This window comes from Balaenoptera acutorostrata, chromosome 1 (genome assembly GCF_949987535.1).
Source record: "Balaenoptera acutorostrata chromosome 1, mBalAcu1.1, whole genome shotgun sequence".
NCBI classification, from domain to species: Eukaryota; Metazoa; Chordata; class Mammalia; order Artiodactyla; family Balaenopteridae; genus Balaenoptera; species Balaenoptera acutorostrata.
Window position 1 is genome coordinate 22897059 of NC_080064.1, and position 228253 is coordinate 23125311.

At 40.1% G+C, this 228253-nt stretch overlaps 2 protein-coding genes across 20 annotated transcripts; one reads left to right on the forward strand and one right to left on the reverse strand.

The window, feature by feature from the left end:
• Window positions 1-3420: 3420 nt before the first annotated feature.
• Window positions 3421-199888, forward strand: EPB41 (erythrocyte membrane protein band 4.1). Of its 19 annotated transcripts, XM_057540406.1 has the most exons (22): window positions 18005-18224; window positions 80362-80836; window positions 85446-85658; window positions 88442-88546; window positions 95906-95948; window positions 103019-103094; window positions 104928-105146; window positions 115024-115111; window positions 118772-118924; window positions 121306-121403; window positions 123816-123988; window positions 142466-142674; window positions 146009-146065; window positions 146231-146272; window positions 147269-147331; window positions 151735-151911; window positions 153689-153739; window positions 174323-174772; window positions 175991-176119; window positions 189205-189306; window positions 197137-197217; window positions 199784-199888. In XM_057540406.1, exons 2-22 carry the CDS (start codon window positions 80369-80371, stop codon window positions 199880-199882), a joined length of 3096 nt encoding a protein of 1031 aa, XP_057396389.1. In that variant the 5' UTR covers window positions 18005-18224; window positions 80362-80368; the 3' UTR covers window positions 199883-199888. The 19 variants fall into 19 exon arrangements, with proteins under 19 accessions (XP_057396443.1, XP_057396449.1, XP_057396461.1 ...); XM_057540414.1 differs by lacking the exons at window positions 18005-18224; window positions 153689-153739 and adding an exon at window positions 3424-3559; XM_007170546.3 differs by lacking the exons at window positions 18005-18224; window positions 146231-146272 and adding an exon at window positions 3424-3559.
• Window positions 199889-203526: 3638 nt separating this feature from the next.
• TMEM200B (transmembrane protein 200B) lies at window positions 203527-207855 on the reverse strand. The gene is made up of 2 exons (XM_057540483.1): window positions 207352-207855; window positions 203527-205379 (listed from the first exon to the last, which is right to left on the reverse strand). Exon 2 carries the CDS (start codon window positions 205357-205359, stop codon window positions 204436-204438), a length of 924 nt encoding a protein of 307 aa, XP_057396466.1. The 5' UTR covers window positions 205360-205379; window positions 207352-207855; the 3' UTR covers window positions 203527-204435.
• Window positions 207856-228253: the final 20398 nt, after the last annotated feature.

Genomic DNA, 228253 nt, shown 5'->3' on the forward strand with positions numbered 1-228253 from the left:
TACTGCATGCTCCCAACTTCACCCCAGTTACAGGCCTGGGGACTGGTGTGGGCAGGCGATCAACAGGAGGAGGCCAGAGGACTTTTGCATGGAGGGCGGGGGAGGGTGGAGATAGAAGTGACAGACTCTCAGGTCTAAGGAGCACTTACTGGGATCACTCCCTGCCTTCAGGTACCTGCTGCTGTCGGGTGCATGTAAACAAGGTGTTAATAGCAGCTATGAGGTGGTAATTGTTAATTCTGACTAGGAATGGGGGAGGAGAGACTTTGCAGAGGGGGTGGAAGTTTTGGGAAGAAGGGCATCCAGAAGCTGTAGGGAGCACAGAGGAGGGACAGAAGGGGACTTCTGGTACCCTGTAGGCTTTACATGCAGCAGAACTGGGTTTGAATCCTGCTCCTGCCACTTCCTTGCTATGTGACCTTGCATGAATCACTTCACCTCTCTGAGGCCCAGGTTCCTCCTTAGTCAGTAATCCAGATCTTACAGGCATTAGCAGAATCAAATGAGGCAAAGCGTGTGCAGTGACCAGAATGATAACTGTTCTGGGAACAGGCCAACGGGGGTGTTTTAAGAAAGGAATAGAGTGAGGAAAAGCCCTGAGGTTTCCTCTGGGTATACAGGAGAGACAGGCAGAGCCTGCCAGGTCCTAGCAATGTGGGATGCAGGTGGAATGCCTGGGTGTGTGGCTGACATGCATGTGTTTCCTGCTCAGCCCATCCCTGAACTGCCTAGACCAGGCTGGCCTCCCTCCTGAAGGCCCCAGGTGCCAATAGAAGCTCCCAGGCTGCCCCACTCCCTAGGTCAGTGGGGGTGGGGCCCCTGGCAGGGCAAGGCCAGCACCTCCTTTGCAGAGAGGACCCTGACAGGGAGCCTGGCTGACTCTGCTGGGCAGGAACCTCCCAGCCTGGCTGGGAAGATGCTGATGCAGTACAGGCCTCTGGAGGCCCAGAGCTCTGCTGGCTGGAGTTGGGTACAGCTGATAGGACCTGAGACAGAAGCTGGCTGTGGTGGAAGTGAGGAAGGGAGGTGCAGGGAGAGACCTCTGGAGGGGGAGCCTGAGCAGAGCTGTGGAGCCAAAGAGTAATTTCATGTGGTTTTTCCCTAAGCCTTTCCTGAGCACCTACTGTGTGACATATATGGGTCAGCTGGCCAAAGAGCTGAATAGGATACCCATGAAAGACTCACCATAGAGGTCATGGTGGCCTGAGATTTGTTGGGGATTTGCAGAGTGGACCTTTATGATAGTCCCCTGGGGGATGGGGCATTCAGAATTTCCCCAGGGCCTAAGATTCTGATGTTTATTAATGGGGCAGGATTCCACTCCCTGACAGTCTGTGGGCAGTCACTTTTCTCCCTGGGTCTCAGTTTCTCTTTCTGTGAAATGAGAAGGGCAGATGAGCCTAGAGTCTCTAAGGATCTTCCGGTGCCTGTTACTACAGCCTCCGGGACCTGGTTTGGGACTACCCTCACCCCACATGAGGGGAGGGGGAGAGAATGGGGCAAGGGCAAGGTTGAGTGTGATGGGCCTCCAAGTCCTGTTCTTGGCCTGTGTTCTCGAATCACAGTTGGAACTGCAGCCTCTCGAGCACTTACTGTGCATGGCGCTCTGTGCCTAGCCTTTAATATGCAACATTACGTATTCCTCATAATTCTTACATCCCCGTGAGGGAATAGGTATTATCCCTATTTCACAGGAGTTCAGGGAGTGAATTGACTTGACCAAAGTCACACAGCTAAGAAGTGGCTGGGCTGGGATTCTAAGCCAGGTCTGTCTGCCTCCAAAGCCTAGACTCAGCTTAAACGGGGAGACTCCACCCCGTAGGTACTGAGGTGCCCACATTGCTTCGCCCTTACCTGCAGAACCTGCCTGACCCCTGCTGGGTGAGCTCAGAGCTCTGGGATATTCAGGCTGGGGAGGTGGGGGACAGGCTCTGTGGGTGCCCACTGGTTCTAGTGAGGGGGGAAAGGAGCAGGAGCAACTTGGGGGTCAGGGCCTCACAGGGAGTTTCTCCAGAGGGCCAGCCCCACCTGCCTATGCTCAGTGCAAGAGCTCGGCACTGAAAGGCAACCCTGGGTATGTGGCCAATTTGGACCTCAGTTTCTCCATCTGTAAAGCATGGGTTTAGAGTAGCTGAGTACAGACATTCCTTGGCCTGTGGGTGAGAGGCTGAGGTTGGCAATGCGGTCAAGGGTTAGAGGAGGGGTCGGGTAGTAGTGGCTGAGCCTGCGGAGGGAGAGTTTGGGTCAGGAACAGCTTGGATCCTGGGCTGGCTGTTTGACAACAACTATTTTAGATGAAGGGACTGAGGTTGGAGAGGTTCAAAGGCTTGTCTGGGGCTGGACAGCTAGTATGGCAGAGACTGAAGGGCAAAATGGAAGGGAAGACCTGGAGAACAAAATCCAGGCAGATGCCAGTTGGAATCCTGGCTTGACCACTTAACTAGTCTTGGAGATGTGAAGTGAGCGGCCAAGAACACACAGAGAGGAGTCCCTTCACCTCACTGTCCTCATCTGTAAAATGGGAATAGTAATAATTTTGCCTTTGTCCACTTCCTGGGTTATTGTGAAGGTCAAAGGAGATGAGGCATTTGTGGAATCAGGTGAGAATGTGGGTGCTGGTTATTTTTCAGTCCAAAGCTGCACTTCTGGGTGTGTGTTTGTGGGGAGGGAGCATTTCTGACAGCAACTCTGCTGAGATGCTTTACCCTGGGGTGATGCACTGGAGAACAACCCTAAGAATGTCACCACTATTTATTGAGTAATTTGTTACCATGCACCAGGCACTGGGCTCAGAGCTTCACCTCTCATTGTCTCCTTTAGTCTCTACCTTCTCAGGTAGATGGTGGCCTGACCCACACCAGATCTCTCTGAAACCCATGCCTACAGCTCCCTGTGATAACAGTAGCTAACATTTATGAAGTTTGCTGTGTTACTGTGTGCCAAGCATTGTTCAAAATTTTTTACATATATTAATTTACTTAATCTTCACAACAACCCTGGACGTGGGTACTAATACTTTCCGCATTTTACAGATGAAAATCTGAGACACAGAGAAGTTAAGAAATAGGCCCAATGTCACCAAGCTAGTACATGGTAGAGCCAGGGTATGAACCCAAGTTCTTAAGTCTCCTCCTTGAAGCACTCATCACAGTTGTAATTCGGTTATTATTTATAAGATTGCTTCCTCACTGACTGTAGGTTCCATGAGGGCAGGGACCAACACCTGGCACACAGTAGGTACTCAGCTAATGTTTGTCCGCAGGGATCCTGCTGCCTCCAGTGGGCTGGGCCCATGGAGACCCGATGAGCTCAGGGTAGATTATCAGACTATCAGACTGCTGACTAAGAGGGTATCTGCCCCAAAGAGCCCCGGAGGCAGAGAGAAGGGCAGGGTTCCCCCCCCCTCGCCGGGCCCAGGCTCAGGCCAAAGAGGGGCCCCAAAGACTTGTTTGTTGACTGTGCTTGTATCTCACTGCTGTCTTTTGCTTCCATGTGCCACTGCGGCGATGACTCCACGGCTTCTCCCCTGACGGCTGCGTGACCCCATGGCTGCTTCTGGGTGAGTACTGGTTTGGCTAAGTAACTGCCACATGGGCTTTATTCTAATGCGCGTCCTGTGGCTCTGAGGCCACTGGGAGGTGTAAAGGGAGGCCCGGGGTGGGGGAGGAAGAGCTGAGGGAAGATCCTAACTCTGAAGTTAGGATCCTATCACAACCAGCTGACTTCTTTCCAGACTCCTGACACACTGATGCAGTGATTTTTGCGTCTGGTTTTAGCCACTGATGGGTGGCTCTTTGCGTCTCCGTTTGCATCTGTAAAGTGGGAATGTTAACACCTACCTGACACAAGTATGTTTATTCTTTTATTCTCGTAAGCCCCACGAGGGCCAGGGCCCGGATGTTTGTTCACCTGTGCACTGCTGTATCCCAGCACTGAGGATAGAGTGGCTCGTAGTAGGTATGCAATGAATATTTCCGAATGAAAGAAAATATTAATTCAGCATCACTATGCACCCATCATTGTGCTTTGTATTGGATTAAATGGCTAATGCATATGAAGTGCCCAGCCTTACAGGGGCTCAGTGAGCATGAGTCCCCTCTTTGCTCCCAAGATTGTGCATTCCTTGGGGGCCAGGTCTCTGTTAAGTGAGCTCTGGGTCCTCTGAACTGAGTGTAGGGTCAAGTACCAAGCAGGCATCAGTCAGCAGAGAGAGGGGCCTAGGCAGCGAGACTCAGGGCCTCTGCTTAGGCCTGGGGAAGGAGTGGCAGAGCCTCTGGATTTCATCAGAAGGGTGGGGTGGCTGGGGAGGTCTGGGGCTGAAGGAGGGAGGGATGAGGAGGGACTCTGCCTCCTAGGACTGCTACTTTCCTAGCTGTGTGATCTTGGATAAGTCACTAACCTCTCTGAGTCTTGGAGACCTCATCTGCGACATGCATATCACAGCACTTGCCCCACACGGGCGTGGGAAGGAGCCAGTGAGAAGTGAGGGGCACAGGGCCCTGCTTGGTAACTGTTGGTTTTCTCCCAGGCCTGGGCTCATTCTGGGAGAGGACTAAGTAAAGTGTTCCTCTTTTTGGTTCCTTTCTCCTACTTTTAACTTCCCACCTGGGTGGAACTAGAATCTAGGAGTCAGGAACCCCAGACTCCCCAGTAGGCTAGGGCCAGGGATAAGGGCTGGCTTCTGCCCAGTGTGGAAGTAGCTGAGTGGAGGTCCCAGCTCTGCCATTTTTTGCTGTGTGACTTGGTTCAGTAAACCACCTTCTCTGGGCCTCAGTTACCTCACCTGTAAAATAGGGTTAATAAAGCATATTTCCCTTGAAGGATTATTCAGTGAGCAAATGGGTGGAGTAGGAATCATCATCACTATTACTATTGGGCCCTGGCTGAGGAGGCTCCAGGGAGGGCCCTGGAGAATTGCATCCCACCTTGGCCGGGGGATCCTGAGACTCTCTAATCATCATATGTACTATTGCCACTTATTGGATATTTTTCATATGCTGGGCTGGTTGTTATATGTTATTTTAGACACATTATCTCATCTAGTCCTCCCAGTGACCCTATGAGGTAGGCATTATGGCCTCAACTTTATGGATGAGGGAATTGGTGCAGAGTAAATCAAGTGAGTTACCCAGAGTCACATAGTTATTTAGGGGTGGAGCTGGGGTTCAGACCCAAGTCTGCTCACCCCAAGGCCACAATTATTAGTGTGAAATCCTCTTACTTCCCCAAAGGAGGCAGAGGCTGGGTCTGAGTCTTCTCTGTCCATCTCCATTGCCCAGCACAGTATTGGTGGGGGCTGCTGGGCTGTTTGCTGAATATATAGATACACACACACACTCACACACGTGTGCGCACACACACACACACACATGCACATGCACACGCACAGTACCCCCACCCAGCTTGGTGCTCCAAGAGTTTTGAAGAAAGGAGAGAACAGAAAGCAGGAGAAGGCCTGCCAGTGTAGTTGTTGAGAGTCAGACAGACCTGGCTTTGAATTCTGCGTCTATCGCTTACTAGTTGTGTGACCTTGGGCAAGACATTTAACCTCGTAGAGACTTAGTTTGCTTATCTGTAAAATGGGGATAAAAAAAGAAACTACCTACCTCTTAAGAGTTCTTATGAGGATTAAATAATGCACGTAAGGCACACGGTGAGTACTCAATGATAGTAATTATTGTTATTACAGTTATAATTATAAGTATTATTTTGGGATTACAAAGATATCCCTCTTGAGACAGTGGAGACCAGGCCTGGGAGGAACCCGCTGGGGACAGGCAGGTAGTAACCAATCTAACAGGTTCTGAAAGTCACCTGCATGTAGGGAGGGAGGAGGCCTCTTGGAAGTAGGAATGTACCTCCCTTTCCTAGCCATCTGCTTTCATTCATACCCAGTCTGTGCCAGGCCCTGTGCTGGGCATGAGGCACAGAGGTGAATCTGTGTCATCTCTGCCCCCACTGCCTCCTCGCCTGGGAGCTCAGAGTCTGGTTGGGGAGGAGGACACAGAAACTACCAAGTCCACCTTTGATTGAAGCACTAAAGTGTGAACTGTGAACATCTCCTCAGGCAAAGACCAGGAGAAAGGGCATTCCTAGTGGAAGGAACTGCTTTGCCAAGGTACTGAGCCGTGACCTGCACTTGGTGGGATGCGGCTGGAGAGACAGGCTCAGGGGAGTTAGGGGACTTGGCCCAGAGGCCATGGGGGACCATTGGCTATGAAGCAGGGGAATGGCGTGGCCAGGCTTGTATTTCGGGAGGATCACCTTGTGCGGAGGACAGACAGGAGGGAAGGGGCAGGGGCAACTCTCCAGGTGAGTGATGCTGAGGTATGGGGCCTGGGACTGAGCCACGGGATGGGGAGCAGCGGGGGGTTGTGAGCTCTGTCCAGGAGGCAGAGCCAGCAAGGCGAGCTAGACTGCAGTGGGCAGGCAGGAGGGGGAAGAGGTGAGAGTGAGGTCTTAGGTCTGGGGGTGATGGGGCCCGCTGGGGTCTCTGGCTGAGGGACACAGCTGGGTCGGGGGGTAAAAGCCACTTGTCTGCTCCTTGCCACCTTCTGCCTCAGGTCCCCCAGGGCCCATGCCCGCTACTTCTGCCTTGGGGGTCCCTCGTGGTGAACCTGGCAGGTCTAGCAGGGAAGAGAGCTCTTTGGGGTGGAGGCCGGACAGGGGCTGTGAGGTGCAGACAAGCCTTGGGTTCTAGCCCTGCCAGTGTCACTGAATGTCTGTGTGGCCCCTGGAAGTCACTCCTTCTCTTGCCCTGTGGTCCTCGCCTTGAGAGAGAGGATAAGAAAACCTGTTTTGCCTGCCTCAAAGGCTCAGTGATAAAATACAAGTATAGACAACATACATCTATTGAGCATGGACTGTGTACTAGGTTCTGGGGGCACAAAGGTAACTCAGAGGGGGTTCTTACCCTTCAGGAAGCATGAAGCACTTCGGAGCGAGCCCAGCCCAGCAGGTGCTTAACTCTAGTCCTCAGGGGAAGAGATAGCTAAGCTGGGACTTGAAGGATGAATAAGAGCTCTCTAGGTGGGCAGTGGAGGGAACAGATTTCTAGGCATAGGCAACAGCGTGTGTGAAGGCTTGAACCTACACAATGTGCTTGGGTCCTAAGTACGTAGTTTGGTATGGCCGGAGCAAAAAGGGAGAGGTAGGTGGTGATGGGAGGTGAGGCTGGACAGGGAAGCAGACCTAGATCACGCAGGGCTTTGGAGATGGTCACTTTGGAGATGATCGCTTGCTACTCTCTCCTTCCTGCATCTTCATAACTGCCTGCTCCCCTCATAGAGACTGCCAGGGCCCTTTCCACCCTCCTCTTCTCCCATCCCCCCTCCTTCCCTCCTTGTCCCTTCTTACCCCCACTCTAGTCACACCCAGTGGCTGCCTCTCTCAGGAGTTAACAACCTGGGTTCCCTGCTGGCTCTGCCACTTATAAGTTGTGTGGCCTTCGGTCATTTGCCCTCTCTGAACCTCAGTTTCCACCTCAGTAAAATGGGGACAGCAGCCTTCCTCACAGGAAAGGGCGGAGGCTTCAATGAGGTAATCCCCACAAATGGCCTTGTACAGTGTCTGAATGTAATGGGCACCCATCAAAAGAAACTCTACTTAAATCATCATGTTTTGGACTTCTCCGTCTCTCTGGTCCCACCCACTGCTTCCCCTGCCTCTCCTGGCAGTGAGCTCTGGCCAACAAAGGAAGGAAAGGATTAAGAAACAAGCCCAAATCTCCAGAGGGGTCCTGGCCCACTGCCGAGCTTGCTCCCTCCTACCCCTTGCCCCCCCTTGGCCTCAGGCCCAAGGACGCTCAGTCTTGAGGGCAGGGCTCTCCCCAACTCCCCACCCTAGAGGCCCCTCCTGGGCTGGAGGCCAAAGCCAGCAGCAGAGTGATGTCCCGTATCTGTGGGAGGCCCCGTAGTCTGGGCAGAACTGGATCCCTGAGCCTCTTGGATTTTACGGCAAAGGCTGGTGACCAAGTCCCTTTTGGCACAGATGCAGGAACCTCAGATCAGAGCAGGTGGCTGATGGCGCAAGGTCATGCAGCAGGAACCTAGGTCTCCGGACCCTTTTTGTACTATCCTGTGAACGGTTGTGATGATGGCTATCATTTCACCTCCCTGAGCCTCAGTTTCCTCTGCTGTAGAATGGGGCTGATTTTACTGTGAGGATTGGCAATAATGTAGATAAAGCACTTAGTCCAGGGTCCAGCACTGTGAGGCCTCAGTGGTAGGTAGCAACTGTTACCGCTGTTATAACTGCTGCCTCTGAGAACCTTCTTCTGCCCTACCTCTTCCCAGTCTAGGAACCTGGAGTATTTGATACAGTTTCTTGTTGAACAGATGACACCCAATAAACTGGTTTTAAAGCCAGAGGCTCAGCATCTTTTGCCCCCTCTCCCCCACCTCCCCCTTCCTAGTTGGCTAGAACACTCTATCCTCACCCTTGGCCTGATTTTGGCCTCTGCCCCTTGCCCATCTCTGCCCTCCTGGCACCAAGCCTGCATGATCTCTCTTCCAGGAGCCACATGATGACAGAGTTTCCCCTCCGCAGCCTCCTCTGATCAAATGCCACTGCAAGTGCTTTGAAAAGCAGAGTCAGAAGGGTCTTGCATTACCCAGGCCTCAGCTGATTTTACTGTGGAGACAGTTGAGGGCTGAGGGGACAGAGGTGGACTCTTGAGTTCCCTGGAACTGCCCTCAGGCAGCTAAGACGACACTAAGACTTTTGCAGAAGCCGTGAAATAGGCCTAGAAGGGCAAACCTGGTCCACAGCCCCAAATGTGGAAGAGTAGAAGGACCACCAGACTGGGGGCTGGAGGGCTGCAGCCCTCACCCTGCTCTTCCTGACCTCTCTGAGCCTCTGTTTTCTGTTTTCTAAAAGGATGGGGATGGATTGATGTCAGAGGTTTCTACTAACATTACAGGATTAAAAGAAGGGCCAACAGAGCTCAGTTTAAATCGCAGTTTCATCACTGACCAGCTGTGGGACCTCTAGCAAGTTGTTCTACCTCAGTGAGCTTTACTTTTCTCACTTACAAAATGGGAAAAATATTAGCACCTTCTCATAGGTACTTAAGGGATAAATTAGATAATTCAGGTGGAGTACTCCATCCATAGCTGGCACACTGGAATTATTGTTGTTGTTATTCTTAGATTAGCAGAGACAAGAAGAAATCAGCCAAGGCCAGTTAGGAAGCAGTTCACGGAGAAGGCAGGGCTTGAGAATGTGCAGGATTCATCTGTTCATTCATTCACTCAACACATACTTATTTAGGATTTGCACAGACAGGGCATAGAGAAGAGGAGCAGGGAGGCCAGAGAAAGCTGGAGGCAAGCAGACCTGCCTATTCTAGATGTGTGATGTGGGATCATTACTTCTCTTCTGTGGGTCTCATTCCCTCAACTGTAAAGTGGTGAGAAAAGTGAGCATAATCCTTACCTCCAGAATTGTCCTAAGATGTAAGAGAGTTCAGGTACACAGTGGGTGATCAGTCTGTCTGATGCCTTTTCTCTCCCAGCTCTGTTAATGACTAGAGGTATGATCTCAGGCAGCAAGTCCTTGAATCCACCAGCCACACTTCCACCCCAGGGCCTTTGCACTTGCTGGTCCTTCGACCTGGAACACTTACCCCCAGATCCTTTCATGACTTGTTCTCTCATCTCCTTAATTTTTTTTGGTTACATGTCACCTGCTCAGTAAGGCCTTTCCTGACTACTCTATTTAACAGTGTGGCACTACAACACCAACACTCCCTATCCTCCCTCCTGGCTTATTTTTCTCCACAGCACTTATCACTTTTTGACATACAATATTTTCTAGAATATTTGCTTATTGTGTGACTCCCCCCACTGGAATGTAAGCTCAGTGACGATGGTAATATTTGTCTTTCTTGTTCAATGTTATATCCCTTGTACCTAGAAGAGTGTGTGGTTCATAGTAGGTGCTCAGTAAATATTTGTGGAGTGAATTAATGAATAAATGAAGCCTCTTCTCTCTGGGTCTAGCACTATTGAGCGCGTACACACACACACACACACACACACACACACACACACACACACACACACACACTAGATTCTCAATAAATAATTGTATGAGTGGTCATCATCTCCATCTGCCAGATAATACCTTGGTTGGGTCAACCCTGAAGCCCTTTAGCTTCTGACATTTTCTGCCAGAGCATCAGTTTCAGCTGGAGTGCCCAAATCTTTTGTTCCTGAGTCTGAGCTATGCAGAATTTCTAGTTGGGACTCTTTGGCTGTTGGGCCCACATGGTTATTATGTCATTATTGGTAATTAGCACTTAGGCCCAGAGGATTGAGCTTTTTGTTTTTCAGCAGAAATCACAGCAAAGAGCTGTGCTAGCCAGCAGGGGCCCAGGCCTGGAGTGGCTTCCTGTATAACTACCCCCTTCCCAGCTATGGGTCCATGGCTTAGGAAGACCAAGACAGAGGTGCCCAAAGCTAGGGGCACCTGCATACCAGCTCAATCGCTGTCTTCCCCAGGCAGTATTCTGCAAAGTTTCTTCTCCCCCACATGCTTGGCTCTCCATGCCTAGCCTGGTTTAGAGGGGGGTCCCCATGCCTCTGGGGGAGGTATAGTTCCCAAAGGTCCAGCTCACAGGGCCATTTTCTGGTGCCCAGGATTCAGGTATTATGGGTGGAGGAAATAACCCTATGTTTAAGGCTCAGGAGCTTGGGTTCAAGTCCCTGCTTAGCTGCTGAGTTGTTGGGTCCCCTTAGGCACATCAGTACCTTTTGCTGGGCCTCAGCTTTCTCATTTGTCAAACAGAGATAAAGAGATAGACACCTGCTTGGCTTCACCAGGGAAGAAAGGCAGGATAGTGTAGTGGGCAAGGATAGGGTTCTGGAGTCAGACACACTTGGTTTCCCCACTATACCCCTTCTTAGCTGTGTGACATTGGGCAAATTGCTTCACCTCTCTGACTTCAGGTCCCAAAGCTAAAGAATGGGGTTAAAATAGTACCCACTCCATAGGGTTGTTGTGACAACTAAATAAGGGAATGCAGGTAAAGAATCTAGGCACATAGAGAGTACTCTTTATGCTGGTATTATTATAATGACCATTACCCGAATGCAGGCAATCTGTAAACTGTAAGACGGTACTAGCAATAAAGCCAGGCAGATGTGGGTTTGAATCCTAACTCTGACTCTTACTAGCTGGGTGATCTTGGGTAAGTTTTTCACTTCTCTGAGATTCTATTTCCTCATCTGTAAAATGGGAATTAGAGTCATACCGTGTTCAAGGGGCTGTTGTAAAGGTTCAGTGACGTGTTGCGTGAAGAGTACTTGGTACAATGGCTAGCAGATGTCATCCCCATTTTATAGATAAGGAAGAGAGAAGTAGTGACTCGCCTGAACTCACATAGCATCTCAGTGGTGGAGCTTTGATTTGAACCTCGGTCTGCTTACCTTAAAAGCCCCCAATCCTTTTATCTCTGCTTGCCATCACCTGAATATGGGATGATGATGAAGGTGTTTGTTCTTGGTGCTACTGGTCTCATCTCATTCATCCCGTGATCCCCAGTGCCTACACATAAGAGGTGCTCAATAATGTCTGCTGGATGAAGAAAGGGGGGACCAGCATGTCCTCAGTTCCAGGGAGGCTTTTGCCTTGGGATTGAGGATTTTTTTCTGCTTGGTTGACAGCAGAATAAAAATAAACAATAAAAATCATACTTAGCACAGGTGTGGGCTTGTAATCTGAAGAACCCTTTGCACCTCCCACATAATTGATCCTTCTTGCTACCCCGTGTGATATCCTGGGTGGGTACCTCTATTTGATTGGTGTGGAAATGGGAGCCCAGAGAGGGTGTAATGGATGAAAATTTGTGTCCTGCCCAAAATTCACATTGAAGCCTTAATCCCAATGTGGTGGTATTTGGAGATGGGGCCTTTGGGAGGTGATTAGAATTAGATGAGGTCATGAGGGAGGGGCCCTCATGATGGGATTAGTGTCCTTATGAGAAGGGATATCAGTGAGCTCCCCCTCTCTCTGCCATGTGAGGACATGAGAAGAGGTGGCTGTCTGCAAGCCAGGAAGAGAGCCCTCACCAGAATCTGACCAGGGTGTCACCCTGATCTTGGACTTCCAGCCTCCAGAACTGTGAGAATATAAGTTTCTGTTGCTTAAGCCACCCAGTCTATGGCATTTTGTTAAGCAGACCGAGCTGACTAAGAGAGAGGGTAAGTGACTTGCCCACAGTCACACAGTGAACTTACTGCAGAGCTGAGGCTGGACTTATTTGTAGTCATTTCTCTCTTTTTTCCCCATGGAAAAACCCCCAGTCACTGGAAGGCTTAGAAATGGAGACTAGCTAAATGCTAGACAGACAGCTCAGGAACTGTCCTGCCACAGCAGCTTTGGAGGATCTTAGGGCAAGTCAAACCTGGCCATTTCTGGGTACCCAGTCTCCTCCTGCTTCCCCATAGCTCCTCCTCTACCCTCTCCCAGGGGAGGGTTGGGCCAGGCTGACTTTAGCAGGTTTAGAAGGGGCTCAGCTAGCTGGTGGCACTGAGCCTGTTCCCATGTTTCTTGGGAAACCCTCTGGGCCTAGAGGGTTCCCTGCCTGAGGGATAGAGAATTAGTGGGTTAAGCTTGAGTGAGCTGGAGGCTTGGCTGGATCAGGGACATTAGGTATACTCCAGCTGGTGAGAGAAGGGGGTTGGGGAGGGTCATGGGAGGTCAGATTCTTGGGTCCCTCCTTGAATGTCCCAGGGCTCCAATCAGAAGCAGCCACAACAGCCTTTCCCTGGGGTCTTGGGACAGATGTTGATGTTGTTCTTTCATCTCATTTCCAAAGTGCTTTCCTGAGAGTGATATGAAAGCAGTGTGGAGCCGAGGACAGTGGTAGCAGATGGACTTTGTTTAAACTGTGTGACATTGGGCAAATCACCTAATGTTTCTAGACTGTAGTTTCTTCAACTGCAATTGAGGCTGATAACACTTTGCAGGGTTGCTATGCGGCTAAGTGCACTAATGCATATAAAGTACTCAGTACGTGCCTGGCACGTAGTAAATATCTAATAAATGTAGTGGTCATTATTTTTTATTTATTTATTTTTATTTATTTATGGCTGTGTTGGGTCTTCGTTTCTGTGCGAGGGCTTTCTCTAGTTGCGGCAAGTGGGGGCCACTCTTCATCACGGTGGGTCATTATTTTTAATAATAACTTATCTCTAAGGTCCCTCCCGGCTCAGACAGTCCTAGGTTATATGGCTGTACAATTTAGCTTGGCCTCCAGCTTTGGACGAGAAATGTAGCTGCACTTAGAAGAAGGCAGTGAACAGAATCTGGAGTAGGGGTCAGAAAACTTGGGTTCAAGTTTGGGCTCTGCCGCCCCCGTGCTATGTGACCTCAGGCAAGTCTCTTCCAGTTTCTGGACCCATTTCCCAATATGTTTAAAACCAGCTTGGGCTTGATGATCTCTAAGGGCCTATCCAGTTCTAACATTTTGTGAATCTAGAGGCCTAAAGCAATACCTTACTAAACGGTCCACTGGGTCCTCTTTTACAATTTCGACTTCCTTCCCTTCTGCCCCTTGTTTCTTGGAGTGTCTTCACAGCAGAAAGGACATAACTTGCCAAATCCAATATATGGATTTTAATCATACTTAGCTGTTTTTGCTTTTACTGTGCACAGGGAACTCTTTAAAACAGAGCTTAATGCAATTTTTGTAAGCAAAGTGCATTCTATCAAAGAGGTCAAAACATGCTCTTGTGTTTTCAAATGTGAAAGAGTATTCATTCATGGTATTGTCTTTCATTGCATCTGCTGATTTCTTTTGCTTTTACCTCAAAAAATGACCAGCACAGGCAGCTGTGTATGTTATAATTAAAAAATATATGCTGCAGTCAGTGTGTTCTAAAAAATAATCATGGGTATGATTTAGATAAAAGGATATTTGTCAAGTATATGAGAGAGAAAAATGGGGAAAAAAAGGGAAAGAAAAAGAAAAAAGAAATAAAAAGAGAGAAAAATGGGAAATAACCTAAATGTCTAATAACATTTAGGTTTAATTAAATTATGGTACATCCACTTGAGGGCACTGTGGATGCCATAATATATTGTTAGGAGAAAAAAGTTGGTTCTGAAACAATATGATCTAAAATTTAAAAAAGCATTAGGCTGAACCATATGCAATTGCTGATACTTGACCATTTTAACCTATAAAATCAGCAATTTCATATGACTTAATATATATAAACAAAAAAGTATATCTGTCAGGAGAGGTACTAGAAGGGAAGTCTCCCACCAAAATATTGATGGTAGTTATTTCTGATTGATGGCTTTATGTTGATTAAAATATTTTTTCTTACTTAACTGTATTTTCTGTTAACAATGCAAACACTACTACTAAAAATAATCCCCTAGAAAGGTATACCACTGTATAAACAGCAAATTTTCCACCTTGTTATAGCTTGTTTGATTTGTCATTTGTGTTAAAAAGGTCTAAAATGACTGCAATTTTATTACCATGGGCTGGATGGAAAGCTCTACTCTTCATGTACTTTTGGTACCAGGATTGGTTTTTATTCAGTAGTGACTGTTCAGAACACTTTGCTGGTGGGCCCAGCTTTTCAAAGCCCTCTTCATCTCTTGCCACTCCCCACAACCGACAAATGTTTTCCACGAGCCCTACCACTGGGGCTTCAGGCCAGCTGTGTCCCTAATCTGCCTACATCCCGGATTTGGGAATGGTTCAGACTCCAACTGTTCCCCCACCCCACCCCCGCCTTCTTCCAATCTCATCTTTTCCAGGTCATCGGAGGCCCCATCTACTCTCCCTGGCCTTCCCCCCTGGTCACCACCTAATTTCACCGTCTAATTTCACCCTCTTCTGTGCAGCTGGTGTTTGCTTTTTGCTGGAGCTCAGTTTGCAATGGGGACGGATTAGGACCCTTTCATGTTGTCTTTTTTCTTTTTTTCCCTTAGTGCCCTTGACCGCTCCAGGGGCTGAGAGGCAGCTTGCAGGGCCTGTATTCCCTAGGAAGGAAAAGGAGGGGTGGTGGGGGAGGCAGAGGTGGGCTCAGCTGGCAGGCGGGATAGAGATGGCCCCTAGAGACCCCATCCTGGGGCTTGGAGCACGCATGGCACAGCCGCCACCCAGATGTGAGCATGGAGCAGCAGGCAGGGAGGGAGCTGAGTTTCTTCCTAGGAAATTAGCTGCAGAGATGGTGCTTGGGACCTTTACCCTGTACTCAGTGGCAGCCTCTGCAGGGCGAGCTGGGACCGGATGCCTGGTTTGCAGAGGCCTCTTCTGAGAGGGCAGATGGGCACAGGAGTAAGGGTAGTTTCTCTGCCTTTGGATTGGGCATTACTTTTCCTCTCACCCCCTGCTATGTGTTGGGCCCTGCTATACTCAAGGATCTGGCACTTAGCTTAACAGGTGATGGTGTGTACCTAACTAATAACAAAAATCCCTCATGTGTGGATAGTACTTTACAGTTTACAAAGCCCTTTCATCTCCAGCCTAAGAATTAAAAGCCAGGACTGGATTTGAAACCTTTAAGATTCTAAAGCCTGTGTCAACAGTTTTGGTGTGGTGTTGCACGGCACTCGGCATTTGAATGGTTTACATCTGCCTTATGTCTGGCTGTTTTCTGCTAGCCTAAGATCCCCACTTTTTTTTCAGGGTGATGATTATTAAATACTACACACTCCAGTGAAGCCTCTTTAAGTACAGTGTGTCATTGCCTAGCACTTCATGGCATAGAGAATATTGGTTTTCATGAACCTGTATTTGCTGGATAACACAGTGGTGGTAGTGGTGAGCTGTCTTGTGATTGATCTTCAGGATTTATCCTTCATGGCACCAGATTTCCAGGTCTGATAGGTGAAGGAAGCCTCTGAGGCACAGAGGTGGTAGAGCTAGAGCTCCTGAACCTGAGGACCTGAGGCAGGGGACCAGAATATTCAAGAACAGGTGCTTCACCCCTAGTACACAGAACGACCTTGGCCAAGTCACCTGACCTAACTAAGCCTCAGCTTCCTTATATATAACATGGGGATAACTCATTCACTCGTTCAGCAAATACTTATTTAGTGTGCACTGTTCTGGGAGATGAGCAAGAGGACAAAGTCCCTGCCCTCCTGGAGCTTGCAGTCTAGTGAGTCTAAACTGCAGCAATTTATTGAGAGGGACAAATAAGTAAATATATAGTAGAAAGTCAGGTAAAAGTGCCATGAAACAAAATTAAAGCAGGGCAAGGGTGTGTAAGTGGAGGCTGTTTTAGATAGGGTAGTCAGGTGGTCCTCAAGGGTCTCTTATGATGTTTCAAACAGATAACCATGTAATGTGCTCAGCTCGGTGCCGGCAATTGAGTGCTTACCAAATATATTATTATGTCTGCGAGCCCCACAGCTCTCAGTCCATATTTTAGTCTCCAGATAGCAGTAATAATGAACACTTAGGTAGATCTTACTGTGAGCTAGGCACTGTTCTAAGCCCTTTACATATATATATTTTTAAATTAATTAATTAATTTTTGGCTGCATTGGGTCTTCGTTGCTGCCGTGGGCTTTTCTCTAGTTGTGGCGAGCGGGGGCTACTCTTCGTTGTGGTGTGCGGGTTTCTCATTGCGGTGGCTTCTCATTGCGGAGCAAGGGCTCTAGGTGCGCGGGCTTCAGTAGTTGTGGCTCATGGGCTCAGTAGTTGTGGCTCATGGGCTCTAGAGAGCAAGCTCAGTAGTTGCGGCACACGGGCTTAGTTGCTCCGCGGCACGTGGGATCTTCCTGGACCAGGGCTCGAACTCGTGTCCCCTGCATTGCCAGGCAGATTCTTAACCACTGCGCCACCAGGGAAGTCCCAGCCCTTTACCTATTTTAACTTATTTAATTTTCACAATAACTCTTATGAGGTAGGAATTGTTATTATCCCCTTTTATGGGTCGGAAACAAGCACAGAGTAGGGCAAACAATTAGGGAGACTGAGAATTGAACTCAGGTAGTCTGTTTCTAGAGGCTGAGCTGAGTTGTGAGGGGGCTGTGATTAGATACGAGGAGATGGTCTAGCTGTCATATACAGGCTCCGATGTCAGATTGCCTGGCTTCTTATCGTGGCAGGTCTAAGCCTCTCTGCTTGGGTTTCTTCATCTCAAAAATGGGAATACCAGAATTATCTTACCTTATAGGGACCATGCTTAAAACAGAGCCTTCTTTCTGCTCGCCTGTTCAGACACCAGCCTGGCAGGGAGTATGAAGGTCCAAGGGGCCTCTGAAACTAATGAAAGGAAATAACAGCACATCAGGCAATTGTCAGAGCAACCCTAGGTTCATCTGGAGACCAGGCTTCCGAAGCTAAGTTTTCATGATTTTGAGGCAGCCAGGGCAGAATTAGGAGACCCGTAAATGCAGAAGACAGCTGAAATCTTGGCGTGCCCACAACACTCAGCATCCATTTCAGGCCTTACACAGCTGCCCGGAGAGGTGAAGTCTCATCGAATGTCAGGGTTGGAATGGCGCCTAGAGACGTCAAGTTAGTAGATGGGGAAACTGAGGCCCAGAAAAGCTGAATGACTTACCCAAGGTCACTAGGTCCATTTGGGGGACAGTCAGCGTGGGTAGCTCGGGAGCAACTTCCAAATCTCAGACCCTTACCTGGCCCTCCTTGGGGTGGGTGGGGTGGGAAAGGGCGTCACCTTCGTCCAGGGCACTGGCTACGTTCCCCACGTGTGTACCTCAGGGGCCGAGAACGCACGGACCCGAGAGCGGGTTCGACCTGCGCCTGCGCACACGCGCCAGCCCCTAGCCTTTTCCCCTCTTTTTCCTTCCCCTCCCTGCTACTTACCGGCCTAGGGGAGGGGGGGAAATGAGAGGAGCCAGAACTTGGCCTCAGCCAATGGGCTGGCGGGCCGCGGGCCCGGCCCACTACTTCCCTGCGGCGCCATCCAGTAGAAATTTACTACAATGTTGTGGCGAATAGAGGGGGAGGGGCGCGCGGGGCGGGCTGGCTAAGGGCCGGGCGGGCCTCGCTTCGCTGAGTGAAGGCGGGAGGGCGCGCGCTGGGGCCGCCTGCTCGCTCCCTCACTCGCTCGCTCCCTCCCTCCCTCCGCCGGTGGGTTAGTCAGTCAGTCAGTCCGCCCGCCAGCAGCCCGCGGGCCAGCGAGCCGCAGAGGGCCGAGCCTCGGACGCCGGCGCCTCCTTCTGCCATTGTTCGTCTGGCGGCTGCAGAGGCGGGCGCGGGAGCCCGGGCCCCGGAGCCAGCGGTGAGGCTAGGCGGCGGCGGCGCGCGAGCGGAGCTGGGGTGGGGGGCGCGGAGCTGTCCCCGAGGGGACGGTCCTGGAGGCCGCAGCGGCGCCGAAGCCTCTTTGTCTCCAGCCCCCCGCAGGCCCGGGCCGGGGGAGCGCGCTCCACAGCCTCCGCACGCCCTCGGCACGCCGGTGGCCGAGGGGCTGGAGCCGGGACGCGGCCGGCCTGAGGGGAAAGAGGCGGGGGTGGCGCTGGGGGAGCGTTTAAAAGTTAGGCTCGGGGTGCATTTTTGACGAGGGGAAATCGGTACCGTCTGGTCTGTCAGTCATTGTACAGTGGGCAGGAGCACTGTAAGGAAACCAGATGGGGGCGGGTTGCAGGTTTCGGGCGGCGAAGGTGTGGGGTGCAGCCGCAGAGAGGTTTCTCGGTGAAGAGGTAGCTGGGCGGTCTGGAGAAGTCAGGCGCAATGTGAGGGGTGGAGGGAGCCCTGCAAGGACTTTAAGGCCTTCCCGCCATAGACACCCACATCATTAAAAAAAATTCCCCAAACCCGAGGGCTCTATGCTCTCCCGCTGAGTCTTCCCGCGTCCCAGGGACCAAAGGGTTAAATCGATTCTCTCAGCGTCGTGACCTCCTTTTTCAGTTCGCGCATCTGTCGGCTTGGACGTATTTCCTCCTGCTTGCTGGGCTGCCTTTACCTGTGGAGAGGCTGGATCTAGGCTCGCCCTCCGAGATGCATCCCCAGGCTGTTAGTCCTGGTGGGGGTTTGCCAAAAGAGGTTTTTTCTTCCCAGAAACGGGCATTCTCTTGAGAGAGAAAGTGATCTCACGTGAAACAAATTGCTGACGGATAGGTTTCTGGCCACATGATAGCGACTGTCATCCTGTTGTTTCTCTAACTGTACCCAACCATAAATGCCTAGTCTGTGGAGACGTCGTTTTTTTGGCATGTATTGCTGATAAGGAGTTAGTTTTTTTAAAAAGAGATGCCGAGCTTTTTTTAGTAGTCTGGGTGATCTCACAGCTGCTATTCTGTTCTTTCTGTTTTTAGGGAAGATTGCAAGAAATGGTTATGTCTCTGTCTTGGATATTATTATAGTGGATTTATACTCTCTTGAGGATATATACTGTACCCAGTGCTGTTGCTCATTATTGTTTTCTATATCTCAGTCTTGGCAGTATTTTTTACCGTTTAAATCAAATATATTTATATATATGCTATATATAGTATAAATATCTTTATATAATTCTTATCATCCCAATTTTGTTGTGGAGCAATTAACTCTTACTTTTTATGGAAACTTGATGTACTCTTCATTTTCCTTTTCTGTAATTTGGAAACATAATAAGTTCTTTGCCAGCTGACCAATTTTGGTTTCATAAAATAGTTTCTTGAGGTGTTATTAATATAATCCATATGGAGTACATAGCAGAATATATGACACACAATAAGCACTCAATAAATGACAGATTTAAAAAAAATGGATATAATGCCTGAACATCAGATTGCCTTGGTATCAAGGTGCTAATTCAGAGTGCCTTCTACAGGAAGGTTCTAATTAAGGTAAAGAGAGGCGTTATTCATATCCCTGGGGAAACCGAAGTGCGGTATATCTTTGCCACTATTAAAAGTGAACTTACCTGCAGCAGCATGCTAACCTTCTGATTCCTCTTTCTTCTAGTAACAAAACTACACTTATTTTCCTTGTATAATTGAATTCAGGCTTACAAATAAATGATTTTGATCTTTAGGCCTCACCGAAGTTCTTCCAACATTTATACCAGTGTTTTATAACCAAATATCTTTTAGGTAAGTCCTTGCACAATGTGGTCCCAATCTACCTTTCTACCTTTATTCTCTTTATTACTTGTATTTTCCAACCAAAAAGAACTGCTCAGTAATAACCCATGCTTTCCCATCTCCGTACCTTTGGCCATGAGGTTCCATCTATGCTTGTCATATATATTCCTTCTGACAGTTTTCATTTCTCTTAAAAATGTCCCATATTAGTAATTTGAAGTGTGGGGAAAATTTCCCTATGTGAAAGGAACTTGATGGAATTTTTTGTTTTGTTTTTAGTTTTCTTTGAGCTTCATTAATATGGCCAGCCAGTTGAATTTTAACTGGTGTTTGTTAAAAGGATTTAGGTCCTAAGTGCCCCATCAATGTGTGTAGCCCTTAGTGGTAGATGATGGCTGATGGTAGATTAAGAAAATCGCTTAGGCTTCCATTCTACTCAGAGCTAAGAACTCTACCAGTTGACAAGTTTAACACTTGGCAACTCTGGCTGTCAACAAATAGACTAAACTAATAGAAGAAAGTTTTACATTTTAGGTGGATTTCTCCTTGCTTTCTACATCTCTTCTCTTTCTTGGTGGTCTAAGGGTCAACATGTCCTTAATGTTGGTTAAACATTCAAATCATATTTATTTTATCCAAGTATTAGATATGGTAAACAAGCCTATGTTTTATTTAATTTTATTTTTTGGCTGCGCCTCAAGGCATGTGTGATCTTAGTTCCCTGACCAGGGATTGAACCGGCGCCCCCTGCATTGGAAGCTCAGCGGCTTAACTACTGGACCACCGGGGAACCCCCAAGCCTATGTTTTAAAGTAGGCTCATCCTCAATATAATATATAAAATAACATGATGTGATACTTTATATAATAGTGAGAGAATAGTACACAAAACTTTCTCTTTTCATTTTAAAAGTACTTGTATCCTTTCTTTTTCTCTTAAGAAACATTTCTAAGCTAATATCTAAATTAACAAATGATTTTAAATGATTTCTGTCTCCTCTGAAAAAAAATGATTGTGGCATTTTGTTGAGATATGACCTATGTATTTTTCCTGTTATTCTCTTTTGTCAGGTTTGTGCCTCACATTTAAAATTCACCAGTGTGATGTTTTCTTGTATGCAGATTGAGTTTAAAATTTTTGGAAACTGCAAAGCCAGCTTTCCATTTTATTCCTTAGTTTATGGTCTTAATTTTAAACAGATTCATTTTATGGGAGATAGTGTGTGTACAATGCTATTTGGTTTCCTTCCTCCTGCTCCTAAGAAGGCTTCAGAGTTAAGCTTGTCAGAAGCGATGCCTAAAAGTCACAGGATTCTTGAATTCTCTGCAGGTGCTTTGGTATGCTTATCAGTAGATTGTGATTTAAAATGTGCAGTCTGTGATTTGTGATGTGAGTTATAGGGCTTGCTTATATTGTTTTCTGAATGTCCAAATCTAATTTAATATTGGTGATCTGATTTTATAACTTTAGAATATCAGTGGCTATCAGGGGCTAAATGTGGTTCTGAAATCAATAGGAGCATATGTTTAGATCACAGTCTGTTTCCTTGTTATCTAAGAAGCAGGTCAGTGCAAGTGCTGCCAGTGTACTTTTCCAAGAGTCTCATCAAATTCGTGATTGGTCACATGTATATTCAAATGCAGATTCATTGCTACCTCTAAAGGACTTGTTTTTTCCCCAACTGCTTGAGCGTAGAATCACCTTATTTTATTTGTGAGCTAAACAATAATAATTCTAACATCTTTTTTCTTATGAACAACCTTGCTTTTTTTCTGTGAATAAAGGCCCCAAAGATTAAACTTTTAAAAACTATTAAAAGAGGCCTCTGAATTGATCAGTTACAGGTCTTATTTATGCAGAGAATCTAGAATTATTGGAAGGTAGTTGATTCATTGCATTTGTAATAGCTTTTAGTTAGAGAAGAGCCAGATTCCAAATATATATGTCAATTTTTGTTGTTTATTTAAGTTTGTTGGTATGCCACTGGTAGCTTACTTTGTGTCCTTTTTATGAGTGGGTTCATGGTGTGCTCAGTAAAATGTGGTGTAACAAATACTCTGGTGTATGCACTGGGTTAGATTAGGATTTATTTATTTATTTAATAAATTTATTTAATTAATTTATTTTTTGGCTGCATTGGGCCTTCGTTGCTGCGCCTTCTCTAGTTGCGGCGAGCGGGGGCTACTCTTCGTTGTGGTGCACGGGCTTCTCATTGCGGTGGCTTCTCTTATTGCAGAGCACGGGCTCTAGGTGCACGGGTTAATTCTAGATTATAGTTGACCCTTAATGCAGGAGTTAGGGGTGCTGACCCTCCGTGCAGTTGAAAATCCATGTGTAACTTATAGCTGGCCCTTCATATGTGTGGTTCTTCCATGTATGTGGTTCTGCCTCTGAGGATTCAACCAACCTTGGATGGTGTAGTACGGTAGTGTTTACTATTGAAAAAAGTCTGTGTATAAGTGAACCTGTGCAGTTCAAGCCCCTGTTATTCAAGGGTCAACTGTATTATCTAATAATATTATCTATTAATAGGGACAGGAATACATCAATTTCTTTTTGGAAATAGGTGGAAATAATAAGATAAAATAAAATAGAGTATAATATATACTCCTGTAGTTAATTGTGATTTATAAATGCAATCTGCCTGCTCCTTGTGTCTACCATCCTCTATAAAAATCCAGATAAACTTTTTGGTAGGCCCTTTATATGGCTGAATTGTAACACTGGACCCAACATAGACTGAGGTTTAGTTACTTTCTATGTTAATATTCACTCAGACACTTTAATATTATATTTTGATAGCATTAAACCATTATAAAGTTACTGAGTGAACAACTCTGTGATTTAACAACATTAAAGCATGGGATTATTTTGAATGGGTTAAATTTCAGCCTGTGACCCACAACAAGTGTAACAGAAATGTATACTTTTGGTAATTTATGAATATGTAGTACTATGCCAAGGTTCAGTTGTGATTGCTATTTAACTATTAGTTAATGCTTACATAAATTCAGTAACCCTGTTAGAATCATTTTAACACAATGGGATCTTAACAGTATGTCTTTGAGTACATCATCTTATAAAGAAATGCTATTTTGATTTATATGTCAGGCATTTTTTTTTAAAGAGTTTTTATCTTTAAAAAAATTTTTTTTTCGAATTTATTTATTTTATTTATTTATTTTTGGCTGCGCCGGGCCTTCGTCGCTGCACGCGGGCCCTCCCTAGTTGCGGCAAGCGGGGGCCACTCTTCATTGCAGCGAGCGGGAGCTACTCTTTGTTGCGATGTGTGGACCTCTCACCGCCGCGGCCTCTCTTGTTGCGGAGCACAGGCTCTAGGCACGCGGGCCCCAGCAGCTGTGGTGTGCGCGCTCAGCAGTTGCGGCTCCTGGGCTCCAGAGTGCAGGCTCAGCAGTTGTGGCACACGGGCTTATTTGCTCCATGGCATGTGGGATCTTCCCAGACGAGGGATCGAACCTGTGTCCCCTACATTGGCAGGCGGACTCCCAACCACTGTGCCACCAGGGAAGCCCAGGCATGTATTTCAATTAACCAGTTTGAAATTCTACATATATTCAAGTGAAAAGTGTTTCACCTTGATAATACACTTGGTACAGATTTTTGAAATTCATTTACCCTGCTGGTTTTGACCATATGGACACAGGCAGACCTGTCAAGAGCTTCAAGGATTTAAGCCCTCAAATTTTACCTGCCAGCCATTTCATCATGCAGTAGGGACACATGGAAGACAGTTTAAAGTGAAGGCTCTTTTTTTTATTGCTGCCACCCACTTGCACTTTCTTGCCCTTTTATCGTTTTTAATGATTCAGAAAATCGACACTGTTGCTAACTTACTACCTGCAGTGTTCTGCGAATCTTGATGGTATTATATAATTATATAAGCCGTTTGCGCGGTGTCATATGATGTTGTATATATGTCCTCCCACACATGTGTCTTTAGAGTAATTTCTTTCCATCTGGTGTTGGAAATGAGCTCTTTGTGAGGTTATTTTTAAATCTTCAAGCTTTCTGGCATCCTCAACACTTGAAATAACACAATTGCTTTTGAAGGCAAGAAAACCCACATAGTATATTTAGTGGGGTTTTTTTTCCAGTGAAAATGTGAATAGTATTTTATTTTAAAAATCATATCCTGTGTTCCAAATAGGCAAAACATGTGCTTTATGTTTAGATTGTTTCCAGATAATTTTGTTAGTAGGAAATAATCAGTCAGTTGTTGCCAAGTAGATAAAGTAAAGGAGAAATAGTTAAGGGAAAGGATGCCAAGAATAAGAGAACTGTTGGAAGAAAGATGTTTCAGAGATATTTTATTCTCTGAAGGTTTATTGGAATCCTCTTCTGAACTCTTGCAGCATTTATTTGTTTCATACCAAATTTGTCAAGTGTTGCTTTATATTGCACATGAAACTGGTGTTTCCCAATGAGGTTGTCAGCTTCTGGAGGGCAGAGGGTCAATATTGTGTCTTTCATTGTCCTCCCCATCCCCCCAAACACAGATATTGCTTAGTACAGTAGCTAGATACGTAACATAGACATGTAGAATTGTAGTGAGAATGTGAGTTACAGGATAATTAAGATTAAAACCTGGTTATAATTTTGACTGCTTCTGATTGCCTCTGTGTGTATCATATTTTCTTGCAAAGTAAGTTGCAGATATCATGACAATCTACTCCTAAAATACTTCAGTATCTCCTAAGAATAAAGAGATTATTCTACGTTAGTCACAATACCATTATCATACATAAGAAAATTAACAATATTTACATAATAACAACGAATATCCAGTCTATATTTTAAAAAGATTGATGTCATTTACTCAGAAAGATTCATCCAATAATTTCCTTTCTCCAGATGCTATTTTTGTTGACTTCTCTTTGCTAGTTGTATTATCTCTAACATGACTGTTAGTGAACACTGGTTAACAAGAAATGTTTAATAGTTAATGTACTCCCTTTGGTGTTTCATAAGATTGAAAAGACTAGCGTTGGGGTGAATGATTGCATAATGATCAGAGCATCATATTTAAATAAATATCTTAAAGAATATATCAGGTTTCCAAAGGGCATCGTGTTTTTGTTTTGTTTTTAGATTTTTATTAGGTGTACTGTGGTAGGCAGCCTTTAAGATGGCTCCAGTGATTCCTGCCTCATGGTTTTCATGCCTTTGTGTAATCCCTTCCCTTTGAGTGTGCCCTGGACCCAGTGACTTCTTTTTTTTTTAAAATAAATTTATTTATTTATTTATTTTTGGCTGCCTTGGGTCTTCGTTGCCGCGCACAGGCTTTCTCTAGTTGCGGCGAGTGGGGGCTACTCTTCGTTGCGGTGCGTAGTCTTCTCATTGCAATGGCTTCTCTTGTTGCGGAGCACAGGCTCTAGGCTCATGGGCTTCAGTAGTTGTGGCACGTGGGCTCAGTAGTTGTGGCTCGCGGGCTCTAGAGCGCAGGCTCAGTAGTTGTGGTGCATGGGCTTAGCTGCTCCGCGGCATGTGGGATCTTCCCGGACCAGGGATTTGAACCCATGTCCCCTGCATTGGCAGGCGGATTCTTAACCACTGCGCCACCAGAGAGGTCCACCAGTGACTTAACTTCTAATGAATAGAATACAGCACAAGTGGTGGGATGTCACTTCCAAGATTGGGTTACAAAAGGCTGTGGTTTCTGTCTTGGGCACTCTCATCTTAGGTACTCTCTGGCCCTCTTCCTGTCACTCATATCACCAGCTGCTATAACCTAGGAACACTCAGGCAGTCTATGGAGAGGCCCACGTGGTGAGAAACCAAGTCTGTTAGTAACTACTATGAAAGTGAGCTTGGAAGCAGGTTCTTCAGGCAGAGTTGAGCTTTGAGAGGAGTGTAAACCTGGTTGACAACTTGACTGCAACTTCATGAGAGACCTTGAGCTAAAGGCACCGAGCTAAGCCATGCTTGAATTCTTGACCCACAGAAACTGAGATAATAAATGTTTGTTGTTTTAAGCCACCAAGTTTTGGAGGTAATTTGTTGTATGACAATAGACAACTAATATACCTACCATTTATTAATTTAATAAATATTTATTGATCATCTACTATTCACCAGGCCCTGTCCTAAGTGCTTTGGGACATAACAGTGAAAAAAGTAGATTAGAAATGTCTGTTCTTGTGGAGTTTACATTTTAGTGGGAGAGGACAAATAATAAAGTATACAAATCAGGGGTAAAATATATAAGATTTTAGTGAGGATCAGGGAAAGCAGGATAAGGGGACAAAGAGTGAGGGAAGTGGGGTGGATATTTTCAGTAGAGTGGTCAGAAACAACCTCTCTGGTAAGGTGACTTTTGAGCAGAGTCCTGAATGGTATCTGGAGAAGAGCATTCCAGGCGGAACAACATGTGCAAAGGTTAAGCGTGTTTGGTGTGTTTGAGAAACATTGAGTAAGCCAGCATGGCAGGGTCAAGATGATCTAGGGGGAAATGTTAGGAGTTGAGTTCAGAGAAGTTACAGGTGGGAGGAGCAGTTCATGTGGTGCCTTGTTGGCTATGCTACAGTCTTTGCATTTTTTTTCTGAGATGGGAATTCTTTTTTAAAAATTAATTAATTAATTAATTAATTAATTAATTTATTTTTGGCTGTGTTGGGTCTTCGTTTCTGTGCGAGGGCCCTCTCTAGTTGCGGCAAGCGGGGGCCACTCTTCATCGCGGTGCGCGGGCCTCTCACTATCGCGGCCTCTCTTGTTGCGGAGCACAGGCTCCAGACGCGCAGGCTCAGTAGTTGTGGCTCACAGGCCTAGTTGTTCCGTGGCATGTGGGATCTTCCCAGACCAGGGCTCGAACCCGTGTCCCCTGCACTGGCAGGCAGATTCTCAACCACTGTGCCACCGGGGAAGCCCCAAGAGATGGGAATTCTTGAGAGGATTTTAACAGAGGTGTGGCATGATCATTTAATTAATACATACTAATTGATTATCCACAATGAGCAGGACCTTGTGTGTATATGTGGTCACTAAAGTGTAGAAGACATGACCCCTGTCCTAAGGAAGTTTAGTGATCTAGTATTAGAAATCACTGGGCATGCACCAAAAACTTAGGAATAGAGGCGCCGTGTTGGAAAGGCACATAGTTATAGGAAGAGCACAGAGTATGACCTGGGTTAAAATTCTGGCTCTTCTACTTGGTTTAACACATTTCAACCACAGTTTACTGGGTGGTATTATATACCTGGTAAAATAGTAATGCTACTGTTTATTGATGACTTACTATGAGCCACAGTCTGGGCTGTGTGCTTTGCAGGGATGACATAGGTGTTGAAGAGTGTGAGCTCCAGGGCTAGAATGCCTGGTTTAAAATTCTCGTTATGTCACTCTTTAGTTGGTGGTGACCTTGGGCAAATTACTTCTGTACCTCAAGTTACTCATTGTGTAACATGTGGATGATAAAAAATACTTACCTTTTAAGGTTGTTATGATGAAAAATGAGTTAATATATGCAAGGTATTTAGAACAGTGTCTGGCACCAGATAAATGTTAGCCATTATTTTTACATTTAAGCCTCACCACAACCCTATGAAGTAGGTGTGAGTCATCCCATTTTACATTTTAAGTAGCAGGTTAAAAATTAAGTAACTTGTCCAAAGTTGTACAACTAGCAAGTGAAAATTGGCCTCAAAGCCGAATTCTTTACTGCTGTACCTTTACTTAGTACAACCATGAACATGTTAGGAAGGAGAGAAGCAGGCCTTCTGTCAGAGATAATGATTTCTTAATGATTGTGATCTTGTGAAAGTACTCTTTCTATGCCTCAGTTTTCTGTAAAATCAGGATAATACCCACATTACACAGAATACATAATAATAACAAACAAAAACAAACCTTGCAGTGTGCCCGCCATCCACAGATAATCAGCAAATGTCAGTTCCCTTTTACGTATGATAAAATATGACCTCGTGAAAATGGGGCAAATAATCTTTGGTTAAGGAGAAGAATTTTTATATCTTGACCCATACCGTTTTTCTACTTAAATTGGGCATCTATGTTTCTATATTATTATTATATATAAATAAATATAGCTCTATAGAAATGTATATGGTTTTGTCTGCCTTTGGATTTGATTCAGACTTACACTGTAACATTTTTAAGCCTGAGTGTTAGTATTCTAAAGACCCGTTTCACAGCAGCTCTGGCTTCAGAGCTTCATTTCCGGGTTGGTAGGACACGATCATGTGGTTGATGTCCCGATTGTTGCTTTTATCTTTTTCGGCAGATGTGAAAGTAAACATACAAGGTTGAAAAACAGGAAGGGGTTTGGCTGCTGTTCGTTGGGAGGGTATTTTTGCAGGGGAATTTGTACATAGCCACCTGAAATCTGAAGTGCCTTGACTCTTCCTTTTAGCAGATACAAAAAGATACTATACCTTATTGTCATAGAGTAAATAAAAAAGCAAATGATTTTGCAGTTTAATGAATTTGTGAATTTGCATATATTTCTGTGTTGAAACATGTTGGAGAAGTGAGATAGTGTGTTCCTTTTTTTGTTTGAAACAGAGAACTGATGTGTGACTTCATAGTCACCCCCATTCTGGGTTCTTTTTACCTGGGGAATACTTTTTCAATAAGGAAATGTAGAGCTTTTTGTTATTGTTGGGTATCTGTATCATTACACTTGAACTTCAGAAGCCAAAACTTAAGACAGCATTTTTCTACTTGGCTCTTGTCTTTGTTTCTGAGGAAAGGGATGAACACATATGAAATGTTAGCTATATAGCAGGTACTGCTCTTCGTATATGCTAAGTGCATATATTAAATTTAAATATTTCCATCTTTGACATTCAATCCACAATGAGTTGTTTTTATTGATTTGGAGAAATCCCTTCCTCTCTCCCTTCTCCTTCTCCTTCCCTTTCCTTCCCTCCCTCCCTTTCTTCCTTCCTCCTCCTTCTCTTAAATGATTCTCTCCCATACTTTTGCTGAACAGTTTTCTATTAATAGTATTTGGAGGCAGTGTGATGTAGCAGCGAGTAACGGTATGGATTTTGGAATCAGATAGACCTGGTTTTACAGTAAGGTTGTTTTTGGTAGGAAGAAACTGCTTTCTATCTTAATAAATAAAAGCCAGTATCCTCCAGAGTTGGCTTTAGGAGGAGATTCTGCACATGGAGTAGGATAATTGGAACTCCCAGCAAGGACTTTTGTTCCCAAAGATTCAGCTTTCCCTGGGGGAATCCCTTGCTGACCTCAGGGAGTGTTGCCTTCCTTTAATTTTCTGTCCCAGAGGTGAGTCTTCTCTTAATACTCCTGTAGTACACAGCTGAGACCAGGCTGGAACATTTAGTACTTTACTAAAGGCTGGGAGATACAAAAGGGAAATAAGCTGAGAGTTACTAGGATGCTTCTATATAATCTGGCTCACAAGATAAAACTCCTCTTTTATTGGTGGTCTTCTTTTGGGATGGCTCCCCTCTTAACTGCAACACACATGTCTGCCTTCCAGTGGCAGAAGCCATTTCCACTAACGCTTCTACCTGGGAGTGCCTACAGCATATACAGATTGCCCTAAACCCAAAGGAGAAGGCCAAGAAAAAAAAGAGGTTCTCTGTTTTGCCAGCCTTTGGATATATTTGAGAGAGGAGCCACTTCTTGCTTGTGATCAACACCAGGTCTATACAACCTTTAAGGGAAACCACCGTTACTCATAGAATATCTAATTAGCATTCACAGAAAAAAACAGAGGGGTTTGGGGGTAGAGGTGGGGGGGCCTTCCTTTTAACCATTTACCCCAGATTATATAATCTCTGATTATAACTCAGTAATTTGGCACAAAATAGCTCTCAATAAATATTCCCTCCCCATTTTTTGATTCTTAACCCCATTTATACCTAAGGAGCTATCCTTTAAGTTTGTTGTAATTTTATCTCAGAGTTTTGCTTGAAGAGATCCTAGTCCTTAATCAGGTCCAAAGCTGGGCTGAGGGCAGTGGTGATAAACATCACTTGGTGTTATCAAGATGGAACACCTGGTTCTCTGAGCAGTCTAAGTTTAAATGTTAAAAGAAGTGTCCTTTGTATCACAGACTATTAATTCCAGAAGGGGATATAGAACTTGGCTATTGCTACAAGGTTCCTGGCTTGTTTTAAGATAGAAAAAGTATAATAGAGTCAAAGACCTTTGGAGTCACAGACCTGGTTTAGAATCCTGGCTCTGATACTGTTTAGCTGTATGTATTTGGGCAAGTTACTTATCCTCCTTGTTTCTCAGTTTCTTTATTTGTTAAATTTATGTAACATTTGACATGACATTACTACCTTTTAGAACTGCTGAAAAGACTGGAAATAATATGTAATATGTTTAATGTAGTGCCAGCACACAGTGGACAATTAATGAATAGGAAATAATAATAATTATTATTTTAAATGACATTTCTTTAAAATCCATCTTCTCGGGGCTTCCCTGGTGGCGCAGTGGTTGGGAATCTGCCTGCTAATGCAGGGGACACGGGTTCGAGCCCTGGTCTGGGAGGATCCCACATGCCGCGGAGCAACTGGGCCCGTGAGCCACGATTGCTGAGCCTGCGCGTCTGGAGCCTGTGCTCCGCAACAAGAGGCCGCGACAGTGAGAGGCCCGCGCACAGCGATGAGGAGTGGCCCCCGCTTGCCGCAACTGGAGAAAGCCCTCGCACAGAAACGAAGACCCAACACAGCCAAAAATAAATAAATTAATTAATTAAAAAAAAAATCTATCTTCTCTGATTTATACATATTCTGACCTTGGGTTTTTTTTTTTTGTGACAGCTTTATTGAGATATAATTAATTAACAATTTTCTCATTTAAAGTATACAATTCAGTGTTTTCTAGTATGTGCAGGCATTATCTCAATCTAATTTTAGAATATTTTTGTCCCCCCAGAAAGAACCTCCGTACCCATTAGCAGTCAATCCCCATTCCCCACCCTGCAATCCCAGCACTAGGCAACCACTAACTATCAATACTTCGTGTCTCTATAGATTTGCCTGTTCTGGATATTTCATATAAATGGAATCATTCAATATGTGGCCTTTTGTGATTGGCATCTTTCAATTAGCATTTTCAGGGTTTGTCCATGTGGTGGTGTATCAATAGCTCATACCTTTTTATTGCTGAGTAAGATTTCATTATATGGCTATACTACATTTTATTTATCCATTCATCAGCTGATGGACATTTGGGTTGCTTTCACTTTTTGACTATTATGAATAATGCTGCTGTGAACATTCACGCACAAGTTTTTGTGTGAACATATGTTTTCATTTTTCCTGAGTATGTACATAGGATTGGAATTGCCAGGTCATATGGTAACTCTGTGTTAACATTTTGAGGAACTGTCATTGGCTGGTTTTAATCATGTTTTTCCTCTTTGATTGCATGATCTTCTGTTTTCTGTCAGCCATCTTCACTGTTAGTTACCAACAGCTTACTAAATTATTTATTTATTTGGCTGTGTTGGGTCTTTGTTGCTGCGCGTGGGCTTTTCTCTAATTGTGGCGAGTGGGGGCTACTCTTCATGTGGTGCTCGGACTTCTCATTGCGGTGGCCTCTCTTGTTGCAGAACACTGGCTCCAGGCACGCGGGCTTCCGTAGTTGCAGCACATGGGCTCAGTAGTTGTGGCTCATGGGCTTCGGAGCACAGGCTCAGTAGTTGTGGCGCATGGGCCCAGTTGCTCCGCGGCATGTGGGATCTTCCCGGACCAGGGCTCGAACCCGTGTCCCCTGCATTGGCAGGCAGATTCTTAACCACTGCCCCACCAGGGAAGTCCGTGAATTATTATTATTTTTAAAAATTATTTATTTATTTATTTATTTTTGGCTGTGTTGGGTCTTCGTTGCTGTGCGCGGGCTTTCTCTAGTTGCGGCAGGCGGGGGCTACTCTTCCTTGCGGTGCGCGGGCTTCTCATTGCGGTGGCTTCTCTTGTTGTGGAGCACGGGCTCTAGGCACACGGGCTTCAGTAGTTGTGGCACATGGGCTCAGTAGTTGTGGCTCACGGGCTCTAGAGCACAGGCTCACTAGCTGTGGTGCACGGGCTTAGTTGCTCCGTGGCATGTGGGATCTTCCCAGACCAGGGCTTGAACCCGTGTCCCCTGCATTGGCAGGTGGATTCTTAACCATTTTGCCACCAGGGAAGCCCCCATGAATTATTTTTGATTATGTTCTTACTGTTTAGCTGTATCCCATCTTGCTTAAATAATGTCATTGCAAATGAATCTGTTTTTTTATAGATTATACCACCTATCCATGAAATGTTCTTTTCTATTTCATCACCTTTTTTTACCTGTTATCTTTCTCTCTGGCTGAATATAGTTTTACAAATAAAAGTTCTAAATAAAATTCTACTGAAATTTGATCCGTACTTGGTTTACTGTACCTGATTATGAATAGTACACAAGATCTGTGATAGGAGGAGAGATCTTTTTTTTTTTTAATTTTACTTATTTTATTTACTTTATTTTTGGCCGTGTTGGGTCTTTATTGTTGCGCACGGGCTTTCTCTAGTTGCAGCGAGTGGGGGTTACTCTTCGTTGCGGTGCGCGGGCTTCTCACTGCGGTGGCTTCTCTTGTTGCGGAGCATGGGCTCTAGGTGCGAGGTCTTCAGTAGTTGTGGCATGCGGGCTCAGTAGTTGTGGCTCGTGGGGTCTAGAGCACAGGCTTAGTAGTTGTGGTGCACGGGCTTAGTTGCTCTGCGGCTTGTGGGGTCTTCCCGGACCAGGGCTCCAACCCATGTCCCCTATATTGGCAGGCGGATTCTTAACCACTGTGCCACCTGGGAAGTCCTGCTAAACTTTAAAATAACCAAATGATTTCTCATTTAGATATCTCTTCTACTTTATTTTAAATTATCTAGAAAAGCAGGTATAACAAATGATAGGTTATTGATTCTCATTAGAGACAATTTTCTATGTGAAAATTGTGACCAAGATAGACTGGTTTTACTTTAGTGTATAAAAAGTAACCCTTTACACATTGAGAAACTCTTTGCCTTTTTGTCTGTATTTCGTCTTCTATTTTTCTAAGATTTTATCTATTTTTAGAAATTCTATTACTACCTGAAGCAGTTGACTCTAAGATCTACATTTTCCAATCTTGACACCCATACTCCATTTCTGTCTTTTCACTATCTATGGATAACTCCTTTTGGATATTTTATGTCATCACCTCTTCACCATTTATCTATCCAGTATTTTATTCTTTGCTAGTCACTGTACTAGAAATCAGGATTTCAGAGATGAACAAGGCACAATTCCTACCCTCAAAGAAACTACCAGTATAAGTGGGAATAACTCTGTAAGGAGATATGCACAGGATATTATGGGATTACAGAGAAGGAAAACCAAGGAAGAAAAGAAAATTCTACCAGGGACAAGGGAGTAGCCAAGGGAAAGCCTTCCAAGAAGTGACTCTGAGTAAATTCTTGAAGGACACATGAGAATTAGCCAGTCCAATTGGAAAGGAGTGTGTGTGAACAGTTTTTCAGATAGAAGGAACTGTAAATGCAAAGGCTTAAAAAGGAGAAACAAGTTAGGAGAACTTTGAGTAATTTTCTGCCTTAGAGTACATCATGTGGAGAGAGATGTAGTGAGAAATCAGATCATGAAGAATCATGGATGCCATTATTAAGGGATTTAAACTTTGTTCTGAAGCATATGGTGAGCCATGAGCTGATTATATTACTGAAAGATTATTCTGGTGGCTCTGTGGAGGATGAATGGGAGAGGACTGAAACTGGAGGCAGGAAGAAGAAATAAAAGGCTGCTATGTTAAACCAGAACAAAGATTACTGGGGCCTGAACCTAGACAGTGACAGTGGAAAAGATAAAATAAGTTAAGAGATATTTAGGAGTTAGGTTAAATTTCATTTGAAGATGCATTGACTGTGTGAAGCAAGGCCGACACCCAGGTTTTTTGTTTGTAGGACAGGGCTTATGATTAGGTTTGCTTGTTACGTAACCTTAGTGTTCTGCACTTCTCTGTAATACTCAGTACCTTTGTAATTTCTTGTTTAATTTCTACCTTCCCTGCTAGACTATAAGACTCTGAAGGCAAGAACCATATCTGTGTTACTGATTTTCAAATACTTAGTGACCAGTTTACTGCCTGCCATACTGTGTGAATGGATGAATGAGGAAGTAAATGGTGCTGCCATTGACCAGTACAGGTTAAATGTACGATGAGGAATATGTTTAAGGGAGGAATGGGTAAGGGAGATATTCAGCAGGCATTTCTAAGGCCAGCCTCATTTTTCCAGTCCTGTCCTTGCTGTTTCATTGTTTTTTTGTTGTTGTTTTTTTATACTAGCAACAGTAACTTTCCCTTCCCCAGACTTGAAACCGTGGTTTAATATTTTTCTTCTTTATATCCTTCACCCATCATATTCTCTTTGTCATCAAGTTCTCTTATGTGTTTCATTTTATTTTATTTTATTTATTTTTTATTTTTTAAATTTATATTTGGTTGTGTTGGGTCCTCGTTGCTATGCATGGGCTTTCTTTAGTTGAGGGTTGTGGTGCGCGGACCTCTCATTGTGGTGGCTTCTCTTGTTGTGGAGCATGGGCTCTAGGGCACACGGGCTTCAGTAGTTGCGGCACACGGGCCCAGCAGCTGTGGCTCGTAGGCTCCAGAGCACAGGCTCAGTAGCTCCACGGCATGCGGGATCTTCCCCGACCAGGGCTCGAACCTGTGTCTCCTGCATTGGCAGGCGGATTCTTAACCACTGCACCACCAGGGAAGCCTATGTCTTTCATTTTAATATGTCTTGGATTTGTCCTTTCATTTGCATTCTTGCTGACAAAGCACTAACTCAGACCAAGGCTAAATTGTGTTAACCTTTTTTTATATGTAAACTTTTATTTTGAAAGTTTTATTTTATTTTATTTTAAATTTTATTTATTTATTTTTTGGCTGCATTGGGTCTTCGTTGCTGCGCGTAGGCTTTCTCTAGTTGCCTCGAGCGGGAGCTACTCTTCGTTGTGGTGCACGGGCTTCTCATTGTGGTGGCTTCTCTTGTTGTGGACCATGGGCTCTAGGCGCATGGGCTTCAGTAGTTGTGGCTCACAGGCTCTAGAGTGCAGGCTCAGTAGTTGTGGTGCACGGGCTTTGTTGCTCCGAAGCATGTGGGATCTTCCTGGACCAGGGATCAAACCTGTGTCCTCTGCATTGGCAGGCGGATTCTTAACCACTGTGCCACCAGGGAAGTTCCTATTTTGGAACAGTTTTAGATTTATAAGATTACTGCGAAGATTGTACAGATTGTTCCTGTATACCCCACACCCAGTTTCCCCTAGTATTAATATCTTATGTTAGTATGGTACGTATGTTAAAATTATTTAACCATATTGATACATTATTATTAAAGTCCATACTTTTTTTTTTAAAGCAAATTTTTATTTATTTTTTATTTTTGGCCATGCTGAGAGGCTTGTGGGATCTTAGTTCCCTGAACAGGGATTGAACCCGGGCCCTTGGCAGTGAGAGCACAGAGTCCTAACCACTGGACCGCCAGGGAATTCCCAAGTCCATACTTTATACATTCAGATTTCCTCAGTTTTTTCTATGTCCTTCTTCCTGTTCTAGAATCTCATCCAGGATACACATTACCTTTAGGAGCAGTGTCTCCTTAGGCTTCTCTTGGTTGTGGCAGTTTCTCCAGCTTTCCTTATTTTTGATGGTCTTGACTGTTCTGAGGATTACTGGTCAGCTATTTCGTAGAATGTACCTCAAATGGGATTTGTTAGATGTTTTTCCCATGATTTGGATAACAGGGTTTTGGGAGGAAACCACAAAGGTAAAGTGCTATTCTCATTATACCCTGACAAGGGTACATACTATCAATATGATTTATCACTGTTGATATTGACCTTGCTCTTGACTTGAGGTAGTTTGTTGTCTTTCTCCACTGTAAAATTTCTCTTTTTCCCTCTTCCTTTCCATACTGTACTCTTTGAAAGGAAGTCACTATGCACAGCCCTCACTTAAGGAGTGGGGCGTTATGCTCCACTTCCCTGGGGGCAAAGTATCTACCTCAATTATTTGGAATTCTGCACCAGGGATTTATCTGTTCTCCATTTATTTATTCAACCATTTATTTATGGGTATTTATATATATTTTAGATTATAATTCAATGCTACTTTATTTTGTTGTTCAAATTGTTCCAGCTTTGGCCATTGGGAGCTCTTTTAATTGGCCTCTAGGTTCCTTAGACATACCCTCATCAGTGTACGTGTGTGTGTGTGTGTGTGTGTGTGTGTGTGTTTTAACACTTTCTTACTTTCTGGCACTACAGGATGCTCCATGCTTATTTTGTATAATTACTGTCCCAGTCCTGGAATCAGTTATTTCTCTCAGGAACCCTGTTCCTTTTATAGGAGAATGGTATTAGAAACCAAGACCTGTGCATTAACTACCTAGTTGATCTTCTTGCACTTGGTCTTTTTCCTTTCCAGTTCATCCTGCCATATTTATCTTCCTTAAATAGAACTTCCATTGAGTAGGCGATTTATCTCCTTAAGAGTTATTATAGCTCTCTACTGCTGATCTGATCAAACACTATCTTTAGCTTAGCTTTCTTGGCCTCACCTAATTTACTTTTCTCATTTGTTTAAGGGTTTATCTCTCATTTCCTTCTTGTGCTGTTCTGACCTTGGCATGATTTTCCCTTTCTTTTTTCTTTTTTTTTTAATTAATTAATTTATTTATTTATTTTTGGCTGTGTTGGGTCTTCGTTTCTGTGCGAGGGCTTTCTCTAGTTGCGGCAAGAGGGCGCCACTCTTCATCGCGGTGTGCGGGCCTTTCACTGTCGCGGCCTCTCTTGTTGCGAGGCACAGGCTCCAGATGCGCAGGCTCAGTAGTTGTGGCTCACGGGCCTAGTTGCTCTGTGGCATGTGGGATCTTCCCAGACCAGGACTCGAACCCGTGTCCCCTGCATTGGCAGGCAGATTCTCAACCACTGTGCCACCAGAGAAGCCCGATTTGCCCTTTCTTCTCTAACATTCCAAGTGTAATTCCCACTTTCCTTATTCTTATCTTTGTGTGCTTTGGGTTTTTGAATTATTAGACTTGCATGTTTATTGTACTTGGTAATTAATAGTCAAAATTAGAAATCAAATACAGAAGAGACTCCAGAAATCATTTGGCCCATCTTCTCATTTAGAGATAAGGAAATCTGGCCCCAGAATATGGAGTGAGTGACTTGACCAATTCATGGCAGAGACAGAATTTGATTCTTGGCTTTCTCTCACTTTGTACAGCATTCTTTTCCTCATATGCAAATACTCCCCCAATATCCCTTTTAAAAAATTTGAGATATAATTTATATACCATAAAATTTACCATTTAAAAATGTGCAATTCAGTGGGTTTTCATATATTTACCATCATTATTATTTAATTCCAGAACATTTTCATTACCCTAATAAGAAACCTCTTACACATTAGCAGTCACTCCCTGTTTCTCCCTCCCCCTGGACTTTGGCAACCAATATACTTCTGTAGATTTGCATATTATGGACATTTCATGTAAATGGAATCCTATAATATGTGGTCATTTGTGTTAGGCTTCTTTTACTTAGCATAATGTTTTCAAAGTTCACCCATGTGGTAGCATGTGTCAGCATCTTTTTAATTTTTACCCTTTTTATTGATGAATAATATTCCACCATATGGGTGTACCACATTTTGTTTATCCATTCATTAGTTGATGGATACTGTATTGTTTGTACTTTTGGACTATTATGAATAATGCTGCTATGAACATTGATGTACAAGTTTTTGTTTGAATATCTGTTTTCAATTCTCTTGTGTATATACCTAGGAATGGAATTGCTGGGTCATATGATAATTCTGTGTTTAACTTTTTGAGGAATTGCCACACTGTTTTCCATAGTGGAAAACTATGTGTACCATTTTATATTTCTACCAGCACTGTATGAGGTTACTGACTTCTCAACACATTCACCAACACTTGTTATTTTTCCTTTTGTTAAAAAAAAATTAAAGCTATTCTAGTGAGTGTGAAATGGTATCTTATTGTAGTTTTGAGTTGCAGTTCCCTCATGACTAATGATGTTGAGTATTCTATTGAGTATTGAGTGTTGAGTATTTATTGACTATCTGTATATCCTCTCTGGTGAAATGTCTACTCAAGTCCTTTGACTATTTTTTTAAAATTAATTAATTAATTATTTATTTTTGGTTGCATTGGGTCTTTGTTGCTGTGCGTGGGCTTTCTCTAGTTGCGGCGAGTGGGGCTGCTCTTTGTTGCGCTGCACGGGCTTCTCATTGCGGTGGCTTCTCTTGTTGCAGAGCACAGGCTCTAGGCACGTGGGCTTCCGTAGTTGTGGCATGCGGGCTCAGTAGTTGTGGCTCGCAGGCTCTAGAGCGCAGGCTCAGTAATTGTGGCGCACGGGCTTCGTTCCTCCGCGGCATGTGGGATCTTCCTGGACCAGGGCTTGAACCTGTGTCCCCTGCACTGGCAGGTGGATTCTTAACCACTGTGCCAGCAGGGAAGCCCCTCCTTTGACTATTTTTAAATTGAGTTATTTGTCTTTTTATTGTTGAGCTGTAAGAGTTCTTTATATAGTCTTAAGACTAAACTCTCATCAAATATATGATTTGCAAGTATTTTCTCCCCTTCTGGGGTTATCGTTTCTCTTTCTTGATGATGTCCTTGGAAGCGCAAACATTTAAGATTTTGATTAAGTCCAGTTTCTCAAAATTTTTTGGTTGCTCATGCTCTTCATGTCCTATCTAAGAAATCATTGCCTAATCCAAGACTATGAATATTTACACTTACGTTTTCTTCTAAGAGCTTTATAGTTTTAGCTCTTACATTCATATATTTGATCCATCTTGAGTTAATTTTTTATAGGGTCTGAGGCAAGGGCCCAAATTCATCTTTTGCATGTGTCTATCCAGTTGTCCCAGGAATGCATTTGCTTCCTGCATTGAATTGTCTTGGCACCCTGTTGAAAACCAGCTGGGCATAAATGTATGGTTTTGTTTTTGGACTCTCAATTCTGTTCCATTGATCTACATGTCTATCCTTATGCCAGTACCACAGTGTTTTGATTACTATAGCTTTGTAGTAAGCTTTGAAATCAGTAAGTGTGAGTCCTCCAACTGTGGTCTTATTTTTCAAGATTGTTCTGGCTGTTCTGGTTATTCCTTGCATTTCCATATGAACTTTAAGATCATTTCTACAAAAAAAGGCAGTTGGGATTTTGGTAGTGACTGCATTGAATTTGTAGTTCAATTTGGGGAATATCGCTATCTTAACACTATTAAGTCTTCCAATCCATGAACATGGGATGCTATTCTGTTATTCCATAAGATGTTACGGAAAAACCTGAATGAACTTTTGGGCCAACCCAATAGGTCTTTAATTTTTTCATTGATATGTTGTAGTTTTTTGTACAAGTCTTATTATTATTATTATTTTTGGTTAAATTCATTCCGAAGTATTTTATTCATTTTGATGCTCTTATAAATGGAATTGTTTTCCTAATTTCATTTTTGGATTGTTTATTGCTAATGTATAGAAATATAATTGCTTTTTTTTTTACTATTTTTAAAAATTGAAGTATAGTTGATTTACAATGTTGTGCTAATCTCTGCTGTACAGCAGAAATACAATTGATTTTTGAATGTTGATCTTGTATCCTGCAACCTTGCTGAACTTGCTAATTAGTTGTAGTAGGTTTTGTGTATGTGTGTGTGTGAATTCCATAGAATTTTCTATGTACAAGATTATGTCATCTGTAAATTGAGGTAATTTTACTTCTCCCTTTCTCATCTGTATGTTTTTTATTTCTTCTTCTTGCTTAATTACCCTGGCTAGAACCTTCAGTACAGTGTCAAATAGAAGTGGTAAGAGCAGACATCCTCATTTTGTTCCTGATATTAGGGAGAAAGCTTTCTCCTTATGTATGGGATGTATTGATGTTAGCTGGAGGTTTTTCATACTCTTCATCAGATTGAGGAAGTTTCTATCTATTTCTTGTCTGTTGAGTGTTTTTTTTTTTATCATGAAAGGGTGTTGGGTTTTGTCAGATGCTTTTTCTGCATCCATTGAGATGATCATGAAGAATTTGTCTTTTATTTTATTGATATGGTGTATTACATTGATTGACTTGTAAGGCTGATCCAACCTTATATTCCTTGGATAAATTTCACTTTGTAATGGTGTATAATCCAGTCTATATTTATAAGGGATATGATCCTGTAGTTTTCTTCTTTTTTTTCTTGTGAAGTCTGTCTGGTTTTGGTATCAGAGTAATACTGGACTCATAGAATAAGTTAGGAAATGATTCTTCTCTTAGATTTTTTTGGGAAGAGTTTGTGAAGGGTTGGTGTCAATTCTTTTTTAAACATTTGGTAGAACTCACAAGTGAAGGCATGTGAACCTCTTTGGTGGGAAGGTTTTTGAATACTAACTTAATCTCTTTACTTATTATAGATCTATTCAGAGTTTCTATTTCTTGGTAGTTTGTTTTCAGGAATATTCCATTTTATTTAGATTATCTGATTTGTTGGCATAGAGTTGTTCACTTGTTTATAGTGTTCCCATATAACCCCTTTCCCCCCCGTAAAGTTGGTTGTAATGTCCCCTCTTTCACTCCTGATTTCTTTAATTTGAGTTTTCTCTCTTTTTTACTTTGTCAGCCTAGCCAAAGGCTTATCAATTTTGTTTATCTTTTCAAAGAAAAAAAATTAAAAAAAAATTTTTGGCTGCATTGGGTCTTCGTTGCTGTGCATGGGCTTTCTCTAGTTGCAGCGAGTGGGGGCTACTCTTCATTGCGGTGCGCGGGCTTCTCATTGTGGTAGCTTCTCTTGTTGCGGATCACAGGCTCCAGGTGCACGGGCTTCAGTAGTTGCAGCACGCGGGCTCAGTAGTTGTGGCTCACGGATTCTAGAGCACAGGCTCAGCAGTTGTAGCACACGGGCTTAGTTGCTCCGCGGCATGTGGGATCTTCCTGGACCAGGGCTCGAACCCATGTCCCCTGCATTGGCAGGCGGATTCTTAACCACTGAACCACCAGGGAAACCCTGTAAGTGCTTTTAAGAGCTTGATTTTTTCTTATATTTTTAATTCAGAAGGCCTAGTATCAGGTTATCTATTGCTACACGTTAATCACCTCAAAGCTTAGTGAGTTCAAATAATAACTATTTTATTGTCATGATTCTCTGGACCAAGGTTTTGGGCGGGGCTTTGTGAAAATGGTTAATTTCTGTTCCATGTGGTATGGGCTAGGGCAGCCTGTCTCTACTTCATGTGCTGTAAGTACCAGTGGCTGGGCTGGAGCTAGAGGATACAAGATGGCCTTAGGTTCATGTCTGATGCCTCAACTGGGGTGGTTCATCATCTGGAGGCTCGCTGGGAAGACTGGGCCTTATATTGTGACTCTAATACTTGATAGGAAGAGTTTGTGGCTATCTTTGTAGCCAAACTACCATAGTTCTTAAAGAAATGTTAAATTGGGTGGAGAGCTTAAATCTTGAATTTAAACTGTTCTTTCCTGTTTTGGACATTACTTTCAGAATAATTTTTGGAAACGCCCTAATGAAACTTAGGTAACTAACATTAAAATATATCACCTGAAATCAGAGAGCAAAATATTTCTTGTGAAATAATTGAAATAACCAGTTTTGATGTTATGTTCGGTTGGTTCAAAGATTAGTGTTTTTTTTGGGAGTCAAGTTTGTTGGGGAAACTGTTCTAGTCTGGTTCCAATTATGTTTAATTATGAGATGAGTTATTCTAGTCCTAAGTAGGGAAACCAAAATATCCAGAGATTGGTTGTATGTTGTGTAACTAAAAGAAAATGTTTACAACTGTCTAACATGTGATATGCCAAGAAATATGTATTTGGATATTCAATGTGTTGCTTGATAAGAAAATGGAAGCATGACATTTACTTTTCTTCCTGGGGACTTTTCATATCTGAAGGTCTTAATGAATTACCCATTACCCAGAGGTATGGGATATGAAAAGCACATAAGAAAATCACTAGATGGTGATTTTGGCTTTTAGAAATATTTCATAGTATATGAATACCAGATTATAATAACTTTTATTGTGGAGACAAATGATGAGGAAGAATGAGTTGAAAGTGGTTATAGGCAGGTTTTATTAGATGAGTGTTCTTTGGAGGAAAAACTCTTTTTTAATGAGTCTATACTTAGTTATAAGAGATACTTGTCAAAAGTTACCTAAGCCGTGGTAATTTTTTTTTAAAGTTATATACTTCTGTTTATTGTTACTATAGTTTCTATCAGGGAAATCAATATGTTTATGCAAAAATAGAGTTAACAGCACTGTCACTCCTTGGTAAATAACCCTACATTTTATCTAATTACCTTTACATTTCAGCTAATTACTTATCTTCTGGGACCTGAAGTATCAATAGCTTGTTTATTCATTTATTTTTAAGCCGTGGTATTAATTTATCAGCAGAGATAGTTTTCTGCAAAGATCCATACAAATAAATGACTTAAAATGCCTTATCTTTCTAAATTTTAAAAGTAATAACTGTGGAGTTTTAGACAATTTGGGCAATATACAAAACTAAAAATTACCCATAATCTTATCAAACATTGGTAACACTATAAACATTTTGATGGTATTTCTCTCTGGCCTTTTATATTTTCATTTGTTGAGATAATATGGAGCTTTTTGGATTTCATCCCCCCAACCCCTCTCATACTGATTTCATTGGGAAGTCTTACTTTGTTCTTTAAATTATAATAAGAATAATAATAGGAGACTCAGTTTATTGGAAGAAAAGAGAAAAGAGAAATTCCTTCCCTACTTACATGCTAAGAGTATAGCTTTCAACCCTGGTCAATGGAACAAACAAAGAAAGTCTGATGTTAGCTTGGTAAAAGCTTTTGAGGATAACAGTTCGCTTGATTCTAAGGAAGAAAATCAAGATTTCAAAATGAATTTGTAGAACCAGAATATAATTCTATTTATAAATCTGTAAATTTTGGGGTAATAAAAATAGTTCTTAGTAGTTATGATATGAACTAAATTGTCTCTGATTATGCTGTAATTGGCTTTATGTCCATGCAATCCCTATTGTTACTTGGTTAGTTATCAGGTGATAATCACATGGAGACAATTCTTTGTATAATATGTGTTCCTGAGAACTGCATCTGGAACATAAGTCGTCTTCTTCTTCTCTTTCTTCTCCTTCTCCCTCCCCCTCCTTTTCCCCCTCCCCCTCTCCTTCTTTTTCTTCATATTGATAAAGATGGTGTATATATCTTTAAGGGTGTACCTGTTACATAATATGAGTTTAGTTAATGTTTGTTTATGATAATGACTACTTGTAGGCAGTTTTTAAACTGATGGTTTTTTTTTTTTTTTTAATTAATTAATTTATTTATTTATTTTTGACTGTGTTGGGTCTTTGTTTCTGTGCGAGGGCTTTCTCTAGTTGCAGCGAGTGGGGGCCACTCTTAATCGCGGTGCGCGGGCCTCTCACTGTCGCGGCCTCTCTTGTTGTGGAGCACAGGCTCCAGACGCGCAGGCTCAGTAGTTGTGGCTCACGGGCCCAGTTGCTCCGTGGCATGTGGGATCTTCCCAGACCAGGGCTCGAACCCGTGTCCCCTGCATTGGCAGGCAGATTCTCAACCACTGCACCACCGGGGAAGCCCTAAACTGATGGTTTTTAAAGGAGCTATTTCTCTGACCCAAAATATTGTAAATGAGAATAGATGGAAGAAGGTATCTTTTACATTGTAACATAGCAGCACTCTAAAGGAAAAAAGGGAGTTTCATAACTCTAAAGGAAGAAAGGTGTTGTGGACCAGTGGAATGTATTAGGTATAGGTATTTAATGTTCTGTTTTTCTTTAAGTTAAAAAATGAGCTATAGTTATTGTATTGATGTGCATTATGGGGTTAGCATTAGAATACTATCTGTTGGGCTTCCCTGGTGGCGCAGTGGTTAAGAATCCGCCTGCCATTGCAGGAGACACAGGTTCGAGCCCTGGTCTGGGAAGATTCCACATGCCGTGGAGCAGCTAAGCCCATGCACCACAACTGCTGAGCCTGTGCTCTAGAGCTCGCGAGCTACAACTACTGAAGTGCCTAGAGCCTGTGTTCCGCAACAAGAGAAGCCACCACAATGAGAAGCACGCAGACCGCAACGAAGAGTAGCTCCCGCTCGCTGCAACTAGAGAAAGCCTGTGTGCAGAAACAAAAACCCAATGCAGCCAAAATTAAAACAAACAACCCAAAAACCTTTTTTTTTTTTTTAAAAGAATACTATCTGTTAACAGCTGAATGTTACCCATATTAATTATTGTCTGTTTTAGTAGGGTTCCTTAATAGATTTGGTAGTAAAAATTAGAAGATAAATTTGCTTTCAGTGATACAAATCTTGTTGGGTTGGCTGAATTAGATTGACATCTAAAATTAGTCAAGATTTGCCAGAGATGTTGTGGTAGAGCTGATAAATATAATCGTGTTTTGCAAGATGGCCTCAGGCTGCCGTTATATTGTTACTTGTGACTCAGTCAGAATGACCCAACTGTGACAAAGGAATGGACATGGTATGATGTATGGAAAATCTGTCTTTAAAGAAGTTGAGTTTCTGTTTCTCAAATAGATATTGTGAATGAATGTAAGAATAAAAATGGTGCTGACACTGATTTGGGTTTTTGATAATGTTTAGTAAGCATTTTTAGTAAATGTTTGTTGCTTTTTTACTAATAGAAATAATATTTTTATGATTGAAATTTAAACCTTGAAGTTTATATATTTCAACTTCTTATTCAAAACAGGAATGTCTCTTCTATCTTACCTATCCATAGACAGTTGGATTGGACCTTGTAAAAATGTGGACGATAAGCAATTTCGTGTAACTGGGCATGTTGTGAAAATTTTGGATATTTGATATTTTAGAACCCACTTTTTATTTTGGTCTGTTGATTTCCACTAGATGAAATTTTTGGGATTTGTGTAATCTATAAGTAATTGCAGCTTGAATAATACTTGATTAGACTTTCACTTGCAGTAGTGACTCCACTTTTCATTTCATTATGGTAGCAACTGTGTTTTGTTTCATGCCTGTACTCCCGCCTCTCCCCAGTATTCGGCATATAACTTTGATCAATAAAAATCGAGTAATGGGGCTTCCCTGGTGGCGCAGTGGTTGAGAATCTGCCTGCCAATGTAGGGAACACCGGTTTGAGCCCCGGTCTGGGAAGATCCCACATGCCGCGGAGCGACTAGGCCCGTGAGCCACGGCTGCTGAGCCTGCGTGTCTGGAGCCTGTGCTCCGCAACAAGAGAGGCCGCGATAGTGAGAGGCCCGCGCACCACGATGAAGAGTGGCCCCTGCTCGCCGCAACTAGAGAAAGCCCTCGCACAGAAACGAAGACCCAGCACAGCCAAAAATAAAAATTAATTAATTAATTAATTTTTAAAAAAATCAAATAATGAAGAAGATGGCTAGCTGGTTCAAATCTCAAAGGGCTCTCCAAGGGTTCACTGGCCTCATTTGTGCTCTTGACATATTAAAGACATTTGTAAGGGCACACTGAGTGTTAGTGAATACTTCAGGTGTTTTATGTTTTTTTAAAATAAATTTATTTATTTATGGCTGCGTTGGGTCTTCATTGCTGCATGCGGGCTTTCTCCAGTTGTGGCAAGTGGGGCCACTCTTCTTGTGGTGCACAGGCTTCTCTTGTTGCGGAGTGCAGGCTCCAGGTGTGTGGGCTTCAGCAGCTGTGGCACGTGGCTCAGTAGTTGTGGCTCGTGGGCTCCAGAGTGCAGGCTCAGTAGTTGTGGCGTGTGGGCTTAGTTGCTCCGCGGCATGTGGGATCTTCCCGGGCCAGGGCTCGAACCCGTGTCCCCTGCATTGGCAGGCAGATTCTTTTTTTTTTTTTTTAAATAAATTTATTTATTAATTGATTGATTTTTGGGTGTGTTGGGTCTTCGTTTCTGTGCGAGGGCTTTCTCCAGTTGTGGCGAGCGGGGGCCACTCTTCATCGCGGTGCGCGGGCCTCTCACTATCGCGGCCTCTCTTGTTGCAGAGCACAGGCTCCAGACGCGCAGGCTCAGTAATTATGGCTCACGGGCCTAGTTGCTCCGCGGCATGTGGGATCTTCCCGGACCAGGGCTCGAACCCGTGTCCCCTGCATCAGCAGGCAGATTCTCAACCACTGCGCCACCAGGGAAGCCCGCAGGCAGATTCTTAACTACTGCGTCACCAGGGAAGCCCTGTTTTATATTTTTAATGTGCAGTGAAGTAAACCCACACAAAAGGAGAGAGGTGGAAAAGCCTACATCATGGCTGAAAGGAAAGTTGCTGGGTATGGAGAGAATATGCAGAGTGAGATGGAACAACAAAAAGTGAGACAAGGGAGGATGCATGATTATTCAGGAGTGGGCACAGAGCAGCTGTGGATATGTGCAAAAGGGGAGGCCAAATTAATGGATGAGTGTAACTTTAAATTCTTTGCTTAATTATGAATCTTAAATAGGCCTCTTAATCCCTGGAGGATGAATGGCTTTCTTTTTGTAAGATGCAACTAGAGACTCTTCCAGTGTTTAGATGCTGTTAAAAATAGTTAATTTTAGATTCCACAGAATAGGTTGGAGATCTTAATATTTAATTTTAGGATATTTTGTATTTATTCTGGATAACTAAATTGTTTAAATTAGTATACTGACTAGAAGGCATTTTGGTTTGCTACAAGTTGAAGTTATTTAATAATTACAAATGTGTTTTTTTCATGTTCTCTTTAAACATTCCCCTGATTCCTTATAAAACATACTTGTGGAGATTGTCACATCTTAGCTTTTATACTATTCATACTGTAGAAATTGTATTTTGTATGCCTCAGATAATGTGGAAATTTTGTTTCTTCGAGAGAAATTTGACATGTACTTTTGAGAGAAAGCAAAGCAAATCAACAGTTCTTGGAAAGCTGGAAAGGACAGTACTATATTTACTTGTGCTAAGTGGTGAAAATTAGTTATTGAAACTCTGAAACAGCAACTATTTGAGTGGAGCAAGAATGGGATGTCTTTTTTTAATGATTTAAATCAGCACTTAGTATCCTTTCACACTATTTTTATGTGCTTATCATGTGACATTTGATACATTAAAAGAATATATGAAACATAAAATGTAATTTAGGGAGTATAATAATAAAAGGAATGCCTGTGAACCTACTATCCGACTTAAGAGCTAGAACATTACCAGTACTATTCCTCTCCCCATGCGTTCCCCTGCCTTCCCCTCAGAGATAACTGCTGCTATGCATTTTGTATTTTACATTAATTAAAAAGAATAATTTCACTATATATATCCTTAAAAATATAACATTAGTTTTGCTTGTTTTGAGCTTTATGTAAATGGTGTATTTTGAATTCTTCTGCTATTTGCTTTTTTCACTCTACATTGTTTCTAAGAAATTCATTTATGTCACTGCATGTGATTGTAGTTGATTCACTTTTACCACGGTATAATATTCCATTGTGTAACTACCACACAATCAATGTGTTCATTTTCCTGATGATAGACATTGCAATGCTGCAGTGAACATTCTTCTACATATCCGCTTGTATTCGTGTGTGTGTTGGATGTGTAGCTGTATATGAGCACCTCAAAGTTTCTCTAGGGTAGATGCTTAGGATTGCTGGGTCATAGAGCATACATGTTCAGTCTTACAAGATAATGCCAGGTATGGTACTAAGAACTAGTATTTAATAGTCAGAATAATGCATGACTATCAACAGTTTAATAAAGAAATGGTGGCTTAGAGATGTTATGTGTCCAAGAAGCCACATAGGTAGCAAGTTGGCTGAACAGGTTCAGACTCATGTTTGTCTGATTTAGAACCAGACTCTTAAATGAAACATTGTTTTGTCTTTCTGTGGTAAGTGTCCATAATCAGGTTTTAGATATGGTATAACGGGATGCTTTTTAGTGTGAATGTTTAAGTCATGGATTTATTTTAGAGAGTAAAACCTATGTGTATATTAAAAAAAAAAATTTCTTGGACCCATGAAGTGAGGGACCTAGTCTTCTAAATTTATGCTCTACCAGCCTTAACATATGGCTTCTATTCTGAAGGTCATAAGATGATTACTTATACCCTAGCCAGCCATCTGTGTTCTAGGCAAGAAGGCAGTGGGGAGAAGGGGAGAAGGCCAAAGGGCAATGACTTCCATTTATATCCTACTGGCTGCCTCTATCTGTAAGGAGAGCTGGGAAATGTAGCCTTTTAGTTGGGCACATTCTGCCCTTAATTATATGGGGATTTTGTTAATAAGAAAAAGAGAGAGACATCTAGGGTAGGCACCTAGCGGTTTTTGCACATGTATATCAAGACCAAGTGAAGAAATACAGCCCTCTTCCATTTACTAAGGATGGTATTATAGATGTTGCTTTTTAATTATTGAGAAAAATGTGTTTATAAAAACCTACTTCTATACATCTAATTAGTAATCAGGTTGAACCTGACATCAGGTTGAACATTAGGTTGACTCATGAAATTTTAATTTATTTTTACATTATCCCAATGTATTAGTGCTTAGAAGTAGCGCAGGTATTAAGCAAAAAAGATACCAAAAAATGAAGTGATTTGAATTACTTGGAGGAATTGAAGCAAGAGACTGAAAGGAGTACAATAATAGAGCAGAAACAAATCAGTTAGAAAAGACTTGAAATGAGAGGATAGCTATATGGCCCAGGCAGACAGAAGTGGTCTAGAAAAAAAGACACTAGTTTCTGAATATTTCTTGAAATCAGGAGATTTCAAACTTGGAAGTGATTTGAAGATTAATGTTACCTACCCTTTGAAGTCAACCTATGGAGAAACAGAGATGACTTTGTCTCCTTACTCATGAGGAGAACAAAGAAAAAGATGTCCAGTTCATATTGGGGATATGAGCAAGGGTAGGACTAGAAGAAAAACAAAATTGTAGCCTGTATTAAACTGGGCCAAACTGAATTGTGTAATGGGACTTATAATCCACTACATAATGTGGTAATAGAAATTTTCGTCTGTTCCTGGACTATAGGGACACTTTTTTTCCCCAGTTATCAAAGTGATACATGCTCATGATGATAAATCTGGAAAATACAAGAAAGGGGAAAGGAAAACATCCCTTCACAGAAAGATAACCACCATTTCTTCAATAGTATATTTAAACCTACTATATCCATAATGTTGGTGTTAGGTTATCAATTATGTGTGTTATGTACATTTCAGAAGGAAGTATTTACAGATAATGGCTGCTCTCTGGAAGTTTTTTTCTTCTTTTGCCCATTTTTTCTTTTTAATAAATTTCTTGTATAAATTAGGATGAAGATAAAGATATAACTTGTCTTTTCCTGGAAACAATGTGACAGATTTCATGCAGGACCTCAGCTGTGGTTTCTGTATCACCCCATTTAGGAAGAAGTTGATAGAGTGGCTCAAGGGAAGAAGGAGCATATGTATATACACTATAACCACTTAATAACGCCTTGGGCAGCTGAGGTCATCTACGTAATTATCTGTATGGACCTAGATACTGGCATGGTAAAATACTGGTCATATCATTGTTTTCTTAGAGAATTACAAAGACCTAGGAAGGCTGAGCTATGTACTTTAGCCATTCCTTTCCTTAAATTGCAAAGTACAGTATTTAGATTTGTGTTTTTAAGCTCTAAAAATCCTAAATATACTTATTTTGAGTCTTTTCCTGATTTCAGTATTTCAGGTAATATCAATACTTGGAACAAATGTTACTGTCACAGCTTTGCCAGTCTCTTTTAACTTCATTTAGTTAAAAACTTATAAAATTTTTGGATAACTTTAAACATATATAATAGAATAGTTAACAGTATACATATATAATAGAATAATTAACAGTATAGTATAATGAACCCCAGGTACTCATCACCCAGCTTTGACAGTTACCAACTCATGGACAATTTTGTTTCATCTCTATCATCCACCTGCTTTTCTTCCCCCTGTGTTAATTATGCAGCAAATCCAAGACATGTAATTTTATCTGTAAGAGTTTGGTATTTCTTTAAAGATAAGTACACTTTAAAAAGCATTAGATTCTGAACTTTCCATTAACCTGTGTGTGTGTGTGTGTGTGTGTGTGTGTGCCAGTGGTGAGTGATGTCATTTCAATCACATTTGCAGTAGACTCTTACAGATTAGACATGCTGGTTAGTGTGTTAAGATATTTTTAGTTCTTGAGTAACATTTTCTAAAGAAAGGCTCTGATTTCATACAATATACTAATATTTCTATTTTACACTTCACAAATCTCCCGCTTTTAGAGCTTAAAAATCTTTCACTAACTTGAAAAAACATACAGAAGTGTGATTCAGAGTCCCCATGTTTAAGGCCATGTTCAATTTAGTTCGAAAGTGCATTTATTAAATAACTCCTATGTGTCACCGGCAACAAAAATGAGTTACGCACAGCTCCAGTTCAAGGAGCCCAGCCTCATGAAGTGATTTTTTTCTTTTTTTTAATTTATTTTTTGGCTGTGTTGGGTCTTCGTTGCTGCACTCGGGCTTTCTCTAGTTGTGGCAAGCGGGGGCTACTCTTACCTGCGGTGCATGGGCTTCTCATTGCAGTGACTTCTCTTGTTGTGGAGCACGGGCTCTAGGCGCACGGGCTTCAGTAGTTGCAGCACGCGGGCTCAGTAGTTGTGGCTCGCGGGCTCTAGAGCGCAGGCTCAGTAGTTGTGGTGCATGGGCTTAGTTGCCCCGCGGCATGTGGGATCCTCCCGGACCAGGGCTTGAACCCCTGTCCCCTGCATTGGCAGGCGGATTCTTAACCACTGTGCCACCAGGGAAGAGCCTCATGAAGTGATTTTCAATCTTAAGGTTAAGATTTTTAACCCTTATTTTCAACCTTAATTTTCAACCTCAATTAATAACCATTAATTATGTAGACTCCTTTTAGGTGAAACATTTTAGCAGATCTTCATGTGATACTAACCATAATTTTAGTAATTCTTGATTAACAAAAATACATGACAAAACTTTACAAATTAGTAAATCTTTTAAGTATATTTTGAGTTTATTAATCATAGCAGTATCTATATACATTTGAAAAACAGTAGTATATATCAGAGCCATTATTTAGTCTACAGTCAGTAGTGGTGCATATGGCTTTTTGAACTCCTCATTATAAACTCCAAAACCTCCGAGGGCCCTTGGGGCCTTTACTTTCAATGAAGTAAGTTGGTTATTATTGTTACTAGTAATAACACTTGCTAATGCAGGCACAGTTACAATGGGTATTTGTACAAGAATGAAGGAATTTTCCTTCCTATTGCCATAATGGAGAAGGGGCAAATCTTTTCTTCCTACTTATATTGTAAATTAAGTGTTTAAGGAGTGAGTTGTATTTTCTTTACAGTCTGATGATTTATTCTTGTACTTGGTTCTCCTCAATTTTCTGCATGGGTATGGGTGGGAACTTGACAAGGTTAGTGACAAGCTGTGGAGATTGAGTGAAAAGTGATGCTGGGTGGGAGTCAGAGGAGACTGGATGGGAATGGGAATGTAGAACAGGATCCAGAGATCCTGCGTATATATGTTGTCTGCTTAACTGTCTTAAGAAGCACCGGTTAATCAGTTTGACTGAAAACGATGACTTTATAGAAAAATCACTGTAAACTGTTATGTAACAAACACTACAACTTTTGTAGTAACTTGAGAAGAAATTTCCTTGACAAATGTAGTTTACTAAGGATTGCTTTAGGACCTGTATTCATAATTTTACTTAGTCTCAAATAGATTGTCTCACTCCTTGAAATTAGATGTGTATGGAGTAAGAGAAAGGGATGAATCAATCTGCCTTAAGTGTTGTGAGTCAGTTGCAGCTGCTGTGTAAAGTGCTCCAATTTAGCTATTGAAGACTTGCACGTGCAAAATATTTCTCATTTGTTAGGAACACACATGGCTGTGTGTGTATACATGTCATTGTGCTGTAGGCTGTTCTTTATTAGAAAAATATGGATTCCTGTGGGGTACTAATTACAGCTTTGGCTAGCAAGCTGCAGAAAGGCAAATAACAAAGGCGAGGGAAAATATAAAGAGAAAAGAGGGAGAGATCTGGGCTTTGCTGTTTTACACCTCTTGCATAAATGAGCCATGGTGTGAGTAAACACAGCTGTATGGAAAAATTAGTTTTGAGGAATTGAAAGTAAATAACCGCCGGCTCATTCAGCAGATCTAAGAACAAGAACTTTTTCTTGAAACTATAGAACTGTCACAGATTGATCTGTTTGTCTCTTGAAAAGTTGCTTGACAGATTAATCTTTGTGTTGGGTTGCAATCAGAATTACTAATATTGCCTTTATACAACACATAACCACAAAAAAACTTTAGGAATTCCACAATTAGAGAATTATGTGTAAAGGTTTAATATTTATATTACTATAAGATAATTCACAGTAAGAATCATCAAAAAATATTGAGCACCTACTGTGCAGTTCCTCTGATTAGGTACTGTGGGATATATAGACATTTAGGATACAAACTCTGCCATCATGGAGTTTGCAGTCTAGTTATATACATGAAATAATAGAGGACAAAGCAGAATTTAATGAAATGCTGGATAATGTGATATAAACAAGCTCTCTAAATTCCAAAAAGAGGAAGAGAGATTACTGAGGGCTAGAGTTTAGGGAAAACTTCCTGGAAGAGCTGCAACTTGAGTTTGGCCTTGAAATAGCAGTGAGGATTCTATAGGCAAGACATGAAGAAAACATTGCTTAAGAAAGATTAGATTGTGTGTAGTGTGAAGAATGGATAGGAGTGTGGTTGAATCTGGAATAAGTCAGCCCTATTAGGAGGCTTTTGCATTAAAGCTTGAGTTGGTGTGGGCAGTGTATCCTGTAGGTACAGCTTAGGTCTGTCAGATCTGGTTTTGGCAGGATAGAACCACACTATGCAGTAAAAGCCTTTTCCATGAGGCATGCTATGCAGGGGAAGTTAGAGAACATTTGAAATAGTTTCTAGACATCTTCATGGGTATGCACATTGATTTTGCTAATGACTGATTGCTTCTGGATAATCCATTTTCCCTCTCCTATATGGAGAGACTGTCAAAATTAAAAAAAAAGAAGAAAGGAATGTTCAATCTGCCTGACAGAAACATAACAAGAACATTTTTATAACAGGCCATTGGTTTTAAGAATGAGTCTTTAAAAATAGCCCATTTCGGGCTTCCCTGGTGGCGCAGTGGTTGAGAATCTGCCTGCTAATGCAGGGGACACGGGTTCGAGCCCTGGTCTGGGAAGATCCCACATGCCACGGAGCAGCTGGGCCCGTGAGCCACAATTGCTGAGCCTGCGCGTCTGGAGCCTGTGCCCCGCGACGGGAGGGGCCGCGATAGAGAAAGGCCCGCGCACCGCGATGAAGAGTGGTCCCCGCACCGCGATGAAGAGTGGCCCCCGCTTGCCGCAACTGGAGAAAGCCCTCGCACGAACCGAAGACCCAACACAGCCAAAAAAAATAAAAAAAAAAATAAATAAAATAAATAAAATCAAGTAAAACTTAAAAAAAAAAAAAAAATAGCCCATTTCACTATGGGGAAAAAGAATCAATTTCAGTGAACATTTACAGTTAGTGAACCTGTGCTGTTCCTTCAATTCTTCATACCCTCTTCATACTCCTCTAGTTTGATTACCTTAACCTTTTACATAGTGGAAGTTACCATTATAATTCTAGCAAATATCTTTCTGTGCTGTTTTCTAACCATGAGCACGTATTGCTTTTATTTATTTATTTTTAAAGTCAACAGGTATTATCCAGTCAGTGGGATTACAGGATTATTTTTATTTTCTTCATATTAAAAAAACTAATGCTTTAAAAAAAATGTATGTCACCTTGGAGTAAAAGCTGTGACATGTATACAGTGGAATACTGTGAAACTATTAAAAATAATGAGCTGGATATTTATGAAAAATGTCCAATATATCTTAAGTAAATAAAGGCATTTAGGTGAAGGGATTAATTATGACTGGACAGATTAGAGAAATTCTGATGGAAAACATGGCATTTGGGCTGGACCTTGAAGGAGGATTAGAATTTCAGTAGGTGGAGATGCAGGTATAGGGTATTACAGAGACAGAAGCAAGGAAGGGCAGGTTCTTTTAGGAAATAGCAAGTAGTTGCAGGTGGGACCTGTGGGTCACTCTAGTAGGGTGAGGGCAAATCACAGCCAGGCTGAGGTGCTGTGGGGAAGGAGTTTGGATTTTATAGTGTAGCAACCATGGAGCCTTTAAAAGTTTGATCTTTCAACTAAATGAAATAAATGAATAAAAGAATGGCATGATTAAATCTTTCTTTTAGGAAGATAACTTTTGTAGCAGGAGGGGCTGGAGATAGTAGCGGGCTATTTGTAATATTCTTGAGTGAATTAGAGCCAGGACAGTAAAAATGGAAACAAATAGTTGTGGAGATAGAATCAATAGGATTTGTCAACTGATTGGATTTAACTAATTGGGAACAAAAAGGGGAATAGAAGAATCCAAGGTTTTGAGTTTGAGAAAATAGAACTACATTCTTCCCTGCCTTCTTGAAGAAAGTACAGATGGCCCTCCATATTCTCAAATATGGAACCTGCAGATAGGGAGGATCGACTGTACTTTCATATAAGAGACTTGAGCACCTGTGGATTTTGGTATCCATGGGATACCCATACTCCGCAGATACTGAGGGACAACTGTATATGGAACTGAGTCATCCTTTTATTGGCGACTGTGGATTATTATGAACAATAATAAAGACCTTGATCTGTGTAGGATTTATTACCCCTACAAATGGTCAGGATTGCTATACCTTTGAATTTTTTGTGTGTCTCCTTCCTCGTTATACACTGTTATTTACTTTCAGTATGTACATCTAGTAGAATCATAACTTCTACCTTTAATTATACAAATAAGCTTATTACAATTAGGCTTAAAAGAAAGGTAATGGACTCTGAATAAGGGCCAAGAGAAGCTTTCCTATATGATAGAGTAGTGTTTATTTTTTATTTATTTATTTTCTTTTTTCCTTTAACATCTTTTTTTAAAAATTTTTAAAAAAACTTTTAAATTTTATTTATTTATTTTTGGCTGAGTTGGGTGTTTTGTTGCTGTGAACGGGATTTCTCTAGTTGCGGCGAGTGGGGGCTACTCTTTGTTGCGGTGCACGGGCTTCTCACTGCGGTGGCTTCTCTTGTTGCGGAGCACAGGCTCTAGGCGCGTGGGCTTCAATAGTTGTGGCCCATGGGCTTAGCTGCTCCACGGCATGTGGGATCTTTCCAGAGCAGGGCTCGAACCCGTGTCCCCTGCATTGGCAGGCGGATTCTTAACCACTGTGCCCCCAGGGAAGCCCTCCTTTAACATCTTTATTAGAGTATAATTGCTTTACAATGTTGCATTAGTTTCTGCTGTATAACAAAGTGAATCAGCTATATGCATACGTCTATCCCCATATCCCCTCCCTTTTGCGTCTCCCTCCCACTCCTCTAGATGGTCGCATAGCACTGAACTGATCTCCCTGTGCTATGCAGCTGCTTCCCACTAGCTAGCTATTACATTTGGTAGTGTATATATGTCGATGTTACTCTCTCACTTCGTCCCAGCTTACCCTTCCCCCTCCCCGTGTCCTCAAGTCCATTCTCTACATCTGTGTCTTTATTCCTGTCCTGCCCCTAGGTTCATCAGAACCATTTTTTTTTTTTAGATTCACTATATATGTGTTAGCATACGGTATTTGTTTTTCTCTTTCTGACTGACTTTGCTCTGTATGACCAACTCTAGATCCATCTACCTCACTACAAATAACTCAATTTCGTTTCTTTTTATGGCTGAGTAATATTCCTTTGTATATATGTGCCACATCTTCTTTATCCATTCATCTGTCGACGGACACTTAGGTTGCTTCCATGTCCTGGCTATTGTAAATAGTGCTGCAATGAACATTGTGGTACATGACTGTTTTTGAATTATGGTTTTCTCAGGGTATATGCCCAGTAGTGGGATTGCTGGGTCATATGGTAGTTCTATTTTTAGTTTGTTAAGGAACCTCCATACTGTTCTCCATAGTGTCTGTATCAATTTACATTCCCACCAACAGTGCAAGAGGGTTCCCTTTTCTCCACACCCTCTCCAGCATTTATTGTTTGTAGATTTTTTGATGATGGCCATTCTGACTGGTGTGAGGTGATACCTCATTGTAGTTTTGATTTGCATTTCTCTAATGGTTAGTGATGTTGAGCATCTTTTCAAGTATTTGCTGGCAATCTGTATATCTTCTTTGGAGAAATGTCTATTTAGGTCTTCTGCCCATTTTTGGATTGGGTTGTTTGTTTTTGTGATATTGAGCTGCATGAGCTGCTTGTATATTTTGGAGATTAATCCTTTGTCAGTTGCTTCATTTGCAAATATTTTCTCCCATTCTGAGGGTTGGTTTTTCATCTTGTTTATGGTTTCCTTTGCTGTGCAAAAGCTTTTAAGTTTCATTAGGTCCCATTTGTTTATTTTTGTTTTTATTTCCGTTTCTCTTGGAGGTGGGTCAAAAAGGATCTTGCTGTGATTTATGTCATAGAGTGTTCTACCTATGTTTTCCTCTAAGAGTTTTATAGTGTCTAACCTTACATTTAGGTCTTTAATCCATTTTGAGTTTTTTTGTGTGTATGGTGTTAGGGAGTGTTCTAATTTCATTCTTTTACGTGTAGCTGTCCAGTTTTCCCAGCACCACTTATTGAAGAGGCAGTCTTTCCTCCATTGTATACTCTTGCCTCCTTTATCAAAGATAAGGTGGCCATATGTGCGTGGGTTTAGTGCTGTTTGTTTTAACTCCTATGGTGTCTGAGGTTTTAAGATGAAGACCTTAGGTTAATAAGGTGTTAAGTGTGCTTGAAGTATTTTCTATATTTACAGAATATCCTGGTTTATAAATAGGTTATACCTTAATAAATAATTAATAAAACCATAATTTGGAGATTAGTTCTCTTTTCCCATAAACAATGTGTTAAATTGGTTGAGTGACAGACTTGTTGAATGAAGGAGATAGTAGCACACTAAAGCTAGAGAACACTGATTTAATGAATTTAAACCAGGCTAGGAATCAGAGCACCTGGTTTATGGTCCCAGCTCTACCATCCTAGGATCTTGAATAGGTCATGTTACTCCTCTGAGATTATCTTTTTAGATAAAATGGGGATAATATCTGTTCTATCTACTTCATAGGATGAAGTGATGTAACACCGTTGACTGCTGAAGTTGTGTCCTTCCCTGTGTGTTAATGTGTAATACATTTCTCAAGAATATGTATATTAATGTTTACATCATGACATATTTTCATGAAGGAAAAATAAAAAATTCAACTTTATACTAGTGTAAATTACTAAATACTCAAGTTCGAGTCTCCCTTTCCAGATCCAGATCCAGATCCAGATCCAGGAGTTCAATATATCTTGAGAGTGCTTTTAAATCTTTAGAGGAAACTCTCATCAGTTTGCTCTTCTTTTGTGAGGAGAGCAGACTGGTTCCACCTCTGTATAAATCACAGAATGTGTTGCCTTTGTGTCTGGCTTCTTTCACTTAGCATAATGTTTTCAAGGTTCACCTATGTGGTAGCATGTATCAGTACTTCATTTCTTTGTACTGTTGAATAATATTCCACTGTATAGATATATACATACAACGTTTTGTTTATCCATTCCTCAGTTGATGGACATTTGGATTGCTTCTACTTTTTGGCTATTATGAGTAATGCTGCTGTGAACATTCATGTACAAGTTTTTTTTTTTTTTTTTAAATATTTATTTATTTATTTATTTATTTATGGCTGTGTTGGGTCTTCGTTTCTGTGCGAGGGCTTTCTCTAGTTGTGGCAAGCGGGGGCCACTCTTCATCGTGGTGCGCGGGCCTCTCACTATCGTGGCCTCTCTTGTTGCGGAGCACAGGCTCCAGATGCGCAGGCTCAGTAATTGTGGCTCACGGGCCTAGTTGCTCCGTGGCATGTGGGATCCTCCCAGACCAGGGCTCGAACCCGTGTCCCCTGCATTGGCAGGCGGATTCTCAACCACTGCGCCACCAGGGAAGCCCCATGTACAAGTTTTTGTGTGAACATGTTTTCAATTCTCTTGGGTATATACCTAGAAGTGCTGAGTCATGGTAACTGTGTTTAACTTTTTGAGGAACTTCCACACTGTTTTCCACAGTGGCTGCACCATTTTACATTCCTACCAGCAAAGTATGAGGGCACCAGTTTCTCTACATCCTCAACAACACTTGGTGTTTTCTGTTTACTTATTTATTTTATTATTTTTATAATAGCCATCCTAGTAGGTATGAAGTGGTATTTCATTGTAGTTTTGAGTTGCATTTCCTTAATGACTGGTGACGTTGAGCATCTTTTCATGTACTTGTTGGCCATTTGTATATCTTCTTTGGAGACTTGTCTATTCAAATCCTTTGCCCATGTTAAAATTGGTTTATTTTTCTTTTCATTGTTGAGTTGTAAGAGTTCTTTATATATTCTGGAGACTAGACCCTTATTAGATATATATTTGTAAATATTTTCTCCCATTGTGTGGGTTGTCTTTTCACTTTCTTGATGTTGTCCTTGAAAGCACAAAAGTAAAACTTTTGAGGAAGTCTAATTTATTTTCTCCTTGGTTACTTGTGCTTTAGGTGTCATATCTAAGAAACCCTTGCCCAATCCAAGGTCATGAATATTTACACCAAGTTTTCTTCTAAGAGTTTTATAGTTTTGGTTTCTATATTAGGATTTGATGCATTTTGAGTTAATTTTTGTGTATGGTGTGAGATAGGGGTCCAGATCCATTCTTTTGCATGTGGATATCCTGATATTATTGTTGGGGCAGTTATTCTATCACTAAACATATAGGAATCACATATTTAAAAAATTCTAAGGTACTACCAGAAATGTGTTATAAGAGAAATGGCTATTTACTTTTGCACGCCATTAACTTCTGTTCAGCTTTTCTCTCTGTTAATAATACCAAGATATTTAAAAATCTAGGTTTTTATTTGACATAAATCATCAGCTAAAGGCAAGTCATGTTTCTATTTTGTATTCTCATGAAAAGGAAAGAATGACATGTTACTGATACATAATAAAGTATATTGACTGGTCCTGAGAGAGTTACGCCCACACTGTTCCACTGGCCTGTCATTGTTGGACTCCAAGTACAAATATTATGCTATGTTTGTCAGTAACTAGAATTGATAATCTTTTGAAATCCTATCTCTTTTTATTTGGTATTAAATGTTTTTATGTTATTTTGATATTTGCTTAATCTGTTCATGTAGACTGTATTAAAATATACTGAATTCTGAAGCAGTATATTTTTAAGAGAAAGTATGCTTATGACAATACCATGAAACCTACTTACTATAGATATATTAAGATGTATACATATAAAATAGATAACGTAGTATAGATATAAAACCATATTCCACTTTAATGTAGCAGAATGAATTTACTAGCTAATACACCTGTCATTTTTATAAGTTACAAATGTAATATGTAAAACTTTAATTTTTCTGTCGGAATGATAGCTGACATTTATATGTATTTCTTATTTAATCCTAACAACAGTCCTCTGAGTTCATTACTATTTTTCAAATGAGATGACAGAGGTTTAGAGAAATTAAGTAATTTGCTCAAGTTCCCAGTTTAGAGGAAGCAGAGCTGGGATTAGAACTCAGGTCCATCAGAATTCAAAGCCCATTGCTCCTCAGTTGAGGTCCTCATGACTTTTGTTTGTGTAACTGCTAGAGCATTTATTGCTCACAGTCTATGTTGAACTGTCAATAGTCGGGTATGGGTTTCTCTTTTGCCACAGATTCCTATTTTTTTTTTAATTAGGTAAAATTAAATAAGTGTTGGCCCAAATAAAGGTGTTTTCTATTCCTTTGTTTAAAGTTTTAGGCATTTATTTGTTTTACTTTTAATAGATGACCTTGGGAGTCTTAGATATCTTTGTGTTCTTTGTACCTTGTACTTGGTAGGTGGCAGTAGCATTTATTGAATTAAATCGTAATAGGATTCTTGACATTTAAATAAATCAGTTTTCATTAGGTAGAAAAGTTTCAAAAGTAAAACAGCTTTTTAAAAGGAAGTAACAAAAACAACCCACAACCAATACTCCTCCGTCTTTCGAAGTGCTGATGCCTATTCTGTTAGCACAAATGGGAAACAGTTGACTATTGGGAAATGCCATTGGATCTAGAAAGCCTGATGAGGGCTACTAGCTGCAGTCAGTAAAATCTGAATTGTGTGTGTGTGTGTGTGATTTTAACTTTGCGTGACTGACTAAATAAAATGCAAATATGAAAGAATCATGTCAACTTGCTGGGAATAATGGAGAAAAAACATGGAACTGAGAGCCTGGGTTTGGGTTTGGGCTTTGCCTCTAATTAGCAGTAACAGCCTAATTGTATGTCTGTGCTCCTTGAGGAGAATGGATCAGGAGGTTCTTAACCAATTGTTGGGAAGTTTTGTTTTTGAAGATTTCTGAGGAGAAGGTCAGATTCTTTCATCAGATTCTCATGACAACAAAAAGATTAAGAATCACTCAACTAGATGATTTATGAGTTCTGATTGAGGTTTAACATTCTCTGATGCTTCATTATAATCCTGGTTAGATCAGTTTACATATCCAAGGTTAAGTATATACATTTGTTGTGTTTACACTCAAGATTGTTTTTGAAAACTCAGAATGACTTTAGCAGCTTTATACTATTTTGGTTGTCCTGTAGACTCCTTAACATGTCTAAAAACAGAATAACCATCTTTCACTTTAAACGTATTTCTTCTTTTAAACTTGTACTTTTTCCATCTATTGCTTTGGTAAAAACCTGTGCGTCAACCCTGATTTCCTTTCTCTCATGACTTACAGTCAGTCACCAAGGCCTGGCCACATTACTTTATGAATAATAATTGCTACCATAAAGTTAGTATTTACCAAGAGCAATTACTGTACTAAGTGATTTACATTTTCTCATTTAATCCTTGCAAAACACTGTGAAGTAGGGAAGATTTTACATACGGAGAAACTGAGGCTTAGATAAGTTAATTTGCCAAAGGTCATATTGCCAGTGAGTAGATTTTCTGACCCTAAGCTGGTTGTAACCCACTCTGTCAAACTGTCTTTCCTCAGTAGTTTTAGAATCCATTTACCTTTTCTGTTTCAACAATCTTGTCTCAGGCTATAATGATCTTTCATCAAGGCTGTTATGAGAGTTTTTCCTACTAGTCTCTTTGTTTCTGTTTCCTCCTATCTTCTGTACTCACTCACCAAAGAAAATTCTCTTAAAGCAGTTTTTACTGTGGTACTTCCATGTTTAAAATTTTTTAATGGCTCTCTGTGTTACAGAGAGTAAGGTATAAATTCTTGAAGTTGTAAAGGAAGGTCTTCCATAATCTATCCCTACCTAGTTGCAAGCCTGTCTCATCCTCTATGGTAGTCTTCCCTTATCCACCATTTGCTTTCTGCGGTTTCAGTTACTTGCGGTCAACTGCAGTGAGAAAATACCTGCAGTAAGATATTTTGAGAGAGAGATCGATCACATTCACATAACTTTTATTTTATGATTGTCTATTTTATTATTAGTTATTGTTGTTCATCTCTTACATTGCCTAATTTATAAATTAGTCTTTATCATAGGTAGGTATGTACAGGAAAAAACATAGTGTATATATATATATATATATATGGGTTTTGGTACTATCTACAGTTTCAGGCATCCATCTGGGGTCTTGGAACGTATCCCTGAGGATAAGGGGGGGCTATTGTATTATTTTCTGTCACCCTATATTTTATACTCACTTGTAGGAAACTGCTTATTGTTGTCCATTCAGGTGTTCATGCTCTCTCTTGGTTCTCATCCAGGTGATCGTGCTTGTTCCTCCTTTCTTTACCTGCTACTACTCATCCTTTAAGACTTGGCACAGGGTGTCTCCAAAAGGACTTTCCTGATAGCTGGTTTAAAGGACTTTTATCTGCTCTGCTTACTTTCTGCATATGTTACTAAATACATTAGTGTTTATTCTTGCCTGTCTTTTTAAAATAGATTGTGGACTCTTTAAGGATAGGAGCCACATCTAGGTTTTCAGCATGGTTCCTAGAATATTAGTTACTTAATTCTGGGAAAAAACCCCATTTTCGATATTGTAAATCTCATTGGCCTCCAATGAGAATTTTCTAATACTGTTTAAAAATTTTCATATAAATAATACAGAGAAGCACTTTATAATTACTTTTACTTTTAAAAGAATTTTTTGGAAAGTGATTTCCTGATAGGGTTTCTTATAGGGTAATATTACTTAAAAGAATAGGTCTTAGTCCAGAGACTGTATCAAAGGGAAGAAGATGAATGAATCAGATGTAGAGATAGAGTGAGTTAACAGTGTTTCTGGGTATCTGATTTGGTTCATGATCCTCTTGGCAGCACTGACACACAACCTCAGTTTTTTTAGAACACATATGAATGAAGAATGACCTAGAGGTTAGGTAGGAATGGCTAGGTCTGCTTCTCTCTGGACTCAGACTCCTGGGAGCTGACCCAGAACTATATACCCTTAGGGAATCTGAGGTCATTGCCATTTGCCATCGATCCCCATCACTCTGATTTCCTTAGAGTGTTACCTTTGTTAGAGACTATCTGGACTACACAAGAAAATATTTGGAATAAACGAGCATTTTCAAGGTTTTGGCATATTAATTTCCTTTTGCTGCTAGGCAACACAGTAATTTTTTTTTAAAGTTAGTTGTTATTGTTATTCTTTTTTAAAAAATAAATAAATTTATTTATTTATTTATTGGCTGCATTTGGTCTTCGTTGCTGTGGGGGCTTTCTCTAGTTTCGAGCGGGGGCTACTCTTTGTTGCGGTGCGTGGGCTTCTCATTGCAGCGGCTTCTCTTGTTGAGGAGCACGGGCTCTAGGCGCGCAGGCTTCAGTAGTTGTGGCTCGTGGACTCTAGAGCACAGGCTCAGTAGTTGTGGCGCACGGGCTTAGTTGCTCCGTGGCATGTGGGATATTCCCGGACCAGGGCTCGAACCCCTGTCCCCTGAATTGGCAGGTGGATTCTTAACCACTGCGCCACCAGGGAAATCCCAGCAACACAGTAATTTAGCTGATTGTTTTGTAATTAAATTACAAAAACATTTTCCTATGAGCAAATGTTTTTCTTTAAAATAGTATTTGTAAGTAAAAAAAACTTTAGCAGAGTAATACAGGGCCTTCCCTGGTGGCACAGTGGTTAAGAATCCGCCTGCCACAGGAACAAAGACGCAGACGTAGAGAACGGACTTGAGGACATGGGGTTGGGGGGGAGCTGGGACGAAGTGAGAAAGTAGCATGGACATATATACACTACCAAATGTAAAATGGATGGCTAGTGGGAAGCAGCCGCATAGCACAGGGAGATCAGCTCGGTGCTTTGTGACCACCTAGAGGGGTGGGATAGGGAGGGTGGGAGGGAGGCTCAAGAGGGAGGGGATATGGGGATATATGTATACTTATAGCTGATTTTGGTGTACAGCAGAAACTAACACAACATTGTAAAGCAATTATACTCCAATAAAGATTAAAATAAAAAAGAAAGGTTAAAAAAAAAAGAAAAGAATCCGCCTGCCAATGCAGGGGACACAGGTTCCATCCCTGGTCCGGGAAGATCCCACATGCTGAGCCTGTGCTCTAGAGCCTGCATGCTGCAACTACTGAAGCCCACGGCCTAGAGCCCGTGCTCCGCAACAAGAGAAGCCACCGCAATGAGAAGCCTGCGCACCGCAACAGAGTAGCCCTCGCCCGCCGCAACTAGAGAAAGCCCGCGCGCAGCAGTGAAGACCCAGAGCAGACAAAAATAAATAAGTATATGTAAATAAGCCTTTTGTATTCTTCTTGAGTGTGTCTGGAGTCTGTTAATTTCTTTATCCTTCACCAAATGATGTGCGTACATCTTTTATCATGAGGAAAGTAGTTTCTGGCCTTTGAGCATATCAATATCAAATTTCTTTCATTTGCTCATTTATTTCTTCAACTGATATTTATTGGCGCAGCATTCTAGGTGCCAGGGATGCAGCAATGAACAAAACAGGCAAGATTCTTTGCTCCAGTGGAGTTTATATTCTAGTGGGGTAGATGGCCAAAAAGCAAATTAGTAAAAACTATATAGTATGTCCTTAAGGAGTAGTAATTACCACAGAGAAAACTAAAGTAGAAAAAGGAAAAGTCAGGTGCAGTGGGGGCTCCAGTTTTAGGTAGGGTGGTCGAGTAGAGCCTCACTGAGAAAGTGGTATTTGAGTAAAGACCCAAAGGAAGCAAGCCTGGTGGCTACCTGGGAAGCAGCTTTGCAGGCAGAGGGAACAGCAAAAACAAAGGCCGCAGTCAGAGTGTGCCAGCACGTTTAAGGAACAGTGGGAAGACCCGTGTGGCTGGAGCAGGGGAGGTGGTGGGAAAGATTCTGGCTTTTTTTCCTGAACGATATGAAATGTCACTGGAGGGTTTTGGGGGCAGTGGCTGGGATTTCCCATTCCATTTGGGTAGACCGTGGTATTTGAATTAAAAGCGTCTTTCAGGATATTCGGTGTTAGCTTGAGGTCACTGTAGCTGAGATCATGTGCATTGTTATCCCCAGCTCCAGAGGAACTCTGATTTAGTTCATAGGGATTAGGCCTTATGACGGAAGTAGCATTGGCCTGAAGGTTTTAATGCCTGTGTTCCTACCTCCCAGGCTTAGTTATTAGCCGAGTTAATAGTTATTAAGTTGTTTGTTATTAAAGTCACTATTAGCTGAGTGACCTTAGGTAAATGACTTTGCTTATCTTTTTTGAACCTCAGTGACCTCATATTTCAATGAAAGATAGTTGATAAGTAAGGTATTTTTCAGTTGTAGATTTACATGATTTTTTTTAAAATAATTAATTAATTAATTAATTAATTTTTGGCTGTGTTGGGTCTTCGTTTCTGCGCGAGGGCTTTCTCTAGTTGCGGCAAGCGGGGGTCACTCTTCATTGCGGTGCGCGGGCCTCTCACTATCGCGGCCTCTCTTGTTGCGGAGCACAGGCTCCAGATGCGCAGGCTCAGTAGTTGTGGCTCTCGGGCCCAGTTGCTCCGCGGCATGTGGGATCCTCCCAGACCAGGGCTCGAACCCGTGTCCCCTGCATTGGCAGGCAGATTTTCAACCACTGCGCCACCAGGGGAGCACGACATGATTTTAATAGTGATACCAAACTAACTAAAATGAAGGGATAGCCATTTTAACACTGGGTTATCAGTCAGAAAACAAAAAATATATTCCTCTGTTGGATCATAAACTCGTTAAAGGCATGAATGAACTATGTCTTATTCATTTTTGTATCCCCTGAAGTATCTAGAAAGTGCTTTTATTTATTCAAAAATTACTTGAGTATCAATCGTGATAAACGCAAAGGATGTAAAGATTAGCAAGACAGATATAGTTGCTGCCTTTGTAAAACATTTTAAGCAAGCAATTACAATATAGCACAGTGTAATATATATGAAAATATTAGAACCACAAGGGTACACAAGAGGGATACTTAGCAAGGATTTGAAAAGTCAGAGAAAATGTACTCTTCTCCTTTTTTAAAACTGTGGTAAAATATACATAACATAAAATTTACCATCTTAACCATTTTTAGGTGTACAGTTCAGTGTCATTAAGTATATTGATGTTGCACAGCCATTACCACTATCCATTTCCAGAGCTTCTTTATCCCAAATGGAAACTCTACCCATTAAACAGTAACTTTCTATTCCTCCCTTCCCCGAGCCCCTGGTAACCACTGTTCTACTTGTTCTCTCCATGAATTTGACTACTATAGGTACCTAATATAAGTGGAATCATATAATACTCATCCTTTTGTGTCTGCCTTATTTTACTTAGATTAATGTTTTCAAGGTTCATCCATGTCATACTAGTATATATCAGAATTTCATTCTTTTTTAAGGCTGAATAATACTCCATTGCATATATACACCACATTTTATCCCTTCATCTTACTCTTGCCTTTATATTTAGATAACTATATAGTTTCTCCCTTCAGTCTCATTATCCTCCTGAAAAAAAAAATCCTCACTTCTTTTGGTGGATTATCTAAAGTTATGGTTTCTACAGAATGGCCATCATCAAAAAATCTACAAACAATAAATGCTGGAGAGGGTGTGGAGAAAGGGGAACCCTCTTGCACTGTTGGTGGGAATGTAAATTGGTACAGCCACTATGGAGAACAGTATGGAGGTTCCTTAAAAAACTAAAAATAGAACTACCATATGACCCAGCAATCCCACTCCGGGCATATACCCTGAGAAAACTATAATTCAAAAAGAGTCATGTACCTGCACTTTCTTTGCAAGGGTCAGAGCAAAGAGCCAGAGGTACTTACTATTCCTCCTGGTATTTGTCCCCAAGTGGCTTGCATATTCCCAGAGATTTCTGGAAAACACTGTAATTTTAGAATATATATTTTTTAATATTAGTAATATACTCTTTTTTTTTTAATTAAAAAAAAAAAAAAGAGTCATGTACTACAGTGTTCATTGCAGCTCTATTTACAATAGCCAGGACATGGAAGCAACCTAAGTGTCCATCGACAGATGAATGGATAAAGAAGATGTGGCACATATATACAATGAAATATTACTCAACCATAAAAAGAAACAAAATTGAGTTATTTGTAGTGAGGTGGATGGACCTAGAGTCGGTCATACAGAGCAAAGTAAGTCAGAAAGAGAAAAACAAATACCGTATGCTAACACATATATATGGAATCTAAAAAAAAAAAAAAATGGTTCTGAAGAATCTAGGGGCAGGACAGGAATAAAGACGCAGACATAGAGAATGGACTTGAGGACACAGGGAGGGGGAAGGGTAAGCTGGGACGAAGTGAGAGAGTGGCATGGACATATATACACTACCAAATGTAAAATAGATAGCTAGTGGGAAGCAGCCGCATAGCACAGGGAGATCAGCTCAGTGCTTTGTGACCACCTAGAGGGGTGGGATAGGGAGGATGGGAGGAAGACGCAAGAGGGAGGAGTTATGGGGGTATGTGTATATGTATAGCTGATTCACTTTGTTATAAAGCAGAAACTAACACACCATTGTAAATCAATTATACTCGGATAAAGATGTTAAAAAAAAAATAAAGTTATGGTTTCTAGACTCCTCATCATTCTGGTCATTGGATACACTCGGTTTGGTTAATGTCCTGCTTAAATTGCAGTGCTCAGAATGAAACAGTATTCTGTGGTTAACTATAAGGAATGCGGTGGCTCAATTATTTCCATAATCTGGATACCACACTTTTATCAAAATATGTTAATCTTTTTAGAAACCACATTGCATTTTTGGCTCATAAGAAATTTAAAAAAAATGCTACCAAGTTAAGTTGCCCTCATAATATAATTATGTAATTCTTTTAAAATTTATTGTAAAATATTTAAGAACTAGAAAGAGATAAACATTACCCAATTTACAAAGTAGAGCATAACTGATACAGCTGAGAGTTCCTGTGGTACCTCTCTCCAGTCTCATTGCTCTCCCTGTCTCTGGAGGTAACCGCTCTTCTATATTTTGTGATTGTGCATTTCTTTATACTTTTGTTACCTGTGTGTTTCTAAGCAGTTTATATGATATTGTATGTTTTTCAATTTTATGTAAATAGTTTTACACAAAATATATTCTTTAATATGCTTTTTTCATCAAACATGACATTCATCTATGTTCATACGTGTAGTTCTAGTCCATTTTCACTGCTGTAGTTTCCATCCTATGAATTTATTATTAATGACTTCATCTGTTCTCTGATTCATGGCTGTTTATTTCCACATTTTTTTCTTTGTAATTATTTTTCAAGCTTCAGTGTAGAAACCTTACCTTGCTTTTAAATTTCACCTTGTTGGTTTTGGTCCGTCTTTCTACCTTGAGATATTTTTGAACTCTGATTCAATCATACTAGCTGTGAATTTCATGAGGACCCATGGTTTATTAGTGAATCTTAGATCCAATTCGGCAAGTTACTTCTGAACTTTGAAATAAGATTTTTCTGGGACTGAAGAAATAAACACATTTTAACATGTGAGGTTACTAGCCTGAATTATCTTTGATTATAAACCCTTCCTTATATTGTTTGGTTTGAAAGAGCACAGTTAATTTTGTCTCTGACACATGTTAACAATATTCTGTTTTTCTCTCAAGCTGTAGTCTGAATTTGACCTTCTTTTTTTTCTCTCTTTCCTCCCCCCTCCTTTCTTTTTTGCCATTTTTAGAAGTTTTGTTTTGTTTTGCTTTGGGTTTTTTTTTTTCTCCATCCTTTGGTGGGGTTCAGCCTTTTGATCATTTTTGTAAGTAGTCCTTTGGAATGCTATTTTTTAAACTTCATCATATATTCCTGTAATCTCCCTGCTGTTCATGACTGTGTCTTTAATACTTTCCTCATGTTTTCTAAAAATTTCTGATTGTGTAGAGAAAATTTCACTGCAATATCCCCAGGACCTAGAAAAGAATCTGGCACTTGATATATATATGTGAAATGTAATGAATGAACTTCACTTTCTAGAATTGCCTTATCCTTACAAGTTCTATATGCTTGTAGAATCCTTGACCATGCAATCATGCCTTACTTTTGTTTAAGTGTTTAAAAAATTTGTTTATTATAAGCTTACATATTTGACTATGACCTACCTCTTTTCTCAGTATAAAAACTTTGTGGGGAATTCCCTGGCAGTCCAGTGGTTAGGACTCCGCAGTTTCACTACAAGGGGCCGAGGTTCCATCCCTGGTTGGGGAACTAGGATCCCACCAGCCACCCGCATGGCGCGGCCAAAAAAAAACACACAAAAAAACCCCACCAGGGCTTCCCTGGTGGCGCGGTGGTTGACAGTCTGCCTGCTAATGCAGGGGACACCGGTTCGAGTCCTGGTCTGGGAAGATCCCACATGCCGTGGAGCGGCTGGGCCCGTGAGCCACAATTATTGAGCCTGCGCGTCTGGAGCCTGTGCTCCGCAACAAGAGAGGCCGCGATAATGAGAGGCCCGCGCACTGCAATGAGGAGTGGCCCCCACTTGCCACAGCTAGAGAAAGCCCTCGCACAGAAACGAAGACCCAACACAGCCATAAATAAATAAATTAGTTAATTTAAAAAAAAAAAAAGAAATCTTTAAAAAAAAAAAAAAAAAACCCCACCAACTTTGTGAAATTATTACTTTCTGCCAAGTTTCCTGATACATTCATGTCACCAATAAATTACTCTTTATTGCTTAGAATTAAGTACACAATAATAGGGCACGTCCTTTTTGAGAGAGAAAAATGTCATCAAGCATAGTCAATAATTTTCTTGAATGCTTTTAGCAAATAGTGGGTCATTTGAAATAGTCCGTCATTACTGAATCTTGTTTCTGTGCCAAACAGTGTGAGAAAGCATTTTATCTTCTGGTAGACTGTAGTATATTTTTCACATTTAACAATAGTGGGAGACAACCACAGCCTATTTTCCAGTCTTCACAATGTCTGCTAATGCAACCCATGATCCAATGTTAATTTCTATTCATACTTATACTCTAATCAGATGTTAATTATTATACCCTAGTTTTCTGGTTAAAGTGAAATTTACTAGTATAATAAATCTTAGGGAATTTCTTGAGTTTAAAATTAGTAAGTATTGTTAGATTGAATTGGCTCTAAGATAATAAAATAAGAACAAGAGTGTAAGAAAAGTTCCATAGGCTTAGCTAAACGCCCTGGGTAGCTAGAAATTTTCAGGTTTTATTTGTACTTACCTTGAGATTTTTGATGCTGTTAAATAGTTCTCCTCCTTTTCTGTTACATTTTCAGACTAAACTGTTACTTCGTTTTTGGTTTTCCAAAAGAGTTTATATGAATACAACACTTTATATGAATAACAGTATTAAAGCTTTTGATCTCTACTTGTAAAGAAAGAGAATGGTCATTATATTGGTGTGATTTATCTGAAGGTCACTTATCTAACAGTCTCAACTAGTTACAATGTAATGGGAACCTCAAAGTAGGCTTATATTTGAAGGGCTAAAATAGATTTCACAAAATCCATGTGTTAAATTATTCCAGTGAATAATGTGAAGCATTAGTCTTACTCTTTCTTTGCACTTCTTTTATTTTAGACACAATTGTAACACACTTGGCAATTTGTCTTCCTAGTCAATGGTAGATTAACAAACAGCAGATTAGAAAAGGAGATGTTGGAAGCTACTCATTGGCAGACCATCTTGACATCAGCAAGAAATATAAGCTAATTCTGCAAATGAACAAACAAGAAAACTATTAAAGGCAGATATATACACACACACACACACACAAAACCCCCACAGTACTCAGGTATCCATGTGGCAGAGCTCACCATCCTTATAGACTTTAAAATAGCCCTTGAGAACATTAGCGCTGCATAGTAATTGAGGTTCATAATGATGACTAAGTCAATAAAGGTTTAATATGTTCTATAGGTTTTTAAAATGAATCAAGGAAGCACATTATCCATTTAATAAAGGTTTCCATTCAGAATGGCTAAACTAACACATTTTGACAATTAAAGAGAGTAAAACTCAGTTCTGTGGGAAATGAATGATTTGGTCTCACATCTTCCTCAGTGATGCATAGTAATCACGGGGATAGTGCATTCTTCTGGGAGGGCCCAGGTGGTATACTTTCAGAGTATGTCTAGACATCATCTAAGTACAAGCTTGAATTCTATAGGGAAGTAGAGAGCATACAGTATTTGGTCTTCTTAGAAGGAGATGAGTAAGAGTTTGTTTATTTAAAAATATCTTTGAATGAGTTGATTCAATGGTGTTAGTCACCATGGAAATGACTTAAATTAAAAATCAAGTTGTTGAAAACAGCATGTTCATACTGAGGGACATTCCTGATTCACTCAGTATGGCAAGTATTCTTTAACAGTCCACATAAGGAGTAGTTTAAGGTCCAAATAATTTTGGGAGGATGAAGGGAGAATCACAAAGAAGCTCTTTTGTATATTTTAAACTACCATTTATATATTTTACATAGATGGTTATCCTGTTTTTCTAGAAGTGCTAATTAGCATACTTAAATTGAGTTACAATGGAAAGACACTTTCCTGCATTTTGAGGAGATTGATTTTATTGGGAAACAAACTATTTTCTAGCTAATTTTCTGAGACTTCAATACTTGAACATTTGTTTCTTTCTGTATGAAGGAATGTTACTGGATTCTGTTTTCTGATTAGAGAAGTAAAATGGCCTTTTATCCTTTTTTTTCCCCCTTATTCTTCTAACCCAAATGGTAACTGACTTTATACTACAGCCTTTTAAAAAATAACCCAGTTGCATCACTATTCTAATGTCCCTTTTATTTTCTTCCTTACCTTCCTTTCTATCTGTAAAATCTTAGCATTGCATGGAACCTTAGAGGTCACTTAATGCAAGGACCCACTTAATGGAAGAACCCTTTCTCTGGCATCCATGACAGATGGTCATTCAGCTTCTGACTGAATATTTCCAGTGATGATAAGCTCACCATTCCCAAGCAGATCATTAAATTATTAGATATCTCAAATTATTAGGAATTTCTTCCTTTTATTTTGAAATGAAAACTGTGTCTTTGTAATTTCCACTGACTAATCTGAGTTTTGCTCTTAGGAATCACATAGAATGTGGCAGCTCTTGAAATTTGTGAGGGCAGCAATCACTTCCCTGTTCCCTGTTTTCTTTTTCTAGGTTAAGTATCCCAATACCTTTCAGTTATTTACCTTATGACATGGTTTCAAATTCCATCATTATGTTCTATCTCTTCTTTGGACAGATTCTTTAAAACAGGTTTCTTTAAAACAGGAGTCCCCAAACTGCCAGACTGGACCGATCGCAGTCCCCGTCCTGTTAGGAACCGGGCTGCACAGCAGGAGGTGAGTGGTGGGCAAGAGAGGGAAGCTTCATCTGCCGCTCCCCATCGCTCCCCATCACTCGCATTACTGCCTGAACCATATCCTCCCGCCCTCCACCACCCCCACACCCCCGCCCCGTCTGTGGAAAAATTGTCTTCCACGAAACTGGCCCCTGGTGCCAAAAAGGTTGGGGACTGCTGCTTTAAAATAAACTGCCCAGAGCTGAATGTAAGATTTAAGATGTAATATAACTAATGAGAACTGAGCAATTGTAACTTTCCATGATCTTCTGGATGGAGAGTGTAGCCCAGGAGGTCAGGGACTATGTTTGTCTTTCTCACTGTTGTAGCCCTACTGCTTACCATATTGCCTAGAACACTGTAACATTCTCAGAAAATACATGTTGAAGAGTCAAATGAGTGCTTTGGTCATTGTAAGTCTAGAAATGAAGCTAAAGATTGTTAGCTGTTTTAGAATTTTATCTCTGTTGGAGTGTGTTCACTCAAGACCTTAACATTCTTTTCTTATGAACTGTTGTCAAATTGAATAACATCCATCCTGTATATGTATAATTGATATGGTTAAACCTAAGTTATTCTTTTTCCTTATATTTATCCATTTACTGAACAAATACTTATTGAATATCTACAGTGTTCTGTGCTAGGTACTAGGTTCTGTGCTAGGTAGCAGCACAAGTTCAGTTCTAAGTACTAGGTATACCATGGAAGGGAAAACAGTCCTTCTGTCATGGATATTTCAGTGTGGTTGGAGGTGGTGGATTGGGGAAGACAGACACTGACAGATAAACAACAAGTATGTTCATATACATTGAGAGAAGTACTGTGAAGGAAATAAATAGGTACTGGCTAGAGAAATGGGGAAGGGACTTATGGGGAGACTTATGTAGATATTAGGGCAGTCAAGGAAGGTTGTTTTGAGGAGGAATTATTCAAGCTGAATCTTGAAGCATAAGAAGAAACCAGCCTTATTGAAGGGGTGGGGGTGTATTCCAGTCCAAGGAAATGGCATGTACAAATGACTTAAGCCAGGAGAGCACTTGGCTAGTATGACTATAGGATAGAGGCTAGGAGGAAAGTGGAACAAGGTGAGGGTGTTGAGATCACACAAGGAGAAGTGAAAGAGGCTTGCACAAACATGGTAGTGGTATAGAAGGTGAAAAGTAGACTGATTCTAATTCTGTTTTGGAGGTTATGGGATTAACAGATGGATTTGATCGGGAAGCGAAATGGAGAAGGCTGAGCCAAGGATGACACTTAGGTTTCTGGTTAGTGCTACTAGATGGTATGATTAAGCCAGTTACTGGGATAGGAAAAAGAGAATCAAGAGTTTAATTTTGGACATGTACTGAGATGCCTGTGAGATATCCGTCTCTTTTCCCTTCTCTTTTCTACTTTGGTTCTATTGCTAGACCTCTTTTACTAAGCCATTTATCAGAGTGGGTCAAGGAAGTATGTTATAAAAATACCTTCGGGCTCAGACATGAAATTGCCTGTGTTATTGAGAAACATGCTAATGAGAATAAGCTAGAGAAACTAAGGGCAACCAGTAGCTCTTAAACCTTGGTTGCAAGGCTTTTCAAGTTTCTCTGCCCAGTATTGGTTTCAGCTTCCCTAGGGATTCCCATTGTGAATTTATTCACTGATAACCTGAATTTACCCAGTCATTTGTTGAGTTTCTCTCTGCTTCTAGTCTGTCCTGCCTCCACTTTGTTTATCCATTTCCCTGTTTAAAAACCTTCAGTGGTTCTCCTCTGCCTTCAGGATAAAGTCTGAACTATTTAGCATGATATTCAAGTCCTTTCATAATCTGTTTTCTTTGCCTGTCTTTCCCTGTCTCCCCATTCCATCTTCACATACACTCCATGGGAAGAGAAATATATGTACATGAATTGGGGACTTGAAATTGGTGGGAATAGAGGTGGTCTTGGCCAGATTGAAAGCCTGTCCATAAATTCTTAACAGATAGGAGTTTCCTCTCCCCCTCCCCCTCCCCCTCCTCCTTTTGGAAGTGTAGTTAATTTACAATATTGTGTTAGTTTCAGGTGTACAGCAAAGTGATTCAGTTATATATATATATATTTTTTTTTCTTTGGCTTATTTTCCAAGATAGGTTATTAAAAGATATTGAATATAGTTCCCTGTGTTATACAGTAAATCCTTCTTGCTTATCTATTTTTTTTGTATAGTAGTTTGTATCTGTTAATCCAGTACTCCTAATTTATCCCTCCCTCACTTCCCTTTTCCCCCTTTGGTAACCATAAATTTGTTTTCTTTGTCCGTGAGTCTGTTTCTGTTTTGTATATAGGCTTATTTGTATTATTTTTTAGATTCCATATATAAGTGATATAATATTTGTCTTTCTCTGTCTGACTTACTTCCCTTAGTATGATATTCTCTAGGGCCATCCATGTTGCTGCAATATTTCATTCTTTTAATGGCTGAGTAATATTCCATTGTATATTTATACCACATCTTCTTAAACCAATTGTCTGTTGATGGGCACTTGTGTTGTTTCCATGTCTTGGCTACTGTAAATAGTGCTGCTGTGAACATTAGGGTACATGTATCTTTTCAAATTAGAGTTTTTGTCTTTTCTGGATAGATGCCCAGGAGTGGAATTGCTGGATCATATGGTAGCTCTATTTTTAGTTTTTTAAGGAACATCTATACTGTTTTCCATAGTGGCTGCACCAATTTACATTCCCACCAACAGTGTAGGAGGGTTCCAGATAGGGTTTTCTTTAGCAGAGAACAGTGGGGTAGAAATACCAAGATTTGGAAAGACAGACACTATACTGGGAATTTATAATAGAATCACCAGCTTGTAGTATATTAATAGTTTCATTAAAACATGGGCTTACTTCTATGATCTGAGGCAAAACTTTTAACCTCCCAGAATGTGTTTATTGATATTTATCTGGGAAGTGAAAACACCTGCCTTATAGAATGGTTCTAAGATAACATGGTAAAGTGTGTAGAATAATGTATGGTGTTTAGTAGGTACTCAATAAAAGTAGCTACTATTATTATTATTTCAGTTAGAATTAATTTTAAATGGCAACTAATCTAAACTTATCTCCTTCTACTTCCCTTTTGTAGCCCTATATCACCCAGTCTGGACTACTTGCTAATTCTTGAATAGCTACAGTATTCTACTAATGCTAGTTCAGTCCCGTATCTGGAATTTCATTTGTCCTTTGCACTTTAGGTTGTTTTGTATTGACATCTTACACTCATCCTTCAAAGCGTAACTTAAAAAGCGCCCTTTCCACATGGCCTTTTGTGATCACTCTAGTTGAAAGTACTTACTTTGTACTTCTCTAGTGCTTAATTGGTTCCACTCATGAGGCCTTGTCTGATTAAGCACCGGGTACTGCCTTGTGTTTTAGTAATTTGTATATATGTCTTATCTCCTTAAGAATTGTATATTATCTTTTTTGGGTCCCTCTCAAATAGCTGAGCCAAAACCTTATACATGATTAGCACCCAGTAAACACTGACAGATGTTCAGTGAGCTAATTTGAGGAGTATTACCAATAATTAAATTATTAAATTTTATCCCTAATTGGTGATTGTAAGGGAAATTTTCTTAATGGTGCCAAACTGTAGTTTTTTTTTTTTACCAAGTTTTCCACTTAAACATTAGTGGAGCACTGACCATACTAATGTTAGAAAGAGATACAAAAAAGTTGAAAGATATCATCTGGCCCTTGCAATCTGCTCAGTATCAGGTTTTTAAAGATCTGATTTGCCTGAAGTCAACAGATGTACACTGTTAAAACAAGTGTATCTTTGATACCAGATGGGGTATAATTCCTGGGGTTTGGAGGATTAGGATTGAAATGGAATGGGAACTCATCACTTTGTCTTCATGGCTGTGCTGATTTTTTTTTTTTTTTTAATCAGAAGACCTCTTTCTGACATTAAGTAAATAGATACCTCCTTTTGGAATTTGGGTCCAGAATGAAAAATAGTATCATTTACAAAGGAAGGGCCTGTTTGTAGAGCATTTATCCTGTCTTTGCTGCTTGATTTTTTTGTGCCTTTTTTTCTGGTTACCCATTCTATCTTCTGTAAGGTGGAGAACTTGGCTGCATGTGTAACAGATTTGTCAGGATGAGTTTATTTGAGCTTTTAGTAAATGGCCCATAGGATTTTTTTCTTTTTGCTATTTATTTTTTATTTCTGATCAGTCTCAGAGTTAACTGGAGATACTTGCCTGATTTATCGGTTTCATTTTTTATATCCCCCATCCACCCCACCTCCTTTTGCTCTTGTGGCTCTTACTAAATGCATTGCTACCCATGTGTACGTGGCTGGAAAGGAACGTGAAAACTGCCCTTAATAATTCATTTTTATCTGTTTTTCCTTGCATAGACTGAATTGTAGCATCTCTGCTGAATCTGCATTGTCTCATTTCCTGGTTGTTTTCTTGCATTTATGATATTATCTGAGGTTGGTTTCTATAAGTTCTAAGAATTCGTTTGCCCTTCTGCTTGTTCCTTATATTGTGTTCTCATCTCTTTTTTACTTGTATTCAGCTTGTTTTTTACATATGTCCAGTTATGTGGCAAAATGTATTGGTTTTGCACTGATAGATGTTGTTCTTTAATTCTTAATTCATATGACTGGATCATTCCTTCCTAAATGTGGCAAAGAGAGCATATCAATAGAGATACACAGAAACTGACTCTAGGCAAGTGTCATGGCTGCATAGACAACTTGAAATTGCCACAGATCTGCGGTTAAAAATTTCAATTAACTTTTGATTAAGCACCAAATGAGTTCTAAAAAAAATGTTAATCGTCAGCTTCTACATTTAATAATATGTTGCATTCTTTGCTTCATTCATTTTTTAAAAATTTATTTTATTTATTATTTAAAAAATTTTTTTGGCTGTGTTGGGTCTTTGTTGCTGTGCGCCGGCTTTCTCTAGCTGTGGTGAGCAGGGGCTACTCTTTGTTGCAGTGCGTGGGCTTCTCACTGCAGTGGCTTCTCTTGTTGAGGAGTATGGGATCTAGGTGCACGGGCTTCAGTAGTTGTGGCACGCAGGCTCAGTAGTTGTGGCTCTTTGGGCTCTAGAGCGCAGGCTCAGTAGTTGTGGCCCATGGGCTTAGTTGCTCCGCAGCACGTGGGATCTTCCCAGACCAGGGCTCAAACCCGTGTCCCCTGAATTGGCAGGCGGATTCTTAACCACTGAGCCACCAGGGAAGCCCATGCTTCATTCATTAATTCAGCAAACATTTGTTGAGCATTTAGTGTGTCAAGTATTTCTCACTGTTCATATTCCACTTTCTGAAAGTAGCTTTTTGCCATCTTTGTTTCTCAGGCATTTCGAGTATGTTTCCAAAGAAATAATGGTTTTCTCTGCCTTGCTACTCAAAGTGTGGTCAGTGGGCCGGCAGCACTGGCAACATCTGGGAACTTGTTAGAAATGCAGAGTCTCAGGCCCCATTCCAGACTTGCTGAATAAGAATCTATATTTTAACAAGATTACTGGGTGATTCAATGCACATTAAAATTTAACAAGCATTCATATAGCACACAGATTGTTACCATCTGTGTGTGTGTGTGTGTTTTTAAACAACTGAGTACTCATTCAGCTATTTTCTTAGAGATGACACCCTTTCATGTGAAAGCAATTATAGGAATATCCTTAGAAGATCTTTTTTCTTTTTTTAATGATAAGAAAATATTGAAAACACAAGAAAAATACTCTTTATTTACTGAAAGATACAAGAACAAGATTGTTAGAAGTGAGGTTTGAGTGATTTTCATATCTGCTAAAATGTTCCCAAATGATTTGTAATTTTTTTATGGATCTTTATGAGACCTTGTTGTAAAGTCTGTTGTATAGGAAAATTTTAATATAGAAGTGGTTTCTGTGTCTTTTCAGTAAGATGAATGATAAAGTCATATCTGAAATCCATGGAAAATAGTGCTCAATTCTCAGCCTGTCCTCTGTTTATTTTTGCAAAGGAAGTATGAAGTAAATTGGTGCTCTGAAATCAAATCATTACTCTTTTAGAATAGCTGGTGGTTTGATATCCAAGTTTTCTTTCTGGGTCAAGTTTGATTACTTAGAGATTAAAGAAAAAGAATTTTGGAAAAATCAATTGCCTACTCCTAATATAAGGAGGAATTGAAAAGAAGCTTATTTCTTTTAAGTACAAGCGTACCTCACTCAAGGGTAGCAAATTCAGAATGTGTATTGGTTGGTAAATGTTTAAGTGATGTTATAAAGACTGAATTTTATATTTTATTAGTGCAGAATAATTTTGATGACTTAATAGATGAGACTAGAAAATATGCTTTTGTAAATATTTTTATTGCTTAAAATATTTTTAATGCTCAAAATAAAATAATTTAAGTAGATCAGCAGTAAGAGCTCACATAAAGGCTTTTCCTTTTATTAATATACCTTTATTTATTTCAATACCACTTATAGTGGTTTGTCACCTACTAGCAGTGTGACCTTGGGCCAATTACTTTCTGAGTTTCAGTTTCCTCAACTATGAGGTTAAGCAATTCCATTTTCCCTTTCAGGGTTGTTGAAAGGCTTAATTTAAATAATGTAGATAATATCCCTTACCCGGGACCTGACACAGAAATAGCTCTCAGTACCATTAGCTTCCTTCCGTTGTTTTCACTGTTTTGTTCCATTTACACACAAATATTTAGATTTCACTCATATTGTAAATGAGTTCTCTTAAGTTTTCTTTCATTATACTGGTTAAAGTTGAATCAAGAATATAAACTCCATGATGACATAGACCTTATTTGTTTTGTTTTGTTTACTGTTGTATCCCAGGCACCTAGCATAGGACCTATGCATTTGAAGTAAATTTACTTGAATAATTTAGAGAACACCTTTGCAGTTTTTATTTGTCAGGTATAGTCAATTGAAATTAATTTATTCAACAGACTTTTATTGATATGTATAACGTGCCAGGGACCATTCTGTCCTCATGGAACTTACATTTTAGCTGGGGGGAGAGAAGACAATAAACCAGTAAGCAAATAAGTTAACATATTCGTAAATAATAATAAGTACAGTAGGTGCTGTGAGGCCATCTGGAGGAGTAAGGGCCATTATTTTAGATAGGGTGTGTATGGGAGGGCTTTCTAAAGAGGTGACGTCTGAGCAGAGGCAGTAATGAGGAGAGGACCATCTTTCAAATATCTAGGAGAAGAACATCATAGGCAGAGAGAACAGCAAGTGTAGAGGTCCTGAGGAGGGAATGAGCTAAATATGGTTCATTAATTCGGATTGTTAACATCCAAATGAAATTACTTCATCTAAATAGTATGGAGCAGGTGCAGAGACAATGTAAATGCTGCTTTTTGAGTGGAGTACTTTTAGGTATAGCAGTGAATCAAAGTGTAAGGCCATCAGTAGTCAAATTGCTCAAAAGTTCCCTTGTGTGTTGGTTATCCTTTAGTAAACTAGATGTGACATTGCTCTTTGGCATTATTATGTGGCTTAACTAATAATACTGCGATTTTTGAGATCAAGAGGCTAGAAACCAACAAGTTTGAAATATGTGAGGTCTACAGCCTGCCTTCTCCTCTCTTATACTTGAATCAACATTTGCTTTCTAAATTTTTCTTCTCTATTTTGTTTCTTTTTCTCTATTATTTCTCTAGTTTCCTCTGTTGTAATAGTTCACTGCTACTCTTAAAAATGTTGAGCATTCAAAATCATATTTGTCAGAAGGAAGAAAGGTCTTAAAGAACTTAAAGTCGTATTCTTCTGCAAGAGGTTGTAATTTACTGTTGTAACATGAAAACCTAAGGAATTCTTTTGTGATTATTTTAACTGTATACTTGTCATTGCTGTTGTCAAGTCTGATAACAAATGAACAGAATTCTACATTTCTGTTCTTAATATGAAGTCTATGCATTCTGAGAAATATAAAGAAAAAGAATAATAAAGAGTTGGGGAACCTTTTAATCCCATTATCTCTTGGGGTGTAGAGACTTTTGCATATAATTCCTGCAAATCCAGCACCTGAAGATTGATACCCTCAAAGGACAGTGTATAAATAACATCTTTTTTTTTTTAGGAAGGATAAAACTGTATTTGCTATGTCCAGTTCTGAGCTTTGAATTTAAAATATGATACATTTCACTAAGGTGGCTTCAGAGGGTACTATTTTAAGCTAATTTCTCTATGTCATAACTTTAGCAAGTCAAGGCATTAATAATTTATCCAGGATGTATAGGTAAGATATTTTTGTGCTTTAACGGAAAGTCTTATGTTTAATGGACTGGAGTACTGTCTATTGGTGATTAAATACCTAAAAATATTAATTCTGGTACACTTGACCCAAGTGAGGGTTTTGCCTTCAGTAATGTGTTTTGCTTCTAAGAGCTCCCCTTTTCCGTCTTCTTTTTAATAGCAACGTCATGACAACAGAGAAGAGTTTAGTGGCTGAGGCTGAAAATCCACAGCAGCAACAACAGAAAGAAGAGGGTGAGGGAGCCACAAACTCGGGTCAACAGGAAACTCAGCTGGAAGAGGCTTCTCAAGCAGCAGCCGAGGGAGATAATCAGTGTGAGCAGAAGCTGAAAACATCTAATGGAGACACTCCAACACATGAAGATTTGACCAAGAACAAGGAGCGGACATCAGAAAACAGGGGCCTGTCACGGCTGTTCTCCTCATTTCTCAAAAGGCCTAAATCTCAGGTCTCTGAGGAAGAAGGCAAAGAAGTAGAGTCAGCGAAAGAGAAAGGTGAAGGTCATAAAGAGATAGAATTTGGAGCCAGTCTTGACGAAGAGATCATTTTAAAGGCCCCAATTGCAGCTCCTGAGCCTGAGCTCAAAACAGACCCATCCTTGGATCTTCATTCATTAAGCAGTGCAGAAACACAGGTAAGGGTGTGCGAATGTGTGGGAGGTGAAGGGAGGTTATACACTTTACTTTTCATTTAAGAACATTTGGTTTTATTTCTTACTAGCCAGTTGTTAGTAATAAGTAACATGATGCTTTGGAGTTTCTGCTCTAAAGAAATTCATGTAGTCAATGGTAACTTGATTTTTTTTTTTTAAACATCTTTATTGCAGTATAATTGCTTTACAATGGTGTGTTAGTTTCTGCTTTATAACAAAGTGAATCAGTTATACATATACATATGTTCCCATATCTCCTCCCTCTTGCGTCTCCCTCCCATCCTCCCTATCCCACCCCTCTAGGTGGTCACAAAGCACCGAGCTGATCTCCCTGTGCTATGCGGTTGCTTCCCACTAGCTATCTATTTTACATTTGGTAGTGTGTATATGTCCAGCCACTCTCTCACTTTGTCCCAGCTTACCCTTCCCCCTCCCCATATCCTCAAGTCCATTCTCTAGTAGGTCTGTGTCTTTGTTCCCGTCTTGCCACTAGGTTCTTCATGACCTTTTTTTTTTTTTCCCCTTAGATTCCATATATATGTGTTAGCATACTGTATTTGTTTTTCTTTTTTTTTTTTTTTTTTTTTTAATTGAGGATCTTGAATCAGATGCGTATGTTTGATTGATTGATTGATTGATTGATTTTGGCTGTGTTGGGTCTTCGTTTCTGTGCGAGGGCTTTCTCCAGTTGTGGCAAGCGGGGGCCACTCTTCATCGCGATGCGCGGGCCTCTCACCGTCGCGGCCTCTCTCGTTGCGGAGCACAGGCTCCAGACGCGCAGGCTCAGCAGTTGTGGCTCACGGGCCCAGCCGCTCTGCGGCATGTGGGATCTTCCCAGGCCAGGGCTCGAACCCGTGTCCCCTGCATTAGCAGGCAGATTTTCAACCACTGCGCCACCTGGGAAGCCCTGTATTTGTTTTTCTCTTTCTGACTTACTTCACTCTGTATGACAGACTCTAACTCCATCCACCTCACTACAAATAACTCCATTTCGTTTCTTTTTATGGCTGAGTAATATTCCATTGTATATATGTGCCACATCTTCTTTATCCATTCATCCGATGATGGACACTTAGGTTGCTTCCATGTCCTGGCTATTGTAAATAGAGCTGCAATGAACATTTTGGTACATGACTCTTTTTGAATTATGGTTTTCTCAGGGTATATGCCCAGTAGTGGGATTGCTGGGTCGTATGGTAACTTGATTTTTAAAAAGATACTTATACTGCATAAATCAAAGAAAAGAAAATGAAAGAAAAGAAATGTATCAAATGAGTTTACATTTTGCTATTATAATGCAAAAAGTCCAGGATTTTTAATGAGGCGGGGGGATGGAAAGAAAGTGAAGTGGTTTAGAGTTTATTTTGGTGGAATTATTAGAAATGGGGTAATTTATCAGCAAACATGGTCCTTTTATGGATATCTTTATAAAAGTCATGAGATAGATTCAGACCACCCAGAGGTGTGTGATAAGTTTGAACCATGTCTGCCTTATCTTTGTCATTTTCTCCAACTAGGTCATATTCCTACAGAGTGTAGGATATAGATGAGGAAAGTTAGCTCTTTATATCACCTTTGTAACATACAGTAGTTGGGTGGAGCCTTAATTGTGTCACAGTGTAAACTAAATATGAGTTGTGAATTTGGTCATCTGTCCAAAAATCATGAGAAAATATTAGTACTGTAACTCAAACTATTTTCTAGGAATCCCATTTATTTTCAGGCCTATTGAACTACAAATTAAGAGTTATTTTCAAAGTCTTTTTTTTTCTGAAGCATGTGGGCATTATCTGCATTGTAAAAAATGAAAGTCCTATATGTTTCTATTATAGGTCTCAGGTTTGGGCTATACAGTTTCATTAGACTTAAAAAAATATATGTATTTCTAGAATGATTACTTATACATCAAAAGTGCTAAGATAAAATCGAATGTTTTTAGTGAAAGTGCTAAGAGTAAAGTTTAGGAAAAAGTTGTTATTGTGTACTTGCTATAGTGAAACAAGGTTGAAAACAAAATTTTATTTATAATATAATAGTTAAGAATGCAGGCTATGGAATCAGACTAGAGGGTTCAGGCGCAGAGAAGTGACACTTTTGCTTTATCAGTTTTCTCCTCTGTACGATGAGGATAATAATGTTCACCTTATTTGGCCATTATGAGGATTAAAAGAGATAAACATGTAAAGCTCTTAAGACATTGCCTGACATATTATAAGCACTCAGTAAATGTTAGTTATTATTACTTAGTTAATAAACATGAACAGTAAAGGCAGAGAAGCTACATATCTTTTTTTTTTTTTTTTTTTTTTTATAGCTACTTTATTTATTTATTTCTCTATTTTTTTTTTGGCTGTGTTGGGTCTTCGGTTCGTGCGAGGGCTTTCTCCAGTTACGGCAAGTGGGGGCCACTCTTCATCGCGGTGCAGAGACCGCTCTTCATCGCGGTGCGCGGGCCCCTCACCATCGCGGCCCCTCCCGTTGCGGGGCACAGGCTCCAGACGCGCAGGCTCAGTAGTTGTGGCTCACGGGCCCAGCTGCTCCGCGGCACGTGGGATCCTCCCAGACCAGGGCTCGAACCCGCGTCCCCTGCATTAGCAGGCAGATTCTCAACCACTGCGCCACCAGGGAAGCCCAGAAGCTACATATCTTAATGTCATTAATTTAATTTAATTTTAGGAGTACCAAAAGAGTTAAATTACATTATCTTTCAGGAAGCCTGGTACTTTCAAGAGGTTCTTAATTGCTTTTTTTCTCCTTTGCTTTATGTATGCAAAAATCCATATCTTGTTTTAGTTAGCATTTGAATCAGGGCTCGTCTGTTTTGTCTAAAGATCATAGCATTTGTACTGAAGTTGAAACAGATGACAAAGTTAATTTTAGATTTAACTAAAATCTCATTCATTGATTTCATAGTAGAATTTCATTTGAGTGGTCCTTTTCTATACCAGATTTTTTAAAAGTGAGTTTGCATCGTAGGACTGCACCAACCTTCATCTAGGGTACCTTGGATTTTTTGGAAGCCATGTGTCATTTTTTAATATTTATTTACTCAACAAATTTACTGAAAACCTGCTGTGTGTGCCAGGCCCTAAGCTGGACATACATTGGTAAATAAAAACTGTAATATGGCAAAGAGGTTTAAGATCATGAATTCTGGAGTCAAAGTGGTATGTAACTTACTGACTGTATGATCCTAGGCAAATTAACTTCTCTGGTCTCAGTTTCTTATTTGTCAAGGGGGGATAATAATAGTACCCTCCCCATAGGGTTAAATGAGTTCATGTAAGTAATGCTTTTAGAACAGTAAATGACCCATTGTAATTTCTATATAAATGTTTGTTATTATTCTCATGATTATTATTAAATATTATTATTATTGAACAAACATGATCCCTACTCTTGGTAACTTTATAGTCTAATGGAAGAGACAAAAAAAGTAGTAAATACAAATTAATTATTTATTGTAATAAATGTTATGAAGGCAATAAACAGGGTACTAACATGAAGAATACTAGTAGAGTGGGGATAGGCCAGAGAGGATAGCCAGTGAAGGCCTTAATGAAGAGGTAACATTTAAGAGGGTCATGAAGGATGGGAAGGAGACTTGTAGACCACCTCCAATATCTAATGCAGGAGGAGCAGGAGCCAAATAATTAAATCCTTTTTCCTAAATGTCAACTACGTATTTTTTCTGAAAGAAAAGAATTAGTGAGGTTTAGTTAAGAACCTTTCAGCAATTTTATTGTGAAGAAAGTGAGTAAGTGTATGCCAAAATGTTGTCTCACTTACCTGTATTACTTTGGGATGAGTTAATGATTGCCCTAGGAGATCTAGATTTCAATCTGTCTCTTGCTTCTTTGAATCTTCTTTGCAATTTATCATGGTTGATACCTGGTAAAAATGAGTTAATTGGTATTTACAGTTGTTAGCCTACTATACATATGTTGCCTTATGCTCTGAAATGGTCCCAAGAATCCCTCTTAGCCATTCAAAAAATTTTATGGGGTTTTTTTTGTTTGTTTGTTTGTTTGTTTTTGGGCCACGCCTCGAGGCCTTTGGGATCTTAGCTCCCAGACCAGGGACTGAACCTGGGCCCTTGGCAGTGAGAGCGTGGAGTCTTAACCACCGGACCACCAGGGAATTCCCCATTCATAAAATTTAGACTACATGACAAATCACAACTCGTTTTGCAATTCATAAGGCTACCTCACTAAAATTGAGGAGCATAGGACAAAGATGTTTCAGTTTTAATAGGTTTTAATAATAGGCAATGGCATAGTCAGGGAGAAAATATAGTGCTGAGAACAACAGATTGCTGTCCTCTGGTTTACCTGAAACCTTCATTTATTGATTTGAAAGATGGGATTCTACCTTCTATCATAAAGTTTTGAGAATAGCAGAGTCTGTAGATCTTTTGGGAGATCATAATATCTCTTACAGAAAAATAATCTTAATATCACTTGTATTTGTTTTAACAGTTTTCCTTCTTCAGTTAGTGTTTTTATTGGTAGCAGTATTATAGGCAAACGTGTATACGGCATGTTTTGTGAAATGTCTTCGTTACTGACTTGGTGATGTCATGGGTATGTAGCCTGCTCAGGAAGAACACAGAGAAGATCCCGATTTTCAGACTGAGGAAGGAGGAGGACTTGAAGACTGCTCTAAAATAGAAGTAAAAGAAGAAAGTCCTGAATCAATAGCAGAAAGAGAATTAAAAGCTTCCCAGAAATCGATCAGAAGACACAGAAACATGCATTGCAAGGTTTCTTTGTTGGATGACACAGTTTATGAATGTGTTGTGGAGGTGAGCACATGTCAATTTCAAGTAGTTAGAACTCTTACAAATTGTTTCATGTGGGGCTGGGTAAGTGGTGCCATGGCCTGAGATAAGACCCAGTATAATGAATATTTCTATGGGCTGAAATGTTAATAGTGATTTTCTGGAGGTGGAGGTGTGGAAGGATTATGAGTGAGTCTTATTTTCTTCTCCAGTTTTTTCTATATCTGCCAAATCTTGTGAATTGAGCACGTGTTACTTTTATAATCCAAAATCATTTTCTTTAAGAAAAAAATTGGTTTGTTATTTGTAGAGTGCTCTTCCATGACTAGATTTCCCAGGATAGCTTCAATTTCTAGGTCTAGGAGTCCCCATAATTGTATTTATCAAAAAAAAAAAAATTACTATCTGTTCATTTCTGCTCTCCCAGATCTAAACCTTAGTGAGCTTTATTTAATGTATTTCTTTAGCTCCATGAGATAGGATATAAAAAACTTAAATCAAGTAACCCCATTTATTAAAATTCTCTATTATTTCCAGAAAGAATAAATAATTGAATCAAGATGGAATAAAAATGTCAGAGTTGTTTCAGTTATTCTTTTGCTTCTTCAAGACAAGTTAAAAGTCCTTAAAAATCTATCAGCTATTTTTTTAACTAGAGCAGTAATTGTCAATTATGATATGCTTGATGAAAAGCAATTGTTGTGATTATTACTAATAATAGCCTTTTGATAAAACATATAATTCATATATGCTTGTATCTTAGGTGTGTAAAAAATTATTTTGAAATTGAATTATTTATATGCAAATATATCAAAACACAAATAAGTAGTCTAAAATATTACACTGTATTTACTAATAGGAATTCCCTCTCCAAGTTTTGAAAGAGAAATCAAGAAAAACACACTGTTGCATTTTTAAAATAGTTACTACACCTGGTAACTGGAGAAGACCTAGGGTCTGCTCTTTCTGCTTCTCGCCACTAGCTAGTCTAGAGATGGGGAAAGCTATTCCACACTCATTCTTCCCATTCAGACCAAAATCTAGATATGGGTCCCTTATATCTGAAACATTTGGGGGCAGATGTGTTTCAGAATTCAGAATATTTTGGGTTTTAGAATTCAGAATATTTTGGGTTTTAGAAAAGCAACAAGTACATATTCTGCAAATTTCATAATATTCCCAGCAGAGTGTGTAGCAGTAGGTACATTATCAAACACATTATTTCTATGGTAAAATATATGAAGATTCACTCTAAGTTGGATAAATAAGGATAAAAAATAGCCCATAACAGTTCAGGTCAGAATTTGCCTTCAGATGAGCTTTGAACAAAAACAAAATAAACAAGCCCAACCTTTTACTTTTTAGAACTTCTGAATTTTGGAATTATAAATAAGGGAGTAGGGACCTGTATGTGAAGAATTCCCTAATCATCTCTGTCATATAGAGTGAAAACATAGAAGGGAGAAAATGAAGAAAATGATGTAATATAGACGGGATAAGTCTAAAAATGAATTAACATCTATGTGAATTACTAATAGTCATTAAAAATAGCTCAGCTCATTGAGAGAAGGACATGTCATGTATAAGTGCCAAAAATAGGTTTCTAATTTTTTGGAAGTTTTAAAAAATGTATTTCTCAGAAGACATTAGCACGTTTAATTTTTTTTATTATTTAAAAAAGTTATTATTATTATTTTTTTAAAAATAAATTTATTTATTTTTGGCTGCGTTGGGTCTTCATTGCTGCGCGCGGGCTTTGTCTAGTTGCAGCGAGCGGGGGCTATTTTCGTTGCAGTGCGCAGGCTTCTTATTGCCGCACCTTCTCTTGTTGTGCAGCATGGGCTCTAGGCGCGCGGGCTTCAGTAGTTGTGGGGTGCAGGCTCAGTAGTTGTGGCTCACGGGCTTAGTTGCTCCACGGCATGTGGGATCTCCCCGGACCAGGGCTCGAACCCGTGTCCCCTGCATTGGCAGGTGGATTCTTAACCACTGTGCCACCAGGGAAGTCCAGCATGTTTAATTTTTTTCAACAATTCCAGTAGTTAGGTAGGACAGGTATACATATTCTTATCACTTTACAGATGAGAAAGCTAATGTTCAGGAATTGACTCAGGTTGTTTAGCTAGTAAATGAAAAAGCAGGGACTTTTTCACTCTAAATCTCAGTCCCTAAGTTATGGCATTTCCTCCCTATAAACAGGAATACAAGTACCCCAAATTGGTAATGGTTTGATTTTCTGGGTAGAGAAACATTAAGAAATGATTTGTAGCACCACTGTAAGAGCCACTGCAACGGGTAATGTCTGGAGGGTATCTAAAATCTTATACTTTATGCATTTTTCTGAAAGAGATTGCAGGGAGTTGAGACATAGCTCATTGTCTTGGGACATTTCGTCTGGGAATGATAGAGAGTCTAATGATTTCCATAGTCACTGTTAATTGTCAGTGTCGACAGCTGATTCAGTTAGGTCAGGTGCTCATGCTGACTGACAGCGACCCATAGCAGGCTTCAGGAAATACACCAAAAATAAAGAATGTAATGTTTAGGATGGAGGTGGGGGATGCTTGACGGAATTTTGCTTTGAATTGTAGCAGCATTTCCAAGCAACTATAAATGTGTTGCATATTTAAACTGACAAATTAAGAAACAGGATTTTTGTTACTCACTTTGTTCTACTTGCACTGTGCAGCCATCTGAAAGTGTTAGTAACCAAGGATAAAAGAGAAAATTGGAAAGTGACATTTTATGTTATTTCGTGATAAATGCAGGAATAAGAGGAAACCTCAACTAAAGTATGTGTATCTTTGCAGAAACATGCTAAGGGACAAGATTTACTTAAACGAGTATGTGAACACCTCAATCTTTTGGAAGAAGACTACTTTGGTCTAGCCATTTGGGATAATGCAACCTCTAAGGTGAGAAGACTGCTTGTAAGATAAGAAACTGACCCCCCAAAATTGTTTTAATTCATTTACTGTTGTTAAGAATGTATTTATTCCTGCCTCTCCAAGATACAGTGTACTTAGTAAGGAAAGATTGAACGTAATTGAAAAACAAAACAATACCTCTAATACTACAGTGAAAAACTTTATGCAGCTGTGAGTTAGAAAGTTCTCCCATGAATCGAGGAAAATACTTTGAAAAGTATTTTATGTTATACAAGCTCAGTGAGATAAAATCGAATGTTTTTATATTGTGTGTGTGTACCCCACTCAGGTTTATGTTAGAATATTTGAGAATACTTGAATTTGGCATATAAATGAAGTCACTGAGTACCAGTACCTACTTGTTTAATGTAACTGTTGTAATTTTTCTATGAACCAAATATACTTAAATTGCTGGGAGCTGGCTCATCTAAAGGCATTCAGCAGAGGAAATTCTTTCATCTTGCAGTTGAGCTTCCAGTGCTCACATTGGTACAAAACCTTCCAATTGCATTGAAAACTTTTTGCCATTGTTGGTGTCATCCATACTCTATCCTATCAGCAAGTTTTATTTCCTTATAGTAGTTTTCACTATCCTATTTATTTTTTAATGAGAAAATAGTAAATTGCTTTATTTATATTCATTGATATATTTCTGTATAAAGTGATGTTAAAAGTGCCCAATGTAAAAGCTGAATTTGATTGTACAGCAAACAACAAATCTGGCTGTGTAAAAAAAGGCTTTATTGTCCCCCTTAGATAAAATATTTCTGGGAAAAAAAGTTGATGTCTCTGAATCATAATCTAGTTTCAACTTCTCTGATTGTTTATAAGAACCCCTTCTGGGGAAGTCAGTGGACAAGTGAATCCTGGGAAACATAGAGCTTATCATATTTGGGGCATCTGGCAGGTCTGATGGGCCAGGTTCTTACAGGATATGGTTGGGGTAATGGGCTGTTCTATATTTTCTGCTTCTAAATTCATCATGGCTAACTTCCAGCTCTTGGAAATAGGTCAAAGCAGAGTTTTCCTTTGGGTTAAAATGAAGGTCTTTAGCTGATCCAGGAAGTAGAACATAGAAAGGAAAGCAGGAACTTCATTTGCACATGGCCCAAGTAAATCCTGTACAAAAATGAATTTGGAGAAGACTTCCTTAGCATTGTCAGGTTAAAGGGACAATACAGTAGCAAAAGCCATCGTGGTGGTGACAGTCCTTCTTCAATATGCTATCTCTTTGAGTCATACTTCTCCAGTCTGGATGAGTTGCTCTCTCTGTCTTGTATATAGTTGACCCAGGTATTTCCCATCACCATTATCCTGGGGATTTGTTGTACTTCTCTCCTGTGATGTTTCTCTTGTTTCCCCTTTATCTTAGCATTTCCTTGTATTTGATAGAGCACTCCTTCTGAGAAATTACATATGGGATGTAATCTTTTTGAGACATTGCATGTCTGAAAATGTCTTTATTGTACTGTCGTATTTGGTTGTTATTTTGGTTGGGTATAGAATTTTAGGCTTGAAATTATTTGCCTTCATAATTTTGAAGGCATTGCTCCACTGTCTTCTAGCTTTTAATGTTGGCTATTGAGAAGGTCAAAGCCATTCTGATTTGTGATGCTTTGTATGATCTCCCCTCTCTCTTGCCCTGTGTAGAATTAGGCTAGTAGAATCTTTTACCCTCCTTCCTTCCCTTCCTCCCTCCCTCCCTCCCCCCCTTCTTCTCTTCTTTTTCTCTCTTTCTTTCTACCTTTCTTTAGTGTTCTGAGATTCACAGTGATGCATCTTTTTTAAAAAAATTATTTATTTATTCATTTATTTAATTTTTTGGCTGCATTTGGTCTTCACTGCTGCACGTGGGTTTTCTCTAGTCGCTGAGAGCGGGGGCTACTCTTTGTTGTGGTGCGCAGGCCTCTCATTGTGGTGGCTTCTCTTGTTGCAGAGCATGGGCTCTAGGCGTGCGGGCTTCAGTAGTTGCAGCACGTGGACTCAGTAGTTGCAGCTCGCAGGCTCTAGAGCACAGGCTCAGTAGTTGTGGCTCACGGGCTTAGCTGCTCCACAGCACGTGGGATCTTCCTGGACCAGGGCTTGAACCCCTGTCCCCTGCATTGGCAGGCGGATTCTTAACCACTGTGCCACTAGGGAAGTCCCCCAAAACTTTTAATCTTTTTGAGCAAAGAACTGTTCCAGGTGCCTTTTATAGTCTTCCAGGGAATTGAAATTTTTTCCACTAAGAGAATTTTGTAAAGGCCTAAATAAATGGAAATCCGAAGGTGCAATGTCTGGTGAATATGGTGATGAATCACAACTTCCCAGCCAAGCTGTAACAGTTTTTGCCTGGTCATCAAAGAAACATGCGGTCTTGCATTATCCTGATGTAAGATTATGCATTTTCTGTTGACTAATTCTGGGTGCTTTTTGTCGAGTGCTGCTTTCAGTTGGTCTAATTGGGAGCAGTACTTGTTGGAATTAATTGTTTGGTTTTCTGGAAGGAGCTCATAATAGAGGACTCCCTTCCAATCCCGCCATATACACAACATCCCCTTCTTTGGGTGAAGACCAGCCTTTGGTGTGGTTGGTGGTGGTTCATTTCACTTGCTCCATGATCTCTTCTGTTCCATATTATTGTACAGTGTCCACTTTTCATCGCCCATCACAATTTGTTTTAAAAACAGAACGTTTTCATTACACTTAAGTAGAGAATTGCATGTGGAAATACGGTCAAGAGGGTTTTTTTGGCTTAACTTATGTGGAACCCAAACGTCAAAGTGATTAACATAACCAAGCTGGTGCAAATGATTTTCAATGCTTGATTTGAATATTTTGAGTATGTCAGCTGTCTCCCTCGTGGTATAACGTTGATTGTTCTCAGTTAATATCTCAATTTGATCGCTATCAACTTCAACTGGTCTACCAGACCATGGAGCATCGTCCAGCAAGAAATCTCTAGCATGAAACTTCGCAAGCTACTTTTGACACATTCGGTCAGTCACAGCACCTTCTCCATACACTGCACAAATCTTTTTTTGCGTTTCAGTTGCATTTTTACCTTTCTTGAAATAATAAAGCATAATATGCCGAAAATGTTGCTTTTTTCCTTCCATTTTCAATATTAAAAATTCACCAATTTTGATAAGTCTTTTTTTAAATGCACGCTGATATGACACCTGTCACATATAATCCAACAAAATTGTTTCAAATGAAGTTGAAGACAACTAAGTGCTACTAGAGCCATCTTACGGAAAAAACAAAATGAACATTTTGGCCAACCCAATAGTTGCTTCCTAGATTTTATTCCTGCTTGGAATAAGTTATTTATGAATGAATCAAGGATTTTTTTCTGGAGGATTCCAGAATCCCACTTTGTTTCCCCTTCCAGTCACTACCGCTAGCCCCTAACAATCAGTACTCCTACCTCAGGCTCTGTCAAAAGTAACAGATGTCTTCCTAACATCTATCACCATCAATTAGTTTTGCCTGTTTTTAAACTTTACATAAGTGAAACCATACAGTTTGTGCTCTTAGGTCTGGCTTCTTTTGTTTTGTTCAATATCATGTTTTTGAGTTTCATCCGTGTTGTGGCGAGTAGCAGTAGTTCATCCATTCTTGCTGCTGTATAATAGTTCATTGTTTGACTATACCACACTTTATTTATGCATTCTACTGTTGATGGACATTTGGCTTGTTTAAAGTTTGCTGCTTTTATGAATGCTGCTCCTGGGAACATTCTCATACATGTCTTTTAGTGCATATCTTGTCATATTCATTTCTGTTGGATTCCTAGAAGTGGAATTGCTGGGTTGTGGATGACACATATATGTTCAGCTTTAGTAGATACTATCAGTTTTCCAAAGTGGTGTTACCAGTTCACACTCCCACCAGCACTAAGAGTTCCAGCTGTGCCACATTCTCACCAGCACTTGGTATAACTCACTGCATTTTGATTTCTGCTCTTACCACTCTGCTGAACTGCCCTTGCCAAGATAAATCTGACAATTTTTCATCTTCATGTTCCTTGTCCATTTTGCAGCATTGATGAGCTTGCCTATCCATCCTTGAACTGTTCTATTCCTTTGGATTCTGTGATACCAGTCTCTCCTGTTTTCCTCCTACCACCTGGTCACTTCTTCTCAGTTTACTTCTCAGCTCTTTATCCTCTCTTCATCCCTTAACTGTAAATGTTCCCCAAGGTTTATCTTTAGTTTCTTTCTTTTAACTCTATTATATGCTCCCTGGGTGATTTTTATCTACTTTCATGGCTTCATTTGCCACCTATATGGGGAAAGTGCCCAAATTTATATCTCTGGTTCAAATCACTCTTCTGAGTGCCAGACATGCTTATCCAGCTATCTACTGAAATATTCCACTTGGATTTCCAAAGATACCTTGAACGTGTATCTATATAAATATACCATAATTTATTTATTCTATTGTTGATGGACATTTGGGTTGTTTTCAGTTTTTTGCTATTTCTTTCTTCTTCATGAAAATTTATTCCTTTTCCTACATTTTCTGTTTCAGTGAATAGTACCACATCTACCCAGTTGCCCAAGCCAGCAACTTAGGAATTTTTGTTTACTACTATACTTTACCAACTCTCATCATCAGCCCACCCTATTTACTCAGTCACAAATCCTGACTATTATCATTCTCAACAACAGCTTCTTATTTGGTCTCTCTGTCTACCTCAAATTTGTGTCACTCTTATTTTAAATCCTTCAGTGATTCTCCCTTGCCTGTAACTTGATGAAGTCCAAGTCTCTTAGCATGGAATACTATGGCCTCTATGATCTGGCCCTTACTGTTCTTTTTCATTTTACATCTCTCCTCTTCACTTCTGTGCTCCAGCTTTGATGAAGTACATTCAGCAACTCAGATGTATCATGTTCTCTTTATATACCCTGTGCCTTTCTAATTGCTTCCACTTCTTTTTTTGCCTGGCTAACTCTTATTTGTTCTTCAACCCTAAATTAGATCTCCCAAACATTCTTTTTTTTTTTTTTTTTTTTACCTTTTTTTCCCCCAAAACATTCTTTTGAGCAACATTTCCTAACTGCCTCTAAGAAAAGACAAATCGCTCACTACTCAGCTCTTCCATTAGACTGACAGCTCCTTGAGGACAAGCACTATTTTTAAATCCTTTTTTGTAACTTTGGTGCCTAGCACGTGGAGGCATTCCTAAATACTTGTTGGCTAAATAAAATGCTCTGAATTGAATAATTTAAATTGAACATAAAGTACCTATTGTTATGCACACTGATTTTTTATTGTCTTGTACACACTTTTTGATTTTGATTTTGATTCGGAGGTCTAGATACTGAAGAAATAATACTTTGTTCTGTAAGGTACCTTATACCTTGGAGTCCCATGTGATTGGCACAAATCTGGATTTGCCCTCTCTATGTCAGATTGATGGGAATTCTAGCCTTAGAGTCATAGAATGGCTCATGGAATCTCTGTAAGAAACTTGGCAGCTTCAGGCTACTTTGGGAGATTTCTCTTAAAAATAGGGAAAATATGGAGTCACCTCACTCTGTAGGGGAAATGTTCCTTCCACAGTGGTAGAAAGTAGTCTTTGTTAAGAGTTCTGGATTGCAAGGTTCTCAGAGGTTCCACAAAACTTATCAGTTGGCGCTTTTAAAGTCTTCTTTTGCCTTTGGACCTATAACAGCTTAAAGTTCTTTAGTCTTTTTTTTTTTATTTATTTATTTTTTTTAAATTTTATTTATTTATTTATTTTTGGCTGTGCTGGGTCTTCGGTTCGTGCGAGGGCTTTCTCTAGTTGCGGCAAGTGGGGGCCACTCTTCATCGCGGTGCGGGGACCGCTCTTCATCGCGGTGCGCGGGCCTTTCACTATCGCGGCCCCTCCCGTTGCGGGGCACAGGCTCCAGACGCGCAGGCTCAGCAGCTGTGGCTCACGGGCCCAGCTGCTCCATGGCATGTGGGATCTTCCCAGACCAGGGCTCGAACCCGTGTCTCCTGCATTAGCAGGCAGATTCTCAACCACTGCGCCACCAGGGAAGCCCCAAAGTTCTTTAGTCTTAATGAGAGAGGAAGGAGAAACACCCAGGTTACCCCCTGCCCTTTCTGATGGGACTTAAACAAGTATGTACTTAGTTTTTATACTTTAGAATAATTTTATATTAAGTGGCATTTTAAAAAACATATATTTCTTAATCATCTGTGTTAATTGCAGGGGCAGGGGAGAGAAAAGGAAACTCATCCTCACTCTTTACTTATTATCTGTTGTGGTGACTATATATAATGGTTAGTGTAATACATAATCAAATGTAAGATTGTGGTGTTCAAGCCCACTCCTTGGGTAGGGCAAATGGGATGGTCATCTTGGACTTTGCCCTTGTTGGTACAGGGTGAGGAGTAATCCCCCCTTACTCTTCTTTTCTAAATACGACTAAAATTCAATTCTAAACGTTTTGAAAGGGGGAATGGGGTGGGGGGATTGGGAGTAGGCATGAAAGGGGCTCCTGGGGTGCTGGTAATGTTATACTTATATGTTCACTTTGATAATTTATTGATCTATACATATGTTTTATGTACTTTTCTGTATATGTCTTATGTCAATAAAAATCTTTTAGACAATTCAATTTAGAAATTTTTGTCTTTAAACATTTCTCAAGGAGCCTATGAAAGATGTTAATGGTGAGGCTCTTTTTAAGTGCCATTAGTTTTGCATGGTCCACTATGGGTTGAGGAACCTTGCCCTTGTGGTGTGCAGATTTTAAGTGGGGTGGGAGAATGGTGAAGGGAGAAATTAGTGTGGGCAAGAGTAGTCAGGAAAAACAAAATAGTTATTCATTCAGTAAACATTAACTGAGCACGAACCATGTACCAGGTGCTGTGCTGACATAGAAAACTTGAATGAGACTGGAGGTCAGAGTTGGAGGGAAAAATAAGATCTAGGTTATAGATCAATAATCCTGGTTATAGATCTCTATTTGTCTTTACAGAATAATAAAAATAGCAAGTGCTTATTTAGCATTTCTTGTTTACTAAGAGCTTTACATATATTAACTTTTAATCTTCACAATAACTCTGAGATAGGCCCTACTGCTAATATCTCATTTTATTTCCTCTAATAGATGAGGAAACTGAAGTACAAAGATGCTTAAAGTCACTCACCTAGGAAGTAGTAGAGCTAGGATTCAAGCCCAACTGTCTGGCTCCCTGTTTCTCTGTTCAAAATTACTGTGCTATGTGAAACTAATGCAAAAAATATTGGAAATGTAGGTTGACCTGGAGACACTATTGGAGATGGTCAGTAATCCTGCTTCTGGTACTCTGTGGTTTATGTATTTTGGAGCTCTGTGTGAATGCCTTTTCTTCTTTTTACAGACATGGCTGGATTCTGCCAAAGAAATAAAAAAGCAGGTTCGTGGTAAGTGAATATAGCCCTTTTTCTAGCTCTTTCTTTTTTTTAGTAGGTCAGAGGATTTCCAACCTTTTTCTGGCTGTGAGTCACTTTAGAATTCTGACTATGGCAGATGGCTTTGAAATTAAGATAAAGCCTTCCTTTGGAAGGTAGAGATTCCATAATAGAAAGATACGGCAGAGGTAGACACTATTGAGATGTAGGTCAGATCTTGATGATTTTTTTTTACAACTAGGCAAAGTGGGGGAAGATAGGAATGATTGAGAGAAACAGAAGGTGGAAACAAACAAAGAATAGAAGAGAAAAGGATATGGGAGTCAGTTCTCAAAATGGTAGTGATTGAAACTGTAGTAGCTTACGATTGGGAGTTTGCTGCCTGATCCTGTTCCATTTAAATTGTTCTGGACTATTGAGTTCTAACCTTCTCCATGTTTTCTTCTCTATAGTTCTTTTTTGTCCCTTTTCAACCGTCTTCTTCCAAGTTGAAGTACGTAAGGAACTGTGGAAGGAAAAAAAAGAATAGAAGAAATTCCTTGCCAGTGACCCTTCTGTCATTGTGGCTTTCTCTTAGCTCCAAGCCCTCTGGCATATATTACTGCTGAACACCCTGCTCAGACTGGTGTCCTGGGATAGATTTTTCTAGGTTGAAAAAAGTCTAGATTAGTATTTTATAGCCTCAGGCCCAATGGGCTAAAGGGTAGAGACTTTACCCACCCCCCCTCCCCCACCCCCCCCAGTTATGACTAGATGTCCTTTTAGTTTAGTTTATTATTTTTTTTTTTTTAAAGGATTTTCTTATTTATTTATTTATTTATTTATTTTTTTGGCTGTGTTGGGTCTTCGGTTCGTGCGAGGGCTTTCTCCAGTTGCGGCAAGCGGGGGCCACTCTTCATCGCGGTGCGGGGACCGCTCTTCATCGCGGTGCGCGGGCCTTTCTCTATCGCGGCCCCTCCCGTCGCGGGGCACAGGCTCCAGACGCGCAGGCTCAGCAATTGTGGCTCACGGGCCCAGCTGCTCCGTGGCATGTGGGATCTTCCCAGACCAGGGCTCGAACCCGTGTCCCCTGCATTGGCAGGCAGATTCTCAACCACTGCGCCACCAGGGAAGCCCTAGTTTAGTTTATTTTTGAGGAAACTTGTAGGAACTGCAATAGATGTTATTCATCATGATTAGTAAGTTTTAACTGTATCACCTGAAAACAAGTTTTATTTTTCATTTGTTTCTTAAAAGAAAACACTTTTGTTATGGTGAAATGTTTTCTTTTAGACCCTATTTATTTATATTTCTTAAGATAGAGAAACAAAATACTACTTTGGCCTGACAACTCTCCATATTTGCTCTCTGCCTATAAAATCTTTGCTCTCTGCCTATATAAAATGGAAGTCAGAGTAAAAAATATTCAGAATATTTGAGGCATGACAACAAAAAACATGATTCCAAGACCCTTTCAATGAAGATACTTTTAATATTCAATATTACTCAGGAATAAATGATTGTACAAGAAGACTCTTTAGGAAGAAAAGTTAAAACAGAGTTTATGATGAGTGGAGAAGACTGTCTAGTAGATTATCTTCCAGGCTATTGAAAAAAAAAAGAAAAAAAAACTCTCGCTAAGAAAAATAACCTAAGTGTTTGTCATTTTTTAAAAATTTACAAAATAATAAAACCTCTTCCTTCAACATGGGAAAGAAAAACCGTGTCTGTAACACAAACTTTAACATCAAAATGTAAATATTTCATTGAGCCAAAGAGAAGGCTGACATTTATCTATTGCAAAGATTTTGGGTTTTTAAAAAATAGTTTTCACGGGCTTCCCTGGTGGTGCAGTGGTTAAGAAGCCGCCTGCCAATGCAGGGGACACAGGTTCGAGCCCTGGTCTGGGAAGATCCCACATGCTGTGGAGCAACTAAGCCCGTGCGCCACAACTACTGAGCCTGCACTCTAGAGTCCACGAGCCACAACTGCTGAGCCCGTGTGCTGCAACTACTAAAGCCCGCGCACCTAGAGCCCATGCTCCACAACGAGAAGCCACTGCAATGAGAAGCCCATGCACCGCAACTAGAGAAAGCCTGCACACAGCAACGAAGACCCAACAGAGCCAAAATTAAAAATAAATAAAATAAATAAATTTTTTAAAAAAAGCCCTTGAGTTTAAAAAAAAATAGTTTTCATCATACAAGTAAAATATACCCATTGTGAAAAATTTAAGCATTATGAAAATATATCATGAAGCAAGTAAAAAGCCTGTAAATCCTATCCTCCAGATATAATCACTGTTAAATTGGTATGATCTGTAAGATTTTTTCTAGGCATATATAAATTTTGCTTTTCAAAAATACAATTATGTTATACATTGTTATATATTGTATTTTCTGTGTATTATGTCATACATAGTTTTAAAATTTTTAAAATAGGTGATATAAATATGAGGTATAAAATTAAAAGATACAGATGAATATAATACAAGGTAAATCTTCCTTCTTCCCCTGTCCTTTAACTAATTTCTTGTGTTCTGTCCAGAGATGTTCTGAGTGTATATAGACATACATTTTAATATAAATATGTATTTAATGCATACATTATATTTTATATATAATATACTTTGTAAATATATTTTAATATAAATATGTATGTTCTGTATGTATTTAATATACATATCAATCTTTAACATAATTTGTATACTCTTTATATTAACATATATCAATTTATTTCATTTGTTAAAATTTTTTTTTAATGATTATAAAGTTGTAGCACTGTATATATATAGAGAGAGAGAGAGTGAGAGAGAGAGAGAGAGAGAGCCAATCTTACTGATGGATATTTTGGGTTGCAGTAAACATGTATTGAATATATATGTATATGTACACTTAGATGTATCTGTAGTAAATTGCTAGAAGTAGAATAAAAAAGTATGAATGCTTAAATTTGTAATAGATATTCACCAGCAAGATTTTTTCCATATTTCAAAAAATATAGAAAAGAATGGAGGCTAATATAACAAATACCCATGTACCCATCACCCAGAATTAACATGTGTTAACTTTTACATTTAAAATAGAACAGTACAGGTAAGGTTTATCTCTTTTGTTTTCCTCCTAGTCCCATCCCCTTCTCTCCCTATCCGTAGAAATCTGTTTTCATGAATTTGAGGTGACTCAGTCCATGTTTTTATATTTTTCCTTCATATATCCATACCCATGTACAATAGATAGTATTGCTTCGCCTGTTTTTTTGAAATTTCCCTCGGACCTAACAATCCCTTTGAACCTTCTTCTAAGGTTTATCAGTCTCTCTCCCTTCTCCCAGCTTAATATTTAGCTTTGTTTAACTTCCTTGGTTCTGAATAAGAGAGATCGCCCCGGCTGAGTCAGGCTAGCAACTTCCACCTCCTTCTGGAATAGTACAGAGCAAAAGCAAGAAATCCTTATACCTTCTGAAAAATACTGATATATAAAATAACACAAACTGTGTTTCAGAAATTCTATAACCCAGGATATGCCCCTTCTAAATGTATCCTCCTCTCCTTCCCCTGCAGAAGTCACCACTGTCCTGAATTTTGTGTTAATGATTCAATTGTATTTTTTAATGTTTTTTAAAAATTACCTAATGTATGAATGTATACCTAAAAATATTGTTTTACCTTTTTGAACATCATACAAATTGAATTATATAACAGTTAATCATCCATGACTAGCTTTTCTTATAAACATGATTTTGGAATTCATCTCAGTTGAAAAGAAAATTTCACAGTGATATTCTCTGAATTTTTTCTTTTCTTTTTTTCTTTTTCTTTTATTTTTGGCTGCACTGTGCGGCTTGTGGGATCCTAGTTTCCCCACCAGGGACTGAAGCCGGGCCCTGGCAGTGAAAGTGCCAAGTCCTAACCACTGGACTGCCAGGGAATTCCTCCTCTGACTTTTTTCTCTTGTATTCTGTTTCATTTTTAAAAATGCTGATTTTGACCCATTAAACTGATTTCACAATGGATCATGATCCACAGTTTAAAAAACCCCACCAGGACTTCCCTGATGGCGCAGTGGTTAAGAATCCGCCTGCCAATGCAGGGGACACGGGTTCGAGCCCTGGTCCAGGAATATTCCACATGCCGTGGAACAATTAAGCCTGTGTGCCACAGCTCTAGAGCCCGTGAGCCACAACTACTGAGCCCGAGTGCCACAACTACCGAAGCCCGGGTGCCTAGAGCCTGTGCTCTGCAACAAGAGAAGCCCCTGCTTGCCGCAACTAGAGAAAGCCCGTGCACAGCAACGAAGACCCAACGCAGTCAAAAATAAATTAATTAATTAAAAAAAAACCAACCCACTGATTTAGGCTTAAAGTGGAATTGCTAGATTATAGAGTATGTTTATTTTTAGTTTTACCAGGTATAGCCAAATTGCTCTCCTTTAAATTGATTGTAATAGTTTACATCCCCACCAATAGTGTATGAGATAGTTCCTGTTTTCCTGTGTACCCAGAAGGCAGGAATTTTTTTTCAATTATTAATTTTAAAAATGTTTGGACACAATTTCAGACTTAGAAGTTGAAAGAATGGTACAAAGAATTCCTGGGTACCCTTCTCCCAGATTCCTCAGATGTTAATATTTTACTATTTTATCTTTTCTCTTTATCTACACACACACACAACACACACACACACACAACCTTTTTTCTGAACCATTTAATAGTAAGTTGCATCGTAGCAGCACCGTTCACAATAGCCACTTTTTTCTACCCCCAACTTTCACAGTTGCTTTCTATATGCACTGTTCTTTGCCTTGGTATATAGTGGCGGTGTATCTTTTCTTGCCAAATAAATACATTTCGGTTGTTTCCAGACATTTGCTATTACAAACAATATCTTATACCTGTATCATTTGACCACGTTTAAGTGTATGTTTAGATACATTTATGAAAATAGAATTGCTAGGTGAAAGAGTATATACATTTTATGTTTTGATAGATATTCTCAATTGTTCTCCGTAGTGTTGTACCAGTTTACACTCACATCAGCAATAGAAAGTGCTTATTTTCCCCACCAATCGTGGGTGTTATCAAGCTTTTTGTATCAGTTAGCTCAAAGAGAAAAAAAAATCACACTTTGTAAACTATTGCTGATTTGCTTTCTTTAATGCTAGTCTTCCTGTACTATTAAAAAATTGCCATTTATATGTTATGAAATAACTGAATTTGTGTTTAAAGTTCTTAAATGCTGAATTCACATTTATTGAACATTCTTTTAGCTGTCTTGTTTCCCATATTGATTTGCTCTAGTCAGTACATTTTTAAAAATAAATTTATTTATTTATAGCTGTGTTGGGTCTTCATGCTGCACATGAGCTTTCTCTAGCTGCAGTGAGCAGGGGCTACTTTTCGTTGCAGTGCACGAGCTTCTCATTGCGGTGGCTTCTCTTGTTGCAGAGCATGGGCTCTAGGCGCGTGGGCTTCAGTAGTTGTGGCTCGTGGGCTCTAGAGCACAGGCTCAGTAGTTGTGGCGCACGGGCTTCATTCCTCCGCGGCATGTGGGATCTTCCTGGACCAGGGCTTGAACCTGTGTCCCCTGCACTGGCAGGTGGATTCTTAACCACTGTGCCACCAGGGAAGCCCTCTAGCCAATACATTTTTTATAGGTAGCATAGAAGTCACCTTTTTTTAATGTCTATATGGGAATTATAAGTTAACAATGATTAGATTATTAACATATCATAATAATAACAACAGATGGTATTTTACAGTATTTGAACTGTAAATATTGCCTCCCCATCCCCTTACCCTTTTTATGAGAAACAATTATGGGTTGCTTTTCTAAGTTCCATTTAAAGTTTTTGGGATGTGAAACATTAGAAGTGAGTTAATGGTAAACATTAGGATTGAGTAGATTTGAGGCAAGTTTGTTTTATTGTCTGGAATTTGCCTTTTAGTTCAGATTTTGAAGGAAAATATCAACCATTTCCAAGAGACTCCTGTATTAAATATTTTAGCATGCTTAAAAGTGCATATTCATTAAGACATTCAAACTATTTCAAATTTTAATTTGCATATGGTCATTGCCAGCCGATAGCAATAAAAATGATATTTGGAGATGAAATGCTGTGAATGCAAAACAGAACAATGTTTGAAACACAGATGTTTGTTATAGGGTAGTAGAGTCCAATGGTTAAAAGCATGGAATTTGGAGTAAGAGAAGCCTGGATTCACTAGCTATGTATTTTCTTAAGCCTCTGTTTCTTCATAAATAAAATGAACTAATAGTAGCACCTACCTGTATATAAGAGGGCTAGCTTAGTACCTGGCATGCAATAAGTACTGAACAAAATGTAGCTCTTAGCATCATAACCAATCATACTTATTTCTGACTGAGACCAGGCCCTACTCTTTGGGAAACTAACAGTCATGTTAGAAAAACCTTGAAGGGGTAGCACTTAGCTGGAAAAATTGAAATGCATTCTCCACTTAACTTTTACTCACAATCTCTGATTTTCATTGTAGATTAAAAATATGAAACACTTGTATGAGTCTTAGGATTGAATTCTTGTAGTTTTCATACCTAAAATATTTTCATTAGAGCTATAGTTTCTAAGAGCCACCTATACTGCCTCTTCCTTCTTATTTCTAAAATAATCTCCTAATCTCACCCATATTAATGGGAAGAATGCTTTTGTTTATTTGAGATAATGTTGAGAGATGTCACAAATAAATAATGCCAACACCAAAAGTAAACATCCATGGATCACTTTGAATGACCTCTGAGGACCCAGAGTGGTATATAGATCACATTTTGAAAACCATTGCTACAAACATGTTCACCTATAGGATGGTTTCCTTTATGTTATTTTGCTTATATTGTTTTATAAACAAAGCTATTATATTAAGTCGGGTAAAAAAATGAGATACTCTTAGATGGTGTCTAAACAACTTTCTTCTTTTTCTTTTTTAAATAAAAATAATATTTCATCCACAAAGCATGAAAGTATTAGGACACCTCAAGAAAAAAAAGAGTTTTTTGAATATTTTTAGGTATTTCTAACAACCAGAAACTTAGGCACAAGCATAAAATTCTTTTGTGTTTATTTTTACAGGTGTCCCTTGGAATTTCACATTTAATGTAAAGTTTTATCCACCTGACCCAGCACAGTTAACAGAAGATATAACAAGGTAAATAATTTATTAATAGTTAAATATGTAATAAGTAATCTCATTATCATAAGCTCTGGGAATTTCTTCATTCAGAATTGAAGAAAAATGATGAGCTATTAAACCTAAGATAAAAAGTTTCTGGTCACTTCAAGGCAGGCTTGCAAATAAGTGATCCTAAAAGCCTCAAATATCTGTGACTCGCCTGGAGAAAATTGGTAGGGAATTAACCTTGCTTATCATGGGTATTATGCCATGCTGTGGACAGGGAAGCTATAAACCATACTATCGTCCAAAGGAGAAGACACAAATATAGTGGCAAAACAGCTCTGCTGTTTTTTTGTTTGTTTTAAATATTCCTCTCCCACCATGCTGTTTCTTAAGGGATCAAAAAAGCTAAAGTCTCAGTGTTATTATTTTTTCTTCCTATTCCCCTTTTAAATTGTATGATTAGGTACATGAACTGAACCTTCCTCAGTAATTTTTGAGCCCACTTAATTTATGAAATAAATCTTGTACTCTTTAAAAATAGCTTACTGATTCCTTTTTAAGAAAGTGGCCTTTATTGGATTCTATATAAATACTGAATATTAGCAAAAAAGGAAAAAGGAAAAACAGTATATAGTAAAGAATACTACTCTACATATGTATATCCATAGCATCTTGCATAGAGCCTTATACATAGTAGGTATTTGGGAAATGTTTGTTCAATTGAATTGTTGGTTGTTGAGAAACTGCTTTCTAATTCTGATTTTGCTGTCAACTATCTGATTTCAGACAAATATACACTTTCTAGGCTTCAGTTTTCATCTCTCTCAAATAAGAATAGCCTAAGACTATTAAAAGGTCTGCTTGTTAAGTACTGTGAAATGTCTATGCCATTTGAAAAAATTCTTTGTCCAGTTATCCTTAGTACATTCTTGAAGTTGAGATTGCCTGAAAAAATTGTCTTGGTTATTGCTTTTTCACAGGTAATATTTGTCTCTTAGAGTTGCTACTTATCTTTCTTCATTAAGGTTTATTATATATACAACAAAACAAATCCCTAAAATTCTGTACTAATTACCTACATTTTAGAGGAGTTTAAGATTCTTATGATTTGATTGGTATTGCTCTGACTTTTTAAAAAAGATGTATGTAGTGACTAATCATAGATAGCAAAAATGATTGCTGGTGCATATGTTGTTCAGCATCTAATTATGGTCAAATCAAAGATATGATTCTAATTAATATAGGAGTTTTCAATTTAATCATACCTCCCAGCTTTCCTGTTTGGTAAAAGAGTCTGAACTGGTTAACCCAGTCAGAACAAGGGCTAAGGAGGTCAGGGCCATGGGTGTGAATACCATATGGTGTGTCTGACATATGTAGGGTCACTCAGTTTGTTGCACTTAACTGTTTCAACCACCATCTGAATTCCCTATAGTTTAGCATACAGGTGGAATCGGTCTTACAAGATGATAGTGTGTGGAAGGCTGCATGCAATTTAAGCCCATCTTGGAGGAAAAACATACCAAAGAACGTTCATATCCTAGTGAAAATGTATCAGTAATGTCATCTTTGTATATGAAAGGCAGTATCTACGCATTTGGCAAAGCAACGTGATAGAAAAGAAAGGACCCAATTTGGGGGCCAAGCAGCCTTTATTACTATCTGACATTGAAATAGTACAATGAACAACCATATACCCTCTACCTACACTGAACAATTATTAATATTATCTCATATTTACTTAATCATTCTTTTTCTTTCTCCCTCCCTACCTCTCTCTCCCGTTTTCTTCCTTTTTCTCTCTCTGTATTTTGTTATTGTTTTTGTTGCTGACATGGTAACATCTTTTCTCTTTGGCTGTAGGTACTATTTATGTCTTCAACTTCGGCAGGACATAGTTGCAGGACGTCTGCCCTGTTCATTTGCAACCTTAGCATTATTAGGTTCTTATACCATCCAGTCTGAGCTGGGAGACTATGACCCAGAAGTCCATGGTGCAGATTATGTTAGTGATTTTAAACTGGCCCCAAATCAGACCAAGGAACTTGAAGAGAAGGTCATGGAACTGCATAAGTCATACAGGTAAATATGTCTCCAGGATTTGTCCTGTGTTTACTTTGACAGTAAGTTTAAACCCTTGACCTGGGATTGATTCAGTGTTTGCCTTAGTGGGAACTGGTGCCATAGAAAGAGTCAGCTTGAGCTCAGTTCCCTCCCACTTCTTTGGGAAAGTCATTTAAACCCTCTGAACCTCAGTTTTCTCATCAGAGTAATAGGTGTTGCATTGTTGGATGAAAACTAAATGAGGTAATATATGTAAAGCACTAAGCACAGTATCTGGCACATAGTAGGTGCTCAATAAATGGTAGCTATTATTATTATTATTGCCTTACCTTTTTTTTTTTCCAGATTTTAAATGTATTATGCTGTATTAGATGCCTTGAGATCTTTAGAGCAGAGGTTCTTAACTTGGGGTTTATGTACGTGGATAGCCTTCAGAGGGCCCATGAAACCCCTGAAGGTATTTTTAAAAGTCTTTATTGAATTCACTAATTTTTTTTTCATGGAAATAATTTGTTAATGTTGGGAGGTATAACACAGTGATCAAGAACAAGTTCAGACTGAGCAGGGTTGAATTCTTGGCTCTGCTTGGTCCTGGCCTGTGACCTTGGGTAATTCACTTAATCTCTCTGAGCCTCAGTTTCCTTATATGTCTGATAGAGATCATTACCTCAGAGGAAATAGGGTGATCCATAGGATTAGAAAAGGTAATATGTGTAAAAACTTAATACAACGTCTTACATAGTAAAAATTCAATAAATGTTAGCTAATATTAAAGTCCCAGAAAAATTTGTGTTTCTTCCTACCATACACCCCATTGTTATTTGAGTGACTTGTTATAGCTAAATTTTACAAGCTGCCTTAGCATATTAAGGAGACTGTCTGATCCTGGCCTTGAGTTGATACCCTGAATTATGTTAGCATGAGTTAGGCTAGGATGCCCCAAAGGGTCATACTGCTGAGAAGTCCAGAGTGGTCTTAGTAGGCTTTTCATGGTAGGAACAGGTATTCTATTTGGCCGTTGAGCCATTTTATTTTCCTTAGAGTGGTTCCAATAGGATTGCATGGATTGAGATGCCTCAAATGAGAGAGTTTGAACTCAAGGTGCCCCAATTCTGGTTGCCTTATTCTCCCTGTAGGTTCCAGTCCCGCAGTTATGAGAACCATAATGAGGACTTTAAAGTCTACAACCTACATAACAATAGTCTTATAACTATCACCTTACTCTCCTGAGGTCACGCTGTTTCTACAGAGAACTGCTGAGGTTTGCTTTTCAAGTGTGAGCGTATACATTACAGTGCTCTGATACCTAAGACCACTAATATATGACTTTCAACTAGTTGATGATTGTAAGTTAAGCATGTTGTATTGTTCTTAAATATGTTTTTAATATACTTATTTATATTCTTATGATTCTAGAAATTTATATATATATATACATAAAATATATAATTACAGACACATATATATACAAAAGCAAGTAGTGGAAAGAAGCAATCAATTAAAATAATTTGATTTGTTAAAATGTCAGGATTGTAGGGAAATGTTCTTTTTTTCTAATAATTTAAAAATAATTTTTACTGGTAGTGTAATCTTTGAGCAATCAATAAAATGGTAAAAGAAAATATTTTACTGCTGATGTGGAGCAAAACAGCAGAAAATAGTGGTATCAGATTATGATTGATACCTAACTTCTGTCTCTGATGATTTTTTTTTTTTAAGGAGTCCCAGTTTATCTATCACTCAGCTTCAACAGTTATTACCCCTGTAGCTTTCTTGAGTCATTTATTCCCCTCCATATTTTTCCCCGACAGTATTTTAAAGCAAATCATATAATTTCACCCATAAAAACTTAAGTATATACCAGAATACAGACTTTAAGAACACAATACAACTATCACACCTAATAAAATTAACACTAATTCTTTAATATCTGATGATTATTTTAATGGTTATTTGATCATAGTAGAATTTCAGGTTTGGGAGGACTTTATAGTCTAAATCTCATGCAATGCTTGATTCTCCTTTATAGCATTGTTACATAATCATCATAACATTATAAGCAGCTAATTATTGTGTGTCTGTTATTATGTGCCAGATACTATGCTAGGCACTTTATGTATAATATCATATTTAACGTTTATAATCACCCTTTGAATTAAGCCAGCTCTTTTCTTTCTTTCTTTTTTTTTAATATAAATTTATTTATTTATTTTTGGCTGTGTTGGGTCTTCGATGCTGCACGCCGGCTTTCTCTAGTTGCCGCACGCTGGCTTTCTCTAGTTGCCGCGAGCGGGGGCTACTCTTCGTTGCAGCACGCGGGCTTCTCATTGCAGTGGCTTCTCTTGTTGCGGAGCACGGGCTCTAGGTGCATGGGCTTCAGTAGTTGTGGCTCGCAGGCTCTAGAGCGCAGGCTAAGTAGTTGTGGCGCACGGGCTTAGTTGCTCCGTGGCATGTGGGATCTTCCCGGACCAGGCCGCGAACTCATGTCCCCCGCATTGTCAGGCAGATTCTTAGCCACTGTGCCACCAGGGAAGTCCCACACTTTTACTTTTTAACTTGCAGTTAAAAATTAAAAAATAAAATAAAATATTTTTAAACCTGCCAGTTCACTTAAAAATTTTCATGATGAAGCAGTAAAGAGTATTGATTTTATTAAATCTGAAATACATCCTGTTTAATATTCTGTGTGATTTAATGGGAAGTACACAGAAAGCACTTCTGCTGCATACTGAGGAACTTGTCTTGAAGAAAAGCACATGTGTAATTGTTTTGAGTTCTCAGCTGCATTAGCCAGTTTTTTAATGCAACACCTTTTTTACTTGAAAAAGTGACTATGATTATTCAGACTTGGTTATTTGGCATACATTTCCTCAAAAATGAAATGAGCCAGTCCTTTAAGGATTGCTAAATGACTGATAGTATTTGTTGTTAATGACAAAATTCAAGCTTTCAAATGAAAATTAGAATTTTGGAAAATTTGTATTTGCCGTCATGATCTTGACAGGTTCCAAATACTTAAACGACTTTTCTGATGAAGTTGGTGATTATTTTAATGAATGTGATTCTTTTCTTGTAATATCGTACAATGAAATGTGTCAACATTTGGAAAACTTGCATTACTCAGCCAACCAGTATTTTTCAGATATGAAATGCATGATGTTACAAAATCATGCATCTGTATAAAAGGCCCATTCAAAATGCAAGATAGACCAATGGATTTTAATGTAATATGGTACAAAAAGTTCACTGATATGTTTTTGGATTTCACATTGCAACTAACCTTTAGGAAACTGCCATTGTTAAGTTTTGGTGTAGTATCAAAGAAGAATATTTTTAATCATTAATTCTTCCTTTTCCAACTACATATCTGTGTGAGATCAGGTTTCTTCATATATTACAACCATACAAAATATTGCAACAGATTGAATACAGAAGCAGGTAGGAAAATCTAGCTGTCTTCTAAGCCGCACATTAAAAAAAATCTGTAAATATGTAAAGCAATGTCACTCCTTAACTACATTTGGGGAAAATACTGTTATTTTTCACACAAAAAATTTTTCATGTTAAAATATGAGTCGTTTATTGTTATTCAGTAAGTCCCCTACATACAAACGAGTTCCGTTCGGAGAGCGTATTCGTAAGTCCAATTTGTTCGTAAGTCCAACAAAGTTAGCCTAGGTACCCAACTAACACAATCGGCTATATACTGTTGCTTTTACGCTTGCTTCTGGACATCCTGGGCTTGAAATAAAGATACTGTACTGCTGTACTCTACAGTACTGTACAAAGTACACAAAAGCACAACCACTTGTAGAGAATGCAAGCACGTGACAATGTATGCCAGACACGTGAACTAACTTATGTGATTGGACATGCAAACGCACATTCACATCTTTGAAAGTTCACAACTTGAAGGTTCATAAGTAGGGGACTTACTGTTCTTTAAAGATTTAATCAATAGTTTTCAATTTTATTAGTTTTAATTTCTAATATAGTAAATATTGATAGAAATAACTCACATTAAAAAAAACTCTTTAGTCAATATTATGACATAGCATGAGTGTGTTTCATGTTTGGTAATTGCAATCATTGTTGCTTTTGTTGTGGTCATCCATTTACAATGCTTGGTGTCAGTCTATTTATCTCTTGTAAAAATAAAATACAGTGTGTGTGTGTGTGGAAAAAAAAAAGAAAAAAAAAACTCTTTAGAGTCCTCAGTAATTATTGAGAGTGAAGGGATCCTGAGGTCAAAAAGTTTGAGAACCCCTGAGTTAGGCAATAAGACAAAAACCTGGGCTGTGGAGTCCGCCTGTCTTGCTTTGAGTTCAGGCTCCACTCCTTATTAGCTTTATGACTCAGCAAGTTATTTAAACTCTCTAAGTTTCAGTTTTTTCATCTGAAAAATAAGGGTGATAATGTGAATTTTGTGATTGTTAAATTAGAAATTCATGTAAAGTGCTTTGCACAATGATTCTTATTCCATTTTACAAGTAATGAATGTGAGTCTGGGTTTAGAGAACTGCTCTTTGGAACTAACTGAGTTTAAACCCAATAGGTGAAACGATCTCAGAGGACAGGTGGATATGGTCCACTTGATGTCCTGTGAGGTATACAGATAGAAATTGAGCAATAATTGATTTCCATGATTAGAAAATTTAGAGGTCTGTCATCTTGGAATTTACTTGCTCCTGTTTGTAAAGATTGGCAATCCTCACAAACAGAAAGCAAAATGGAAATTTTAATTATGTCCAACAACGTGACATTTTAACAGTCCAAAGAGACTTCTGCTTAGGCAGAAGCATTTACTATGCATTGAAAAATACAAGTAAATACTACCCTGCTCCTCAGATAAATAGAAGATAGCCTACGTACATGGAATTCTTAGTAGTGGCCCTTTGCCTAGACAGAGACCGTGAAGCTATAATTAACACTAAATTTACAGTAGCAAATCAAGCTTTAAAACAAATTGTCCTCCATTTATGGGGACTAAGATGGTATGTAAAGTTGTCAGTTGTCCCCCACTTAATTATTTGAAACCACAGTCCTTAATTAGAAGATGCAACAACATTATTAAAAGGCTGTCACAACCCCGCCAGATGAAAACTGCTGACCACAAGCATGTAGACCCCAAATCAGCTGAAACCAGAAGATGGGTGATGCTTGAAACTTCACCTTGATGCCAACCAATCAGAGAATTGTCCATGAGCTGATCATGCACCCTATAACCCCCTCCCTCACACTGCCTTTAAAACCTTTGTCTCCTAACCAGCAACTTGGGGATGGTTTTAGAACATTAATCCACCGTCTTCCCAGGTTGCTGGCCTCCTGAATAAAGCAACTTTTCCCATTAAAAAAAAAAAAAAAAAAAGGCTGTCACATAACATTGGAACTCACTGAATGGCTCTATATCCTGACTCCACTTGCTCAAAATAAATACAGGGAAATTTTGTTATAACTTCTCTTTTTAATGAGCGAAAGTTAACCAGTGCCAAAGCTCCCTGGTTAGGTACTTCTGTAAGCTGCAGTAGTTTCAAGTAGTAAATTATTAGGTGGTACTGAATAAATTCAGGACAGTACTCCTAATGGCTTAGAGCTGTCTAATCTCTTCCCAGATAGTTTGTTACTACTTTCAAGAGTCTTCAAACATTTAGGAAAAACCATAGTCTTTAAAATGTTAAGTTGAAAATAATTTAAGTTTAATTTGTGATTTAAATTTGTAAAATACATGTTTGTATTTATGCACAGGTATCTGTGGTTGGTGGGATTATGGGAGATTTTCTTCTTTTTTTTTTTCTATGCTCTTAAAGATATTTTCCAAATTTTATACAATGAATGAATGATTTTTATAATCAGAAAAAGCTTCCTGAAACAATTGTGTTCTAAAGCCGTTAGATGGGATAGAGCAAGGTAGTCATCCATGCTGAGAGGCAGTCTGGCTGGGGATATTGGGGCCTAAGCAGGGTGGGGAGCATGTTCATTGTGGGGGCCAGCCTGGCAGGAGAAGTCAGAGCTCAAATAAGATGAAAAGGGAGTCGTGTGGACACGTGGTTGTGGTTATCACAGGCAGAGCAGAGTGAGAAGGGCATCCATGTGAGGGTAAGGCCTGCAGAGGGCATCCCTATGGGATGGTACCTGATACAAGTGTTGAAGCCTGAGCCGGGTGAAGAAGATGTCTATGGAAGGGGTAGCCTAACACCAGGAGTCAGAACCTGAGTGAGGTAAGGAGGACTTGTGTGGGGAGCAGCCTAGCATGGAGAATTCAGAGTCTAAGCCAGTGAAGAGGGCACCCACGTGGAGGAGGGGTCAGTGGCAGCAAAGAGAGATTGGTTATGTACAGGGGGTTGATCAAATGAGTCAACGTATTGTATTAAGGATAATGGGAGCCAGGTTTCTGACTGTCAGTAAAGGGAGATACAAATTAGAGTGAGAGAGAAATTAAAATGAACCCTGTGGTATTGCATTAAAACTGGAGGGTTCAATGTAAGCTCATTGTTTCCAATAGATGGATGGATAGATAGATGATAGATAGATAAGTAGATAGATAGATAGAGATGTAAATAGGTATGCACACACACACACACACGCATACTCACATACTCTGACTCTACATTGTGCCAGAAGGAGGTGCTCAAAAAATGATGGGAAATGGTCAGAGGGACACAGAATCCAGCTTAGAAAGGCTCCCACTAACCAAATCTGGGACGATTTAAGCACTAAAATAAATAAGGAAAATAATTGATTATATTACATTGAATAAGCTGAGAATCCCTGAGTCCATACTGATATAAATGAGTGAATAGATTAAAAGTTTGACAAGGAATAGACTATTTCCAAATACATTCCCACAGAATATTTATTAATTACAAAGAGGTAAAGAGGAATTTCATGGAAGAGAAGCCCGGCAGACATCGCTGATCAAAACGAACATCTCCTGGAAGAGACAAATTGAAATCATGTTCCCCCTGATAGGATGCAGTGAGAACACAGGGTCACTTCTGTGATATTCCTGTGAAAGATGCATAACTTATGGGGTCAGTTTATGGAGAAACATCAGACAGGCCCAAATTGAGGGGCATTCTATAGAATAACTGGCCTATAATCTTTAGAAGTTTAAGATTAGGAAAGTCAAAGAAAGACTAAGAAACTTTTCCAGACTGAAGAGGGACGAAAGAGAGATGAACTAAATGAAACTCCATGAGGCTAAACTGGATTCTTCTGCCATATGGAACATTTTGGAAACAACTGGGTAAACTTGAATGGGGTCTGAGGATTAGATGGAAGTAATGTATTACTGTTTATTTCCTTGTTTTCAGAGTCCTGTGGAGGTTATGTAGGAGAATGTCCTTGTTTGTAGGAATTACACTCCAGAGTACTTGGGAGTGATTGGTCATCAGGTTGACAGTTTGCTCTCAAATGGTTCAGGAAAAATTGTTTGTATTGTAGGTAACTTTTAAGTGTGTTTCAAAATTTTTTTAGTTACATAAAAAAATGTTAAATGCAAAGCATCATCCAAACCTCAAATATAAATATTATTTTCAACTAACAAGGAAAGTCATAGTTTTAAAGATCTCTTCTTACCACCTGCCCTTAATACAATTTTTTTTTAAATTTAATTAATTAATTAATTAATTTTTGGCTGTGTTGGGTCTTCGTTTCTGTGCGAGGGCTTTCTCTAGTTGCGGCAAGCAGGGGCCACTCTTCATCGCGGTGCGCGGGCCTCTCACTATCGTGGCCTCTCTTGCTGCGGATCACAGGCTCCAGACGCGCAGGCTCAGTAGTTGTGGTGCACAGGCCTAGTTGCTCCGTGGCATGTGGGATCTTCCCAGATCAGGGCTCGAACCTGTGTCCCCTGCATTGGCAGGCAGATTCTCAACCACTGCGCCACCAGGGAAGCCCAATACAATTTTAAAGCATGCTTACTTATTAGAAAAGCATTTAACTACATAGTTTGAAATTTAAATCTGTATTCAAATTGATTGACCCCTTTAATGTCCCTTAGAGTTGGAGGAGTATGGGGAAGATTTCATCATGATTGCTTCATTTAATGTCTTAAAACTTGTCTTCAAATTCAAGTGATTAAAATTATTTCTCTTTTATGAGTTGCTTATGATGTACCACTGTACCATCAGAAACCTAAGCGTGCAATAATAATAAACATTTATATTTTACAAAGCAGTTTCACAAGCATTATCTCATTTTATCCTACTAGTCACATTCATTCATTCAGCAAAGATTAAAAAAAAAATCATTGCCTATACTAGTCTCAGGAAGTAGGTATTATTACGCTTCTTACTTTATAGTTAGGAGACTGAGGTCACCACTCTTAAGTTCAGGAGCCAGGATTCCAGCTGCAGTGATGTGACTGGGGTCCTGGCTAAAGCCTGCTGCCCTAAACTGAGTCATAACTTGCCTATGACCATGTAATCCCTCCACACTTGTTTCTTCGTCAGCAAAGTGAAAGTGTTGGACTCTATAATCTTCAAGCTCCATTCCAGCTTCGAATCCTAAAATTCAAGCCATCAATAATACTAACACTAACAATAACAAAGAAAAAAAACCCAAAAACCCATAGAATGGGAGTAACCTTAACTAGAAAAGTACATAATTTATATGAGGAAAAAAAAACTACAAAAATTTCCTGAGATGTTTTTAATGACTTGAATATACAGACTTGTATATGTGTTTATTTTCCCATTCTCCTTTTTTGTGTTCAATTTCAGAGTCATTAATAAAGAGCATTCAGGTATGATGGTTTAGCGCTTGTGGAAGGAAGTTTTTATTCTGAGATGCAGAGTCATTAACAAATCTGCAGTTTCTTTCCTGAGACTTTTTTTTATTGGGGTGGGGTGTTATTCCAGGGAACCCTTTGTTCTTTTTAATGAGGATAAAGACAGATGGGTTTGGAAGAGACTTTCTCATGTTAAATGAATAGGTCACTGCTGCTTTATATAGCTTGAGGCTGGCAGTCTTATGGGAAATAGACATTTACATGGTTTTTCCTTGGGGGTATGGCTGCTTTATTGTTACTATGAAGTTCTGTTTGATTGGTCTGAATTGCACAGCACTAGGAGTAATATTTTTTTCTTCAAAGCTCAGCATAACAGCTCATGAGCACTTTTCAAAAGAGAAGAAAGTTATAAAGGAGAAGGAAAGACTGTCACAGTGAGTGTTTAGACAGTGAGGCTGATTGTTTTCAAACAAATTTAATTCATTATATGCCTAGTAATGAAGACATCTTAATAACAGAGAAAGCAGCCCCATTATCTACATGCCTCTATTAACCAATTTATTTTGTTTAGGTTAGTGGGCAGGACACCATCTGTTACCAGAAATTTTCTTTTCATCAAGCCTGCCCCCATTAAGAATACCCAGTTAAGCAACTTCAGCTGCCCTCCTGTTTAATTTCCATATTAACTCAATTCAGGGATAGGGAGAGAAAAAGGCAGCTAAGAGGATATTGTAAGTTGTACCATGCCCTCAGAGGATTTAATTTGGTCACCTCCTTGGCAAGATAAATTAGTGGGAGGAGTTTATGTGTGTGGGAGAAAAGGGCTAAGGAGAGGGAGGGGCAGAACTGATGGTGGATGAGGTAGCTTTAAAGAAATTTAGTAGGTTTTTATTTTTTAACTTTTTTTTTCTGATAGCTTTTTGGTGACTTTTTGTTTCTCCAAGGTCTCTTTTTCCAAGGCATATTTCAATTATTTAGACACAGGTAGTGATAAGAGTCCTTTTCCATACATAATAGTCTACTTTTAGGACTACGAAATGTATCTACATACATATTGGTATGTATATGTTTATATGTTTATGTAAAGTACAAGTAATATACAAATGTTATTATTGTAAATGTTGACACTGTGACACTGAAAATCTTTTTGTTTTTCTTCTATCAAAGGTCCATGACTCCAGCTCAGGCTGACCTGGAATTTCTTGAGAATGCCAAAAAGTTGTCTATGTATGGTGTTGACCTTCATAAAGCAAAGGTAATGGTAACTTTGGCCTTTATTAATATGCATGTATCAGACCTGTGTCATATAATATTTCTTACCAACCTTTATCTGGAGTATTACAAAACGTTCAGAGGAGATAGTAATTCTTGTTGGAATTTTGAGTCTATCAGTTGAACCAGTCAAGTGTATTAAGTGTATCAACTGAATTGCCCTTTTACAATTCCACCATTAGAATGAAGTTTCACACCTAAGCAACTGTAAGGATCAAAAGATATAGCACCGAGAGCAAAAGAAATGATAATTTCCTAAAATGCAGATACATTTGAAAATATAGAGTGACAGTGAGGCATGTTTCACAGAAAACATCACCTATATCAGAATCACCTGGGGTGTTTATTAAATATGCAGATTCCTGAGCTCCTCCCAGATTTACTGAATTACTTTGGAGGAGAGGCTAAGTCTCCAGATTTAATGAATATCCCAAATGATCCTCCTTCATGCTTGAATCTGAGAATCATTGGCATAAGGTAGTGGTTCTCAAAGTGTGGTCTCTGAACCAGCATTTAGCATCGTCTAGGAACTTGTTAGAAATGCTCATGTCAGGTCCCATCCCAGTCTCACTGAATCAGAAACTATGTGGGTGGAGCCCAGCAGTCTGTTTTAACAAGCTCTCCAGGTGATTCTAATGCACACGGGAGGAACCACAGTGGCTCATTTGAGAACCACTGGGTTAGGGATTTGGAAACTGAGCTTTCATCCTAGTTCTACCTAATACAGCCTAACACAATGAATACTTAAGGGATGTCGCTTGACTTCTCTCATCTTCAGCTACTGAAATGGCTGGGGAGGTTGAGGAGTTTGTGAGAGAAAGGAAGGGCTCAAGGGATGATCTGAGGTTCATTTAGAGAAATTTAACTAGGATGCGTGATGGGGAATCAAAACCATGTCCAGTGAGAAACAGGCAAAGGAATAGGGATACTTAACCCATAGAAGGGAAAGTTTAGGAAAGATATAATGTCAGTCTTCATGGATTTCAAGGATTAACTTGTGAAGTAAAGATTTTACTATGGCTCCAAGATATAACACTAGAGCCGGTAAAATGAAAACTGCAGGGAAATACTTTTCAGCCCAGTTGGACAAATTGTCTCACAGAGCTATTTCAAAGATGGGATGGGCTACCTCAGAAGGGATTGAGTTATCTATCACTGGAGATATTCCAGGTTAGGCAGAATAATCACTTGGTAGGAATTTAGAAAAGGACATTCAAACATTTTGTGGGTAATTGGACTAAAATGACCTTTCGGGCTTCTCCCAGCCTGAATATCTGTATCTGAAGTTTCTTCCTTATTTACATTCTAATAACTAATAAAATTTCATTGCATGTTAGTGAGTTTTCTTAAGATGTTGCTCTGGATTGTTTTGGGCTGGGTACTGCAACTTCTGTGAATCTCAAAAGTAGATGGTAAGAAGATCAGATCAGGTCCAGAACTGAAATTGTTAGGTTTTACTTCTCAATTTCTGTTGGAGGCTGGTGTCAATTCAGTAATTATCAGGATTACATGAGGAGTCAGGCAGCATATTTCTACAGCAAATGTTGTAAAGCAAATTGTTTCTCCAAAACATATAGTTAAAAGAGAGATGTAGTTGTACCCACAGCCTTTAAAAACTTAAGGGGCCATCTTCTGGGAAATTCTGTTATGTAGTCATCGAATTGAAGCTGAATATAATTTCTTCTTCTCTCTGTTGTGCTTGTACATAACACACATAGGCACTAATATGTTTCTTTATACTCATTTTGGGAAAAGGAGCAGTCTAGAAGCATATAACCGGTTTTTCATTACTTATCTAAATAAATGGTTATCTGTAGATATTAACTCAGGTGAAATTTATTTTCCTTGAATTACAGACATAGATGATTAATATTATATATTTAATTAAAATCTTTTCTTTAATAAAGAGGTGTGCAAATACGGCTTTATTGGTAACTTACTGTTCCTTTTTGACCTGAGGATAATATTTATAACTTACTATACTTAAAAAAAAACTTACTATACTTAACATCAGTAATTATAAAAATCTGAGTTCTCTCATACTGAGTTTATAAGGAATAGTCAACTCCTATACTTATCATGGTTTTTGGAGGGATGACCACTTTATCACAGAAAAACAAGAATTATAGTTGTGCATGTATATTTGGTAGTATGCATAGCCCTATGCCCTGGCCTCCAGGAAGTCCTGTGGTCTGCTGACTTAAACATACATGTATAGGACATGCAGCTACCATAGCTACCATAGTAATTATTTGCTGACTATGATAATGATAGGTTTGAGTACTTCAGAACTGGGAGACCAAAATGCCTGCCCTAGGATTTTCATATACAGACAGGCATGGTAAAAATAAATTAGTGTCTCTTTTTGAATTATTAAGGGAAGCCTTTTTGGAGGCTGCATAGGCTCAGTTTTATGAGAGGAGTATTGTGAAGGTAGATGAGGTGCAAGCCGAGTGACATTTCACAGTGGCTTTGAGGGGTGGTGATGGTGGCTGTATTACTCCTCATAGCAGTCGATTCCTTCAGTGGGTAAGATGTGTGTATGTCCGTGTTTCTTGGACAAAAGAAAAGCAGATGTTCCCTCAGTCACTAATAATGAGTGAAATAATTGATAGTAGTGGTTGAAGGGCAGGTAACAAACTCAGTGTAAACACTTACTGAGCATGTTGTCAATAACAGTATTTGGAGTGATACAGCAATAATTTAGATACAGTTTCCACCCTCAAGGACTGAATTTTAATTTTTTTCTAGTTGTTTTCCTTATTATAAAGGTGATATATTAATTATATATATATATATTATCCATACATAATTGTATGTGCCTAGAAAATAGGATAATCCTGGAAATTATCAAATCAGTACTGGTTACTGTTAAAGAGTGTGGGAAGAGGAGGGTAGATTTTTTAAAAATTTTACACATTTCTGTATTGTTTGAATTTCTTACATACATGTGTTAGTTTTTTCATATTTGAATGCTTTTTAAAAGATAATACATGTTTATTGTAATTGGAAAGTATAGAAAACTGAAATGAAAAGTTGTTCATAATTGTACCACCTAAAGAATGCCATTATTAACATTTTGGTGTATTCATCTTCCTTAGATGTATATTTTTTATATTGTTGGAATCAAATTATGTATGTAATTTTATCCTGCTTTATTTTGCTTAATGTTACAGCATAATTATTTTCCCATTTATCTCCCAAATTCTATTTAACTGTTTTAATGGCCACATTGTATTTCACTATATGGATGAACAATAATTTAACCCTAATGCTAGGATACTTAGGTTATATCCAGTTTTTCACTCTTATAACATTCTGAACATTATCATGTGTAAAGCTTTTTCTGTGATTTGAATGATTTCCTTAGAACAGATTATAGAAATAGAATTACTGAGTCTGATTTGGACATTTTAAAGATATTTGTGGTAGGTAATAACATTGATTTTTAAATGTAGTATAGTAACAACATTTTTACATAGACCAAATAGTCCCATGGGTTATGGTTGTTAGGTTAAACTTCATTTTTCATTGTATTCTTTGTAACTGTATTTGGTTGTTGATATCTTCAGATTGTCTAATAATAGTCGACTATGTTGAGCACTTTGCTCAAGACTGAAACACTAACGCTTTTTTTCCTCAGGACTTGGAGGGAGTGGATATCATCCTAGGTGTCTGCTCTAGTGGCCTTCTGGTTTACAAAGATAAGCTGAGAATTAACCGCTTTCCCTGGCCCAAAGTGCTGAAGATTTCTTACAAACGTAGCAGCTTTTTCATTAAGATTCGGCCTGGAGAGGTACAGAATTCGTGTTTCCCTTTCCTCCTGAATCAAACACAGACCATGTCTAAAACATCTCTTCATTCCTGTTTTCCTTGTTGTGTCATCTATGAGGTCTCTCTATAGCTAACTATTTAGGTGCTGATATTTTGTTTCCTAATCAGTCCTGTGATGCTTCTTCTCTTCCTTCCTATTTGTTTTCTGGACAGTTCTCTTCATGTAGGTAAATGTACCATGGCCAAAAGTGAAATTTGGATTAATAAACTTGTTCCTTGTTTACTCCAGGTAAAAGCTTGATGGAAAATATTTTTAAATTAAGTAGCATGAGATTTTTAAATTGTGGGGTTAAATTACTTACGTTTCGTACCACCTTACCTTATATAATTATTTGTATATGTAGGTTCTAGTAGTTACTGGGAATGTGTCCTAGGGTCAAGTTCTAGATTTTTAGTAGAGTTGGATGTTCAACTTTGTACCAGATAACTCAGTTACTAGTTGGTGGTCAATTTTCGGAATATACTAATGCTGGCCAAATTTAACTTTTATATTAAAGAGCCATCATGGTATAGCAGAAAATTGTTCAAGTAGGAATTAAATTAAAAAAAAAAAGTTCTAGTGCCTACTCTGCCACCTACTAAGTAAAAGACCCTGGATAAATCTAAAGTGTTCCTTACCATTCAAGGGGGATAATACCTGCTCTGTCAAGGTTGATTTGAAGATCAAATGAGATGACAGAGGCAAAAGCTCTGAACAGGAAAGCATCGTACTAATGTAAAGAGGCTTTTTTGTGTATATATCACCATCTGCTGGTGAAAAATGGCTCATTATTTGAACATGGAAATACTGAATGTGCAGCCTTAAAATTTCAGATAAGGATTATCACTGAAGCATTTATTTATACCATAGTTATTTACCTGTGCCTAGCAAAAGTCAAAGAGTTTCAAATCCAAGAGTCATTCAGTCAACAAATATTTATTGATGGCTTTCTTTGTGTCAGACACTATTCTAGGGCCTAGGAACAGTAAATATCAATAGAAGAGTCCATCCCTCAACAATCTTTTTTTTTTTTAACATCTTTATTGGAGTATAATTGCTTTACAATGGTGTGTTAGTTTCTGCTTTATAACAAAGTGAATCAGTTATACATATACATATATCCCCATATCTCCTCCCTCTTGCATCTCCCTCCCACCCTCCCTATCCCACCCCTCTACGTGGTCACAAAGCACTGAGCCTATCTCCCTATGCTATGCGGCTGCTTCCCACTAGCTATTTTACATTTGGTAGTATATATAAGTCCATGCCACTCTCTCACTTCGTCCCAGCTTCCCCTTCCCCTTCCCTGTGTCCTCAAGTCCATTCCTCAACAATCTTACATTTTAATGTGGGAAGGCAGGAAAAAAAAAAAAAAAAAAATATATATATATATATATGATAATGGAAGTCCTTGGTTTCTTTAAATGTTAACTATATAATATATACTAAAAATGCAAAATTCTTACTTAAGAAAGCAATAAAGAACAACAGTAGGATTTTGAGAAGTGTAGTATAGTATTGTGACTACAATAGATGATTCAGAAGTAGCGTGGTGTAGTGGCAACCATGAAATTCTGGTTCTGCCACTTAATAGCTGTGAGACTAAGCAGGTGACTTCTCTGATCTCAGTTTCTTCATGTGTAAAAATATAGATGATACTGTCTGATCATAGTGTTATTGGTAGTAATAGGCACTAGAAGTAAATGCCAGTGTCCTTTCCATCTTATAAAGTGTGCTTAAGGCAGAAAAAAAGAGGCAAGAGACTAGCAGGACAGTGTTTCCAGTAGCCCTGGCAGGATGTGGTTTACTTCAGTCAAAGAAGTATCTAGATAAACTAATGATCAATCAAAGAAAAAAAAAGCATTTAATAATTCAATAATCTGGTTTGAGCCACAATCTTTAGTTCCTATTACTAAAAACGATTGCATAATAATATTAGTTGATTGGAGGAATCGCCTGCTATCCTATTCCCTGATTATTGAGTAGTCTAGTATCCTAAATGCAGACAGTAACTAAGGAAGAGCAGTGTCTGGACAATCAAAATGTGACTTAATTGTGTCTCAGAATAATATACAGTGTGTGTGTGTGTGTGTGTGTGTGTGTGTGTGTGTGTTCTGAACAAAATAAGATGTGTAAATGATATAAGATGCATTCCCTGGCTTCCTTGCTGTAGAAAAAACCACTCTCAGTGAGTAAATTTCTTTTGGTAAGTAGGAAAAAGTTTCAAATGATATTTTATGTCCTTAGACTAGTAACTTTCTTTTTATTCACAATGATCTCTTCTGCAGCACCATATTTCTCTGGTCCTGTATCACTGTAGCTGAATAATACTCTATGTTCCATGTTTATTTGTGTATTTATAGCAAGAACAGTATGAAAGTACCATCGGATTCAAACTTCCCAGTTACCGAGCAGCTAAGAAATTATGGAAAGTCTGTGTAGAGCATCACACATTTTTCAGGTATTGTTCTCACTTAAGTATTTTTCAAGGATAAATTATTTATGCATGTTTCTATTTTAAACCTGCTATTGAAATTTCTTTCTTTGCATGGCTGGCCGTCTTTTATTTAGCTCAGGTGAGATCATCTTAAGCAAGATAAAATGAGTCTAGTTCTCCTCCTTTGGGTTGAAAAACACTGTCTTAACATTCCCAGAGCACCTTTCTGTGTATGGTAGAAGGAGGAGGGAAATGAGAAATAGGAACCTGTGTTTACTAGAGGCTCTGTGATTGCCCTAACTGGAGCTAAAACCAGTCCTGTCAGGAAGAGGTACCCTGACTTACCTCCACATGGAATTTCTCTAAGGAGTGCTTAACTACCTTCTGTGGGGCTCTTATACTAGAAGGTTAAAGATGTGAAGCTGATCGTTATCTTGGTTCTAATCAACCCCAGAAAGGCAGCACAGAGAACCATCTTTGAAGCACAGGTGTATCAGATAAACAGAAGACAGAAGAAAGTTTCATCTCCTTTGCTTTTCACCAGGACATATAATTAACCCCTTGTGTTCATTTACTGAGCATTTTCTGTGTGCTTACCCTTTGTGTAGGCACTGTACTAGGCATTGGGAAGATATCACTAGATAGTTCTAGTCCCTGTCCTGATGGAACATAAAATCTAGCAGACAAATAATTACTTCTGTTGAAAGGAGAGCCAGCTAGTTGTCAGTTTGCCTTTTTAAGAAAATATCTTTATTCTAGAAAATTGCACGTATAGCACAATGAAGAGAATAGTATAATGAACTCCTCTGGTCCCAAACTCCACCTTCAACAGTTAAAACCCCAAGGTCAATCTTGCTTCATCTATATCCCCACTCACTCCTTCTTACTACTTCTCAGATTATTTTGAAGCAAATCCCAGACTTTATGCCATGTCTTTCATAAATAAACTTGACTCTTTAGGAATGGTTCTCAAGAGAGAGAACGACGATAACTTTTTCTTCTATTTGTAATTTCATATCATACTTAGCACTAAAGAACACTGTACAGAAAGACAAGTCAGGGAAAATAATATTTCAATTCTCATTTCAAATAAAACATGAGGCTACACCTTATATTCAATTAAAGAATTTTAATTATTGTCATTAAGATATTTGTTTATGTTTTCATCATCGTCTTTAAAACCAAGAAAACAGAGTTTTAAAAGAGGGTGAGGAAGAGTAAAAAGAGGTTTTTTTCCCTTTTCTTTTAATTGAAGTATAGTTGATTTACAATGTTGTGTTTGTTTCAGGTGTACACCAAACTGATTCAGTTATACATATATATATTTTCAGATTCTTTTCCCTTATAAGTGATTACAAAATATTGAGTATAGTTCCCTGTGCTATATAATAGGTCCTTGTTGGTTATCTGTTTTATATATAGTAGTGTGTATATGTTAATCTCAAACTCCTAATTTTCCCCTCCCCTCCAAAAAAGAGTTATTTTGAATGTTTAATATCTATGGTATAGGTTTCAGCTGCAGCCAATGCATTTACTTGTAGGATAGCATATTTAAATCCATTGCATCAAAATAAGAGGATATATTAAAATGTAATTCTTCATTACATAAAAGAAAGCATTTGCTGAATTAAACTACCCCAAAGAGAAAAAAATACTCTCTTTTTGGTAGTATTTGATGTAGCAATTTATACATTTATTCAGCAAATATTTATTGAATGCCAGATTCATGCCAGGCACTATGCCAGAAGTGAAAACACAAAATGAATAAGTCATAGTTTTTATTCTTTACCCAAAGAGAGCTCACAGTCTCGTAGTGGAGACCAGCACATAAACAGATTGTTTCAATTCAGTGTAGTAAATGCCATGACAAAAGAGAGCACAGGGTACTGCTTAGAAAGAAGATGGGGTTCCTAACTGAGTTGAAAATACACCAAATATCCTATTAAATAGGACTTAATAGGCATTGAATACCAGGCATTGAGTTTGGAGTGCATTTGACAAAATTATTATTCTACGAGAGGGGAAAAAGAGCTCTGGGCTTGAATTCCGTGACTGCCCAACTTCTTAACAGCTATGACCTTAAGCAAGTAACCTTTTTTGAGGTTCAGTTTCTTTTATCTATAAAATGATGAAAATATTACAGGGGTATAGTGAAAATGGTACAGTGCTATAAAAGCATTTTGAAAACCATAAGACCCTACCTATAGAGATATAAGATTATATCATTAATATAAGCCAGAAATAAATTATACATGTTGCTTCGAGAAATGACAGAATTAAAATAATGATTGCTTGATTGGAAATTTGTCTTAGTAACTATAAGGAAGCTGTGAGAATTGTGAAACTTTTTAATACTTGATTTTGTCTTTAATCTCACAACCTCATTAGAGTGAGATGATATACATAATATATGATTATCATGTTTTTTCCCCCCAGACTGACATCTACAGACACCATTCCTAAAAGCAAATTTCTTGCCCTGGGATCCAAATTTCGATACAGTGGCCGAACTCAGGCTCAGACCAGGCAAGCTAGTGCTCTGATTGACAGGCCTGCCCCACACTTTGAGCGTACAGCAAGCAAACGGGCATCCCGAAGCCTTGATGGAGGTTTGTATTGAATATTAATGATTTCTTGTTATCCTAACTCTTTAGAGAGAGATAAAGGAAGAATGGTTATCAGATGTGATCGGGCACATTCAAACTAAGTACAGTTATCTATAAGAGAATCAAATTAAAGAATCTCAGTGATAAAATGAAATGGATCTCACTAATTGTCGAATTTAGTGGAATCATCTTAAGAAAAGGAGAACAGAGGTTCAGAGAGAGTAGTAACTAGATCAAGGTCCCACTGCTGGGAAGTGGTGGATTGAACACCACTAGAATTGGAATTAGAATTCAGAATCTCTACCACAGGGTGAAACCTAATGTAGTATACTGAGCTAAACCCCTCTTGAACATTTTTAAATAGTTATTTTTCAAGTAGAAAAGAGGGAAGGGGTCTGCCTCACTAGTGCAATCACTGAAAAAGTTTAGATCATTTGTCATGTGTCAATTATAGACCAAAAAAACAATCCTATTACTGGAGTGTCCAAATTTTGTTTAAATAAAAGAGGGAGGAAATAAATAAGTTTCATAATTGTATATACTGACAGAAGATCTGTTTCAGTTTTTCTAAGTTTAGTCTCAAGGATTTGAGAGCATTAGCATTACTGAAATGAAGCAATAAGCCACATTCAGTTCATTTTTTTTTTTTGGCCCTGCCACGTGGCATGCAGGATCTTAGTTCCTCTACCGGGGATTGAACCCAGGCCCCGGCAGTGAAAGCACCGAGTCCTAACCACTGGACCACCAGGGGATTCCCAAGCCATATTCAGTTCTTTATGCAGCTAGAAAGAGGTGGCAAATAAATAAAAGTTCAGAAGGCAGTAACCAAAATAGAGTATTGCTGATTGCACCTCTATGCTATCTATTATAAAAGCAAGGTGCATGTTACAGTAGTTACAGGCTTCGGTTCTGGAATCGGACCTGGTTCCAATCTCAACCACTGCATTTATGATCTATCTTCTTGGGCGAGTTACTTACTCTATCTGTGTCTCAGTTTTCTCATTCGTAAAATGGGTATGATGATAATATAATATTACCTCAAAGAATTTTCATGAGAAAATAAATGAGATGATATGCTTGGCACAATGGCTGGCACTTAATGTGACCCCAAAATATTAGCTGTCATTATAATATTGTTAATATTCTGGCCGCAGCATTATTATTTTGTTTTGTATCATCCAGAACTATGCTGCCGTATTCTGGTTTGTTGCATTATGGGAGCATATATCAGAAATACCTAGCTCACTTTAAAGGAATCAGGAATGGGTCAGCCACACTTGGAAAAGAAATCACCTAAGCGGTAGAACTTTTGTGCTTCCGTACCACGAGTCATGCTTCTTTCTTTCTGACGTTTCTCTACAAGGCAGATTGTAGGCTTTGTTTATTTACTCTTCATCACAACACTAGGAATTAAGCTCAGAGATTAAATAACTTTTCTTAAGATATGATAGCTGGTAAGTGGATTGGAGTATAGGTTGGTTTAACTCCAAAACCCATGTTCTACCAGATACTTACTTACTTACTGCTTTGTTCAACAATTTATTTTAAACTTCTGTGTGTCAGGTATTGTTCTAGTTATTGGGGATACAGCTGTCAACATACAGACATGGTTCTGCCCTCATGGGGCTTACATTCTATGGGTAGAAACAGAAACAAAATGAAACAAGTTCAGATAGTGATAAGTGCTATAAAGAAAATAAAGTAGAGTAGTGGGATGGAGAGTGTCTGTGGATGGGGAGATTGGGAAGCTGTTTCAAATTGAGTGGTCCGCTCTAAATTTAGAAGGTTCCTCTGAGGAGCTTCATTTGAACTGAAACCTGAATTATGAGAAGGAGCCAGCCATCCCCAAATCTGGGGAGATAAACATTCTTGAAGAGGGAGTAGCAAGTACAAAGACCTGTAGGTAGATGTGAGCTTGGCATGTGTCTAGATCAGTGCTGTCCCATAGAACTTGCCATGCTGATGAAAATCTTCTATTTTGTGACGTCCAGTTTGGTAGCCAGTAGCCACATGTGGTCATATGAACTTGAAATGTGACTGTGAAACTGAGGAACTCAATTTTAACTAAACCTAAATAGTCACACATGACTAGTACAAAGATCTACTCCCACTACAGGGGTAGTAAAGCAGAATCTTGGTGAAGTCTGTTGCAGGATCTGGGTGAGAGCTGACAACAGTTTGGACTTGAGTATTGGCGTTAAAGACAGTGAAAACTGGTCAGGGATACAATTCAGAAGTAGGGCTGACAGACTTACTGGTAAATTAATTGTTGGAGATGGTAAGAAAAAGAAAATCAAGGTTTATTCCTAGGCTTGATCATTTAGTACAATGGGAAAGTCTGAGAGAGGAGCAGAGTTTGGGGATGTAGGAAATCAAGACTTCTCTTTTGGACATGTTAAGTTTGAGGTATGATCACTCAATCCTCATATCTGCCGTATTCATATAACAGCCTCAGGCATCTCTTTCTTGTCTGGTAAATCATCCTACCTCCAGTTTATCTTAGTTTTGGGGAGTTATTATTCTTATTATTTTATCCCCATTTTTCAGTGAGAAAATTAAGGCTGGAAAGTTTAAGCAACCTGTTCAAGATCTCACAGCTAGTAAGTTCCAAAGCTTGAACAAAAACTCATGTCTGTCTGATACCATATGGCTTCTTCCACTAAATGAAATTTCATTGTTATATAGATACTATGCCTGATGTATCTTTTCTTTCTAATAGCAAAAATAACCAACAATTCAAGGATTAGTGAGCTTTGGTACTTTGAACAAATTAGAAAGCTTTACTTTTTTTTTTTTTTAACATTTTATTTATTTATTTTTTAACATCTTTATTGGAGTATAACTGCTTTACAATGGTGTGTTAGTTTCTGCTTTATAACAAAGTGAATCAGCTATACATATACACATACCCCCATATCTCCTCCCTCTTGCGTCTCCCTCCCACCCTCCCTATCGCACACCTCTAGGTGGTCACAAAGCACTGAGCTGATCTCCCTGTGCTATGCGGCTGCTTCCCACTAGCTATCTATTTTACATCTGGTAGTGTATATATGTCCATGCCTCTCTCTCACTTCCTCCCAGCTTACCCTTCCCCCTCCCCGTGTCCTCAAGTCCATTCTTTACGTCTGTGTCTTTATTCCTGTCCTGCCCCTATGTTCTTCAGAACCTTTTTTTTTTTTTTAGATTCCATATATATGTGTTAGCATACGGTATTTGTTTTTCTCTTTCTGACTTACTTCACTCTGTATGACAGACTCTAGGTCCATCCACCTCACTACAAATAACTCAATTTTGTTTATTTTTATGGCTGAGGAAAGCTTTACTTATAAAGATGCCTCTGTTCCTTGTAGAAATAACATGTTGACTGTCTCTATTTTTCTAGCTGTAGAAACCTCACAGTTCAATTCAAGATTTTAAAAAACCTTGATGTCTCTGTCTATTGATTAATATTGGCCAGTTCTTATTAAATTATACGCTATGTTCCTGGGAGGAAATCTCCACAAATTTGTCTTCAAATGTTGTAGCAATGTTTGAGTTTCCAAAACTAAAGCATGTAAAACAATTCTAAAGGAAAAGAGTCAGAGCTTTGGTGGCTTTAACATTAGTATCACAGAGTTTTGGGAGCTTAGAAAAAGTTTTTTTTTTTTTTTTTTTTTAAAGTTCATGGCAACCCTGCATGGAGCTAGTCTATTGGCGCCATTTTCCCAACAGCATTTCCTTACTTAGTGTCTGTGTCACATTTTTTTTTTAATTTTTTAATTTAATTTAATTTATTTTTTTATACAGCAGGTCCTTATTAGTCATCAATTTTATACACATCAGTGTATACATGTCAATCCCAATCGCCCAATTCAGCACACCACCACCCCCACCACCCTGTTGCTTTCCCCTCTTGGTGTCCATAGATTTGTTCTCTACATCTGTGTCTCTATTTCTGCCCTGCAAACTGGTTCATCTGTACCATTTTTCTAGGTTCCACATATATGCGTTAATATACGATATTTGTTTTTCTCCTTCTGACTTACTTCACTCGGTATGACAGTCTCTAGATCCATCCACGTCTCTACAAATGACCCAATTTCGTTCCTTTTTGTGGCTGAGTAATATTCCATTGTATATATGTACCACATCTTCTTTATCCATTCGTCTGTCAGTGGGCATTTAGGTTGCTTCCATGACCTGCCTATTGTAAATAGTGCTGCAATGAACATTGGGGTACATGTGTCTTTTTGAATTATGGTTTTCTCTGGGTATATGCCCAGTAGTGGGATTGCTGGATCATATGGTAATTCTATTTTTAGTTCTTTAAGGAACCTCCATACCGTTCTCCATAGTGGCTGTTATCAATTTACATTCCCACGAACAGTGCAAGAGGGTTCCCTTTTCTCCACACCCTCTCCAGCATTTGTTGTTTATAGATTTTCTGATGATGCCTATTCTAACTGGTGTGAGGTGATACCTCATTGTAGTTTTGATTTGCATTTCTCTAATAATTAGTGATGTTGAGCATCTTTTCATGTGCTTCTTGGCCATCTGTATGTCTTCTTTGGAGAAATGTCTATTTAGGTCTTCTGCCCAGTTTTGGATTGGGTTGTTTGGTTTTTTTCGATATTGAGCTGCATGAGCTGTTTATATATTTTGGAGATTAATCCTTTGTCTATTGATTCGTTTGCAAATATTTTCTCCCATTCTGAGGGTTGTCTTTTCGTCTTGTTTATGGTTTCCTTTGCTGTGCAAAAGTTTTTAAGTTTCATTAGGTCCCATTTTTTTATTTTTGTTTTTATTTCCATTACCCTAGGTGGTGGATCAAAAAAGATCTTGCTGTGATTTATGTCAAAGAGTATTCTTCCTATGTTTTCCTCTAAGAGTTTTATAGTGTCTGGTCTTACATTCAGGTCTCTAATCCATTTTGAGTTTATTTTTGTGTATGGTGTTAGAGAGTGTTCTAATTTCATTCTTTTACATGTAGCTGTCCAGTTTCCCAGCACCACTTATTGAAGAGACTGTCTTTTCTCCATTGTATATCCTTGCCTCCTTTGTCATAGATTAGTTGTCCATAGGTGCGTGGGTTTATCTCTGGGCTTTCTATCCTGTTCCATTGATCTATGTTTCTGTTTTTGTGCCAGTACCATATTGTCTTGATTACTGTAGCTTTATAGTATAGTCTGAAGTCAGGGAGTCTGATTCCTCCAGCTCCATTTTTTTCCCTCAAGACTGCTTGGGGTATTCAGGGTCTTTTGTGTCTCCATACAAATTTTAAGATATTTTGTTCTAGTTCTGTAAAAAATGCCATTGGTACTTTGATAGGGATTGCATTGAATCTGTAGATTGCTTTGGGTAGTATAGTCATTTTCACAATATTGATTCTTCCAATCCAAGAACATGGTATATCTCTCCATCTGTTGGTATCATGTTTAATTTCTTTCATCAGTGTCTTATAGTTTTCTGCATACAGGTCTTTTGTCTCCCTAGGTAGGTTTATTCCTAGGTATTTTATTTTTTTTGTTGCAATGGTAAATGGGAGTGTTTCCTTAATTTCTCTTTCAGCTTTTTCATCATTAGTGTACAGGAATGCAAGAGATTTCTGTGCATTAATTTTGTACCTGCAACTTTACCAAATTCATTGATTATCTCTAGTAGTTTTCTGGTGGCATCTTTAGGATTCTCTATGTATAGTATCATGTCATCTGCAAACAGTGACAGTTTCACTTCTTCTTTTCCAATTTGTATTCCTTTTATTTCTTTTTCTTCTCTGACTGCCGTGGCTAGGACTTCCAAAACTATGTTGAATAATAGTGGTGAGAGTGGACATCCTTGTCTTCTTCCTGATCTTAGAGGAAATGCTTTCAGTTTTTCACCATTGAGAATGATATTTGCTGTGGGTTTGTCGTATATGGCCTTTATTATGTTGAAGTAGGTTCCCCCTATGCCCACTTTCTGGAGAGATTTTATCATAAATTGGTGTTGAATTTTGTCAAAAGCTTTTTCTGCATCTATTGAGATGATCATATGGTTTTTATTCTTCAGTTTGTTACTATGGTGTATCACATTGATTGATTTGCGTATATTGAAGAATCCTTGCATCCCTGGGGTAAATCCCACTTGATCAAGGTGTGTGATACTTTTAATGTGTTGTTGGATTCTGTTTGCTAGTATTTTGTTGAGGATTTTTGCATCTATATTCATCAGTGATATTGGTCTATAATTTTCTTTTTTGTAGTATCTTTGTCTGGTTTTGGTATCAGGGTGATGGTGGCCTCATAGAATGAGTTTGGGAGTGTTCCTTCCTCTGCAATTTTTTGGAAGAGTTTGAGAAGGATGGGTGTTAGCTCTTATCTAAATGTTTGATAGAATTCACCTGTGAAGCTGTCTGGTCCTGGACTTTTGTTTGTTGGAAGATGTTTAATCACAGTTTCAATTTCATTACTTGTGATTGGTCTGTTCATATTTTCTATTTCTTCCCGTTCAGTCTTGGAAGGTTATACCTTTCTAAGAATTTGTCCATTTCTTCCAGGTTGTCCATTTTATTGACATCGAGTAGCTTGTGGTAGTCTCTTCGGATGCTTTGTATTTCTGCGGTGTCTGTTGTAACTTCTCCTTTTTCATTTCTAACTTTACTGATTTGAGTCCTGTCGCTCTTTTTCTTGATGAGTCTGGCTAATGGTTTATCAATTTTGTTTATCTTCTCCAAGAACCAGCTTTTAGTTTTATTGATCTTTGCTATTGTTTTCTTTGTTTCTATTTCATTTGCTTCTGCTCTGATCTTTATGATTTCTTTCCTTCTGCTAACTTTGGGTTTTGTTTATTCTTCTTTCTCTAGTTCCTTCAGGTGTAAGGTTAGATTGTTTATTCGAGATTTTTCTTGTTTCTTGAGGTAGGCTTGTATGGCTATAAACTTCCCTCTTAGAACTACTTTTGCTGCATCCCATAGGTTTTGGATCATCGTGTTTTCATTGTCATTTGTCTCTAGGTATTTTTTGATTTCCTCTTTGATTTCTTCAGTGATCTCTTGGTTATTTAGTAACGTATTGTTTAGCCTCCATGTGTTTGTGTTTTTTATGTTTTTTCCCCTGTAATTGATTTCTAATCTCATAGTGTTGTGGTCAGAAAAGATGCTTGATATGATTTCAATTTTCTTAAATTTACTGAGGCTTGATTTGTGACCCAAGATATGATCTATCCTGGAGAATGTTCCGTGCGTGCTTGAGAAGAAAGTGTAATCTGCTGTTCTGGGATGGAATGTCCTATAAATATCAATTAAATCTATCTGGTCTATTGTGTCATTTAAAGCTTCTGTTTCCTTAGTTATTTTCATTTTGGATGATCTGTCCATTGGTGTAAGTGAGGTGTTAAAGTCCCCCACTATTATTGTGTTACTGTCGATTTCCTCTTTTATAGCTGTTAGCAGTTGCCTTATGTATTGAGGTGCTCCTATGTTTGGTGCATATATATTTATAATTGTTATATCTTCTTCTTGGATTGATCCCCTGATCAATATGTAGTGTCCTTCCTTGTCTCTTGTAACATTCTTTATTTTAAAGTCTCTTTTATCTGATATGAGTATTGCTACTCCAGCTTTCTTTTGATTTCCATTTGCATGGAATATCTTTTTCCATCCCCTCACTTTCAGTCTGAATGTGTCCCTAGGTCTGAAGTGGGTCTCCTGTAGACAGCATATATACGGGTCTTGTTTTTATATCCATTCAGCAAGCCTGTGTCTTTTGGTTGGAGCCTTTAATCCATTCACGTTTAAGGTAATTATCGATATGTATTTTCCTATGACCACTTTCTTAATTGTTTTGGGTTTGTTTTTGTAGGTCCTTTTCTTCTCTTGTGTTTCCCACTTAGAGAAGTTACTTTAGCATTTGTTGTAGAGCTGGTTTGGTGGTGCTGAATTCTCTTAGCTTTTGCTTGTGTGTAAAGCTTTTGATTTCTCCATAGAATCTGAATGAGATCCTTGCCGGGTAGAGTAATCTTGGTTGTAGGTTCTTCCCTTTCATCACTTTAAGTATATCATGCCACTCCCTTCTGGCTTGTAGAGTTTCTGCTGAGAAATCACCTGTTAACCTTATGGGAGTTCCCTTGTATGTTATTTGTTGTTTTTCCCTTGCTGCTTTTAATAATTTTTCTTTGTCTTTAATTTTTGCGAATTTGATTACTATGTGTCTTGGTGTGTTTCTCCTTGGGTTTATCCTGTATGGGACTCTGCACTTCCTGGACTTGGGTGGCTATTTCCTTTCCCAAGTTAGGGAAGTTTTCAACTATAATCTCTTCAAATATTTTCTTGGGTCCTTTCTCTCTCTGTTCTCCTTCTGGGACCCCTATAATGCGAATGTTGTTGCGTTTAATGTTGTCCCAGAGGTCTCTTAGGCTGTCTTCATTCCTTTTCATTCTTTTTTCTTTAGTCTGTTCTGCAGCAGTGAATTCCACCATTCTGTCTTCCAGGTCACTTATCTGTTCTTCTGCCTCAGTTATTCTGCTATTGATTCCTTCTTGTTTAGTGTTCATTTCAGTTATTGTATTGTTCGTCTCTGTTTGTTTGTTCTTTAATTCTTCTAGGTCTTTGTTAAACATTTCTTGCATCTTCTCGATCTTTGCCTCCATTCTTTTTCTGAGGTCCTGGATCATCTTCACTATCATTATTCTGAATTCTTTTTCTGGAAGGTTGCCTATGTCCACTTCATTTAGTTGTTTTTCTGGGGTTTTATCTTGTTCCTTCATGTGGTACATAGCCCTCTGCCTTTTGATCTTGTCTATCTTTCTGTGAATGTGGTTTTTGTTCCACAGGCTGCAGGATTGTAGTTCTTCTTGCTTCTGCTGTCTGCCCTCTCAGAAAAAGAGTTTTGAAATCATTTATTCCAGCCATCTTATTTTGTAGAAGTAGAGTCTGAAGCTTAAAAAAGTAATTTGTCCAAAGTTAACCTAGTTTGGTACTGCAAATTTAAGACAGAATTCACATTTTCTGGTATCCAGATCAATCCCTTTTTCCTTGGTTTATTCCATGATGCCTTCTTCCTATCTTTACAGTTTGAAAACTTTTTAAAGATACATGATCTTAACTGGTGTTGGTCTTGATAATTACCACAGTACTTGCTGCATTGTAAGTGCTTAACAAATAAAATTTGAAAATAAGATGATTATTTTTCTTATTTAGTTGAATGTGAGCACAATTTTTATGTTCCACACTTTCTGTGTGATATTTTAAGTGCATTAGAATTTCCTGTTACAACTCTTGTCCCTCTGTTTAATTTCTCTGCTCGGGAGAAAAGTGCTTAAAAAAAAAAAATCTTTACTCAAATCCTGATGAAGCTGAGTACCTTTCCATAGTTTATAGGCTATTTGCATATCATTATTTCTGAAGTGCCTGTTCAAATCTTTTGCTCATATTTTTATTGAGTTGTCTGTCTTATTAATTTGTAGGGGTTCTTTATATATTCTTGTCTCACTCCCAGTCTTAGGGAGAAAGCATCAGTATTTCATCATTAAGTGTGATGTTTGCTCTGGGTTTTATGTAGCTACCTCTTATCAGATAAGGAAATATCTAAGAGTTTTTATCATGAATGAATGATGACTTTTATCAAATGCTTTTCGCTTCATTGGTTGATATAATATGATTTTCTCCTTTTTTAAAAAAATTTATCTATTATTTTTGGCCGTGTTGGGTCTTTGTTGCTTCACGTAGGCTTTCTCTAGTTGCCGCAAGTGGGAGCTACTCTTCATTGTGGTGCGTGGGCTTCTCATTGTGGTTGCTTCTCTTGTTGCAGAGCTTGGGCTCTAGGCACGCGGGCTTCAGTAGTTGTGGCACATGGGCTCAGTAGTTGTGGCTCGCGGGCTGTAGAGTGCAGGCTCAGTAGTTGTGGCGCACGGGCTTAGTTGGTCCGCAGCATGTGGGATCTTCCCGGACCATGACTCGAACCTGTGGCCCCTGCATTGGCAGGCGGATTCTCAACCACTGTGCCACCAGGGAAGTCCTATTTTTCTCCTTTCTTATGTTATGTGGTGGATTACATTGATTGAGTTCCATTGTTAAGCCTTCTTGGCATTCATGAAGTAGACTCAGTTTGATCATAATATACTTTTCTTATGTCATTTTAGGCTTTTTGCAATGATTTTCATGAGAGAGATAGACCTGTAATTTTCCTTTCTTGTAATGTTGTCAGGTTTTAGTATCAAGTTTATGCTGGCCTCATTAAATAAATTGAGAAGGATTCTCTCTTTTTCTGTTCTCTGGAAGAGTTTTATGTAAGATTGGTATTATTTCTTCCTTAATGTTTGGAAGAATTCACCTATAAAGCCAGCTGGTTCTAAAGCTCCCTTTGTGAGAGGCTTCTTTACTTACAGAGTCAACGTCTTTATTAGAAAGGACTATTAAGATGTTCTAGTTCTTGGTAATTGCGTTTTTCTAGGAAATGTCCATTCCATCTAAAATTTCAAATTTATTGCCATAAAGTTGTGTATCTTTTTAATATCTATAAGGTCTCTAGCACTTTTGTGTTCCTGATATTGGTAATTTGTGAACCCACCACCCTTTTTTTTTAAAGAATCTTGCTACAGATCTATTAATTTTATTACTCTTTCCAAAGAACCAACTTTTACTTTTGTTTTCTTCTGATATATTTTTAATTTAGTTTATGCCAGCTAGTATCTTTATTATTTTCCTTTTACTTTTATTGAACTGTTCTTTTTCCAATTTCTTAAAAGGATACCCATTGATGTTTCTTATTCCTTAGCAACCTAACCTTAGAATTCAAGTGATTTGCCTAAGGTCACATAGTTAGTGACAGAGCTAGAAGTAGAATCTAGAACTGTTCTCCCAGTGCTGCATTTTTTATTCTTCACCATGATGACTTCTTTTTTTGTAGAAGAAGGAGAATGAAGGATGTCAATAGTCAGTATTCATTGAGCACTTAGTATGTTCCAGACACTGTTCTAAACATTTTACATATATTATCTTTTAATCATCTGAATTGCATATAAACTGAGTAGGACAAATCTTTTGTAGTTCTGTTTTTAAGTGTCTTTTTTTTTTTCCCCCTCTGTGTGCTGTCTTCTCAGTATAAGAACTGGAAACATGTCTCTGGAAGCTGTTTTCCCCTCCTTTTCCTAGATCCTTTTCCATTCCTCTTAATAGAGAGACTTTCCCCTATTAGGCCTCCCTCTTTTTTTTTTTTTTTTAAATTAATATAAGCCTCTAAGCTAGAGATGGTGTATTAGGGAAACTTTAATAAGAATTGCTTTATAAGGGGCCTCATTTTAATGAACATTCCCTTTCTCTTCTGATATATCTGGTGCTCAAAGCATCTGCTTCACCAGCTGAAGAAGTAAAACTGGTTCTGATCCTAGTTCATACGATAAGAGGGTGAAGTCACAAGGATAAGCTAATAATGATGACAAGGATTTTTCAGTTTATATTTTTGTTGCACTTTTTGCTTTTCAAACCATTTCCATATGTTCCTCTTTGGTACCAGCAACCTAGCAGACAAGAAGCATTTAGGAATTCTTGTTTTACTCATGAGGAAACCGGGGCACAGGAAAAGTTATATAACTTCCTAGGATCACACAACCAAGCTGTTCATCCGTCCAGTGAGTAGTGGTTGCAGTGATTCTTGCCAGGGGAATACATCCATATCATCTTTGGAGCTTTAAAACAAAACAAATACCTAGGCCTCACTTTTAGATACCACATCTGTCTGTTGTGGAACTGAGCATCAGCTAAGTTTTTTGTTTGTTTGTTTTTCGAGATCCGTAGATGATTCATGTGGACCCTCTGATAATGGGATCACTGATCCACTGCATACCCATTGTACCTATACCGTACTAGCAGAAATTGTGCTAGTAAGTAACAGAGCTAGAACTAGAATTTAAGACTCCTTTTACACAATGTGATGGTTTTGAGTTTTACGCTTCTCTGCTCTAATAAATAACTAAGTTTCTGTTGTTGTCAGATAAGAGCAACATAATACTGGAGTTAATGGGTCCACAAGATTATCACAACCAGCATTCTTCTTTGCCTAGACCTTCAATAATGGGAAATAATTGAATTTTTAAAGTTAAGTGTTCTCTATGTATCAAAATCTTTTAATAGTTAACAAATGAATTTATAAAACTGAAAAACCAAAACATCTTAAAAAGTAACCATTACCTCCAACACTGAATATACTAAAAAGCATTGAATTATACAGTCTAAATGGGTGAGTTTTATGGCTCAATAGAGCTGTTTAAAAAGACAAGAACCACAGTCAACTACCATGATTCTCTGGGGTGATCCATAGTTTTCATAGCCTTCTTATGGAGAAAAGGAAAGAAATTTGCCTCTCTCCAGAGCTCCTAGGTGATGTTTCACTTGAATTGCATTTCAATGTGTGCATAATTAGTTTTTGCCCAAAATACTCTTGAAATAATATTAACCCATAAAAAAAATACAAAGACTTAAGTATGACATTAAAAGTTATTATATGTAGGATTTATAAAGTAATTTTATATCCACTGAGTATACCAACCATCCTGTAGAGTTCATATCTTTCACATTTTACAAATGATGCAACTTTCTGCCTCTGTTTCTAACTGCCGGTTTCTACACCTATACCTACTTTCCCACATATAGTACAGATTGCCAGGGCTAGAAATGCTGAAGACTTAAATTATTTGGCTCTGCAGTATTAGTACTGGATTAAAACCAAATGCAAGTGGCAAAATAACACATGGTGAAAGTATGGGCTATGTTTCTCTGATGCCAGGCAGATGCGAATTAATTCTTTGAGAAGAGGTGTGAATACACATGTATAATGATACTTTAATACAACTGTGAGCAAAATATTTTGTCACATTCCCCTGTGTTGTTAGATTTGGTCTGCCATCTGCCATTCTTGCATTGACTGGCTTAGAGCACTCATGAGTAGCAGGGACTTGCAAGAGGCTACAGAGTTTTCATTGAAAGATAAGGTAGATCCTCGAGGGAGATGGGGGACAGAAGGATTGGGAGTTTGGGATTAGCAGATACAATCTAGTATATATAGGATGGATAAACAACAAAGTCCTACTGTATAGCACAGGGAACTATATTCAATATCCTGTGATAAACCATAATGGAAAAGAATATGAAAAAGAATATATATATGGCTGACTCGCTTTGCTGTACAGCAGAAATTAACACAACATTGTAAATCAACTATACTTCAATAAAATATTTTAAAAAAGAAAGAAAAGGAAAGATAAAGTAGATCCTTGTGTTTCTGTTGCTTTTCCTGTGTATCCTCTGAGGAGTTATTTCTTTCAATGGACATCATTACAGAACATCAAGCATTTTTTTTCTTGGTGTTGTGTATATGAAGTAGTTGTGAATTTCAATTTTTAATCTGTTCTGATTCATGGAGTTCCTTTGTATGACCTAATTTTTACTGCTTATACATCTAAATTTATCAGGAAAAGTTAAGTTCAAAATACTCAGTTTAAGAAGGCAGGAAAAGAATCAACATTGTGAAAATGACTATACTACCCAAAGCAATCTACAGATTCAATGCAATCCCTATCAAACTACCACTGGCATTTTTCACAGAACTAGAACAAAAAATTTCACAATTTGTATGGAAACACAAAAGACCCTGAATAGCCAAAGCAATCTTGAGAACGAAAAATGGAGCTGGAGGAATCAGGCGCCCTGACTTCAGACTATATTACAAAGCTACAGTAATCAAGACAGTTTGGTACTGGCACAAAAACAGAAACATAGATCAATGGAACAGGATAGAAAGCCCAGAGATAAACCCACGCACATATGGTCACCTTATCTTTGATAAAGGAGGCAAGCATATACAGTGGAGAAAAGACAGCCTCTTCAATAAGTGGTTCTGGGAAAACTGGACAGGTACATGTAAAAGTATGAAATTAGAACACTCCCTAACACCATACACAAAAATAAACTCAAAATGGATTAAAGACCTAAATGTAAGGCCAGACACTATAAAACTCTTAGAGGAAAACATAGGCAGAACACTCTATGACATAAATCACAGCAAGATCCTTTTTGACCCACCTCCTAGAGAAATGGAAATAAAAACAAAAATAAAAAAATGGGACGTAATGAAACTAAAAAGCTTTTGCACAGCAAAGGAAACCATAAACAAGACAAAAAGACAACCCTCAGAATGGGAGAAAATATTTGCAAATGAAGCAAGTGACAGAGGATTAATCTCCAAGATTTACAAGCAGCTCATGCAGCTCAATAACAAAAAAACGAACAACCCAATCCAAAAATGGGCAGAAGACCTAAATAGACATTTCTCCAAAGAAGATATACAGATTGCCAACAGACACATGAAAGAATGCTCAACATCATTAATCATTAGAGAAATGCAAATCAAAACTACAATGAGATATCATCTCACACCAGTCAGAATGGCCATCATCAAAAAATCTAGAAACAATAAATGCTGGAGAGGGTGTGGAGGAAAGGGAACCCTCTTGCACTGTTGGTGAGAATGTAAATTGATACAGCCACTATGGAGAACAGTATGGAGGTTCCTTAAAAAACTAAAAATAGAACTACCAAAAGACCCAGCAATCCCACTACTGGGCGTATACCCTGAGAAAACCATAATTCAAAAAGAGTCATGTACCAAAATGTTCATTGCAGCTCTATTTACAATAGCCAGGACATGGAAGCAACCTAAGTGTCCATCGACAGATGAATGGATAAAGAAGATGTGGCACATATATACAATGGAATATTATTCAGCCATAAAAAGAAACGAAATTGAGTTATTTGTAGTGAGGTGGATGGACCTAGAGTCTGTCATACAGAGTGAAGTAAGTCAGAAAGAGAAAAACAAATACCGTATGCTAACACATATATATGGAATCTAAAAAAAAAAAAAAAAGGTCGTGAAGAACCTAGGGGCAAGGTGGGATTAAAGACACAGACCTACTAGAGAATGGACTTGAGGATACGGGGAGGGAGGGGGAAGGGTAAGCTGGGACAAAGTGAGAGAGTGGCATGGACATATATACACTACCAAATGTAAAATAGATAGCTAGTGGGAAGCAGCCGCATAGCACAGGGAGATCAGCTCGGTGCTTTGTGACCACCTAGAGGGGTGGGATAGGGAGGGTGGGAGGGAGGGAGACACAAGAGAGAAGAGATATAGGGATATATGTATATGTATAACTGATTCACTTTGTTATCAAGCAGAAACTAACACACCATTGTAAAGCAATTATGCTCCAATAAAGATGTTAAAAAAAAAAAGGCAGGAAAGTGTGTAATAAAAATTATAAAGATTTCCATGTAAAATAATTAAAATTTAAAAGTCTCAGCACATGAAGGATAATGATCTGTTATCAGAAATATTAAATCATGTGGAAACAGACTGCATTCCTAGACATTGCCAGGTAAGTGAGGTCTTACTACGAAGTATATGGATGTTTTCTTTTAGTTCCTGAAAGAATGAAGATAAAAATCATAAAAAGGGTATGAGTGATTGTTTTTAAGTGAGTAATCTGAAACTTAGATGCCCAGTAATCCAAACCAAAACAACTCTTAACTCTGTGAAAAGATAAAGCTTTTGTCATAAGCTTATATTGTATATTCCCTCTAAAACAGTCTGTATAGTCTATATACAATCTTTGCCCTAAATCAGGGCTTCTTAACCTAGCAACCTTGTCCTGTACACATTAGAGCCAGTACCACTTTCTACTTCACTCCTCAGTTGTGACAAACAAAAATGTCTCCAGACATTGCCAAATGTTCTCTGAGGTGTCAAAATCACCCCTGGTTTAGAACTGCTGCCCTAAATATATTAGAGAACAGGAGCAATAATAAAAATTGATAAGACTCTGGAAGAGGATAGGGTAGAACTCAAAGTGTTGTTTTGGTTTTTTTAAGGACTAAAGGCCAAAGGTTTTGAATTTTATTTCATTTTTTTAATTAATATTTTTGGAGTATAGTTGATTTACAATGTTGTGTTAGTTTCTTCTGTGCAGCAAAGTGAATCAATTATACATAATCATATATCCACTCTTTTGTAGATTCTTTTCCCATATAGGTCATTATAGAGTATTGAGTAGAGTTCCCTGTGCTATACAGTAGGTTCTTATTAGTTATCTGTTTTATATATAGTAGTGTGTATATGCCAATCCCAATCTCCCAATTTATCCCTCCCTGCCCCTTTCCTCCTTGGTAACCATAAATTTGTTTTCTACATCTGTGACTCGATTTCTGTTTTGTAAATAAGTTCATTTGTACCATTTTTTTAGATTCTACATAGAAGTGATATCCTATGATATTTGTCCTTCTCTGTCTGACTTACTTCAATCAGTACAACAATCTCTAGGTCCATCGATGTTGCTGCAAACGGCATTATTTTGTTCTTTTTTATGGCTGAGTAATATTCCACTGTATATATGTACCACATCTTCTTTATCTGTTCATCCATCAATGGACACTTAGGTTGCCTCCATGTCCTGGCTATTGTAAATAGTGCTGCAGTGAACACTGGGGTGCATGTGTCTTTTCAAATTATGGTTTTCTCCAGATATATGCCCAAGAGTGGGATTGTTGGATCATATGGTAGCTCTATTTTCAGTTTTTAAAGGAATCTCCATACTGTTCTGTATGGTAGTGGCTGGACCAATTTACATTGCCACCAACAGTGTAAGAGGGTTCCCTTTTCTCTACATCCTCTCCAGCATTTATTGTTTGTAGATTTTTTTGATGATGGCCATTCTGACCAGTGTGAGGTAATACCTCATTGTAGTTTTGATTTGCCTTTCTCTAATAATAAGTGATGTTGAGCATCTTTTCATGTGCCTCTTGGACATCTGCATGTCTTCTTTGGAGACATGCCTATTTAGATCTTCCACCCATTTTTTGATTGGGTTGTTTGGGTTTTTTTGATATTGAGCTGCATGAACTGTTTATATATTTTGGAGATTAATCCCTTGTCCGTCACTTCGTTTGCAAATATTTTCTCCCATTCTTTGGGTTGTCTTTTCATTTTGTTTATAGTTTCCTTTGCTGTGCAAAAGCTTTTTTAAAAAAATATTTATTTATTTATTTATTTATTTAATTTTTGGCTGTGTTGGGTCTTCGTTTCTGTGCGAGGGCTTTCTCTAGTTGCGGCAAGCGGGGGCCACTCTTCATCGCGGTGCGTGGGCCTCTCACTATCGCGGCCTCTCTTGTTGCGGGGCCCAGGCTCCAGACGCGCAAGCTCAGTAGTTGTGGCTCACGGGCCTAGTTGCTCCGCGGCACGTGGGATCTTCCCAGACCAGGGCTCGAACCCGTGTCCCCTGCATCAGCAGGCAGATTCTCAACCACTGCGCCACCAGGGAAGCCCTGCTGCAGAATTCTTTATGAAAATAATCGCAATTCTCTAAATACCCCTCTGAGTCAGTGTACAATACCAGTACCAGGTATTTTATCTGAAAAGCATGTAGCTGTAGGCAGCCTCCAGCCTCCTCATCTCATTTGTTTCCATCTTGGTCAGAGGTTGTCAGCAGCTCTGAGTCTGCTAATGGCCCAAATGGTTGCTGATAACTGTTCATCAGGCTGAGTTTGGCTCCTGCCAACCATCTCTCTTCCTTTTTTGAACCCGTGTCTCCTGCATTGGCAGGCAGATTCTCAACCACTGCGCCACTAGGGAAGCCCTGTGCAAAAGCTTTTACGTTTAATTAGGTCCCATTTGTTTATTTTTGTTTTTATTTTCATTACTCTAGGAGGTGGATCAAAAAAGATCTTGTTGCAGAGAGTGTTCTGCAAATGGATTAAGTGCCCCAACCAAATGACATAGACTGGCTGAATGGATTGAATTTTATTTTTTAATCAAATAATTAAAAAGGAAAGTGTCTGGTTCAAAGATTTGCCTTTCAACAAGCTTAAAGAAGCATCAAAATGTGTACATGTCTTATAAGAAGATTCCTTTATCAAGCTATTTTGTAATCATTCCGAGGAGGCTTAGCAGACGAAATCAGACTGAATCCTTTTTCCTAGAACATATTTTTAGGTTCCTGAAATCACCTATAAATAAATGGATCTTTATTTCTAAAAGCCTTCATAGAAGAAATCAGACTTAATTAACCCATTTTTTCCTTCGTAGACTACCTTGCAGGTTCTTGAAACTAATAGATTACAAGGTTAAACAATTTTGCCAACTTTTTAATAAAATGAGTTTTCCTTTTTTTTTTTTTTTCGTATTTTACTGTCCACATCCAGCCCCCTCCCGCCTCCTGTCCCACCCTTTATGGAACATTATCGTTAGGACATTTTAGCTTTTCTGTTAGGGTACTTTTAGCTTTCTTATTGCCATTATTGCCATCAGTTACCTGCCAGAGCACTAATAATTTATTTTTTACCTTCTGTATGATAGCCCACTGGACACTGTAACACTCGTATGTGTCCTGGAGTCACAATTATTTCACCTGGTGGCTGTGAAGTAGTACAGTGACTCTTGCCTTCACTTATCCTTCACTTGTGCCTTTTTCACGTAGCAGCAGCCGTTGATTCAGCAGACCGAAGTCCTCGGCCCACCTCTGCACCAGCCATTGCTCAGAGTCAGGCCGCAGAAGACAGCGTCCCAGGTGCACCTGTTAAAAAAGCAGTGGTTTCTGAAGCACCGAAGGAAACAGTGCAGGTTGAAGTGAAAAAGGAAGAAGTGCCACCTGAGCAGCCTGAGCCAGAGCTCACAGAAGTGTGGAAGGTATGTATGTCATAAGCCCAAATGTCTAGCTAATGCTCTTTTTGGTTCAGAGGTGTTGACTCCTTGACCAGGAAGATTCTCAAAGCACTGGTTTTTGTCGAATCCTAACAAAGTTATTTCTTCCTGACTCTTTCTGAAAGAAGGTATCTCCCATTAACCTGTAAAATATTTTCATAGAATTATGTCATGAAGTACTGTAAGCTATCCCAGTTTTCTGGTGACCCATAACTTTACCCAACTTAAATCTTAAAAAATGAGTCTGTAAAACACACCAGCACTGTGATCATCTGTTTTTAAAAATAATTTTTACTCATCCAGAAGGAATCTCCACATTCCTTTTTCAGAGTAAGCTCTGCTAGTATGAGTAAAATATAATTTGATTTCCTAAAATGGATATATGTGTAACATACCCAAAGAATATCCAGATATTATATAAAGCACATCTATATGGTTGTTCAAATCTTAAGAAACTTTACAAAAATAGGAAGATCCATTATGTAGAGGAGGTTATGCTACTGGGTTGTTTACAGTTCTGAGTTGATTGCACCCACAGTCACGGAACTTTGTTGAAAAATCACCAATTTAATTAGTAGATTTCCCAGGAGTAACAGTATCCGGACTGATCTTTTCTGTGTTGATAAGCTTTTTAAAATACATTTTAGCAGTGATGGAGTTGAGCTGTCAGTTCAGATTTATTGAAGTAAATACGAGTCTCACTGTTGACAACAGGAATTAATAGAAGCAGACTTTATAAGAAAAATTACACTTTTATATGTCTGTTAAGAAATTTAAAACCATGTAAGACCTTGGTAAGTGCTCTCCCCTTGACAGATGGATTAATCCTGTTCTTTTGGAGCCAGTTCAATATCTACCTATAGAGCAGTGGCCAATCTGGCTCTGTTTTGATTGTACTAAAAAAAAACCAAAACTATTCAATATGACATATAGTTTTTACAGTCCTTTGAGACCAACTTGAGTCCAGAGTGAATGGTAGGTGGTTGCATTTTTGTATCTAGCTAAATGTGCATGACATTGACCACCAGGTTCAGTATCAACAGTGCCTTTTTAATGTTAGACTACTTCAGTTTTTAATGTTAGGGTAGCTCACCTGGCACTTTTGACTGTCCTTCCTTTTGTGATACTAACTGAAAAGTGTTAGATTACTGGAATTGGCAAGGGAATCTTTTTGGTGGCTAAGATTCCTTTGGCTTTCTGCTAACTTATTTGTTCTTTTGCCTATCTGACAGACATAAGTATCTTCAAGAATAGGTTCCCTTTGCTCTTGGGACCTCAGCAGAGTGGAGAGATCACTTCCTGTTATATGCTCACCATTTAAGTGCCAGTTGGGGGTCTTCTTGCCAGTTAATTCTATATAAATAAATTTTGAGATACTTGTATTGAGATCAGACTGAAAGCCACCTCTGATAACCTTCTGTTACCGTAATAGTAGTGACAGAGTTAAGGGTGACTCTGAGTTGATTTTATTTGTAGCAGTTAGAAAATAATTATGGAATTTGCCTGAAGCCGTATTTACTATATAAAGCAGCAGTCGTAATAAAGTAGCCTTGTAATTGTGGAAATCTCATTGCCTAACACTAAGTTGGTGCCAGATAGAGATAGCTTTTTGGCATCTTGAGTCATTTGACAAGACCTACTTTGCAGGTGTGGAGATAGTACCTTTCCTCATGTGCATCTTTATCTCCATTGATATTCTGTGTAGGAGCATAAATAGAACTACTGTTGCTACTTGGTCTCCATTCTTAGATTGAAGTAGAGGCTCTCAATTTCTTGCTGTTGGATTGCTAAGGACCCAAAGCAAGAAGTCATTATTCATTTAAACAAGTAATTTAAGCTTTACAAAATAATTGAAAACTTCCATTTGCTAAGCATTCACAACTCTATGAAGATATTATCTCCATTTTATCAATAAAAGACTTAAAACTCAGGTGAAATAACTTGTTAAGGGCCACACAGCAATAATCCCAGAATAATCCCAGTTATTTCTACTGGGATTCAGAGTAGAAATAACCCAAATTGTTAATTACCCCAGTAGTTAAAAGGACTGTAGCCAGATGTGCTTATGATTTGACAGTGTCACAAAGGTTGGTATCATCTTATGTTCTTTACATTCAGTCCTAGAGAAAACAGCACAATGACATTATATTCTGAGGTAGTGCTGCCAAGTGTGATTAAAAAGAATGTGTCAAGGGAATTCCCTGGAGGTCCAGTGGTTATGACTCTGTGCTTTCACAGCTGAGGGCCCAGGTTTGATCCCTGGTTGGGGACCTAGGATCCCGCAAGCTGCACAGCGGCCAGAAAAAGAAAAAAAAAAAAAGAAAGAGTACATCAAAACCACAGATTAATGAGGTTCTGTAAAGAACGTAATGATACAGGGTGACTGACCCTTAATAAAAACATTTTTCTCATTTTGATATATCCAGTGCTTTAGGCATTGCTCACTCTATTATGCTTTCTCTTAACAGCCTTGGTTTTTAAATTTATGCTTACTCCATTTTGGGTATATAAAATGACTGCTGCTAAAGGTATTTCAAAGCCAGGCAGGAGGCCTTAGTTATTCTCTTCCTGTTCTTAAGGATGAATCTTTTCCATCCACCGAACACATGGGCTCCAACTCCCTGGAGAGGAGATTACAGTGTGTTGAATGTTGCAGCTGAGCCCTGTGTGTGCTTATTTATAAATCAGCCTTGGAAGTAATTGCATGCATCAGTAACAATTTGGATTGAGTCTATTTTGGTGTGTTGTTGTCTAATAAACTCAAGGGTTAAACTTGCCTCCTTAAATATATTGATCAACTAACAAAATTTTTTGTATTTACCTGCTTGGTGTCATATGTGGTTTATTTTATGTGTGCTTTAAACTGTAAAGATTTTGTTTCTGTCATGTATGTCATACATTGGTATCTTCATTTGTAAGTTTGTTTTTATGTTATTTAAAATACCTCTACATCACTTTTAAAAAGCAAAACAAAAACATATGACTTTTTAAAGTCTAGATTATTATTTTTAATAAGTACTTTTTAATAAATAAGTATAAAAATGTTCTCTTCATCAATAGAATAATTACCTTAATTTTCTTTTTTGATCCTTTGGTTGTCCATATTACCTCTTCAGCTTTGAGAATGTGATGGTGAACTAACAGATTGCTCTTGAGAGCAGTGTCCTTCCCTGTAATACCCCCTGTAAGACTGCATCATGATGATTACGTATCAGCTTATTTCACAAGCAGCCTAAAGATGCAGCTGATTTGGAAATGATGCTATTCATAGAAACCTACTAACCTGAAATGTTTTTACCACTTTATTTCTTAAATGTAGGTGGAAAAAACCCACATCGAGGTCACAGTACCCACCTCAAATGGTGACCAAACACAGGTTTGTGCCAATAGGCCACTTATTCCTTTTCCCCTCCCTCCCCAATTTTTTCTTCCCTCCCACTCCTTGCTCCTTAAAAAAAAATTATAAGCTGAAGGTTCAAAAAAACTTCAATGAGCCAATATTTTATCATTTTTCTTTCTTTTTTTAATAATGGCAAAACAGAAGCTTGCAGAAAAAACTGAAGATCTGATAAGAATGAGGAAGGTTAGCCATTTTTCACTTTCACAAAATCACTTTACCATCACCCATGCTGACTTTCAAAGTGCATTAAAAAGACAGTGATCCATTCTTTTCATTGATTTCTCTTAATCCGAAATTACTTTTAAATAGCAGGTATACATATACACATGTTATGTATATATATATGCATATACATACACACATATGTATACCAAAGAAATTATAATCCTATACTATATATTGAAAAATTTCATTAAAATAAATTTTCCAGTAGGAAAATATCTTTTTAAACACAATGAAATATAATTAGTGAAGGCCAAATCTATCCTTTATATTTAAACTTTATAAGAAATATTTCACAGTGGTACCATATGCTTGGAATCGTTGACAATATTTTATGCATATTTATTATGGAAACCATCATAGCAGCAACTCCCAGTATTGCTAATAATTATGGGTTTGGCTGTTCTGTGTCTCATTCTTCCCAACCATAGAGTAGGATGAATCAATTCTTACTGAATAGAGTATTGATTGACCATGTATAAAATGCCCTTAGATCTTTCTTATGGAAGATATTAGAGCTGTATGTACCTGCAGTATTACTAAGTTTGAAATAATGTCCAAAACGCTAAATAATGTTTTAAAGCATTTCCCTACTCCATGGAACACGGAGAGTCAAGGCTTCTTAAAGTCATGCATTTTAAGATAACCCTCAAACAGCTCAAAGAGGAACGTAAAGCAGCTTGTTATGTAAGAAGCCAATGAAGCCAGGAGCACTGTCTATTTAAATAACATCGTCGCATTCTTCCATCATTCATGAAGAATGTCATCCATTTTCTAGTGGTAATCATGTCCTCTGTGTGTCCTTGTGGTTCTGTGACCATTTCATGTTGGCATATGCTGCGCTATGGACATTTAATTTTAAATATTTTTTTGGTTTGCCAATTTGCAGTTTTTTCGCGCAAGAACAACATTTTAATTTTTTATGCTTTTCTGTTTTTCCCTCTTTCATTTTCACAGAAAAAGAGAGAGAGACTAGATGGTGAAAACATTTATATCAGACATAGCAATTTAATGTTGGAGGTTTGTATGAACTTGAAGCTTATTTCAGTTGGTTGCCTGTAACCTTCTGCGTTCTTTGCTGATCCCCTTTCTTCTTTCTATGCTGCGTTTGGTTTTGCATGCCATTGCATGAGAGAATTTTAGGTTTAAAATGCTTTTGCATGTTGGTAAACATGAAGATATGCAACCATCTCTACTTCTGACTCTTTAGTTTCCATCTCTCATACATATCTAAAAAATATATGATTGGGACTACCTCAGCATCCCATGGTTCCATTGTTTTACCCACTTTTAGAAAGAACTACATCACTGTTTAAAAGTTCCTTGAATTGTCCAAGAGTATAAACTCCTGTATGTTTCAAGCATCAAATTTATACAATTTTTTCATCTTCTGAATCAGGAGAATGTGGAAAAATAGGAGAAATGATCACAATTCAAAATGGACTTAAATTTTTGAGGATACCAAAAAATGACAGAAGAATAGTCAGGGGAAAAAAAAGTAAGATACAGGAAGGAAAGAAGGGAGGCTAGCATTTAATGAGTAGTTAGTATGATATAAGATAGTTTAATTATAAAACAAGCCTACGGGTATGGGATTTTTATTTTAAAGAGAAAGTTGAGGCTAAGAGAAATTAATTTCCTTGTGGTTATAGAGCTGATAAATCAGTAAAGCTAGGATTTGTGTTAGGGTCCATCTAACTCTATTAAACTATACTTTTTTTTTTTCCCATTCAGAAATAGCAACATACTATGTGCTGTAGGAATTGTAAGGTCATTTTCCCATTGTATTCAATATTGGTCAGATTTTCACCAAGCCTATATTAGTATACTTTATCTAGTTTCAGGCTCCACACGGGATAAGGAAATATAAAACTAACTAGAAGATTAGAGGAACTCTGTGAGGAAAAATTAAGGAAACTGGAGTTATTCTGTGAAAAAAAAGGCCATGTTTACACATCAGAAACTCTTACCTGGAAGCTAATGACCTAATTATCTTACAACTCCACTCAAGACAGAACCAGAAGAAATGGGTATAAATTCTGACATCAGGGATTTAACTCAAGTATAAAGGAAATGTAACTATATAGGAAGATGATAAATCGTTCTTGCCTTCAGGAAGCATCCAATGTAGGGGCAAATGGAAGAGAGAAACAATAAGTAAACAAATACTGATAAAATGATTACAAGTTATTATAAAAACTATGAAAGGGAAATAGTATGCTGTGCTAATAAAAAGGACCTGCTCTAAATAAGATGGACAGGGAAGTTGTCTATGAAGAGGTAACACTTAAGCTGAGACCTGAAAGATGAACATATGTAACGGTAAATATTATTAAAGGGGATGTTTGAAGAAACTTTTTTAGATAGAACTCTAATAGCATCCAGTAATTACTTAACGTCATCTATTCTTTGTCAATACATATATTTTGAGTGCCTGCTAGGTATAAGATACTTTGATAAAAATAAAAATTATGGCCAGTTTTCATTAATCATGTACTGTGTGGTAGGCACAATACCAAGTGTTTTATATATGTTTACCTCATGTAACATGAAGTTTTCTTAGGCTGGACCCTAGGATATTTCAGACTTGGTAACTAGATCTCTTTGCTTTAGCGCATAGCTGAAACTAGACCTGAATGGTTCCGCTTCTGAGATTAGGGAGAATAACAGATATCAGTTGATCTCCTTATACTCAGCCATGTAACATCTCCCAATTCCAAACATGCCTATTTCTTGACTTGTCCATCTGTAATTCTGCCTCTTAACTGGAACCTGCAGTACCAATCATATATTTGTCCTTTGTTCAATGAGGTGTGTTATGGCTTCTGAGACTCACAAAGTCCTTGTGTGTGATACGTTTTTCCCAGTATTTCATTGACAGCCATGAGAGGGGATTTCTAAATAAGTGTGTGTTTGAAAATTAAAACTACTAACTATCTTTTGAGAATATTTTCTATTTAATTAAGTGTTTGGTTTGATTGCTGCTAAAATTATAGGATGATAGGCATCAGAAAGTGTCTAATCTGAAAACAGCCAAAGTAGTTTGGCTAACCGTCATTCTCTAGTATTGTAAAAGTTTTTTCCCCCGCTTAGGGAAGTTCTCTCAAGTTATCTGTCACTCTAGCAGATTTTTTTTTAAGCATTCCCTCCTCCCCCTACTCCTACCCCACCCCCATTAATGCTTTGTTCTGGCACAAATAAGGTCGAGTTCATTTTTAGATCTACCGTTTCCTCCTCCATCTCCCAATGAGAACCTGTAGCAAGTGTCTGTGACAAATTCTATTTGGAACAGGTCCCTTTGAGATCTTAATTTAACTCTGTGCCCCCACAGGTTTCCAACAGAGCCAGCTAAGAAGGATGGAGAAAGCTCCTCAGAAGCTGCTGATTTTATTGAAACATTTATTTTCTCAGGTTCCAAGCCAATCAAAAGCTAGGCAAGACAAGTAACAAATCACCACTCTTTTATAGTAAGAGGCTAATAACCCAGAGAGTTATGGTTTTATCATAGCCTCTCTTGATCATTTTTTTTTTTGCTCCATTCTCACCTTTAACCCTCCCAAATACGTTTAGTTCTTGGCCCAAGCAGATTTGGTTTTGTCAGGACCTAGGTCACAGAGCCTTCCATGCCTGATGGGTCTCAGTTGTTCAGCCTACTACTGGGTCTTTGACTGACCTTGTTCCTGCTTTTCTTTAGCTAGTAAACATGCTTTTCTTGCTTTCAGCTAGAACAAAAGTGCAAACTGTTGTTTCCCCATGGTGAAGCCCATAGTCTTGAGCTATACTCACATTTCATCCCAGCAAGCAAGAGGTACTCTTATGGGGGAGCTACGGGATTGCCCTTTTTGGGTTACTTTTCTCTTTGACTGATCTCAAAGCACATAAACATCATTCAGTCTTGCAAAAATAAAAAGAATAGACTATTAAATGAATTTTCTGAATGAATATCTCCAGAATCAAAATTGTGTCATATGCCTCACTGATTCTTTTTCCTATACTGTTTTCTCTTAGACATTGCTTTTGCAAAAAATTTACTTAATTGCAGCCTATATTGCCTCAGGAAAAACTTTTAAAACAAATTTTTATTTAAATGAATTCCTTTCCCCCACCCCCAACACCAAATGAGGCTGTTTCCCACGGAGCCAAAAAAAAAAGACTAATCCCCAAATTCACACAGCATATTAGGAGATATATTTAGTATTATGCTTTTCTTGGATACAGAGCTGCCTTGATATATAATAAACACAGAATTTTTAGCAGTCATCAAGTGACAGGCTCCCACATGTTTTGATTTCAAGCATAGATCTTTTGAGGTTTTTTTTGAAGAAATATGTTGGACCAAGAACATTTGAGTTTTTGTCTTCATGTTGTATTTCCCAGATCATTTCTGGCCAAGTCTCTTGAAAGTTGGTTTATGCCTCCTGTTACATAAACTTGAATGTTATTTCTCATATTATTTCCAGCTTTATTAGTCTAGTTTTGATCATTTCTCCCTGGAATATCGCCTGTGAGAGCTTCCCCCTAGTTGTCCAGTAGTCACATCTGCTGGAACAGTTTAGTTATTTTAAGTCGTCAGGGAGACATATAAGGTATATGACAAGTTCTTATTAAATCACTCCCCATCCATTGACGGTTACTGGAAGATGGTTTGAATGGTACTGAGGGATGAAGTGAAGCTGTCAGAAGCTGCAAAACTTAAGGCTTTTAGTGTGTGTGAATAGTATTGACAAAGAAAAAAAAATCCATTATATTATATACCCCTGAGTAATTATTCAGAGATAGTAACCACTTGCTCTGGAGGCTTGAGCCAGGAATTTCAGTAATAAATTTTTGTATCGAGAAAGGGCTATTCCTGTTTACCAAAACCCAGCAACAGTCACCTAGTGGTAAGAAAGCAAAACTATCTCCAGGTAGAAATAGAGGGATACTGTACAGTTGCAACTCACCAAGGCAAGGCAACCCATGGTGGGAGTTGAATCTTTCACCATGTCCTTCGTTTAACAGTTTCTCCTTCTCTATTGCTATCTCCATCCTGCCTGAGCTGAGCCTAAATCAGTTCCTATCAAGCTGAGGCTAATTGAGTTGTGGGATTACCTGCTTGGGATGAGGAGTTGGAGATCTAGTGCTGTGTCGTAATGGGAAGAAGAGTTGTAAAATTAAGGAGTGAGCTCTTTATAGATTATATAACTGCTAAGAGCTATAGGGTTACGATGCTTCACTGCTTCCAAGAAAAGCACTGTGTTAAAAAAAAAAGCAAATATACCATATTGTATATTTATAATTTGAATGTAATTTATGGATTAATAACATCTATCTTGGATGTGGTGTATTTTCTACCAGTGCCCATAGTCTATGATGGGCTCCCCTTGGTGTTGTTTTTTCCCCTGAATATTTATTGTTCTGCATCTTTGTCCTTTCAACTATAGGATTTAGACAAAAGTCAAGAAGAGATCAAAAAACATCATGCCAGCATCAGTGAGCTGAAAAAGAACTTCATGGAATCTGTACCAGAACCACGGCCTAGTGAATGGGATAAACGCTTATCCACTCACTCTCCCTTTCGAACACTTAACATCAATGGGCAAATCCCTACAGGAGAAGGAGTGAGTACTTTGTCCATGTGACCAATTGTGAGAATGAGTGAGATAAATGCTTTTGTATATTGATAATCTGTATCTGAAAGTTTAGAGCTGAAATTTAGCTTTGGTGTCTTACCAATTCATTCCAGCTTTAAAGCATTCATAATCAAACACTTGTTTTAAGTCATATGGACTACTCAGTCCAATTATGGGGGCCATTTGGAGCTACCAGTCGATGACTGGGCCCTGAGAACTGTCTCTGCAGCTGCATGCTTCTGCCTAGTGTATGTTTACAAATGGACCATGAGCCAGTGGAACTTCATGTTCAAACTGTGCCTTCAAGGACCAGAGAGTTTACTAAATTTAGTAAGGTCAAAATTTGGAAAGGGATAGGCATTTTTTAAAAACTTTGTTTGAACATTTGCACAACTTAGAAATGTCTGGAATGGTTGACCACAATTATGTAATAAACCAAGGAGACCTCAGCCAGAGAATGCAGAATACCAAGTATTAATGATTGTATTTCAGTTTTAGAAGAACTATTGATTTATTTTATCTTTATGAGTAACATCAAGCTTTTAATACACTGTTTTGTAAGATAGTCACAATTAGAGGAAGAGATACCTTTTAGAGGCTGTTCTTTTTCTATTATTGTTGTCATTACCTATTTTAGAGATCCTACACCTGAATCTGTGTAATGAGAATATCTTAAAAGTTACCTTGAGCACATATTCAAAAATTCTTTACTTAACATTTACCCTATACAGGTTAAGTATGTATATAAATAGTCACAGTGACTCAATGAGTGAGTGTAATGATTTTAAAATTATATGCTTGTTTCCTCCCAAAACAATAGCAATTCTAGTTAAGAAAGCTAAAGTGATGTCTTAATAATTTTTTAAAAATTTGTTTTTATATTCAGAGTTCATGGTAAACTATCCAACTTACTGTTTAGTTTCTGGAACTGGAGAAGATAATAAAAGTTGGTTCACAAAGGATACATTTTATATTTTTCAAAACGTGATTAAAATTGGCTAACAATTCTCCAAATAGAGTTGAACCAGCTTCACCAAGAAGGCTGGAGAATTCCTGAATGATGGGCAGGGAGAGAGAGTTACCAGGGTTGATAGGATGCAGTTGTTCTTATTCACTGTCCTCTCAGCCTCCACTCTCTGATCTAAGTGGACATTAGTTCTGTATCCCAAATCTGGAGCATATACCCTGAACTGAGACAGTGACTGCTTTCTATAAGTCTATGGCTCCCTGATAAAGCACTTGTTGCTACCTCGCCTGGCTAACCCTATCCACAAACCATAACTGCATATTTTCTAGAAGTTTTCTTTTTGATTCTGTGCAAGTAATAAAAGATGCTCGGCTACTTTGGAGAAGTAACTTAGTACCCTCTTGGATGAGGTTTGGTAAATTTGAACCAGTCTCCATTTCCAGAAAATATCTTGTGTCTTAATAGAAACCCTTCAGAAACCATCTCAGGGCTAGTTTTGGGAATGGCTGTTTCATTCTGTGGACTTTAAAGAAATGACTTTTATAAATTAAATTAGATCAATAGGGAGTACTTTAGCTCTAGGGTTATGATATTACCCCTCTAAATGAATAATGCAATAAGTAAGAACTGTATTGTGGTAACCTTTTATATAGGATAATTCTACTTCCTGGCGTATCTTACTTTTTCTTTAATAATTAGGACAATATTTTTGTTCTCTGGGGATACCTCTGCCACCTTTGACAGCATTGTTGTTGCATTGCAAGGCAACTGAATTTTATATAATTTGTGTATGACCAGGTGAAGAAAACCTCTGTCCTTCCCTCGGAAAGAAAGGTTGGTGGGCCAGAGGTAATGCTGCTGTTATGACTTGTGCTTCTCAATCAGAATTTGCTCTTGTCATGGCACTAAGCAGAAAATTCCCCCAGAACTGATCAGCAGCTGCTCAGTGATTTTTTTTTTTCTTTTGGCTATACTAGTAAATTCACACTCACCGCCTTTTGACCTAACACATAACTTTTTCGCTGCTGCATTTTGCAGCTTTCAATTTGCTTATTTTGGCGCATGGCTGGTTGAAAAGCTGCATGAAGATATAAATATGTATTCGGAGAGAAAAACGAATTTAATTGTACCCTATTCTTTTTATGTTGTCTTTCTTCTCCCCCTTATTTTCTTTTAAAAATCATTATAATTTTGCATCCTTTCTTTTCCTTTTTTCCTTTTTTTGCTGACCAGTCCCCCAGCTACTTTCTCCCTGATACGTATCACTTAGGGGTGTGCAAAGAACCAGTGTTGAACTTCCAAACAGATCAGAGAAGGCTGGCTCAACTAAGAGAACTTAGAGCCAAGTTTTTCCTTTCATAGAAAACATCTGTCTTGACTGGATGGCAGAGTACAGAAATTGCCAGGGGAGAAAAATTTCTCAATTGGACAACTGGAACAAAATAATTTTCCTTAAAAGTATCAAAACCATTTGCTTAATGTGTTGTATAAACCTTCATGATGGTCGTTATTATTATTTTAAATCATGATTCTGAAGGGAGAAGGGAGTTTGTAATTGTTGAGATTTGTGGGAGTTTGGTTTATGGTTTTTGGTTTTTTTTTTCTGGTAGACCTTGGAGGCTCGTATAAACTTTTATACTTTCGTTTTTCTTTTGCAGTCTTAGAAATGTATAGGATTAGGATTTTTATTCCCTTGAGCAAAATCTAATTGCCATACTGAATGAACTGTTGCAGTTTTCTAAGTCCATATGAAGAGATATGAGGATAACATTTTATATTCTGCCATTCTATTTGTAATAAAAGTAACTTTTCTGATGGCAAGAAGAATGCTTCATTATTGGCTTTGCCCAATTGATCTAAGAAAAACTGGCAGCACCAAAGCAATGAGAAATGACCGAAAATTTGTGTGAATATCCTTAAAGGAGGAATAAATACTGTAACTAAGGAAGTCCAGTGATTCCTTGAACTTTGAGGACTTCTACTCTTCATTCATTCATTCAGTTACCTATTGAGTACCCTACTGTGTTATAGAAACTTTGCCAGTATAATTGCCAAAGTAAAGTAAAATACAGTGTCCAAAAGATCTTCCCAAATCCTTTGCACATCCCCAAGTATCATTTTTGAGCATTTTCCATCTGTCATTTTGTTCATCTTTCTCTGTCTTTCTTGATCTTCTACCATGAAAGCAGACACAGGAACGTGCTCTGTTAGTGCAGGATGAAGAGAAAATTAAAAGGCAAGAGAGATCTACTGAAAGCGCCTTGCCCCAGCAAGAAAATGAAGAAATTCTTCCCAAGGTTTCTATTCCAATCCCTGAGGATCACAAGTTTCTCAAAAAGTGCCACCTCTACTCTAGTACTTTTTCATCTCCTCGTATTCCTTTTGTGATGTCTCTTCTCGTGGTTCTTGCATTGGCTGTCTGGTGGTTGGTCTTTCTGTGATCGGAAAACGGGTGCTCATCTGAAATGTCAAGACTAAAACCATTGAACTTTGTTGTTCGCTTCTCCTGTGTTATCTCCTGTGTGATGCCCTCTGAGCTTGACAGTTCACTGTCCTAGGGGAGAGTCTGTGATCATTTTTCTGTCAATAAAATGTTACTCTTTGTAGAATATATATCATGGAGTACAAAGGAGTAGCAATGGATTGCTCAAGCCAGTTTTCCTCACCAAAGTTTAACAAGTTTAGGCAAATCTGATTTACGCATATGGCAGGTTGGTACTTTCCCCAAAAGCTTTAACTCTTTTATCCTGCATGTTCTTATTGTTCACTGTTGCTATGTCCTCCTCTCCGGTGTTTCACAGAAAGCAGGATATCCTGTAGAAACATTTGATGGAATATTTTCCTAATCTTCGATAGTTATTTGTGGGGCATGGGCTCTGTAGTTTAAGAAAAAAATTCAAGTTGCTAACCTTTCAAAAGCCTTAAAATGATACATTTTAATCTGTGAATCTATAACCACTCCTTTTCTTGAGATATCAAACCAATATATACAAAGTCTTTTTTGGAAAAGGGCTTTTGACTTCTGTGGCCTTCTTATGTGTATTTCTGAGATGTACAGGGACAAACAACTTTATCCTGCCTGGTGTATAGAAGAGATCTGCAAAGGTTAAATGCATTTTTCACAAGTATAATGTTGATGGTTTAAGGAAAATGGTGCTGGTGCCCTTTAGCCTCCAGCCAGGGCTGAATTTTCCAGACTACTCTGCCCATCTTTAAAAGTCCTGGAATAACAAATTTCTTTAAGGTCTGTACATAAACATACCCTTCTCTGAATTAAAATACTGTCTTACTTCTTTATGAGTTAAGTAATTATATTGCTAGAAGCAATATTTAGCCATTATGATAAGCTTAAAATAGATATCGATATATTTTGTTTTTCTGATAGACTTTGGACTTGTTTATTCTTACATGTGTGTTGAAATCAATTGTTTTTCATTGATGGCCTTGTGAGCTAAGGCTCTGTCGTGACAAGTATGTGTCTTCTGTTTGCATGTTGATTTTTAAGGCTTACCTGAAGTAAATATGCGTGTGCTCTCTCTTCACAACACAACTCGGATACCTAACCTGTTGGGTTTTTTTCCCATCAGTATTAATGAAATCTTGCATGTAGTTTGCTTTTTATGGCGCTTGAATGTACCAATATGGATGATTTGGTTAATGTTGTCTCAAATATTTGTTTTGAAATCTGAGTTCATAGAGTTATCAAACTGAGATTATTGCACTTTACTTCTCAACACTTCCAGCTGATGTAACTTCTAAACAAGACTTTTTGTTTGTTTGTTTGTTTGTTTTTTAACATCTTTACTGAAGTATAATTGCTTTACAATGGTGTGTTAGTTTCTGCTTTAAAACGAAGTGAATCAGTTATACATATACATATGTTCCCATATCTCTTCCCTAGACTTTTTGTTTTTAAGATGACGGTGTCTTAGAGCAAAAAAAGAGAACCCTAAAGCCAAGAATCTTTTGTCCTTCAACAGCCACTATTATTATTCTATCTTCTCTGGAGACATGTAGAAATAATTCTCTGGTATTTCCTGAAAACTGCTACTCTGTTATTATAGGCTATCCAAAAAGATGGGAAAGAAGTGAGATGCAGGTTAAAATTTTAAATCTGGTATATCTTTCATGTCACAGGCTATGTCTGTTTATAAGAAATATTTTGTACTTAAGCATATTTATTGATTCACTCATAATAAGAAAAAAGAGACCTCAAATTAACCTGAAATATTGCAGAACCATTCTTTAACACAGAAAGTGATCATCATCAGTACTCCCCTTTATCTGTGAAATAGAGATATGAGAGCTTTCCTTATGAAATAACAGAACTATGGCATTGGTTAGATACTTTTGAATTTTTTTCAAGAAACTAAAAAGGAAATAATCTTAGGATTTTGTTGATACTTTTATAACTGTTTCAGATTATATTTCCAGTTTTCATCCATGTACATAGCATTTTATTAATTATTATTGTAAATGTCCCCTTGAGTTTTGTTTCCCTTTGTATTGGAGTTATTTCAAGTCCATAAAAAGTCTAGTGTAAGCCAACAATACTTTTCGGTTTTCTGAAGTGAAGCAGGAGCCCTCAGAGGTCCTTAATGATGATCAAAGGAGAGGCCCTTTCTTCTGTTAATAGGGTGAGAATGGTTGAGAGGGGAAGGGCTGATACTTTGAATTGGACTAATAAGCTGGCCAATGCAGGCTCAAAAGATATGCCCATCACAGTTATCAGAGGAAAAATATTTTACACTGCTGCCAATATGTATAACATAAAGCTGTAAATAGTCTTGGTTTCCCTCTCACATCTCATTTCATTCTTGGTACCGGAGACAGATCCAAATAACTGTGTGTTGGTTTTACCCTGGTTCAGCTTCTTAACAGCAGGTTGATGAGTGAAAAACAATTTGGACTAAAGGTATCATTACAGACCAGTAAAAAGTCTGGGGTTTTTGCCTTGGTTTTGCTATTAGTCATTTCTACGGTGACTCTGAGAAGTTCATTTAACTACTTGGTGCCCAGATTTCCACCTAGTAACGTAGAGACAAACCTACCTCATGAGAATGAATCTGTAACAGGTTCCAGGAACCAGAAGCTCTGGTTGTCATTAAATTCTTGGTCTTTTGGGGACTGGAAATTTAAAAAACAAACACATTAACTTCCTGGATTTTTTAAAAAAGAAGTAAGCAATTAAATAGCTGTGTTGATTTCCATCTACTCTGTATTGATATTTGACCAAACACTTAAAACTACTAAAGTTAAAAATTCCTTGTACTCTTAAGCAATTCATCTTACCCATATGGTATTTTAGAGTGGACCATACTGGAAGATAAATCCAGCCTCTATATTTTGGACCTATCTTTTAGCCATATTCTTATGCTAATGCATGGATTATGAAGGAGATTCAGTTTGCATGGGTCAATTCTACTACTTGTTTCTATCTTTGGTAAAAGTTTTGAAGGGAGAAGATATTGACTCTGTTGACTAACATGAGACTAGTGATTATCTGTGGCCTAGATTTTGTTGCCATCCTAGATCCTAGTACATTTCTTTCTATTAAATATTATTGTAAGTTTTACTCTAAAATTTCTGTGGATATAAGCCAATTCAATTCTTCCTACATTCCTAAGTCACTACTGTAGTATTTCCTATAGAAAAGCATATAAGACATCCTACACATTAGAGGTTTGGTTATTTTTTGAAGGCATTACCAATCAAAATTTATATTTAGGCTTTACCTAGTGATCATGTATTTACAAAAGGAAGACAGAAAATTCAAAAATAATATGAGACACTTTCTCATTGTTGCTTTTTTCTTGCCAAGAGTATTGAGAATAGTAAAGATATATAGAACTTTTCTACTAAGTTTCCTTCTCTTCTGTTCGTCTTCATAGAAATTATAAAATCCCAAACTTTTTTACAGCATTCTCTATCACATTGCAGAAGACTATTATATTGTTTCTATTACACATGGAAGTTTTGCTTTTTTTCACTGCACTCAAACGAGCCCTGTTGCTTGTAATTTTGGTAGTAGAAATGGAGACAACTCCTTATTCTTATCTGTGGGATAGCTCCATCTGCCTCCTCTACACTGTAGGGAATAGTATCAGTAAGCCTGGCTCCTTTCTGCTGCTGTTATCCCTCATGCCCTTGGATCTCCTTTTTACTGCATCAGAACATGATGCAAAAAGAAACATGTTGGTGTGGACCTTAGGAATGGACACCTGAAACGGTTAAGAAGTTGTTGTTAAAGTAAGAAAGCCATATAAAGTTAGGCTGGAACAGGAAGAGGAGTAGCTGTGATCAGCAATTACAAATTCATGGAGTATTTCATTTTGTAAACGAAACTCCTTTCATACTAGAACTTGAAAAATAAAGAGAAGAGAAAGTAGAGTAGTTTATTACTCCCACAGATCAGAAATAAAGGATGAAAGCTAAATAACTTCAATAATAGCCTAACCAAATGTACAGATGACAGATTGTTGAGGAAACATCTACGTGAGGAATGCTTTTCTAATCTTTTGTGATTGATATCCTAGACGGTAACCCTCCCCTTTATCATAGTCAAAATCCTGTTTGGGGTAAATAACAGAATAAATCTAATCTTAAAGATTAAAGGAGGTAGGAAGGCATAGAGTTCCAACTATCTTTTCAGGTCCCCCAAATCAATAAAGGATGCAGTTTAGTTCTGTCTCTTTAAAGAAGAGTCTCCATATGTATAGAATCCTATCTCAACAAAACACAGAGAATAAGAATTAAAGGAAAAACATGGTTACTGCTATCCATTCTTTATTCATTGCCCTCTAGGGCAATCAATGTATTGCAGGGATGGGTTGCAAAGAGGCAGCATTATCAGAATTTTAGGATTGGATAGGCCCCCAATCCACCTCCTCTCCCCTCCAATGCTTGATTCTTCTGTACAGTATCATTTAGAGATTCAGAGACTAAGTGGTCTCCCAGCCTGTGATTAAACATCTCCCAAGATATAGCACATTATGTCTTTTGACATCCCAGATTTTTAGATATTAATCATTCATGTATTAAGTCAAAGTCTGTTTCCCTGTAGTTTTCACTTCTTGGTTCTAAATGGAGGCATTCTGAAGAATTTTCTATCTTCCACATTATAAGGTCTTCACCATAGTTAAAAGTAACTCTCACGTTGCAATTAGTCACAGTTCTTGCCCTCAGATAACTTACCATCTGATATCCAGTTCTGTCCCAGTCTCCCTCCTAGCATGTTATCCTTCTGCTTTCTTCCTTTCTTTTTCTAGCTTTTCTTGTGTTATCAGCTGTTTTTCTTTCTGGCTCTGTTGCCCATTGGTTGCTTCCCTATGGTTTATTCAGTCTTATGTCCCTACCCAATGACTTGCCCTCTGTAAAAGAACATTTTGGAATTCCTGGAAATCCTAGCTTCTTCACAGATCACACAGGCACTTGGGGTTTTTTGTTTGTTTTTTAGATAAAGGAGTTGGGGGAGGGGGTGGGATAGTTTTGTAGCTTTGGAAACTTCTTGTAGCCCAGAATCTGTTGACAAGATTGTATTGCCATTATATCCTGAAGCAGCATACCACCAGAGCCTGCATTCTAACTTTGCTTGCCTTCTCTGACAGCCTGGCTAACCTTTACATCCTCTATAATAGCCCCCACGTGATTTGATTTATACCACTTTGATATGATACAGTTATGGAAGCTTACTTTCTGTTTAACATTCTGATTTTGACTTAGAGCCCCACTAAAAAAAGTGATATTAAAAATTTGAAATGTTAATACATCTCTTTTAGTTTTGCCTGTCTCCTCAAAACTGTGAGATTCTCAGAGGTGTGAAGCCTTGTTTTATCTTTGTTTGCCAAAGATACCTTTGTATCTCAGATATATAATGAATAATTAATATTTGTTAAATTGAATTAAAGAATTAGTAACGTGGTAATGGATAAAGTCTAACTTTTCACTTAGAATCTCTTGTATTAGGACACAAGTTTGTGCCAAAGTAATCACCCCATGCCCTATCAGTACATGCAGGTAGCCCAAAAAACCCATATACGGCCCGGAAGCCACTGTCTCTCCTATTAATCCTGTAGTGTGGTCCTTGGTTTATTCAAAGAATCTACATATACTTCTACGATAGGTGTCAGTCTCTCTTGTTAATGTCTTGTAATTTGATTCAATTAAAAGCTCTTATCCATTTACCACACTAATAATCAACTGTTTTCACTATAGAATGTATTATCGAGAGCAGGGTACTTGTTTATATGTGTAAATACATCTTGGAGTGTGATACCATGAAGAGAACCTGTTATTTTGACATTTTGCGTTTATCTAGAATACATTTCAGAGAGCAGTTTGATACATTTGTCTTGTGTTTTATATGATATAAAAATACCAAATGTATCAAACTCTTGTGGTATCAAGAGTTTTGTATGTCAGATAGACCAGAGGTTGACAAACTTTTTCTGTAAAGGACCAGATAATAACTATTTTAGGCTTTGCGGTCCATATAGTCTCTGTCAAAAGTACTCAACGTTGCCATTGTAGAGTGAAAGCAGCATTGACAATAAATCAACAAAGAAACATGAATATGTTCCAGTCAAACTTTATTTGTGGACACTGAAATCTGAGTTTCATATAATTTGTATGTGTCACTAAATATTTTTCTATTTCTTTCCCAACCATTTAAAAATGTAAAACCATTCTTAGCTCATAGCCGTACAGAAGCAAGGAAAGGGCTGGATTTGGCTGCTGGCTGTAGGCTGCTGACCCCTCTTATAGGTCTAGAGAGACAGAGAACTGATCAGTTAGATTTTCTGCCTTTGTACTGTTTCGAAGAGTTGTAGTCACAATCTTAACATCTTCATTCAGTGTTGAAGTATTTTTGGTCTTGTTTAGGGTTAGAAATGGAAAACAAAAGACAAGGCACTCATTCCTATTTATCTGGCAGCCAGGGTACACCTGAACGATAATCTAAAATATCTTTACCACCACAACACGCCTGCCTCTGTCAGTTTCCAAATTGTTCTGTGTTAACTGTGCTCTTAACATGTTCAGCGACAAATCCAGCTAACCCCTTTGTTCTTTTTGGTTTTTAAGCGTCTGCCTCTATCTCCCCCTAAGGAATAAAGAAACAATTCCCAAATTCACCTTCTCTTTAGCCAGGTTTTAGAGATATCTAATGAACATGGTAAAGAAAGTGAAATGATTTTCACTCTACATTTTTGGTACACCATAGTGTATAAATTTAAGGTTGGGTATCTAAGGGAAACGTTTTAGAAGGGTTCCTCTTTCAAAATAAAGATTTCTCTGAGAGGAGTTCCCTACTTCAGGGCTGATTTGGGCAGTATTTACCAAGAAGTCAGAATAAAATAAAGTTATGTACTTTCGGAGGTGTCTTTGCTCCCTAGTTGACTGTTGTGTTCTGAAGGATTCCTTGATCTGTAATTAGCTTTGGGAGGTGCTTTATAACACATTCCTAAATCTATGTTCCTTTCCCCCTGGCCCAGGATCCTTTAGCTACGATACACGGTTGAATAAATTGTTTATTCATTAGCAGTTGAGCAAGATATTTAAGCCTAAAGAAATCTGCTAAGAACTTCTCTTTTTGGAACATTTTCTTTGATATTTTTCTCATGTTATTTGCTTTGTTAATATGTAAAATTATTACAAATAAATCTTATTGCAAATCTGATTCTGGTTGCTACTAATCATTAAGGAAATGAGTCAGTAATGCTGCACATAGACAGACCCACTACCAAAAAAGGGGAGGAAGGAACCTCTGCTTCAGCAGATCAGCAAGAGATATTGTCAGCCAGTCTTTCTAGAAAAATTCTCTTGTTTTTCCCATATTTTCACTCTTCTGGGTGGCCCAGTAATTGTCTTATGCTCAGTCCTAAAACAGAGATAACTTATGCACATGCGTTCACTACTGAGAGTATTAATGTTTTAAATCAGCTTTGGAACTATTTGACTTATTTATACGAAGTTTTAAAAATAATTTTTTTCTAACCCACTTAATCAGTCACTACAATACATGTAATTGTCACATCTGTTAGAAGCATTTTTAATATGCTGAATTTGTCTTTTTTTGTTGTTTTTTGTTTTAAAAAGAAGCACTCTACAAATTAGTAGTTATTAATGCCTCTCTGATCATATTGAAGAGTGAGGATGGAGTGGGTGTGGATATGCGGGGCATGAGGAGAGCTGTTCCTATAATGTGGAATTAACAGAAGGTCCACTGCTTAATCTCTTACTTCACCTTGGTGAACCTTATCTCTTATCTTACTCTCACAGTTCTAGATTCTATTGTATCATCCAGGTGATTACTTAAAACCAACACTGCACATTTTGAAGTGGTCTGTTTACTAGCACAAATTATGTACCTTGTTGCCATGTCTGAGTAATACAAAATTTTGTAGTGTTTCTCCAAAGCCACATTCCTTTTAGGAATTTATTGGAAGTGTTAACATGGAAAACCATTTCACTATTATAGGATTTTTTGGGAAGAGAAGACACAGCTAATTAATATCTAGTCATCGTTTTCTGTTGTATATAGTTCTGTGGAATCAAGGTGCTATTTTCTAGATATCAAATTGGGGTATAATATTTGCCTTAAGTGCTTATTATGGCTTTAATCATTTTTGGAATTGGGACTTCTGAGAAATCCTGCCAAGTGTATTTAATTGTGTTCCATACTAAATGATCAGAGTTTTTGTGCTGGTTATAGCCCCTTCCTTTCCATCTCCATCTCTTCAACTCAACCCTTCTTTTAGTATAATGAAATAAACTTGACTGGTCATGTCTGGTCTCCTAGACATGTTTAGTATAACTTTTCATATATGCTCAATCACTTTGATTTCTATAGCTCTATTCAGGTTTGAGAACACTCATTTGATCTGTGGAATCCTTGCTGGTGAGTGCAGTGTTAAGGCAAAATTTTCTGTTATTTAATAGTTAAAATTTTGCATCAGGCACTGATTTTACAGCTGTTTGCTTTTTCATTCACCTATTCTGGGGATAATCTAATAACAGCACTATTTAGGAAATGATGAAAACTATGTTTGAAGGATAATTGTCATTGGCAAATTCCATTTGCTGGCATTTGTAAAAGGCTGCATTATAGAATGATTTTGATTTTCCTAAAATAGGCAATTTTACCAACCGTAATTTAATAAAGGCCAGCGTCTTCCTAAGTAAGCTCCTTTATCCAGATGTAATTTTTATATGCCAGAGAATAGCAATGGACAGTGAAAATGACTCAAGTTTTGTGGAGAAGCTAGTGAGCACTATAAAGATGTACTTCTAGCCAGGGACCAGTAGCATACCAACTTTATTTTTTAAAAAAAAGTAGGGGAAGATATAGCCAAGAGAGAAAATTTAGACTGAAGAGAAATGTATTGCATGATTAAGAATGACACACTAGAGAGGAAAGAATTTTAAAATCGTCTTTTGCTAGCCACGTGGTTACTCTGTTGTTAGTTTATCCCCATCTTGAGCATTTGTGATTCTAATGTCCTTTTCTAAACTGCCAGTTGGCCTGAATTTTCCACCAAAAGTGTATCAAAACTATTATTTATGAAGGTTTTGGGGGTGGAGGGGCCAGGGGATGTTTTTGTTTTTGGTAATTTTTGTTCTCCTTTCTTCGTTTGTTTCCTTTTTCGGCTGAAGAATGGGCTACTGCTGCTTGACCTGTCATCTTTATGTGCTGTTTACACATGGCTTTTACAAAAGAAGCCATTACCACATCTGATTTATCTCTTATTGCAAGTGCCCCTTTAAAAGCATTTGTTTTAACTTAACAAATTAAAAAACAAAAAAAAATCACCGGGTTAGCGTTATTTTATAACCAAGGGAAACACCGATATTATTAATTTTTCAAAATAGGAATAAGATTACAAATATCGATAATATAGTAAATGTATAAAGACATGTGTTTCGTTTTTTAGAGCTTTTTCCCAAGGCACTTAAAGCCATTCTTTGCTGAGACATAAACTTGCCTTGTTTTGTTAGAGAGAAGTAAGTGGAAACAAAGCACTCGCAATTAACTGATCTTATCAGGATTGGAGTCTACTACATTTTTTAGTTTGCATGTTGCAGACCATTTGGGGGTATTATTTAAATACATCTTGATAATTTAAGTGACTGTAATATTTATTGTTTACTTTAGTTAAGAACCAGGAGCTGGACTCTTCTGCTGGGTATCTTCCTTCTGTGCTCAGCAAGATAACCTCGATTCCTGCTGGTTCTGTGGGCATTTGCAGTACAAAGCATTTCTTACGGGGTTTGCAAAGCAAGGGTAATGTGCTCTGTGGGTGTATGTGTGTCTGTGCACACCCCTCCCCCTTCATCCCACTGCCACCTTCTGCTCACTCCTTTTTTCTTATCAAAACTTATTTTTTTAATCAAAACTTATTTTTTTTAATTATATAAGCCTAACGAATCCCCAAACCCCCGTTTTTCCTGACATACAGGAACACGGATAAAAGTTTAATGTATTAACTTTCCCTGAGGTATTTGCATTTCCATAGACCACAGAGTCATTGCAAAGATGATGGTGACATTACAGAGCTGATCATATCGTTAAGCAGTATTTCCGAGGCTAGTTCCTAACTCTCAGTTTACTTGATTGAATGGCAAAATAGAATGAAGAGAATGTGAAAACCAATGGTAGTTTAAGAGATGTGGTGGATTTAGGGTTCCATTGGGTAAAGTGATTATAGAGATAGTATGCTAAATCTCAGAGTCTCTTTTTACAGAAAATTTAGGAATTTCTGGAAGCAGAATCTGTGGGTCGTAGCATAAAAAGATATGCTTTGGGCTTAGAAACAGCAATAAATCTATTAAGCTTTAAAATGATTGTAAATTTTGTGACTAATCAGAAATGTTCTCAAAACTATTAAAAATGGCCTATCCAGTGTTCTTCATGAGAATCTTGGCTCAGGAATAATTAAATATCCTCATAGTGTATCAATTTTAGTTCTTATCTTCTATCACAGTTTTTTTCTTCTAAGTTCTACCTGGTAATGTCCTCTAAAATATAGTGAGAACCTGGGTCAGAACGTGCTAAGCTGAAAGACCAGCCTTAGTTAAATCCATAGGGTTGGCTAATTTGGATGCTCAAGAAACACTAACTTCCATAAGGACTGGTTCTGGTTCATGTTCCTTTGCAAAAAGTAATATTTTAAGAAATATAGTATAAAGACGAATAATATCTAATATTTGCTTAGCACTTCATTTTGAACACTCTGCACAGTTAACCCTCACAGTAGCCATATCAGGTAGGTAGTGGTGTTCTTGCTTTATGTGATAAAATTGAGTCTCAGAGTGGCTCAGGGACCTACTTAAGAAAAAGCAGTTTTTAAGTGAGAGAACTGGAGCTAAATCCAGGTCTTTGATGTTTCAGTCCAGTGATATTCTGTTATGACACAGCTATATCCTAAGTCACTTAGTCCCCAAGTGAAAATGTGATGAAGGTTACAGAAAGTGAATTAAGGAGAGGGCTGGAATTTGTGAGGCTCTAATGACTTATAAAACTAGGTATTAACAGTGGTGCTCTAAGATCCCCAAACCACTAATGAGTTGATTTATTAATACTGGACTGCCCTTAACTTGCCTTAAATCCCTCAGGTTGTTTCACAGAATGTCCCAGAACCTGAAATAGGATCTTTCAGTCAGTAGGAACCAGAAGATGGGGAATAAGAAATGAGGTCTTTCCTGTTGTTGAGACAGAGAGTCTCAGGGCTTTTGTTTGGCCTTGGGGATAATCTGGTTCCTGGTTTAAAAATCATTCAATAAAAAGAATTGAATTTTTTAGAAGAAAATAGTTGTTTCCTTTACGTATTTATTGGGGATGTTTAAATAGATCAATAGTTCAAATTCCCATTCATTAAATCAAACCTCAAGTCCCAGGTCTGAGGAAAATTAGATTGGTGTCCAAAAGCAAACAAACCAAAAACACCTTGTCATCAAACCAAATGACATTTTATAATTCTAATAATTATTTGTTCTTCATCAAAGAAAGTGTTTTTGGTTTTCTGTGCTCGAGCCTCTAAGTGTATTTATGTAAAAGTGAAACTCTTGCTGATTTGGAAGGGAATGTTTGAGACTATTTAAGATGGCGCTGGTAAAGTGGGTTAAGACAGGATATTTATGTAATTTAGTGAGAGAATTTGTATTTTGGTCTGGCCAAACTAAGAAAATTCTTTTGCAATCATCATTTGTGTTTCCTGCTTCTCAATTTAGTCATTTTGATAAAATAAAATGTTACCTTAGCATGTTAATTGCCCTTCTCTTAAAATTTGCCTTGTATAATTTCAGCAAGTAAGAAAACCCATATTTATTAATTTGTCTATAATGTCTGTTTGAACATGCATATATATATGATGATAAAATTTTCACAGGTATTCTAAAAATAGATCTTTGAAAATACTGAGTAGAATATGAAGGAAAAGGATTTTTCTGAAAACTTAATATTAAACATATATGGATTCCAAGACTCTCATTAGAAGTTAGCTTTGTAACTGATATCACTGTATTTTCTTCCTTCTTTTAAAATTGTTCTGTCAGCTGTCTAATTCTGCTAATGGTGGACTCAGTAACATTGTTGACTGGCTCATTTCAGAGTTTAGTGTAATGTTATAATATGTGAGAAGGCACAAAAAATAACAAGACATTGTAATTAAGCTTACTGACCAGCTCTGATAAAAGTTTGCTTTCTCCCCAGGGTTCCACCATTGCCCAACCACCACACAGCCCTGAGTTTATTATGCAGACATATTTAACTGCTATCTGTACATATCATTGTTAATACCTTCATTCAGCTAAATCTAAGTACCCTGGAAAATGGTTCACTGCCTTCTTTTATTTATCTCAAAAGCACCTAAAAGAGGATTCTCTTCTGAGGTGGCAATTAAACAACTATTTATTGAATTTGGTCATTTCATTCTGCTGTCTTATACTTAATTTCAGTAAAAGAAGGTCTCAGCCTGAGGTGTAGGGCACTCAGCCAAAACAAAACAAAACAAACAAACAAAAAACCACACACACACAAGAAATATAAAGCCTTCTGGTGTGAAGTATGATAGTGTTTATCTATAGTCTATATCACTAATCTAGAGTTAATGTTCAAATCAGGTCTTGGATACTTTAATATTTTATATTCCCAGTTGCTATCATGACTTTGGCAAGAGAGTGATAAGTTTCCTTAAGTGTCTTTACTGTTTCAGAGGCAGATGTCTAATAAGAAATTCACAGAAACTGTGACAACTCACAGATACAACCATATTTTTAGTCATATTCCTGAGAATATCCCTGCCATTTCTAAATCAGAAAGCATTAAACAAAATGTAACGAAGCTACACCTTAAATTTGAGCTATTTCTTCTCCACTCAGATAGATTGTCCATCATCCTTGACTTTGACTTTCAAAATCCACTCACTAAATTACTACAGTTTTGTATTATATTCTCCATATAAAAGAGAATTTTTATACTATTTACCAGTTACTGACATTTCTTATCATTCTTTCCATTAACTACTTTTTCATTTAGGAAGCCATTAAGGTTTATTTTTAACTGTTTTCAAAGGCTTGGAGGATATTAAGGATTTATCAGCACTTCCTTCATAAATTGTTTACCAGACTCTTCGGGTTTTACAGATCACTTCATTATGAAACCAGTGTAAAAGCCTACATAAGAAAAATTATTTAATAGCATTTTTATTACAAAGGTAATGCATATTCATTTTAAAAAGTTTGGGAAATACAGAAAAACACGAAGAAAGAAATTAAATTATTTGCAATCCTACCCCTACTGATATTTTAGTATACCTTGACGTCTTTTTCATGTATATAATTACACACATTGGAAAATATAATTTTTAAATTGATAAGAAATAAAACATAGCATATTATTAAGAGGGGGATTTAGTCTTTGAAGTTAGCATTTTTGCCTTCTTCCCTTATTCCAACAATCTAATCATGGTCCTGAAATGAAAGTATGTCCCTGAAATCATATGACAAGGTTGGCAGGGAAAGAGCTGCTGTTCTTCATTTGGTCCTTAACTGCCTACCCAGGATTTTAATGTATAGGAAGATAAAATGAGACAATAGCAGGTTCCTTTTCTTTTTTTTTTTTGACAGAGAAAGGAATTGTTTTCCTATTGCCATCTAAAGGTAAAATTGGACTTCATTAAGCAAGGAACAAGGACAAAATGTGTGTGGGGAAAATTACCACATAGGCCCTCCAGAAAAAAAGTTATATGGCTCTTGCTTATGTAGCAAAATTTTAGAAAGATTTTCAGGATTTATTTTTATTGTGTTGCTTATAGGATAAGAGAGTCTTGTCAGTATAACTGTACTTCTCTCAATAGTCTCTTCAAATATATAAATCCCTTCCTTCAAAAATAACCTAAAACGAAAGACTCTGGATTGCATTTAATGGAGTAGCAGCAAAATACCTATAAAACACCCATATCCTGCTCTTAATGATATCTGTAATCCCTAAGTCAAGGGAGAGGTTATTTATAACTCACAAAGTCACATACATACTCAGGGTTTGATGTTCCTGTGACATAATCCGTTCGAATAAGTCATTTTCAAGAGAAAGCCTTTAGGGGAAAAAAAAAATCTCTTGATTTCTGAATTATCATACTTAGCAGGAACCATTGACTTTTTAAGTAAAATTGAGAATTTTCAATCAAATAATGTTCCTGCTCACTTAAATATTGATCTAACATTCTTCCTTCTCATATCCTTTTATTAAAAAATTAATTAATTAATTAATTTTTGGCTGCCTTGGGTCTTCGTTGCTGAGCGCAGGCTTTCTCTAGTTGTGGCAAGCGGGGGCTACTCTTTTGTTGCGGTGCACAGGCTTCTCATTGCAGTGGCTTCTCTTTGTTGCGGAGCAGGGGCCCTAGAGCGTGCGGGCTTCAGTAGCTGTGGCACATGGGCTCAGTAGTTGTGGCTCACGGGCTCTAGAGCACAGGCTCAGTAGTTGTGGCACACGGGCTTAGTTGCCCCGCAGCATGTGGGATCTTCCCAGACCAGGAATCGAACCCGTGTCCCCTGAATTGGCAGGCAGATTCTTAACCACTACGCCACCAGGGAAGTCCCCCTTCTCATATTCTTGAAACCAACTAGACAGCCTTGTGGTACTTTATACAGGCAACTGGTCTTTCTATTGTAGCATCCTTCTTATAGATCCTGCATCAGGCCAGACAAGCAGCACATCAGATCTCAATTTTATCTGTCACTGTGGGTGGTGCAGACGCAGTCATATGTTTATTCATATCCTTGAGAAGATCTCTTTAAATTTTCCAGACCAATTTGGTATATGCAGCTGTGCAGCATCTTATATAATCCAGTGGTCCATGCTGATGGTCATAGCCAAAGGCACAACACTGTCAGTTAAAATTCCTCACTCGTGTTAGATGCCAAATTGTGGGTGTCTTATGTCATGGGGATTTTAGATCTTCTTTTTGACCCAATCTTTTCTTCTGGCTTTCTAGCCTTCTCCTTATATTTCAAAGTATAGTGTCGGCCACTAAAACCAGACTCTGCTAAGAGGACTTTGGACAACTTTGTGCTTCCCAAAAGAATAGTCAGGTTTAGTGTATATTCTTTTGAACATAATAGGACATGTCCTTTGGGCCTACTTGAGATACTTTCTGTTGCCATGGGAAGAAATGGGCTTAGAATCAAACACTGACCTTTAAACCTTGGTTCCATCACTTCCTAGCTCTGACTTGCTTATCCTCTCTGTTTCTTCATCTATAAAATAGAGATAGTGACTACCTCATAGTGAGGTTGTGAAAAATTAAATGAGAAAACATGTTAGAGTGACTGTCACACGGTGAACATGCAATAATGTTAGTTTTTCTCTTATTTTCCTGATGTAGGAGATAGAATGCTGGACCAGAATGCTGGTCTGGTCAAGTGGGCCACTTCTTATGTTCTTTGTAAACAAGCCTTTTCAGTTTTTTTGTTTTTTGAAAGAGCATCTCTGGTTTTTTTTTTAATTAATTAAATTAATTAATTAATTTTTTATTTTTGGCTGCCTTAGGTCTTCGTTGATGCGTGCGGGCTTTCTCTAGTTGCAGCGAGCGGGGGCTAACTCTTCATTGCAGTGCGTGGGCTTCTCATTGCGATGTCTTCTCTTGTTGCGGAGCATGGGCTCTAGGCACGCAGGCTTCAGTAGTTGTGGCACGCGGGCTCGGTAGTTGTGGCTCACGGACTCTAGAGCGCAGGCTCAGTTGTTGTGGCACACGGGCTTAGTTGTTGTGCAGCATGTGGGATCTTCCCGTACCAGGGCTCAAACCCCTGTCCCCTACGTTGGCAGGCGGATTCTTAACCACTGCGCCACTAGGGAAGTCCCAAGCCTTTTTAGTTTTTGAATAGCACAAGGCAAAGCAGTTCTTAGGGCTCCTGGATTTATTTGGTATAATTTCAACAAGTTTTTACTGAACATCTATTACGTGCCAAAAACTGTGCAAGAGAGATAACAGAGCTAAGAAACATAGCAAGTTCTTCCAAGTCTAATGGAAATGACAGATGAGTAAACCAATAATGACAGGGTACAACGGGAACAAAAGAGGCATGGTATCTAAATATACTTTAGGCAGCCGGGGGAAACTTCCAGAAGAACTGACCTGAGCTGAGTATGGACTTGCAGGCAGAAGGAACAATACGATATTGACAAAGGCACGGAGGCAAAAGAAAGCATGCTCTGTTCTAGGAACTGCAAATTGTCTTGAATTAATGGAGAGAAGGATGTATGTGGAGTTACAGCAAGGTGAAGCTGGAGAGAGAGGTAGGAGTCATATTTTAAAGTATTTTCTATGTCTTAATAAAGGACCTGAACTTTATCCGGAAGGCAATGAAGAACCACTGAAGGATTTTAACCAGAAAAATGGAATTTTCAGTGTTTCATTTTAGAAATAAATATTTTCACGACAGAATAGAGGATGTGTTCAGGGAAGGTTTGAGATGAGAAAGAAGGAAGGAAGAAAGAAAAGAAGAAAAATGGTTTAGGGCATTAGTAGTAAGTGGGGTGAGGCATTATTAGAGCCTGAATGAAGATAGTAAGTGCGGGAATAAGAGAAGAGTAGACAGATAAGGGAGATATTAAAGTGGAATAGATGAGTTTAGTTTGGGGCATATTGTGTTCCATATGCCTGGGAGAGTGTCCAGTAAGTAGTTGGCTGTGTTGTCCAAGAGATCTGGACAACAGAGCCAACTGGAGCGGCTGATTTGACCATATGTGAGAGTGCTCTAAGTGGTAATCCAACCCAACTGTTATCAGTTTTCCTTTCATTTCCAGTGACTAATAGATATTAGGTGATCAGTAAATATTTGCTGAATTGATATTACTGTGGCTACAGCTTTTACCCTTGGTCTCCTCTATTCCTGCTTTGAAAAAAATGATTGATCTATCTAACTTTACTCAGCAGTAGGCAACTTTGGGCCAGGTGGTGCTGGCCTAAGCAACGTTTAATTCACAAATGGCTTCTTGATGACAGACCACTACTTATCACTTGAGCAGACTGGTATAAAATTGGCTCTTACTTGATTATCTTATGTATTTTCCTGGTTATTAATCAGCCTTCTCAGTTGTGACAAAATTATTTGGAGAAGCCATGAAGTACCTCTCCATGTGAGTGGGTGGGGATATGCTATTCACAATGCTAGAGCTAGCATATAGCAATTTGAGAAAGCCTGTTTGTTTATTACCAGCTGGTCTATTTTTGGGCAGCTCCATAACAGCTTGTCTGACTCAAAAGAAATGGTGAGATAAATGCCCTAGAAAGTAGTACAGTGTGTTAATAACATAACAACAAACTCTTTCTAGTGTCCTCCAGGCCCTAGCCTATTATAGGTGCTCAGGTAATGTTGATTGAATTAAGTGAATCTACATGGTAATTGACAATTACAGAATTTACATGCTTTCATATATATTATTGTATTTGATCTTCAGAACGCTGTGAGCCAAACCAAGTATTACTCTCATTTTAAACATGAGGAAATTCATATACCCTTAGCAAGAGTAGTTTATGTATCTCTGATACATCTGCAGACAGAGACAGTTTCTCTTGTCATCTCTCAGTTCTACCTTTTCATGTCCTAAGTAATATTCATGATCAGTCAGTGAAAGACCTGCCTAATGTGAGTTCAACTTGTACCACTTTGAGATGCTCTTGAGTTGACTGTTTCTAGAAGTAAGGTTGGCCTGGAGTTCTTGAGTGCAGTGCATCTTTTCTTACCCTTCTTGGCCACTGGTTTATACTCATCAAAATGTAGGCTGGTTTACAACTTAAGGAACAGCAGTGATTTTTTAAGAAGTATAATACGTGTAGTGTGATTTGAGCACTAAAATGTGTAAGCTGCTCCAAGTGTACGTCATCTACTCCAGGAACACCTTTTTAAAAGAGTCCTTTTCTGTTAAGTTCCTTTATGGCATGCATGTAATATGGTAAATTGATCTTACCAAAATTTCAGACCTAAGTGGCTTATGTACAGCTCTCTGGTGAGCACATGCAGATTTTCCTGACATTTGCCTTCTGTTAGATTGTTCATTTCTCAAATGGTTCATATTCTTTTCCTAATAGTGTGAATTCCTACTTTTCTTCCACCCACAGCACCTTTCTTTAAACTTTAGGAGTAGGTCTACTGTGATGTTATCTTCTCATCCACATTCTCTTGAAAGTTCTTATTTTAGATCTATTTTCCCTGTGATGTGAGGCATTTAGCCCAGGAGGGAACTCTGTGTTTCCAGGATTTATTTCTCTTAGGGGTTGGAGATATGTCATTCATCTGTGGAGAAATACCTCTCAGCTGCTCAGTCGCGTTTATTCTGTTTACAAAGAAATGTTTCACTATTTTTGATATTATAGTTAATTCTTTGACCATGATCGGATTAAGTCTGTGCTGGATGTACTCAATTTCCATATCTCTGCCAACCAAAGTCTAGATTTTAGCTTCTCCATTATGGGCCAGCATGATGATACTTATGGCTTGGAGATATGTGGAATATTTTTCAATCTGACCAGACTCCTCAAGCATATGTTTTATTGACTCATAAATTGCATTGTGTCATGTGCATAGTAATGAGTTAGGTATTTAGGAATAGTGACTCCTCTAAGTATGAAGAGTATGTGTTATACAGAGAAGACCATAGTAATACGAAGTGCTTGGTACTATGTGAAGCACATCGAAATCATTTCTCAACCATGTTGTAGAAATATGACCAAAATGAGGTTGGAATCATTTAAGCTGCTGACATGTTTTGTGAACAGTAATTCTTCCTTTTGACCACCTCAGGAGTTAAGATTCTTGGTTTCTATTAGTGTTAATATTTTTGAAGCCTCTTAGAAATCGTTGTTGATTCTCAGAGTTCACTGTATTCCCCACGTATTCCTAATCTTCTTGCTTTTGTATGTGTTCATTCGTTTGTAGAATATAAATGGCATTCGCACAGAGGAGGTGGCTGCCATGACCAAGGGGCCGTTCACCAACCCTGACTCTGAATGGGAGGGCCCCAAGCATTCAGTAGTTCCTAGTAAGAGCCAAATGACTACCCCGTTGGAGTCTCCACAAAACTTTGGCTTTGGCTTCCTCTCCATAAGCAGCAAGGAGACAGAAGAGAAGGAGCAGGGGGCAGCTGGCTATCTTGATATTGAGGAAATGTCGAGAGGTCCAAGTGGGGAATGTGTAGGAGTGGAGGAACAGGCCAGTGCCTTAAAGTCCTCAATATCGCCAGCTTCCTCTCAGCTGCAACTTGCTGAAAAAAAAGCAGAGAGTAGTGAAGAACATGTTATACCAGGAGAGCCTGTTGGAGAGCAAAATGGATCATTTCTTGACTCTCGTGTGGGTAACCAGTTCCCCACCCTCATTCGAAGTTTCCAGGTAGTAACTGATTCAGTCGTGCAGATCTAATGACTCACTTTGGGAGAGGGCCAGAATCTATTCTGTGGAGGAGGTGGTGGTGGTGGCAGTGGTGAGGGTAGTAGCCTCTTGGCTTTTTTTCAAAATCACAGAATAAAATTGAAATCCTTGATTACTACAAAGAAATTTATTCAGAGTCACTAACACCAAGGCTAGAAATGCTTTCTCCCCTGTTGACTTAACAAAACTCTTGGGGGTAAACTCCAGCTGTTTATCTTTATGAAGCTGGTGTAAGTATGTTCCTCTTTTCCTTGCTCAAGTATGGGCTGTGTAAAGAGGTGAATTTCTGAGACTTCTGTGATGAGGAGCCCTCAGTGTTCTGAGACCCTGCTCAAAAAATTCAAATACTCTTAATTACAAGGGGTAACTGACTTTTTAAATAAGGAGTCAGGCCCCAAATAATTTTTTCTGTATTGCAGCCACAAAGCACAGCCCACCACTCCCACTGACCCCACTCACGGGAGCTTCCATGATTATAGGTACTAATCTCCTATGCTAAGGTGGATGGCCACTTAACTTTACCACAATCAAATGGTAGTTTTAGGGTGATTTATAGTCTAGGGGAAGGTGAGCTGATGGACAAAAAACCTTTGATATTTCGCTAATGTTCATTCCTCTGAAATTCTGAGATTAATCACCAGGTGGTGGTAGAACTGATTATTTTCTCTCCAGTTTTCCAAATACTGTTTCTTTTCAATAACTCCAAAGTGAATGTCTGACATTGATTTGAAAGAAGTTAATGAATTCCAGGGGAATGTGTTCCAATGCCACCGCTACTTCATGTACCATTTGTACTTAGGGGAGGAAATGTGGCTGATTTTCTTAATTTTAATGGTACAGTCACAAGGACAAACAAAAGTGAGTGCTATTTGGCAAGTAGTTTTATATTAAAATTCTGAAGGTCAGTCTGAAGTGTTTTATATCACCAATCGTAACTGTCTGATATCATAATTTTCCATTAAGCATATGAAAGTGATTATAGTAATGCTGTTCTTTAATATCTTTCATGATTTGACACCTTGTCAGGGCTACTTTGGAATAGTGTCCAAGTCTTGGGCAGAGATTGAGCTAGCCCTTTGCTTGATTACAGCAATCACTTTGATCAGCTCAATGTCAGAAGTTTAGTTCTCCACAGCCTTCAGAAGACTCCGGTAACTCTGTTTCTTTACTGCTTCACAGCCTCCCCTGGTGAAGACTCAGACTGTCACCATCTCAGACACTGCCAATGCTGTGAAAAGTGAAATTCCAACCAAAGACGTCCCTATAGTCCACACCGAGACCAAGACCATCACTTATGAGGCTGCCCAGGTAGGACACAGTTTGATGTTTCAGAACCAAAGACTACAGTAAACATGATAAATATCCTTTCTTCACAGGGTTGCTAATCACTTGCTGCAAATAATGCTAGGCTTTTCTGGGGCAATTCTTTTCAGAAGAGATTACTGATCTCAAGATGTCCCAAAATACTTTTTCAAAAGCAACATTATCTTGGATCTGATTGCTTATATCCACCCAATTCAGTTAGGGAAGTCAGTCTAGTGTAATGGTTGATAACATGGGCTTTGGGTCAAACAAATCTGAGTTCAGGTCCCAGCTTTTTAAAAAATTAAATTAATTTATTTATTTATTTATTTTTGGCTGCGTTGGGTCTTCATTACTGTGCGTGGGCCCTCTATAGTTGTGGCGAACAGGGGCCCCTCCTCGCCGCAGTGCGTGGACCTCTCATTGTGGCGGCCTCTCTCGTTGCAGAGCACGAGCTCTAGGCGTGTGGGCTTCAGTAGCTGTGGCATGTGGGCTCAGTAGTTGTGGCTCGCGGGCTCTGCAGTGCAGGCTCAGTAGTTGTGGTGCACGGGCTTAGTTGCTCCGCGGCATGTGGGATCTTCCCGGAGCAGGGCTCGAACCCATGTCCCCTGCATTGGCAGGTGGATTCTTAACCACTGTGCCACCAGGGAAGCCCCAGGTCCCACCTTCTTCATTTGCTAACTTAAACAAGTGGTTGAACGTCTGTGAGCCCTGATGCCCCCACACCCCACCTCCACCCACATGATGTTAGTATCTACTTCATGATTCTGTTGTAAAGCTTATATAAAATACAGTGCTGTATGGAATCAACTTGAGCACCACACCTGAAAGTGTAAATAAGAAACGGCTATAATAATTATAATCAATTTATTACAATTATATTTAAGATCATGTAAGAATTTAGTGCTTAAAATTGTTGTTTACTTCCTACTTTTAGTAATATTTCTCCTTCATTGTTAGTAATTTGAATAAGCTCGGTTGCTTGTGTTGAGTTGTTTTTCTTTTTATATATATATATATATATTTTTTTTTTTTTTTTTTTTTTTTCTTATTAGTCATCCATTTTATACACATCGGTCTATACATGTCAACCCCAATCTCCCAATTCATCACACCACAACCCCCACCCCGTGCTGCTTTCCCCCTTTGGTGTCCATACATTTTTTTCTCTACTTCTGTGTCTAAATTTCTGCTCTGCAAACTGGTTCATCTGTACCATTTTCTAGGTTCCACATATATGCATTAATATACGATATTTGTTTTTCTCTTTCTGACTTATTTCACTCTGTATGACAGTCTCTAGATTCATCCATGTCTCAACAAATGACCCAATTTCGTTCCTTTTTATGGCTGAGTAATATTCCATTGTATATATGTACAACATCTTCTTTATCCATTCATCTGTCGATGGACTCTTAGGTTGCTTCCATGACCTTCCTATTGTAAATAGTGCTGCAATGAACATTGGGGTGCATGTGTCTTTTTGAATTATGGTTTTCTCTGAGTATATGCCCAGTAGTGGGATTGCTGGGTCATATGGTAATTCTATATTTAGTTCTTTAAGGAACCTCCATACCGTTCTCCATAGTGGCTGTATCAATTTACATTCCCACCAATAGTGCAAGAGGGTTCCCTTTTCTCCACACCCTCTCCAGCATTTGTTGTTTGTAGGTTTTCTGATGATGGCCATTCTAACTGGTGTGAGGTGATACCTCATTGTAGTTTTGATTTGCATTTCTCTAATAATTAGTGATGTTGAGCATGTTTTCATGTGCTTCTTGGCCATCTGTATGTCTTCTTTGGAGAAATGTCTATTTAGGTCTTCTGCCCATTTTTGGATTGGGTTGTTTGTTTTTTTAATATTGAGCTGCATGAGCTGTTTATATATTTTGGAGATTAATCCTTTGTCCGATGATTCATTTGCAAATATTTTCTCCCATTCTGAGGGTTGTCTTTTTGTCTTGTTTATGGTTTCCTTTGCTGTGCAAAAGTTTTTAAGTTTCATTAGGTCCCATTTGTTTATTTTTGTTTTTATTTCCATTACCCTAGGAGGTGTATCAAAAAATATCTTGCTGTGATTTATGTCAAAGAGTGTTCTGCCTATGTTTTCCTCTAAGAGTTTGATAGTGTCCAGTCTTACATTTAGGTCTCTAATCCATTTTGAGTTTATTTTTGTGTATGGTGTTAGGGAGTGTTCTAATTTCATTCTTTTACATGTAGCTGTCCAGTTTCCCAGCACCACTTATTGAAGAGACTGTCTTTTCTCCACTGTATATCCTTGCCTCCTTTGTCATAGATTAGTTGTCCATAGGTGTGTGGGTTTATCTCTGGGCTTTCTATCCTGGTCCATTGATCTATATTTCTGTTTTTATACTGTGCCAGTACCATATTGTCTTGATTACTGTAGCTTTGTAGTATAGTCTGAAGTCAGGGAGTCTGATTCCTCCAGCTCCATTTTTTTCCCTCCACACTGCTTGGGCTATTCAGGGTCTTTTGTGTCTCCATACAAATTTTAAGATTTTTTGTTCTAGTTCTGTAAAAAATGCCATTGGTAATTTGATAGGTATTGCATTGAATCTGTAGATTGCTTTGGGTAGTATAGTCATTTTCTTAATATTGATTCTTCCAATCCAAGAACATGGTATATCTCTCCATCTGTTGGTATCATGTTTACTTTCTTTCATCAGTGTCTTATAGTTTTCTGCATAGAGGTCTTTTGTCTCCCTAGGTAGGTTTATTCCTAGGTATTTTATTCTTTTTGTTGCAGTGGTAAATGGGAGTGTTTCCTTAATTTCTCTTTCAGATTTTTCATCATTAATGTATAGGAATGCAAGAGATTTCTGTGCATTAATTTTGTATCTTGCAAAGTTACCAAATTCATTGATTAGCTCTAGTAGTTTTCTGGTGGCATCTTTAGGATTCTTGCAAACAGTGACAGTTTTACTTCTTCTTTTCCAATTTGTATTCCTTTTATTTCTTTTTCTTCTCTGATTGCCGTGGTAGGACTTCCAAAACTATGTTGAATAATAGTGGTGAGAGTGGACATCCTTGTCTTGTTCCTGATCTTAAAGGAAATGCTTTCAGTTTTTCACCATTGAGAATGATGTTTGCTGTGGGTTTGCGTATATGGTCTTTATTATGTTGAAGTAGGTTCCCCCTATGCCCACTTTCTGGAGAGTTTTTATCATAAATCGGTGTTGAATTTTGTGAAGTTTTTCCCGCATCTATTGAGATGATCATATGATTTTAATTCTTCAGTTTGTTACTATGGTGTATCACATTGATTGATTTGCGTATATTGAAGAATCTTGCATCCCTGGGATAAATCCCACTTGATCATGGTGTATGATCCTTTTACTGTGTTGTTGGATTCTGTTTGCTAGTATTTTGTTGAGGACTTTTGCATCTATATGCATCAGTGATATTGATCTGTAATTTTCTTTTTTTGTAGTATCTTTGTCTGGTTTTGGTATCAGGGTGATGGTGGCCTCATAGAATGAGTTTGGGAGTGTTCCTTCCTCTGCAATTTTTTAGAAGAGTTTGAGAAGGATGGGTGTTAGCTCTTCTCTAAATGTTTAATAGAATTCACCTGTGAAGCCATCTGGTCCTGGACTTTTGTTTGTTGGACGATTTTTAATCACAGTTTCAATTTCATTACTTGTGATTGGTCTGTTTTTATTTTCTATTTCTTCCTGGTTCAGTCTGGGAAGGTTATACCTTTCTAAGAATTTGTCCATTTCTTCCAAGTTGTCCATTTTATTGGCATAGAGTTGCTTGTAGTAGTCTCTTAGAATGCTTTGTATTTCTGCGGTGTCTGTTGTAACTTCTCCTTTTTCATTTCTAATTTTATTGATTTGAGTCCTCTCCCTCTTTTTCTTGATGAGTCTGGCTAATGGTTTATCAATTTTGTTTATCTTCTCAAAGAACCAGCTTTTAGTTTTATTGATCTCTACGATTGTTTTCTTTGTTTCTATTTCATTTATTTCTGCTCTGATCTTTATGATTTCTTTCCTTCTGCTAACTTTGGGTTTTGTTTGTTTTTCTTTCTCTAGTTCCTTTAGGTGTAACGTTAGATTGTTTATTTGAGATTTTTCTTGTTTCTTGAGGTAGGCTTGTATAGCTATAAACTTCCCTCTTAAAACTGCTTTTGCTGCATCCCATAGGTTTTGGATCATCGTGTTTTCATTGTCGTTTGTCTCTAGATATTTTTTGATTTCCTCTTGGATTTCTTCAGTGATCTCTTGATTATTTAGTAACGTATTTTTTAGCCTCCATGTGTTTGTGTTTTTTATGTTTTTTTCCCCTGTAATTGATTTCTAATCTCATAGCATTGTGGTCAGAAAAGATGTTTGATATGATTTCAATTTTCTTAAATTTACTGAGGCTTGATTTGTGACCCAGGATGTGATCTATCCTGGAGAATGTTCCGTGTGCACTTGAGAAGAAAGTGTAATCTGCTATTTTTGGATGGAATGTCCTGTAAATATCAATTAAATCTATCTCGTCTATTGTTTCATATAAAGCTTGTGTTTACTTATTAATTTTCATTTTGGATGATCTGTCCATTGGTGTAAGTGAGGTGTTAAAGTCCTCCACTATTATTGTGTTACTGTTGATATCCTCTTTTATAGCTGTTAGCAGTTGCCTTATGTATTGAGGTGCTCCTATGTTTGGTGCATATATATTTATAATTGTTATATCTTCTTCTTGGATTGCTCCCTTGATCATTACGTAGTGTCCTTCCTTGTCTCTTGTAACATTCTTTATTTTAAAGTCTCTTTTATCTGATATGAGTATTGCTACTCCAGCTTTCTTTTGATTTCCATTTGCATGGAATATCTTTTTCCATCCCCTTACTTTCAGTCTGTATGTGTCCCTAGGTCTGAAGTGGGTCTCTTGTAGACAGCATATATATGGGTCTTGTTTTTGTATCCATTCAGCAAGCCTGTGTCTTTTGGTTGGAGCCTTTAATCCATTCACGTTTAAGGTAATTATCTATATGTATGTTCCTATGACCATTTTCTTAATTGTTTTGGGTTTGTTTTTGTAGGTCCTTTTGTTCTCTTGTGTTTCCCTCTTAGAGAAGTTCCTTTAGCATTTGTTGTACAGCTGGTTTGGTGGTGCTGAATTCTCTTAGCTTTTGCTTGTCTGTAAAGCTTTTGATTTCTCCATAGAATCTGAATGAGATCCTTGCCGGGTAGAGTAATCTTGGTTGTAAGTTCTTCCCTTTCATCACTTTAAGTATATCATGCCACTCCCTTCTGGCTTGTAGAGTTTCTGCTGAGAAATCAGCTGTTAACCTTATGGGAGTTCACTTGTATGTTATTTTTCGTTTTTCCCTTGCTGCTTTCAATAATTTTTCTTTGTCTTTAATTTTTGCCAATTTGATTACTATGTGTCTTGGCGTGTTTCTCCTTGGGTTTATCCTGTATGGGACTCTGCACTTCCTGGACTTGGGTGGCTATTTCCTTTCCCATGTTAGGGAAGTTTTTGACTATAATCTCTTCAAATATTTTCTTAGGTCCTTTCTCTCTCTCTTCTCCTTCTGGGACCCCTATAATGAGAATGTTGTTGTGTTTAATGTTGTCCCAGAGGTCTCTTAGGCTGTCTTCATTTCTTTTCATTCTTTTTTCTTTATTCTGTTACATGGCAGTGAATTCCACCATTCTGTCTTCCAGGTCACTTATCCGTTCTTCTGCCTCAGTTATTCTGCTATTGATTCCTAATAGTGTATTTTTCCTTTCAGTTATTGTATTGTTCATCTCTGTTTGTTTGTCCTTTAATTCTTCTAGGTCTTTGTTAAACATTTCTTGCATCTTCTCGATCTTTGCCTCCATTCTTTTTCTGAGGTCCTGGATCATCTTCACTATCATTATTCTGAATTCTTTTTCTGCAAGATTGCCTATCTCCATTTCATTTATTTGTTCTTCTGGGGTTTTATCTTGTTCCTTCATCTGGTACATAGCCCTCTGCCTTTTCATCTTGTCTATCTTTCTGTGAATGTGGTTTTTGTTCCACAGGCTGCAGGATTGTAGTTCTTTTTTTTGTGTGTGTGTGTGTGTTTTTTTAAATTTTATTTATTTATTTATTTATTATTTTTGGCTGTGTTGGGTCTTCGTTCCCGTGCGAGGGCCCCCTCCAGTTGCGGCAAGCGGGGGCCACTCTTCATCGCGGTGCACGGGCCTCTCATTATTGCGGCCTCTCTTGTTGCGGAGCACAGGCTCCAGACGCGCAGGCCCAGTGGTTGTGGCTCACGGGCCTAGTCGCTCCGCGGCATGTGGGATCCTCCCAGACCAGGGCTCGAACCCGTGTCCCCTGCATTAGCAGGCAGACTCTCAACCACTGCGCCACCAGGGAAGCCCTGTAGTTCTTCTTGCTTCTGCTGTCTGCCCTCTGAGTTGTTTTTCTTATTTTTTATTCACAGATGCCAAAAGTGAGAGAAACTTTTCCTTCTATAAACTGAGCTGTTAATTCATTACTGCAACAAATATTTGTTGAGCATTTATATGTTAGGCCAATACAGTGTACAGGGTGAACACAGGCCCTATGCTCTGGAACTGACATTCTAGTCAGGAGAGACAGGCAATAAAACACATAAATGTATGAATTTTAGACAGTGATAAGTGCTATAAAGAAACTAAAATAGGATCAAGAGTTAGACAATGTGGAATAACATGAAAAGTTGCTATTTTGGGGCTACAATAGTCACGAAAATCCTCTCTGAGAAAGTGACATTTTAGCTGAAGCCTGCATGATGGGAAGGAGGCAGCTACATGGAGCTCCGGCTGGGTGTTTTCCCATGAATCCTTTCAGTTAATCCTCACATCACCATAAACTGGATGATGATATCCACCTTTAGGAAGCAGTGTAACTTGCCAGTTGAAAGCACGTGCTTTGCAATTAGACAAGTAGAATTTGTATCCTAGCTCAGCCATGTACTAGCTGGATAACTTTAAACAAATCGCTAATCTCCCTAAGCCTCTGTTTCCTGCCTGTAAAATGGGGATAATACTACATACCACTGCAAGATTTGAGGGAGGACGAAGTGAAATGATGTCTGTAAAGTGCTTGGTGCGTTCATAGACATTCAATTAACGTTAGTATGCTTCCCGTGTCTCTCTCTTGTGGTGTAGAGTGTAGAATTTGAGTTTGGTAAATAATGAGAGGTTGCTTCAGGTTTTCTGGCAGTGGTGATAAAGTGGCCTAATTAAAGCAGTGCTTTTGGAAGATGGTTCCTAAAGCTGTGTGCTGCACCTGTTAAAGGAGAGGCTGCCTAGAGACAGGAATACAGCTATGGGAGGTCTGGGGGGATGCTTGTGAAGAACTGAGGTATAGCCTGAGGAAACAAGAAGAAAGAGCTGTGTCAGGAGAGACAGTGATGGATGAACAGGACTTGGCAGTGAAGGGGACTACAAAGGAAGTCAGGGGACATTCCTTTAAGATCGTGCACACAATGAGCCAGGGATGTTTAGAAAATAAGTACTTGCAGATGGGAGGGAACCCTTTAAGTTGTCACTACCATGGAAACAACCTAACTCTCTATCAGTAGGGAACATGTTTGTAAATTATGGTACATCCAATTAAGGCAATTCTGTGCAGCCATTAAAAAAAGCTGCTGATGGGCATAATCTACGTGATAAATCGGTAAATGAAAAAATGCAGTGCAATATGGTATAAATAATATGCTACTGTTTATGGGAGGGAAGAGGGTTGTATGTACAACTATGTATGAATAGGCTTATATGTGAATATACTAACTCTGAATGGGTACTTAAAAAAACAAAAACAAAAACAAAAAACCACCAGTGGTGGCCTGGGATGAAGAGGCCTGGGACGCCAGCTGTGGTTAGGAGTGGGAGGGAGACCAACATTTCATTGATCTCCATTTTAAAGATTTAAAATTTTGTAACATGTGCATATAAAAAAAATGTTTTTAATAGTTCAAAATAAATTATTGGGCTTCCCTGGTGGCGCAGTGGTTGAGAATCTGCCTGCCAATGCAGGGGACACGGGTTCGAGCCCTGGTCTGGGAAGATCCCACATGCCGCGGAGCAACTAGGCCCGTGAGCCACAACTACTGAGCCTGCGCGTCTGGAGCCTGTGCTCCGCAACAAGAGAGGCCGCGATAGTGAGAGGTCTGCGCACCGCGGTGAAGAGTGGCCCCCGCTCGCCGCAACTAGAGAAAGCCCTTGCACAGAAACGAAGACCCAACACAGCCAAAAATAAATAAATTTATAAAAAAAAAATTATTAAAAAAGTTGTTAGGGCCATCCTGACCACAGAAGCTCATGTTTGGTTTGAGTATAGCCCCTACAAAAAGGGGAAAGGAAGTAGTCATTTTTAAATATCCTAGCATGTAAGAGAAATACAGAGGCATTATGAAGTACAAGAAAAAGCATGTGGGCTTTGGAGTTAGAGAGACCTGGATCTTCATTCCAACACTTGCTGGTTTCATGACCTTCAGCAACTCACTTAACCTCTGAGCCTTAGCTTTCTCTTCTGAAAAATACCTTTTTAAGGTCACTGAGATAAACATAATATTTGCCTGGCACATAGTGGCTATTCCAAAATGGTAGATGTTATATTGTTATACCTCTAAGACAGTCAGCCAAGATACAAATTACTTCTTATTGACTAGACGGTGGAGTATAGTGGGGAAAAGTATTGACTTTGGAATTAGATTTCCTGGGTTTGAACCTGCTCCATCACTGACTAGTGTGTAGTCTAGTTACTGAATCACTGTGTGCCTCAGTTTCCTCATTTGTAAAATGGGGCTAATAATAGTTCTATCTCATAGGGTTGTTGAGAGGAATAAATGAGTTAATGTACATAAAATGTGAGTTTCACAATGTGCGTTTCAAATTAGGTTGTCACTACCATCGAAGCAATCTAAATGTCCATCAATAGGGAACAGGTTAAATAAATTATAGTACATCCAATTAAGGTAATTCTTTACAGTTATTTTTAAAAGCTTCTGATGGGAATATCTACGTGATAAACTAGTAAATGAAAAAGCTCAGTGCAGTATGCTGTAAATAATTTGTAGAAAAAAGTGCCTGGCACATAATAAGCACCAGATAATTTTTTGCTATTGTTATTGTTTACTTACTATAATTATTTCTGCTTGTGTTTTTACTATCTTTCCAGACAAGTAAACCTGAGAACCTTTTTTAAATCCATCCATAATTCCTACATTTTGGGACATGGCGAGAGGAGGTGGGGAGCCAGAATAGGGTTTTACTGTTTGCATATATGTGCATGTATGTGTACCTGAGGTAACATTTACATACAGTGCTATGCACAGATGTTAAGAGTTCAATTTTTGATTGGTTTTGACGAATGTATCTACCTGTGTAACCAAGACACATTTGGGTTCAGAACATTTTCATCACTCCTGAAACTTTCTTCATAGCCTTTGCCAGTCCATCCCTGTCCCTCTAGGCAGCCACTGCTCTGATTTCTGTTATTATAGCTTAGTTTTACCTGTTCTTGAACTTCATATAAATGGAAGTATATAGTCATACCCTTTTGTGTCTGAACATGTTTTTCAGATTCATCCATGTTATATGAATCCATAGTTCACTGTTTTTTATTGTTGAGTAGTATTCCATTGTATGAATATACCGCAATTTGTTTATCCTTTCATTTGTTGATGGACAGTTGAGTTGATTCCAGTTGGGGGCAAATATGGATAAAGCTGCTTTAAACATTCATGTGCAAGTCTTTCTGTGGACATATGTTTTCACTTATCTTGGGTAAACACCTAAGAGTGGAACTGTTGTGTCATAGGATAAAGGGATGGTTAACTTTATAAGCAACTGTGAAAGCTACAGTACCATTTTGAGAAAACACTGGTAAGAAAAGAGGCACCATGTGGGACGAGTGTTAAGTTGGAAATCATAACAATGTTTCCTCCCTCTTCCACCTTCTTCAGAGACAGAAAAGGAGGAGGAAGGGGGTGGGAGGTAGGTAGAAAAAAATAGATTCTTAGGCTTAGTAGAGGAGGAGCTCTTCAAAAAGGTTTAGCCCTCTTGGCACGCAAATTCTTTTTTTTTTTTTGGATTAAAAAAATTGTTATTGAAATATAGTTGATTTACAATGTTGTGTTTCGGTGTACAACAAAGTGATTCAGTTATACATACATGTATATATCTGTTCTTTAGATTCTTTTCCATTATAGGTTATTACAAGATATTTAGTATAGTTCCCTATGCTATACAGTAAGTCCTTGTTGGTTATTTTATATATAATAGTGTGTATATTTTAATCCCAAACTCCTAATTTATCCCTCCCCCCAACCCTTTCCCCTTTGGTAACCATAAGTTTGTTTTCTATGTCTGTGAGTCTATTTCTGTTTTATAAATAAGTTCATTTGTATCATTTTTTTAGATTCCACATATAAGCGATATCATATGGTATTTGTCTTTCTCTGTCTGACTTGCTTCACTTAGTGTGATAATCTCTACATCCGTCCATGTTGCTACAAATGGCGTTATTTCATTGTTTTTTATGGTTGAGTAATAGTCCATTGTGTATATATTGGCACACAAATTCTTAATAACAACTTATAATGTACTTTTATTTCTAAAATCTCTTTTGATCTTCACAGCAGTGCTACAGTGGAGGCAGAGCACATCTTACAGGGTAGCCTGTTATAAAAATGAGAAAACTAAAGCTCAGAAAAGTCAGAATGACTTGCCCAAGGTTCCACAGCCAGCCACTGTCTGAGCTGGGACCTGAACCCCAATCTTCAGATAGGAAGTCTTTGCCCTCAGTCCTAGTTCAAGCACTTATTAGCATAGAACCTTGTCAAATTATTATTTTTTTAAGGTTTCTTTTTATTTTATTTAATTAATTAATTTACTTTTATTTTTTTGGCTGCATCGGGTCTTAGTTGTGGCACGCTGGATCTTTTGTTGCAGCACATGGGCTTCTCTCTAGTTGTGGCGTGCAGGCTCCAGGGCACATGGGCTCTGTAGTTTGTTGCACGCGGGCTCTCTAGTTGAGGCGCGCGGGCTTAGTTGCCCTGTGGCATGTGGGGTCTTAGTTCCCTGACCAGGGATCGAACCCGCATCCCCTGAATTAGAAAGTGGATTCTTTACCACTGGACCACCAGGGAAATCCCTTTGGCAAATTATTTAACCTCTCTGGACCTCACTTTTCTTAACTATACAGTGAGTATAATAATAGTACCTACTTCAGATACTTAGAGGTGTGATTGAGGTAACAGTTGCATTATGTGCTTGGCATATAGTACAAGTGCAATAAATGTTAGTTGAGTCTGAATCTAAGGTAGATAAATATGTCTGGGCTGAAGAAAGTGTTAGTAAACCAGCCAATAATATGCCTGGTATGAGGGTGACGTGTGTGAAAGACTTAGGTGACACAATCATGTTCCCTCTCTTTGTTTTGTCCATATTCCTACCTGGAAGTGAATCCAGCCAGGGACTCTTCTCTTTCCTAATTCTCTTCTCCTCCTTCTGCCCTCCCCACAGTATCTCAAAGTTTTGGCTCAATGAAATGTGGCCCTGCTCATAAAAAAGTTGGAGGCCTCTGCTTATAATGCAAATGACTTATATAAAGCGGCAGAGAAGGATGGTAACCTAGCACATTGCTTGCTGCAGAATTCTTTTTATTTTTTTAAATTTTATTTATTTATTTATTTATTTATGGCTGTGTTGGGTCTTAGTTCTTGTGCGAGGGCTTTCTCCAGTTGCGGCAAGTGGGGGCCACTCTTCATTGCGGTGTGCGAGCCTCTCACTATCGCGGCCTCTCTTGTTGCGGAACACAGGCTCCAGACGCGCAAGCTCAGTAGTTGTGGCTCACGGGCCTAGTTGCTCCGCGGCACGTGGGATCTTCCCAGACCAGGGCTCGAACCCGTGTCCCCTGCATTAGCAGGCAGATTCTCAACCACTGCGCCACCAGGGAAGCCCTGCTGCAGAATTCTTTATGAAAATAATCGCAATTCTCTAAATACCCCTCTGAGTCAGTGTACAATACCAGTACCAGGTATTTTATCTGAAAAGCATGTAGCTGTAGGCAGCCTCCAGCCTCCTCATCTCATTTGTTTCCATCTTGGTCAGAGGTTGTCAGCAGCTCTGAGTCTGCTAATGGCCCAAATGGTTGCTGATAACTGTTCATCAGGCTGAGTTTGGTTCCTGCCAACCATCTCTCTTCCTTTTTGCTAATGTCATTTCTCAGCCTGATGATAATATATTTACTTTGGTCATAGTACAGTGAGCTCTGGAGAAAAAAGAAATAGCCCCAGCCCTTGTTCTCTGTATAGATTAGTTGTGTAGCCCAGCATTAAATACTTTTAAACCCCTCCTATAATGACGAGGATCCCTTTCAATAAAAGTTTTGTTGTCAGAAATGTCATTGAGATATTATATGTATTTCCTCCCACTTTGCCTTAAAAGGACATTTCCTATCTCATGTGCTCCAGTCTCCCATCTTGATTTTCATAAAAGATAGCCTGAGATTCCTTGGTCCCTTAAACCCCAGCAAGGACCTTTCCTTGTTCTTTCTGGAAAGTTCTGTCCTATCATTCAGAACCTAGCCATGCTTTAGCAACCAAGAGTTTATACCTTTCCTTCCTGCCTTGGGTGGTGTGTAAAGAGCTCCAGGTTTGTGGAGAGGATTAGTTTTGAGTCCTTGGGCAAATCATTCACTTTCTCTGAGCCTGAGTCTTACCTGGGAGTGCTAATAAGTTTCTGCCTTTTTATTTATATTCATAGGGCTTGTGTAAGCATCAAAAAAGATAAAGTTTTGAAAGCCGTTTGTGAGCTATAAAATGCTGTATACATGTGCATAGTTATTGTCACTCTTGTTGAACCTGTGGTTACACTCCTGCCTCCTTTTTCTCATCCACTCCTGTCACTGACCCAATGCTGGGGAAACTGGACTTGTCCAACTATTTTAGAAGGAGCTTTGTTCCCAGGGGATTAATTTTATTTATTAATTAAGAGATCACTGTAAGGGAATTGGGTTTTTGCTTTAGAACGTGCAGCTGCAGAGCAAAGCTGCATCTACAACATTTGCCCATGAGGTTTCCTGACAGGCATGGTGATGAGTTGTGTCTCCTTCTGCAGACTGATGACAGCAACGGGGACTTGGACCCAGGAGTCTTGCTGACAGCTCAGACCATCACATCTGAGACCACCAGCAGCACCACCACAACTCAAATTACCAAGGTAACAGACAGCTAGAAATTCCTTCTGAAATCCAGTGGCATGCCAAGCTTGCTGCCTCTCTGCAAGAACCCCGGTCCATAAGCAAGGGTTTTCAGCTTCTTTCTTACTGAGCCAAATTATTCCCAGTGTCCGGGGTGGAAAGGCCCTGCTGCTTTCCCCAGCAATAAACCCAGGGAGACCCTGAGCATCCCTGCCTACTTCGTGGTCTCATTAAAGTCACATGTGGTTGTTCTCTTTACACATTCGTCTGTCTCCCTGGTCAGTGAGCCCCCTATCTGGCTGTGGAGGTCAGCCTAAAAAGTCAGTTGCAGAGTTCGCGTCTCCCCACAACTAGGGCGCCTGCCGAATGCTGGTGCGGGACCCTGATGCCCAAGGAGATGGGAAGAACCCCCAAGTGAACCGGTAGGATGTGGGGGGACTGAGGGGGGAGGAGAAGTGGAGGCTGGACAGGACCGGAGCCCCTGAGGGGTGGCTGAGAAGGGGGAGGGGTTCCCACGCCTGGAGGGACCCTCGGGGGCTCAGGTAAGGGGGGAGCATGCCCAGCGTTTCCCCTGCCCAATGGGCCGGGGAAGTCTGCCCGGCTCTCGGGCAGGTCCTACGCCCTCAGAGGTCCCCTCTGGGCTGGGTTGGTCCTGGGGGCATAGGAGGGAGGACAGGAGAGAACAGGAGAGTCAGGCGGGAGGGGCCCTCCAGGACTGAAGGAGCGAAGGGCGTTTGCCCCGCCCACTCGAGCCCAGGAAGCTGGGGTGGGGGTGGGGGGGGTCCCCTGCCCTCTGAGACCAGAGGCAGGAGGCAGGGGGCACTGGGTCCCTTCTGTTCTGTTGAGCCTAGGCCCCACCACCCCTTCCCCTGCCAGGGCCTTTTCCAGCCCTGTGGGTCCTAAGCATAGGCCCCGCCCACCACCCAAACCTCACCCCTGCTTAGGCCCCGCCCTCCACAGCCAAGGCCTTTTCCACTTTTTTTTTTTCTCCTCTTTTTTACTATTGTGGCTCTGTTTTACCTTCTGGTTGTTGTTTCATCTATATTTTTATTTTTATTTTTTTTCTAACATATCTGTTAGTTTCCTAATCTAATTTTATTTTTTACTTTGTTATTGTTCTCCTTTTTTTTTTTTTTTTTTTTGCCACCCGGCATGAGCTTGCGAGATCTTGGTTCACGAGCCAGGGGTTGGGCTGAAGTTCCTGCGGTGGGAGCTCTGAGTCCAAACTACCAGACTAACAGAGAGCCTCAGACCCCAGGGAACATTCATCAGAATGAGATCTCCCAGAGGTCCTCATCTCAGCACCAAGACCCAGCTCTACCCAACAGCCTACAAACTCCAGTGTTGGAAGCCTCCGTCCAAACAACCAGTAAGACGGGAATACAATCCCACTCATAAAAAAAAGAAAATAAAAAATGAGATGGCAAAAAAATATGTCACAGATGAAGGAGCAAGGTAAAAACCTACAAGACCAAATAAATGAAGAGGAAATAGACAATCTACCTGAAAAAGAATTCAGAGTAATGATAGTAAAGATGATCCAGAATGTCGGAAATAGAATGGAGGCACGGATTGAGACAATGCAAGAATGTTTAACAAAGATCTAGAAGAACTAAAGAACAAACAAACAGAGATGAACAACACAATAACTGAAATGAAAAATACACTAGAAGGAATCAATAACACAATAACTGAGGCAGAAGAATGAATAAGTGAGCTGGAAGACAGAATGGTGGAAATAACTGCCAAGGAGCAGAATAAAGAAAAAAGAATGAAAAGAATTGAAGACAGTCTCAGAGACACTAAATGCACCAACATTCAAATTATAGGGTCCCAGAAGAAGAAGAGAAATAGAAAGGGTCTGAGAAAATATTTCAAGAGATTATAGTGGAAAACTTCCCTAACATAGGAAAGGAAATTGTCACCCAAATCCGGGAAGCACAGAGAGTCCCATACAGGATAAACCCTAGGAGAAACACCCCAAGACACATATTAATCAAACTAACAAAAATTAAATTCAAAGAAAAAATATTAAAAGCAGCAAGGGAAAAACAAAAAATAACCTACAAAGGAATCCCCATAAGGTTATCAGCTGATTTTTCAGCAGAAACTCTGCAGGCCAGAAGGGAGTGGCAGGACATACTTAAAGTGATGAAAGAGAAAAACCTACAACCAAGATTACTCTACCCAGCGAGTATCTCATTCAGATTCAAGGGAGAAATCAAAAGCCTTTCAGACAAGCAAAAGCTAAGAGAATTCAGCACCACCAAACCAGCTTTACAACAAATGCTAAAGAAACTTCTCTAGGCGGGAAACACAAGAGAAGAAAAAGACCCACAAAAACAAACCCAAAACAATTAAGAAAATGGTAATAGGGGGCTTCCCTGGTGGTGCAGTGGTTAAGAATCCGCCTGCCAATGCAGGGGACGCAGGTTCGAGCCCTGGTCTGGGAAGATACCACATGCCGCAGAGCAACTAAGCCCGTGCGCCACAACTACTGAGCCTGCACTCTAGGGCCTGCGAGCCACAGCTACTGAGCCCACACACCACAACTACTGAAGGCTGCACACCTAGGACCCATGCTCCGCAACAAGAGAAGCCACCGCAATGAGAAGCCCGTCGACACAACTAGAGAAACCCTGTGTGCAGCAATGAAGACCCAACGCAGCCAAAAATAAATTAATTAATTAATTAAAAAAAAAAGAAAATGGTAATAGGAACATACATATCGATAATAACCTTAAATAAATAACCTTAAATGTAAATGGATTAAATGCCCCACCCAAAAGACACAGACTGGCTGAATGGATACAGAAACAAGACCCATATATATGCTGTCTACAAGACACACACTTCAGACCTAGGGACACATACAGACTGAAAATTAGGAGATGGAAAAAGATATTCCATGCAAATGGAAATCAATGGAGTATCAATACTTGTATCAGATAAAATAGACATTAAAATAAAGACTGTTGCAAGAGATAAGGAAGGACACTGCATAATGATCAAGAGATCAATCCAAGAAGATGATATAACAATTATAAATGTTTATGCACCCAACATAGGAGCACCTCAATACATAAGGCAAATGCTAACAACCAGGAAAGTGGAAATAGACAGTAACACAATAATAGTAGGGGACTTTAACACCCCACTTACACCAATGGACAGATCATCCAAACAGAAAATAACTAAGGAAACACAAGCTTTAAATGATACAATAGACCAGGTAGATTTAATTGATATTTATAGAACATTTCACCCAGAAGTGGAAGAGTACACTCTCTTCTCAAGTGCACACGGAACATTCCCCAGGATAGATCACATTGGGTCACAAATCAAGCCTCAGAAAATTTAAGAAAAGTGAAATCATATCAAGTATCTTTTCTGACCACAATGCTATGAAATTGGAAATCAACTACAGGAAAAAAACTATAAAAACCACAAATACTTGGAGGCTAAACAATGTGTTCCTAAATAACCGAGAGATCACTGAAGAAATCAAGGAAGAAATAAAAAAATACATAGAAAAAAATGACAATGAAAACACAGTGACCCAAAACCTATGAGATGCAGCAAAAGCAGTTCTAAGAGGGAAGTTTATAGCAATTCAATCTCACCTCAAGAAATAGAAAAATCTCAAATAAACAACCTAACCCTACACCTAAATCAATGAGAGAAAGAAGAACAAAGAAAACCCAAAGTCAGTAGAAGGAAAGAAATCATAAAGATCAGAGCAGAAATAAATGAAATAGAAATGAAGAAAACAGTAGCAAGGATCAATAAAACTAAAAGATAAACAAAATAGATAAACCCTTAGCCAGACTCATCAAGAAAAAAAGGGAGAGGATGCAAATCAATAAAATAACAAATGAAAAAGGAGAAATCACAACTGACACCACAGAAATACAAAGGATTATAAGAGACTACTACAAACAACTATATGCCAATAAAATTGACAACCACAAAGAAATGGACAAATTCTTAGAAAGGTACAATTTTCCAAGACTGAACCAGGAAGAATTAGAAAATATAAACAGACCTATCACAAGTAATGAAATTGAAACTGTAATTAAAAATCCTCCAACAAACGAAAGTCCAGGACCAGATAGCTTCACAGGTGAATTCTATCAAACGTTTAGAGAAGAGCTAACACCAATCCTTCTCAAACTCTCCAAAAATATTGCAGAGGGAGGAACACTCCCAAATTCATTCTACGAAGCCACCAACACCCTGAAACCAAAACCAGAAAAAGATATCACAAAAAACATTACAGACCAATATCACTGATGAACATAGATGCAGAAATCCTGAACAAAATACTAGCAAACAGAATCCAACAACATATTAAAAGGATCATACACCATCATCAAGTGGGATTTGTCCCAGGGATGCAAGAATTCTTCAATATATGCAAATCAATCAATGTGGTACACCATATTAACAAATTAAGGAATAAAAACCATATGATCATCTCAATAGATGCAGAAAAAGCTTTTGACAAAATTCAACATCCATTTATGATAAAAACTCTCCAGAAAATGGGCAGAGAGGGAAACTACCTCAACATGATAAAGGCCATATATGACAAACCCACAGCAAACATCATACTCAATGGTGAAAAACTGAAAGCATTTCTACTAAGATCAGGAACATAAAAAAAAAAAATCAGAAATCTCTGGCATTCCTATACACTAACAAGGAAAAATCAGAAAGAGAAATTAAGGAAACAATCCCATTTACCAACGCAACAAAATGAATAAAATGCCTAGGAATAAACCTACCTAAGGAGGCAAAAGACTTGTACTCAGAAAACTATAAAACACTGATGAAAGAAATCAAAGATGACATAAACAGATGGAGAAATATACCATGTTCTTGGATTGGAAGAATCAATATTGTGAAAATGACTATACTACCCAAAGCAATATACAGATTCAATGCAATCCCTATCAAACTACCAATGGCATTCTTCACAGAATTAGAACAAAAAACTTTACAGTTCGTATGGAGACACAAAGACCCCAAATAGCCAAAGCAATCTTGAGAAAGAAAAACAGAGCTGGAGGAATCAGGCTCCCCGACTTCAAACTAAACTACAAAGCTACAGTAATCAAGACTGTATGGTACTGGCACAAAAACAGAAATATAGATCAATGGAACAGGATAGAAAGCCCAGAGATAAACCCATGCACATATGGTCACCTTATCTTTGACAAAGGAGGTAAGAACATACAACGGAGAAAAGACAGCCTCTTCAATAAGTGGTGCTGGGAAAACTGGACAACTACATGTAAAAGAGTGAAATTAGAACACTCCCTAATACCATACACAAAAATAAACTCCAAATGGATTAAAGACCTAAATGTAAGTCCAGACACTATAAAACTCAGAGTAAAACATAGGAAAAACACTCTTTGACATAAACCACAGCAAGATCTTTTTTGACCCACCTCCTAGAGAAATGGAAGTAAACCCAAAAATAAACAAATGGGACCTAAGTAAACTTAAAAGCTTTTGTACAGCAAAGGAAACCATAAACAAGACGAAAAGACAACCCTCAGAATAGGAGAAAATATTTGCAAATGAAACAACAGACAAAGGATTAATCTCCAAAATATACAACCAGCTCATGGAGCTCAATACAAAAAAAACCAAACAATTCAATTAAAAAATAGGTGGAAGACCTAAATAGACATTTCACCAGAGAAGACATACAGATGGCCAAGAGGCACATGAAAAGATGCTCAACATCACTTATTATTAGAGAAATGCAAATCAAAACTACAATGAGGTATTACCTCACACTGGTCAGAATGGCCATTATCAAAAAATCTAGAAACAGTAAATGCTGGAACGGGTGTGGTGAAAAGGGAACCCTCCTCCACTGTTGGTCGGAATGTAAATTGATACTACCACTATGGAGAACAGTATGGAGGTTCCTTAATAAACTAAAAAAAAGAACTACCCTATGATCCAGCAATCTCACTACTGGGCATATACCCTGAGAAAACCATAATTCAAAAAGAGACACAGGGACTTCCCTGGTGGCGCAGTGGTTAAGAATCCGCCTGCCAATGCAGAGGACATGGGTTCAAGCCCTGGCCTGGGAAGATCCCACATGTCACGGAGCAACTAAGCCCAAGCCTGTGCTCTAGAGTCCCTGAGCCACAACAACTGAACCCATGTACCACAACTACTGAAGCCCATGTGCCTAGAGCCCGTTCTCCACAGCAAAATAAACCACCGCAATGAGAAGCCCACGCACCTCAACGAAGAGTAGCCCCCACTCGCCGGAACTTGAGAAAGCCTGCGCGCAGCAACGAAGACCCAATGCAGCCAAAAATAAATAATTAATTAATTAATTAAAAGAAAAAAAACAAAAAGAGACACGTGCCACAATGTTCACTGAAGCACTATTTACAATAGCCAGAACATGGAACCAACCTAAATGTCCGTCAACAGATGAATGGATAAAGAAGATGTGGCACATATATACAATGGAATGTTACTCAGCCATAAAAAGAAATGAAACTGAGTTATTTATAGTGAGGTGGATGGACCTAGAGTCTGTCATACAGAGTGAAGTAAGTCAGAAAGTGAAAAACAAATACTGTATGCTAACACATATATATGGAATCTAAAAAAAAAAAAATGGTACTGATGAACCTAGTGGCAGGGCAGGAATAAAGACATAGACATAGAGAATGGACTTGAGGACACGGTGGGGGAGGGGAAGCTGGGGCGAAGTGAGAGTAGCATCAACATATATACACTACCGAATGTAAAATAGTTAGCTAGTGGAAAGCAGCAGCATAGCACAGGGAGATCAGCTCGGTGCTTTGCCATGACCTAGAGGGGTGGGATAGGGAGGGTGGGAGGGATATGGGCATACATGTATGCATATGGCTGATTCACTTTGTTATACAACAGAAACTAACACAGTATTGTGAAGCAATTATACTCCAATAAAGATCTATTAAAAAAAAAGTCAGTTTAAGGGCAGGTGTTGTTGGTATTATTAAGCAACCATATTTTCCAAGCCAAAAATCAGAACTCAGGGTCTCACAAAGAATTTTTATGTCATGTCCAGGATCAAGGCCATGGGAACTGTAGTTTGGATGCTGAAATATTGAAATTATTAGAATATTGTTTATGGGGGCAAGCGGGACAAAGTATCTAAAATTGGAACTACTCCCAGAAAATCAGAGACAATCCATGTTTGCGGTAGCACTAGATGAAAAAGCATTTTCTTGTAAATAAGAAATCTAGATTCCTGACCAAGCTCCATCATCAACACACAGATGACTGGAAGCCAGTTACTTAATGTGTCTAGACCATGGTTTCCTCATCTGTGAAGTAGGGAAACCTACCTACCCTGGGGGATTATTTGAGGGTTTTTTGACATTAGTAATATGAAAATGTTTTAAAATAAAGAGCCTAATTTCAAGCTGCATGACATTTTTTGTTCATAGTCTTCTGATTAGTCTCTTGAAAACAATCAAAATATACAGGAAAAGAGCAAAAAGGAACACCTGTTTTGTTTACTCACAGAAATTCTTTGGTGTTTGGGAGGAAGAAAAAGGTAAAAATAAATAATAGAGAATTATGACTTTCTGTTTAGCTTATTAAAGATTTTAGCAATACTAGGGAATAGGCGTGTGCTCATTTTAGCAGGTCCAACCAAGATTTTGAACAAGTGTGTGAGAAAGCTACCCTATTCAGTTCCCAGCAGCAGATTAAAATTTGGAGTATAGTTTTCAGACTAATTTCTTGCTGTTGTTTTGTTTTGCTGTTTGGGTTTTTCTTTCTTTCTTTCTCATATGGTCACCTCCCTTTGGTTTCAGACTGTCAAAGGTGGGATTTCAGAGACCCGGATTGAAAAGAGAATTGTGATCACAGGAGATGCCGATATTGACCATGATCAGGTGGGAATGCTGAGATTCTGGGCATGGGAGAGGTTCTGGGGCAGGATCACTGATGGACACCGAAATTGGCTTGCAAAAGATAACAGCTTTATCTCCAAGGAGCCCTCTCAGCTACTCTAGCTCTTAATCGAGAAGAAGGACAAAGAGAATCGGATCACTGAGGCCTGTGGGATGGGGGCCGTAGATTGGAGAAGCAGGGAAGTGTAATGCAAAGAACATGGGCTTTAGACTCAAATCCTAGTTCTTACCATATTCTAGCTCTAACTCCCTAGGCCTCCGTTTCCTCATCTATAAGATAGCATCTTCCTTCAAGGTTGTTGTGAGACTCAAGTGAGATACAGATGTACATCGTGGGCCATGTGGTGGGCTCCAAGTAAATGGAGCTGTGCTGTTCAGGGGATATCATGTACCCAAACCTGTGCTGGAGACAGTAGACGATATCAAACCAGCGTGTGGTCTCTACCCTCAGAGGGGCGAGCTAGAGGGGACACAGTGTCATGGGCTGGAACTCAGGAGACCTGGAACTTGATTTCTGTCCTAGATCTATCACTAACTTGTTGTATGACCTTGGGCAAATCACTTTACCTCCCATATTTTTTTTTGTTCTCTCCTAAAAGAGAGTAGGTTGATCTAGCTAATTTCTGGGCCCTCTGAGTGCTAAAATTCTATGCTTTTATGTTAATTAGGTGCTAATTGTGTGCTTCAAGCAATTAGCAAATAATAAGGTCAGGATTAATGTTCCCAATTCTCTGCTGGGTGAGGTTAGAACAGTAAAGCTACAGAAAAGCAGGGGTGGAAGAGACTGCATGTAAATGCTTCTGGAATCATTGACAGGAGTGCTGGAGCAATAGTTCTGTGGCCTTTATGCTGATATGCTGAGTGCCTTAAAAAAAAAAATAGACTGAGCTGCAGTGCTGGCAGTTCCCTTGGTAGCAGGGTTGAGACTTACAGCTGAGAACACCGGGCTGAGGTTCCCAGCAACAAGGCTGCAAAAAGCCCAAGTGGGAGGCCTTGCAGTCTATTTGCCCCAGCTCAAGGGATCCTGCTGTGTTACCAGCCTGCACTCACCTACGCGGCCTGATGTGATCTGAGCCCCTGCCACGTGCTCCATCTGTGCTAGATGGCATAGGAAAGTGTTTTGGATTTGGAGTGAGACAGACCTGGGTTGAATCCTGAGTCTGCAACTTACTGGTTGTGTGTCCTTGAGCAAGTTATTTTACTTCTCTGAGCTGTGGTTTTGCCATCTGTAAAATAAAGATAATCATAGGTTTCTTTCAGGGTTATTGGACAAGCACACTTGATAGCTCAGAGAGGTGCTCCAGTGTCCCTCAGTCTCTGAGGCATGAGGGACATGTGGAAGGGATAAGATGTGGTGCACTCTGGATCGGGAGGGGGCACTTTAAGAAGGTGCAGGCTGTCAGAGAGAGAGAGGGGTGCAGGCCAGAGTAACCAGAGAGGGGGCTTGGGCTGGGCCTTGAAGCGTGAGCAGACTGGTTGAGCAAACAAGCTGAGGGAGGATGAGCAGGAGCCTGTAGAGGTAGCGGTGCCAAGAACAGCTTTCATGGAGTCAAGAGACCAAAAGAGGGATTTCCCTTCTTCCCGTCCCTCCTAGAAGCAGTCTTAAGAGCCAGGGTCAACAGTCAGCTGGTCAGATCTAGCTAGAGTCCTTTTTGACGGGGGCCTGTCACTGAGAATCCCATGCCGCCATCCCCCAAAGGCTGTGTTGGGCTCTTCCACCTTGGGGTGCTCTGAGCTTGAGGCTCAGCGACTTGCAGCCCAAGGGGAATAGTCGTGTCATTGTTCTTCTTTGACTTTCCCTCTGCTCCCTTCAGCTTTTCTAAAATGATCAGAACTCCTCCAGATACTAAAATAGGGTCGTCATCCCTTCCACCTCCCTCTGAAACTAAAAAACAGTGTGGTAAAGAGGAAAGTCTGATAGACTTAAGTGAAAATCCCCATGGTGTTACTTAACTAGCTGTGAAACATTAAGCACTTTAACCACTGAACCTCGGTTTCCACATCTAAAAAATGAAATTAAGGATACTACCTTAATTCATTGAGTTGTTGTGAAGACCAAGTAAATAATAATAAGTAAGGTACTTAGGCCAGTATGTGGCATGTCATGGGCCCTCCCACTCTTTCTTCCTTTCTTGTCTCTACTTTAGCCAAAGACATCTCTTCCTTTTTGTAGCATGCTTCGCTATTTTCCTCTCCTGTCCTGAGCTTCCCGGTTACCCTACACTGAACACAGAGTTCACTTTGTTCTTTAGATTCCCTTTCTTGAGTGAATCTTCCCAGAGCCACCCAGGCTGTCACCCCTCAAGGCCCTCCCTGATTCCTTGAAGACAGCTCTAAGCTTTCCCTGTGTCTGTGTTTTTAGTCCAGGAGCCTCCCTAAGCAGGATAGGGTGGGTACGGCCATCATCAGCTTGGCTTAGCCTACATGCTGCTCTGGTTCTGTAGACAGAAAGATTGAACTTGCCGGAGAAATGGTGTCCCATGACCCCTGCCTTTTTCGCCAGCCAGGCTGCTTTCCGCCTGATGGACGTTGTTTCTGTCTTTCTCAGGTCCTCGTACAGGCCATCAAGGAGGCAAAGGAGCAGCACCCAGACATGTCAGTGACCAAGGTGGTCGTCCATCAGGAAACCGAAATCTCTGAGGAGTGAGCTCAGGTATGGGCCGTCCTTGTGGAGTGGAGCCATCCCCCCAGAGGTGTCCACACTGGGACTTGATAAACTGAAGGCAGAGGAAGGCTGAGGAGGAGGATGTGGGAGGTTATTAAGTATCTGGCTCCAACTAAAGCAGCTAGGCCTCCTCCTGCCCTCAGCAGTGCCAGCAGTGATGGGGTGGAAGAGGTACCCCAAACGTGGATGTAAATCCCACCCACCTCTTGAATCTTCACGCGTCCTCCTGCTTCTCCACCTCACCTCCCCCCACCTCACCCTGCCGCTCTACTCTCTGCTGTCACAGGTCTCTCTGAGCTAGACCTGGGAGGGCCAGAGGAGAAGAACAAAACCAAGAAAAGCAGCACTAGCTGTCTGGAAATGAGGGTTTGGGGGATAGGAAAGAAAGGGCTGAAGCTCTGGGGCCAGACTAGAGAGTTGGAAGCAGGATAGCTGCTTTTTGGGAGCCAGGGTTCCAGATAAAGTCATGCCTAAAAGTAGTTTACAAATAACTTGAAGAAGCCATCAATCACCCGGTAGGACGGGGCCCTGTAAAACCGCTCAGGCCCTGATTGTCACTTGTGGCCACAAGAACTTGGCACTGGGACTGGGTAGCAGTCTCCTTTGCAGGATTTTAAAACTTTGCTTCTTTCTTTCCTCTAGGAACTGTCCTACCCTCCCCCCTCCCCCGACTCCCTGCCCATCTCCCATCCCAGAGAAAACCAGCAGAATGACAAAGAAGCTAACCTGCAATAGTCAGACTTCAGACTTTTAAGATGATTGATTCTAAACCATCAGAAAAGCAATTTCATTTTCTATTTGGAGTTTATACCAAAAAAGTCTTCTAGATATCACTGATCCTTTTGAATACATTTTTCTATATTGTGATACCAGAAATTGTTCAACTTTTCACTCTTTGGACTGTTTTTAAAGAGTCTTTTTTTTTTTATGGGGTGGTTTGTAACCCCTTCAGCCCAGCCTCTCCCCATTTATACTGACAGGGTCCACAGCATTCTTCGGGAAATCCTCCAGTGACTCTGTCAGCTGTGTTGGGAGACAAAGCCAGCTTAATGGGGCTTCCATGCTCCTCCCCTAGTTTATACCCTTTAGATGGCAGCAGAAACTTCATAAACCAGCCCTTTCTCAGAGCCAGTGATGTAACTTTATCAGAATGTCAGGCAGGGCGGCTGCCCTGATCCAGAGACCCCAGGACGACGTCCCTGTCCCTTTGCTGAGGGTGGTTTGGTGAGGCAGAGGCCTCTGCTAAGAATGTAGTATTGTTTTCCTTCCTCTCTCCTATTCTTTCTTTTTGGAGCTTCTTTAGATCAAAGACATAAGAAGTTGCTTCAGATATATCTGATACTGTGAATGTTTGAACATATCCGTGGCCTTCACCTTCCTGCCCTCCCTCCCCTTTTACCTCATCAGAAGCAGTGGCTCTGCTAAGTGCTCCCCCCACCTCCCATCTCAGGAGAGACCAAAACTCACAGAAAAATAGGCACTTTGGGCCAAAAGCACTGACCGCACATTTTTAGCGGTGATTTGGACAAAGAAAGTTGACGAGATTTTTTTAAAGGTTTTCTAGTTCTGGGAATGTGCACTTCACACAGGGGAGTGGTGGGGGTTTACCTCAGTTGGATCCTGCTAAGAAGTATTTCCAGGAGACCATCCCTGAGCCTCTCTCTTTAATCCTGGGGCGAGAGAGGATGTGACTGAGAGAGGAGGCGATCATGGTCCAGACCGGCCCCTGCCTGCAGATACCCTTCTGGAGCATGGGAATTGGCTTTTAGGGGCCACCCTCCCCACAAAACCCCACTTGACAAGGGGTACAAACACCAGCTCCATTCATCCCCACTTGCCATCTGAGGTCTGTCAGGTTTTGTGGCTTGATGTTTGTGGTGGGTTTGGGTTTAATTTTTTGTTTTTGTTTTTGAAAATGAGGACTGATGTCCCCAATTCCACTATTCCTGGTAAAGATTAGGGGACATTTTTATTCAGTAGGGCTTCTCTGATCTTCCAGCTTGCTTCCCACAAACAGATCTACCTACAAGTTCTTAGAATCCTAATTCTAGGACAGAAAGTGAGCTTCCAGAGGTGGACAGCGGGTCACAGTCAGCAGTCGCTGGGGGCTCCAGGGCGGTGAGCAGGAGAGAAGTCTACAGCCTCTGCTCCCGGCAGTGGGAGCCAGCAGCACGTGTCCGGAGTCTCTGCTGGCTGAGCTTTGTTTAGACAAACTCAGTTGGTTTGAACTGATTTCACGAGTGTGCGTTTTTCTCTTAGTACTTACTTGAGACTGTTACTAACCAACAGGTAGCTCTCTCTGGGCAGGGACAGGAAGCGCTCAGGTGGGATGTGTGACAGGCTGCGGGGGAAGGAGAGTGCCCTGTCTCAGGGACAGACAGCCTGGGGCATAGGGTCTGGAACGATGGGGCTTTCCAGGCCGTGCCCAAGCCCGAGCTTTGTTGCCCAGAGCGGTGGGTGGTGAGGTTGGAAATCCAGCTCACATCAAATAGGCATGCGACGTGAGCTCACTTGCCAATGGCCAGCTGTCCTGCTGGAAGAGCTGCGCCGGAGCTCACAGAGCTGCAACCTGTGGAATGAAGATGGGGAAAGGAAGAGGGCACAGCATGCATGTCAGGAGCCTGGCACACTGAGTATTCTTTGCCATCCAGGTCAGTGTGGCCACTTTCACTGCCTAGGACCACAAATCAGGGGCCTGAACTTCCCCTCAATCTGTCACCAACTCACTTCACCCTGCTTCCTTGTCTATAAATCGGACCAGAAGATCTCCAGTGCCCTTCAGGCGCTGAGAAGCCATGATTTGGACAAGCCAACACGAGGGGTGTCCTCCCAAGCCTCTTTCCCTTCCCTCCCTCTCTGGTTACGGAATTTGGGGTTTGGCAATTGTTTGGATCTTTTTTTTTCTTCCTGCAACTGTGTGTGTGCGTGTGTGTGAAGAAAAACAGACTGTCCAGGTGGAAATGGTGAAGAGGGGAGAAGAGTTCATTTCCAGTGTCAACAACTTGGCAGTTTTCCTAAAGTGACTCAGACACAGCACAGTAACAACTCTCACTGCAATTTTATTTTTAATCTCACTTCAGAAACAAAGATTTCTTCCAAGCCACGTGAGGTCTCTGCCACCCACCTACCCAACTCACCCACAAAGCAGGACCTGAATTTATCCGCTGAGGGCCCACAGAGCCTGGCTGCAGGGACCTGTCAGGGAACCTCTGCCCGCCCCCAGCCCCCCACCGTGTGTTCTTCGGGGCAGCTGAGGGTAAGGGAGCAACAGTCCACCTTGGGAAATGGAGCCGGGGCTATGGCCTGACCAACACCAAGGAAGGCTCATGGGAAATACCTGTCCAGGATCTTAGCCCCAGGCTGGTTGGTTTTACAGATCTCTCTCAAATGTTTTATTTTGGTGACAAAAATGAAGGAGCTTTGTAAATTAAAAAAAAAAAAAAATGAATCATATCAAGTAGTTGTTTACATTTCTTGACAAAATAGGAACTATGCCAGCCGAATCAAATTGGCAAAATCCTTAGATTAAATAGGCAATAATTAGGTCTGCCGTTTTGGCCTTTTGTAGTTAGAGAAGTGGTGGTAGTGTTTAGATACTGTTTGGTCTTGCTTCTTCTTGTATTGCATTTTTCAATAAACTTAAAAAAAAAAAAAAAAAGGACTGACTCTGTGAAGATTGATCAACTTTTAAAGTTCTCTTCTCCTACCGGCAACTTGGGAAAAATTAAACATGCGACAGGAAGACCCAAATCCAAGCCATTTTCTAAAGCTGTCCACATTGACCAAAATGCAGCTTCAACATATAAAAGGATTTCTGGGAACTGGCATATGCTTTTTGCCAACTGGAGGGAAATTTCGTGGCACAGGCCACGACAAAGGAGAGAAAGGGGGCTTCTCAGACCTCTTTGGGGAGGGGCCAGACCCTCAGTGTGAAGGCATTGGCAGTAGTGTAGCCCTCGTGGGATATACCCTGCATGGCTGAGGGGGGAAGGGGTTGAGGTGGTAGGAGTTAAAGGCTCAGTCTCCATCCCAGATGGCGGTGGAACATCTCAACTCCACCCCATTGCCCGTCTTCCCAGAGGCCCAAACCCTATCACTAGTGCCACCTTGGAGGGAGCCTGTCCCAGCCTGTAACATCACAACCTACCTTCCAAGTCTTAGGGTCCTTGCCCACCACTTTGGGTTTGCCAAGACACCAGATACATCTCCTAATCACCCTGGCCTAGACCTCCAGCCCCCTCAGGTACCTGTCCAGGGCTAAGGCCACTTTTGGAGGCTGAAGGAATTCCTAAGGCTGAGTCATGCTGGTCTCCAGATTCCACATTAAAACACATTCTCTCCGGCTTTTTGAACCCTTGTGCGGTTGGCATTTCTCTGCCGACATGCAAGTCAGGATGCCTTAGCAGCTGCTGGGGCCAGAGCATCCATCCCCAGTCTGGGATGTGGCTGAAGCATCTACTAGACATTGGGACTCCCAGTCCTAGTCCTGTACCATGGTCCATGCTGCAGCCTCATAGCAGGCTGTCCCCTGCTCCTCAGACCCGGGCCCCCAAGTCCCCTCCTCCTCCCAACTTGGCGTAACCCCCCAGACTAAGGCGGTCCAGCCGTGGCCAGCTTCGGTGAGCACAGTCCCGAGCTGCTGGGGCCCTAAGCAGGAGCTCCCCAAGGCCCAGATCCAGAGACTTGGAATGTTCAATGCAGGAACCAGAGGGCTGCACGGTGATAATCACATGGCCAGTCTGGGTCCGTGGACCCCAGGGTGGGTGCAGCCCTGGGCCCTTCAGCGGGTAACTGTTGAGCAGGGCAGGTAACCCCAAGCGAGGATTAGCAGGCTCTGAACGCAGGCTCCGCACTGACGGGACTGGTGAGGTACCCCGACGCGGGGACAGGTCCCAGCTTTCTGGCTCCACGCAGCCTATGGCTCGGGGAGTCCTGGGGCCGGGGCTGGGGAGGAGAGCGCAGTCCCAGCCCGGGCCGTCCGGGGGTCGGAGCGCCTGAGCCCGCAGCACCCCCTGACGAAGCCGTCGCGTCTCCAAGTCTCGGTTCTCGTAGAGCAGCGTGTTGGCGCAGATGAACACGAACAGGCCGACGCCCATGACCACGGGCCCAAGGAGTCGCAGCCGCTCGTGCGGGCCGTGGGCCCGGCCGGCGCCCCGACCCTCGCGCCGCAGCTCGCTCAGGGGGGGCGCGCTGGCGTTTGCAGCCCGGGGCCCCGGGACCCCGGCGCGGTGCGGCCAGTAGCCGGCCACTGCGATGCCCATGCCCACCAGGACCACGAGCGCCCCCAGCGCCGCGAACGCCCCCGACGGCGAGCGCAGCCGCAGCCGCGCCCGCACCCGCAGGGGCTCGGGCGGGGAGCGCGGTCGCCGGCGGCGGCCCAGGCGGCGGCCCAGGCGGGAGACGCGGCGCTCGGGGCTCCTCCGCAACTCCCCGCAGTCTCCGGGGCTCCCAGCCGTCATCTCTCAGTCGTCTTGGCGCTCTGCGGAGAGAAGGTGGGAGGCAGGGACTGAACCGACGGGCCTACGGTCGGAGCGCCAGGTCGGGGGCCCACATCCGGGAGGGAAGATGGGGCTGCCTGGCCCAGGACGCTTGGAGATCCCTGGCGGCCACCCCCGGATTTTCCCGGGCTGCGAGGCGGGGAGCCGCCCCCGCTCGGGTTTTCCGCAGCGGAGCTCCGAGCCAGGGACGCGCGGCAGAAGCCGGAGTTGGCCGGGCCCGCGGGCGGAGACCAGGGAGGGGGTCGCGGGCTGCTCCTTGCCGCATCCTTGGCTGCGGGGCTCCGGCCGCCTGCGCCCTCTTGGCCAGCTTGCGGGTCCCGGGCCTCGGGAGGTGTGGGGCCCCCGGCAGCGGAGTCTCCAGGGTAAGTCCCGCCCGAGCTCGAGCTCACCCCCGCAGGTGGCTGCACCGTAGTAAAGGAGGGAGGGGGCACTCAGCCGCCCGGGTCCGCTGGGATCGCTCGCGGGCCCCACCTCCCCTCTGCTGCGCTTCAAGTACCGCAGGGAAGGAAGGAGCGGGTGTCACGGCCTCCAGCCTCTTCCTGCCCGCCTCCTCCTTCCAGACCTCCTCAGTCAGCACTGAAGCTGCAGCAAGAAAGACTTGAGCTAGACTCCGAGAAGACCGCTCTGACCAAAACAAGTGGCAGACTTGGCCCAGGATTTCTTTAAACTCCGCGAAGAAGAGGCCGCCCCCTCCTCCAGCGGCCGCAGGAAGCAGGGGGCTGCGGGTGCCGGGCGCCGGGCCTTGCCAAATGAGCTCCCCTCCTGGCTCTCCTGTCAGCCCGGGCAACGCTGTTCCCCCAGGTTGCAGCGTTTCCAATTCGGGCTCCTCGGGATGAAACATCCCCCTTTCCAGCCGCCTGGCCTCCTTTCCGGCCTCCTCCGCCCGAGGCCTCAGTGGCCCGCGTCCCGGCCGGAGCAGCACCGCCCTTGCACCTCTGGCTGCCCCAGGGTCTGGGCCGCCCGGCTTCAGCCCCTCCCGGCTGCTGGTGCGGCCTGGCCTGCGGCCTGAGGACTGAATCCGGGCCGGGCAGGAGTCGCGGGGCTGCGTGTGGTGTGGCCCCCCACAGAAGGGAGGATGTGGGAGGAAACGGTGCCCCGGCCGGGGCGCTCCGGCCTTAGGAGAGGAGGGTTAGCACCTCGCTGTCCAGTGGTGCTTCCTCACTGCCCCAGTCTGGTTTCTCCACAGCTGCAACGCCGGAGCCCGTAGTCGAGGCCCCAGGAAGGAGGCCTTGTTACCCTACTCACTCCCCATTCGCACCCCCGAAGCTCAAAGCAGGACACCCCATCCCTGCCTCCGACAGCAGCGCTGAAGGCCCAGGGCCTAGCATAGAGCCCCGGCGTCTTCCGCGTCCAAAGCCTGGTATTCAGAGGGAAACTGCGGCCCAGAGAGGCGGAGGGGCCTGCCAGGGTCATAGGCCACACAGGACGGGGGCTCTACTAGGACCCAACGCTGGGCACTTCTCTGCTCAGCCCCGGGAGCGTCCTGGGAGGAGGCGAGCCCCGTTCCCCACCCCGGTCTCTGAGTGTGGAGCCCTTTCCCCAGCCCCAAACTGGAGAAATGACCACCCCGCCCCAGGCCAGAGCTGGCGCTCCGGCCCCAGCTCCGGAAAGGTCACCCCTGAGCCACCGCGGGTCCTGGCGGGAAGGGAAGCAGAGGCTTGCAGAGAGATGGGGACATGCTCAGAGACCCTGAGACTCTGGAGGGCGTGAATCGACGCTGAGGACCCCGGAGAGGCAGAAACTTGGAGACACAGTCCGAAGGTCCCATGTCTCGGGAAGTTGCTCGGGGCTGGATCCCCGACACTCCGGGGTCCCGCCTCCCCGCGCGTCCACACTCCGGGGAAAGGGGGAACCGGGCTCCCGACCCCCCACGCAGCGCCTATCTGGAGGGAGAGGCTAAACAAAAAGTTGGGGAAAGTGGGGGGCGAACCCCAGGCTCCTAGTTTTGCTCACCTGGCGCCTCCGCACCCGGCTGGGTCCGGGTCCGAGTCCACGCGCCGCGGCTCGCGGCACTGCCGCGGTCTCCTAGGAATCCCGGCCCCCGGCCCCGCCCCCTGGCCCGGCCCCGCCTAGCGCTGCCCTGGCCCCGCCCTCCTGGAGCCCCAGGGACAGTCTGGCCAGGGCCCGGCCAGGCCCCACGGCTGGAAGGAGGCAGTGACTCAAGTCTGAGGCTCGCAGGTAAGCGCTGTGTGCGCGCCCGGTGACTCGGAGGATCCGGGGGCTCGAGTCCCCCGCTAACGTCGTTCAGAAGGCCTGGGAGGGCGCCCTCTTCCCACGTGCGGAAACTGAGACCCCTGCCCAGCCCCACAGCCTGAGCGAGCAGACAGGATTCGAAGCCCGCACGCCCTCCCCCGTCTCGCAGAGTCCCTCCTTCCAGTCGCCCCGGAGAGGAATCTGGGGGCATCTGAGAGCCTACAGATGCCCAGCGCCGTCCGGGGAGCTTCCGGGAGGAGGTGGCCGGAGTTCCTGCTCCGCCCAGCCCTACTATCTAAACCTTCCTCTGTCTGAACCTCACTGCCTTCACCTGTAAAATGGGCATAATGGTGTCTGCCTCGCCAGATGCTGAGAGGTGAAATTCCGGCGTTGAGGGCTGGGCGCACAATACGGGCGCAGCCCGGGGTAAGCCCACGAGCGCTTAATGAAGAGTAATCACGTGGGGGGAGGGTAAATAGAGATGAACCAGGTTCTCAGAGTTGATTGAATCGAATGGAGTGTCGCGGGTCCTGCCGGTCTCCCTAACCTCCCCGAAGATGTGCCCAAGCTGGAATGGGGAGGCGGTGCTCGTCCCAAATCAGAAGACGGGTTCGGAGGTCCGCGGCTCCCCCTGCGGACCGGCCCGAAGGGGGTAGCCCAGCTTTCGTGCCCCGCCCGCCCCCAGAGGCAGGAATGTGGAGCGGAGCCAGGGGGGTCGGCCGGCGGCCCAGTTTCCATGATGCGGGGGGCGGACTCGGAGGAGGAGGGGTGGTGCGGGCAGATTGCCAGACTCAGCGCCGGCCCCCCCTCACTCCCGCAGCCCAGCCGGGCCCCTCGGGAGGAATTTCCGGCCTGGGATTCATTATAACCCGCCCCTCCCCCCGGCCGCGGAGACCCCCCGGCACGCGGGGCGCTAGCGGAGGGGGATGGGCGGTAATGAGACCCTGCTGTGCGCCCGGGGCGGGGAGGGGGAACTCGAGGAAGTCGCCGGCCTGGGCCACCCAACCCCGCTGCGCGTGGCAGAGTCAGGTCCCGGAGCTGCACTGCACAGCTGGGCCTCGAACCCAGGCTCCGGCCCTCTGGCTCGGCGGAGGAGACCAGGGGTGGCATCAGCGACCCCGGGAGCCCCTCTCCCAGCTCCCGGCGACCGGACATCCCCCGGAGCGACCGAGGCCACCGCTAGGGGCGGGGCCTCCTCCGGTGGGCCGACCGCGAGGATGCCAGGGTCCCCGAGGAGGCCACAGTGGGTGGGGCCGAGCCTCGGCTCCCGGGGCCTCATCCCTGCGGGTCCGAGAGCGAGGCCGCGCGGCACGCAGGGCTCCTGCGGCCTGAGCTCGCGTCCGGGCTGCTGCCTGGGCTCCACTGAGGCAGCGGCCTCCTTCCTGCCTCCTCCCACTTCTCGCCTCCGCTGTTTCCTTTTCTGGAGACCCCTTCCTTCCTCGCTCTGCACTTCGTCTACTCCTCACGCACTGACCCCACCTCCGCCCTCTCAGCATTTCCCCAACACCCCACCGGACACCGCTGCCCCTCCCCGCTCACTGCTCTTCCTGGGAAACACCAACGCTAGAGGCCAAAGCCCGACAGTCTCCCGGTCCTTGTCCCCCTGCTCCACCTGCCCTGGCATTTACCACTTGCTCCTCCCGCCTGCCCCTCCCGGCTTTCCCCGTCCTCAGCGCTCTGCCCTCCCCAGTGCTGGGGCTTCTTCCATCCTGGGCCACAAGGCGCGCCGCGCCTCCAGCAGCCAGCCATATCCCTGGGCTCCGTGATCAGCCCCATTGCTGCTCCTTCCGTTCCCCCCACTTTGTGAACGGCCCCACCCCCACCCTAAGGCCAACTACACCGGGGGTCACCTTAGGCTCCTTCCTCTCCTCTTTCTGTCTAATCCATCAAGTCCGGTGGACCCTGCTCTTGGGATCTCGCATTAGCCGCTTTCTCCCGCCCCAGGGCCCCTGTCCCTCTGCAGGCCCTCCTCGCTGTTCCGCAGGGAGGCACCAAGCATCCTTCTACACGGAATCTGAACCCATCACTCACTCCCTGCTTCAATCCCTCAGTGGCTCCCCAGTGTTGTCCAAGTGGAGTTTAAATCCCTTCTTATCTCCACTAACTGGCCCTGGCCTTCTTCACGCTCCTGCCTCCTGGGTAGCTGAGCTTCTTTCCATCCCCAAATCCTCTGTGTTCTGGCCTCTTCACTTGGCACCTGCCTTGCCTCCTGTAAGGAGCACCTACTCCCCTGATCGTCCCCTTGGCTCCTACTCACACTTCAGACCTGCCCTGGGCTATCTCTAGGCCCCCAGCCCAGCCCCTCCTCTAGCTTTCCATTACACACCCCCGCACACGAGCCTCCCCACAGCAGCACTGCGCACAGGTGAACTGAAGTCAGTGTTTGGGAACTGAGTCTACTTCCTGCCTGTGTTCCCTATGGCCATGAACTCTGAGGGGCAGGACTCGGCCTGTCTTGCTCACCCCTGGAGCCCCTTGCCCACCTCAGTGCCTGCCCACAACTGGCCCACAACCAGCCCTCGACTCCCTCACCCCTGGACCCCCTCCTAATTTCCACCCCTGGAGCCCCGGCTCAGGCAACAGGAGGTAAAGAGGACTTTTCCCCATCTGTAAAAAAGCAGGGAGTAATACTCCCAGTGTTGTTTTCAAGATTAGAGTACACATGGTCAGCATCTGGCACAAAGTGGGTGTCCACTGAACAGCCGCTCCCTCCTCTGACCATGGGTATCAGGCCCAGAGGGCAGTGTTTGGGGGCTGTAGAAACCTTCCCTGGTCATTTGGGGTGATCGGGGAGAGAAGGGTCCCCCTTCCTAGACATAACCCCTTTTAATTCTCTTGAGGGCTCTGGGAGGTCAATGTTATGCCCAGTTTACAGATGAGGCTCAGAGAGGCAAAGAGACCTGTGCACCGACACACAGCCAGACTGATTCGTGCCCCCTGATCCTCCACAGAGGGACGTCCACTGGTGGTTTGGCCCTGTGGATATGCAGGTGTGTAGACAGCCAGTGTCTCAATATTGGGACACTGATCCCTTCCTGAATGTGCTCTGGCTTCTGTGTGACCTGGACCCCTTCACTTCTGAACCAGGAGGGGCCTTGACGAGCTGTCCCCTAGGGGCCAGGGTGGTCAGCATGCTGCCCGGAAGCTTCTCTGTGAAGGCAGGGAACCAGACACAGTGACCTGAGGTCCCTGCCTAACTGAGGCTCCATGTCCTTTCCAGAAGCCACTACGGGGAGGGAGCAGCTGTCACCTCCTGCATGTCACAGCCTCACCCTGGGGCCATAGATCAGCAGGACCTGGGAATCCATCTTCTCTCATCTTCACTTTAGGAACAGCCCAGCTGGCTGGGGCTGGGCTGCCCTGGATTTCCTGCCCAAGCCCCAGGGGTTTCTAAAACCATCATAGCCCTGTGCCAGCGTGGCTTCCCTGCAGCAGGACCTCAGTAAGAATTCAGAACCCGGGTTCAGAGGAGAGAGCCTGGCTCTGGGCCCCAGGTTTGACTATGCTGCTCAGTCCTTTGCTGGGTGCCCTTGGCCACATCACAGCACTCCTGCACAGCCCCTGCCTCTGTAACATGTCCTTCTCGGGAAGGGTTGGTGTGCCAGTTCAGTGAGAACCGATGGGCAAGTAGAATCCAGAAGCCCAGTGCTGATGCCCCATTTTGCACGGATGGAAACCAATGGCCCGAGAGGGGCGGTGCCTCGACCAGGGTGACCCAGCTGGTAAATGGCAGAGCTGGGCTTCAAGCCCCACAGTCACAGGTCCCACTGGGGCTCAGGCCCTCAGAGGATTCTGGGATACAAACCCCAAGTCCATCTCCTCTCACCCATGGAAGCTCTCAGCTGGGCAACTGGGCTTCTCACTGGGTGTCTCTGGGCCACTAAGGGAGAATGAGCTCCCCGTCTCCACTGCCCTCTGCAGCCCAGAGAAGAGTCTGGGTGACACTTGGAGGGCAGGGAGCTGAGACCCTCCTGGGGACAGAGCGAAGCCAGCCTCCCACTTGACCCCTAGGCAGAGGGATAACAGCAGGAATGTCACCATCGTGCCGAGCTCCCCCTGGCTACCAGGCCCTTTATACCTGTTACCTTCATAAGTGTGCAAGGCAGCCGTGAGAGTGAGGTGCCGCTATCACCCCATGTCACATGTACAGAGACAGGTTCAGCGAGGTCCAGGCTTGCCTGTGGTCACACAGCTGGTCAATGGCAGAGCCGGGGATGGAACCAGGTTTTAACCACAATGCTACACAACCTCCCAGTAACCCTGTGACTGCAGCCAAGTCAGTTCACCTCTTTATGGCTCTTGTTTCCTCCTCTACAAAATGGGGACAATGGTAGCAACAACTCCAAAGGGCTATAATGAGGGTGGAGCCCCATGCTAGTGTTTTTCTGGCCTTTAGCTGGTTCTTGTACCTATAAAATGTGAAGCTGAGGCTAGTGATTGTATCTCTTTAGCCACCTCCTCTGGGCTGGCTGTTGGGGACCAGAGAGGACTCAGCCCTGGCCTCATCCAGATGCTTTGGGGGTTGGGGTAAACAGACCATCCACCAAAAGCTGAGGAAGCAGCTGATTCCATGTGGGTTTGGGGGCAGGCAGCAGGGAGGACTTCATGGACGAGGGAGTATTCCCGCTGGGTCTCAGGGTCAGGGTAGTTTTCCAGGCTGCAGAGCAGAAAGATATTCCAGGCAGCATGCAGACAACCTGGAGGCGTGGACAGGGGGTCAGGTGCTAGAGGGGGAGCAGGGGATGGGATGAAAGGGGGTCAGGGCCAGATTGCAGAGCATCTCAAACACAGGACTCAGGATGTAGGGCTCAACCCCCTGGCACTGCGAGCCATGGGATGTTTTAAAGCAGAGGAGTGGCTTGACCTGTATATACCTGGGAAGGACTTTATAAACTATCAGTATGGGACCTAGAATTGTTTCTCCGAGAGCACAGAAGAGCAGTGGCATGATGTGGAGCTCGAGGCTGACCCAGGAGCAGGTGTAGGGTTGGGAAACTTACCACCTACAGAGGGTGATGAGGCCCATGGCAGCCATGGGAAAAAGGATATCTAGACAGCAGTCCCCTACCTCCCAGGTCCTATGGCTCTGTCTCCGAAGCCAGCTGCTTTGGCCGCCTCCCACCCTGACCCCTCCCAGTTGCCCTGCTTTACCCCTGCCGTAGTCCCCTGGGGCCCTCCTCACCTCCTCTTTCAGAGACAGGAGTGAAGGAAGATAGAGAAGGAAGTGATTTAGAGCAGAGCCCGGACCCAGGGCACATGGCCACACTCAGCTCTAAGGGAGGCTGGGAGTGGATATTGGGAGACAGCTAGGAGTTCTTGCCACAGAAACAGCAGGGACGTGGCACCTCCATTTGGTGACAAGTCACACTGCAGTTGAGGCAGTGGCTCCGCACCACTGGTAGTGGGGGTAGGGAGCAGAGGCCGGCCCCTCTGGAGCCTGGGATTCAAGGCGAGAATCCTGCAGGGCAGGCCCCTCGGTCAGGGGAGCCTTGGGGTTGGCAGCGTGCCCAGCCAGCCATCCTCCCACCCTTTGTGCCAAGAAAAGCCAGGGACCAGTGGGGACTCTCTGTCTGTCCATCTACGTATCAGTCACCCCAGTCCTGCAGACAGCAGCTCTTCAGGCTCTCAGATCATATGGTCCAGTTTCTCCCACCCCTGCACTGCAACCCTGGACTGGTGCCAGTTCTGTCTGCAACATGGGGTCAAGTGCCAGAATCCAGAGATCTTGAATGCAATGCTTTGTAAATTGTCAAAATAAAGTAACAGGCTCAGAGAGGGTGAGTGACATGTCCAAGGTTACACAGCCTGATGATGAGTCTGGGCACCCCAATTCACCCTCCACCATCTCAGTGAGGCAGGACTCCAGTTCTAGGGGGCGATCCTCTGCCTCCGAGCCACGCAGAAGGCTTGGTACCTAGGCCCGAGGCAGGGGGAGACGAGAAACACGTAGGAGACACCGCAGTGGAGCCGGGGAGCCGGTGGACCGGCTGCTGCGGGAAGCCTGGATACAGCGGGCCTGTGTGGGCGCCTCCTGGCGGCGAGGCCCCGGCACTGCACCCAGGCCACCGGCTACCCCTGCTGGTCCCGGCGCTGCCGCACGTGGAGCAGAGAAGTGGGGGCCCAATCCCGCCTCTCCGATGACTCCCCACGCGGTGATCCTGGGAGCGCAGGTGTTCGCCTCGGGCCCTCATCGGGACCCTGGGGTCGCCGGCCTTCGGTCCTCACGGATGAGCTCCCTGCAAACCGCAGGATGCCTACGACATAAAGGATTGCGCCCGGGGAGGTCGGGGGAGGAGGAGGACACGAAAGGGCGTGGCTGGACCGTTGGAGACGAAGCCGGGTGAGGGCGTGGGGCGGAGGGTGGAGTCAGACTCACCCGGCGTGGGAGCCTCTGCGATGCCCTAACGGCCCAGTGAGGGCAGCACTAGCCCGTCCCCGCCCTACAATCGGCTCGGAGACACGAAATGGTACCGACAGAGCTGGGCAGGACCCCAGGACTGCCTGGTCTCAGCCCAAACTCTGGCCCTGGACTACTTGCCCGGGGCTCGGCTGTGCCTCTGCCCACTCCCTCGCTTGCCTAGCCGGGTCCCTAGCTCGGGCGTGCAGCCCAGGCCTGCAGAAGTTGGCTTTTTCATCAGACAGGTCGCACATCCTTTGACGTTTATGGTGACTATTTCCCCACTGCAGAGGGGACAGAAGGCCCAGGGCGCTCCCTCCCTTACAAGTGCCCTGTCCGCCTGTCTTCACCTCACATGCACGGGGGGTGCAGGGAGCAGCTCGCCCCAGGGGCATCCGCATCAGCGCAGCTTCGCGCGCATTTTACAGATGAAGAGAGGAGGACGTAGCCGGCTGCAGTGCCCTTCCCCAATGCCCGCACCTCCCTCCCCAGCCGCAAGGCTCCAAGCAGGGAGGTGGGGACCGGAGGAGGCAGCCCCAATGGAGGAGCTGGTGTAAGGTGAGCTTCGAAGGGGCAGGAAAAGCACTTGAGGTAGAGGGAACCACTCAGTCACTGAGCACTCACTTTAAACCAGGCCGGTGTGAGGCCACTGACCTCATCCCTTACAGGTGTAGCAGGTACTGCACTATATCCTGTTTCCAGGTTCTGGGGTGAAATGACCCCCCCCCCGCCCCCCAGTCACAACATATGGTGCAGCGCCAGGCCACATCTGTCTGACTTCAGAGTCCTCCACACTGAGTTGGGAGATAAGGGTATGAATTATTATCCCCATTTTACAGATGAGGACACTGGCCCAGAGAGGTTAAATCGCTTGTCCAAGGTCACACAGCAAGAAGGTAGTGAGAGTCACACCCTTCCTAGAATCTCTCATGTTCTCATCTGTAAAATTCGGACAACATACTGACCTTACAGGGCTGGTGACTTGACATGTGTAACCCCCTTCACTGAGCCTGGCCCGTGGCCGGCACAGAGGCAGCATTAGATCATTCACTTGGTCTCCTACTGATATCTCCCAGGAGCCTTATGTCCCAAATCATATTCTAGTAAAGAAGAGATAGCCAAGAGGAGGAGGAGAAAATGTCCTCAGATAGTCACAGGTCCCGGCAGAGTTTCTTCACTGGGGCACCAGCACCTCCAGCCATCAGGCTAAGATGCCCCTGCCTGGAGCACTCGCCATGTGACGGTGACATTGTTGGCTCTGGCACAAGTTTCTGGTTTGGAAGAACCACTGATGATCCTCTGAGAGACTTTTCAGATTTCTTGCCAAGAGATGCTTGAGGAAAAACATTAAGATGACTAAAAGGTCATTGAAGACCCCACAGTCAACTTTAATGGCAGCTAAATGACAAAGGTAGCATCACATTGCAGCCACCGATGTGTGTGGTCATGAATTGTTCATTTCTTTTCAAGTAATTCAAGCCTTCCCAATAAAGGTGATTCACTGAATGATATTTGATATCCAAGCCTTTGTAAGGTTTTTCATAGAAATAAACTCAGGACTGGGGGAGGGAATTGCTTATCGACTGGGGGGCTGCAGAATGGCCCCAGAGGGGACTTAGAGGACCCTGGGTGTGGTGAGTCCCCTGTGGTTGGGCTTGAATGGTTCCCACTGGTCTTCCTGTTATAAATGACACCAGTATAAACACCTTTGCACTTGGAGCTCTTTTCTTTGAGTTGTCACCTCAGGATGAATGCCTGGGAGTGGGGATCCCAGGTTCACTCCCAGTTCCCGGTGATTCCCCACAGAATCACTCAGAATCACAGCCCAGCCGCCCTGGGGTTCATAATAGATACCAGGTGTGATGCAGTACCTGCAGGTTGTTCTAATTTGCATTTCCTAGGAATATCCCCAGGTTCTTAATAGACTCTCTAAGAAATGCCAGGGTGTCCTGGAAAGTGTGAATTAAGGATAAGTATTCTATCTTAGGAAAAAGGAATTTTGATTCCCATAGGACCTGATTAAGTCTCCACTTGCCTTTTGGTAAAACTCTTTCATTGTGAATATAACACACCTCTAGGGATGTGCATAAAACCTGAAGGTCCAGCTCTGTAAACTTTCCTAAAGCAAACTCCCATCTGATCCCCACCAGGGATGCCCCCAGAAGGCCCTTTACAGTCACCCCCTCTTCCCTCCGCCCCAAAGTACACACTCTTCTGACCCCTAATACTATAGTTTAGTTTTTTAAAAAGAGCTACAGTGTAGTTGGGCCTGTTGTAGAGGTTTGTATACATGGAGTTAAAGTCGTGCTCGTGTGTCTGGCTTTTCTAGTTTTTGAAATTCATCTGCGTTTGTAGTTTGTTCATTTTCATTCACGCGGTTCTCTGTTACAGAAACACGCCATGGCTTGTCGATTTTCCTATTGAAAAGACTTTTGGGCTGTTTCTAGTTTTTGGCCCTTACAATTAAAAGCTGCTAAGGGCAGTCCTGTACATACACACTCCCAGCAGGTCCACACCAAGAGGTGCAGGTGCTGGCTTTGCTTCTTTTTTCTTTTCTTGTGTGGCTTTGCTTTTCTTTGATTTGCCTGGCATGTTAGTGGTGAAATGAACCGTCCTACATTTCAAGTCCTGGGATTTTTGCCTCATACAGCTGGTACTCCTGCAACAAAGCATGGATTAACTTAAATTTGGATTTTAGCATTAAAAATGAGGCTTTCTGTAATTCTTGAAGCATCTTTTTAAAAAAATATTTTTTTATTGAACTATAGTTGATGTATAAGTTACAGGTGTACAATATAGTGATTCACAATTTTTAAAGGTTATACTTCATTTATAGTTATTATAAAATATTGGCTATATTCCCTGTGCTGTACAATACATTCTTGTAGCTTATTTTATACATAATAGTTTGTACCTCTTAATCCCCTACTCCCATTTTGCCCCTCCCCCTTCCCTGTCCCCACTGGTAGCCACTAGTTTATTCTCTATCTGTGAATCTGCTTCTTTTTTGTTATATTCACTAGTTTATTGTATTTTTTAGATTCCACATATAAGTGATATCATACAGTATTTGTCTTTTTCTGTCTGACTTATTTCACTTAGCATAATGCCCTCCAAGTGCACCCATGTTGCTGCAAATGGCAAAATTTCATTATTTTTTATGGCTGAGTAGTATTCCATTGTACATATATGTATATATATATATTGTGTGTGTGTGTGTGTGTGTGTGTGTGTATGTATATATATATATATGTGCCACATCTTCTTTATCCATTCATCTGTTGATGGACACTTAGGTTGTGAAGCTTCTTGAAGACAAGTCCCATGTCTGGTTCATCTCTGGTTTATCTTTGAATCCTCCTCAGGTCATGACACCAAATTTTGAAAATGTGTAGCAGAAATTTGTGGTTGTTTGACTGCCCTCCTCCCAGCCTCCCACTTCTACTTTGGGGGAGTCCCCCATCTTAGAGCATCTTGGGGAGGCAGTGCCATGCTCTTTTCACCGAACCTGAGGGAACTTGATTCCCCCTCCACCAGCAGGTTGGAATCTGCTGCCGGCTGTCCTGAATTGCCTGGATGCTCGCCCATCATCCAAGCGGGTCCCCCAGCTCCTGCTGGCGTCCTCATGCACTAGAAACATAATGATTGTTCTGTAGCTTGATAACAGGTGGCCTGCAGAAACTTCCTTTGAAAAATCAGCTTCACTGAGGTATTATTTATGCATGGCATTCAAATAGATGCCATATATAGGAGGGAAGAATAAAGTCAACCGAGGCCTTTTGACTGGTTATAATAAAATAGGACCGCAGCCTCTACCTGTATTTACTTTTTGGATATGTCATGCATGCATTTATATATTTTAAATAATTTTCTTTTCTTTCCTTTCCCCTCATTATTTTATATAGGCTGTGGTTAAATTTGTCATTTAGCACAGGAGTCGGCAAACTTTTTCTGTAAAGAGCCACACAAAACTATAAAAACTCTTCAAACCACCCCCCCGCCAAAAAAAAGAGCCACATAGCAAGTATTTTAGAATTTGAGACCTACTCAATTTTTGTTGCAGTGACTCAACTCTGCTGCCACAGACAGTTCATAAACGAATAGGCGATCATGTCTGGGCGCCAAGAGTGGGCCCTGAAATTTGAATTTGTGTAACTTTCATGTATCATGAAATATTCTTTTGACTTTTTTTTGCCATGCCTCGCAGCATGTGGGATCTTAGATCCCAGACCAGGGATCGAACCCACGCCCCCTGCAGTGGAAGCACGGAGTCTTAACTACTGGACAGCTGAGGAAGTACATCTTTTGATTTTTTTCAACCATTTAAAAATGTAAAAACTATTCTTAGCCCAAGGGCCATATAGATAGGCGGTAGGCCGGATTTGACCCACAGGCTGTATTTGCTGACCCCTACTTTAGAATACAGATTGCAAAATATCAAGAAGGGATTACTAAAAGACCTAGAAGAATGGGAAATACCTGAGGGATTTTGTAGATACTCGGAAGACATTAGGTTGACTCCCTTTTACTTAAAAAAAAAATTAATAGACTATAGGTTTACAGAAAAGTTAAGTGGAAATTATAGAGTTCCCATACACCCCTCCACCCTCTCCTCCTCCTCCCTTATTTTTATTGTTAACATCGTGCATTGGTGTGGTACATTTGTTACAACTGATGAACGAATACTGATACAGTATTATTAACTAAAGTCCATAATTTACACTAGGGTTCACTCTTTTGTACATTCTATGGGTTTTGACAAATGCATGACATGTATCCACCACTCCAGTATCATACAGAATAGTTTCACTGCCCTAAAAATCCCCTGTGCTCCCCCAGTCCCTCCCCCTCTCCCTCCCTCCCCTGAACCCCTGGCAACCACGGATCTTTTACTATCTCCATAGTTTTGCCTTTCCAGAGCCTCATATAGTTGGAATCTCATACTATGTAGCCTTTTCAGATTGGCTTCTTTCACTTGCAATATGCATTTAAGGCTCCTCCATATCTTTTAGTGGCTTGATAGCTCATTTCTTTCTATCACTGAGTAACATTCCATTGTATGGTTGTACCACAATTTATTTATCCATTCACCTATTGAAGGACATCTTGGTTGCTTCCAAGGCTTGACAATTATGAAGAAAGCTGCTAGAAACATTCATGTGCAGGTTTTGGTGTGGACATAATTTTTTAGCTCATTCGGATAAGTGCCAAGGAGCATGATTGCTGGATGGTAAAAGTATGTTTAGCTTTGTAAGAAACTGCCAAACCATCTTCCAAAGAGGCTGTACCATTTTGCATTCCCACCACCAATGAATGAATTCCTGTTGTTTCACATTCTCGCCAGCATTTGGTGCTGTCAGGGTTTTGGATTTTGGCCATTCTATAATAATAGCTGTATAGTGATATCCCATTGTTTTCTTAATTTGCAATTCTCTGATGACATATGGTATTAAGCATCTTTTCATATGCTTATTTGCCATCTGTATATCTTCTTTGTTGAAGTGCCTGTTCAGATTTTTTGCCTATTTTAAATTGGGTTTTTTGTTTTTTTTTATCATTGAGACTTAAAAGTTCCTTGTATATTTTGGGTTTAAGTCCTGTATTGGCTATGTGTTTTGCAAATATTTTCTCTCACTCTGTCACTTGCCTTTCACTCTTTTAACAGTACCCTTCACAGAGAAGTTTTTAATTTTAATAAAGTACAGCTGATCAATTTTTCTTTTGTGGATTGTGCTATCAGCATTTTATCCAAAAAGTCAATGCCAAACCCAAAGTTACCTAGATTTTCTCCTCTGTTATCTTGTAGCAGTTTTGTGTTTTACATTTCGGTCTAGACCCATTTTGAGTTAATTTTTTTTTGTGAGAAGTGTAAGATCTGTGTCTAGATTCATTTTTCTCCATGTAGATGTCCAGTATTCCAGCACCATTTTTTGAACAGACTAGCCTTTCTGTGTGCAATTGCCTTTGCTCCCTTGCCAAAGATCAGTGGGTCTATTTCTGGGCTCTCCATTATGTTCCATTGATCTATTTTGTCTATTCTTTAGCCACTACAACTCTGTCTTGAATATGGTGAGTCTTGAAGGTGGGTAGTATCAGTCCTCTGACTTTGTTCTCCTTCAATACTGCTTTGGCTACTCGGGGTTTTCTGCTTTCCTATGTAAACTTTAAAATCAGTTTGTTGATACTGAAGCCGTCTGTGGGTTTAATCCATTTCACCTCCCTTCACTAATCATTGTTGTTTTAAGACGTGCATGTCCTCCAGGTGGCACACAGCCTACACAGTAAGATGTTTGCCTGAGTTATCGCCTCGGAACTTGGAGTCAGCTGCTTCTACTTCCAGCTGAGCTGGTTAAGACTGGATAGGACTCTTCGACCCTTTAACTGGGCATGCGTGAGCGTCTCCTTTTGCCATCATAGGGCCGAAAACTCCACCCTCCAAACTTGCTGAGTTCCATAGCCTAGTTACACCTGTGCAGAATGATAATTACTGCCCTTTTTCCCAATCACTTTTCCCCACGCTCCCCGTGCCCTGCTTCTATTTCTTTATCTCATAAATACCTTCGGGGAGGCGGATTCGAGATTTGTCCTCCGATCTCCTTGCTTGGCTGCCTTGCAGGTAAACCTCGGCCTGTCAGCGTTTTGGCTTGCTGTGTGTTCGGCAAAACGAACCTGGTTTGGTAACAATAGCCACAAAATAACTTGCTGGGATTGCGCTGAATCTATGGCTCAAGTTGGAAAGAACAGACATTTTAACAATAGTGAGCCTTCCTACCCATGAACATGGAATATCTCTCCATTTATTTTGTTCTTTGATTTCTTTCACCAGAGAAAGTACACTTTTTGTTAGTTTCATACCTAAGTATTTCATTTGGGGGGGTGCTAATGTAAATGGTATTGTTTTTAATTTCAAATTCAAATTTTTCATTGCTGTACATAGGAAAGCAATTGACTTTTGTATATTGATCTTGTATCCTGAATACTTGCTATAATTGCTTATTAGTTTCAGGAGTTTTTATGTCATTCTTGAGATTTTCTACAAAGTTGATCATGTTATTTGCAAATAAAGACCATTCAAATTTTTTTCCTTCCCTATCTGTGTACCTTTTATTCTTCCCTTTGTCTTAGTGCATTAGCTGGGACTTCTAGTATGATGTTGAATAGGAATGCTGAGGGGGGATATCCTTGCCTTGTTGCTGATCTTAGGGGGAAAGCATTTAGTTTCTCACCGTTAAGGATGATGTTAGCTGTATGCATTTCGTAGGTTTCTTTATCAAGTTGAGGAAATTCCTCTCTCTTCCTAGTTTGCTGAGGGTTTTTTTATCTTGAGTATTGGATTTTGTTAAATGCTTTTTCTACATCTATTGATATGTTCATGTCATTTTTTCTTTAGCCTGTTCATGTGATGAGTTACATTAATTGATTTTTTGAATGTTGAAATAGTCTTGCTTAGCTGGAATAAATTCCACCTGGTCGTGGTGTATAATTCTTTTTAATATGGGGTTGGCCAAAAAGTTCGTTCGGGTTTTTCGTAAGTTGTTATGGAAAAACCTGAGTAAACTTTTTGGTCAACCCAATACATCATTGGATTCTATTTGCTAATATTTTCTTGAGGATGTTTGTATCCGTGTTCATGAATATTGGTCTGTAGTTTTCCTTCCTTGTAATATCTTTTTCTGGTTTTGGTATTGGGGCAATGCTGATCTCATAAAATGAGTTAGGAAGTATTCCCTCTGCTTCTATTTTTGAGAAGTGGTACAATTTCTTCTTAAATATTTGGTGTAATTCACCAGTGAACATCTGTGCCTGAAGCTTCCTTTTTTGAAAAGTTATTATTGATTCAATTTCTTAATATATTTTTTTCTATCACTACATTTTTTGTTTTTTTAAAGCAAGTGTTTTATTTTTATTTTATTTTTTGGCCACACCACGAGGCTTGTGGGATCTTAGTTCCCCGACCAGGGATCCAACCCGGGCACCGGCAGTGAGAGCGCCGAGTCCTAACCACTGGGCCACCAGGGAATTCCCAGATTCATTTTCTTTAATAAATATAGGCCTGTTTGATTATCTATTTCTGTTAGTTTTGGTAGATCATGTTTTTCAAGAAATTGTTCTATTTCATGTAGATTATCACATTTGTGGGGACAGATTTATTTATAATATTCCTTTATTATCCTTCTAATGCTCATGGGATCAGCAGTAATGGCCCCTTTCATTTCTTTCTTTTTTTTTTTAAATTGAAGTATAGTTGATTTATAATACTGTGTTTCAGACGTACAACATAGTGATTCTTTTTTTTTTCAAATTATATTCCATTATAGGTTATTATAAGATATTGGATATAATTTTCTGGGCTATATAGTACATCTTTGTTGTTTATCTATTTTATGTATACTAGTTTGTGTCAGTTAATACCATACTGCTAATTTGTCCCTCTCCTACCTCCTTCTTCCCTTTGGTAGCCATTAAGTTTGTTTTCTATGTCTCAGAGTCTGTTTCTGTTTTGTATGTAGATTCATTTGTATTAGTTTTTAGATTCCACATATAAGTGATATCATACAGTATTTGTCTCTCTCTGACTTATTTCACTAAGCATAATATTCTCTAGGTCCATTCTCATTGCTGCAGATGGCAATATTTCATTCTTTTTTATGGCTGAGTAATATTCCATATATATATATATATATATATATATATATATATATATATATATATATATATATATATATATAATTTTATTTTCACATCTTCTTAAGCCAATCATCTGTTGATGGGCACTTGGGTTCAGTGTCTTGTCTTCCATGTCTTGACTATTGTAAATAGTGCTGCTATGAACATTGGGGTGCACGTATCTTTTTGAATTAGAGTTTTCCAGATAGGTACCCAGGAGTGGAATTGCTGGATCATGTGGAAGTTCTATTTTTATTTTTTAAGGAAACTTCATACTGTTTTACATAATGGCTGTACCAATTTACATTCCCACCAACAGTGAGAATCCTCTCCACCATTTATTATTTGTAGACTTTTTGATGATAACCGTTCTGACAGGTGTGAGGTGATACCTCCTTGTTGTTTTGATTTGCATCTCAAATTGAGCAAGCAAGTTGAGCATCTTTTCATGTGCTTGTTAGTCATCTGTATGTCTTCTTTGGAAAAATGTCTTTTTAGGTCTTCTGCCCATTTTTCAATTGTGTTGTTTCTTTTTTTGATGTTGATTTATATGAGCTGTTTGTATATTTTGGATTTTAACCCCTTGTTGGTCTCATTGTTTGCAAATATTTTCTCCCAGTCCATAGGTTGTCTTTTCATTTTATTGATGGTTTCCTTTGCTGTGCACATGCTCTTAAGTTTGATTAGGTCCCATCTGCCATTTGTTTATTTTTGCTTTTATTTCTTTTGCCTTGGGAGACTGATCTAAGAAAATATTGCTACAATTTATGTCAGTGAATGTTTTGCCTTTGTTCTCTTCTAGGAGTTTTATGGTATTATGTCTTACATTTAGGTCTTTAAACCATTTTGAGTTTGTGTATATGGTGTGAAGGAATGTTCTAATTTCATTGTTTTACATGTAGCTGTCCAGCTTTCCCAACACCACTTGTTGAAAAGACTGTCTTTTCTCCATTGTATATTCTTGCCTCCTTTGTTGTAGTTTAATTGCCCATAGGTACGTGGGTTTATTTCTGGGCTCTCTATTCTGTTCCATTGATCTATATGTCTGTTTTTGTTTCAATACCATGCTGTTTTGATTATTGTAGCTTTGTAGTATAGACTAAAGTCTGGAAGGGTTATATCTCCAGATTTATTCTTCTTTCTCAGGATTGCTTTGGCAATTCTGGGTCTTTCATGGTTCCAGATAAATTTTAGGATTATTTTTTCTAGTTCTGTGAAAAATGTCACAGGTATTTTGATAGGGATTGCATTAAATCTGTAGATTGTTTTGGGTAGTATGTGGCCACTTTAACAATACTACTTCTTCTAATCCAAGAGCATGGGATAGCTTTCCATTTCTTTGAATCATCTTCAGTTTCCTTTATCAATGTTTTACAGTTTTCAGCATATAGCTTTCCCCCTCCTTGGTTAAATTTATTCCTAGGTATTTTTTGATGCAATTTTAAATGGGATTTAAAAAAATTACTTTCTTTCTGATATTTCATTATTCGTGTATAGAAATGCAACATATTTCTGTATATTAATCTTGTATCCTGCTACCTTGCTGAAATCATTTATTAGTTCTAATAGTTTTTATGTGGAGATTTTAGGGTTCTCTAGAGTATCATGTCATCTGCAAAAAGTGACAGTTTTACCTCTTCCTTTACATTTTGGATAACTTTTATTTTTTCTTGTCTGATTGCTATGGCTATCAGACAAGACTTCCAATACTATGTTAAATAGAAGTGGTGAGAGTGGGCATCCTTTTCCTGTTCCTGAATTTAGCTGGAAGGGTTTCAGCTTTTCACTGTTGAGTACTATGTTGGCTCAGTGTGGGTTTGTCATAAATGTCCTTTATTATGTTGAGATATGTTCCATCTATACCCACTTTGATGAGACTTTTATATCATGAATGGATGTTGAATTTTGTGAAGTGCTTTTTCTGTGGTTATTGAGATGAACATGTGGTTTTTGCCTTTCTTTTTGTTAATATGGTGTATCACATTGATTTGCATATGTTGAATCATCTTTGTGACCCTGGAATGAATTCAATGTGATCATGGTGTATGATCCATTTTCTGTAATGTTGGATTTGGTTTGCTAATAGTTCATTGAGGATTTTTGCACCTATATTCACCAAAGATATTGGCTTATAATTTTCTTTTTTTGGTAGTGTCTTTGTCTGGGTATTGGTATCAGGGTAATAGTGGCCTTGTAGAATAAATATGGGAGTGTTCCTTCCTCTTCAATTTTTGGTAATAAGTTGAGAAGGATAGGTATACTGTCTTCATTATATGTTTGGTAGAATTCCCCAGTGAAGCTGTCCAGTCCTGGACTTTTGTTTGCAGGGAGTATTTTTACTGAGATTCTATTTCACTTCTAGTGGTCGGTCTGTTCAAATTGTCTGTTTCTTCTTGACTCAGTCTTGGCAGACTGTATGTTTCTAGAAATTTGTCCATTTCTTCTAGGTTGTCAAATTTGTTGGCATATAACTGTTCCTAGCATTCACTTATGATTTTTTTGTATTTCTGTGGTATCGGTTGTTATTTCTCTTTTCTCTTTTCTTCTTGGTGAGTCTGGCTAGAGATTTGTTTACTTTTTTGTTTATCTTTTCAAAAAACCAGCTCTTGGTTTTATTGATATTTTCTATTCTTTAATCTCTCTTTTATTTATTTTCTCTTTGATTTTTAATTTTTAAAATATTTTATTTATTTATTTTTGGCTGTGTTGGGTCTTCATTGCTGCGTGTGGGCTTTCTCTAGTTGCAGCAAGCAGGGGCTACTCTTCGTTGCGGTGAGCGGGCTTCTCATTGCGGCTCCTTCTCTTGTTGCGGAGCACAAGCTCTAGATGCACGGGCTTCAATAGTTGTGGCACGAGAGCTCAGTAGTTTGGCTTGTGGGCTTTAGTAGGCTCAGTAGTTGTGGTGCACGGGCTTAGTTGGTCCATGGCATGTGGGACCTTCATGGATCAGGGATTGAACCGGTGTCTCCTGCATTGGCAGGCGGATTCTTAACCACTGTGCCACCAGGGAAGTCCTCTCTCTGATTTTTATTATTCCCTTTCTTCTGCTGACTTTGGGCTTTGCTTGTTCTTCTTTTTCTAATTCTCTTAGGTGGTAGGTTAGGTTATTTGAGATTTTTCTTGTTTCTTGAGGAAGGCCTGTATTGGTATGAGCTTCCCTCTTGGAACTGCTTTTGTTGCATCCCATAGATTTTGTAAAGTTGTGTTTTCATTTTCATTTGTTTTGAGGCATTTTCTGATTTCTTCTTTGATTTTATCATTGACCCACTGGTTTTTAAAAGTAGCACATTGTTCTTTTCCCATTTTTTTCTTTCTGTAGTTGATTTCTAATTACATACCATTGTGGTTGGAAAAGATGCTTGATATAATTTGTATCCTCTTAAGTTTGTTGAGGATTGTTTTGTGACCTAGTATGTGGTCTATTCTAGAGAATGTTCCATGCGTGCTTGAAAAGAATGTGTATTCTGCTTTTTTGGATGTAGTGTCCTGTAGATGTCAGTTAAGTCCAACTGGTCTATTGTGTCATTTAAGATATCTGTTGCATTATTGATTTTTTGTCTGGATGATTTGTCCATTGATGTCAGTGGGGTATTAAAATCTCCTACTATTATTGTATTATTGTCAATTTCTCCCTATATGTCTGTTAGTATTTGCTTTATATATTTAGGTGCTGCTATATCGGGAGCATGTATGTTAATGAGTGTAATATACTCTTCTTGTATTGATCCCTTTATCATAATATAGTGCCCTTCTTTGTCTTTCATTATGGCCTTTTTAAAAAGTATATTTTGTCTGATATGAGTGTTGCTACCTCCACTTTCTTGTCATTTCCATTTGCATAAAATGTCTTTTTCCATCTCCTCACTTTCAGTCATGTGTGTCTTTTGCCCTGAAGTGAGTCTCTCATAGGCAGCATATTGCAGGTTCTTGAGTTTTTTTTTTTTCTTTCTTTCTTTTAAATCCAATCAGCCACTCTATGTCTTTTGATAGGAGCATTTAGTCCATTGACCTTTGAAGTAATTATTGATATGTATGTACTTATTGCCATTTTATTTCCTTGTTTTTCAGTTGTTTTTGTAGTTCTTCTTTGTTCATTTCTTCCTTTTTTTTTTTTCCTTTTGTGGGTTGATTTTCTTTTGTAGTATGCTTGACTTCCTTTCTTTTTGGTTTTTGTGAATCTATTATTTGTTTTTGATTTGTGATTACCATGGGGTTCATGTATGTTGATGCATAACTATGTCTACTTGCTTTAAACTGATAGTCATTCAAGTTCAAACATATTCTAAAAGATCTACATTTTTAATTCCCCTCCTCCACATTTTGTGATCTTTGGTGTCCTATTTTTACATCTTCATGCTTATCTTTTTACTGTTTATTGAAGTTTTATTTGCTTTTATAATTTTTTGTTTGTTTTTTAATCTACATACTGGCTTAGTAAGTGATCTTCAATCCTTACTATATATTTGCCTTTCCTATTGGGATTTTTCATACAGATTCTTGCTTCTTTTCCATCTAGAGAAGATCCTTCAATATTTCTTTTAGGGTAGGTTTAGTATTGCTGAGTTCTTTTAGTTTTTGCTTGTCTGAGAAATTCTTTCTCTCCTTCTATTCTAAATGATAATCTTGCTGAGTAGAGTATCCTAGATTGCAGGTTTTTCCCTTTTAGGACTTAAATATATCATGCCCCTCCCTTCTTACCTTCAAAATTTCTGCAGAGAAATCAGATGATAGCCTTATGAGGGTTCCTTTGTAAATGACCCTTTTTTTTCTTGCTGCCTTTAGAATTCTCTCTTTAACTTTTGCCATTTTAATTATATGTCTTGGTGTGGGACTGTTTGGGTTCATCTTGTTTGGGACCCTCCCTGCTTCCTGTACCCGGATATCTGTTTCCTTCTTTAGGTTTGGGAAGTTTTCAGCCATAATTTCTTCAAATACATTTTTGATCCCCTTTTCTCTCTCTTCTTCTAGAACCCCTATTATGCATAGGTTGGCATGTTTTCTATTATTCCATAGATCTTGTATGTTGCTTTCATTTTTTCCCCCCCATTTTTCTTTCTGTCTGCTGTTTTGATTGAGTGATTTCTATTATTCTATCTTCCAGGTCACTTATTTACTTTTCTTTGTCATTTAGTTGGCTATTCATTACTTCTAGATTGCGTTTTATCTCAGAAATTGAATTATCTGTTTTGATTGGTTCATCTTTATAGTTCTAGTTCCTTAATACAGTGCTCTGCATTGATATCAATAATCTTTCTTCATTCAGTTAACACTTTTATTACCACCTTTTTGAACTTGGGGTCTAGTAGACTGGTGAGCTTTATTCCACTGTTTGTTCTTTCAGGGTATTTCTTTTGTTCTTTTAATTGGGAATAGTTCTTCTGCCTTTTCTTTTACTTAACTTTGTCTCTGTGAATTTAGGAGAAACAAGATATCTAGTGTGGTCTTGAAGGGGTGTTTTTATGTGGGACTGTCCCTGTGTGTGTCCAATATCTTTGGTGCGAGGGCTGGTTTTGATATGGATGCCAGCCACGTCTTTCCTCAGGTGTGCTGGCTTGATAGGGGGTGTGGTTGGTGTTGGAGGATCTAAAGCCTGTGCAG

Bases quoted from the DNA above. Each gene is read 5' to 3' on its own strand.
- TMEM200B (XM_057540483.1), bottom strand. From the start codon at position 205,359: ATGACGGCTGGGAGCCCCGGAGACTGCGGGGAGTTGCGGAGGAGCCCC.
- EPB41 (XM_057540406.1), top strand. From the start codon at position 80,369: ATGACAACAGAGAAGAGTTTAGTGGCTGAGGCTGAAAATCCACAGCAG. The intron at 95,949-103,018 runs GTAAGTGAATAT...TTATTTTTACAG, and splicing joins AATAAAAAAGCAGGTTCGTG to GTGTCCCTTGGAATTTCACA. The intron at 151,912-153,688 runs GTGAGTACTTTG...GTGTATGACCAG, and splicing joins AAATCCCTACAGGAGAAGGA to GTGAAGAAAACCTCTGTCCT.